We start from the raw sequence: 212387 nt of genomic DNA, 5'->3' as shown, positions 1-212387 counted from the left end.
CACAGTGCTTGGCACAGGACTGTTCTCAGTGTAGGCTGCTGAATGGATGAATCCTTCCACCCACTCATCGACCCAGGTAACATGTATTGAGCAGCTAAGTGCCAGGCACTGCTCCCCTTACTGCAGACGAAGCAGTGAACAAAACAGCAAGGTCCTGGCCTCTTGTTGCCTATGTTCTAGTGGGGGAGAACAGACAAGTGTGTACTGGGAGACAGGGAGAGAAATAGAGCAACTAGAGCAGAATTGAGGGGGTTAGGAAGGCTGAGGCGGTGGGGTGGGGGGTTTGCTCTTTTATGTATCACAGAAGGTCTCCCTGAGGAGGTAACATTTGAGCAGAGACTTAAAGGAAGTCAGAGAGCAAACCACAGGAATATCTGCAGAAGGCGTGCTTCAGGCCCAGGGAACAGCATGTGCAAAGGCCCAGAAGCAGGCACATGGACAGCATTTTTGAAGAAAAGAAGGCAGGTGTAGCTGGAATGGTATGAGTGAAAAGCGTATCTCTTTTTCTATTCTGGTCAAAATGAGCACACAACAGAATCCAGAAATTGAGAAAGATGTATTAAAATATTCACAAAAATACAACTGAAGATCAAAAAATAATAATGAGCTTGATGGTTTTTCCCTAGCTGATACATTTCCATTGAAAAACTACAGATAGTTTGAAATTTCAATCTCTAAGTAATGCCTTTTGAGTGCTCCCGTACAGAATTAGCACATCATTTTAAGAGGGCCCTTTTTGCCAGGACGAAGACATGAAGAGGGCAGATCTGCCCTTTAGGCAACCCTAGTTCGTTATCTGCAACCAGTTATCTGCTGAGGCACAGGAAAAAGGGGAGCCAAAAGGGCTGCAGGGGTGGGTGTGCGGGGCTTGGGAAGAGGTCCTGCCCTGAGAGGCTCATCTCGGTGTGAGCAGCTTCCTTCAGGGAAACCTGTCCTGGCAGAGCACCATGCTGGCAGCTGCCCTTGCCTGGGGGGAAGGTTGGTGAGAACTGGTGAGGATTCTCTGCCAGAATGCCAGGGCGCTGACAGAGTTTGAGGTATCTGGTTGGGCAGGAGGCCAAGAAGTCGGGCTGGGGAAGGGAGTGGTAAGGGAGGAAAAGGCCTTCAGGTGTCATTCGAGTGAGTGGCCCCCACAGCACCAGCTTCACCAACACATGGTCCCGGCACTCTTGCTCTCAGGGAGCTCCGAAATGTTTCGTTTATTCACAGGAACTGTTGAGAAAGGAGTGAAAAAACAATGCCCCTTTTCTCTGTAAAAAATGGCTGTAAGGAAACATGACACAGGCCTGTCTACAATGTGTGTCCTCTGTACCTCAAGCACAGCCTTAGTCAGCTATGTGGTTTTCACGGTGGCAAAGGCTCTCACCAGGAGTGTCAGCTTGAAGGATGGTGACAATCTCAACACCCTTCCCCTCCAAACACACATAAGAGGCCTTCTAAAGGCTCCTGTAGTTTTCAAAATAGATGTCCAAAAAGTTTTAGGATGCAAGGCAGAGTTGACCACTTTGTGGAAATGTCTCAGGGCCAGCACTGTGTCACTGTGTGTCACTCTCTTGGGCTGGGCCTATGAACATGGAAGGCAGCAGGGCAGGCGTTTTTTCTCCATTCCACACAGAATACAGAGCAGACACTGCCCAGCTTCAGATGTGTGTGGTGACCAAACCTGATCCCTGTTGACTCACAGACGTGGCATGTAAGGTGGAGCGTTACAAGAATAACAAAAATAGCTCCTCAAAAAACAAAAGGCTTCATGTGTGGGACAGCGTTAGTTTTGAAACTCATATGCCCTTTATCTTACCACCTTGTGCACACCTTGAAATCTCAATCCTGTTTTATTCCCTTTATGAATTCTCTTGGAACTCAGCCTTCAAACATCCCCAGAAGATGACAAGATTAGGAGAAAAAGCAGCAGCTCATAATGGACTCCAAACTAGAGGGGAGAAAAAGTAACATTGCCCCTCACTCCCACTCACCCCAAACACGTTCTGCAGACCATCTAGACAGTATTCTTCCCATAACTGTGGGCTTTCGGACATTTTAAAAAGGGGGAAATTAAAAAAAAAAACAACAACAAAGTTCAGAAAATGGGAGAAATGACAACATAAGTGTTGAATGATGCTCACCACACTTTCCATTCCCAGTAAAAAGTACAAATTCCTAGATTTTAAGTGGGATGGGGAGTAGTGAATAGGAGAAAACAAGTTTTAGGGAAGGACAGCCAAACTGTCTAATCTAGGCTCTCATTAACCTCAACAGTCTTTGAGGCACCATGAAGCTGTTATAAAACCATGACTGATGCTGCCTCTTGCTGGAAGCATGACTGACGCTTTATAAAGAAGGTGATTCTTGCCAGCCGCAGTGGTGCAACTATAGTTCGTTCTAGCTACTCGGGAGGCTGAGGAGGGAGAATCACTTGAGCCCAAGAGTTCAAGGCTAGTCTGGGCAACATAGTGAGACTCTACCTCAAAAAAAAAAAAAAAAAGCAAAAGAAGGTGATTCTCTAGAGAGCGAGCTCTGGGAGATTGGAGAGTGGCAACATAATGATCCCATTTCTGCCTACTTAGAAGGAAAGAAACTCCTCTCCTTTAGCTGTATGGTGACTGTTATTTCAATCAGAAAGGACATCAGCAAAGAATAAAACCGATACCTTTTACTCTCCACGTTACAAAAGTTCTCAAGCAAAGCTTGGATTTTCTGCTTAATCAGTATTGATCCAACAGTGTCCAGAATGAAGTGACCTTCAGCATTTATCCTTTGCTAATCTTGCTATCATGAATCCAGAAATTGATACGGCACATTTCAAGGGTGCAAACTTAAAGTAAGTCTACACAACATGTAAGGCTATCAATTGCCCCATATTTTAGTGAGAAAAACATCAAAAAAACTTCTCAAATTGTTTTCAAGTGGCATAGCCAATGGGTATTTTTTAAAAGCTGCAGACAAATAAATGGTACTGATACTGTGCTAAAGGCCACCCTTGGTATGCTTCCATCATAGCATCTCCATCCTCCAACTACAATAAATGCTAAGACTGATTAAGCCCTTAGATTAAAAGGCCATGTCTACTGGAAATACTACAGGATCTGCTATTGACTCCATTAAGGCAAACCATTTCTAAATGATGGTGAAAGGAATGTTTCTGAAATCTCCCAATTGTAAATGACCCAAAAAGAACGTACAAAAACAGCAAGACAATGGGTACACATGTAGAATCATACCATCTTTTCATCATGCAACACTGGCTCCTCACATCAGGAAGATTAAATAGAATATTTATACATATCCTTTGTACACATCTTTCTCTCCCTCTGTGAGTACACATGTACTTGTCCTTGCCTGGGTCTCCAAGGCTACATGTGGTAATGGGCTACATTTTCTGCACAAGAGTCCAGTTTGGTTTTGTTTCTTGCTGAGGATATGTTCTAGGTCTTAATTTTTTCGGATATCCGCATACACCACAGACTCTGACTTGTTAATCTTGTCACTGTGATGTCCGCCGGAGTGGTCTAACTGTGCATATATGACTGGGCCCTGGAAAAGGGAAGCAGAAGGATTAGAGGACTGAAAAAGCTGGCGGTTCCTTCAGCTACAGGCATAGAAGCAATGATTAACGTGATCACATCAGGGTTCCAAAGCAAAGACTTCCCTCTTGAATGTCTTCAGGAAGACCTCTTATGGATGATACGTCCAGGACTGACTTTGAAACAAGGATGGACATACGTTGACAATAGTTAAAGCAAGCACATGGGGCTTTGTTACATTATTCTTTCAACCTTTTTGATGTTTGAAAATTTCTGTAATAATATATTCCTTCTTAGGAATATCTCTTATCTTAATAGCTATCACAGAATTCCTCAGCTCTTACAATTGGGGTAAGAGTCTTAAGGACTAAGATGGGAACTTCCACCCACCTGAGACCCACAGAAATCATGAGCTTCAGAATAATCAGTCCATGCAAGAAACCAACATATTTGGTGCCACCCAAAGATACAATCAATTTGATCTGGTCAGTTATATAAATAGGTATAGTTTTAAACAAATAGTTTAAAAGCATTTCAAATATTCTTCAATACAACTACTTACAGCATAATTCTTTTAGTCTGAGCCTATTGTGACCAATACAAATATTGCTTCCTTGATTTTTAATATCAGATAACTGTTCTTCCTGTTTTAAAATAAAATTAAAAAGAAAAAACAAAAAGCCATAATCTACACAGATATAAAGAAAAACCCTAAATGGAGTAAAGTAGAAAAGATCCCTTCTTAGCCTCAGCAGTAAGGAAGAGGTTACAATTCCAGGGAATTGTCAGGGTCCCATTCAGGAGAGCAAGGGAAGGTTGGGTGGCTTGGGGGCAGAGCGAATTCCCTAACTGTTGGGGGAAGAGGTCAGATAGGTGGCTGCACTTCATGACTCTTTCAGTCCAGACTCTTAAAATTGTAAACAACAACAAAATAGCCCTGGTTTTAAAAGAAAAATTTAATATTACCCAGTGTCAACTTTTCTCCCAATCTAGGGGAACTCTCCTTGAGAAGTCTAATAATGTGCTTAAGCTTTCACCTTTGAAATCATAAGCTCAGTAGCCAAAAGCACATGGTTTAAAATAAACACACCCTCATCCAGGAGCCCTAACAACCTGTGTCCTTAGTGTGTAACCTGGGGTTCTGTGGAGTTCAGGTACTCCGACGTCTACAGAAGGGACAGGCCCAGTTGTAAGGGCTATACAATGGTGCATCTAAAAGCGGAGTTAGAAAATAACACTCGAGGACTAGATCCATTTGAATGTTGGTAGATCTGCGGTCTGAATTATGTATGATATCGTCTTTGTTGAACCTTAGAAAAGAGCACTGGTCACATGGCCCTGGGCACATTTGTAAATTTCTAAACACAAGTTTCTTCATCTCTACAATGGTACTACTAATAATATCTACATTTTTGTTTTTTGTTGTTATGAAAATTAAATAAGATGATACCTATAACTTAGGCAGTGTCTCACAGATAGTACTTAATACATGTTAGTTATTATCATGAACGTCTTGTTACACAAACACACTTTAAAATGCACTGAGGTAACTGGTCAAGTAAATTAAATAGTCAAACTCTGTGTGTTTATCTTTAGTCTACAATGGCTGTCATAGGTAATATTAACAGATCACATGGTTAATAATCATACAGACCCTCCACACATTCATCTCAGAAAGCTTTAAGTTAAATGCCAACCCCACCAAGAAACAAAAGGAAGTTAAAAAGACTGTTTTCGGCCGGGCGCGGTGGCTCAAGCCTGTAATCCCAGCACTTTGGGAGGCCGAGGTGGGCGGATCATGAGGTCAGGAGATCGAGACCATCCTTGCTAACACGGTGAAACGCCGTCTCCACTAAAAATACAAAAAAATTAGCCGGGCGTGGTGGTGGGCACCTGGAGTCCCAGCTACTCGGGAGACTGAGGCAGGAGAATGGTGTGATCCTAGGAGGCGGAGCTTACAGTGAGCCGAGATCGCACCACTGCACTTCCGCCTGGGCGACAGAGTGAGACTCCGTCTCAAAAAAACAAAAAAAAGACTGTTTTCTACTAGGAACAGAATTAAACTAACTGTTCCCTGGTAACAGCTATTTCCAAGAATAGGACAGACCTCCCAACATTAAATTATATAAATTCTTAGATAATAAAACCCCATATCATAATTCCTAAAAACTCACTAAGAGTTTTAGGGTATGTTCATGGGAGAAGGGGTTTACAATGTGTGACTGACTGCACAAATGGCTACAAACTCTTTCCTTCACTGCATCTTACTCTTTGCAACATAATGCTGTAGGTCCTTCCATCAAGAGTAGAAATCTGTTTCTCTACCCCTTGAATCTGGGCTGGTCTTGTGATCAGCTCTGACTAACAGAATGAGGCAGCAGTGATGCTGTGCAGTTTCCACACCCAGACCTCAACAGACCTTGCCACTTCCACTCTCTTACTGATCTTGGGACCCACACAGCCACCACTACCACGTGAAGAAGCCAAAGTCAGCCTGATGGCTGCTGAGAGACGCATGGCCCAGCTGTCCTCTGTCTGCCTGGCCAAAAGCCTGCCGATGGTTAGACTGTAAGTGAGACCACTGTAGACTGTCCAGCTACCAGTCAACCTTCTGGCCAACTGCAGATGCACAAGTGAGCCAGCAGAGATCAGCTGAGCTCATCCAGACCAGAATCTGCTCAACCAATCCACAGAATGGGGAGCCAAATAAATGGTGGCTGTTTTAAGCCACTATATTTTAGAGGATTTGTTATGTGGCAGTAGATTATTGATACACTATGTGAGTGGAAAAGAATGAGAACAGAGAAAGTAAAGAGGAAAAAGAACACAGAATTATCTTTTAGTCTGTAAATGTTAAAATATCAATGAGGTCTTTCATGTGAGACAGTATTGTCTTTCATGTCAAAAGAATACAACTATCTCTTGAACGTAAATGGGAAAACACTGAAGAAATCCCTTCCTGCTGATGGACTTGGTATTCTTCAAACTGTTTACCACTGCCTGATGTTATGCTCATTCCTCTTCCCCCTTAGAATATAATAAGGTCTTAAGTCAGGGACTTTGTTAACTTCCTAGAACTTAGCAGAACATAGGTGCTAGATGAAGGGATGGATGAAATAAAGGATGCAGAGAAATTGCGGATGTAGGTTGAGATTGGGGTCTGCTGACAGATCTAGCTCAATCTAGAACACCTCTATGAAGTCTGATTCTGAGTGCTATTTAGAGGTGGAAGGAGCCCTGAGTCTCTATGGAACATGCCTCAGCACCTCTATTTTGAGGGCAAATGAGGCTGCTCAGGACTTCAAGAGGATCCATTGAACCACGATCAACTTTGAAATGAACCCATCATTGCTAAGATGTTCACTTTTGGGTATAATAAAGAAGGAAAACAACAACAAAACCTACAATAACCTAGCTGTTTTCACTCTACCTCTTGGTACTCACCCTCCCCACCCTCCACTTCATTTATTTATTTATCTTTGCTTTCACACAAAGAATTACAACAATAAAGTGAAAAATTGGTCTGAATATGTTTTCAACTACTTTCTACATGAATAGGCCTTAGCTATTGAAAATGTTTCAAGAAACACATTGCATAATACAGGCCTATTATTTTAGCTACAACTAGAGATAAAATTACTTCTGAAGTTTACTTGTACCAAAATTAATTATTTATTCCAATAAAGAAACCATACTGGTGAAGGTTGGGGGAGAAGGTCCAGGAAGAAGGGATTCTAGAAAAGCAAAGAGATCTGCTTCTAAATACAAATTAACTGCTCAGGAGTCATTACGTTGTGTCCTGTAGTACACCTTTCATAGTCTCTGTAGCCTGTAGCCCTATTTAATTTGATTCTAGTCCTTCAGGTGTTAGAGGAATCACCCTCAACATCCTAGCACGAATCACTAAGACAGAACATCTGTTTTTACCATATGCTCATTGACTACTGACAGAACACCTTTTTTTTAGTATTTATTTCACTGTTTTTTAAGTAAAATATAAATATGAAACACAGCTATGTATTATGACTTTCTTTGAGATAAATGAGACAAATACTGATTATCAAAGTGAAGGTGAAAAAAATTGAACAGACAGGATAAAATATACACGTGTCTTAGAACCAGACAGATCTGGCTCAGCCACTAACTGACCTTGAGCAAGTGACTTGCCTAACTAAGCCTGTTTCTTCATGTGTAAAATAGAGACAACAGAAGAACTTACCCTGGAGGACTGTTGTGAGGACTAAAGGAAAAACGCACATAACTACTTCTTGAAACATTACCCTATCTATGCTATACGCACTACAGCTGACAAATACATAAATATTCCATTCAATCACTGTTTAACAACATAACCCAAAAAAGTACCTTTTGCATACAAAGCATCAACGATATCCAGAAAACGATCTAGAAAACCAACTATTCATCAAATACATATACAAAAATTACTTTATACCAATCTCATTCAAAACTAAGCTTCACAAAGAAAAAAAATTTTCTTATTTCTTCCCCAGTGCCTTAACACTCTAAACTCTAGGTAGTGCCTATCTAACACCTTCCCAACCCAGCCTCCCACTCCCCTTGGCTGGAAGACCCCTAATTTGGTTCTGGTCTTTACTCTCCCTTTGCTCAGGTAGATGACCCCACCTTCCTCTGCCCTAAGAGTGAATCAGAATGGCATCAGCTTCTAAGCCACAATGCTGGAAGCCAGAACAATCAGCAATGCCTCAAAATGCTGAAGGAAAATGATTTCCAACCTGGAATCCTACCCCACCAGATTAGCAATCAAATTTGAGGGAGGAGAATAAAGACAATTTTAAAGGTGTTAAAAACGTATTAATTATCTCACAGTTTCACAGGTCAGAAGTCTGAAATGTGTTTCACTGTGCTAAGATCAAGGTGTCAATAGGACTGCGTGCCTTCCACAGGCTGTAGGAGAGAATCTGTCTCCTTGCTTTTTCCAGCTTCTGGAAGCTGCCTGTATTCCTTGGCTAAGAGTTCTTCATCTTTAAAGTCAGCAGTATAGCATCTTCCAGTCTCTCTCCGATGCTTACCCTTCTGCCTCCCTCTTCTAAGGACCTTTATGGTTACAATGGAGCCACCCAGATAATCCAAGAAAATCTCCCTATCTCAAGGCAATTTAATCACATCTGCCAAGTCCTTTTTGATACGTAAGGTAACATATCCTAAAGAATCCAGAGATTAGAATGTGGACCTCTTTGTGGGGCCATTATACAGTCTACCATTCAAGTTCTCAAAATTTTTTTACCTCCTGTGCATTTCTTCTCACTTGGTTGGTAGTATCCAAGACACAGGCAGAAGAAATACAAATCTTCTCATGAGTAAATGTATTTTAAATGAAGACTCAATCAATTTGTACAAAGTGCCAAGAACATAAGTACAGTCTTCAAATTATAAAACACCCATGAGATGAGAAAATAGCCACCATTAGCAAGAAATATAGAAACAAAAACCATAGTCAGATCAATAAAGACTACAGACACTGGAATTATCAGTTTTGAGGTATAAATAAGAATATTTAATATGCTTAAATAAATAAGATAGTTGAAAATATAATGAAGTTATAAGGAACTATCAAAATTAGCCAGGTATATTTAAAAAAGAACCAAGTAAAATTTCTAGAAAATAAACCTGTAATATGAAATCGAAGTTTAAAAACTTTAAAAAGGGGCTAAACAGTAGACTAGTCACAGCTAAGGAATTAGTGAATGAAGGCAGATGAAGAAATTATGCAGAAAATGGCAGAAAGACAATACAATGAAAGATACGCAAGAGAGGCTAAGAGACTTAGAGCATAAAGAAAGTATAACACACATATAATCAGAGTTCCATAAAAAGATAAATAGATAAAATGCAGAAAGGAAAAATTCAAAGAGATTGTGACTGGAAATTTTTTAGAATTTATTAAAGACAACAACCTTAAGACTCAGGAGGTCCAATGAAATTACAAGCAGATGCAACAAGGGATAATCTATAATTAAATAGTATATAAAATGCCGAACACCAAAGGCAAAAAGAAGATCTGAAAAGCAGCCAGAGAGAAGAGACAGAATACCTACAGGGAAACAATGAGAATGTCAGCTGATTTTTCTACAGCTCTTCTCTTTATTATTTCTATCTGTTGATGTTGGGTTTAATTTGCTCTTCTTTTTCTACTTTCTTCAGACAGAAGCCCAGAACATCAATTTTAGAGCTTTATTTTTTTCTAATATAAACAGTTAATGCTACAAATCTTCAAAGCACTTCTTTAGCTATATCTCACAAATTTTGATATGTTGTTATTTTCACTCAGTTCAAAATATTTTCTAATTTTTCTTATGACTTCTTGTTTTACTCATGGGTTGTTCAATTTTGAAATATTGAGACTTTCCAGGTATCTTTCTGTTGATTTCTGTTTAATTCCATTGTGGCCAGAGAATGTACTGTATATGATTCCAACCCTTTTAAATTTAATGAGAATTGTTTTATGGCCCAGAATATGGTCTATATTTGGTTAATTTTCATGTGTACTTAAAAAGAGTAAGAATTCTGCTCTTGATGGAAGGAGTATTTTATAAATGTCTATTAGCTCAAATTGGTTTCAGTGTTAAGTCTTCTGCATCTTTTTTGATTTTCTGTAAACTTGTTCTACCAACTGCTGAGAAAGGAGTGTTGAAACCTCCAACTAGGATTGTGAATATGTCAACTTCTCCTTTCAATTCTCTTAGTTTTACTTTACTTACTTTCAAGCTCTATTATTAGAAGTATAAATATTTAGGCTCATGTCTTCCTTATGAGTAGATCACTTTGTCATCATAAAAAGTCTGTCTTTAACCCTGGTTCTATTTCTTGTTCTGAAGCCTACTCTGATATTATTACCACCCAGATTTCTCTTGATTAGTGTTAATGTAGCATATCATTTCCATCCTTTTACTGTTTAAAAAATGTGGTAAAAAATATATAACATAAAAATTAGCATCTTTACCATTTTAAAGTGTACAGCTTAGTAGTGTTAAGTGCATTCACATCCTTGTGCAACCGATCTCTAGGATATTTTCATCCTGCAAAAACTGAAACTGTACCAATTAAACAACTCCCTATTCTTCCTTCCCCAACAACTACCCACTCTACTTTCTGTCTCTATGAACTGGACCACTGTAGGGTATGGGATATTAGTAGAATCACATAGTATGTCATTTTGTGGCTGGCTTATTTCACTTGGCATATCTTCAAGATTCATCCACGTTGTAGCATGTGTCAGGATTTCCTTCCTTTTAGAGACAGAATAATATTCCATTGTGTATATGTATACCACATTCTATTTATCCACTTGTATACTGATGGACTCTTGGGTTGCTTTTGTATTTTGGCTCTTGTGAATAATACTGCTAGGAACATGGATGTACAAATATCTCTTCAAGACTCTGCTTTCAATTCCATCCTTGTATTAATATTTTTAACCTACCTGGATCTTTTTAAAGTGGTTTATTGTGGACAGCATAATTGGTTCTTGCTTTTCTATCCAATTTGTCCATCTCCACCTTTTAATGGCATGCTCAGCCCATTTATAGTAATGCAATCATCAGTCTGTTGAGTTTAAATCTACCACTTCATTATTTGTGTTCTATTTGCCCCATCTACCCTTTGCTCATTTTCCCCTCCTTTCCTGCTCACTTTTGGATTAACTGAGTATTTTGAAATGATTAAAGTTTCTTGTTGAAACCTCCAACTATGATTGTAAATATGTCAATTTTTCCTTCCAAATCTCTCAGTTTTACTTATTTTCAAGCTCTACTATTAGAAGTATAAACATTTAGGATTATGTCTTCTTTATGAGTAGATCACTTTATCATCATAAAAAGTCTCTCTTTATCCCTGGTTCTATTTCTTGTTCTGAAGCCAACATTGATATTATTACCATCCACATTTATAATTTTCCATGTTGTAGCATGTGTCGGAATTTCGTTCTTATCAGTATTGCCATTTGGAGATAGAGCTTGTTAGCTGTATGTATCTCTTTTATTTTTTTCAGTGTTTGCTCTAGAGTTTGCAGTATGTATCTTTAACTTATCACAGTCTACCTTCAAATTATAATTTCATGGATAATATAAGGACAGTACAACAGTATTCTTCCATCCTCCCACCCCATCCTTTGTACTACTGTTGTCATACATTTCACTTCCACATGTTATAGCCTCATAAAATGCTGTCATTAGTTTTGCTGCAAAGAGTCAACTTTTTTTTTTGTTTTTGAGACGGAGTCTCACTCTGTTGCCCAGGCTGGAGTGCAGTGGTGCGATCTTGGCTCACTGTGATGTCCGCCTCTGTGGTTTAAGCAATTCTCCTGTCTTGGCCTCCCAAGTAGCTGGGATTACAGGGGCCCACCACCATGCCTGGATAATTTTTTTATTTTTAGTAAAGATGGGGTTTTACCATGTTGGCCAGGCTGGTCTTGAACTCCTGACCTCAAGTAATTCACTCTCCTTGGCCTCCCAAAGTGCTGGGATTATAGATGTGAGCCACCATACCAGACCAAAGATATTTTTAAAAAAATAAAAATAAGTATTTTATATTTTTCACTTATTTGCCATTTTCAGTGATCTTCATTCCATTGTACAGATCTAAATTTCCGTCTGGTGTCCCCTTCTTTCTGCTTGAAAAACTCTTGACATTTCTGACACAGTATGTCCACTGGTGATAAATTCAACATATATATAATATATAATATATTTTATATATAAGATATTTTTGATAGGCAAAGAATTCTAAATTGATCATATTTTTCTTCAGCAGTTTAAAAGTGCTGGTTCCATCATCTCTAGCCTTATGGTTTCTGAAGAGAAGTCTGATGTCATCCCTACCTTTGCTCCTCTAGAATGCTTTCTTTTTTTTTTCTGACAACATTTACAATTTTCTCTTTATCAGTGGTCTTTAGCAATTTAATTACAATGTGCTTTAGTGTGGTTTTCTTTGTTTCTTTTACTTAGGGTTTGTTGAACTTCTTGGATTTGTGTGTTTATGTTTTTCATTAAATTTATAAAAATTTTTGCTTTTTTTTTTTTTTTTTTTTTTTTTGAGATGAAGTCTTACTCTTTCGCCCAGGCTAGAGTGAAGTGGCACAATCTTGGCTCACTGCAACCTCTGCTTCCCCGGGTTCAAGCAGTTCTGCTGCCTCAGCCTCACGAGTAGCTGGGATTACAGGCGCCTGCCACCATGCCCATCTAATCTTTGTATTTTTAGGAGAGATGAGGTTTGGCCATGTTGGTCAGGCTGGTTTCGAACTCCTGACCTCAGGTGATCCACCTGCCTCAGCCTCCCAAAGTGCTAGGATTACAGGTGTGAGTCACTGTGCCCAGCAATTTTCACTATTTCTGTGTGTTTATGTTTTTCATTAAATTTATTAAAAATTTCACTATTTCTTTACATATTTTTTTCTCTCCCTTTTTCTTCTCAGATTCTAATTAGATTGCTTGATATTGTCCAGTGGCTCACTGAAGCTCTGTTCACTTTCTTTTTTTTTTGAGACGGAGTCTCACTGTGTTGCCTAGGCTGGAGTGCAGTGGCATGATCTCAGCGCACGGCAACCTCTGCCTCCTAGGTCCAAGTGATTCTCTTGCCTCAGCCTCCTGAGTAACTGGGACTACAGGTGCCTGCCACCACGCCCAACTAATTTTTTGTATTTTTAGTAGAGATGGGTTTTCACCATTAGGCTCTGTTCACTTTCACCCCACCATCTGTCTTTCCCTTTGAGCTTCATTTTGGATAGTTTCTATTGCTATGTCTTCAAGTTGATTGACCTTTTCTTTTGCAGTGTCTAATCTGTTGTTAACACCATCCAATTTTTTTTATTTCCAGAAGTTCCATTTTGGTCTGTTTTAGATATCTATTTCTTTCCTCTTTATGTTCAAGCTTTCCTTTACATCTTTAAGTTTACTAATAAGATTTATAATACTCATTTTAAGGTCTTTGTTTACAAATCCCATCATTTCTGTCAGTTCTGAATTTGTTTCTACTGATTGATTTCTCCTGATTTTTTTATTTTTTATTGTAGTTAATTATTAAATATTATTATTTTTAATCTATCCATCCATCCATCCATCCTTCCTTCCTTCCACCCATCTATTTATTTGAGATAGGGTCTCACTATATTGCCCAGGCTGGTCTTACACTCCTGGGCTCAAGCAATCCTCCCACTTTAGCCTCTCAAGTAGCTGGGACTACAGGTACACACCACTATATCTGGCTTATGTGTTTTATGTTTTGTTTTCTTTTTATGCCTGATAGTTTTTTTTTTCTTTTTGAGATGGAGTCTCACTCTGTTGCCCAGGCTGGAGTGCCAGTGGCGTGATCTCGGCTTACTGCAACCTCTGCCTCCTGGGTTCAAGTGATTCTCCAGCCTCAGCCTCCTGAGTGGCTGGGATTACAGGTGTGTGCCACCACACCTGGCTAATTTTTGTATTTTTAGTAGAGGTAGGGTTTCACCATGTTGGTCAAGCTGGTCTCGAACTCCTGACCTCGTGATCCACCCGCCTTGGCCTCCCTAAGTGCTGGGATTACAGGCGTGAGCCACCGCACCTGGCCATGCCTGGTAGTTTTTGATTGGTGCCAGACATTGTCAATTTTACATTGTTGGGTGCTGAATTTTGTTGTAGCATAAAGAGTGTTGGATTTTGTTGTAAAATGCAACTAAATTACTTTTGGATTAGTTTGATTCTTTAAAGGCTTCCTTTTAAGCTTTGTTATGGTGGGTCCACAGCATCCTTTATTCTGGTGCTAATTTAGCCCATTTAGGTATGACCATTTTGAGAACCCCAACCAACACCCTGTATAAGTCTCTCTACTCTGGCTCTTAGGAACACAAACCAGTCCCAAACCTGTGTGAGCCCCAGGCATTGTGCAACCTACTGCATTTCAGGTAGTTCTTCCCCTGGTTTCAGAAGAGTGTTCTCCTATGTGTATACAACTCTGTAATCAGACAAAGACTCAAGGGGACCCCGCTCCAAATCTCTGAAGTGCTCGTGTTCATCCTAGCACGCTCTCTCTATGGTTCCTTCTCTGGTACTCAGCCTCATAAATCTTAGCCTCCTTGACCTCCCCAAATTCTGATTTCTGCCTTCTCAATTCAGTGAGACAGCTGGGCCCGGTTTCCATTTTCCCCACCTACACTGCAGTGTGGAAACTGCTTCAAGGCAGTACACTGGGGCAATAACACGGCTCACATTGTCTGTTTCCTTTCTCTTGGGGATGACAGTGCTGCATATATCTGTGTTCCACTGTCTTGAAAACCATAATTTCTTTTTCTTGTTTCTAGTTTGTTTTCAGCAAAAAAGCAACTTCCACAGTGCTTCAAGGGTGGAAGAAAAATGTTCCAAGGCTTTTTTAGATGCTATGCCTGTGTGTAACTTTCATGTCTTCATTTACAACCCTATTCCTGTTCACAACCCAAATTAGTAGACTGAGGTATCTGACATATATTATGTAATGTGAGAGAGAGACAGACAGATAGAATAGGAACAAGTAATGAGCCTGATGCTGTGGTAGAGAACATGCTATCTAGACACCTGGTTCTAGCCCCAGTTCTGTCACTAACTGGGTGTGTGCTTTTAGTAATTTAACATCACAATGCCTTAGTTTCCTCACCACATATAAAAACTATGGAATAAGACCATGGGTACTTTTCCCACAAAACACTGTTACACTCTTTATTTCCTCTTAACTCCATTCCCACCAGCTAACACCTTTTTAGGACAAAGCTATAACTGGCCAAATTCTTTAGCATGCTTTCTACCCCGGAAAAATCAAACTGAACTAAGCTTTGGAATTTTTGCCAAGCCACAGTTATAACTAAAATACTATAGCCAAAACACACAAAGCTAGATTATATGCTAACTTCCAAATAAAACCTGTTTCTCTTCTGTACTTTCTACAAGTAGAAACCAAAACCATTCTTTGTTCATCAAGCCTATTAATTATTCAGATAAATGCTTACTTTCCATTTTTTCTAAAGAATCCATAGAAAATAATTTTGGTTTTATTATCAATACTAAGAATACCAACTTTTCCCTAATTTCTTATCTTACAGAGTACCTCAATACAGAAAGAATCTCGTTCACTGGATTCATTTCCTTGGGCAATTAAAGAATCTTTTACTGACAAAGCCATTTCCTAATTCTGCTTAGGGCAAGGAAGCCACATTGTTAGTAAACAATTTATGTGATTGGTGGTTTCATGGAAATCTTTACTCAAGCAGATTCTTCACCACATATTTTCCTGTGGTCTTCCTAGGCCAGCCCTTTAATTCCTCACTCCCACTGTTTCTCTTTCTCTCTGTCTCTGTCTGTCTGTCTGTCTGTCTCTGTCTCTGTCTCTCATAGCTCTGTCTGTCTGTCTGTCTGTCTGTCTCTGTCTCTGTCTCTCATAGCTCAGTATTCTTTTCCACACCCAGGGAAGTGACAGAGCACCAAGCTGTAGGAAACAGTGCAGTGGGCAGAATCGCAATCAGCCATTACCTGGTGAGATCCAGAAGGCAGACTCTTTACAAGACCCTCAGTGTCGGAGGGGGAATTCCGAGGAGCCTGCTTAACTGGTGACAAACTCTCTGATGTACTGCAGCTGATGAATTGGCAATTTGAAGAACAAATGTAAAAAATAATAATAATAAATAAATAGAAACAAAAATACAGAAATGCAACTGACGGCAAGATGAAGCAACAGATATATAAAAACAAAAGACAACATAACAATGGGTATCAAAACGATCACGTATTTTTAAACTATTTTCTATACCTGACACTCACTCATTCTTCTAAGTCAATGAACTCATCACTGGGGGAGGCACAGAAACAAATGTGGTACAACCTCTTCAACCCAGTTTACAAAAATCATATTGGAATTCTAGTTACAATATACATTTATCCTTTTGCTGTTTGTCTTTTCCCCCTGCCATCAACCCTCCTTTGGGATAAAGGTTTAAGGGAACAAGCTCTATGGTACCTTTTAATAGCTTAATGGCAATTCACTTTTGTTATAATCAAAGGCAAACCTCTTCTGAATGTATGTTTTAAATTACAGATATATATCCAGGCAAGTCTTGGCTTATTTTGTTCTCTCCATATTTTTATTCCCTACCAATACCATAATCAAATCCCCCCAAAAACCCAGGAAGTCATGAATGAGAAACTAGGGAATGCCATGTCACACAGGCTGAACCTTTTCACGGTGACAGTCGTCTTTAACAACAAGCACTATCTCATATATGAATCAGGCAAAGTGAATGCCAGGAAGTAAGAAAGCTGGGGTACAGCGTAGGGATTTTCCAATGAGATGTGTCATCAGTACAGCTTAAAGCCTTTTGATACATACTTTTAAAACTTAGGAGTTTGGGGAGAATCACATTTAAAGTGTCATTACTAAGACCAAAGCATACCATGCATTCTGCAAACTGTTCCTTCTGTGAAATGCGAGGCTACATGCTCTGAACCAAAATGGTTTAATTATTCTAATACATAATCAGTCAGGATCTTAATTATTGATAACACAATACATGTATGAAAAAAGAAAACTAATGCACACACGCACACATACACAAGGGCATTTTACATGAAGAGCACAAATATTCAGATGTGCATAAAAACTCTATGTAACTTGATAATCCAATTTCATCCAGATGGTATGCTCAACATCTTTCTAATACAAACGTGACATATTCATAGACAAATCATAATAGCTGTTGGGTTAGCTCGGAGCTAGCTGGTTAGTCATCAACAAAGGAGAGGGGCTGAATACATATACAGGAATATTAACAGCAACGGGCAATGTGATTAGTTACCATGTGTCTAGTGGGAGTGGAAGAGGAGACCCAGCCCTGTTATAGTCCCAATGTGTCTTCTATGTCAGCTTTTCTTAAGAAGTAGAAGATAAGCAGGATCTGATCCCAGCACACCAAGGTAGAAAAGGTAGAGGAGGAGGAAAAAAACCAAAGTAAGAAGAACAGCAGCATTCATGATGCCATGCAGGAGTCTAAGGAACTCTTTCCTGCCCCTCATTAACCCCGAAGCAAGAACTACAAAGACTGGCATGTCACCACCCTGGATTAGTCTCATGTTGAAACCAATAGTCCAGCTATATTTAATCATAAAACACTCACCATGCAAGGGGGGCAGATACAGTCAGCAGAATAGAAGCATTCCAAGCAAGTAATATCTGAATTTGAACACTCAAACTTGTTAAAACACGGCACTCCTAAAAACTCTAGATCAGCAGAGCCCATAGATAGAGGTTCCCACCATCCACCAGCAAGAGAGTTCAGGACATGCAATCCTTTCACATCAGAGTCCCTTCAGGATGGTAAAAGTTAGATCTGTGTACCAGTAACACTGCTCATGCTACATCAACTTGAATTCAGCCTCTGCTCCCAGTCTTACCACATGAGTTCTACATAGCTTATATGGGTTAGCTTTCCAGCTGGAGTGGGGAAAAGAGAAGGTCCTTTAATTAGATACGCACCCTATGCTTAAACATGTTCCATTTGAGAAGCCATTAACAAAAAGAAAGTCTATTTTTCTTTATTGCTGATATATTTTGTTATCAACTCTTATTATCCCATTTTGGGTGAATCCAGCTAAGAATGATCAAAGCAATAAAGCTACTTAAGCTTGGAGTGGGGTAGGGGAACTACAAAAAGGAAAAGCCCTGCACCATCATCACACTGGGCTGGGGGAGGTAGTTTATTAAAACCACTGCTTTTTCTCCTTCTTTCTTTTTTTTTTTTTTAAAGAGACAGGATCTTGCTATGTTGCCTAGGCTAGACTCAAACACCTCGGCTCAAGCAATCCTCCTGCCTCAGCCTAAGTAGCTGGGACTTACAGGCGCATGCCACTAATTCCAGCTCACAACTTCTTAATTAGGGTTTTATATTTCCTAACTGGAAAGAACCAACTTGTCAGTTTATTAGCAAGAAATTGAAATTAAACTCTTAAACTGGGTAAGTGATGTCTTAAGAATACTAATTGCATAGTGGATGGTATTGAAACAGAGCACAGACTGCTGAGCAGCTCATCTCACCAAACCTAAGAAGGAAACTTGAACACAGATTAGAATCATATTTCACATTTAATAGCAGGCCCACTGATTTCCGCTTGCCCATGTTAGAACACCTCCTAAGGAGACTGCCTGATTCTGACATGAAAGAAAATAGTAGTTAATTCTTTAAAATCCTTTTTTCATTAAATACAGAAGTTTCTATAAACTCTGATTCCCTCCCTCCACCCCTGCCCTAAAAAAACAGTGTTTCTTACCCAGTGTAATCCCGTTTAGAGTTTTTCCTTCTATAGAGGACAGCCAGAATCATGCTGATGAGCAGAGTGAGACCTAGGACCACAGCAGTAACTATGCCCACCACTACCCAAACTGGAAACACAGGCAAATTCTCTAGAGAGAAAGAACAAAATAGTTTTAAGGTACATTGCTACAGAGAGAAAACATGGAATTTTATTAACAAGCAAGTATCTTCATTTAGCAGTTACCGTACCCTCTTTTATTATCCAAATTATGAGACCCTACTATCTATCCTATTACTATGTAATTGATGACATGCAAATATTAGATGAGAAAGAATGAACTATGGAACTAAGCATTTCTACACCTACAATCCCTCTCAGTGCTCTAAAGAAAAACTGGAGGTGTGAATTTACCTGGATCTACTCTCCGACAAAGCAGACTTTGTCTCAAAAATGAGACATCAGAACCTGCATTTCCTGTTTGTTCTCAAAATCAAAAGGAAGAAATAACTGTGCTGTTGTTGAAAGCTTTTTCCTGGAGAATATAAAACAGTATGAATCTCCTTCTTTCCCACTGCCCATCACATCCAAACATAATGAATTTGGTCTTTCTTCTAATTAACACTGAAAACTTCATACTCCTGAAATTAGACCAATAGGCGCCAGATGGTAGGAATAAAAACGGAGAAATCAGCCACTCTGGGTCAGAATGAGCAACAAGTTCCCCAACTCCAAGTGTGTTTGGTAGAGCCACAGGTTCACGGCAACAGGGAGCACAACTGTATGGCAGAAATCCTCCCTCCAAACCCAGCACGAAATGCAACTCATGTTCTCCAACCAAACATGAGATAAAGGAGACTGCATTATTATTGCCAAAATACTCAAGGAAGTACCTTTTTCTACGACATAGAGCCTAATGTGTCCAGGCTGGACAACGATGTCAGGAGGGTTTTTGACATCACAGATATAGGTGCCATTGTGTATAAACTGCATATTGTCTATGTTGATTGATGCATCTTTCTTGTCAAGGTCTCCAGCCCAGCTGATTCTGTCTTTAAATGGTGGATAATTCCCAAGGTACACTTGCCCTTGGGAGTAGTGGAAAAACTGCAATTAGAAAAAAAGGAACACATGAACTATTCTCAAAGGCAGAATTCCTAAACTCTGGAATGTGCATGCTATGAAAGGTTCTTTTAAAGACTTCATACGGAAAGAAATGCAACATCATATTACAAATCACAAGTTATGGAATCTAAGCCAGACAGAAGTTTAGAGATCATAGGACTCAGCCCTGCCAAGTTTCAATGGAAGAATCAGACTCATATATCATCTCTAATCCTCTCAATATTTCATTGATATAATTATTACCACCCATAATTTTATAAAAGACAAAATGGAGACTCAAGAGAAGTCATTTTCCCAAGGTCCCAATGATAGTAAATTGGGGACCCAGAGTAAAATTTAGGCCCATCTGAGTCTTCAAAGCCAATGTTCTTCCAATAACACCATGATTGGGCCCAGTGATTCCCAAGGCTTCAGAAAGCTTAGTGTTGAGTTAGCTTACCACTAAGATACAAGAGGCACAAAGGAAAAGAATCCTAAATATTTCAGATCAGCTAATCTGAGTTTCTCCCTCTTCCTTCTGGTTTCCTATGGAAAAGTTATGGGTGTGTGAAAGGAACAAAGCCCAGATAACACAAGATACTGTTGCCGGCTTTTGAAAGTTCAGCCTTTGGCCCCTTTCCCTTTCCAATCCTCAGTCTCTCCTCAGTCCTGCTTTCAGCAAAGGAACTGTCTTCTCAAAGTAAACCTTGTCAAACTCAGCACCTGGAAGCAGGGTTAAGGCCCAGTGGGAGGGGATCTATCCTCACACTTGGCTCTAATCCAAGCAGCTATGCTGGAGGCCTATGTCTTTGTTCTGGATAATGGACGGGGTGATGATGGGGCTGGGGATAGAAACCAGCTCTATTAGCAATTCAAACAGAATATTTTCAGAACCCTTTGAGCATGCTGAAAACCCCAGTGCAGACTCATCCATTCCTATGATTTAATGATCATCTAGATTTTCTTTCTTTCTTTTTTTATTATTATACTTTAGGTTTTAGGGTACATGTGCACAATGTGCAGGTTTGTTACATATGTATCCATGTGCCATGTTGTTGTGCTGCACCCATTAACTCGTCATTTAGCATTAGGTATATCTCCTAATGCTGTCCCTCCCCCCTCCCCCGACCCCACAACAGTCCCCGGAGTGTGATGTTCCCCTTCCTGTGTCCATGAGTTCTCATTGTTCAATTCCCTCCTATGAGTGAGAACATGCGGTGTTTGGTTTTTTGTCCTTGCGATAACAGGCAACCTACAGAATGGGAGAAAATTTTTGCAACCTACTCATCTGACAAAGGGCTAATATCCAGAATCTACAATGAACTCAAACAAATTTACAAGAAAAAAACAACCCCATCAAAAAGTGGGCAAAGGACATGAACAGACACTTCTCAAAAGAAGACATTTATGCAGCCAAAAAACACATGAAAAAATGCTCATCATCCCTGGCCATCAGAGAAATGCAAATCAAAACTACAGTGAGATACCATCTCACACCAGTTAGAATGGCCATCATTAAAAAGTCAGGAAACAACAGGTGCTGGAGAGGATGTGGAGAAATAGGAACACTTTTACACTGTTGGTGGGACTGTAAACTAGTTCAACCATTGTGGAAGTCAGTGTGGCGATTCCTCAGGGATCTAGAACTAGAAATACCATTTGACCCAGCCATCCCATTACTGGGTATATACCCAAAGGACTATAAATCATGCTGCTATAAAGACACATGCACATGTATGTTTATTGCAGCACTATTCACAATAGCAAAGACCTGGAACCAACCCAAATGTCCAACAACGATAGACTGGATTAAGAAAATGTGGCACATATACACCATGGACTACTATGCAGCCATAAAAAATGATGAGTTCATGTCCTTTGTAGGGACATGGATGAAACTGGAAAACATCATTCTCAGTAAACTATCACAAGGATCATCTAGATTTTCTTAACTCCCAAACCTCTCTCTCCATCAATAGCTCTAGACTCCTTGCCCAATTGCCTACTCACTTTACCACCTGGCTGCCCCTCTCCCCCAAGCTTGTCACCCTCTCTTACAAACTTCATCTTCCCCTCTTCATGTATTGCGTCTTCACTGATGGTTACTGTTTCTTTCCAAAACCATAAATCTTGAAGTAATCCTTGATTCTCTTTCTTCCCATACAGTTAATCCCCCAATATTGTCAATTTGTCTCATTAGTTTCTCTCAGTTCTCTCTTCTCTCTATTCAGTTCCCACTGATAATATCTGTTTTTATGTTTTCATCATCTTGGACTATGGCCTCTTAACTGGTAAGTCTAACTCATCATCTTCTGTAATGCCCAAATGATCACTGTTAATAATGGTTAATATTATAACATTTATCAAATATTTACTCTGCATTTCATATGACCTAAATGCTTGTTAAGAACCATGAAGGGTCTGAGATTTTACCCTACTTACAAGCTAACAAAGTTAGTTGGCCACAGGTTCATAGATGCTGACAGAAGACACGGACTCCTGTGAAATCTTCACTCCCATGAAGAAGACTCAGAAACAAAGAACCTTATGAGCAGAAAGCATGTGTTTGTTCCTCTTGCCCCGCAAGTCCCACAGCCATGACATGGAGGGGCTGACGTGGATGTTGTGCAGGCAGAGGCACTGCATCACAGCGGAGGAAACCCAAGCTCAGGGAATGCAAATCTCTTACAAGGGGCAGAAGACATGTCTGACTTTAGCCCTGAAAGGAGACGCTACCTTTACTATACTCAAGAATACACAAATTTGTCCTCTGCTCCAGAGGGTAACATCATCTCTGCCTTCCAAAGCTAGTTACTGTATAAAAAAAGTCCAGAACAAAGGCAGCCAGCGCCTTTGCTAGCAAGGTGTGCAAAAACGTGAAAGACCCATGGAAAACTGCCTCCCAACAACTCTCTAGCCCTCACAACCACCCTACGAGGTGAGATTCGCCTACCTGATATTTCATAAATAGGGAATGTGAGGCTCAGGAAACCTTGGTGACTTTCCCAAAGTCACAGGTTTTAGAGATGGAATTCAAACTCAGCTCTGATTTCAAAGCTTATGCTATTTCCAATGTTTAATGCCTCTCAGGTGAGATCATGTCTTATCTGTTCAAAGTCCTTCACTCTCTCTTCTTCACTAGAAAATGAACCATAAACTCTCAGCTTTGCAAATGAATCCTTCCATCACCTGCTCTCTGCCTTCCCTTCCCACAACGTCTCCACATATTCCCTGCCTTGCATTTCTGAACCAGTGGGGATGAGTTACATGATGCTGTTTCTCAGCACTGGGTCTAAGACAGCTCCCCCAGTCAGGCTCCCTCATTGACTGGGGGCCATTTGAAGGCAGAGGATAAGATGTATTTTTCTCTGTACTCCTTAGCACTTTGGACACAGCAGGAACTACATAGTTTGCTGAATCAAACTGAGGAATAACGTCTTGGTCAAACCAGTGAGAGATGGAAATAAAACACTGAAAAATTCACAGAAAAGACTAGAATCATTATCAATCAATATTTTTAAAGTACAAGCCGAGGTACTAAAGCTATGAGGTATACTAAAGATGTAAGACAGGCATGTCCTCTTAAAACACCCATATTCAGGAAGAAGAAGAGGAAAATTGTCAATATGACTATTAAGGGGTCTGTATTACAGGAATGGCCCAGATAAGGGTAGTGAGTTTTAAGGGCTAAAAGGTTAAAAAAAAAAAAAAAGAGGCATTATGGAGGAGACAGAGGGTAAAAATGGGGTACAGCTTAAATGACAAGTGTTCAGAAGTAGGAAAACAAAGCACAAAGCATTTTTACTAAACTGGAAGTGATGCCACAAGAGAACAGAAGTGAGGCTAAAGTGGTAGGCTGGGCCAAATTGTAATGAGCTTTTAATTCTAGACAAATGCTGTCAGCAGTCGGAATCTAGGTTTCTGACAACCTGCAGTGGCAAGGTGAAAGAGCTGTTCTAAGACTACGCACCTGCTGGCATATGAGGGTTGGATTGAAAGGTGAAAAAAACAGAAGCAGAAGAATAACAAGTGGCTACTGCACAAGACCAGGCACACAGTTAACATTGCTCAATAGACAGCAGAGACACAGGAAGGCTGACAAAGAGCTAGACGCCAGAAACAAAGTAGGAAGAACCAGCAAAGGTTCTTATTTCTTGGGGACAGAAGGCAAGTGGTAAGGGACAGGGAAGGAAAGGACAGAAAACACAAAACAAAACAAAACAAAATGATTACAAAGCTCATCTGTAGATGAACACAATTACCCTAAAAAAAAAAAAAAAAAAAAAAAAAAAAAGCAAACAGAAAAGGGAAACAGAAGGGAGAAAAAATGAGTTCAGTTTCAGACACGTGGATCCCGAGGCCATGGGCCAAAAAAGCCATCTACAGTACGGCTTTTGAATATACTGGGTTTGAATATACTTTTCCTGTAAAACCTATAAAAACAAAAAAGCAACCCACTCATCTTATTAAATGTGTCCCGACATTTTGGAATTAAAGGATCCTATGTCAATAACTGAACATGCTGGGATTAACTGCAATCAGACCCGTGTGTAAGTATAAGTTGATTAGCTAAAAATATTAATCAGAATTACAGCATGTTCTTAATATTAAATTTTCAGTTATGTAAACCTTCATGGACCCACATGACAAGGCTGTTTCCAGCATAAATGGAACTGCTCTTTAAAAGAAAGTTATTACCTCTGGGTGTCTTCCTGATGACTGCTTCATTTTCTATGGACTTAAATAATGGCTCTCACACCCACTCTTGCAGAAGACTTCAGTGGGAAATCTTTAAATGTTTAAATAGTTCTTTGGACTCTCTTGAGTAAACTTATGTGTTTAATCTTGCCTCTATGGGAACATTAGTGTATGTTCTATGCTGATGCCATATTTATGTAAAGCAGAGAATGCCTCTGTATGTCTTTCCATAGTATCTGTATGGATTCCTGTATTCACCCTTATGGCTACTGTAAGGGAAAGCCTCTTATAAAGACCTCTAGACTATGCATTCTCCATAGGGGAGATTCTCCCCCAAGGGAGCAAACACTGGCTCTTGGGTGGGAAGCTTTGAGAAAATCTTGCTCTTTTATATGTAAAACAGTTGCAGATGATATCTACAATATTAACATTTCATGGAAGGGGGCAGAGATTAAGAAAAAATGTGAAAAGCCTCCTTTTAAAAATAAATTTTAAAAACTACTGAGAAGCACTGCCTTAGGTAATCCCTAAAACCTATGAGGCTGTAAATATTATTAGCAGATTTTTCTACCTGAGAGAGAAATAACACATAAGGGAAATCATACCGTATTGAAGTTTAAACAATTCTAACCTGTGTGGTGTGGCCATGGGTGAATAACTCTTGAGTCAGTGTCTCCCATCCTCTCCACCCTGTCTTCCTCATAGAGCTGTCAAGATTAAATGGCATAGGCATATGACAGGCCCAACATCTAGGTGGTGATCAACAATGTAACTCACCATTCAGAAGAATTGGGCATTCTTAAAGATAGATGACAGACTGTCTTTGCTAAATACTGACAACCTGAAACATGCAACAGTACTAAAATATGTGCCAACATATGAAGGGCATTCCACATGCTGGGAGAACAACAGTAACAACCAATTGTGTATTTTAGTAACTCAAGAGCTAGACACTCTCCTGAGCACTTATCTTGTATAATCTTACTTTATCCTCCTAACACCCTTGTGTGGGAAGTTTTATCGTCTCCATTTTACAGACCAGAACCAAGATAGTCAGTTCATGTTTAATAAACACCCACTGCATAACCAGCACTCCACTAGTTACTAACTAACCCTTTTTTCAACCCTCTGGTGCTGTATTTCTGTTACATCCTTCATCTTACTCCAAAGTCATCTATATATCAGCCTTCCTCCTAATCATCTCTGGGTGAGAGCAAGGATTCTGTTTTAGACATTTCTGAAGGCCCTACATAACCCACTACATAGTAAGCTCCCAAATCAATATTGCTAAATCAGATGGACTATATGCTAAATTAAAAAAAGATAAATCAGAAGGTACATACATATATATGTATATAAAATTTGGTAATACATAAAATAAATATCAATAAATATGCGGCAATAAAAGATGAAAAGATGCAGGATAAATCCTGATTAGAGTCAGTGTGGTCAATTAAGATCAATTTCAGAATGGGATTTGATGGTGGAGAGGAACTGAACAAAGACAAGGAAACCAGATGCATTTAAGAGATGCTGAACTTATTTTATCCTGAAGCAAGAGAAAGGCCTTGAAGTCTATAATAGATAACAAATACACTCATTTTGGAAATGAACCATCAGAAAAATGGATCACTAATTATGCAGCAGTAAAGAAACCTGTGAGGTAGGACTAGCCAAGTGCAGTCAAGCATTCTTACCGACACAGTAGTGTCAGCCCCCTCTGGCTGGAAGCTCCAGGAGACTGAGGTTAACCCGCCAGTCGTACTAGTAGACTTGAACTTGCAGGTCAGCTTCCCTTGTGTACCATTTGCCACGAAGATTTCTTTTGGCGTATATACTTCCAAGGCTGATACTCCAGCTGTCACTGAAGAGAAAGGAATAAGGGTAGTTAAAAGTAGGACTTAGCATGAATACCACTGTGCATTTTTGCCAGACAAGAAAAGATACAGCAAAGTTACGGGATATATACAGTAATTCACTGCCATTACATATTTCTGGCACCATATTCTATAGCTAAGTTCAATCAGAATAGCACTATAAACAGAATAATTGCTGATGGTTTAGGTTTGTATTGCTTTTTAGTTAAGATATTTTTATTAGTTTGGCTATATTGAATATTTATTTTTTTAACTAATAGACTTTTTAAAAGAGCGGTTTTAGGTTTACAGAAATACTGAATGGAAGGTAGAATTCTCATATTCTCTCACTCCCCCACGGCCATCCTGTTTCTCCTATTATTAACATCTGGCATTAGTGTTATATATTTGTTTTAATTGATGAGCCAATATGGTTACATCATTGTTAACCAAAGCCCATAGTTTACATTAGGATTTGCGTTAGTGTTGCAGATCTTATGGATTTTGACAAAGGTGTATAGTGACGTCTCCACCATTATAGTATCATACAGAATGGTTTCACTCCCTAAGCATCCCCTGTGCTACACCAATTTATTCCTGCCCTCCTTTCCCCCACACCCCTGGCAAACACTGACCTTATACTGTCTCTATAGTTTTGCCTTTTCTAGAATGTTATCTAGTTAAAATCATACAGCATGTAGCCTTTTAAGGCTGGCTTCTTTCACTTAGTAATATGCACTTAACTTTCTTTCATGTCCTTTTGTGGCATAATATCTCATTTCTTTTTATTGCTGAATAATATACAAATTGTATGGATGTACCACAGTTTATTCGTTCACCTACTGAAGGACTTCTTGGTGGCTTCCCTGATGGTCTATTTTTAATGAGGTGATGGGCGTATTTTTATTTCTTTAAGTAGTTCTCATGCTCATCTGTTATGTAATTGTTATCACACTGAACTTTTCTCATCATCCATATGTAATGCAATTAAAACTATCGTAAGATATAACTTCATTTTAAAGCCACATTTATTATTTAACTGATCCTTTTCTTGTAAAGAACTTAAGGAAGAAAAATGCATATTTTGGTTTTGTTAGTGAAATCATACCTACCATAAGACTTCACTGTGCTAGGTAAGTAAACAGCTGATTACACTGTATATCATTTTCATTTCACCCATCAAGTTTTGTCAGTTAGCCTAAGCCCAGGAAAGAGTAATTAAAATGTGTCTACCATTTGGAATATAAAAATGGTTCTTTTTTCAAGATCTGCAATCATAGGCAACTGCAGGAATTGTTAGATTGCTGTTAAAAGTATTTGCCAAATTGCTAAAGATTGCTAATTTGAACATACTGCTATAAAAGAAATGCTTTCACAGACAAAATGAAAGTCAGAAAAAAAAAAAAAACTTATTTGGCCCAAAATTGGTAACTTAAAAATACCCATCTTCGATATTTTTTAAAGAAATCGTTTGGAATAAATATCTGCAGTGTTGCAATAATTCTTAGAATGTAACAGACGGGCAGAATAAGGAAGAGTATTGTCAGCCAGGACTGATGGTCATTTTCAGAATTTTTTCTCCTTGAAGACTTAACTGACTCTCAGCCAAGGAGAACAAGAGTACTCCCCCATTCCTCCTAACCATCTTGCAAATGTTTATTCTCAGGACACAATGGGCACTTTTGGCTATTCTTTTAAATAAACTGATAGCCATACTGCATCAAGCAGATTTTTTTTTCTGCTAAAGAGGGTGGATTATTATTATAGGGAACAATAGATTATTATTTGTGGTCCAAACCTCAAAACAAGCATTTCTTTCAGAGGAGATGGCAAACAAAAGAGTTCCTTGCTATTGTGGGTAGGCAGAAAAGCAGCCCCAGGGCACTTGAGTTCAAAATGAAGGACAAAGCACAAGACTAGACTAGTGAACCAGCTTATTCCAGGAAGCAGCACCGGCTTGCAACCCTTATTCACTCTGTGTGATTTTGACTAGTTTTCTCCATGGTGATGAGCACTAGAAAGCCACAGTCTCTAAAAGTCTATAAATAAGGTTTCTCAAGGATTTTCTTTTCTTTCTTTCTTTTTTTCTTTTTTGAGACCGAATCTCAATCTTGTCACCCAGGCTGGAGTGCAGTGGCGCAACCTCTGCCTCCTGGGTTCAAGCAATTCTCCTGCCTCAGCCTCCCAAGTAGCTGGGATTACAGACACCCACCACCACGCCGGGCTAATTTTTGTATGTTTATTAGAGACGGGGGTTTCACCATGTTGGCCAGGCTGGTCTTGAACTCCTGACCTCGGGTGATTCGCCAGCCTCGGCCCCCCAGTGTGCTGGGATTACAGGCGTGAGCCACCGCACCCGGCCTTCTTCAAGGATTTTCTTAAACCAGATCCCTTCCTCAAGGCCTGGCTGCAAGACTTGTCATCCTGAGACATTATTTAAAGATGGAATTAGACCAAGTGTCCAAGTTTACAGTCACAGAATTTTGAGCAAAAAGACTAACCAAATTCCCAAATGGCTTTTAGGCATATATTTAAGACACAGATTTCGTTATACCAAAGCTAGGTAATAAACAGGTGGCTTTTTAAAAAACAACAACACTCTTTGGCTAATTTGAACATGTAGCTCTTAGCCAGGATTATGAAATCCAAAGCTAGCCCATCAGCTAGCTCAAGAAAAAGAAAATGACGCCACACACTGAGAAATTAACTTCCTCCCATCCCTGGCTACCTACGCTTTTCTCTAATATTACTCTTGTCCTCATTTTTGGAGATTTCATCAGTCATAAGATAAACCTTCTAAAACTCTAGTCTGTTTATCTTCTCCAATAATCTGGGTAAGATCAGGCCTACCCTAGCCACTCATTCCTATGGTCATACCTGTTCAATCAGGTTTAGCCTACAGCTGCTTCCTTATGTATTTTAAGTTTGGCCTAAGGGTTTTTCTGTACACTGTGAACTGTAACAAGTATAGGTGTAAACAGGCCGTAGCCAATCACTTTGTGCCAATCACCAAGTTTTGGCCAATCAAATGTAGCCAACTGTTCAAATTGTGTTCAAATAAGGCAAATGCCGAGCTATAATCAATGCGGCTGTTTCTGTACCTCACTCCTGTTTTCTGTACATCACTTTCCTTTTCTGTCCATAAATCTTCTTCCACCACGTGGCTGTGCTGGCGTCTCTGAGCCTACCTTGGCTCAGAAGGCTGCCCATTTCGCAATTCATTCTTTGTTCAATTAAACTCCTTTAAATTTCATTCAGCTGAAGTTTTTCTTTTATACCCTAAACCAGGGCTTCTCAACCTCAGCACTACTGACAACCGGGATGGAGAATCCTTTGTTGTGGGAAACTGTGCTATACCTTGTAGGATGTTGAGCAGCACCCCTGGCCTCTACCAGATGACAGCAGCATCTCCTCTGCCTCCAGCTGTGACAACCAAAAATGTCTCCAGACATTGCAAATGCCTCCTCAGAGGTGAAATCCCCCCAGCTGAGAATCACTAGCTCTAGACCCTATCATCAGTACCAGCACCCACTCCAGAATCATAGTTTCAGGCTTCTCTACTCCCTAATTGACCACTTCTTAGCTTTCCAATATCCTCCAAAACCCTGAGTTCATTGATCCCTAAGCTGCATCAGAAACTAAAATCCCAGCATGTCTTTATTTGCCTTACTCAGACTAAATCCCATAGGCCACCATTATACTCACCCCCTTGCATACACAATCAGCTCTCTTGCCTCGCCCTTCAGGGCCTTCACCTGCAACCTCTATCCTGGTTAAATTCAATTCTCTACCCACTCTGCATCTCCACCAGGGTGGCTGACCACAGCTGGACAAAAGCACACAATCCTACTGACTATTTTTGCCTTAAATGTATGGTCACTAACCTTACAGGGACTCTTAATGCTGTCTAGCAATCCATCCACATTGCCCTAATCCATCTGCTTTCCATTTCCCTAGAGGACTATTTTAAACCTTCCTCTCTAACCTCAAATTTCCACTTCCTCCGGTTTCTCACTCCCAGCTAATGACTGAGCTGCTTATTTCATTGAGAAAACAGAAGCAATGAGAAGAGAATCTCCCTATGTCCAGACACCATAGGTACCCACCTCCCTGCATCTGTGCCCATTCTGCTTTCTCTGCACTCCTATGTAGAAAGTGTCTGTCTGCATCCCTCTCCAGGATGAACCTCTCCACTGCACATTGCATCTCATCCCTTGCCTACCTAAGGACATTCATTGATCCAGCAATTCTCCCTCTTCTGAATTTTTCACTCACTACTGAATTACCACCAGCAGCAATATAAACATACAGATTTATATTTATATCCCAGGTTTAGAGAAAAAAATCTTGACCCTGCATCTCCCTGCAGTTCTGGCCCCTTTGTCCTCCTTTATTTATTTATTTATTTATTTTTGAGACGGAGTCTCGCTCTGTTGCCCAGGCTGGAGTGCAGTGGCGCAATCTCAGCTCGCTGCAAGCTCCGCCTCCCGGGTTCACGCCATTCTCCTGCCTCAGCCCCTCCGAGTAGCTGAGACTACAGGAGTCTGCCACCACGCCCGGCTAATTTTTTGTATTTTTAGTAGAGACGGGGTTTCACTGTGGTCTCGATCTCCTGACCTCGTGATCTGCCCGCCTCGGCCTCCCAAAGTGCTGGGATTACAAGCGTGAGCCACCGCGCCCAGCCTGTCCTCCTTTATTTTACCAATCTTGAAAGAATTGTCTGTACACATTGTGTCCAACTTCTCTCCTTCTCTGTTCTCTTGGATAAATCCAATTTAGGCTTTCATCTCTGTTACTCCACAGAAACTGTTTTTGTTAAGGAATGCAACGACCTCCATGGTTAATTCTCAAATCTTGTCTTATTGCCCTATCTAAAACCTTTGAAAGTTACTCCCTCCTAAAACTTTTTTTTTTTGTTTTTTAACAGTTTAGCTTTTGGAATGCCTCTCCCTCTTCATTCTCTTACCTCACTGACTGCTCGTTCCCTGGTTCTCCTGACCTCTAAATGATTAAGAGCCCAGATCATTTCTCTGACTGCTTATCTATTTAACATTCCTTCTCTTGGTGACCTCATTCAGTTTCAAATGCTGATGACAACTGTACACACACACACACACACACACACACACACACACACAGCCTATTCAACTTTGCTTGGATGTAATTGGCATCATCTCAAATTTAATATGTCCAAATTAAACTCCTGATTCCCACCCCCTAAACTTCCTTTCCATGGTCTTCTCCAAATCAGTAAATGGCAACACTGGTTTTCTAGTGGCTGAGACCAAAACCCTGGACTGTTTTGTGACTTCTCTCTTTTGCATAACTTTCCTCCAAGCTGTCAGCTACACACGTCATCTCTACTTAGAAACCTATCTAGAGGGGCCGGGCGCGGTGGCTCACATTTGTAATCCCAGCACTTTGGGAGGCCAAAGTGGGCAGAACACGAGGTCAGGAGATCGAGACCATCCTGGCTAACATGGTGAAACCCCGTCTCTACTAAAAATACAAAAAAATTAGCTGGGTGTGGTGGCGGGCGCCTGTAATACCAGCTAATCGGGAGGCTGAGGCAGGAGAATGGTGTGAACCCGGGAGGCAGAGCTTGCAGTGAGCTGAGATCGTGCCACTGCACTCCAGGCTGGGTGACAGAGCAAGACTCTGTCTCAAAAACAAAAACAAAACAAAACAAAAGAAACCTATCTAGAAATTGATCTCTCTCTGCCTCATTTGGTGTCACCATCTTGGTCCAAGCCACTGTCACCTTTCACCTGGATTAAGTATTGATAGCTTCCTAATTGGTGTCTGCTTCCTTCAGCCTTCCCCACTTCACAGCAACTAGCCCACAGAGAGGCCAAAGAGATCTCATTAAAATTCAGGTTGGATCATATCACTCTTCTACTCAAAATCCTCTATGGGTTTCCCATCAGCCAGACCAGGCCAGTCCTCATGTGGCCTACAAAGTCCTACATGAGCTAACTCCTGGCTACCTCTCGGACCTCATTGCCTACCCTGACCCCCTCAAATATGTTGCAGCAGCCACCCTGGTTACCATGTTTTTCCTCTGCCTATGGTGAGTGTACCCCAGATAGACAATGCTATGGACAAAGAGACCAAAGGTATACCAGGAAATCACAATGCCATGACAGACAAGGGAAGAGTGGCCAACTGGGTCAAATGCTGAGAGCTGGGTGCTCTGTGTAGTTGATTGTAGGGAGAAATTTCAGTGAAGATCCTTGCTTAAAACTGCACATGGTTTCCTTGCACACAGCATCTAAAATCCAAATTAACTTTTGCCAAGCACAGAGCCGCAGTTTCTGACCAACTACGATGAGCATGAATGGCATCTTGTCAGAAGTGTTCTCCTGTGTGGGTAAAGAGAGAAACTAAATCACAGGTTTCCCCCTCAGGCTGTATTCTATGCAGACTGTGCAAGGGATGAGTTCACTGGTTTCTTAAACAATTGGGAATGATTTGCTTTGTCCATTCCCTTGCCTTTTTTTAAATGACTAGGAGTATTATGGGAATACATAGTAAAATTATTGTTGAATTCAGATAGCTCATCCACAGAGTCATAAAAGAGAGTTTTTAGGGGCTAGTTAAAATGGCTAAAAATGCAAATATAAAGACCATTGAGATATACAGAAACTATTGTTCTAATCTACATTCCATGTCACTAAAGACTAGAATCTCAATCTGAATAAGATATTAAATAGGTTTCTTTGAGGCCGAGGATTTATAATTATGGCATAGTGGCAAAAATGGCTGTGAAATGTAGTAAAGCTTTGGTTTAAAAACTCATAGATGGATTGAAAAAAGTCTGTTGATTCCTGAATAAAACCAATTGCTTTGGGAATAAAAACACAGAAATGAAATGAAATAAAATAGATTAAATGATATACAAACGTTTTCATATCCTGCCAACTTTGGATTCTGAGCTCCACGTAAACTTGCATACAAACTTCAACATGGAAATGAGAGCTGAGCCTACTTTCTCTCTGGGGAACGGCTCTATAAGGAGTACAGAATCCTGCTGAGTTATGCTAGAGTTTAAAGGGCAAGAATATAAACAAATATAATCCAAACAACCCTTCTCTTAGAGTACTCCGGAGAATAAGGTTTCTAAAATGACCGTGTTGCTCAAAGGTATCATTTAGCAATGAAGTGATACTGACCCTCAAAACAGGAAATCAATTCAAATGAAAAAAGCCCGCAAAGTCATTTGACAAGTAATCAAAAAGTCTGTGGAATCATCTGACTGGGGTCATTTTTACAATAATCAAAGGATATTCAAAATGTAATATTCTTACAATTTGGATGGACAACCAGAACATTTCAGAAAGAAAAAAAAAGCAAAGATAGAAAACAAAACAATATCCATCACAATCACAAAGAAAAAAGCAAATTCAAGAATGGTTCACCTAAGAGGCTATTTCCTGACATGACTGACCTATTTCAATATTCTCAATTACTGAAACAAGAGTAAATAATGTCTCCCAACTACATGCTGAGATGATCTTACTCCAAGTAAATTCAAACTCTCATACCATAAAATAATTTGAAATACACTGTGGCAGCATTATTAGGAACAAATAAACACGTTCACAGCAGGGAACATAGGCAGGGATCTTGAAGCTGTTACTGGTTGAAGCAATTCCATGTCATGTTACTACTGGGTCCACTTATAGCACACTAGTTTGTGAAAACCTTATCTTTTTTTTTTTTTTTTTTTGAGACAAGAGTCTTGCTCTGTTGTCCAGGCTGGAGTGCAGTGGAGCGATCTCAACTCACTGCAACCTCCGCCTCCTGGGTTCAAGTGATTCTCTGGCCTCAGCCTCCTGAAGAGATGGGACTACAGACGTGCGCCACCATGCCTAGCTAATTTTTCTATTTTTTTTAAAGTAGAGACAGGGTTTCACCATGTTGGTCAGGCTAGTCTTGAACTCCTGACCTCAAGTGATCCACCCGCCTTGGCCTCCCAAAGTGCTGGGATTAAAGGTGTGAGCCACCTCACCCGACCCCTAAAAACCTTATCTTTTCAACACACCTTGTTAAGGTTTTCCTTGAAATTGAAAAAGGCTTTCATTTTGAATTTTTTTAAGCACTTTGATGTTACCAGTATAAACTCCTGCTTAAAAGAGTATAATCAAGCAATTTATTTAAACAGCATTCTGACCTATCTCTTGTTCTCTGTTGGTACACAGCAAGAGTCTGATACTGTAATATCTCCTAATAAGCATAAATATGACCTTTTAAAACATACTAGAAGAGAGGAACAAAAGAGAGCACTAAATACAAATTCAGGGTAGTAGTTACAACTGGAACAGGGTGGAGGAGGCAGGATGTGAAAGGTACACACTATTGGTAATGTTTTATTTCCTAGGCTGGTCATGAGTACATGGGTGCTTATTTTAATACTGATATGTAAACTGTACACACATACACTCTTTGGTATATATTTTACTTTTTACAATAAAAATTTTTAAAAAGAGAGACACAGGAAGACATTAGTAAAGCAATAAAAGATTTACTTTTTAAGTTTCAGAATGCTCCAGTGAAAATTCCACACGATTCCCTCACAGTGTCTACTATGACTTCTACAATCAGGCTGGATAAAGTAAAGCTGACTCAATGATGTGTGCTGGTGGAGATAACACAGGCACAGAGCTGCCTCGCTGCCACTGTGGGGTCAGACTCAAATCTCTCCTGGGAACAGGGCCACCCTGCAGCTGAAGTGGGCTCTTTCCTCCCGCGAATCAGGGCTGCTATTGTGGACCTCTCTCGGCTGGATGGCACAAAGTAGGGGAAGGCTGCAAAAGTATCCTCCATTCAACAAGCCCTAAGTATTAATAAACTAAGCTTTTCATTAGTCAGGAACACACTCTTCTGCACTCTTTGTCTAAAGTTATGCTTCAGGCCTTAATCTCAAGGGACTTCCTCCTAGCATCTGCCCCACACTCCCTACCCTGTGCTCCCCGACATCCTGTCCTTTCCTTGTCAATGCTCTCCTCACACCCCACTTAAATGACCGGCTGAATGCACCCCTAAGAGGGCAAAGGGCTGTGTCTACCTTGTTTACTGTTATACCCTCATTACCTGACAAATGCCTGGCCCTTTCACAATGTGTTCAAAAAACATTTGTTTGAATGTCAGGAAAAATGAATGAATCAGTGAATGAATGAATGAAGAAAGAATACAATATATCAAACTAAACTCAGATAAGCTCAGCCATAAAAATCAACTTGCTCTACAACAAACGGCTTCAGCATAATGCCCAACACAAAAAGTGTCTGCAGAGATAATTCAGGGTCAACTTTGAATGCTGACACTACCTTGGAGGACACTTAGATATGTTTCCTCCAAGAATCATCTTTCTGTGTGAGAGAATCATCGCAAAGGAGACTCACCTTTTGAAATAATTGATTACCAAAAAAAAAAAAAAAATCTGGCCAGACAAGGTGGCTCACTCCTGTAATCCCAGCATTTTGGGAGGCTGAGGCAGGAGGATGGCTTGAGCCCCGGAGTTCAAGACCAGCCCTCGGCCGGGCGCGGTGGCTCAAGCCTGTAATCCCAGTACTTTGGGAGGCGGAGGCGGGCGGATCACGAGGTCAGGAGATCGAGGCCATCCTGGCTAACACGGTGAAACCCCGTCTCTACTAAAAATACAAAAAATTAGCCGGGCATGTTGGCGGGCGCCTGTAATCCTAGCTACTCGGAGAGGCTGAGGCAGGAGAATGGCGTGAACCTGGGAGGCGGAGCTTGCAGTGAGCCGAGATCGCGCCATGCACTCTAGCCTGGGGGACAGAGCAAGACTCCGTCTCAAAAAAAAAGACCAGCCCTCATCTTTACAAAAAAATAATAGCTGGGCATAGTGGCTCAAACCTGTGATCTCAGACACTCAGGGGGCTGAGATGAGATAGGAGGACTGCCTGGGCCTGGAAGGTTGAGGCTGCAGTGAACTGTGATTGTGCCACTACACTCCAGCCTGTGTGACAGAGTGAGACTGTCAAAAAAAAAAAAAAAAAAAAATCCATGTACTTTTACTAACACACAAGATTACCAAATCCCTCTCAGAGTCAGTTCCTTCCACTTATGATGGATGTCCAGCTGGCCACATATCTATCCTTAACCTTTTTGGTACCAACAAAGATCTTTCTGTTTCTCAAATGAGAAATGCTCAAAGGGTCCTGAATCAGGCCAGTCATTGAACTAATCACTTGACTCAAGAGCCCTGGGATTTCTTCTTGCCCTCCTCTATACATGTACTGTTCATCTCTCTCTCTCTCTTGCAAATGGTCTCCTTTCTTCAATCAACCATTCATTCTTTCAAACACACACCGAGACTCAGCCTCTAAATGTACTGACAGCCTAGTGGAGACACATAAACAAACATCTACAGTGCGGCTGCAGAAGCACCGTGCCTGGCCCCTGCGATGCACAAAGTGCTATTAGGAGACTTTCCACAGTGCAGGGCTTCCATTAAATACTAAAGGCTCAAAACACGAAGCAGGCAACACAACTGCCCCAGTGGCAGTTAGCTTGAATTGTATCATCTGCATAAAGCATCCAAACATTTCTCGGTCCTTAGCAAGCAGATGAAAATAAGAAACTTTTGGTAGGAAAAATCAGATTTTACTTCTGCTAGAGTACAGTGGACTAAAATGCTTAACATAAAGAACATGTTGAAAGCTCTGGAGGCATATCTGATAGATAAGAAAATAACACTCTCACATATTTTTACACTTCCCAGGTGCTGATAAAATTGCTCTTCAGGAAAAAGACCACTGTACCTCAAATCTATCTTTCTGGGCTCTCAAATCTTACCAGGTTTATAGTATGTTTGAAGATATGTGAACCAAAATTTAACTGAAACCAGAAAAGCCAATACAATTATTACTACAAGGACAGAACAAGAGATTGGAAAGAATACGTCTATGGTTGATGGCAATAAGAGTATATTCCTCTCCTCCAAAACACAGCAAAAATTTTAAAAAATTTAAAAATACTGATGCCTACTGAAACTACTGAAAAATACTAAATTGCTCTGTATGATATTATAATAATAGATATATGTCATTGTACATCTGTTGAAACCCATAAAACCTACAACAGAAAGAACGAACCCTAATGTAAATATAATGGCCTTTGGGTGATAATGATGTGTTACTGTAGGTTCACCAACTGTAACAATGTATCACTCCAGTGGGGGATACCGATAATAGGAGAGGCCATGGAGGAGACAGATGGGAAATCTGTACCTTCTGCTCTATTTTGCTGTAAACCATAACTGCTCTAAACAGTCTAAGTCTTAAAAGAATACTAATGCCTGGGTCCCACCCCTACCTCCAGGAATTCTGATTTAATTGGTAAGGGGTATGGCCTGGGTATCAGGATTTTTAAAAGGCCCCCAAGTGATTTGAAATATGTAATTACTACCCAGCATACATACATCACTTATGATGCTATTGTACAATAAGACCATGCCTGAAGCAGATGAGCCACGCCTTGCCTGGCATTTGACTGACTGTAGGTATAGGTATGTTCACTTGTAAAATACGTTATTAGTGCACATGCATGAACCTGAACTTTTCAAAATACCAGGGCAGTGCTCTACTCAGCTTCTTAATCAATAACACACTTGTATAAGTTTACATGTCGGCAGAGAAATTACAAAAATCTACTTTATTCTGAAGACTGCACTGGAAGCCTGAGTTAACACGACATTGGTGTCCAAAGTCCACAAATTATTTATATAACCACCCACAAGTGTGTGTGCTATTTTTTATTGTGATTTTAATGGTTTAAAATGTACTTTGGAAACAAATGAAATATGCACTAAGCATTTGGAAGCTCTAAAGTGCAGCAGTGCCAGGTGCAGTGGCTCACGCCTATAATCCCAGCACTTTGGGAGGCTGAGGTGGGTGGATCACTTGAGCTCAGGAGTTCAAGACCAGCCTGGGCAACATGGTGAAACCCCATCTCTACCAAAAATACAAAAAATTAGCTGAGCCTCATGGCGCACACCTGTAATCTCAGCTACTTGGGAGGCTGAGGGGATAGGATTGCTTGAGTCCAGGAGGCAGAGGTTGCAGCGAATGGAGATCACGCCACTGCACTCCAGCCTGGGCGACAGAGAGACCGTCTCAAATAAATAAATAAATAAACTCCAGCTGCTAGAATCTAAGAGAGCTTGAAAATCACTGTTCTGCTTGGTTTTAAGAAATTCAAAGACCAGGCGCGGTGGCTCACACCTGTAATCCCAGCACTTTGGGAAGCTGAGGCAGGTGGATCACCTGAGGTCAGGAGTTCGAGACCAACCTGGCCAACATGGTGAAATCCCATCTCTACTAAAAATACGAATATTAGCTGGGCGTGATGGCGGGCGCCTGTAATCCCAGCTACCTGGGAGACTGAGGTAGGAGAATCGCTTAAACCCGGGAGGCGGAGTTTGCAGTGAGCCGAGATTGCACCACTGCACTCCAGCCTGGGTGACAGAGCGAGACTCCGTCTCAAAAAAAAAAAAAAAAAAAAAAGAAGTTCAGGTTTACTTCAGGGTGTAAAACCAGTCTGCTGCAGCTAGAAAAACGGCCTAACCACAAACCAGTCACCCAGGGGAGGGTAAATTAAATGGAGAAAGAAATACTTCGCCTTTTTTACAGCCATGGGTACTTTCGAGATGTGTTTACTGTCGAGTTATCCTTTGGACACGTTCTTAATGAGATCTGAATTTAATGCAGATTTGTCCATGACAATTTCTTATTGAAAACACATTTAAAAGCTCCTCCATTGCTTCATAAAGTCCATAATTCTCAGCATGGCACACTAGGCTTTTCAAAGTAACCCTCTTTTTCCTGCTTTACATTTGGCAAAGGCTGTTGGTAGTGAGCTGGTATCAGCTTGCTCTCACTTCCCTCAACATGCCACGCAGCCAGCATACCTCAGGGCTATACTCACACAGCTTGGAACGAGGCCCACATCTGAAAGCTTACAGAATTTCAAGACTCCACCTGAACGTGACTTTGGCAAAGCCCTCCCTGATCTTACCACCTCATCTTCTGCCACACTCTTCAGTAATTCTCACACGACTCTATGGCTGTAGCCTACCGAAGACACACCTTTCAGTGAAGAACACAATCTCCCCTGCAATTAACTCTAGCTCCTCTGTTAGACTCACAACTCCTTGAGCCATGGAACTACATCTTACTTGGCTTCAGCATGCCCAGCACCTACTACACTTCCTGGTGGTCAGAGAGCTCTCAAAGAACATTTCAAAAGGAGTGAACAGACAACACTGAATTTTTTGGATTCCTGTAAAGTGAAGTTATGATTAATGAAACATATAAGCACTATTTTTTTTCCTAAAATAAGGAAACCAACCTGCCCTTAAATGGATGCCTAACCCCACTCAAGCTCTCTCTGGCTCCTAGAAAAATCTGGCAAAAGAGTATTGATTAATCAGCACTGATTCATCACTGCCAGAAAGAGTCCAAAGTGTAAACACTCATCCTTGAACAGAAACTAAAATATGAGGGAGGAATGGAAACATCTGCCCCTGCTTCCTATTGAGATGCTGGCTTTATCAGAATTTTTAAAAGACGGTATCAACTGAACAATTCATTTATTGTAGATAATAAGTCCTAAGTTCTGAGTGGGATGAGTCTCATTAGATACTGTACAGGGAAATATACACAAGAATGTATACAACAAACTTTGTGTCCTACAGTGTGCAGGGTATGGCACAGTGCAGGGCATGGGAAAATGGCCCTCCAAGCAGGGAGTCAGCACTACCTGGTCTGTACCTTATTGTTTATGCCACCTTATCTTCCCTAAGATAAGTTCCTACTAAACCATCCCCCTGAAGTCGCAAATAGACTATAGGTAGCTAATTAAAGTCAAAATTTGAAAAATGAAGAGGTCAGGGAATATTTCATGAAAGATGCACTTGAATTTTATCTGGTATACTGAGAAGACTCAAAATAGATTGAAAGGGCATTTTGTTGAGACAGAAAAACGTGAGATGCTGTTTAAAGATGAATTATGAAGATTAATTTGGCTGGAATAGAGGAAAAGTTTTAAGATGAAAAGGTAGTCTGAATTCAGATAAGCTGGAACTTGATCCTGTAGGAAGTGAGCATCACGGAGGATTCTTAAGCAGCCTTGATATAGTAACAGTGGACTTTTTGGTTGAGTTGTAAAGATACACAAAAAAGGGAGGAAAAGAAGACACATTGGAATAATTATTGGAAAACTTATTGGAATAATTTTTTCCCAAAGGATTTTTGTTAGTTTCATTCTGCCTCCAATACTGGAAAAATAGAAAAATTTCCACGAGTGACTCATCTCTAAATCTTTCAAAAACAATACTACTAACAAATGGAATTATTTTTACAAGTATAAACCTGCAAATTGACTTTAGATATGTGAAGGATATTTTTAAAAACTAAGTATTGCATACATTTAATTTCTTTTCTTCTTTTTTTTTTTTTTTTTTTTTTTTGAGATGGAGTCTCATCCTGTTGCCCAGGCTGGAGTGCAATGGTGCCATCTCAGCTCACTGCAACCTCTGCCTCCTGGGTTCAAGCGATTCTCTTGCCTCAGCCTCCTAAGTAGCTGGGATTACAGGTGCGAGCCACCACACCCAGCTAATTTTTTGTATCTTTAGTAGAGATGGGGGTTCACCATGTTGGCCAGGATGGTCTCAAACTCCTGACCTCAAGTGATCCACCCGCCTCAGCCTCCCAAAGTGCTGGGATTACAGACATGAGCCACCGCACCCGGCGCATACATTTAATTTCTGATAGTAAGTAATTCTACATGATTATATCTGTCAAATGACTACTCCATGTTCCTTATTTTTTAAAATATCACAACCATTTTGATGGGACTCTTACTAAAATGTATTATTTTCCTTCTGTCTTCATAAAAAGATAATATGGTGAGTGAAAGTTTAAGGAGAAACATGATAGTTGCCTAGTTTCAAAGAATTACCCACAAGATAGTTATTAATTACAAAGGGGAAAAAAATAGTTACTTTAGAGTGGAGAAACATGGCAGACAACACCTTAACCAAGGATCAAAGTCAACATCACCAGCAGTGGAACAAATGAGCAGCACCTTTCTCCTTAGATCAGGCACTGAGAAGAACAGAACGTTACTTCCGTGGTGTTCCTGCCAAATATGGAGAGCCTAAATCATCAGACACATCTAAATGAGGGGCAATCTACTATGTAACTGGCTTATATAATATACGTTACAAATATTAATGTAAACTTTAAAGAAAATGACTCAGGAAATGCTGCAGACTAAACGTGATGAAAGGGACATGATGGCTAAGTGAATCACATGATTCTGGATTTTCTTTTGCTTTAATGGACATTATTGGATCAGTGGGCATCATCCAAATAAACTCTATACATTAGATAACAGTACTGTTACTGTTTCAATATTCATTTCCTAATTTTGATAATTACACTGTGGTTATATAACATGATGTCCTTAGTCTTCAGGAAATGCACGTTAAATTATTTAGAAATAAAGGAACGGCATTTTTACTGCTCTCATGTGGTACAGAAACACATATACAAGGTGGGACGGGGAGGAAGGGGAGAGAAAGATTTAAGCAAATGTAACAAAATGTTAACATCTGAAAAACCTAGGTGGGCCAGGCACGGTGGCTCACGCCTGTAATCCCAGCATTTTGGGAGCCTGAGGCAGGAAGATCACCTAAGGTCAGGAGTTAGAGACCAGCCTAACCAATATGATGAAACGCTGTCTCTACTAAAAATACAAAAATTAGCCGGGTGTTAGTGGCATGCGCCTGTAATTCCAGCTACTTGGGAGGCTGAGACAGGAGAATTGCTTGAACCTGGGAGGCAGAGGGTGCAATGAGCCGAGATCGCAGCATTGCACTCCAGCCTGGGGAACGAGAGCGAAACTCCATCTCAAAAAAGAAAAGAAAAGAAAAGAAAAGAAAAGAAAAGAAAAGAAAAGAAAAACCTGGGTGAAGGATAGATGGTATTCTTTGTGTTCTTTCTGAAACTTTTTGTAAATCAGAAATTATATCAAAATAAAACTGCAAAAGAAAGAATTACAGTATTCCATTTAACCTTTATTTGGTAGCTCAGAACTTGTGTGGACAATAGGAACGTAATATAAGTTAGTGTGCCCTCTGGGGCCACTCAGGTATGTCGGACTGTTTGCTCCTAGCCAGATGTCTCCAGCCATGATTATTTTTGAACTTTTGTAAATGCTTTTAACATTCTTACTGTCTACGCCATGCAGATCAGGCCAGCTGTGGCCACTGCTGATTGCAGCTTGCCTCCCAGTAGCCTCTATTTCACCTCTAATTAATTGTTCTATTACAGGCTTGAAAACTCATCTAGTTCACGTTCATTTGACAGATGAAAATACTCTAGCCCGGCAGGGCGCGGTGGCTCACGCCTGTAATGCCAGCACTCTGGGAGGCCAAGGTGGGTGGATCACAAGGTCAGGCGATCGAGACCATCCTGGCTAACATGGTGAAACCCCGTCTCTACTAAAAATACAAAAAATTAGCCAGGCATGGTGGCAGGCGCCTGTAGTCCCAGCTACTGGGGAGGCTGAGGCAGGAGAATGGCATGAACCCGGTAGGCAGAGGTTGCAGTGAGCCGAGATCGCGCCACGGCACTCCAGCCTGGGTGACAGAGCGAGACTCTGTCTCGAAAAAAAAAAAAAAAAAAGAAAGAAAGAACATAACCCAAAAAAGGAAAGTAACTTATTGAAGGTATCCAGATCATAAAGAACAGAAACAGGATTTAAACAATTCCGAAGTTCTTGTTTTGTGATATCACACTGATTTGATCAGTGTATAAAGTAAGAATAGTCTCTTAGTGAAGAACTGTGTTACAGGTAAAAGCTCAAGAACTTGAAGGAATGGCTTTTGCCATACTAATCTTAGCTTCCTATTAGCCTTTTTTTTGTTTGTTTACTTTCGAGTGGCCAAATATGCCTCTGCAGATTAGGGAAGTGTTGATGTACTTCAAGATTTTCCCCAAGCCTCCTCTTTAACAAAGAAACCTACATGTTTCATAATCTCTGGATATTTTATATCTTACTGAGTTGGCTGCCTGTATTGCCTGAAGTTTAGATTACTACTCGCTTTGATTTATATACACAGACAACAATTCAACAAAAGAGTAAAAGAACACATGCCATTAAGTCATCTGAAACTGACTGTAGCTTAGACGGTACAACAAAATTTTAGAGCACCTTGTCCCTCCAAAAGTATTTTTCCATATATTTTCAGATAATTGAAAGAACCTTTTGCTTCCTGACTTACTGTAAACATTTAATGGAATGAAATATCTTGAATTCCTTGGGGTCATTCTACCCAAAGGACTGGGATTTATTCCAGGGCTTCTGAATGGCAAGAGTTGCCTGGAACAGCCAAATCCATGAAATGGATGAAATTGCATTTTTGAGAAGGGTGATATGAAACAACTTTCAGGCCACAATGTCATTTTGAGATAATTTCCAAACCCAAATGTTTGTGTAAATCTCCATCAATGAGGGACTGTTTAAAGTAGCTACGATATATCAACATAAAAGAATACCATAGTATCATAAGAAAAACTGAGGAAGTTCTTTAGTGCTGGTATAGAATGATCTCCCAAGACATTATTAAATGAAAAGTACAAAATGTAAAGCACATCATATACAAAAATTAACTCAAAACATAGACTTAAATGTAAGAGCTAAAACTATGAAACCCCTAGAAAAAAACACACAGGAGTAAGCTCTGTCATCTTGTATTAAGCAATGGTTTCTTAGATATCACACCAAAAGCATGAGTAACAAAAGAAATATAGGTAAATTGGACTTACCCAAAATTTAAAACTTTTTTGCCTTAAACTACCAAGAAAGCAAGAAGACATCCACATAATGAGAGAAAATATTTGCAAATCATATATAAGAGACTTGTATTCAAATATATAAAGAACACTTACAAATCAACGATGCAAAGATTAAACAATTTTAAAATGGGTAATGTACATGAATATCATTTCTCCAAAGATATACATAGTCAATAAGCACTTAGTGGTGCTCAAGGATCACTAAGTCATTAGCAAAAAGGCATATTAGAACCACAATGAGATACCACTTCACACTCGCTAGGATGGCTATATCAAAAAGATGGCACTAACCAGTAGCTGGAGAGGATGTAGAGAAATTAGAACTCTCTACATTGTTGATGGGAATAGAAATGATACAGCCTTTTGAAAAACAGTTTGGCAGGTCCTCAAATGGTTAAACACAGAGTTATGATGACTCAGCAATAGCAATCCTAAGTATATATACACAAGAGAAAAACATGTCCCTCATCTTATGAATAGATAAACAAAATGTGGTATATTCATACAATGGAATATTATGGCTATAAAAAGAAATGAAATATTGGGCCGGGCGTGGTGGCTCACGCTTGTAATCCCAGCACTTTGGGCGGCCGAGGCGGGCGGATCACGAGGTCAGGAGATCGAGACCACGGTGAAACCCCGTCTCTACTAAAAATACAAAAAATTAGCCGGGCGTGGTGGCGGGCGCCTGTAGTCCCAGCTACTCGGAGAGGCTGAGGCAGGAGAATGGCATGAACCCGGGAGACGGAGCTTGCAGTGAGCCGAGATTGCGCCACTGCACTCCAGCCTGGGCGACAGAGCGAGACTCGGTCTCAAAAAAAAAAAAAAGAAATGAAATATTGATACATGCTACATCATGAATGAAAACTGAAAATGTTATGCTAAGTGAAAGATGCCAGACAGAAAAAGCCCCATATTATCTGATTCTATCCATATAAAATTTCCAAAACTTGGAAACTCACAGATACAGAAAGTAGATTAATAGTTGCTAGGGGAAGAGGGACTAAGCCCTAATGGATATAAGGTTTCTTTATGGGGTGATGAAAGTGTTCTAATATTATATAAGTAATGATGGCTGCACCACACTGTGAATACACTGAAAAACCACTGAATCCCACTTGAAATGGGTGAATTCCATAGTATGTGAATTATATCACAATAAAACTTCTGTTAAAAAAAAAGTAGCTGTAGAACCATGTGTATGGGATGCTATCACTTATGGATTTGCTCACATCTCCATAAAATATCTCTGGAACCATACACAGGATACTAACACTGGGTTCCTCAGCAAAGGGACAGAGGACTAGGAGGAAGACTTTTTATCATGTATTCTTTTTTAACTTTTGAACTATGTCAACATAATACTCTCAAACATTTTTATTTAAATGTGAAATAAAAGACCTGGTGTGGTGGCTCTTTCAGCACTTTGGGAGGCTGAGGCAGGAGGATCACTTGAGCCTAGGAGTTCTAGACCAGCCTGGGCAACATAGTGAGACCCCTGTTTCTACAAAACATTTTTACAAAATTTGCCAGGCATAGTGGCTCATGCTGTAAATCCCAGTTATTTGAGAGACTGAGGTGGGAGGATTGCTTGAGCCTGGAAGGCTGAGGCTGCAGTGAGCTGAGATCGCACCACTGCACTCTGGCCTAGATGACAGAGTGAGGCCCTGTCTCAAAAACAAAAGGGAATGAAATTAGAAAATGTTTTTAACAGACTAGTTCCTTCTACTGGCTTAGCAATGCAAGGCTGTATGCAAAACAATACACTTATGGGCTGCAAATTGTAATGAGTGTTAAAATTAGGCTGAAATGACAGAAATATTTGTACAGTTTTCTTCTTCTATTGTATAATTCTGGTTCCATTAATGTTTCCTGATTGATCTTCTAACTCTCTATATATCTCAGTGGCTCTCTGATGAACAAGTTTTCTGTGTCTCGTTTGGAGACCCAAACTGAACAAATTTCTGCTATGAAGGATCAAATTCCCAAATTTCTTATAAAAATAAAACCACAGCAAGAATAACAAGCCTATTTTTTCTTAAATTTTGTGATAAAGCCTCCCTCTACAAAAAGTTATATTTTAGAGGAAACTAAGAATGATAAATCACCTTTAATTTAAGAATACATAGCCCCTAGGAAAAAGCCAAAAACAGCTTAGAAACGCATATTCCACTCCTAAATTTCCATCCAAATGGATTAATACTGCCCTCTGAAAGCCATTCCTCATTTTTCAACAACTTTGTCACACAGCTTGCCCACAAACAGGCTTCTAAAACAGGCCACTGAACCCCAACTCCACTCACAACAGGGGCAGAAGGAAATAGCACCCCCTTGGTAAAGTTCTCCCTTCCATCTGATTCCAGGGTGCAGCCCTTTCCATTTTGGAGAGCTCTGTGCTAGAGATCTTATTTGACATATGTATTGTCTTCACTCTTCTGTTATTGGTGCCAGTGCTGCCCACCCCTTTGCTGATGCAAACAGGGAGGGAGAGCTGCTTTACAATGCTGCATAACATGCCAAGACAGCCTCAACTCCCTCGCACGGCACACACAGCCTTTCAAAGGCTGGCTCCAGGTTACCATTCCAGCCAGTTTATCGTTCTCATCTCACCCTAGAGCCTACATTTCTGCCACATCAAACTTCTAGCCCTTTCCCCAACACAGCACACTCTTTATAATATGCTTTATATGCTATCTCTCAGTCTGAATGCCTTCTCCACCAGCCCACTCCCGTTGGGCCAACTCCCACTCTTCCTTCAAGGCAACTCCAAGGCAATCACCACTGCAAAGTCTCCCTAACTCGTGGTCTAATCACAGGTATTTTTTCTGAAGTATAAATGAATTTTTTATTTTAAAAGACTTACAAAGGCATAAAAATTGGCACAGTTCATGTAATTGAAGACACCACTGAGGGTAAGACATTATTTTCTGTGTTACCAAGAAATAAAAATGCTGGCTATGACTCGCCAACAATTGTAAGGCATATCCCACTATCAGAGATATTAAAATGTTAAAAACTGTGTCAGAATTAATGAAAGGCAGTAAACCACAAACCTGAAAGGCGTGCTGTCTTCCAACTATCAGTTAACCTATAACACATCTCAGTCATTGTTTTCCAGCGTCTCCCTGGCTTCTGGCATCTAAGACTCTGAATTTTACTCAAATTTGGTTCTTCTGTCTCTCGTTTCTTAGCTCAGAACTTAAAACCCAGGATGTGTATAGTAAAATGAGCCCTATTTATTAAGTTTGAAAATAAGAGTGCCCATTTATTAAAAGCATGTTTAATAAAATACGAAAAGAATATGATAAAACATAGAAATCAGTAATATCATAAAACTAAACAAAAACAAAAAAAGCTTCTCTGCCCATAGTGACCCAGGCAATCAGTACCCAACATTTCAGCATCATCAGTGTTAACCCAAACATAATAGAGATGTTAAGTATTTTCAGTGTTTTTAAAAGACACACAAGATATTCCCTGTGTTCAAGGTTCCAAAAACATTCTTGACATTAGTCTGCTGAATCTTCTGTTCACACTATTAGTGACATGGTGTTTAGTACAATGCAAGATTTTTGCCCCATAACATAAACAATGACAAGCACTTAAAAATATATTTGTAATAAAGAGTCTGACATCATTTTTGATATTTGACTCCCAAGAGCTTTCAAGCTGTACCCCTTTCCTCAGGGCAAGCTAATAAGAAAGCCCAAGTGAGCCATCCTTTGGAACAGGTGGGAAGTTCAAACCAAGACCTGGCTGAAGGGGCATATAAGGACCTTCACTCCAGACTCAGCAACTTATCACCATAAAAGGAGAGCCAGTCTCCTTTTCCTGCTTTCTCAAGCCATTCTTGTACCTGCATGAGAAGCCTGCCCTGCTCTCCCCAGAAAGCCTCAGTAAGTGAGCCATAAACCCTTTTCATACCGTCCTGGTGCACATGTGGCATCACCAGTTTCTACATCTTAACCAAATTTTGCAGTGGGGGGAGAATTAGTGGATCCACCCGCCTCTGCGGAGTAAGCACAACATTTATTCTACAACTGGTGACAGTAAACATTATTCTGTTTTGATCTTACTCCCAATTTAATGGACATAAATTTAATGAAACAAGTGGATAAAAATATTTACTAGTTGTTGGAGTCTATAACTTTTATTAAGGTCTATACGTGAACTTAGAAGGAGAAAATGGGCAAACCACTGTCTATTTGGAGGTTCTTTTTTTTTTGGGGGGATGGAGTTTCGCTCTTTCACCCAGGCTGGAGTGAAGTGGCGCAATCTCGGCTCACTGCAACCTCCGACCCCTGGGTTCAAGCGATTCTCCTGCCTCAGCCTCCCGAGTAGCTGGGATTATAGGCGCACATCACCATGGCCCGCTAATTTTTGTATTTTTAGTAGAGACAGGGTTTTGCCATGTTGGCCAGGCTGGTCTCGAACTCCTGACCTCAGGTGATCCACCCGTCTCGGCCTCCCAAAGTGCTGGGATTACAGGCATGAGCCACCGTGCCTGGCCTTTATTTGGTTTTTAAAGAACACTTAGACTCTGTTTGGACATGCTTCCTAATTGTTTTACACATCAAAAGTTGTTCCCTTTGTAAGTTTTTAACAAGATGTCTAGAAAGGTTTCCTGAAAAACTTCCGGTGTGACTGTGTGGTCTGCAACCATGTGAATCACAGGGTTACCCGAGACAAGAAAGAATGATGTGGGACCTTGTGCAAAAAGCCCTCCATGTCTCAGTTTCTCATACTTTTAAGTTTATTCTAATAGTACCGACTTCAAAGAGTTATTACAAGAATGAAATGAGTTAATATTTGTAAAGGGCTTAGATGCCTATCCATTACATACCTCAATGCAATAAAAGCCATCTATGACAAACCCACAGCCAACATAATAATGAATAGGGAAAAGTTGAAAGCATTCCCTCTGAGAACTGGAACAGGACAAGGATGTCCACTCTCACCACTTCTCTTCAACATAGTACTGGAAGTCCTAGTCAGGGCAATCAGACAAGAGAAAGAAATAAACGGCATCCAAATCAGTAAAGAGGAAGTCAAACTGTTGTTGTTTGCTGATGATAAGACTGTTTACCTAGAAAACCCTAAAGACTCCTCCAGAAAGCTCCCAGAACTGATAAAAGAATTCAGCAGTTTCCAGATGCAAAATTAATGTAAACAAACCAGTAGCTCTTCTATACACCAACAGCAACCAAGCTGAGAATCACATCAAGAACTCAACCTCTTTTACAATAGCTGCAAAAAAGGTAAAACAAAATACTTAGGAATATACCTAACCAAGGAGGTGAAACACCTCTACAAGGAAAACTACAGAACACTGCTGAAAGAAATCACAGATGACATAAACAAAAGGAAACACATCCCATGCTCATGGATAGGTAGAATTACTATTGTGAAGGCCAGGCGCGGTGGCTCACGCCTGTAATCTCAGTACTTTGGGAGGCCCAGGCAGGAGGGTCACGAGGTCAAGAGACTGAGACCACCCTAGCCAACATGGTGAAACCCCGTCTCTACTAAAAACACAAAAATTAGCTGGGCTTGGTGGCATGTGCCTGTAGTCCCAGCTACTGGGGAGGCTGAGGCAGGAGAATTGCTTGAATCCAGGAGGCAGAGGTTGCAGAAAGGCAAGATCACGCCATTGCACTCCAGCCTGGCGACAGAGCGAGACTCTGTCTCAAAGAAAAAAAAAATGTGAAAATGACGATACTGCCAAAAGCAATCTACAAATTCAATGCAATTCCCATCAAAATACTACCATCAGTCTTCACAGAACTAGAAAAAACAATTCTAAAATTCATATGGAACCAAAAAAGAGCCTGCATAGCCAAAGCAAGACTAAGCAAAAAGAACAAATCTGGAGACATCACATTATCTGATTTCAAACCATACTATAAGGCCATAGTTATCAAAGCAGCATGGTACTGTAATAAAAATAGGCACATAGACCAAAGGAAAAAAATAGAGAACCCAAAAATCAACCCAAATACTTACAGCCAACTGATCGTTGACAAAGCAAACAAAAACATCAAGTGGGGAAAGGACAGCCTATTCAACAACTTGTGCTGGGATAATTGGCAAGCCACATGTAGGAGAATGAAACTGGATCCTCATCTCTCACCTTATACAAAAATAAACTCAAGATAGATCAAGGACTTAAATGTAAGACCTGAAACTATAAAAATTCTAGAAGAGAACATTGGAAAAACCCTTCTAGACATTAGCTTAGGCAAAGACTTCATGGCCAAGAACCCAAAAGCAAATGCAACAAAAACAAAGATAAATAGCTGGGACTTAATTAAACTAAAGAGCTTTTGTGTGGCAAAAGGAAGTCAGCAGAGTAAACGGACAACCCACAGAGTGAGAGAAAATCTTCACAATCCATTCCAAAATAAACTATAGTTCCTATTCTGATTATGGTAGACTGATGATAGACTATGGACTCCTTAGGAAATTCCCTCAGGCACTCCATATATATTTATTTTAAAAGTTGGCAAGTATCTTTTTTATTTGAAAGATACTATTAAGGTATCTGCCCATAATATAATTAGGCGATACACTATTATACTTGTTATATATTTATATTCCGGGTTTTTGATATTATGGAAACCAAGAACAATTTAACAAGATCAAAGATTTTTTTTTTTTTTTTTTTTTTTTTTTTGAGCAAGGCTCTGTCTTGCTCTGTCACCCAGGCTGAAGTGCAGTGGTAGGATCTCTGCTCACTCCAACCTCCGCCTCCCAGGTTAAAGTGATTCTCCTGCCTCAACCTCCTGAGTAGCTGGGACTACAGGTGAGGGCCACCACACCTGGCTAATTTTTCTATTTTTAGTAGAGATGGGGTTTCGCCATGTTGGCCAGGCTGGTCTTAAACTCGTGACCTCAGGTGATCCACTTGCCTTGGCCTCCCAACAAGGTTTTTTTTCCGGGGGCAGGGCCTCACTTTGTCACCCAGGCTGGAGTGCAGTGGCATGATCATGGCTCACTGCAACCTCAACCTCCCAGGCGCAAGTGATCTTCCCGCTTCAGCCTCCTGAGTAGCTGGGACTACAGGCATGAGCCATCAGACCCAGCTAACTTTTGTATTTTTTGTAGAGACAGGGTTTCACCATGTTGCCCAGGCTGGTCTTGAACTGCTGAGCTCAAGTGATCCTCCTGCCTTGACCTCCCAAAGTGCTAAGATTATTGGCATGAGCCACTGTGCCCAGCCAAGACTGAAGGGTTTTAAACAACAAAATGACAGCACCTGATGTAAAATAGTTCTTGCTGCCATGTAGAAAACAGAGTGGAGGGGAATACGGACTGAAATTGGGAAAGCAGTTAAGAAGTGACTGCAGGCCAGGCACAGTGGCTCATGCCTGTAATCCCAACACTTTGGGAGGCTGAGGCGAGCAGATCACTTGAGGTCAGGAATTCAAGACTAGCCTGGCCAACATGGTGAAATCCAGCTCTACTAAAAATATAAAAATTAGCCAGGCGTGGTGGCGTGTGCCTGTAATTCCAGCTACTCAGGTGGCTGAGGCACAAGAATTGCTGGAACCTGGGAGGCAGAGGTTGCAGTGAGCCGAGATCATGCCACTGCACGGCTGGGTGACGAGTGAGACCCTGTCAGGAAAAAAAAAAAAAAAAAAGTGACTGCAGGCTAGATGTGGTGACTCATGCCTGTAATTCCAGCACTTTGGGAGGCTGAGGCAGGAGGATCACTTGAGCCCAAGAGGTCAAGACCAGCCTGGACAACATAGCAAAACCCCCATCTCTAAAAAAAAAAAAAAAAAAAAAAATTAGCCAGGCATGGTGGCACATGCCTACAGTCCCAGCTACTTAGGAGCCTGAGGCAGCAGGATTGCTTGAGCCCAGGAGTTCAAGGCTGCAGTAAGCCGTGATTACATTACTGCACTTGAGTCTGGGTGACAGAGCAAGACTGTCTCAAAACAAAAACCAAAGAAGTGACTGCAGTAATTCTGGTGCTGTGTACTGCAGCCATGACCTAGACTAGAGGCAAGGAGACGGTGAGAGAAATGGATGACATACAGGACTTCTTGCTATTAGGTTGGACATGGGAATGAAGAGAAGGGATAAATGGAGAATAACTCCTGGGTTTCTAGCTTGAGCATCTGGATAGATTTAACTGGAGAGAAGGAATAGAAAGCAACCTGCCATTTTGGAAATGTTAAGTTTGCAATGTCAACGAGACCTTGAGACCTCTAAATGGAGTTAAGCAGGTAACCGGATATGCAGGTCTGATGTCCAGAGAGGTCTGAATTGTATACAAATTTTGGAAGTTACCAGCATAGAGGTAGTATTTTAAACTACAGGAAAAGATGCCATTACATAGGAAAATAATGTAGACGAAGATGAGAGCCAAGCCTAAGTCATAAAGACATCAAACTATAAAGGTCAGGGAGGGGGAAAAGACCCTGAAAAGGTGGCGGAAAGGAAGCAGACTGTGAAAGGGGAAGAAAACCAGACAATGTGGTGTAAGTAAAGCCACGAGAAGGGAGGAGGGACTGAGAAGTCATATAAGGTGGCTATAGGGAAGAACTAATACAGTTTGTCAACCTGGAGTCCTCTGGTGATCCTGACAGGAGAAGTTTTAATGGAGTGGCAGAGGCAGCTGTGGGATGGCTGGACAGAAGAAAGTGGGAAGGGAGGGTGTACATACAAAGAAAGGAGTATAGTCCATTTTTTTAAAAATTTGCTAAGAGTTATGGCCCAGAAATGTAGCTAAAGAGGACTGTAGAACCAAGCGAAGATTTTTAAGATTAGAAATTCTAGCTCATGTTTGTATTGTAGTAAGAATGATCTAAAGAGGGCAATAATTAAAGCAACAAACGCTTAAGGATGTAAAAAGAGATGGTAGGGTTTTCCCAGGGCTGAGGGATTGCCAGGTAAGTGCAATGATGGCACAGAAGGGCTGGGGAAGTAGGAGCCTTTACAAAGGAATGATTATAACAATGAACTATGGACTCCAAGTTGGAGCAGGAGAGGGAAGCAGGCAGGAAGTAATGAATGCAAAACAAAAGCAGGGAGGGATGGGAAAATTGATGAGTTCCAGAAACTGTCGTAGTGAAACTATAAAAGGAGATGGTGCTTGAAAGGTGGTATAAGATTTTGGAGTTGCTACATTTTCTGGTAATGAGGTTCTGAGCAGTTAAGAGGGGTAAGGAAAGAGCCAAAGTAGATATTTAGAATAGTGACTGTAGTTAACAGGGATATGAAAAATGAGGGGGTAAATCCAGACACTTTTGAGAGTGAGGCATGAAACAAAAGTCCTCTAGCTATATTCCCCAGGTATATGGCTGCTTACCAGGCTCCCTGGGGCTTCTCTGGGTGTCATGGCAATGTTTAATGTTTATGGGAAGGCAGCACATACAGAGAATTTGAGACCTCAATTTCTACATCTGTATAAGGTAAACTACATCTTAGAATTTTTGAAAGCTTTAATTATTATTTAAAAATTCAAAAGCTCTTCTACTTAAAAACTTTCAATTAACAAACCAACAAAGCATGGTAACACTCTGCACACCACCAATAAATTCATTCAACAAACACCTGAATTCGTTCTATGTCCCAGTTACTTTTCTGGGCCTTGGCAGAGATTCATACTGAAGCAGGAAAGCCAAGGAAGAATAAACATAAAATATATATGTATGTATGTATTAGTCCCTTTGGCTGGGTGCAGTGGTTCACGCCTATAATTCCAGCACTTTGGGAGGCTGAGGCAGGCAGATTACCTGAGATCAGGAGCTCAAGACCAGCTGGACTAACATGGTGAAACTCTGTCTCTACCAAAAAATACAAAGCTTAGCTGGGCATGGTGGTGTGCACCTGTGGTCCCAGCTACTCGGGAGACTGAGGTGGGAGAATCGCTTGAACCTGGAGGTGGATGTTGCAGTGGGCCAAGATTGAGCCATTGTACTCCAGCCTGGGTGACAGTGAGACCCTATCTCAAAAAAACTCCGAAAAACCAAAATATATGTATTAGCCCATTCTCACATTGCTATAAAGAAATACCTGAGACTGGGTAATTTATTAAGAAAAGAGGTTTAATTGGCTCATGGTTCTGCAGGCTGTACAGGAAGCATGATGCTGGCATTTGGTCGGCTTCTGGGGAGGCCTCAGGAAACTTACAATCATGGCAGAAGGTGAATGGGGAGTAGGCATGTCTTACGTGGCAGGAGCAGAAGCGAGAGAGAGAGGAGGGATGTACTACATACTTTTAAACAACCAGATCTCGCAATAACTCACTCACTCACTATCACGAGAACAGCACCAAGAGTATGGTGCTAAATCATTCATGAGAAATCCCCACCCCCAAGATCCAATCACCACCCACCAGGCCCCACCTCCAACACTGGGGATTACAATTCAAAATGAGATTTGGGCGGGGACACAGATCCAAACCATATCAATATATTTCCAGCTATAAATAGTAGGAAAAATACAAAGTACAGCAATGGAGATCAGTAAATAATGGGGTTAGTAGTTACATGGACATCTTATTTGTATCACTATGTTGTTAGCAGACATGAGTATTTGTTGTCTTCATGTTCATTTTTGTGCATTCTGACTCGAGTCCAAAGTTCTTTCAATTTAACATTAGCATACTAAATATCTTGAAATCTGGTAGAGACCTGATTATTTAGTTAAATCAAAAAAGGTAATGAATTTTAAAACAAGAAACCTTGGCCAGGCGCGGTGGCTCACTCCTATAATCCCAGCACTTTGGGAGGCCGAGGTGGGTGGATCACGAGGTCAGAAGATCGAGACCATCCTGGCTAACACGGTGAAACCTCGTCTCTACTAAAAAATACAAAAAATTAGCTGGGTGTGGTGGTGGGTGCCTGTAGTCCCAGCTACTCAGGAGGCTGAGGCAGGAGAATGGCGTGACCTCAGGAGGCGGGGCTTGCAGCAAGCCGAGATTACGCCACTGCACTCCAGCCTGGGCGAGAGCGAGACTCTGTTTCAAAAAAAAAACAAATAAAAAAAGAAATCTCAATACTCAATTGATGATATTGGTTCTCTGTAGAGATAATCTACTCCAAACGACAGGCTTTCAGATCCAGAAAAAGTCCAATCAAGGTTTCTAGGCCATATCTTCATATCTAAAGTGTCATTGTCAGCACACTGCATCACTGCCCAGTGAAGAGGTGATGTAATTAATCCAATGCACCTGTCAATTATATTCCTATTGTGAAGAAAGGGCTGTTTTAGGCTATGATAGCTTGATGGCCAGAGCCACTGAGGTCATTCAATAAACATCTACTGGGCGTATCCCATATTCCCTGGGCAATCTTGTGAGAACAATCTATCTCAGCGCAGGGAGAAAATGTACTAACAACCCAATCTGCTTAAATATACTAGCTCTCCAGCGTTTATAAAGTTCACTGTAAGTTAAACTGACATTACAATCTTATTGAACACCATCCCTCAACCCCTTCCTGATCCTGGCCCAGTTCTCTCCCCAGCCTCACCCTGGCCCTGAGCCACATCACTATCAAATCCAGTGTCTAGAATACAAAGTTGAGGACTGATTATTACCCTGCTCTTAAGATCTTAAATTCTGGGAGGTTCTGCTTCCTTATTTTCACTCTCTGTGCTCTGATGTTTGTAATTTCCACTTGGGGTACAGTTCAACAGTTCATCTAATATATACTAAACATTTACTATGTTCCAGGCATTATGTTAAGCATTGGAGACCCAAAGGTATATAAGACACATAGTTCCTGTATCTGAGGAGACAATCATATAAAAACATAATTTTAGATAGAGATAGAGGAAGCTTAGAGGCAGAGTGCTTGGCCTTGAGATTACGTCTGAGATGAGAAAGCTAAATAGGAGTTAGCCAGGTAAATAAGGGACAAGGGTAATCAGAAGAGTGAAAATATCATACACAAATTCAAGGAGACATAAAACAGCAGTATTATGCAGAAATGTTGCAAAAATTCAGTAAAGTACAAGGAAGGGGATGGCCTAAGTACATCCCAGAGATAATGGGGAGAGACGGAGGATCTTAGCGTAAGAGTGGTGCAATTAAATTTGCCCAAGAGAGAGATCCCTCTAGCAACAGTTGGGAGGGCAGACCTGAAGGGAAGATGACTAGCATTAGAGAGACCATCTAGGAGTCTCAAGCCTCTTGCAGTAACATGAACTTAAAATGATTGGCATTTGTCCTGGGACAATGGAAAGGAGGGAGTGGGTTCAGAAATAAAAGGTAAACACTGGTAGAGATCTGATTAAATCCAGGGAGGGGAGGTGAGGAAAGGGAAGGATTCTAGGATGAAGACCAAATTTTTGGCTTGGCTGACTTGAGAGAAAGACAAATGGGACAGCAGCAAGCAATAACAATAGTGAGTGGCGTGCTGGAGGAAGCACAGTTTGAAGAGGAGAGATACATGGAGTTGAGTTCTGACCATACAGAGTTTGAGGTGCCTCTGGATATTCAAATGGATATGTCCAGTGGTATGTAATGGTCAGTTGGTAAGATTCTGCAGTTCAGAGCATTGGGGATATATTTGGGAGTCACCATTTATTCAAGAAACATGTATTGAATGCCTATAGCCGCCACATATTCACTGTCAACAAACAAAAATGGATGAAATTACCAAAGATAAGCATGCAGTGAGACTAGCAAAGGGCTGAGAGCAGAACCTGCCTAAGGAAAATCAACACTGGGGCACAGGCAGAGGATGAACACTTGAAGAAGACAGGGAAGAGAGATGAGAACCAGGAGTAATGTCACAAAGGCAAAGGAAATGAGATCAAAGTGGTCAACAATGTTAAGGAAAGCAAAAAGGTCTGGAAAGAAAAAGCTGAAACAGGTTAGTTGATTTGGTAATATCAGGTGGCCTTTATCAAAGTCTCGAATAGTGAGAGGCGGAGGAAGTCAGATAGCACCAAGTTGAGATGTGAAGAGAAAGTGCTAAAATAGAAACAACAAAGAATAGAATTGTTCATGATCATGGGAAACCACAATTTGAGATCTCCACTATGGCTTATCTTTTAAAATTCATTAGTTATTTCTGTGAAGCTGTTTTCTGATAAGATTAATATTACAATTGGGGGACTCTGAGTGAAGCGGATTATGCTCCGTTATAATGTAGGTGTGCCTTATCCGATCAGTTGAAGGTCTTAACAATAACAAAGACTGACCATCCCTGAAAAAGAAGGAATTCTGCCAGCAGACCACCTTTGGACTTGAATTGCAACTTTTCCCTAGGTCTCCAGCCTGCCAGCCTACCCTGCAGATTTTGGACTTACCAAGCCTCCACAATCATATGAGCGAATTCCTATCTATCTATCTATGCCAGCAAGATATAAATAGGTTATCTATCTATATTTACATAAAGAAAAAGAGAGTGCATACACACACACGCATATCTTGTTGGTTCTGTTTCTCTGGAGAACTCTAATTTTGGTTTTGAGAGTGGCTCTAAAGGAGCAGAATCTTAAGAATGAGTTCTCTGAATTGATTCTAGGGTTTCAGGACTTGGCGCTCTAACTGGATTAAAGGACACTCATGACTATTTCCAGTAGAAAAGAGTGCACTTATGGGTATGATGTGGCAATGGAGATATGCAAAATGCCACCATTGGGTACTTTTAATCAAACAGGTATAAGAATAAGGTTCTAGGTGACCACATATACTATACCTTTAAACATTTTTGTCAAACTAATGAGTATAATGAGATTTGTTGGTTACTCCGAATGGCAATGGACAAAGTGAGAAAAGAAATGGATGAACTCAGGGATTCAAATTCCCAGCTTGAGCACTACATACCTGACCAGAAAACTTTATGTCTGAAAGATACCCTTATCTCTGTTAGCTGCAGAGCTGAGATTGCTGAAAATCAAATCCAGAATCTTATTCTGCAAATGACTCAACTACAGCACAAACTGAATTCCCAACCTCTGCAGGGTGTCTACTACTAAAGTGAGGGCATTGATTGGGAAGGAATGGGATCCTGAATATTGGAATGGAGAAATGTGGGAACTCCCTTAAGAGCTGGAAACATCGAATCGCTAAATTCTTATGAGTCTTCTTTGCCAGTGGAAGCAGCCATCCACCCACATCTGAGGAGATTAAACCTGCTGTGCCTGAAATAACTTTAATGGCCTCCCCTGAGGCAGCTGCACTGCAAGACACTGCTGATTCTCCTCAGGACCTACCCCCAACACCTCTCTTTGCTTCTAGATCTATAGACTTAAGTCTCAGGAGGCTCCTAAAGGTGAGGTACAAAGTGTGAACCATGAAGGTGCACATACTCTAAAAAAACTTTGATTTTTCTAATTTATATAAACAGAAATCTGTGGAATATGTGTGGGAATGGATATTAAGGGTATGTGATCATGGTGGAGGGAAGTCAAGTTGGGTTAGGCCAAATTTACTGAAATGGGCCCACTAATCAGAGATTCTGCATTTAATGTTGCAACTCAGGGTGTTAGAAAGAGCTCTAACAGTTTGGTTTACTGGCTGAAACATGGACCAAAATGTGGCCCTCAGTAAATGAACCTGAAATGCCAGGCCTGCCTCGGCTTACTCTGGAGGAAGGGATTCAAAGGCCGAGGGAGAATGGAATGTTACAGCGGGTTTATCTTTTATTTATTTTTTTTTTTGAGACGGAGTCTCACTCTGTCGCCCAGGCTGGAGTGCAGTGGCACAATCTCGGCTCATTGCAAGCTCCGCCTCCTGGGTTCACGCCATTCTCCTGCCTCAGCCTCCGGAGTAGCTGGGACCACAGGCGCCCACCACCACGCCTGACTAATTTTTTGTATTTTTAGTAGAGATAGGGTTTCACCATGTTAGCCAGGATGATCTCAATCTCCTGACCTCGTGATCCACCTGCCTTGGCCTCCTAAAGTGCTGGGATTACAGGCGTGAGCCACTGCGCCTGGCCTACAGTGGGTTTATCTTTTAAGATCTACTTACTCACTTGTGAGTGTCCAGAGGACATATCTTTTTTTTTTTCTTTTTAAACAGGGTCTTGCTCTGTTGCAGGTTAGAGTGCAGTGGCTCAATCATAGCTCACTGCAGCCTTGAACTCTTGGGCTCAAACAATCTTCCTGCCTCAGCCTTTCAGGTAGCTAGGACTACAGGCTCACGCCACTAAGCCTGGCTAATTTTTTTTTTTTTTTGACAGAGTCTCACTCTGTCCCCTAGGGTGGAGTGCAGTGGCACAATCTCAGCTCACTGCAACCTCACCTCCTGGATTCAAGCGATTCTTGTGCCTCAGCCTCCTGAGTAGCTGGGATTACAGGCACGCATCATCATGCCCAGCTAATTTTTGTATTTTTTGTAGAGATGGGGTTTTGCCATGTTGGCCAGGCTGGTCTCAAACTCCTGACCTCAAGTGATCCACCCATCTCAGCCTCCCAAAGTGCTGGGATTACAGGCATAAGCCACCATGCCCAGCCAGAGGACACACCTTTCACCACATGACTGTGAAAAGTAGATCTGTGAGGGGAGTCCCAGCATTTTAAAAGAACTTTGTGACACTCTTATCTATAGCCTAGAACTTACAGTGGGAACTGCTGTCACTAAATTGGGACACGTAAATGCAGTGGGAATAACTGGATCATGGGATGACAGGGGCCAAGTGGCAGCACTGAACTGCTAAAAGCAAGGTAGGCATGATTACCATGATGGACAGCAGAGTCAAGGCACAGTTGGAAGTCTGACTCTCACAGATCTATGGCATTGATCGGTTGGTCACGGTACTCCTACAAGTGAAATAGATAGGAAGCCTACTAAATTCTTGCTTGATCTATATAAGCAGAAAAGTTCTAGGTCAAGTGAACAAAAGTCTAATGTGAATCATCAAAACAGAAAGTCAGGACCCTTCAATCAATTCCCAAACTTGTGCCAGTTCACAGATTCAGAATTCCTTGAATAAAAGACAGGCTGAGTCCAAAGTAGCATAAATTTCTAAAGGAGTTTCAGTGAAAGCTCTTAAGTGGAAAGCGCACTAGTTTTATGGACCAAAACATTTAAAGAACTAAAATGACTTTGGGAGGCCAAGGTAGGCGAGTCACCTGAGGTCAGGAGTTCGAGACCAGCCTGGTCAACATGGCGAAACCCCATCTCTACAAAAATTAGCCAGGTATGGCAGTGCATGCCTGTAATCCCAGCTACTCAGGAGGCTGTGGCAGGAGAATTGCTTGAACCCAGGAAGCAGAGGTTGTAATGAGCCGAGGTCACACCACTGCACTCTAACCTGGGCAATAGAGCTAGACTCATCTCAAAAAAAGAACTAAAATGAGCTGGGTTTGGTGGCACACACCTATAGTCCCAGGTACTTGGAGGCTGAGACAGGAGGATCACTTGAGCCCAAAAGTTTGAGGCTCTTCGATCATACTTGTGAATAGCCAGCCACTGCACTCCAGCCTGATCATCATAGTGAGACCACATTTCTAAAAATGAAAAAATAAGTAAACTGTATTTTGTAGTTTTTTGTTTGTTTTTGTTTTCGGGACAGGGTCTCCCTCTGTTTCCCAGGCTGGAGTGCAGTGGCATAAACATGGCTTACTTCAGCCTCCACTCCTAAGCAATCTCCCCAAAGATGCAGTTTCGCCATGTTGCCCAGGCAATATTTTGTAGTTCTTACAAGAGTAGAAGGAAATTTCTGAGATAAGATATTGTACAAGCCAACAAGCTAATCAAAAATCCTTAAGGCGTATTTCAGAATATAGAATTTTTCAGATTTTAAAAAATTAATACAATACCTATATGTTATGTAGTAGTCCCAAGAGAGTATAGGGCAGCATCCCACAATCAAACACATTAATACCTCTGCAGTGAAAAATACAATTAGTCATACCAAATAGGATCACAGTTGTAAACAGTATCTTATTACTTCAGGTTGAATTTTGCAGCCAAATAATTTATATCAAACTTAGGAAAAAACTTAATTTTCAAAGTTTTTGTGGCTTTGCAGTTACAGATAAAAAACTGTGGACCTATAACTTGTTTTTTGGTTTATTTTTACTTTGTAGAGATGGGGTCTTGCTATTTTGCCCCAGCCAGTCTTGAACTCCTGGCCTCAAGTGATCCTCCTGCCTCCTTAGCATTTTCTGATCTTTTTTTTTTTTTTGAGACACAGTTTCACTCTGTCGCCCAGGCAGAAGTACAGTAGCACAATCTCGGCTTACTGCAACCTCCATCTCCCAGGTTCAAGCGATTCTCGAGTCTCAGCTTCCCGAATAGCTGGGATAACAGGTGTGTGCCACTATATCCAACTAATTTTTTGTATTATTAGTAGAGACGGGGTTTCATCATGTTGGCCAGGCTGGTTTCAAACTCCTCACCTCAAATGATCCGTCCGCCTCAGCCTCCCAAAGTGCTGGGATTACAGGCGTAAGCCACCGCACCCGGCCCATTTTCTGGTCTTAAATCCACATTATTCAACCTGATTACAAATTAGCATCACCTCTGTTCATTATTAATCTATTCACCAATTTCGTTAGTGTGCAAGATTCTGCAAGCCTCACTGGAGTTCTTCTAAATTTGCAGTCACTGAAGAAAAAAAAAAGAATTAAGTTCCTAATAGCTGAAAATGATCAAGACTCAAAGTTCTCAAGAATTAACAGACAAGTGCTAGACCTCCGACTTGTGGCAGACAACATGGCTACAGAACCTCTGTCAATGGGACAGAGGAGCTAAGAAGAGGTATAAGCGAGGAGTCTCTGGTTTGGATGCCTGGGCCTGTTTGGACATTCTGTAAGGCAAGCATGCCAGGAGTCTAATGGCAAAAGGACCTGCACAGCCTCCAGAGAAGAACTCATCTCAAAGGAAGAAAGTCAAGGCTTAGTGGCTTCTTCCACATGTAATGTCTAATGAGGGGCAAGGAACCATTCTGAGCCCAGTATGGTATCAGACACTCAGTATAATGGATTCATGCTTGTGCTCTTGATAGCAGGAGAGGTATGAGTGAGAAGAACCTACAAGAACCACATCAGCTGACACGGTGGCTCATACCTGTAATCCCAACTCTTTGGGAGGCTGAGGCAGGTGGATCATCTGAGGTCAGGAGTTCAAGACCAGCCTGGCCAACATGGTGAAACCCTGTCTATACTAAAAATACAAAAATTAGCCGGGTGTGGTGGCAGGCACCTGTAATCCCAGCTATTAGGAAGGCTGAGGCGGGAGAATCACTTGAACCAGGAAGGTGGAGACTGCAGTGAGTGGAGACCACTGCACTCCAGCCTGGGCCATATCAAGAGACTCTGTCTCAAAAAAAGAAAAAGAAAAACAAAAAAAAAAGAACATCATCATTAAAAATCCCTGAGGAGCATTTAGAGTATTAGGTGGCACAAACAGATTCTGCATGATTGGTGAGGATGGCTTCAACAAGGCAGCTTTATTTCTCTTTGACAGAGTCAGCAACATCAAGGCATGAGGGATCTTGGCACAAACATCACCCCAAAGAGGAAGAAATCTGGGTGCCCCAGGACAGCTAAAAAGCCACTCTGTAAGCACTTAAGACATTCCAGAATCTTCCCCAAAATGTTTAGAGACTTTGAAGAAAAAAATCTATAATATAGCAGGGTGGCTGCAAACATGTGCTTTGGAATTTGAGTCTCAACTCTACCATATATTAGCTGTGTGATCTTAAGACAAGTTACACAATCTCTCTGAAACTTAGTCTTCTTATCTATAAAATTAATAAAAATAATTACTGCACAGAGCTGTGAGGAGTATATAAGTAAATTGTTTAGCAGAGGCATGGCACATAGTAAGCACTCAATAAATGTGAGCAGAGCAGAAGATATAACATGAACCTAGTTCTGTGCCCTAACTTATAAGTGCTAAGAAACAGAAAAGGGAGAGGGAGAAGTTAAAACATCTCCCTAACTGCTCACTCACTCTCTTTCTCTGCCCTTTTCAGACATCTAGGAGATTTCAAATATTTGCATTTTACCACATTTCTCTTAGGAACCTGAGTCCTCTATCTATGCTTCCTAATTCTCAGCAACACCCTTTGGAAGAAGGTATATAGCAATGATAACCTGGACTTGACTAGAGAATAACTATTAGACACTGTCTGGCCACAGGGTCACTAGGTTCTCATTGAAGCTAAGCTGACAATATTAACACCTTATAACTTTTCATCTTTTCAAGTTTACCAAGTGTTATCTGGAAGAAGCACATGATTATGTTAAATTTATATAACTCCACATTGTAAACTTAATGTTTGGAGAGAAAAGAACACATTTCTTAATTTTAATAACAGCATCTTTATTTTTTTTTCTTTTGAGACAAGGTGTCTCACTCTATCACCCAGGCTGGAGTGCAGTGGCACAATCTCAGCTCACTGCAACCTCTGCCTCCCAGGCTCATGCCTCAGCCTCCCGAGTAGCTGGGATTACAGGTGTGCGCCACCACGCCCAGCTAATTTTTTTTTTTTTTTTTTCAGTAAAGATGGGGGTTTTATCATGTTGTCCAGGCTGGTCTTTTACTCCTTAGCTCAGGCAATCTGCCCGCCTCAGCCTCTCAAAGTGCTGGGATTACAGGCATGAGCCACCACACCCAGCCGATAACAGCATCTTTTAAAATGCACATAATAAACTCCCCTGATCTCAAAGTAGAATATCAGGGTCCCAGTATAAAAAAAAGTTCATTGCAAGTTCATCAAGGTTTGTTCAGTTGGTTGCAGCATGCTCCTAACAAAACTTAAGTCATGGATTTCATTCTATGGGGCAATCTTATCTGCAATACACAGGATAGGCAAAGACATACTGCATTTCCAACTCCAATCAATTAAACCTAAGTACTAGCTTCAATGTATCACTCTTGCTAAAAAATTACTCAAGTTCTATGTTCTAACAATAAGATGAGAGGTATCATAAGGTATCACAGTTTCTAGAGACTCTGAGTTTAGAAGAAAAAACCTACTGAAGGAGGATTTATCAAGAAATCATCACCGGGTGCGGTGGCTCACGCCTGTAATCCCGGCACTTTGGGAGGCTCAGGCGGGCACATCACGAGGTCAGGAGATTGAGAACATCCTGGCTAACACAGTGAAACCCTGTCTCTACTAAAAATACAAAAAATTAGCTGAGCGTGGTGGCGGGCGCCTGCAGTCCCACCTACTCAGGAGGCTGAGGCAGGAGAATGGCATGAACCTGGGAGGTGGAGTTTGCAGTGAGCCGAGATCACACCACTGTACTCCAGCCTGGGTGACAGAGTGAGACTCCGTCTCAAAAAAAAAAAAAAAAAAGAAAGAAAAGAAAGAAATCATCTTGGATAAAGGCCTAATGAGATCAAGAAAAAATTATAAGTGAATAAAAAATCACAGTAGCCACGGTGGCTCACGCCTGTAATCCTAGCATTTTGGGGGGCCGAGGCAGGTGGATCACCTGAGGTCAGGAGTTTGAGACCAGCCTGGCCAATATGGTGAAACCCCATCTCTTCTAAAAATAAAAAAATAAAAAAAAAAAGAAAAGAAAAGAAAAAAAATTAGGGCAGGGCACGGTGGCTCATGCCTGTAATCTCAGCACTTTGGGAGGCTGAGGCGGATGGATCACCTGAGGTCAGGAGTTGGAGACCAGCCTGCCTGACATGGCAAAATTCCATCTCTACTAAAAATACAAAAAAATTAGCCAGGCGTGGTGGCAGGCACCTGTAATCCCAGCTACTCGGGAGGCTGAGGCAGAAGAATTGCTTGAACCTGGGAGGTAGAGGCTGCAATGAGCCGAGATCGTGCCACTGCACTCCAGCCTGGGCAACAGGAGGGAAACTCTGCCTCAAAAAAAAAAAAAAAAAAATTAGTCGGGTGTGGTGGCTCATGCCTGTAATCCCAGCTACCTGGGAGGCTGAGGCAGGAGAATCACTTGAACCTGGGAGGCAGAGGTTGCTGTGAGCTGAGATTGCACCACTGCATTCTAGCCTGGGCGACAAAACGAGACTCTCGCTCAAAAAAAAAAAAAAAAAAAAGAAAGAAAGAAAAAAGATAATGAATAAATAAAGGGGTTTAAAGGCAAAGATATAAAGATCTCAGGAGACAACCACAATTTCTCAATGTATGCACTATGGTGAACAGAGCCAACTGACCTCTGCTTTCTTACAGCAACAAAAATTCCAAAGACTTTTGTCTGGACTCTAGGGCACTGCTAATGTCAAACGACTTAGCAAAGTAAGAGTGGAAAAAGAAAAAAGGAATATCATTCAAGATACATGAAGGCTTAATATCACCAGCCTTAGGGGTCAAGTCTCAGAGCCATATGATACTTGAGACCTCAGGAGATGCTTCTAGTTCTAATAATTTCATTGTCTTCGATGGGGCTAAAGACTAATCTATAATAAATTATATGCCAAAGCTTACCATTTTACTCTCCCTTTTAAAATGACATCTGTGGTCTTAGAGAGCAAGATTAAAAATCTTTCCAAGGTTGAGGTACACAGGAGATGCATGTCTTACACAAATAATTCAAATTCTCAGATAAAGGATATAACTCAAAAATACTCAGGCTCCAGTTAGAAGGCTCTAATCATCCAGGTGAGACGCGATTGTGGCTGTACTATATTAGCTTCAGTGTGGATGCAAAGGGGATGGTGAGAAATATTTAGTAGGTAGACCAGCATCTACTGGGTAGTGGGGAAACAGCAATATTTCTGAAAAGCTATGTTTTTCCCAATTAAATCACGTTTTTAAAACTCAGTGGGAAAGATCAATCTTTAAAGAAATCCAGCTTTCTTTCTTTCTTTCTCTCTCTCTCTCTCTCTCTTTCTTTCTTTCTTTCTTTCTTTCCCCTCTCTGGCCCAGGCTACAATCTACTCGGCTTGCTGCTGCCCGCGCCGCGCACTGCCTGGGTCTGCCGGCGCACGCCACCGCTGCCTCCCTTTTCTCCTTTGGATGCAGGCACGCGTTCGCCATCTTGGCCACGCTGGTCGCCAGCTCCTGACGCCGAGTGCTCTGCCCGCCTCAGCCTCCCGAGGTACTGGGACTACAGACGGAGTCTCGCTCACCCAGTGCTCGGTGTTGCCCGGGCTGGAGGGCGGTCGCGTGGTCTGGCCTCGCGGCAGCCTCTACCCCCCGACCGCCTGCCTTGGCCTGCCAGGGTGCTGGGATTGCAGCCCCTGCCCGGCCGCCGCCCCATCTGGAAGGTGGGGAGCGCCTCTGCCCGGCCGCCCCGTCTGGGAGGTGAGGAGCACCTCTGCCCGGCCGCCCCGTCTGGGAAGTGAGGAGCGCCTCTGCCCGGCCACCCACCGTCTGGGAAGTGAGGAGCGCCTCTGCCCGGCCACCCACCGTCTGGGAATTGAGGAGCGCCTCTGCCCGGCCGCCCCGTCTGGGAAGTGAGGAGCGCCTCTGCCCGGCCACCCACCGTCTGGGAAGTGAGGAGCGCCTCTGCCCGGCCACCCACCGTCTGGGAAGTGAGGAGCGCCTCTGCCCGGCCACCCACCGTCTGGGAAGTGAGGAGCGCCTCTGCCCGGCCACCCACCGTCTGGGAAGTGAGGAGCGCCTCTGCCCGGCCGCCCCGTCTGGGAAGTGAGCAGCGCCTCCGCCCGGCCGCCCCGTCTGGGAAGAAGTGAGGAGCGCCTCTGCCCGGCCGCCCCGTCCGGGAAGAAGTGAGGAGCGCCTCTGCCCGGCCGCCCCGTCCGGGAAGAAGTGAGGAGCGCCTCTGCCCGGCTGCCCCATCTGGGAAGTGAGGAGTGCCTCTGCCCGGCCACCCATCGTCTGGGAGGTGAGGAGCGCCTCTGCCCGGCCGCCCATCGTCTGGGAAGTGAGGAGCGCCTCTGCCCGGCCACCCATCGTCTGGGAAGTGGGAGCGCCTCTGCCCGACCACCCATCGTCTGGGAAGTGAGGAGCGCCTCTGCCCGGCCACCTATCGTCTGGGAAGAAGTGAGGAGCGTCTCTGCCTGGCCGCCCTGTCTGGGAAGTGAGGAGCCCCTCTGCCCGGCCGCCCCGTGTCTGGGTAGAAGTGAGGAGCTCCTCTGCCTGGCCGCTCCATCTGGGAGGTCTACCACGGAGGCCAGAAGCAATGTGGGGGCTGGACGTGGTGGCTCACGCCTGTGGTCCCGGCACTCTGGGGGGCGAGGCGGGTTGATCACTTCGGGCTAGGAGTTCGAGACCAGTCTGGCCAACTTGGCGAAACATGAAGAATACAACAGACAAACCAACCAACCAACTCAATGACAACAAAACAGGTCTACCCTGGAGTCATACTCTAATTTTTTCTATTTTCCTCCCTTTCTGATCCTTTATCCCACTTTCTTTTTCTTCCTCTTCCTTCTCCCTCTTCTTTGTCAAATAGAGGATTGAGTTATTATCACTGATCCATATAAAGTCCCTCTCTCATTTATTTTAACTCCCACCCCCATTTCTATTCCCCGACTTCCCATGTGCAACCTTCCTAATATGTTTGATACGCATCTTTTTGTTTGTATGTATTTTTAGAAAATGTTTATTGTTTTTGTATGCAAAAAAAATTAATAAAAAAAAAAAAAAAAAAGAAATCCTACAACATATCCCTTATAAGTTTTAAAAATATTTTGTAATACCAATAAGATGTTCCATTTTTCAAAAATTTGCTGCAAATTTTCATATTAGATCAATCATATTTTCTTAAAAGTTGTGACTGTTGGGAATTTAATCTGTCTTTGGTATTATTTATTTGAGTAGCTGTTTCCTGTCTGTCACTTCTCACTAGCACCTAGGCTCCCTGCTGCATCCCACAAATAAACAGTGCCTTGTGCCCAGTAGGTGTTCATTTATGTTGAATAAGTAAATAAATTAGACTTAGTGAAAACATAAACTTACATTTTATGTACTTTTGCATATAGCTGTTTTTCACTTAATATTTATCTTTTTCTTTTGGCAGCATCTAAGCCTAGTGGATATCCTGGAGTTGGAGTAAAAAATATATATATTTTATAGGACTAAGTTTCTATTTTACTATCCCGACTAGTAAATAAGTAAAAGGCCAAGGGAACTGATAATGAGAAATAATCAAGCAATGCATGAAATCACACTTGGGAAAAATATTCTTCTTGCATAAACACATATCGAGGACCTACTATACCATGCTAAATCATAACTACATATTGCAAAAACTCCTAACAAACTGTTGTCAAGACATGCCTATGCCTCACTGCCATTTCACAAATATTTTTAGCATCTACCATATCCACTATGTTAAGCACTAGGAATACTTCTATAAACAAGACAGATGCTTTGTCTGTCCTAGATTCCGATGGAGGAAAAAAAAGAGAAGAAAAACCAAATAGAAATTACAATAAGGAAGTAAACGGCAAACCAGCAAATAGTAACAGGTAAGTACCCTAGAATAAGATGGTCAGAGAGGCCTCTCTAAAGAAGTGAAACTTATGTTAAAGCCTCCTGATGAAAAGGAGCCAGCCCTGGGCAACATCAGAACAGCTAGTTCAAAGGCCCTGAGGTGGGAATGAGTGTCACAGAGCAGAAAGATGGCAGTGTGGCTTGAATATAGTGAGAAAGGGGTGGTGGGTGGTACAAATTGAGGTCATAGAGGTAGGCAGAAACCAGATCATGAAGAGCTTTTTAGGTCATGGGAAGTTTAGATTTCATTCCAAGTGCGATGGGAAGCCATTAAAAAAGGATTTTAAAAAAGAAGCAACATGATCTGATTTGCATTTTAACAAAATCATTCTTGCAGTTTTGTGAAGAATGGATTAAAAAGAACCAAGATGGGTACTGGGCATGGTGGCTCACACCTGTAATCCCAGCACTTTGGGAGGCTGAGGCAGGCCAGTCACTTGAGGTCAGGAGTCCCAGACCTGGCAAACATGGTGAAACCCTGTCTCTACTAAAAATAAAAAAATCAGCCAGATGTGGTGGCTCACGCCTGTAATCCCAGCACTTTGGGAGGCCAAGGCAGGTGGATCACGAGGTCAGGAGTTTGAGACCAGCCTGGCCAACATAGTGAAACCCAGTTTCTACTAAAAAATACAAAAATTAGCTGGGCATGGTGGCATGCGCCTGTAGTCCCAGCTACTCGGGAGGCTGAGGCAGGAGAATCGCTTGAACCAGGGAGGTGGAGGTTGTGGTGAACTGAGATCGCGCTACTGCACTCCAGCCTGGGCAACAGTGCGAGACTCCATCCCCCCAAAAATAAATAAATAAAATCAATTTTAAAATAAATAGAAAAATCAAAAATTAGCCAGGCATGGTGGTGCATGCCTGTAGTCCCAGCTACTTGGGATGCTGAGGCACAAGAAGAATCACTTGAATCTGGGAGATGGAGATTGCAGTGAGCCGAGATTGCGCCACTGCATTCTAGCCTGGGAGAGACAGAGCAAGACTCCAGAGGAGGAAAAGGGGGAAGAGCAGCTGGGAGGCTATCACAGTAATATAGGCAAGAAATGATGGTGACTTTGACTAAAAGGCTAGGAGAGGAGGTAGAAAAAACATCAATTCCAGATGCATTTTAAAGATGGGAGAACTGATTGGATGTGAAGGACAGGGAAGAATCAGGCATGGACCCTAGGTTTCTGGACTGTACAATTAGATGTATGGAGGTTCCATTTACTGACATGGGTGGTACAAATTACTGAGATTTAGTCCTCATATACTGTGTGCTCATTTCAATTGCCAAATTCAGTGAATTCTTATCACATTTAATCTCTCTTCATCTGACAATGCTGAAATACCAAACTCTCCTGGTTTTTCTCTTACTCACAGAGCCTCTTTCTCAGGTTTCATATACCCCAGAACTCTGTCTTTGGCTCTCTGCTATGTTCTTCAGTGCATTTTCCCTGGATGACCTCATCCAAACAATCCAAGCTTTAACTATTAGCCACATAACTCTCCAAATCTCCATTTCCAACCAGAACTTTCTCCTCACCTCCAGAACTGTCTATCCAATTGTTTTCTGCCTATCTCCATTTGGATGTCTTACCCGCATCTCAAACTCAACATATTCAAAAGTATCTCCATCATCTTCTTCTCCCAAGACTCCTATTTCCCCATCTGTGAAAAGGCCAAAAATATGCCCAGCTTCCCAAGCCCAAAACCTATGATTTTATCCACCTCCTCTTTCAAGTCTGCATCAATGTTTCCAAGTTCTATCAAACGTACTTTCTAAGTGGCGCATGAACATGTGTCCTCTCTTCATAGCCCAATGCTTGAATTCAGATCTTCATCATCCTCCCCAGGATTATTATAATAGTCCTCTGCCTTCTCTGGCTTCAGCCTTGCCCCACTCTAACCCAGCCTTCACATCTCAATAGACAGAGAAATCCTCATTGGATTAAGTGTGGCAGACAAGGCCCTTTGTAAGTTGGTGCCCTTGGCAGGCTCTCCTGCCTCAACTCCCACCATCCCCCTTATATACAGTGCAACCTCCTACTATACTGAACTACCAACAGATTCATTCATAACTCTGTATGTACTTCTGCCCCTCCCCTATGCCTACCCAGTTTAAACTCCCTCCAGTAGCCTGAACTATAGTCTGAGATAATGACTCTCCTTCAAGCTCCCACAGTACATCTTTACCAATGTGCTTCTGGCCCTATACAGTGGCACACACCTGTAGCCCCAGCTGCTTGGGAGGAAAAGGCAGAGGAATCACTGGAGCCCAGGAGTTTCAGTTCCAGAGCAGCCTGGGCAACACAGTGAGACCCAACCTCCCACCTTTTAAGTGGAGTGTTAAGCACTTAAAAGGTGCTTAGTAAATGTTTGCTGAGTAACTGTCTTGATAAAACTTTAGAAGCTATCCTGTAAAAGATGAACTCTTAAGTGCAGTATCCATGACCAGAAAAAAGGTGATTTGGCAAGAATTTTAGATTCAATAATTTTCTAAATGGAACCAATAACATCAGCTGCTGATTTTTACATATCAACATTCATCTTCATTACCGAAAAATTACGTCCAAGGTGTATGGGGCTATTACTCTAGTGATCTTTTCACTACTATGTAGGTTTGCACTCCTGCTACGTTTAATACCCTGATTTTAATTAAGATCACCCTAACTGCTTTGTCCTCCATAGCAATGTCTGACCTCTCATGCATAACAATTCTGTCTGAAGCATATTTCTGATAAACCTTAATTTTAGGCTATTTTCTACTTGTTTGATTAAACACAAATACCACCACCAACAAACACACTTTTAACCTTTTTATCTAAGACAAAATACAGAATGGATTGTGTCTTATACAAAGTGTTTCATCATCTGTCAACCCCTGGAGGGTAGGGAGACTTTTACATTTACCCTTTACAGCCCCTGGAATCACTGTTTAAGTGGAACAGTTGGTGATCCAACAGACTTCACCTAGTTTCCCTGATCCAAGGATTATATTAAGAACTTTTCCATGAAGAAAGAAATTACTGAGTAAACTCTGGTATTCAGATACTATGATGCAACTGACATTTTGAAAACAAAAGGAATGGGCCGGGCGCGGTGGCTCAAGCCTGTAATCCTAGCACTTTGGGAGGCCGAGGTGGGCGGATCACGAGGCAGGAGTTCGAGACCATCCTGGCCAACATAGTGAAACCCTGTCTCTACTAAAAATACAAAAAAGTTAGCAGGGCGTGGTGGCGGGCGCCTGTAGTCCCAGCTACTCGGGAGGCTGAGGCAGGAGAATGGCGTGAACCCGGGAGGCGGAGCTTGCAGTGAGCCGAGATGGTGCCACTGCACTCCAGCCTGGGCCGGACTCTGTCTCAAAAAAAAAAAAAAAAAAAGGAAACAAAGGGAATGAAAAAAATCTATGTGGTTTCTTAGCAGCTGGCCCTCTTTATAACTATTATTTAACTAAATTCGGAGACAGCAACAAGTACTTTGCTTTGAACAACACCACAGGAAAGTCCTGTGGCAGATACCACTTCAGATGTCCATAAAACAACTCATCCAATTCCCATAAATCGAGCCCGAGGTTTACCTTAAGCTTGAGTCACAATATTTGGTAAGAAAAAGGAGCTTTTTTTTTCCTTTAGGAAAATTATGCTTTTTAATGCTCCAGGTCTTGTCAAATTATGGTGGCTACGTCTGGAATTATGATGGATTTGACCAAATTCTTTTAAGCCAGGCCATCTCACTGGTATTCCAAGCTCCTTGCATTCTAACCTAGAAGTAACAATTTTTTTTTATTGGCGTTTTGCAGACCACGGAAATGAGACTCTTTTATTACGGAGACTTAAAACTGAATGAGAGCATGGGAAAGGGAACTTAGAAGTACAACAAAACCCTGGCTTAACAGGAAACAAACCAACAAAGGCCCTACAAATGAAAAACCTGCAACCTTCCGCCACCTCCCAAAGGTGGAGAACGCCAGAACCCTAGTTCCTGAGTCAGAATCCGGGAGGGCCCAGACGACCTAGAGTCACCGTGAGGAGGGCAGGGGGCGCCGCGAGGGCTCACCGCAGCCGCCCGCCAGGCCCGCTCCCCTGGACCGCCCCCCGGGAAGGAGCAAGGTAGAGCACTCTCCCCTCCTCCTCCGCACTCGAGGATCCAGGAAGGAGAAGAAAGAGGCTCTGCGCCTTCCTGGCCAGTCGCGGGGGCCCGCGTTCCCCATGGGCTGGGTCCCCTCGGCCCCAGAGAGCGCAGGCCGCGCCCCCTCCCTACCTCGGCTCTCAGCGCGCGCGCCTGGCCTGCGACCGCCGCGAGGGGCGTGTGCCGGACCCGGGAGCCCCACTCCCCGGCCCCATCCCTGGTCCTGGCATCACTTACAGAGCCCAAGCGCCGCCGCCAGCACCGACCACAGCCAGCGCCGGCTGTCTGGGGCTGCAATCACCGCCCCGGCTCCGGCGGGCGCTGCCATCGTCCAGCCGCTGCAGTCGCCGCCGCCGCGCCCCTGAGCCCGGGTCCCCGCTGAGGTTGGCTCGGCTTGGGGAAGAGGCTTCTGATCTCTCCGCCACCCGCGTCGGGTGGCACCTCCACGCCGTACTTCCCACTCCGGCCCCAACCGCGGCTCTCCAGCCCTGCACCCAAGCCTCAGCCCCGCTCCGGCCCTCGCTGTCCGCTCATTGGCCTGCCCGCACCCTTTTAAGGACGCGATTGGAGAGAAAGGCTGTCAATCACCCGTCCGCCGGGAAGGCCCCGCCTCCTCGGTCCCACCCAGGCGCCTTGGCCCCGCGCGGAGGCCGGGTCTGCAGCGGTCCCAGGCCGAGCCCAGCCTTCCGCCTGCCTGCGTGGCTGTCCGCCTGCGGGCCCCGCCAGCCAGCGTCTCCTCTGCCTTTTTGAGGGTCCAGTCCCATGGTCCCCTTCATTGTCTCTCCTCGCCACGGGTCTTTGCTGGGTACTAACCTCGCCTCCGTTTCAGCTCTTCTTCTTCTCTGCCGGCCTCACCTAACGAAAAAGAAGCAATTCATTTACCTTAAAAAGAAAGAAAAGAAAGAAAAATAGTGAGGTGTTCAATTGATGGGGGAGAGACTTCTGATTCAGTTGTCCAGGTGGAACACGTTCCCCGTGCCCTGTCCCCAAGGCCTGTCCTTTGCGTTGACTAGATAATGTATGTGTTGCAATTTGCGAAATCTACTAGCTTAAAAAGAAGTCTCCATCTTACCCTAACCTCCTCTTAGGAACCTCCCTCCTGGCGTCAGAAGGATGGGAATCTGGAACTCTTTCCTACTACCTGGAAAACAAATGAAAATGCTTTTTGATTGTTTTGCTTTTGCATGTCAGTGTTCCTGTCTGTGTCCGTGAAAAATAGAACGCAGAAGTTCCCGACACTGATTCTGAAGTGCCCTGCAGAAGTTCCCGACACTGATTGCTGGCCCTGCTCAACTTGGTTGCCTTGGCCCAGAACAGTCTGCCACCTACGGGTTTGTCCAATCAATAGGGGAAGTATTTGGAAGGATCCTTACGAAAATGGCTTACAAAAGGGAAAAATGGAGGGACAGGGGCACAAGAAAGATGAGTGTGAAGGAGGAAAAGGGAAGATTCAGGTGGGAGGCTGATACGGTGAGGAAGGGAAGCAAGCTTCAGATAATTAGGACAAGAGCGGGGGAAGAGTATGGTGAGAACCCAAAATGCAACCTCTCACTTCAAGGTTTTGTCTAAGGTCAGTCTTAATGCCATTCCCGATATCTGTGCTGTTTTAGCTAACACTGTAGTACAGCAAAATAAGAACATTAGTGAGAAAAAAACTTAAAAAAAATACCAGAACCACTTTGCCCTATTTCTGTCAGCAGATCCTTTTGAAGTAGTATCTCAAATGCCAAAGGTTGGAAAAGATAACAATGCATTAATTGAACCATGGATGTAGAACACCTGGGCTTTACTCTCAAGAAGCACATCGTCTACTAGTGTACACAAACAAGTACTCAATTACATTTGTAAAAATGAGGGCCGGGTGGGGTGGCTCACACTTGTAATCCCAGCACTTCGGGAGGCCGAGGCAGGCAGATCACAGGATCAGGAGTTCGAGACCAGCCTGGCCAACGTGGTGAAACCCCGTCTCTACTAGAGAAAAGATACAAAAAAATTAGCTGGGCATGGTGGCGCGTGACTGTACCCAGCTACTCGGGTGGCTGAGGCAGGAGAATCTCTTGAACTGAGAGAAGAGAGACAGATCCTCTCATAATGTTTTATACTCAGAAAAGGAAAGAGAAGCGAAACTAAATGCAGGTAGCCCGGCGCCTAAGAACCAGACCCGAAACCAGGCCTGGGCCTGCCTGACCTAAGCCTGGTAGTTAAAGATAGACCCCTGACCTAACCGGTTATGTTATCTATGGATTCCAGACATTATATGGAAAGGCATTGTAAAAACCCCTGTCCTGTTCTGTTTCATTCTGATTACCGGTGCATGCAGCCCCCGGTCACGTACCCTCTGCTTGCTCAATTGATCACGACCCTCTCACGCGGACCCCCTTAGAGTTGTGAGCCCTTAAGAGGGACAAGAATTGCTTACTCGGGGAGCTAGTCTCTTGAGACAGGAGGCTTGCCGATGCTCCCGGCCGAATAAACCCCTTCCTTCTTTATAACTCCGTGTCTGAGGAGTTTTGTCTGCGGCTCATCCGGCTACAGAACCTGGGAGGCAGAGGTTGCAGTGAGACGAGATCACGCGCCATTGCACTCCAGCCTGGGCGACAGGGCGAGACTCCGTCTCAAAAAAAGGAAGAGTGAATAAAGAAGAAACCCAAAGCCAGCAGGGACAGTGACTCTCAGCAGTGTTTAAAGCTTCTCTGCTGATTGTGATGTACCTCAGCCACATATACCTCGCTCTCCCAAAATCCACTGGCCCAAGAAGCATCTAGAAAGATTCACCAAGGATAAAACATTTAAGGTGAACTTTAAAAGATGAATAATTCACCAGAGAGAAAACAGGAAAAGCAAACTCAGAGAACCGAGAAAACAGGAAAAGCACATTCAGAGAAATGAAATCACCTAACAAGTGTGAGAAATATTAGGTGAATCCTTTGTGGTTTGCAACTTGAGGGGAGTGAGGGAAAGAGGGGAAGAGAGAATGCCAGGAAAGGGGGTTGCGGTCGTATTTTGAAGAGCCTTGAGTTGTGTTTTTTCTGGAGGCAGTGGAGAGTGGTGAAACGGGTGTAAGAAGTTCAGATCTGTGTTTTAAAAAGGTAACCACTGCAGCAGGGCAAGAATGAAGAGAGCAGGAAATAAGGTATTGATAGTGGGGATGAGAAGACAGGATTTGAGAGACATTTCACGAAAAGAATTACAGGCCTGGGTATAAGTTGGATGAGAAGTATAATCAAGAGAAAGAGTCCCAATTTCTAGCCTGTCCATCTTTGTCTTCAAGATCTGTTGCCAGAAGAAAATTGGAATGTGGGTGGTGTCCCAGGAACTCTGAGAATTTGACTCCTCGCAGATAACAATCAGATAGATTCAAAAAGGAATCCCAGGCCACCTTGACAAAGATTTGCCTGAAGCCAAATCAGTTTCACAAAGAATGTCTTAATCCAGAAGCATTGTTGCTAGAAAATTTTGAAAATTGGAAAATTAGAGTTCTAGTGTCTCCTTCCCCTGGGCACAGAGACACCAAATTGGGGGAATGAGGGTAAAAGGGTCCTTAGGGAGGTGTTAATTCTTACAGGAGAAGGCTGTGTTGCCAGATTTCTAAATTCACTGTAGCTAGGATAAAATTTTCCTCAAGATACGCTGTCTTCCTGGGCCCTGCAACCATCTGTGTACTATATCTGCTTCACGAGGACCTAATTCTAGGGAAGCGTGTGCCTGGACAGATAGCGCAGGCATTCCTCCTACCAAATAGGGATATTTCCCACTGTCAATGAAGCAATCAATATTCTGAGTTTTGTTATTGTCAGTCTTTCTGCATCATTGTTATGACAGTCAAATGAGATATTCAAGTATTTGGCCTGCCGAGTAAAAGACCAGTTCCTTTTTAATGATTAGATAGAAGTAGAAGTTGGGGGGAAAAAACTTAAAATGATAATAGCTATAGTAAATTCAAAAGGGAAAAGAGAGAGAGCAGGGAGACTTCTTGAGACTGAGGCTTTCAGATATCCGAAGTGGTTACATTATTTTCTCTAACCAGTTATATTCTATAGCTTCCTCATTTTAAGGAGAAAAGCAGTATAAACTTCTTAGGTGTCCAGGGCATATTTTTTTCCAGTTAGATTTTGATGAATACACTATCCTGGCAATCTAGAACTTATTAACATTGTACAAGGTATTCTTATCCTCCCTCCTTTCCTGGAGCCCTAAGAAGAACTGAAGACTCAAGTTTAGGGCAGTTTTAAATAAAACAAAGAAGGGTGAAGACAGTGCTAGATTTTCTATAATTTTCTGTTGTCAAACCATAGGATGAAAGTTGACAGTTTGGAGTCGGTCACATAGTACTTATTGTTTTTTTGAGACGGAGTCTCGCTCTGTCGCCCAGGCTGGAGTGCAGTGGCGCCATCTCGGCTCACTGCAAGCTCCGCCTCCCAGGTTCACGCCATTCTCCTGCCTCAGCCTCCCAAGTAGCTGGGACTACAGGCGCCCGCCACTACGCCCGGCTAATTTTTCTGTATTTTTAGTAGAGACGCGGTTTCACCTGTTAGCCAGGATGGTCTCGATCTCCTGACCTCGTGATCCGCCCGCCTCGGCCTCCCAAAGTGCTGGGATTACAGGCGTGAGCCACCGCGCCCGGCTTATTGTTAAATATTTGTTGAAGAATGAATGAACAGGCCGGGCCCGGTGGCTCACGCCTGTAATCCCAGTACTTTGGGAGGCCGAGGCGGGGGGATCACGAGGTCAGGAGTTCAAGAACAGCCTGGCCAACATGGCAAAACCCCCGTCTCTACTAAAAATACATTTGGTTCCAGCCGTTTGTAATCCAGCTACTCGGGAGGCTGAGGTGGGAAAATTGCTTGAACCCGGGAGGCGGAGGTTGCAGTGAGCTGAGATTGCGCCACTGCACTCCAGCCTGGGTGACAGAGCAAGACTTCCATCTCGGAAAAAAATAAAAAAGAATGAGCAATGAATGAATGAATAAACCGATGAATGCATGACGTATGAAATAAAATTAATGAATAGGTCTATTTAGGATAGTCACTCTGTCTACTTGTTTCCTATCTGGTTGGTTATTTGCTAGAATGACAATTCACAATTACTGTTTGTTTTAAGTAATTGTGGCTCCATTTTAGGACTAACAAGGCACATTCCTTGCCTGCCACGACCCATAGTCATGGGATGTTTATAATTAAGGAAACAGCCTGAAGATAACTAGGACTGACTCCTACAACAGCAAGAAGTCCAAATATCCTAATATCCACAACAATATATGCCTTTAAGATAATCATAGTTATGCTTTTATGTATTCACACACTAAAATGTCAATAATTGTCTTCTTTAAATCAATAGAGTAACAAAATTTGTCATGTTGTCTGCTCACCCGTATGTAGGCACAGCTTAGTCTAACTTTTAAATAGGTAAGATCACTATATAAGAAAAACTTAAGGACAGGGTGTTTCTCCTCCTACTTTCTGAGAACGTCCTGCTCTGTAACAGAGTGGTTTCCAATAAACTTGCTTCTTTCACTACGCTCTGCAACTTACCCTGAATTCTTTCCTGCAGGAGATCCAAGAACCCTCTCTCCGGGTCTGGGTGAAGACCCCTTTTTCTGGTAACAAAAGTACTAAAATGCAGTGAGCCATGATCATGCCACTGCACTCCAGCATGGGCGACAGAGTGAGACCCTGTATCAAACAAACAAACAAACACACCTAAAATTTGTATTGTTAAGGAATTTGGGACAAATTGTAATCATTCAGAATCATTCACTGAGCACTAGCTTTCTTACGGTAAGCCTCAATGCTAAGTATTTAAGAATTTAGGGCCAGGCACGGTGGTAATCCCAGCACTTCGGGAGGCCGAGGCGGGTGGATCACGAGGTCAGGAGATCGAGACCATCCTGGCTAACACGGTGAAACCCCGCCTCTATTAAAATACAAAAAACTTAGCCGGGCGTGGAGGCCGGCGCCTGTAGTCCCAGCTACTCGGGTGGCTGAGGCAGGAGAATGGCATGAACCCAGGAGGCGGAGCTTGCAGTGAGCCGAGATCGTGCCACTGCACTCCAGCCTGGGCGACAGAGCTAGACTCCGTCTCAATCAATCAATCAATCAATAAATAATTTAGGCCGGGCACAGTGACTTACGCCTGTACTCCTAGCACTTTGGGAGGCCGAGGAGGGTGGATCAACTGAGGTCAGGAGTTCGAAACCAGCCTGGCCAACATGGTGAAACCCGCCTCTACTAAAAATATAAAAATTAGCTGGGCGTGGTGGCCTGCGCCTGTAATCCCAGCTACTCGGGAGGCGGAGAATCGCTTGAACCTGGAGGGCGGAGGCGGCGGAGGTTGCAGTGAGCCGAGATCACACTACTTCACTCCAGCCTGGCGAAAGGGTGAAGCGAGACAACGTCTCAAAAAAAAAAAAAAAAAAAAAAGAAAGGAAAAAGAATTTAAAATATAGTTAAGAAGCCATGTCTACTATATCTAATTAAAGACACTGGGACAATCGAACAGCAATCACACATTGGTTGCCAGTTCTACAGTAGAATTCCGTGTTGGTGTAGGTGTCCTGCACTCTAAGAAGATACAGTTGGAGGAGATAAGACTGAAACCCAGTTATTTACCACATATAATTGGCTTTGATATGTTAAAGGATCTTTTTCTGGGAAGGTTAGAGTTTGGGATTTGTCCAAAAGCAAACAGGTTTTCCAGCTGAAGAGAACACTTCGAGTAAAAACAGAGATGGGAATTCACAAGGCTAGATACGTAGGGCTTTGAATATTACAATAAAAAATATCGGCAAGAAACCGAGATTTTAACATTATAGAAAAGTGAGAAAGAGAACGAATGAAACATCCAGAACTCAGTAACGGAGGGAGTCTGGAATCTGCCACAGTGACACTGTCCCACACTAATAGCCATTTATTAGCCATGAATAGAAATAAAATTATAGTTTTCGAAATAAGAGGTCGATATTATACTGATAGTGACAATTTTGCTTTCTTCTGTGTTACTGATTTTCAAACAGCAAAACAGAAAAGAAAGAAAATTGAAAACGCGGTATCTATAGAAAGCAAACACAACCGAACGATCGAATCCTAACATGCAAACAACCACATGAGGGCGCGGGACTAAATAGCTGTGCGTTCCTTTACAATGACGGTAAGATGGAACTTGCGTCGGCTCGTTGGTCTAGGGGTATGATTCTCGCTTAGGGTGCGAGAGGTCCCGGGTTCAAATCCCGGACGAGCCCTGTTTTTGGAGTAAAAATCTCTGCATATTTTCGGGGACAGATGACTAAAGGTAGTAAATACAGGTTGGTCAGAGTAAAACACAAAATTGAGATTTTTGGAAACTTAGAGCACACTCTACACTGAAATACCATTAAAAGGCCTCATTTTGAAAATGTAAAAAGTTTGCTAGTAATGTAGTATTGTACTATGAAAACATTGTTCCTAGCTGTCTATTCCTGGGTACAGCGCGTGTACAGGGCCATCGGGAGCTCCGTTCTTGGTTGCCTATGGCGTAGTTTAAACTCATCCACGACAGTGCCCCTCACTGGGGGTGGGGATATCTCCTGAGCGCCCCTTTCCTCAGAAATGCTCATTCCCGAACCCGGGACCTGCTAATCCATGACGCCCCCTGTTCGTTTGGAGGAGTTAAAGGCGTGCACAGGATTCCGCACTAGGCGTCCGTTTTTCAAGAGTGTGTGTTTTACATGGTACAAAGCAATTTGAATGCGTTGCCCTTGGGCGTACAGTAACCATATGTTGTATTAATTGAGCTCACATGGTCCCTCGCTTCAAAAAACAAAGGGGATCAACATTTGAGCTCATGGGACCAGTATGCTTTCATTTAAGTTTCTGAATGGAATATGTGGGGAATGAGGGGGAAAAATATCTGTTTTTAATTTTGGGTGTAGGTAAAAGCCTGGGCTCGTCCGGGATTTGAACCCGGGACCTCTCGCACCCGAAGCGAGAATCATACCCCTAGACCAACGAGCCGCTCTCGGCAACAGCGTTCCCAGCGCTTCCCTTCAGCCTTATTCCGCCTCTCACCTCGTGTTCCGAACAACCACGACCTGCGACCCTTCTACTGCGTGTCCTCTGATTCCCTAAGCCTCGGGTCCGGAGCGCTTACCGCCCCACCGCGTGGAGGAGCAGGAAGGGACGGGCTTTTGCCTGGTCCGGCCGTTCCAACCCCCCATCGCCGGCGGGGCCTCCACGTTCGCACGCGCTCCCGGAAGCCGCCTTCCGGAGTCCGGGCTCGCCGCGGCGGTTCCAGTCGCAGTGTTGGCGGGCGCCCGGGAGCCCGGGCTGAGGAAAGTGCGGGGCGGGGCAGGGCGCCTCAGGACGCAGCCCGGTGCCAGGTCCCGGCGGCGCCCCGCCCGTCAGTGCACGCAGAGCTGGGCCTGCTCCGCGAGTGGGTCGGTGAATGAAGACGGGGAGTCCGGGCGAGGGAAGGGTATACCCGAATTCTGGCTAAGAAAGGGGTGGTGGGAGACGAAATCCCATAGGAGTGAATATTAAGTTAACTCCCCGAACCTTCATTTGGGGATAATGCACCCTTTTAAGCCCTTTGCTTGTATTGAACTCACCTGATATTCGTAATAATCCCCTAGGTGCCATTGTATCTCCATTTGCAGATGAGGAAACTGAGGCTCAGAGATGTTAAGTCGCTCACATAAATCCACAGGCCTAGGAGCTGGCGGTGGCGCTGGTCTAGGAACTCCCGAGTTCCTGGAGGGTGGGAGAACTGGGGGCTGGGGCGTGTGAAAGGGACTGGAGAGTAGGGGAGAAGATTGGTACCTCGGTAGCTTGGAGGAGAGAGGGCAGTGGCAGTGGGCCAGGTCTTCTCCCTCCCATCCAGCAGAAAATGTGAGCCTGCCCTATGGCCCTTCTGCCCAGAGGAGCGGGAGTCCGAGTGCCGGGTCTCCCGCGGGTGTGGTTTCCCGGCCTGGGGTCTAGCTCGTCTTGCCTGCTTTCCGGACTGCTCTCACCGCTTCCCCCCGCTTCACGACCCCAGCCCGCCACCCTGCACTCCGGCTCTTTGCAGTCTGTGGCCAAGTTGCAGAGGTCCCTTATTTCTAAAACACTCTTGCATTCTTAGGCTACTTTCAGTTCAGCGTAAAAGGAATCCATTGCTTTGTAGCCTGGTCAGACGCTCTTCCAGGTCCTGGTGGTGCTTTTGCCCTCTCACCTGCTAACCGAGAGCTTCCCACGTGCATCCGCTTCTCTGCTCTTTGCTCTCTCTCTCCTTCTCTTCTTTTTAATGTCAGTGAGCTTTTGGGACGACACTTAGCGATAGGAGGTCAGGACCAGGGTTCATGCCGGTGGGGAGTGTAACGGGAAATGCAGTGAAGACACCTCAGAACAAACAGCTAGCACTGAAAAACCTTTCTTTAGCCCATTCTGGCGATGTAGAGAGCCCTGTCGCTGGCTGATGCAGGGGCCAGGTCTAAGGTGGGCAGCCCTGTCTACGCCTTCTATTTGTTTGGAAGTGCGTAAAACTATTGACACCCTCTCCTTGTCTGAGACCACTTTCTTCCTCCTACTTACCTAAGGTGCGAGAACTGGATATTGTTTTATTTCTTTTCTTTTCTTTCTTTCTTTCTTTTTTTTTTTTATTTTGAGACGAAGTTTCGCTCTTGTTGCCCAGGCTGGAGTGCAATGGCGCGATCTCGGCTCACCGCAAACCTCTGCCTCCCAGGTTGAAGTGATTCTTCTGCTCAGCCTCCCCAGTAGCTGGGATTACAGGCATGTGCCACCACGCCTGGCTAATTTTGTATTTTTAGTAGAGACGGGGTTTCTCCATGTTGGTCAGGCTGGTCTCGAACTCCCGATCTCAGGTGATCCGCCTTTCTCGGCCTCCCAAAGTGTTGGGTTGAGCCACCGCGCCCAGCTGGATATTGCTTTTAACACACTGTTTGGTAGTTTGAGGGTGGGTCAAGGGTGGGGAAGGTTGGGGAGAGAGTTTTCATTAGGGCGAGTCCTGAGCAGCTAAGTGTCGCCCTCCTTCCCTTTGAGAGTATGCGTGCCTTCGCTGGGGCTCTCTCTGCCCTGCCTGAGCTGTATCCCACTCCTGGGAGCTTTGACTCATTCCGGCCACTCACCATGTTCGTGGAACATGACAGAGGTGGACACTTCTATCTTTGCTGAGTATACTCTCTCAAGGGTTTTTTGTTTGTTTTTGTTCGTTGTTGTTTTAACTTCCCAAGCCTGGGGAGAGGGATAAAAAATAAAAATAAGTTCCCAAGTCTGCTTTTCCATTCCTTTAGTAGTTTGTAATGGCTTCATAGTATCCCATCAAGATAATGGCACATCCTTTTCTTAATTATTCTTCCACTGTATAAGTAAGTGGTGTCAAACATTTTGTTGAAATTTTGTGTATATACTTTTTTTTTTTTTTTTTTTTTTTTGAGACAGGGTCTCACTCTGTCACCCAGGCTGGAGTGCAGTGGTGCCATCATGGCTCACTACAGCCTCGACCTCCTGGGCTCAAGCGATCCTCCTACCTCAGCCTCCCAGGTAGCTGGGACAGGCATGTGCCACCTATACCCAGCTAGTTCACCCACACCTGGCTAATATTTTTGTATTTTTTTGTAGAGAAGGAGTTTCACTATGTTGCCCAGGCTGGTCTCCCAGCTCCTGGGCTCAAGTGATCTGTCCACCTTGGCCTCGAAAGTGCTGGGATTACAGGTGTAAGCCGTTTCACCCTGACCCTTTCCATGTACTTTGGATTATTTCCTTAGGACACCCTCCCAGAGTTGGCCTGGTCACAGAGGTAAACACTGATTCTTGGCCACTTTTATAACTCTTGATGCAATTCTGTGCTAAGGAGCTTGGCTTGGCTGGTTAACAAGTAAGATGGAAACGTGGAAGAAGAGGACCAGTGGCTCTTAGATAACTTTAAAGCCCATGATTTGATCTTTTAATTTCATTTAAGGGTTTTGATGGCATCAAAGCTTTTGAGAATGGTGATAATGTTAAAAGTATTGTTGACGACAACAATTCTGACTTGCGGTCAGATGCATAAAAGGGAGTAAAAGAAATAAGAAAACTAGTAAATCCATTAGGAGATGATTAGAATAACTCTGGGATGACATTATTGAAACTGTGAATGGGCATTTAAATCACTTGTAATGGGGATTCAGTGACTATTTAATAACTAAGATTTGCTGGCCACTGAATTCTTACCCAATTTAGGCTTAAGTGGTGCAGACTTGGCTCTGTCTAGCAAGATCAGTCCTTAGGAATGAGAATACAATTAATTACATGGGTTCGCCACTCCAAGGAACCTTCTCGCTAACTTGGCACACAAGACTGGCATCATGCTCATATGCTGAGCCTTGTTTGCTGCTTGTGGGGTTATGTACTAATTGACTAGAAGGCCATGGCAGTTGTCTTGGTAGGCTTGTGTCACCCACGGCAAGCCTTCCTCCAATTTAAACAGAAAATTGGATCTGACTGAAAATTTGTGTCTTTTTCCAGATTCTAGTCCAATATCCAGCAAAAGCTTCAGCTACGTTTTACTAAACATATTTCTGTTTGGTTTCCCTCAGTGATCCTTTTTATGAGGTTTAGATCATGTGTCCCTCTGAATTTTGCAGTCCCTTCATTGAATCACTATTAATGAATTCTTGGAATTGCCTCAGCCTCTTCATTTTTCATTCAAAAGGTTTTGCTTGTTTTTAAGTTTTGAGAGTACATGAGGTCAGAGAGGCAATATGAATCTCAGATGTAGATTGTGAAAGAACTGCTCTCCGCTGGGACACCTTCACTTTCACCAAGGCATCTTATTACCTGTTCATCTTATTACCCTCTGTTTTGTACAGACCTAGTTCTGGTCAGATGTTTCTGGTTAACACAAAAGTGTATCTTTTCATGATCAAACTTGTGATTCTTTATGAAGACATGCTCATGAGAGTATGTTACAAAAAAGAAAAAGAAAATTAGATATAGTAAAATCCCAATTTTGCACCAACCAAGAATTAAAACAAAACGTATACAATGCACTAAAAAAAGAAGAATATCTATAAAATAGTAACATTAGTTATCCCTGGATAGTGGACTTAAAAATACTTTTTTATTTGCTTCTTAAAATTTTTTCTTCGCCCCCACCAATTTTCTAAAATAAAGATGCATTGCTTTTACAATGAGAAAAAAATAAGGATAATTAACATTTTTAAGCCACAAAGAAAACAGGTGTCTTGAAACTGCATTTCTTTGTTCTTGGTAGAATGGAGACACAGAATTAGAAGCAATGTAAAGCAGGCCCTTTTGTGCTTCTCCATCCCTTCTGCTTCCAGAGGTGGTCAATAAGCCTGTTTGTATCACTCCCGAGAGGCCAGGTGCAGCTGTGATGGGGATGTGCCTGGCACTGTCTAGCACGTGTGGCTTCCTTAGATAGTCAAACAGGAGTGACTAGTATTGGAGGTCCTATTGTTTGAAGAGGCTACTATTTTCTAGGAGGGGAGTGAGTATCTGTGTTTTGGCAATATGCATCCTTTGAGTACCGATCATATAATTATTCTAGAATTTTGTTTCTGCATGCTGGTTAAAGTGCAATTCAGCCCACTCATTCTTTAAAACAGAAGCAACTGGTAAGTGTGGTAACTGACTTAGGGGTTTACCCAATTTAGAGTAACTTTCTCTAATTTTTTTTTTTTTTTTTTTTTGAGACACAGTCTCACTCTGTCACCCAGGCTGGAGTGCAATGGCACAATCTCGGCTCACTGCAACCTCCGCCTCCTAGGTTCAAGCGGTTCTCCTGCCTCAGCCCCCGGAGTAGCTGGGATTACAGGTGTGCAGCACCATGCCCAGCTAATTTTTGTATTTTTAGTAGAGACGGGGTTTCACCATGTTGGCCATGCTGGTCTCGAACTCCTGACCTCAGGTGATCCACCCACCTCGGCCTCCCAAAGTGCTGGGATTACAGGTGTGAGCCACTGCACCCAGCCACTTTCTCTAATTTCTATGTAAAACTACATCATGAAGGACTAGAGTCATATTACTTACAGAAGTACTGGGGGGGAATCCTAGCCTTTCTTTTTTTTTTGAGACCGAGTCTCACTCTGTCACCCAGGCTGGAGTACAGTGGCGCGATCTCAGCTCACTGCCGCCTCCGCCTCCTGGGTTCAAGCGATTCTCCTGCCTCAGCTTCCCCAGTAGCTGGGATTATAGACACACCAACAGGCTCGGCTAATTTTCGTATTTGTAATAGAGACAGGACTTCACCATGTTGGCTGGTCTTGAACTCCTAGCCTCAAGTGATCCACCCACTTTGGCCTCCCAAAGTGCTAGGATTACAGGCATGAGCCACCACGCCTGCCCAGAATCCTAGCCTTTTCTGACCTCTTCCTTCGGCATCCTGCTTCCCTCATAGTGTCTTTCTGGCTGCTGCAGACGCAGGGTGTTCAGCTCCCATGGAGAAGCCCCACAGCTTTTCAGTATTAGGAGGGTGTGTAAGACATCTCTTAGTTCCTGTTTTGGATGTGGGTGGTTTTATCTTGGCTTCCTTTACCCTCTGAGGCATGTAATACATTCATCATCTCTTCCTCTTCTGAGGAGTCTCAAAGAACCAGTTTCCTGCCCCATTTGACCACAGTGGGACTTTGCTGGAATTCCCACAGCTCTCCTGGGATTTGCGGGCAAAACTGGAATAATGGTCTCTTGTCAGCATCCATAGCCACTGTGATCAGGACATCCAGCACAGGGCTCGTGGGGAGCCTGGGTTACCCCAACAAAACTGGGAAGGCAGAAAAGTGTGTCTCCTGCCCCTAGAATTTTACGCACTTTGCTCCTCTTTTGTAACCCCCTCTGGGAGGGGTCTCAAGAAACTTCTCACATCAAGGTATAAATGACAAAGGAAGCTTCAAATAATGATCTCTCTCAGAAGTATTTGCATATTGAAGGAAGCTAATGATGACATTTCAGGTGTCTGCTATCAGATAAAAGAGGTGTTAAGCAGGGTTGACTGTTGAAAATAATCCCATCTCAGCTCTGAAATCAATTCAGTCATTCATTATTTAACAAATATTTATTGAGTACCTACCATATCTGAGGCACTGTGTACAATGAAGAATAATACAAACACATTGTACTCCCCTAGAGCTACAGCTTAGCTCTGGGCACAGTAATACATTATTACATAAAATAATGAGACTGATTTTCCTGGGTGGCTTATGAAACCTAATCCCATTTTATGTGAGCATTTGGATTTTGTTCAGTGCTCTTGACATCTTCATAAACCACCTGATCATGCATTATATAGATACATTCTGTTTATCCTTTTTTCACCTGGTCCATCGAGCAAAAACTTGACTAGAACTAGTTGGGGTCAAACAAAATTTAATTTTGAAGCCAACAGTGGGATAGTAATTGGGTGTTTCAAGTTTTGCCCTGTGGGAAACAGCTGTTGTTTTTTGCCTGCCAGCATAGCTTCTTTTGGTAACAGCACCCTAATTTCACTTTGGGGAATCTTCTTGCTCGCCTTTGCAGGCCTTGTAGAGACAGTGCAGGATTGACTCACCTAGCTCCTAGCTCCAGGAGAGGGCACGCAGTCTCTGCATCTACTTGGTTGTAACAATTGGTTCAGGTATAGACACATGAGTCACACAGGGCCTATGGAAAGCCTCTACAGGACTTTTTCCCCACAGTAATGAGGAAAGAGCAAGCCCTTTCACTGGGTTTGCAGGCTGGGAAGAACCTGCTTAAGAAAATGACCAGCTGGGCGTGGTGGCTCATGCCTGTAATCCCAATTTGGGAGGCCTGAGGCGGGTGGATCACTAGAGGCCAGGAGTTTGAGACCAGCCTGGCCAATATAGTGAAACCTGGTCTCTACTAAAAAATACAAAAATTAGCTGGGCATGGGGGTGCATACTTGTAATCCGAGCTATTAGGTTGGTGCAAAAGTAATTGCAGTACTTGGGAGGCTGAGGCACAAGAATTGCTTGAATGCAGGAGGCAGAGGTTGCAGTGAGCTGTGATTGTGCCACTGCACTCCAGCCTGAGTCACAGCGCGAGACTCTGTCTCATTCAAAAAGAAGAAAAGAAAAGAAAAGAAAAGAAAAAAGAGACAGCCTTGGCTGCAGCTATTAAGGAAAATTAATTAAATAATTTTTTAAAAAAGAAAAAAAAAGAATATGGCCAATACGAGGGAAAGCAGAGACCAATACCACGAGAGATTTCTGACATCACTTGGGTGACTATATTTAGGTTTGTTTTTTTCAGTTCTATGAAACTGAAAAAGGGGGAGAGATTCATTGATCCATATAGTTCTGTTTTTCATCAGCTAGTTTGAGTTGGGTTTCTGTCACCAGCAGCTGGGTGAACTTATTCATTCAGCTGTACTAAACACATCCCTAATCAAGAAAACCTAATCAGAAGATGATGAACTGGTTGCCTTTTCACCCATTTATTTCTTTGCCATATATTTATTGAACATGTAGTTAACTGATCATAGGACAAAACCTGCATGAAAAACTGGGCATTGTTCAGGGTGCCCTCCGTGAGGGGCATGGAGTTCTGAGGCCACTGAAGCTTACCTAGTTCCACATGCAGCTGAAACGGAATCCTAACCCCCTTTTAAATAGTGGCAGATCCCTTCAAAGCATCCAGGTTTTTTTTCTTGCTCCCTGTCTGGAGTAAGGAAGGACACGGTTTGAAATTCAAGCTAGACTACAAAGATCGTGGAAGAATGACTATGACTATTTCTTTAACTCTGTTGCTGTAGAAGAATCCGTGTTTTCTTTCAAACCCATTAAGGAAGCCTGAAAGAAACAAGGTCTTCCTGGCCTGTTAATAACTTTGTGCTACCTAAGACACAGATGAATTTCTTTAATCCCAAATTTAGAAGTTCCAGTATCAACCATGCAAATAAAACACCTGATCATGGTTGCTTCGAGAAAGGAGAGTTTTAAGCAGTGGGGCTGCAGCACCAACAAAAATCAGTCCCTGTACTTCATGAGTTCCCTGCCAAGAGCCCCCTTTATTAATGAACAAGCCCTGGGAATGGGGCCTCTATTTTTTTTTCACAAAATACACCAAATAATGTGACTAACAGGAGACTTGGGGGACAGAAAGGTATTTTGATGCCCACAACCATGGTCCCACAATGTCACATTCTTGTCATTTTTACTGGCCCTTTCTTGTCTGCTACTATGTTTAGACCCTCCAGAAGAAAAATGCAGTTTCATTTTTCATATCTAAATCCCATACTTTCTGTTCCATGCCTTCCTCAAGTAAAGAAAAGTGGCCCTTTTCATCACACACTCACAATCATGCACATATTCACAAAGTACTTGCCCAGATAGTGCATGTGTATAAACAACCCAAAGACATATATAAATAAAACCAAGTATTGTTTAGGGGTAGACTTCTCGGTCAATAAATGGATGGTAGCTAGATTGATAGCAAGCTAGCCAGCTAGATAGAGAGACAGACAAGTTTATAGATCTCAAAATAATTGACACACACATCTCCCAAATTCTGCTAATATCCAAAGTTTATCATAGCTATGACAATATCAGTCCCAACCAGGCTACAAGTTTGTTACAAATTACAAACTACTTAAAAACAGTTTTGAAAAAAATACATCCCAAATATTAACACTAAACACTACCCTGGAGTTAGAAAAACTGTAAATGGGATGAGGAAACTGAGGTACCAGTGGTGACATAAGGCCTTTTTGTCTGAGAGACTGTTTTCTGAAGTCAGCGTAGGATGTAGTCTAACAGACCTCCAGAAGAATAATTCTTCCAACTACCAAATCAGCACACTGAGACATTAAAATACTCAAATCAGAATAAGGACCGACCCTAAGTTTTAAATGTGTATTTGGATTAACATTTTTCAGCAGGAGTGCATGAAGAGGGGAGAGGATATAAATCAAAGCCTGGGTAGTCAGGCTCCCTGTCCCTTGCAGAACCCCCTACACTCACCAAACAGAATATTAAAGCAAGAGCTACCCAGTAAGAAGAGACTAAAGACCGCAGCTCACTCCTCCTGTGTTGGGCAGAAGAACTTGGGCTGTGAGTCAAGAAAAGCTTCCCAGGGAAACTAAGAAAAATGTTTTAATTATGTAGCTTGCACATGATGGCACTCAAGTCACCTCCCAGGAAACATCTAATCCATGCTCAAGGATTCTGGAAATGCAAATTCATCCTCACAGGATCAATCACAGAGCTGGCATTATTCAGGTATCACTGTTTTTCTTTCAGGAGGAGACACAACGCGGGACATGAAACCTCCTGCCATTCTGCCTCTCCATGGGAGTTCTCCACATTCTCAAGGGTGGGAGAAGGGAGTGAGCTGAGCCAGCGACCTCCCATGGTGGTCACCAACTGGAAAACCACAGGGCAGGAAAAGCTTCTGCAAATGGAGCACTTTTTTTTTTTTTAATGTTTCAATCATTATCTCTTCTAGTCCAATGTTTTAAAGACTGGTTGGCCAGTTCAAATTTGGATCAAGTTGAAAAGTTGTCTCTAGGGTTTTGATACAATTTAGGGTCTTCTGTAACTTACAGGATTTCTATTTTATGTTTATGGCCACCTAAAATTAGTTTTTAACTGATATTTGAGAACTGTAAACACTTTAGAACAATAAAAAGGAACTTTACCCAAGCAAAATCTGATCAGCTAAATTAGAGCTCAGTTCGGAGGTCGGCTGCAGGGATAGGTGGGTGTGGATAGCATCCAGGGCTCCACAGGCTGACCAGTGCCCCTGGGGACTCATCACCACAGTACATTGTTTTAAGTAAGTTATTGTTGTTTAACCAAGTCCATCAAATGACATAAACTCAAGCTGATAAAAGTCTGCTGCCCTCAGATCCAGTCTCCATCTGCAAGGGAACATTTGGTGTGGAGGCCAGGAAATAATCCACCCTGTGTCTTCAGGCTGACTCCAGACACTCAGCATATTCTGCCTCTGCAATGGCTTCATCTGCTGCTGCTACAACTGTTGCTGCTACTTGCAAAGAGACGTGTCCAGCAACTTCATCACTGGGGCACAATGAGCTGTTCTTCACATTTTAGTGACCTGGACAGGAGTGTCATCCTGTGAACAGGGGAGGAAAGAATTAATTAGGAAAATGGTGAGGAAATCCTGACACTCAGCATCCCTCCTTGGGGATGCTGGATCAGGCAATAATAGTAACAGTAGGAATAATAGTAAGAATGATAGTCGTAAGAATGCTATGTGCCCGACTAAGTTTTTTTTTTTTTTTATGCATTGACTTATTTAATCCTCATGAAAGCAATATGAGGTAGGTACTTTTATTAACTCTGTCATAGGTGAGGCAATGAAGGCACAGAGAGGTTATTTCCCCTAGGTCACACAGCTAGTAAGTGGTGAAGTCAGAATTTTAACCCAGGGATCAGAGCTTGAGTTGTCAAGTACTAAGTGACCCTGCCCACCCCTTGATGCCTGAGTTCCCTCTATCTTGACCTCTTACCTATTCACTCATTCCCATTCAATGTGCTCTCTTGAAAGACTGCTCAAGATTCTTAGGCAGCATATAAATGGAAAAAGGACAGAAAGAGTTGAAAATAAAGACTAATACTTGAGTAAAAGGACAGTAAAGTAGCTATTTATTCAACAGTCATTCCGAAGGTATTACTTTGAGATCCTTCTGTGCTAGGAGCTGTACCAGGACTCCAGCCTCGTCCCCATCAATTCTTTAGCTGAGAAATGGAAACATTTGGGAATGTAACCACAGTACAAGGTGGAGTGTGATGTGGACCATCCTAATGGATTATACTGAGCAGGGGAACATTTGTCCTCAGAGCAATCAGAAAAGGCCTGTGGAGGGGAAGATAGAGGTGTAGTGAGAGGACTTCCAGGTACCAGTGAGGGCTGGGTTAAAGTGGGCTGCAGGCAATTTCAGGTGGCAGTGCAGGCATTTGGGCAAAGAGGCTGTGGGAGTGGGTGAGGAGATGCCTTGCCTAATGCAGAATGGTGGAGGGTGCAGGCTGGCTGGAGCCCAGGCCCCACTCTTGGGGAGCATGGAGACAGTGAAGGTTAGGCATGTGGCAAAGCCCAGCCCGTGGAGGAGCATGAACTCCATTTTCCAGTGGGCAGTATCAAAGGGTTTGCGATAGGAGAGCAGACAACCTATGGTATTTATAGGAAGAGGAATTTGGCAATGATGTGTAGGGTGAGTCTGGAGACCAGGAATTCTGTTAGGAATGAGTTGTGATTGTAGAGATAGAAAAGAAAGGCTAGCACTGGTATCCTCATAGAGATGGGGTTGTGCCATGTTGCCCAGGCTGGTCTCCAGCTCCTGGGCTCCAGCGATCCTCATGCCTTGGCCTCCTAAAATACTGGGATCACGGGTGTGAGGCACTGTGCCTGGCCACAATTCCGTTATTGATTGAGCTCCCACAAAGCGCTGGTCATGCTTGGGGCTGAGGAGTGTCAAGGAGGAGTGGGGGGTGGGAAAGGGGAGAAGGAGGAGAGACAGAGGGATCTCTGGCAAAGACAGTTGATGTGTCTGAGGGATGATTGAGGTGGGAATGCAGGGAGTGTGTCCCCAAAAGAACTGAGAAGAAATAAGGGCCAAGAACTGAGGCTGTTGACCTGCCAGTTAACCAGGAGGGAAAAGCAAGAAAGAACAATGTTAACACTACAAAGTTACAAAGGAGGGGATTCTCAAGAGAAGGATGTATTTCATCAGCTCAGGGAGAAAAGAATTTCAAATCGAATGTTGAGAAACCAAGGGGAATGACTTGGAAAGCAATTGAATCAGGCAATTAGGAAGTCAGTACTTATTGTTAATACAGCAAAGTCTCAGATTTGATGTCCAAACATTTCAAATGTCTTTGTTTGGGTAAGTTAGTCTCTGGCATAGCTGAGTGCCCTACACAATACTGGATACATAATGAGTGTTTGAGAAACACTTGATAAATTTTTATTTATTTATTTATTTTATTTATTTTCAGACAGAGTCTCTGTCACCCAGGCTGGAGTGAAGTGGCTCAATCTCAGCTCACTGCAACCTCCACCTCCTGGGTTCAAGTGATTCTCCTGCCTCAGCCTCCTGAGTAGCTGGGATTACAGGCATGCACCACCACCCCCAGCTAATTTTTGTATTTTTAGTAGAGACAGGGTTTCACCATGTTGGCCAGGCTGATCTTGAACTCCTGACCTCAAGTGATCTGCCCACCTCAGCCTCCCAAAGTGCTGTGATTACAGGCATGAGCCACCGCGCCCAGATAACACTTGCTAAATTTATTTGAAATATTAGAGTTGTATCTCATTCTGTGCCCTCTTTCCAGGGCGACTTTTCCTTATGAACAGAATCCTAAGTGCAGTGACTTGATACGTCCAGCTTGCCTATGATTGAAATCCCCAGGATGGCTCCTTCTTTCAGTATGATATGTTAAAACACTTGTGAGGGGCAACCTAACAGTAAGGTGACCCTTTATAGTGCTTTCACACATATGATGCCTTTGGCGTACTTATGGAACTTTCCCCTGTTTTCTCTGGAAGAACAAATTGCTCCAGCCTTTGTGCTTCACATAGCACCCTTCTAGGGCAGAATCCCATTTATTCTACTGCCTTGTCGTTATTTGTTTATGCCTCTGTCTTTTTCACTTTTGACTCCCAGTATCTCACATAGTGGTAGGGATAATGGGTGCTTGTTAAATGCTGATTGCATGAATGCAACTGTAATTAGTTTGTCTGATCAATCTATTTCTACCAACAGAGGAACAAGATGGGAATTAGGTTAGGGAGTTAGAAAACTGCTTAGAGGTGTGTGCTGCCTCTGGGGGATCCAGGAAAGACCTGGGACAGACATGGGTGCCTGAGGAAGCCCATAACTCAAGAGGTCAACCTTGTAATTGTTCTTACTGATGATTCCTTTTGCACTAGTGACTCAGGCATTTTGATTCTGACCTTGACCTGGTTTAAGAGGAACAAGGAGGACTGGAGACAGCGCCCTCTTCCAGATTAAACAAATTATGCACACGTGCACAGGTACTTTGTAAGCAGTTTATTCTGATGATTGGGCAGGTGTCTAATATATCAACATTGACTGAGCTCTGTGACCATGGACAACTCCTGTCCTCTCTTGGAGCCTTGGTTTCTTTCTCTCTCTAAACTAGGCTGGGCATGGTGGCTCCCTCCTGTAATCCCAGCACTTTGGGAGGCTGAGGTGGGCAGATCACTTGAGGTCAGGAGTTTAAGACCAGCCTGGCCAATATGGTGAAATACTAAAAATACAAAAAATAGCCTGGCATGGTGGTGTGGGTTTGTAATCCCAGCTACTTGGGAGGCTGAGGCAGGAGAATCACTTGAACCTGGGAGGCAGAGTTTGCAGTGAGCTGAGATTGTGCCACTGAGCTGAGATTGTGCCACTGCACTCCAGCCCGGGTGACAGAGCAAGACTCCATCTCAAAAAAAAAAAAAAGAAAGAAAGAAAGAAACTAGGCAATTGGGTTAAGTGGCGTCAAAGTTTGGCATCTCAGAGATGACTGAGAGGAAAAGCATTCCTCTCATTCCATTCAGGTGGCGCTCCACCTGAGCTGCCTGTTTGGGAGGAGCATGCTCTTGAGGTTGCTGGGCATTCTCTTCCCCTGCCTAAGGCTCTGTTGGGAATATGGAAGTGGCAAGGCTTGAGAGATTACCAGTGAGCCTGCCCCAGAGCTCCTGGAGTCCCTGCAGGAAGACTTCTACCTGACGCCTCCCTGAAGCAGCCCTCTTTCCTACTAGCTTTTCAACCAAAATGACTTTTCAACCCTTCGGGATTGGAAGATGCTGTCAGTGAGATGGGGAGGTCTCTTGGCAAGGCAGGTGTCTCCTAACCTGAAAATAAGATGTGGCAACCACTGGCAGGTGACTACTTGGACCCAGTGACTTCATCCTCAAAAAGGACTAACAGGTTGGGGCATGTATTTGCCTTCTCTAGACCTGGTGGAATCTCTCAGTTCCAGAAGATCCTAAATCTAAAGATTGCTTACTTAGAATGGAAAGTGTTTTTTTTGTTTTGTTTTGTTTTCTGTTTTTTTGTTTTTTTGAGATGGAGTCTTGCTCTGTCACCCAGGCTGGAGTGCAGTGGCACGATCTCTGCTCACTGCAAGCTCTGCCTCCCGGGTTCATGCCATTCTCCTGCCTCAGCCTCCTAAGTAGCTGGGACCACAGGGGCCCACAACCACGCCTGGCTAATTTTTTTTTGTATTTTTAGTAGGGACAGGGTTTCACTGTGTTAGCCAGGATGCTCTCGATCTCCTGACCTTGTGATCCGCCTGCCTCAGCCTCCCAAAGTGCTGGGATTATAGGTGTGAGCCACCATGCCCAGCACTAGAATGGAAGGTGTTAAAGAAATCTGGAGTACCTCTGCCTAACAACTTAACCCAGGGGTCTCAGTCATATTTGATGAGTCTTTGGGACTCACACATTTTTCTCCCTGATCTAGCATGAGTGAGAATAATGTGAGGGCCCAGGAGATCCTCTAAACACATCAACTCCTCTTATACCTGTACTTCTATCATTAGAGATTATTTCTTTTGGGTCAGACAATTTTCTATCTTGTTTTAAAATTCATTCATTCACTCAACAAAGATTTTTTACAGAACCTACTATGTTCCAGGTTCTGTAGCAGGTGCTGGAGATGCAGTGAGGAAAAGGAGTAGAGAAATACAATTAAAAAATACACAGGAGAATTTCAAATAGTGATGTGTTCTATGATAAAAGTAGAATTGTGGGAGAGAGTAAGTGATGGGATGGAGGGAGGTCCACTTAGACTGAGTGGCACAGACAGGCCTCAGTGAGAAGGGACCATCTGAGCTGAGCTCTGAGCTGTGGGTAAGAAGCGGCCCTGTAAGGATCAGAAGGAATGTCTCATGCAGAGGGGACAGCAAGGATAGAGCTCTGAAGTGGGAATAAGCTTGCTGTATTTGAAGAACAAAAAGACCTCAGCATGGCTGGAGCACAGTGAGGGGGAGAGTCAGGGAGAGGTGGGTACATCCAATCCAAACCCATAGTACCTGCGAATTTGACCTTATTTGGAAAAAGGTTCATTGCAGATGTAACTAAGAATCTCAAGACAAGATCATTCTGGATTTAGGGTGGACTCTACATCTAATGACTGACATCTTTACAAGGGGGAGGAGGGGGACTATGAGACACACAGTAACAGTGAAAGGCCATGTGATGGAGATGGAGGCAGAGACTGGAGTGGTGCATCTAGACGCCAAGAGATGCCATGAATTGCAGCAGCCACCAGGAGCCAGAGGAGGCAAGGGAGAATTCCAAGAGTTGCAGGCAGCCACCAGAACTTAGAGGAGAGGGACAGATTCTCCCCCAGAACTGCTAGAGGAAACCAACCCAGCCAACAACTTAATTTTGAAGGCCTGAACTGTAGAACTGTAAGAGAGTATATTTCTATTGTTGTGAGCCACCAAGTTTGTGGTAATTTTTTATGGCAACCCTAATATAAGAGGTGAATAATTTTAGCAAAGAGCAGTTGATCTAAAAAACAAACCAAACCTGCTGGTTGCTGTTCAGAGAATGGATTATATAGGCAGGGGGAAAAAAAAGTGGAAGCAGGAAGCCAGAAAAGAGGCTGTAAGGCTGGGCGCAGTGGCTCACACCTGTAATCCCAGCAGTTTAGGAGGCCAAGGCAGGTGGATCACGAGGTCAGGAGATCGAGATCATCCTGGCTAACATGGTGAAAGCCCATCTCTACTAAAAATACAAAAAATTAGTCAGGCGTGGTGGTGGGCGCCTGTGGTCCCAGGTACTCGGGAGGCTGAGGCAGGAGAATGGCGTGAACTCGGAAGGCAGAGCCTGCAGTGAGCCGAGACTGCACCACTGCACTCCAGCCTGGGCAACAGAGGGAGACTCCTTCTCAAAAAAGCAAAAACAAAAACAAAAAACAAACAAACAAAAGAGGCTACTGTAGCAGGAAGCTGATAGTGGTGTGAGTAAATGAACGCATGAATGAATGAATGCACTAAGAAAAGCGAAGGGGGAAACAGTTGTGGGTGACTGACTTGATGAGATTGTTAGGGACTCTGCAGAGCTGGTTCTGCTCTTAAAGCATAGATAGGTGAGCTCAAGATGGGCTTCCTGGGAGCTGGTGGGGAGCAGACAGGTGTAGGGGAAAGGGCCAGTAAGTGCAGGCCCAGGCAGGAGGGCAGGGACTGAGTCACCCCATCCTCCTCATGTGCAGCAGATGCCCAATTCCTGAGAGACAGTGAACGCCCCAACATCACATGCAGCCTCTTTCTCTGAGGGCCAACTCAAATGCTACCTTGGCCCTGAAGCATCCCCAACTTTTTGTCCCATCCACACACAAATTGTTTCTGCTACCCTTGCACTTTGGGCTTCCCTAGGAATACCCCCTGTCCACTGCCCTATTCCACCTTGTTCATGCACGCAAAAGAGCTGCTGGTCTCATGTGCTAAACTGAGATGATTTTTAGAAAGGAGCTCTCCTTTCTTTTTCGTCTCTGGATCCCCTGTAGCAGCACGCCCAGGCTCCTGCACTCAGCAGGCTTCCATAGATGCTTGCAGGCCTCAGTTACTGAGCCATGCCAAGGCTCGGTCATTCCACACACACCCAGAAGCTTGCCAGAACTCCAAGTCAGTGAGAAGTTGGCAAGAGCACAAGACACACTTCCCCTTTGTGTCCTGTTGTCCCCTCAGCCTCAGCGACAGCCTTTCTCCAACCAGTTGGCATGAGGCAGGAGCTTGGCACCTTTGTTTCTGCATATCGAGCTGATCTGTGAAGGGACTGTATGGAACAGGGCATGTGACAGAGGCACACATGCCTCTACTACTGGCCCTGGCACTGCCTTCTGCGTGTGAAAGAGTCAGGCCACCTACCTCCGGCTTGGGGACCGCTGGCTCGCTCTGGACCTCACTGCTGGTCTCCAGCTGGGCAGGGCCAGTCTGGGGGCTGCAGCCTGGCTCGAGCACTGCTCCCTCCTGTTTTTTTTCCTTGCCTTTTTCCTGCTTGGGGACATCTCCGCCCTTCACTCCTCCAGGGGGATTATGGGGGGTCTCCTTCCCTGCAGATCCCTCCTCCAGCTTCTTTGTTTCTTGGCTCTCATGTTCAGGTCCCGCCTCTTCATTTTGCACCCTCTCCCCTTTCACCTCTGTAGCCTTTTCCATCTCTGCTTGCTCTCCAGCTGGCTTTTCCTCCCTGGGACTCCCACACCTATTTTCTGCCTCTGGGCCAGAGGTCTGGGATGCTTCCTGGGCCTCCTCTTGGGCCGGGTGCTGGCCGTCCACCTCCTCTGAATTCCACCTGGCCTTTTCACCGTTCTTGGCTTCCTCTGTGGCCCTGTCCTCCTCCTGCTTCTCTGTCCTGCTGGGTGACCTCAGAGGAGGCTTTTCAGCAGTTCCCAGGGTTCTCACTCCCTCTCCTGCTCCCTCACTGGACGAAGGGGATCCTGGGGCCTTGCTCTTGGATGGCAACACCTCATCCCCATCCTCTTCCTTAGCACCGTTCTGCTGAAATGACTCCGCCGCCCTGAAATCTCCAAGTTCCCCACAGTCTGACTGTGACCTTCGGAATCGCCTGGAGGGAGGGCGCCTTTTGATTGAGCCCCTCGTCCGCACCTAGAAGAAAGTGTTAAGGAAAATTATCCAGAAACTCGTAAAAAAAAGCCAAGAGGAGGACTGTATGCACTTTCAATGTCAGTCTGGTGCACTGCTTCACAAGTCCACGCAAGGACCATTTAATTTTCCAGGAGAACGTATCATTGTTTGCTATTTATTTTGGGTTAGAGCCATGTGGGATCGTGAAATCACATGGTGACCTGCAGACTTTTATTTTGTGAAGATGCAAATGCTTTCCATTCCGTAAAAAACAAAAACAAAAACTCATGATTTTATTGCACTGTAAAACATTAACCAGTTTGGTGTCTAATTTAGTAATTTTATTCTGACACTTAAAAAAAATTCTTGCTGGGTATGGTGGCTCACACATGTAATCCAGCACTTTGGGAGGCTGAGGCAGGAGGATCGCTTGAGCTCAGGAGTTCAAGATCAGCCTGGGCAACATAGCGAGACTCCATCTCTACTGAAAGTAAGAAAAATTAGCTGGGTGTGCTGGTGCATGCCTGTGGTCCCAGCTACCTGAGAGGCTGAGATGGGAATACAGCTTGAGCCTAGGAGATTGAGGCTTCAGTAAGCTGTCATCAGACCACGGCACTTCAGCCTGGGCAACACAGAAAGACCCTGCATTTAAAAAAAAAAAAAGAAATTGTCTAATTGTCTAAAAATAACCAGTTCTTCAAATGCTGTTTGACTAAGTGTTACCATCTTACAAGTTTCCTCATAAATTGACGTATTGAATAAAATCTCTCTCTATTTTGCATGAGAGTCAGACTTTTATCTTGTGAAGATGCAAAATGCTTTCTATCCAGTAAAAAAGATAACTTATGATTTTATTGCACTGTAAAATTTTGAAAAATTTGAAAATTGTACTTTTGAAAATTATACTTTGACAAAGATGAATCGCACTGAGAAAAGGGTTAGAGAGAGACCTGCTGATGGCCAGGCCCTGGTGCAGGGACCTCAGGGGTGCTGAGCTGGAGACCTGGTGACCAGCTTCTTCTCTTGCCTAACTCTGCTCTTCCTGGCCCCCATGAAGCTGGCGGATACTGGGAAACCTGAGCAGCCAGATTCCTTTGCTTCCAGAACTTAGGTCCGCCACTGTCAGAAGCTGTTTCTCAGGAGCACCAGCAGAGCTGCCTGAAGGTGATCTCTCTGGGAAGCACGTGAATCTCAGAATCAGGCCTCTTCTCAGCTCATCAGACTTAGTCAAAGATGCAATGGAAATGTTCACATCAGATACCCTACCTACTAGAGTGATGCATCCTTTAAAAATCAGTATGTAAGTGGGCTGGGCGTGGTGGTGCACGCCTGTAATCCCAGCACTTTGGGAGGCATAGGCCAGCAGATCACTTGAGCCCAGGAGCTGCAGGAGCCTGGTTGAAGACATGGCAAAACCCTGTCTCTACAAAAAATACAAAACAAGGCGTGGTGGTGCATGCCTGTAGTCCTAGCTACCAGGAGGCTTGCCTGAGCCCAGGAGGTGGGTGTTGCAATAAGCCAATATTGCATCACTGCACTCCAGCCTGGGTGACAGAGGAAGACCCTGCCTCAAAAAAAAAATTAGTATGTAAAATAAATTTTTGTAAATGTTATTTTCCCACTGATTTACATTTTGATATTTGTCAATCCTAGTTTCCCATCTAAGAGGTTTGGAATGAATACTTGTTTTTTTTTGTTTGTTTGTTTTTTGTTTTTGTTTTTGTTTTTTTTTGAGACGGAGTCTCGCTCTGTCGCCCAGGCTGGAGTGCAGTAGCGCAATCTCGGCTCACTGCAAGCTCTGCCTCCCGGGTTCACGCCATTCTCCTGCCTCAGCCTCTCCGAGTAGCTGGGACTACAGGCGCCCGCCACCATGCCCGGCTAATTTTTTGTATTTTTAGTAGAGACGGGGTTTCACCGTGTTAGCCAGGATGGTCTCGATCTCCTCACCTCGTGATCCTCCCGCCTCGGCCTCCCAAAGTGCTGGGATTACAAGCGTGAGCCACCGCGCCCAGAGGAATGAATACTTGTTTTATCAGGGCCTCCCAAGCCCTTTCCTGAGACCATGATTGGGCCAGCTCTGGAAAGTTATCAAGGCCCCAGCCCTCATGACCAACAGGGCTCCAAAATAACTTCCCCTTGCTGCTGTCAGAAGGCTGAAGTCTCCAGGCATTATGACCAGGCAGCAGCTCCTCCCTCCCTGCCTCACCCTGTGAGAAGATGCGGCTCTCTCTGAAGGTTCCTCTCTGCCTTCAGGGGTCTCCATCACCCTGGCTGGGGGACTTCCACTCTGGCCCTAGCCGGCAGGCTCAAGCCTGCCTGAACCCCTCCTTACCACTAGTTTATTTCCTTGAGTCCTCCCTGTTTTTACACATTTGCTTTTTTTTTTTTGCTAGCTGGACTTCCTAGAATGGCCTAGAAGATCTCATTTCTCCATCATTAATTTTAAAGCCACACCCATTTAGCATTCCCTGGCACCAGACCCCCGGAAGTCTTGGCCTTTGCTTGGCCCTGGCCCACATTTGTTGGCTACCTGCTTGGCCCCTATCTCTGATCCTTACCTCCTCCCAGCACGGTGAGGGATGTGATGAAAGCTCACACAGAGGACCACGGTTGCATCTGTAGAAATGCACCCTGTCATGTCATTTTTGCAAAGGGAACAGTTTGGATGTTCTTTAACTGGGGCAAGCTGCAGGAAGAATGATTTGAGTCCACACTGGGACACTTAGGACTATTCACACCAGGCCAGACAGGACGTTTTGGAGTTCTAGGGATGCTGCCCAGCATTCTGTGCAAATCACTGATCAGGCCTTTAGCTTTTGCATTCAGCTTTTGACTTTAATGAACTATGCAGCTGGGATCAGTCCTGAATTTCCATACCTTTCTCCACAAAGGAGAGAGCACGCCATCCCCCAGGCTTGTCTTGGGGTTGAATGGCACAGTTACAGCGAGGGGAGATGAGCCAGTTAGTCGAGGAAGAAGGTGATCCTAGCTCAGAAATCACTTGCAAAGGAGAGGAGAAATTTCACTTGGGTTAACACGCAGCTCTGACAGTAACTCCGAATGTTTCCTCCTTTCTCCAGGACAACAGGGTAGAGAAAATTCAGGGGTGCCAGTGCCCACATTTCCACAGACATACAGCCATAATCTGGAGCTAGAATTTACCTTGTTGTAACAGGGCAGATGACTGCCTTCAGGGGGCTGGTCGAAGCTGACAGGCACCTCCTCTGCCTCGTTGGGCCGAGATCGCACACCAGGGCTGCTGGGGGTAGAAGGTGGGCTGTGAAATGGCGACACCATGGCCTTGAGTCCAGGACTCTTGGGTGAGGCCCCAGGCAGCAAAGCAGCTGGGTCAAAGGTTAAATTGGCCTGTCAAGAAAAGATAAACAATTTCAAATAGGACTAGGGAGAAGATGAGAGCCTCTACTTTAGCTTGTTGGTTACCTGGCCTCAGGCCTGGTTGAGACTGGGTAACACCAGGCTTTTCATGCTACTTCCCAACCAATTATCCACTGTCCCATCATGGCCTGCTCTTGGAAGCATTGCCTACTCCATCCTCCTTCTGCTACCTGGCTTGCCACAGGCTGCATTCCAAAATGCTCAGCCAGCACTGATGAGGATCCAACAAAAATGTCCCGGAACAAGCTCAACTTATCAACAAAGTGGCGAAGCAGCAACTGCCAGGAGCACCTGTGGCACCAGGATCTCACAGGAAGTCAGGCTCTGTGATCACCTTTCTCATCAGAGTCAATAGTACTCACTCCCACTGGATGCCTACTATTGCCGGGCACATGTAGCTGTGTCCTCCACAGCAACCCCACACGTTCAGCTGTGTTCTCATTGCACAATCAAGAAAGTGGCTAAGGGATCTGCCCTGAGATTCACACCAGGTCTGATTCTCCCTCAACCTCCAGGTATCAGGTTCCCTCTTAATAGACGGCAGAGTGGTGGACACAGTAGGCCACTGAGCTCCAGGAAGAAGGCAGTGGGACACACCATAGTATGAGCCACAACTTGGGGTATCAAGATACAGGTGTGACCCGATCAAAATGAAAGGCAGCCAAATGGGAGAGTCACCCAAAGGCAACGAAAGCCTCAGGGAGTCTTGAGTTTGGCTGGGGAGGAGGCAGGTGGTCCTAGATGCCCGAATGTGTCCATGGGGAGAACGTGCGTGAGAGTCCGATCCTCTTTAAGGCCATCTAGGGTGCTTCTCCTGCCCTCTGCATTCCCAAATCACCACAGAGCTGCGTCCTGCAGACCCTGTGGCGGTGCCGAACCAGGAGGCAGAGCCGCTTTGAGACTTCACAGAGAAGGGATGGAGTGTGAGGGGCAGACGGTGCAATGGGAAGTATATGGGTTTTCCATACCGACAGATCTGACTTTAAATACTGGATCTTTCACTTAATAGCAGTGTGACCTTCAGGCCTTCAGCAAGTCCAACAGCCTTTCTGAATCTCAGATTCTTTGTCTGTCCACACCTTTTGGCCTGACTTCCAAAGTCTTTTCTATCTGGTCCCTGTGTACTCTCTTCTGCCCCACACTCACACCCTCTCCCTCCCAGCTCCCCTTGGCCACCTTCCCACCTTCCACCAGCCAGACTCTGCTGTCCTGGAGAACTCCTATGTATACTTTAGGACTTGCAGACTTGAAAGCATTGCACAAGTTTAGAAGGGTGTTAGTGTTTTCATTGTGATCTTAAGAAAGAAGGTATCATATAGACAAGACTGAGTCATGGTAAGAGTTCAATATATAAAATACGAAAGTTAAATAGCATACTAGCCCAAACCACGTCAAAAAGCAGCATATGAAGCTGGGTGCAGTGGTGTGTGCCTGTAATCCCTGCTACACAGGAGGCTGAGGTGGGAGGATTGCTTGAGCCCAAGAGTTTGAGACTTTGAGTCTATCCAGGGCAACAAAGCAAGACCCTGTCTCAAAAAAAAGCAGCATATGGGGAGTACCCAGGGGAGGATTTGGAGCATAGTTGCTGTGCAGGTTGATATGCTGGCCTGGCTGAGAGGGCTTCGTGGCAGAGGGGGTTCACTGGACCTTAAAGGAAATGCTCTTCTCTAAATTTCAAGCAGAGAAATTCCCTCTGTAAGACTGCTTGCAAATAAAATGGATGCTGATAGCAGAAAAGTTGAATTGTGAATTTTGGGCTATCCTAAAAAAGAAAATCCCTAGTTCATAATTCATTCAGTAGAATAGTTAGAAGAAAATCTGGCTGGCGATGCATTTCTTAGCTGTTTCTCCCACATATTCCCAACAAAGTAAGGTTCCTGTGGGATTTGGCTAAGTTGTTGTTCTATTGCTGACAATCTTAATGAGATTGAACAACTAGACATCCAAACCACATTCTCAAGTTGTTGTTTTCCCCAAAAGACTCATTAATGACTAGAAAAAGGAATGGGTCCAAAACTACAGGGTACAGAACATTTGGTAACTGGCTTCTGGCACTTGAATGAGGGCTAGGGTGGGCTACAGGGAGGCAGAGTAGGAGTCCGGGGCTACATCCCTCAGCTGGATGCTAGGAGTGGTGCTGGAGTTCTGGGATTGCTTCTGAGAGACCCCCGTTACGTATTTAGGAGCCCTGCAGCCTCCTGGAGTGAAAGGTAGCACCACCCTATTCCTGTAGCCGGGTGGAATCAGGGCTTCTCAGTCTGAATTAAATTTCAGGTAGATACTGCAGAGCCCTCCCCACCCTCCACAGGGTAGGCTCATGGCCAGAAACCAGAGATGCTTGCCTTAATCCCCAATCAGGCTGGGATCCAAATCCCTAGGCTCTCCCATGGCTGGGAACTACAGAGGCTGTGGCTATTCGTCTTGACACCTCTGATGCCTTCAGAATGAAGTTGGTGAGCCAGTGCTCTCGGTTGGGCCTGGATGGGAGGTATGGTGCACAAGAGGCTTGTTTCTTCTCCTGGTTGGCTGGACAGAGGGTGGGGTGAAAACAGGAGCCTCTCCTACAGCCCCCACCTGGACATAACATGCCTACCTTTCCTCTGCACTTTAGCTTCTGCCATTCCCCCATGGGGAACATCTTCCTCCCTCCTTTTCAGCCACCCATCCCTTAAGGACGGGCTCAGGACATAGGTGTTTCATAAAACATTCATTAATTACTCTGGCCCTCTCCACTCTCTTCTTGCTCTGAAATTCTAGAATGGTGGGTCTCACCTGGGATCAGGGGTGGGAGATGATTTTGCCCCCAGGGGACATTTGACAATTCCTAGAGACATTTTTCATTGTCACAACTTGTTGGAGAGTGCTACTGGCATCAGTGGGTAGGACCAGGGATGCTGCTAAACATCTTGCAGTGCACGAGACAGCTCCTGCAACAACGCTATCCAGCTCGAGTAATGCCAAGGCTGAGAAACCCTGGTCTCGAGCAGAGGAGCTGGGCAGTGACCCACAGTGGAGATCTCTGGCATCAGCTCCTTTTATTATATCACCTGTGAAAGCTCTGTCTCCACAAGACTGTGAGCTCAGGGCCAGTGTCTTCTGCTTAATTATAGTCCCAGGGAGCCAGCCAGCCCCAGGCATGGTGGGCGAGGGCTCTGGGCACACAAGATTACTGGTGGAGAGGTTGGACAGGATGCCCAGACAACAAATTTGTCCATACTGGTGCAGTGTGCAGCAGCTGAACACCATAGGGCCCAAATGGTTTGTGGCTGCATTTAGGCCTTGGGAGAGAGGGCTTGGCTATTTTGGAAGTGTTTATTGCAACTATGGTGTCCTTTCCCTTAAGACTCTTTTTTTTATTTTCATTTTTGGAGACAGGAGCTTACTCTGTTACTCAGGCTGGAGTGTAGTGAAGCGACCTCAGCTCAATGCAGCCTCAACCTCCTGGGCCCAAGCGATCCTCCCACCTCGGCCTTCAGAGTAGCTGGTACTACAGGTGCACATCACCATGCCTGGCTAATTTTAAAATTTTTTGTAGAGATGGTGTCCCACTATGTTGCCCAGGCTGGTCTTGAACTCCTGGGCTCAAGTGATCTTCCAGCCTCAGCCTTCCAAAGTGCTGGGATTATAGGATTGAGCCCAGCCCCATACAGACTCTTGAGGCATCCTGTTATCCATCAACCCCCACCACAAAATGTCAAATACATGAGCTTATGCTTGATGTGGTCCTTATGTTAGTTCTTTTCCCTCAGGCAGGACTGTGAGATCCTTATCGTTTACTGCAATTTGATCACTGGCTGATTATCGGGGCCAATTATCCAGGTGACACATAGGCTACCCCTATGAGCCTCAAAGTCATGCAAATTTTGGATAAGAAGTGGAGTTAGATAAAAGGTAGCAATAGACAATGAATTCTGCACTTACCTGAAGCTTCTCAATCAGAGGCGAGCTCTTGACCTTGAATTTAGGAGGGTGGCTTGCATTGGGTGGTGATTTCTATGGAGCAAATCAACCAAAACAACCAGATAAGTAAGGTAAGGAAAGTGGGGTTCTGGTTGGAACCCAAAAGCCACAGGCAGAAGAAGAGAAGTTGATGTTGCCACTTTCTCATTAGTTCAGTAGCCCACACACTTCATTAGGGCCTGGGAGACATGAACTTTCCCCCTCCCTCCCTCATCCCACCACAGCAAGATCTTTGAATCAGAATCAGAGAAGTCAGCGCCGACATCCTTAACACAGAAGGTCTCTCCCAGGAAGGGTGACTTCATTGTCGTTATGAGGGAAAACTATATCTGAGCAAGATCTTCACCTCATGACCTTCAACACTGTGAATCAACAATTTAGGGAATTTCAAAGAGAAAGGGCAAAAATTACCATCCTGTTTGTCATACACACAACAACAAACCAGACCAGGAAGAGAGAGGTATGACTGGAATTCCTCCCTGGACCTAGTGATATTTTGGAAAATCCCATCGATGGCATGATTTATAAATTATGATTTTCCAAAATGTTGAATATTCTTTTTTTTTTCTTTTTGATACAGAGTCCTGCTTGTTCCCCAATCTGGAGTGCAGTGGCGCAATCTCGGCTCACTGCAACCTCTGCCTCCTGGGTTCAAGAAATTCTCCTGTCTCTGCCTCCCGAGTAGCTGGAATTACAGGCACGCACCACCATGCCTGGCTAGTTTTTGTATTTTTAGTAGAGACAGGGTTTCACCATGTTGGCCAGGCTGGTCTCGAACTCCTGACCTCAGGTGATCCACCCACCTCTGCCTCCCAAAGTGCTGGGATTACAGGCGTGAGCCACCACGCCCAGCCTCAATATTCTTTTTAACCAAGTAAACATTTACTGAGTATTTACTACGTTCCAGACATTGTGTGGGTCATACAAAGATGAGCATGATTCAGTCTCAGCCGCAGAAGCAGTCCGTGGCTGATGCATGTGCTACATAATCATACGTACTCTCTGTTAGTTGTAGATATTTTTGTGATGAATGAATGCCAGGAATCTTGTCTGCCTTTGAGATCTACATCATGTAAAAATATTAACTCTGTGTTTTGCGTAAAATCCCCACAAATATGTGAGAACGGTGACAGTGATAGGATGATGATGAAGAAAAGGAAGAGGATGACTTCCATGTGGTTGGACAGAGGCCAAGGCAGAGAAGGGATCTCCCCATAGTGTGGAGACCAATGTGTATGACCTACTCCTTGACCCCATGTACTAATTTTCCTTAACTATAAGAAGAAGAACTACACTGATCTCTTAAGAAAGATTCTGAGATATTTATGATGTGAGATGATTGTATTTTAGTGACGGAAGGAGGGAGGCTCACTCAACTGAACTCCTTGTGATCTTTTTACAGCCCAACACCAAGGGAGAGCATGGGCTGGACTCACAGGATCCCCACTCCTCCTAATTCTAGTTTTGGCAGGAGCCAGACGATGCCCCTGGCCTCAGCCTCCTCTACCACAATGCAGCTGGGCGGGAATACATGATTGTAAGGACTCCCGCTGCCTCTGCCTCCATGCGTCTTCACTGTCAGGTATGTTCCTATAGCAGTCTTTCAAGGAGCTTTTTATCTAGGATGAGTATAAAGAGCTTCCAGCCCCAATGAAAGTGCCCTTAGTTTCTGTGCTTTACAGGGAAATTTCACATGGGCTGGGGTTTTCAGAGAAACTTTAAGAAACTGCAGCAACAATTTTGCTGATAAAACTCACTTCACATAATACTATGAGTTCTTCTCTTGCCCGGCTGACCACTGTTTTCTAAAGTCTGTGGAAATTCAGTGGACCCTGCCCCTTAACCACAGTATAGTACTGGGGACCCAGCTGATGCTCCATAAAACCCTATTGATTTGAATTGCAAAGCAGAAAGAATCCAAAATAGCATCTAGTGCAGTTCCTGGAAATGACAGCAGGTGGCATCATTACCTTTGCGGTTTAACAAGGGGCTTCAGGCAAGCGGCTGAGACTAACAATCCGGTGGAGAAAAACCAGCCTTCCATCCCTATATATGTATATATATATATAGATGTATTTACATGACATTATTACCACGTCTAGAAACTATGGACTAATTTCCAGATGGGAATGCTTTTCAGCCTTTTCTGAGTAGAGGAGGCAGGATCTGTGGCTGCATTAAACACCCCTTTGGCTGGCTCTTCCAGAGAGGGGTAACTGTTGGTCACCCTGCCATCAGGAGGGGTCCTGCAGTCAGCAGGTGCTGTCAGGGGGCTGACCCCACTGTCTCAGACCTGAGCAAGCATAGCGGGTCAGGGATGAAATGACCCTTCCTGGCACTGTGCATTGGGAACCGAGGGGTAGCCTGACCGGGGCCCTCCCTGCAGGCCCCCAAGGTTTCCAGCATTAGAGCACTCTGCAGGCTGAGCTACAGGAGTATGGAAGGAGAAACGTGGACAGCAGCCTCCAATTAGCCCTGCCAGACAAAGCAGGCTGCTCATTTTATTTCTATGTGAATTTCTTTTCTTTCTTTCTTTTTTTTTTTTTTTAGAAGGAGTCTTGCTCTGTCACCCAGGCTGGAGTGCAGTGGCGCGATCTTGGCTCACTGCAAGCTCTGCCTCCGGGGTTCACACCATTCTCCTGCCTCAGCCTCCCAACTAGCTGGGACTACAGGCGCCCGCCACCACGCCTGGCTAATTTTTTGTATTTTTAGTAGAGACAGGGTTTCACCGTGTTAGCCAGGATGGTCTCAATCTCTTGACCTCGTGATCCACCCACCTCAGCCTCCCAAAGTACTGGGATTACAGGCATGAGCCACTACGCCCTGCTTCTATGTGAATTTCAAGGCCGTGAAAAGTCATTGATCCCTGGAGGTAGTGTCCTTTCAATGTGCGAGCAGCCTGTCACTCTAGGCAGGACTTTCTAAAATCCACCCTTGGACTTATCCAGCCCTTGGCCATTATAAACCATTTAACTTCTGGGTGATGTGCCCCATGGGGTGAAACCTGTGAATGCATTTCCACAGAGCTGCCAGGATGGAGCTGTTTAACCCAATCACTAGCCTAACTCCCTCTGCTTTTACTCCAGGGGAAAAAACTTCCCTAGCCAGCCTCTCTGATCTATCTGGTTAGTGTTTTTGTCCTCATTTCACAAATAAGAAAACTGATTCTGTATGGTGCGGTGACTTCTCCTGGGCCAAGCCCAGGCTATCAGGGGGCAGCCTCACATTAAGCTCTGAATGCCCATAACCTCAACCCATTGCATAGCAGCGGAGACACCAAGGCCAGAGGTCTCAAGTGGTTACAAGGAGAAGTTACAGAGGTTACAAGGAGAAGTTGATCCTCTGGAAAGAGAAGTTGTTGGTATGTGTTTGGTCACAGCACTGGCTGATGACCCCATAAAGACACAGAATCATATTGTTGGCACTTGAAGAGACCCAAGGAAAACCTCAGTGTTTTTAAACTGTGCTCCTTGGGGTTCTCATCCAAGAATAAGACCCTTGTTCGGTGGGGAGAGAGTATTCTGAGAGCATTTGGGGCTCCAGGCCTCGCCTCCCCCATCTCACTTGACCTGGGGCAGTGAAGAGTTTCTGCTTTATCTCGTGGGCTTCTGCTTATAAGCCTTAGGTTGACAAAAAGCCTTGAAAATCATTGATCTACTTCAGCTGTTTCACTTCATAGATGAGAAAATGTAGGCATTAAGATGCTTGCCCAAGTTCACATAGGGCACCCAATGGCTATTATCAGGATGCTGCTCCCCAAAAAAGAAGGGGAGAATAAAGAGGTTGTTGAAGTGGGATTCGGGAATGACACTGTCTTTGGCTTGCTTGCTGTATTTTGGGGTTGGCCTCCCAGGTGAGATGACATAACATACAAATCCATTTCTGGCACAGACTATGATCACAGTGAAGGTTCATGGGTTGCTGGCATAAGGTGTGGAGAAGGCACTCCTGCAGCTACAATTAGATAAATAAAGATGGGAGAATATGCAGGCTAAGAACCTATTACTGTCTATGATCCATGATACCAGAGCCTTTATTATGTTGGTAACGTTGGCTATTTATATCTGAGGGCAACGAGGCCTCCTGTGCGCTCTGGTTTTCTTCCAGTGATCTTGAACAATAGCCAGGCTTTACAAGGATACTGCAGAACCACTGGGTTTTCTCATGCTTCCGTCCTGCCCTATGTAAGTGTAGCCCCCTTTCCAGGTACCTTCTCCACACCTTATTCCAAAATCACCTAAGTCAGACCTGGGAATAAAACAGAACATTCCTGGCTCCTGAACTGGGTCTGTTAATAATATATGACCCATTCTCCTTGCTAAAATTCTCAGGCTTGGAAAATAGTGTTCCTGTCCTTGACAAATCATAAAGGAGCCTCAGTAAAAGGGAGGAGGGAGGAGCCTAGTTTCCAAAGTAAAGGATTCAGGAAACATTTAAGAGGAGACTCTCTCTGAAATGGAGAAATTCCCTGCACAGAGTCTGAGCTTTAAAGTATGAGTTTGGTGCCGCCTCCTCCAAGAAGGGGAAAGAAAACCCATCACAGCGTCCTCTGAGCCCCAACAGCAGCACTTACCTCCTCACCATTCTGGCCCAGGTCTACCTTGGGGGGGAACAGGGGGAGGGAACAGGGCGGTTTCCTTCGGGTTGGTTTACTGGCTGGTGTCTGGAGGGAGGGCGACAGACAGACACACAGAGAAAAAGAGAGCACTGATCAGGCAACAGGGAGGAAGAGCAAGGAAGTGGAAACTGGTTTCAGGAAGGTCTAGGGATTTAGGAATGTTAGGATGTTAGGGAAGTGTAGGAATATTTAAGAATGGGGGAAGGTAACGGCGTGTCTTTGGGACAGCCCGCTTACTATTTAAATTAATTCTATTTACCATCTACCCATTTTGACTTTCACCCTCTCCGCTCTATTTCCTTTCCTGCTAGAACATCCTCTTTTACTTGAGATTCACCAACCTGAATCAAACTCAGTTTTCAGGCAGTGCCAACACCTGAGATCAATGCTATCTTCTTTATCCTTTATAACATGCCTATACTGTCTAGAAATCATGAACCTGATCTTTCAGATGGGAAAACAAAACCCCAAAATAGTGCACCTAAAAATGCAAGGCAAATAAGTACTCACTTGCCCCAAGGGGCCACGATAGATTTCTCTCCACCTTGGGGCACCCTTCCCTCATCTCACTTGTTTGTATTTATTTATTTATTTATTTTGAGACTGAGTTTCGCTCTTGTTGCCCAGGCTGGAGTGCAGTGGTACGATCTTGGCTCACTGAAACCTCCGCCTCCTGGGTTCAAGCGATTCTCCTGCCTCAGCCTCCTGAGTAGCTGGGATTACAGGCATGCGCCACCACACCCGGCTAATTTTGTATTTTTAGTAGAGAGGGGGTTTCTCCATGTTGGTCAGGCTGGTAGCGAACTCCCAACCTTAAGTGATCTACCTGCCTCGGCCTCCCAAAGTGCTGAAATTACAGGCGTGAGCCACCATGCCTGGCCCCCTCATCTCACTTCTAATGAGCTTCTCACACTGCATGACTCAAGAAAATCTAGCCCAAATCTCTCCAAAGTTAAGACCCTCCCTTGTCACACTTTCCTCTACTGGTCACCAGACGCTCTTCCTTCCTGATCCCTGGTTTCCTATCTGAATGTGCCTTCCTTCAGGTCCTCTCTTCTTTCTCAATTCTCAGTTTGGAGTCTGCCCCAGCCTTGCCTTGCTCTGGCTACAGGGCAGGAGCTGGCTGTAGGAACTTCTTTATTCTGACGCAGTCCAGGCCTGGCACAGCTGTGTGAGATCTAAGTCTGTATAGGTGGATGATCAAGATGGAAATGGATACAGATGCCCATCTCTGTCCTGTGTCTGATTCCTCCTGGCCAGAGTGCAAGCCTCACCCTGGTGGGGACAGATTCTGCCCAGGCACAGCAGCAGTGAGACATTCCTCACATTCAGAGAAACCCCTCCAGCCCCTGGCTTCTCTTCCTAATTTGGTAACTACCAAGCCTCCTCCCTCCCTCTCCGCTGGGCCTGACCAGATTTCCCCTTCCTCCTGCCCCCTGCCGAAGAGGCTGCTCTGAAGCGGCCTGACTCACCTCCTTGGCTGCAGCAGCCTGCTCCCTAAACCGCCCGGCCAGCTGGGCCACCGAGGGGGACGCTGAGTTGTCCACATTGGCATTGGTCTCTGCCGGTCTTTCCTGGCAAATCGAGGAGAAGAAACAGTTAATCAGCAAATGGGTACCAGATGCCATGCAAGGCACTTGTTTTGTGGCCGCAAGCAGGAGTGCTGTGACAGTGAGGTATTTTAACAGCATTATCCAACTGGCTTCTGCATTCAAGGACTTAAAAAATTCCATCAATCACATTTAGTGAATATCTACAATGCTCTTGGCCCTGGGTGTGGCTTTGGGGACCTGGAGACAAACAAAACCTGGTTCTGTCCTGGAGGGGTGCCCAGGGATGTTAGAGGCAGTACAGGTCCAATTTTCTCATTCCTCAAAGACCCCACTGGCAAAGGGCAATGTCTGTGACAGTGTACGAGTATCCTTACCTCATGAACAAGGGTAAGCAAATGTCCTTTACTGAACTTGAAACACATATATATGTGTCTTATGTTCCCTACTTGAGTGCCATGCGTAAAGAAGTGTTCAGTAAATATTTGTGGAATTTATAAATAAGTGACAAGAGAGCAGATAGCACAGTGGATGGGAGCCAAACTGCCTGGATTCAAGCACTGACTTGCTCCATCTCTTACCAGCTTGGGGACCTGGGGCAAATGGCTTAGCCTTTCTGTGCCTTGACAAGGATGGCTGTAGCACATCCCTCATCAGTTGTTTCGTGGATTAAATGATTTGCTATATACTCAGAGTGCTGGGACAAGGCCTGGCACATCGCAAGTGCTTTGGAAGGGTGGTTGTTATTGTTACTGGTGATGAGTCTTGCCTCCAGTGTGGTCATCAGTTTACCATGGCTGACCCTCCATTGAGGTGCCCCCAGGTTCCCTGAAGAGGCCAAGATGCACCCCAGGACACCATTTATTCTCATGTACCATTTGTCAGCAAGACACACAGAGTAAGTTGGTGATGCTGGAAATGGCCAGTTCATTTCTGCCTTGTAACAGGAGGCCTACGTAACCACTTGGTTTGAATAAGATTTTTTACATGTCCAGTCCCGGAGACATTAGGTTTTTGTCTTTTGTCACCATGATGGCAGCATTTCTTACACAGACTTCGAATTCCCCCATCACTTCCCCTCCTTACGTCTAGTCTGAAAATGGGAGGATTTGGGCAGAAGTTTTTCTGAGAAAGTCCATCTCTGCCTTTCCCTGGCTCTCGTGGTCTACAAAAACAAAGGATGCTTCTCTCCAGCAGCGAGCTTACTCCCTTGTACACACACACACACACACACACACACACTCTTCCATGGCCCTCCTTTTGTGCTAAAAGTGGTGTGTCCGAGCTTTCTTATTTGGGTGCTCCCTCCAAAGTAAATAACTTTAGTCATTCTAAGATGCTGTCCCCTTGGAGCAAGGGAGGGGCAGATCTCCTCACCTCCCAGCCACTTCCGGCAGGGAAGTTAAGTTAATGTGGCAAAGCTTTGAGAAGAAGGCTTTGACAGGCCGGACACGGTGGCTCACGCCTGTAATCCCAGCACTTTGGGAGGCCGAGACAGTTGATCACTTGAGGTCAGGAGTTCGAGACCAGTCTGGGCAACATGGTGAAACCCCATCTCTACTAAAAATACAAAATTAGCCGGGTGTTGTGGTGTGCGCCTGTAATCTCAGTTACTCGGGAGGCTGAGGCAGGAGAATCACTTGAAGCTGGGAGGCAGAGGTTGCAGTGAGCCAAGATCACACCACTGCACTCCAGACTGGGCGACAGAATGAGATTCCATCTCAAAAAAAAAAAAAAAAAAGGCTTCGTTTAGGGATTTGAAGGAACTGCTGGGGCCATGGACTTTCCGATCTGCAAACGGCTATTCTGGAGGAAAAGACACGTACCCCTTTACTGTGGGTTGCTATAATTCAAGCTCATCTCCATCCCAGCCTAACACCAAATGCTGATTTCGCATAAAGATATAAAAGGATTCACCTCTATTCAAGATGCCAGATTTCCCCATGATGCTGGGGGAAAGCCGAGGAGTGCGAGGCCCCACCCTGATGAATTCCCCACTGGGAAGGGCTCCTAGACTTGACCCGTTTTACCCTCACACTTGCCACATAAGGAAGTCAGAGAATGGAACAACGAGAAAGAGGCTTGGGGACAGTGTGTGATTAATTGAGCCGTTCTTGGCAAAGACGTTGGCTGATTGGTTTGTCCATCTGTCTAACTTCCTGCCCACATCACAGATCAGTCTCTCTGTCCCCTGCTATTTATGCTTGGGTCCTGCTGACAGTGCGCTTTACCTCAGTTTCAAAGGCGCCAATCACTGGTGGAGCAGGAAGATAAATTCCAGTTAAAAATAGAGCTGTATAGGAATCAAAAGCTCCTCCCTTACTTCCCTGTCTCAAAACTAGCCTTGGCAAGGGGCTCAGAAGTGAGAGAACTCTGAGGCTTCTGGAAGCATTTAGGGCTTAAAAGCTGGGTTGAAGGAAAGATTCTATTACCTCTGAGTTTGTTTTCCTGGAACCTAGTGAGTGGCTTTTCTTTAGACTAAGGACTCCAGAGCTTGTTGAAGCTTGGCAGAACCTCACACCATCAGCCCCTCTCCAGACAATTCCCATCCTCTTTTGCAGAAGACTGATTGATTATTACCGTCTGCCCTCCGGGCACATTAAACCCAGAGAAGGCAAGTGACAGCCAGAGTCACACAGGACAGGCCAAACAGGATAATCTGTGAAACATCTGACTCCAACTCCTGAGATCCAGTAATGGACATCAGTTAAGTAGCATCATTTGTGAAAGTGCCTTGGCAACTCTAAAGTGCTACACAAATCTCAACATTATTATTAGCCTCTGAGTTGCATAGGTGCAATGGAAGAAGCGTGGTCTTGGGGATGAATCGGGGCTGGCGGCTCAGCCTGTTTGACGCCTTGCCTGGATTTCTGTCTTGCAGTTCTGGCAGGTACAGCTGCTAACCCCCCTCCGGTGTGCTCAGCGCCACACCACCTCAGCCATGGGCCGCGAGCTCTTCATGGCGGTCTTGCTAAAGCTATACCTTCACCTTGACTGTTAGGTCCGAGAACTTCAGTTTCTCTACCTATTCCCAGACTTTCCTGAGACACCCTTAGCCTCTTTGGATTAAATGTTCTTTCTCTGTTCCTGTGGTGTCCATAAAGTACTTAGCACAGAGCCTGAAACATAGCATGTGCTTGGCTGGGCACAGTAGCTCAAGCCTGGAATCCCAGCATTTTGGGATTCCAAGGCAAGAGGATCTCTTGAGCTCAGGAGTTCAAGACCAGACTGGGCAATAAAGAGAGACCCCCATCTGTATACAATATTAGCCTAGTGTGATGGCGTGTGCTACTCAGGAGGCTGAGGAGAGAAGATCGCTTGGGCCCAGTTGGTTGAGGCTGCAGTAAGCCATGCTCACATCACTGCACTACTGCACTCCCGCCTGGGCAACAGAGACTCTGTCTCAAAAAAAGAAAAAAAAACAGGGCTCATCTAAGGTTGGTTTCTTCCTCCTCCTCCTCCCATCTGACCTGGTCTGCTGTCAGGGCCTGGGTACCTGCTCACAGAGTCACTGACACCCTCAACTCACCCCCGTGGACCATACAAAGATGTAAGTCCCTCCCCTGCCAGCATCTACCCTCTAGGTCTTGGTCATTGCCTTGACTTCAGCTTGTCCTTTCTTTTTGGGCCATTTTCCATGTCTTAGATCTGTTTTCTGCACTCATCTCCCTTTGTGCCCTGCTTTAGCTCACACTTGTCTTTACAGATCGCAGGCCTGCACTCCATCTTCCTGGGCCCAGGTCTTGCTTACGAAACCCTCCCTGCTACCTTCCAGCTGGGCCATGCCAGGTAACTCGGAAACCATGCCTGTGGTTACTGTCTGGCCTGACTTTGCCAAGGCCAGGAGAAAATCACCTCTGGTGTTTACTTTCTATTTCTATGGGACTTTTTTCTGAGAACTGAGGAGCCCCTGTGTCTGGACAGCATGGAACTTCCCCTCCACTGTTGCCATGTTGCGTAAACACAGTTTGGATACTGCTGACCATCCACATAATGAGACCTTTATGTACAGGCCAGACTAGGCTCTACCTGCTTCCCAGGCTCTGCCCTGTCTCTCCACCCTTCGCGCTGGTCCAAGGTCTCAGTATCTCCCAGCCTTTGGGCTATGGTTTAGGGAAACAAGGCACCAGGGAAGGCCTCATCATCTACAGCTTAAGAGAAGATGCAGTGAGAGAGCCCAGTGTGGGACTGGAAGAACTATGCTCTTGGCCAAAAGGAAGTTTCTCTCTCTCACCAGAAATAGGCCAGAGCCCAGAGCCTCAAAGGTCTGAGGTATGTTTGCTTCTTCACTCCTCCAGAACTGAAGGGGATCACCCCTTCCAGTGTGACCATGCTTAAATCATCACTTCGTAAGGACCACCATAGAATCTCTCTGAAATACTGCAATGACTCTAGACTCTTCCTTTATGACCTTATTTATCCCTAGTTCTTCAATTTATCCCAATGTTTGACCATTGCCATCCTAGGAGGATGGAAAGGGTTCTGGACTGGGAACCTGGTAGGTCCATTTTACCTACTCATCTACCAGAGTACCTCCTATGTGGGAGGCACTGTCCTTACAGCCTTTGATATATTTTCTGTAACTCTTACCTCTCTAAAAGAGGAAACTGGGGCCCAGAGTTGCTAAGTAAGTTGCTATTCAAGTCAGTAAGTGCAGGCATGAGAATTTCTGGATTCCAAAGTTCTAGCTCTTTCCACACCAACATGCTGTACTAACTCTATGCCTTTACTGGAAGAGTTAACTTAGTCTCCTGTTAATAGGCATTTACTGGTCTAGGCCCTGAGATACATCAGTGAACAAGACAGTCCTTGCCCTTCAGAAGTTGCTACTTCAGCAATAAACAAGTACACAGCGAAACCGTAAGATACTTTGTTAAATGCTGTGAAGGAAATAAAACAGGGCACTTATTTTATGGGAATGTGGGAAGACATCTCTGAAGAGAGATCACGTGAGTTGAATCCCAGTTGGGGAAAAGAGAAAAGGAAAATTGTTCTGAGCAGAAGCACAGACAGAAACAAAGGTTGAGGGGCAGAGAAAAGAGAAGGGTGGCAGGGACAAGAGGGGGTGGGAAGATGCGAGTGGTGGTGTGAGGCCAGCTACATTGGCCTCATGGACCAGAGCACACAGTTTGTGTTTTATCTGGAGCCAGCAGGATGTCATCTGGAGGGTTTCAAGGAGGGATGTGACCTGAATCACACATCAAGGGGCTCTCTGTGGAGGAGGGACAGGAGTGGAAGAGGGTGGGCAGAGGCAGGTGCTGGCAGCGGTCCAGCTGAGATTGGGTGCAGGAGTGAACAGGGCTTGTGCAGGGGGATGGGATTTGAAGGTCAGGCTGCTGGGAATTACTGGCGAATGGGTGTGAGCAAGGGAAAGAGAAGAATCATGGATGACTCCTGAGGGTTTGACTTGGATAACAGGATGCATGGGGTATTTGCTTCCGGGTTGGAAAGCCATGTTGGGGAGAGAGGGGTGGGTGGGGCTAGGTGGGCAATGAATAGTTCTTCCTTGGTCATGAAAGTCTGACATGTCTATTAGATGTCTAAGTGGAGATGCAGTGCAGGAGGTGGAATATATACCCAAGTCTGGAGTTCAGAGAAGTGTTTCAGGCCGGAAACCAAACTTGGAGAGTCACTAGCTAGAGATGGTAGTTGATGTTACCAGACTGCATAAAGTCAGAGGAAATAGAGAATAGGGAAGAGAAGAGGCCCAAAGACTGAGGTCTGGGTTGTCTCCTTAGTCACCCTAAGCTGCCTTTCATTCTCAATGTGAGGGGACTGGTCCTGTTATTCCAGTGGGAGCCTGGAGGGCATTTTGGTGTAGAATGCAGATGGGATGGGCTTGAAAGGAAAATAAACCTCAGACCCCAAAATCACTAATCCAAAGGGAAAAGTCAAGCTGTGAAACGTGTCAGGCAAATCTGCCTCCCGCTTTATTTCTGAATAAGATAGACAAAGATTAAAAAGCGACATACCCTCGTCATAATTTTTCCCACTAGAAAATTCCTTGTGGGCCTCAAGATCTTTACCCTAAAACAGTTTTGTTGAATTTTACCCTGACAATGTAGACAATGTAAATTGATAGCTTATCTTCACAGGTGCAGGACAAAGGACAGAACTCTAAGTCACTCTCCTGCTCACCCGAGACAAAGGCATATCTGATTGCTTCCTCTGATGTAAAAATGCAGATTCACTGAGCTATGGAGGCAATAGGTGGACTGTTTCTTCTGCTCATCTCTCACATGTAAATTGTGTATCTGGTGAAAGGCTGATCAAAGTCTGAAAAGAATGCAACCATTTGTCTCATCTACCCACACCTTTATAAAATTTCTTCCTGTTTCCCCAATATTCATCCTTTCTCCTTTAAATATTAAGGCCTTCAACATCATCTTTGGAGAAAGGCACAGACCTGCCTCCTGGGGGCACATCCTTAACTTTGGCAAAATAAACTTTCTAAATAAAGACCTGTCTCAGATACTTTTGGTTTACATGGGTTAGGGCCAGAAGATTTCTTTGGCTAAAGTGATAGAGGGTAAGAAATCCTGAATGTCACTCATGAATGTTGCGTGCCCCATCCACATTGTTGAGTCATTTAATCACCCCTTCCTGAGCATCTATAGACACTGTAGAATGCATTGCGGTAACCGTGATGGCCCTCAAGGAGTGAACAGCCTTTTTCAGGGGTGAGGAGAATACAGAGAGGTAAAGAAGAACTGCAAGAAATAGATAAGGTAGAGGAATTGAAACAAGTATATATTAACAAATACATGTAATCAGATATTTCGCACAAACCCAAAAAAGTCCCAGATGTCCCCTACCTAACCACTTGTAGGCTTTAAGGATCTGAAAATGGCAGGTAATTGGTCTCTGCAGCTGGCTCCCAGGGAAAATCCCACCTGAGGTGCCCCACTCACAAAAAGGACCCACATGCAGGCACTGAGCCCGGGAGTGTGTCCCTGTTCGGAAACTCCAGGGCTTCCCATTTGCTCCCAGGACTTGGCATTGTCACCCAATAGTCCAGACAGGGTTTAGCTGTCCTCACACTGTGGGGAACAGTCCTGGCTGTCTCAGTGGTTTTAAAATCAGCATAGTTCACAGCCTGTGGTGCCTGGGAGGGTCTTCCAGGTGGGGGTTTGTAGGTTTAGTAGTGATGGCTAGTGTCTGGGCAAATTCCCAGGTGCCAGCAGGAGACCATAGAGGAGAGGGAGATGTTCATCCAGAATGTCATCGCAGTGACAGGATCTTGTCAGTGTAATTTGGGAGATGATGGTGGGAAATTTGTCTCTAAAATGTGCTAACTGTTGTACAAGCATAAAGAAAGAAAAGAAATTATTTTGAGTCTGGTGGGGGTGGGAAAGCACAGAGAACAACAAATTCAGAGTCAGATCTGGGTTTCAGTCTTGCTTCTGATATGTGTTGGGTGTGAACCTCTCTGAGTCTCAGTTTCCTTGTTTGTAAATGAGGCCATTTACATCTATCATCCTTTGGTTCAACCTAATATGCAAACACTTATCTTGTTTTCTGGCAGCGGCACCGCCCTTCTTCCATGGATGGCAGGAAGGAGGCTGATGCACTGTCTGCTCTGGAGGGTGCACTATGCTTTACACTGCTCTATGAAGGGAAGCACAGAGCTCAGGCTTTGAGCCAGATGGTCTGGGTTCAAATTCCAGCTCTACAGTTACTAGTTCTATGGCCTTGGGCAAGTTACCTAACTTGTCCGTGCCTCAGATTGCCTATCTGTAAAACGGAATGATGATGATAGTAGTTATGTTACAGGCTCATTGGAAGGATTTAATGAGTTTTTGTACCTGAAATGCTTAGAACAGGGCCTGGCGTGTAGGAGGTGTTTGATAATTGTTAGCTATTACTGGTTGTTGGCTATGGGGCTAGCAGCGTTCCTGAACACTCTGAGGGATGTCTAGGCTTCCATCCTAGATGTCTAATCTTCTCCTGTCCTTCCATTCCCTCTTGGATACAGAAGTCCCAGATAGAGCCCCAGCTAGCTAAGATGTGCTCCCTGCTGTTTGCAGCCATTCTTTGCTCAAGAATGGACCATCTGGACTCAGCGATTTTGGTGGGCTCTTTTATTACTAAGGCAGGAGCTTAACAGACACTCTCACCCCATCCCTGAGCTCATATCATCCCTGAGAGATGGATGTGCGTGGTATCTAGCAATTAAAAACTAAATACAGCTAAGTTTCACTTTATGGCTTCTAGGGTCATGACAAGGGTTTTGAATACTCACACATCCCAGCTGTGCAGAGCTCTGGGTCAAGTCAAACAGCTGAACCAAAATATCAAGTCCATGTCTGACATGGTTTAGCTGTGTCCCTGCTCAAATCTCATCTTGAATTCTAGCTCTCATAATTCCCATGTTTAATAGGAGGGACCAGGTGGGAGGAAATTGAATTATGGGAGCAGGTCTTTCCCATGCTGTTCTCATGATAGTGAGTAAATCTCACGAGATCTGATGGTTTTATAAAGGGGAGTTCCCCTGCAAAAGCTCTCTTGCCTGCCTCCATGTAGGCCGTGTCTTTGCTTCTCTTTTGCCTTCCACCATGCTTGTGAGGCCCACCCAGCCATGTGGAACTGTGAGTCCATTAAACCTCTTTCCTTTATAAATTACCCAGTCTTGGGTATGCTTTTTTTTTTTTTTTTCAAGATGGAGTCTCATTCTGTCACCCAGGCTGGAGTGCAGTGGTGCGATCTTGGCTCACTGCAACCTCCACCTCCCGGGTTCAAGCAGCTCTCCTGCCTCAGCCTCCCAAGTAGCTGGGACTACAGGCACGTGCCACCACACCCAGCTAATTTTTTGTATTTTTAGTAGAGATGGGGTTTCACTGTGTTAGCCAGGATGGTCTTGATCTCCTGACCTTGTGATTCACCCACCTCAGCCTCCCAAAGTGCTGGGATTACAGGCGTGAGCCACCTCGCCCGGCCGGATATGTCTTTATTAGCAGCATGAGAACAGACTAATACAATATCCATTCACTGACAAATGGAGAAACAAAATGTGACACAGCCACACAGTGGAATATTTTTCACCTTTAAAAAGGAATGAAGCTCTAATATATAGTAAATGTGATAAGCCTTGAAAACATTATGCTAAGTGAAAGAAGCCCATCACAAAAGACCACATGTTATGTGATTTCAACGTTATGAAATGTCCAGAATAGGCAAATCCAGAGAGAAAGAAAGTAGATTAATAGCTGCCTAGAGGAGATGGAAAGACAGGAGGTGGGGTGATAGCTAAAGCCTGTAGGCTTTCTTCTTTTTCAGTGATGAAAATGTTCTAAAATTGACTGTGGTGGTGGTTGCACAGTCTGTGAACATACCAAAAAGTATTTCATTGTACACTTTAAATAGGTGACTTGTATGTAAACGATATCTCAATAAAACTGTTATTTTAAAAATTGTCAAGTCTTTACAGCCAGTCTGTTGGACTGTGGGTAGGAGGGGCCAATGAAGGGAAATTGGCTTTCCTTCCATGTTCATGACTTCCCTTCCCTCGTGCTCAGCACCCTCCACCCACAGGCTCAGCCTTTCCCTGCCTCCAGCATGCCTTGCAGCTGCAGACACATCTGAGAAGTCTCTTCCAACCCACCACTGGGAGGGCTTATAGGTCTGTGAGGAAAACAGTGAGTTTCATGTCAAGTATCTGTGAAAGGTCTGGCTTGAGGGGGCACTCAGTCCATGGCTGTTCGCTTATTCATTCATTCAGTGAATATTTATTGAACATCGTATGGGCCTGACACTGGTCAGATGTGGGGATATAAAGATGAAGTTTCATGGTCCTAGAGCTCCATGAGCTTCCACTCTAGTTGAAAGGCAGACTTGTAACAAAACTATCAGAAAGAAAACAGACCATTGCTGCAATTGGGAAATGCATAACATTGCAATGGAAGCTCAGGAGGAGTACTTAACCTGCTTAGGTGAACCAGGGAACACTTCACAGAGGAAGTGATGCTTACGCAGAGTCTTGAAGGACAAATAACAGCTTGCCAGGAGAGAAGGTGGGCATGAGGGGAGAAAGAGGAAGGCATGTTGTAGGCACAGGGGTTGACTGGTACATGCAAAGTGTCAAAAGCATGGAAGAGCATGCTGTCTATGGGAAACTTTAGTTCAATATGGTCTAAGCAAAAAGAAAGGTAGAGAAATTGAAAGATGTGGCTTGTCCAGAGTAAGGCATATACAAGCTATAATTCAGGCTCCAGAACTTATTAGCTATATAGGTGGCCTTGGGCAAGTCACTTGATTTCTTGAGTCTCAGTTTCAACATCTGTAAAATCAGGTGGGCAAAACCTGTGTCACTGTGTGGTGATGAGGAATATCTAAGATGATAACAGCCATCATAACCAACACTCACTGTGAGCTTCCTTGGTGCCGGCTCATACCTCAAGTGCCAGCTGAGCACATGGGAAGTGCTTGGTGAAAGCGGTTATACTGAGGCTGTGCTACAGCATGTGGACTTCATTTCTTAAGCCAGGGTGATGAGGGAAGTTATCTGATTTGCTGTTTAGAAGGATTACCTGGAAGCAGATAGTTATCAATCTATGTTTCAATCCATTCTGAAAACCTTGGGCAAATGGAGGGAATCTGCTGCTACTCTTTTAAGGCAGTGCTATTAAAAAGGAATCGTTGTCATGTCTTCTTCCTCTCTTCCTCCTCTCTTCCTTCTTCTTCTTCTCTTTTTCTTATAATTATGCTTATTGCTATCTTTCATATGCTCTCCCATTGCCTAATGCAGGGAGCTCTCAGAGACTTGCTGGTAAGAACGCAAGGTCAGTCCTGAGCATCCTCTTGGATCTGCCTCTTTCCTGAGTGTCAGATCACATGAGCTCTTGCAGTCTCAGTCTCCTCATCTGTAAAATGGGATCATAATACCTGCCTTACCTACCCCAACTATCATGGGATAGTTGTGAGGCTCTAAAGACACAATGAATGAAAGCACCCTGGATGAGACGTACACAGAGAAGGACAGGATGGGCACGGTCTATACCTCTGGAGTCTATGGCCTATTGTGGAACAGGGACAATTAAGCAAGTATGTAAAGTATGATAGGTCAGTCAGTGTGGTAGCAGAATAACGGCCCTCAAAGATGTCCTCATCCTAATCCCTGGAACCTGTGAATATGTTAGATTAAATGGCAATGAGGAATTAAGGTTACAGATGGAATTAAGGCTGCCAGTCAGCTGACTGGATTATTTGGTGGGTCCCGTATTATCACAAGAGCCCTTAAAAGTGGAAGAGGATGGCAGAAGAGTGAGAGTCAGAGTGATGGGAGGCAACAAAGACTCTACCCACCATTGCTGTCTTTGAAGATAGAGGAAGGAGCCACAAACCAGCAAAAATGCAGGCAGCCTCTAGAAGCTGAAAAAGGCAAGAAAATGGTTTCTTCCCTAGACCCTTCAGAAGAAATGCAGCCCTGCCAAAAACTTGATTTTAGTCCATTTTGAGCTTTTGACCTCCAGAACTCTAAGATAATAAGTTCATATAGTGCAAGCCACTAAGTTGGTGGACATTTGTTACAGCAGCCATAGGAAACTAATACAGTCAGTCAGTCGAGTATTTGCAAGCACCCACAATGTGTTCTGAGTTCTGAGAACATAGTGGGGAAGAAGAGACAGTCACTGCTTATCACTGGAGCTCACATTCCAGTGGAGAGAGCTAGGCAGTAAACAAGCAAGTGAATGTATAGTACGTGAGTGGTGCTAATATGGAGAGTGTCAGGCTCCACCTCTGCAAGGGAGGTCACAAGAGGCCTTCTGAGGAGGAGGCGGAGGTGGAGGAGGAGGAGGCGGAGGAGTTGACATTGAGTTGCGGGTGCTATGATTGCAGAAGGACATGGTGAAATGCACAGCAGGAGCACCCAGCCTGGCCAGAGGCACCGGGGAAGACTTCCAGGAGGAAGTAACAAACTGGCCAAGCCTGAAGGGTAAGCAGAGCTGGTCATTCTCACGAGGGAGCTGCACAGTTGAGGAGTTCAAGGCCAGGGGAGCCTCAGGGAATGACAAGTTCTGTCATGTAAGCATGCATGCAAGATGAGGCCAGAGCATGAAAGGCTGCCTAAGTTGGGACTCTGGCCTAAGGGCCATCCGAGGTCACTGGAGGGTTCTAAGCAAAAAGCAAAACCACAGATTTATTTTTGCAAGATGCCTATGGCTGTAGGGTAAGAAACATGTGGGCTGGGGTTCAGGAGTGGGCTTCAGGAGGTGGAGAGCCCAGTCTAGAGGCCATTGAAACTATCACGGAAGGTAAAAAATGAGCAAGTTGGCAACTATGCCGCCTCCTGCAGAAGGTGGCAGGAGATCTTTTCACTGGGCTCAGCTTCTTGTGGGGTCTGGATCTGCCAAGGGAACTGGGAGCTGCATTTGGGAAGAGTGAGTGTGGAGGAGAGCAGGAGCAAGGAGAGCTGAGAAATGGATAAGGGCTGGCCCCTTCCGGGGTGAAATGGCAAGAAAGAAAGAACCTCTGGCAATGGGATGGCTGAAAGGACTGTGAGGATCAGGATCTCAAATCCCTGATTTAGAACTGTTAGCTGTGTGGCATCAGTGGACCTTCAGTAAAAGTTGAACTGTGCACAGCAGCCTTTTATTTGTGGGTGCTTTTTAGACATGTAGAGTGAGAATCAAGAGCATAGCCCATATTTAGAGGAGTAAAGGAATGGCTTCAAGATGTGGAGTTTGTTGAATGAACTACTCAGTGGGTATTAATGAGACCCTACAACATGCCAGACCCTAGGCCAGGCTCTAGGGATTCATCAAAGCAGAGCAGATGAGGCTCCCTCCTTATAAGAGAATGGAGAACAGGGATTCAGCAGAGGCAGAAAACTGGGCCCAGTGGTGACCATGAGCAGATAAGTCCATCTGAAAATAAGTAGAGATCTTAAGGATGGCTTGGATCCACAGCATTGGAGTCAATATTCTGTTGATTTCGGGAATCTTTAAAACTAGAGAGGATGATGGCCTGGATGGGGGTATGGTTAGTGGAGGGGAGATTATTGATAGGACTCAAAAGCAATTTAGGAGGAAGGACTGACCAGAATTGGGGACTGACAGGTGGGGGCAGGGAGGAATCAAGATGATGCCCAGATTTCTGGCTCTGGCTTCTGGGTGGAGAGGAGTGTCATTTACAGAGAGGGGGGAGCCGAGGGGAGGAGCAGGACTGCAGGAGTGCTCAGAAAGGGTGAGTTGCCAGAGTGGAGGGCCCAGGGCAGACTGTGAAGCACCTGCTTGGGATTTGTGGAGTCAGATGAACCTAAGGGTGAATCTTGGCTCAAATTACAAGGTGATGGCAGAGCCTGAAGACAGGGAGGGTGAGCGAAGGCTGCAAAGGAGATGGAGAGGGTGCTGGGATGAAGAGGCAGAAGGCAGCAATGCCTCAGGGGGTTACACACAACCATTTTGTCTTCTCTTTCCTTTTCCCACCAGCAGGCATGCAGGGGCAGAGGTACCAATCAAACTCAACCTTGTCAGTCTGGCAGCCTCTGAACAGCTCTAGTGTTTTTTTTTTGTTTGTTTTTTTGTTTTTTTGTTTTTTTTTGGCAAAGGAGAAGAGTGGGAAAGAAGTGTCTCTTTGTAGCTGGCATGGGTGATTTAGATGGATTTACTCACCTAGGCCAATAAGTACACGTACAATTTGTTACTCTCCAAGGTAAGTTCAGAATCTCCCTGTTATGCACTACTCTGACTCTCTACTGTTGGTTAGTTCAACAATAAAATCGACTTCACAGAGAGCTCCTCTGAGTCTGAAGGGTGGTTGGGCTCCAGGGAGCCACCTTTCCAGGATTGCCTGGAGTCCTGGGGTATGTTACAGCCACCTGGAGACCCACACAAGTACCCTTCACTAGGGGCCATTCCGGCCTCCCAGGCAGGAGTCAAGTGACAGTGTGAGTGTGCGTGTGTGTCCTGAGGTCTGGGACACTTGTCCTTCAGGCTGCAGCAGGAAGCCAGGGCATACCTTCTAAGATTAGAACAAATTTCCCAAGGACCCGGCCCCCGGTCTGCGTCCCAGTCAGCTGTAGCCTCTCCTGTTACAGCGTCTCCCAATCTTGCCTCCCTTGCAGTCAGGAGTGAGCATGAGCAGGACATGGTGCTGGGCCCTCTGGTTCCTGCCCCTGCAAGCCTCACGAGGGGGTACCGGAGGGAGACAGGAGAGGACCATCAGTCAAGACAAATTTTTGCATTTGACTTGTGGATCCAGGTCACATGCAGAAGAAATCAATGATAATAATTCCGTAGCTGCAACATCCTGAGCACCGAGTACAAGCCAGGCCATCTGCATGCACAGTCTTGGTTAAAGTATGTAACAAAACCCAAAGAGGAAGCCACTTTCCCTAGTACCCCATATGAAGTGAAAAGAGCAGATGGGGCAAAGGCTATGCTGGAGACCAAAGGAGGCCCTGCCTGCTGCAAATTGACATAATTTCTGATGGTTCCCAGGCTCATTCTCGGAGGCTCAGGGCTGGACTTGAAGTGACAGGTCACGCAGGTTCAAGCATGCCCAGAGTACAGCCTAGGGCTTGTCCTGTGGAGACCAATAGGCCTTGGCTCACATTATCAAGGCAATGGCAGAGGAGGAAGCTAGGAAGAAAAAAGAACGCTTTCCACTTTAATCAGTCTGTATCTGCACCAATGGTCTTAACATGGCCACTTGATCAAATTGCCTATTATTATTTGTCCATGATCCCTTGAAAATTCTAGATAGCCCTATTATCCATAAATCAAGGTGTTTCCAGTGTTTAGATGTCACAGTCATTAGATTATTAGCAAATATGTAGAAATTTTTTCATGCGCATCATTTCCTTACTTAATCTTTGACTGTACTTGGAATTAATGCATAGGGGGAGTGTCTAATTCGGAGGCAGAAGAAAAATAACTGGATTCAGAACAACATTAGAAGAACACAAGCTTAAGTTTTTATAAGTTATTGAATTCGCAAATCTGTTTAACTACATTTGCAAAACACTACACAAAGTTCTACAAAGTATCTATGAGTGCCTAGATATACAGAGAGCACAATCTGAAAAACTGACATCTGAGCTTCCTTCAAGCACAGTTGCACCCTGGGCACTTCCAGAAAACCCCCTGTGAAGCTCCCCTTCCCCACCATGCACCTTCCCCCATTCAGGCAGAATTGGCAGCTCCCTCTTTTTTTTTTTTTTTTTTAGTACATCTTGGACATATTTATTCATTCATTATTTCTGTATTCCAGGCCCTGCAGTGGGTGCTCAGGGTTTAGGAATGAACCAAATCAAAAGGGTCCTTTCATAATGGAGGTTACAGTCTAGTAGGGGAGACATATATTCCATAGCCATTATTATCTTAACTCCAGCTTATTATTTATTAGGGTGATAAATGCTGAAGAGGAAAAGGGTTCTAGGAGAGCATGTGACAAGAAAATCTGACCCAAAGATGTGACATTTAAAGTGAGGTCACTAGAAGTGAACCAGGCAAGTGTGAAGTTTGAGGGGTAAGGAGGATTAGTCAGAGGGTGGCCAAAGGTAGCCAAGGGCATTCAAGTAGAGTTTATACAAAAACCTCCTGGAGGAGAGACAGGAGGTGTTTGAGGAACTGAAAGAAGATGTGGCTGGAACTCAAAGAGTTTTTTTTGTTTTTTTGGAGATGGAGTCTTGCTCTGTTGCCCAGGTTGGAGTGCAGTGGTGCAATCTCAGCTCACTGCAACCTCTGCCTGCCGGGTTCAAGTGATTCTCCTGCCTCGGCCTCCCGAGTAGCTGGGATTACAGATGCCCACTACCACACCTGGCTAATTTTTTAACTTTTAGTAGAGATGGGGTTTCACTATGTTGGCCAGGCTGGTTTCGAACTCCTGACCTCAGGTGATCCATCTACCTTGGCCTCCTAAAGTGTTGGGATTACAGGCGTGAGCCACCGCACCTGGCCTGAGAGCTTTTAAAATACCCGCATTTTTCATGTTTTTCTCTTTCTACTGTAATTGCTGAGCACACAGACCATGTGTTATTCATGGCTCCATCCCCTAGCCCATAGTAGGTACTCAGTAAAGGCCGGTAAATGAATGAACAAATAAATGAATGATGCCTCCGTAAACCAATACCACTGGGGCAACATTGTGAGGGCTTGATAAATATAGATCAGGACCTTGAAGAGAAAATGGAAACAAATTGTCATCCAGGGAGGCTCTGAGCACACCAGGCTTGAATATTTTCATTAAGATTCAGTGACTTGTCCAAGCTCCCTAAAATAGTAACCAAAGGGCAAAGAATGAGGCTTTCTCCTGCCCAAGCCATTACTTAACAATCAGAGCCTCCTGTCTCTACTTGGAGCTATGAAATCTATTATAATTCCATATCTCTATCCATGGGTATCTGTCTTCTCCAGTTTTAACAACCCAACCTATCCTAGAACATGACACATCAAAAATACTTAAAATTTGTTTCTTTATTAGCTGCTTGATATTTTCAGATCCATTTCAGCGAGGAGAAAATTTGAAGAAAAGAAAGATATAATGCAGAAGGTAGAATTAATGTATTATGAATATAGTAGAATGGTGTCTGTCCCAGTTCTGAAGTCCACATCTCTGGTCTGGTCTCAGTATCTGCCTTCAGTCACCAAGGGAGAGGCTCCATGCCTCCAGGCCCCTTCCAAGTCCTCCTCTGCAGCCCAGGGATGCTCAAGGCAGGATTCCACAGTCTCTAGTATATCAAGAGGACTCCATCCAAAGTACAGGATAGGCGCCCCCTCCCTTGAAGCCTACTCAGCTACAATGAGGCGCCCCTTCCCTTGAAGCCTGCTCAGCTACAATGGGACCAAAAGGAGTCTTGGAGCTGACTTTTTAAAATAAACTTTTCCATCTCCTCTCACCAGCCTGCTACAAAAAGGGAAAAGAAACAAAAGCCATCCAGCTGAGTTGAGTTGCTTCACTTGAAAGTTCTATTGCAGGGGTCTCCAATCTTTTGGTTTCCCTGGGCCACAGTGGAAGAATTGTCTTAGGGCACACATAAAATACACTTAAAAAACTCATGATGTTTAAAGAAAGTTTATGAATTTGTGTTAGGCCACATTCAAAGCCGTCCCCCTTGGCCACATGTGGCCCATGGGCCGTGGGTTGGACAAGCTTGTTCTATTGGGTTTTACAGAGCAAAGCAGCTAGGCTCCTGGCATGGCAGGGACCGTTGGGTGTTCAGCCTGCAGAGGCTTGCTGATGGCCAGCCCTCTCTCTTCCACCCACCCTTTCCTCTGGATGCTCCCTTTGGGCCTTGGGCTGATTCACGGTTACTGTCCCCTCCCAGGGCTGATGGAAAGCATTCCAGGGCATTGGTCCCATGAGAATTCAGACCTGTGTGTGGGGAGTGGCTGCCAGGCACTCAAGTCCCCTCTGTAACTAGCATCATCCGCATACTCAGGAATTCTCTTTACACTTCCTTCCTGCTCACTGTCTCTCTTTAGAAACTGGTTTTGAATGAGTAATAGTAGGCTTTCGTAATGTTTTTTTCAACAATAATAAAACAGCAAATTTACTGAATGATTATTGTGCCAGGTACTGTGCTAAGATGATCTCATTTAATCCCCACGACACCTCTGTGACGTGGATTCATAATTATCTCCTTTTTACTGATGAGAGAATTGAGACTCAGGAGCCCAAGTAACTGAATTATGGGTTGCGGAGCTACTGATGGGCGATCTGGAACCCATGCTCAGTTGGTCTATTAAAGCCTGGGCTCCCAACCGGACCTCCACACTGCCTCCAGCAGGAAAAGCATAGAGAGTTTACATTTTGGTATTAAAAAGTGCTCATCTGGCCAGGCACGGTGGCTCACGCCTGTAATCCCAGCACTTTGGGAGGCTGAGGCAGGCCGATCACTGAAGGCCAGGAGTTTGAGACCAGCCTGGCAAACATGGCAAAACCCCGTCTCAACTAAAAATACAAAAATTAGCTGGGTGTGGTGGCACTCGCCTGTAATCCCAGCTACTCAGGAGGCTGAGGCATGAGAATCTCTGGAACCTGGGAGGCGGAGGTTGCAGTGAGTGGAGATTGTGCCGCTGCACTCCAGACTGGGCAACAGAGTGAGACTCTGTCTCAAAAAAAAAAAAAAAGGTGCTCATCAAATTTATTAATAATGAGACAACAGTAAAAATGGGCAAAGGATTTAAACAGACACTTCACCAAAAAATACATATGAATCACTAATAAGCACATTAGTCATCAGGTAAACACAAATTAAGACTATAAAGAGATACCACTACACACCCACAAGAATGGCTAAATTAAAATAAACTGACCATACCAAATGACGGTGAAGCTGCAGAACAACTGGATCACTCCTATGTTGTTGGTGGGAATGTGAAACAGTACAGTCACTTTGAAAAATATTTTGGTAGCTTCTCATGAAGTTAACATACACCTACGCTACACCTACCAACAATCTCACTTGTATTTGCCCACGAGAAATGAAAGTATATGTTCACATAAATACTTATATACCAATCTTCAAAGAAACTTTATTATTAATACCTGAGACCTAGAAATAACTCAAATGTCCATCAACGGGTAAGTAGACAGACAAATTATGTTTTACATACATTATGGAATACTATTCAGCAATAAAAAGGAACAAACTACTGATACACACAGCAACATGCATGAATCTGAAAAGCATTGTGCTAAGTGAAAGAGGTCAGACAGAAATGACTTCCCGTATGATTCTATTTACATAACATTCTTTAAAAGGCAAAACTATAATAACAGAAAGAAGATCACTGATTGCGTGGGACCAGCGGTGGGCGCAGGGAATTGACTGTAAAGAGTGTGAAGGGTCTTTTGGGGTGATAGAAATGCTCTATATCTTCTTCTTCTTTTTTTTTTGTGACACAGAGTCTCACTTCGTCACCCAGGCTGGAGTGCAGTGGCATGATCTCAGCTCACTGCAACCTCCACCTCCTGAGTTCAAGAGATTCTCGTGCCTCAGTCTCCTGAGTAGCTCGGATTACAGGCATGCGCCACCACGCCTGGCTAATTTGTATTTTTAGTAGAAACAAGGTTTCTCTAGGTTGGTCAGGCTGGTCTTGAATTCCCGACCTCAGGTGATCCACCCGTCTCAGCCTCCCAAAGTGCTGGGATTATAGGTGTGAGCCCCTGCACCGGGCCAATTTTTGTATTTGTAGTAGAGACAGGGTTTTGCCATGTTGGCCAGGCTGGTCTCAAACTCCTGACCTCAAGTGATCTGCCAGCCTCAGCCTCCCAACGTGCAAGGATTACAGGTGTGAGCCATAACACCCAGCCAGAAATGCTCTATACCTTGATCATGGTCTACATCTTGTGGTGGTGGCTATATGACTGTATACATTTGTCAACACTCATCAATGTATACACTTAAAATGGGTGAATTTTATTGTACATATATTTTACCTCAAAAAGGTGATTAAAATATTTTAAAGTGCTCATGATAGTTCAAATACAAAAGGTGAGGTGCACTCAGCCTGCAGGATGTCTTTCATGTGCCCTAGGGCTAGGAACCTGGCTTAGTCTCAGGATGCCAGCTCTGTGTGCCTCGGCGTGAGCAGGAAGGTGCTGTGGCTGCAGGAGTTTGGCAGCCTCTGGCAGCTGCTGGGAGCAGGCCACATCCAGCCACTCCTGTCCAGCCCAGGGTGGCTGCCAGGACTCATGCAGCAAGATAGAGGAGACAGCACAGAATTTGGAGCTTGACAAGACCAGGTTTGGATCCCACTCTGTAATTGATGGGTTGTGGGATCCTAGGAAATTGACTTAACTGTTCAGACTCTCATCTGTAAAATGAGGATAATAACACCCCCTACAAGGTCATGGGGATACTAGGAGATAGTGTTTGATTAGATAGTTTGGGTTGACATCCAGACCTTGCCTTTTACTAGATGTGTGATCTTAGGCAAGACACTTGACCTTATTGAGCCTTAGTTTCCCCACTTGTAAAATAAACATTTATAATAGCACTTATTTTTTACAATTGTGATAAAGCCCAAATGAGATATTGCATATAAAGCCCCAGCACAGTGCCTGGCACATAATAAGCTCTCCCCTCATTTTAGCTATTGTTGTTGTCACCTAAGATACCAACTGACACACGGTAGGTGTTAGTCAAAATGTGGGCTCCCTCGCACTCCTTGTAGAGATACCAGGCAGTTGCCAGTTTGGCCCTGAAGAATTGTAAGGGGGTGGCAGGGATCTGCTATTGCCAAGTCATTTTCATTCCCATCTTGCAGGATAGGTTGGCAGAGCAGATGGGCTGGCATTGCATCTTCATGTCAGAGGAATTTACAAATGGGAGTCTTCGGAACCACAAGAGCTAGCTGGAGTGTGATTCTGGCCTTCAGCCACCAGGACACTCACTCAGAAAAGGGCAATTCGTGTGCTGGGGTCATTTGGATGTCTCCAGGCTGTGGGTTAGGGTAATGCGTCAGGATCAGCCTTCAGAGGGAAGACTGCTTCTGGCTTCTGCAGGTTGGGGAGGGTCTTGCCATTACCCAGGCATATGGTATGAAGGGGCCATAAAGGGCAAGTCTCGAGTGCAGCTGGCCTCAGGGGTGTGGCCATAGTTTGAGGGCTGTGCCTGCCCCTGCAGGTCTAGGCCTGATGGGGATAATTTCTCAAGTGAGGGCAGGGGCTCTCGAAGGCTTCTGTGGGTGAATGGCCTGAGTAGTTCTCCAGGGAACACAATGGTCTAGGGAGTGGGACTACGGGGTTAAGTCTCTGAGCAGACAAGCCCTGTCCTGCAAAGTTAGAAGGGAAGATCCAGATGAGTCATTTCAAGAGCCGAGCAGCTGGGAGGCAGGCGAGCCCACTGACCCAGCAGTGAGAGGAGCGGCGTGAACTCACTGGCCCCCATGACCTTCCGCTTCATCTGCGAGATGAGGGGCTTGCAGAGGACGCTTCCTAAGACCCACACTGCTGGCTCGCTCTTCATTTTTAACATAACGTAAGGAGAAAATCGGGAAAACTTGGGTTATCTTTCTTCTGTAGATGAAAATAGAGGTGGATAATGGATAACCTAATTAAGTCCAGGCAGAATCGGAAGCAACTCTGCCAGGAAACTCAGGGCTGCCAAGCAAACCCAGCGCTTGCTACAGCCCCAACATCTTCACACTCAGCTCTTCCAAGTAAAGAATCCCGTCCCCCCTCCTCCTCCTCCTTCCTAAGAAGATTTTAGGAGTGGAACTCCCTGCCTTTCTTAAATCAGGAATAAAATGCACAATATGATATGGTCCTTTTATTCCAAATTAGCAAGCTGAGGCCAGCCATTCTTTCAAAAAGGAGAGTTTCCGGAAAGCAGATGGCAGGCCTCAAATAGCCTAAGAGGTGTCCACAAGCAATTATAGAGAAAAGTGGATGAAAAACTGGTAATGAAGAACAGTGACAAAGATGGTCAAGGGACACAAGGCCAGAAGAACTATAATTGTGAATGGGAAAAAGAAAAAAAGAAATGAGGAGGCAGAAAGAGAAAGAGAGAAAGAGAGAGAGAGCGAGATCAAGAGAGCCTGCGTATACACACATACACACACGAGTGTGCTGCCTGCACACCCCAATCCCCCAACACCCCAGGGGATTGCTGCTACCCAGCTAGGGAAAAAATAACCTTCACTTTGGTTTTATCAGAAAAGTCATAAGAGATGGAATGAAGACTTTGTTTTCTTTCCTGTTACTTTTTTGCCATCTGCTACACCAAGGGCATAGGCCCAGCCCCTTGGCCAGCTTGAAAGCCTCGTGGTTCTGAAGCAGGAAGGGTCAAGGCAGGAAGCAGGGGCTCTAAGAATAGAATGGGTCATCTAGGGAAGCTTTTGGAATAGATACAGACAGGGCTTTTCACTAATCCCCTAGGGTGAGTGACTGGGACCCTCCTCCCTCCCTCAGGGGGCTCTCAGGCTCTAAGCAGAGGTTAACATACAAGGTTGCTGCACAGATCAATCTGTGCATTATATTCCTCATGGGAAACCCAAGAAGGGTTCTCCTTATAGTGAGCACAGAAACATAATGGCCCCCCAGCCCAAGAAGCAATGTATACAAGATCTAAGATACAAATAAGCCAATCTCCTCTTGCTGCACTCCTACCAGCATCTGTACTATCCTCCACCAAATGCATGAGGAATCTCTTTTTGGATACGGGCCAATCTGCTCCTTGTGTAGTTATTTGGGCAGATGACTCACAAGATTTTATATATATTAACGGACAGTGGAACTGTGGACAGCCCAGGCAGTACTTTATCCCACCACCTAAGCACATCCACATCCACTTCCTAGTGGCCTCCAGGAGCCCAGGATGGTGGCTGCTGTGGCTTTTGCAGGAGAGGTGGCTCCACTCTTAGTGGCTTCCAGCCACTACACCCAGAGAGGATCCAGGATTGCAAAAGGACCTTCTGGATCCTCACAGAAAGCAGAGAGCAGAAATGGTGTTCATTTCCACCCCAGGGTCAGCACAGTGCTGGCAGTGAGGTCAGACTGGCCCATGCTGGTCTGTCTGTGATCAGCCTAACGTCCAAGCACGGGCTGGCATGGAAGATCCAGAACTAGGCCCTGAACTTGGGACTCCACCAGGGGAGGATGTGGAGTTAGAAGTGCAGGGTCTAGTCCCAGACCCGCACTTCACAGCAGGGACCCTGGACAAGCTACCTATCTTTTCTCGACTTCATTTTCTTCCTCTGTAAAATGGGGATGATCTCTACTACATAGGGTCATAATGAAGGTAAGTCACAACGTGTATGGTAAGTGCCTTGTAAACCAATGTTTATTTAAAAATAAGGAAATCCCAATATGTATTATTCCTATTTTCAACTGATTTTACTTAATATGATTAGGGGCTGGCCCATGTTGGGGATAGAACCTGCTTGATAGTCAAGATCAAGCAGGGACTTCTGTAGGCCCCTAGTTGAAAGCAATGAGATTTAAGAAGATTCAGTCTCCCTACAGAATTCTTAGCTAAACCTCATTTTGGTGGAAGCCAAAGGAAGTTCCTGAAAAATAAGAAACAATCAACCAACAATTTAGTGGTGGGGAGGAGTTTATAGAGAAATCAAGTTCCTCTGTATTGAAGTTGACAGACCAGTTAGGGAAATATGAAACCAGGGTATATCAAATGCAAGAGTGAATTACAGCTGGGCACGGTGGCTCACACCTGTAATCCCAGCACTTTGGGAGGCCAAGTCAGAAGGAATGCTTGAAGCCAGGACTTCGAGAACAGCCTGGACAACAAAATGAGACTCCATTGCTACACAAAAATAGAGAAATTAGCCCGGCATGCTGGCAGGCACCTATAGTCCTAGGTATTCAAGAGGTATTCAAGAGGCTGAGGTGGGAGGATCTCTTGAGCCCAAGACTTCAAGGCTGCAGAGAGCTATGACTGCACTCCAGCCTGCAACAGAGTAAGACCCTGTTTCTAAACAAAACAAAACAAAAATAGTGAATTAAGGAGCCAATGGTACAGAAGTTGCAACTCTAGGGGGCATGATTCACAGCTCAAGGAGCAGCACAGGCTGTAAGTGTGGCTGTGGCTATGGGCCCGGGAAGAAGAAGTGATGGGGTAAGTAAGGATGGGGGTCAGATGTGATCAAAACGTGATTATAGACAGTGTTCTGGAGATGGAGTGTCTGACTGACATCTCCACTCTGTTCCTTATGTGACCTTGGGCAAGTAACAACCTCTGTAAGCATCAGGGGCCTCATCTAAAAGTGAGGATAGGAATACTTAACGTCATAGGCTCATATAAGAATCAAACAAGACAGCACATGTAAAATGCTTAACACAGAGCTTAGCACACAAACAAGTGTTCAAAAATGCAAGCTATTAAGCATGGAGCCAAGGTATTTGGAATCTGTCCTGAAGGGGTAAATATGACGAGGAGTTTAAGAGAAAACACTTGTCCTGAATTCTTACGTGCAAACCAAGATTGCAAAAAAGAGACATGTGGGCAGCCCCCACAGTGATGCAGACATCCTTTTGGAGAGAGCGTTCAATGTCCAGGGAAGGGTGAGTGACCTGGCTAAGATGGCAGGAAAAGACCCTGTAACCCTGGGAGGCCCTGGAGCAGGGGCATGGCGAGTTCAGGGACATTCCACATCTATCCCACCAGAGAGAAGGGCAAAATATAGAAGAGAGCTGAGAAAATGGAAGGAAAACTTCCATTTAAGGAGCAAATGGGGGAGGGGGCTGACAAGGGAGGAAAGAGATGACAGAAGCTAAAAGCTGGAGCTAGAAAAATTCCAGACTGGTATCAGCTGTAAGATCTGGCCAGGGAATGGACACGTGGTCCAAGGGGAGCCTGTGATCACAGTTCCCAGCATGCTTTGCTGGATTCCCACGCCTGGCTCTCCAGTTCATGGCATTCTGAAGGCAAATTGAGATTACCTAGTTGAAACACAGTATGCAGCGGCAGAGCGTAGAGTGTGCCCAAAAAGGTGTTAAAATAAATGTTTCCCTTTTTTAACTAAGGGAAAACTCCCAGAAACTATTAAAATTTTAAAACCCCAGGAAACAAAACCTCCTGACTATAAAGGAAAATGTTAAACTTATTTACATATAGAAATACTATCAAAGAAGTAAAGAGAAAACTAGAGACCTGGAAAAGTATTCTAACACAGATGAAAATGATGTAATGTCTGTTATATAAAGCACTCTCACATAATGACAGGAACAATACATAACAAAGGATATAAATAGGCAATTCATAGAAAAGCAAATTCAAAACGCCAATCGACATAAAAAGATGCTCAAACTTACTACAGTACTTGTCAGGGAAATGCAAGTTAAATTAACACTAAGATTTCTTTTTATGCTTATCAGGTGATGGGCAGTGGGAAGGAGAGGGAGAGAGAGGAGAGAAAACAGCAATTGCGGTTGGGGAAATGGAGATAAGGAACCCTTATATATTGATATATTGCTGGAGTAAATGTGACTTGTTACAGCCTTTTGGGAAAGTAATCTGGCAACATTGATTAAATTAGATTACACAAACCCTTCAGCTCACCCTACACTCCTGAGAACCTACCCCATAGACATAAATGCCAGCATACACAGCCATGGGGGCTAACTGCAGTACTGTTTACAGCAGCAAAACACTAGAGACAAAAAAAAAGAAATACCATAAAAAGGGAAATGGTTTATGGCCCATCCACATAACAGGTTATTAGGAAACCATTAAAAAGAATGAACTAGGCCAGGCATGGTGACTCACTCTTGTAATCCCAGCACTTTGGGAGGCCGAGGAGGGTGGATCATTTGAGGTCAGGAGTTCTAGGCCAGCCTGGCCAACATGGTGAAACCCTGTCTCTCCAAAAAAAAGAAAAAAAAAAATAACCAGGCGTGGTGGCACGCGCCTGTAATCCCAGCTACTCGGGAGGCTGAAGCAGGAGAATTGCTTGAACCCGGGAGGCGGAGGTTGCAGAGAGCCAAGATTGCACCATTGCACTCCAGCCTGGGCAACAGAGCGAGACTTCATCTCAAAAAACAAACAAACAAACAACAACAACAACAAAACTCCAAACTTCCAGGAAAAATTGTAAAGTGAGAATTGTAAGATGCAGATAAGTTTATATAACACTAGTTTTATAAATCAACAACCAAAAAAGCTTACCTCTTATGTGTGTGTATCTCTATGTACACATATGCGCACAATGTATATGTAATTATTTATATAGTTATGTGCATATAAAGTATCCTACAGAAAGGTATATGTGAAGTTTCTGGAGGCTGGACACAGGGAGGGGGGCTGATCTGGTGGAAGCAAACCAAAAGAAAAGCACTGCTGCATAAACCCAGTGTGTCTCATACCATCTCAGTTATGTAAAAGTGTGTGTAGCCAGGTGTGGTGGTGCACACCTGTAGTCCCAGTTACTCGAGAGACTGAGGCAGGAGGATCACTTGAGCTTGGGAGCTTGAGGCTGCAGTGAGCTAGGATCACACCACTGCACTCCAGCCTGGGTGACAGAGTGAGACCCTGTCTCTAAAAAGTTAAAACAAAAATAAAACGTGCGTGTGTGTGTGTGTGTGTGTGTGTGTATGTGTGCATGAGTAAACTAGAACTGATTTTATAAGGCTGTCCATGATATATTTTCAAGGAAAAGGAAGCAAGATATATAATATGGAAACCATCAAATAAAGAAAAAAAATTTTAATGCTGAAATGAGAATTTCAAGCTCTGCTCTCTAGGACGTCTGATTTGAGCAGGGGAACAAATACCTGGAAAAGAACGCTGCAGTGAGCAGTCAGTCTTCTCAGAATATCAAAACCAAGTCCTGGGTGTCTGGGGACTGGGCACAGATGCCCAGAGGGGAGGGGAGGAAGGAGATGAAATTACTAATAATCCCATAAGGATATTTCATTACTAAATTTAAATGTATGCACCTTGAAGCTGTTTTTAGGAAGTATGAGGCTTACTAAAATTTAGGTCAATTTGCCCCATTTGCAGCCAGCCCTAAACATATTTTTTAAAATGCTGTCCTTTTGCTATTGGCAACTGCTTTCTGCTGAAGCAAATGATCAATCTGAAGCCAAAATGGGCCCTGTCATCTCAGCATATACTCTCAAAAATCCAAATCACAAGACAAAAGAAAGAGAATGGGAATATAGGTGATTTCCTTTAGGCCTCACACCCCTGATTTTCTGTATGTCTTGGACAAATCAGCATAGATTCATCTACATCCCTGGTGATAAACAGATTGTATCTCCAAAGGAGTCATGTATTCACAAGTTTCGGAAAAAACCAGGACAGGAATCAATATCTACAGATTGAGTGCTTACTATGTGCAAGGCACATCACGGACACTGGCTCACTTAATTCTCTTACTTGCCCTATGAAGTAGATATTATTGTATTATCAGTCCCATCTAACAGGGAAGCATAGAGATAAAGTGGCTTTCCCAGCCAGGGTCACATGCTGGCATAGTGAAGGTGGATTCAAAATGTGTCCCAGTCTGACTCTTAACAAGACACAGCTATTCTCCCTTCTATGAACTCTCTTTCTACTCTATGTCAGTGATATAAATTCTGAACAGGAGCTCCTATTTTGAGACTGCAGCTTGACTCTTGGGAGCAATGACCCCCTTTAGAGCAGATGGAAAAGGGAGAGCTTCCCAATGTGCAAGACCCATTTTCATCCAGGCCCAGCTTTGTAGCTTGTTTCCATGCCTCCCTCTCCCATCATTTAGAGGAGGCGTTGCTAACTCCAGTGCCTTTAGATGGTGGGTTGGCAATGTAAATGAGTATGTGGAAGGTGTCCTGTCCTGTCCCCACCCAAATGAATAGAGCTGCTCTTCCTCAGTTCTAGCCTACTGTCTGTCTGTGTTACACTGGGTCATTTTCCAAAAGATCATTCAAGGCCCAGTGTCACCAAATGATCGGATTTTTCAAAACAAGATTAAAATTCAGATAAAGTGCAATCTGTTGATTTTAAAAATTTGCTCAATTAAAAAAGAAAAACAAAGAAGAACCTCAATAGTGGAGAAAATGTTTGCCTGCTGCATTTTATCCCAATAAAACCATTCCATTTGCCTGGACAGGAGGTGTCTGTTGGTTTAATATATTAATTTCTTTTTAATTATTATATGCATATCATTATACCATTGTTCTTACTATGAAATAATATCAAAGGTATCATTACCTCCTCACTGAATTCTAGGGAGGATTATGACATAGAACTCGAGACAGGATGAAAAGACCTGGGTTCAAGTCCTCCGCTTGTGCCTCAGCAGCTGCTCAACCCCTTAACCATCCTGAGCCGTAGTTTCTTATTGAGTCCACAATACCCACCTCACAGAATGTCTGTGAGGGTTTTAAAAGATAGTCTGTATAATTGAAATATTCAATAAATATTTGTTCTGTTGCTTCTAAAAGACAGATGTGAGGCTCCATAAATCCATGTATATTGTAAACAGAAACATTTAGAGAGATTATGTTGTTTAACTAATAGTTTCTTCACTTTATAAGAGGATTTCCCATAATGGGCTTCTCTGGTGCAAGGAGAACATCATGTTTTTCCCAAAGTTTTAGTTTACGTATAACATTTTTTCTTGCCTAAATGAACAAGTATTCTGCCTTTTCAAAAGCAAAGGCATCCTCACCTGTTCTATAGGGCTGTCATCTCTGGTTGGGATGGGAGAGTTGTCTTATGTATGAGAAGCGAAGAAGATTCTATTGGAGCTGCCTAGCAGTAGCTAGGAACTCAACAACCACAGAGTATTGTTGGAGACCAAAGGCTTCCTGCTCTCCTAATCTCCGCTTTTGTACCTCTTATCAGCTGGTATTAAGAGAGAGCCCTGCCTTGCACCCCAGGGTGACTGGTGGAGGGCACAGAGCAGGTTACGCAGCAGTGGCGTGTTCCCTTCACCTTGCCCAGAGGGGGTTTGGGATGGCACACGCAGGTCATAGCAGGGAGACTTTTTGATAATCTCAGGAACAAAGCTGATTATGCGATGAGCTCTGTCCTTTCTGACAGCAACACCATAGGAAACACCTGTAGACAGCAGGAAACTAGAGGAATTAAAAATATCTCCCTGATCCCTAAAAAATAAATAAAAGAGGAGAGAAAAACGGTCTCTTTTCTTCACAGGGAAAACAAACAAAGCGATATCTGGTTTGAGCCATTTCCTCTCTGCGAAGCACATCCCTCCTGTGGGCCAACCCTCCCCAGGCAGAGATGGGCCTGGACCAGACGCTTTAACAAGCTATCCGGATGCCTAAGGGTGATCGTCAGTGAGGTTCTTGGGGCAGGTTCCAAGCGTCCAAGCTTAAGATTTCTTTTGCAGGAGGGAGGTTTGGGGAAGCTGAGCTCATTTCCTTCGGGAGAGGTGCAGCCTCCATTCAGCTTCGGAAACAAGAGGCCCTTGTACTCTTCCTCCACAGCCTTCTCAACCTCAGGAAGTCAGTCCCTGGGGGCCATGAAGAGCAGCAACGACAGGCCCATCTGGAGAAGACATGACGGCTGGGTCTGCAGGACCCAGCTGAACTCAGGAGCAGATTTGGGAATGGCAATCAGGTAATGTCAGATTCTGTCTCCCCTGCCTTCTCACATCCAGTAGGTCACTAAGCCTAGTCCTGTCTTCTATATATATATATTTCTGGTCTAGACTCTTCATCCTCACTGTAGTTACTGAACTTCAGGCTGCCATCATCTCTCTCTCGACTGTGGGGAGAGATTATGGTCTAACTGATTTCTTTCTGCTCTCCTTCCTCTTGTCTATTCTGCCCTCTCCTACCCACATAACCTTTAACAAATACAAGTCTCATCATGACTTTTCTCGGTTTATATACTACCTACTAAATAATCAAAACATCTTAGTAGAGAATGTAAGGCCCCTGTCAATCTCTCCTTCCTGAAAGGTAACTATGGAGGCTAATACAGCACTATGTTGACTTCTGCTTAACCCTGGCTACAGGAATGCCTCTGAAATTTCCAGTTTAAGTATTGTTCCTTGTGTAAGAGCACAAACTTACTGTAAATCCTGCCCTTACATCAAATCATCCTTGATAAACTTGTACTGACTTAAATCCTGAACTTGGATCAAATTCCTACCCATTCCCTCTGAAGCACGTGTACCCTTTCCCTATGGTATATAATCCCTGGTCTGAGGGGTAATGGTGCAGCTACCCAAGACCATACTTCTGTCCATAAGTTCCCCAATAAAATCACCCTCCAATGACAAGCTGGACTTCTTTGTCACTCAGCTCCTTCTGCATTTGGGAGCCCCTTTGTGTACATGGGCCTTTCACCAAACAGTAACACTTCCTCAATAATGGCCAACACTTATTAAACATTTACCATGTGCCCAATACCATGCTTAGTGCTTAACGAAGATTATCTCATTTGATCCTCAAAACTACCTTTTGAACCAGCCAAGCATTATGATCCGTATGCTGTGGATGGTGGAATTGGAGCTCAGAGAAGCAAAATGACAAAGGTGACAAAGCTGCAGCAGAGCTGGGGTTTCAACCCTGGCAGTCCAATTCCAGGCCCCTGCTCTTCCCACCAGGGACTTCCTGCAGCCTTCTGAACCTGTTATGCATTTTCCTGCCTCTGTGCCTGCAGATGCTGTTCTTCTACCTCAAATGCCTTGATCCTTATTCCCTTCACCTGGACAGTTCTTCTTCATCATCCAAGATCCAGCTCCTTCCTGCCTTCTTTAAGAAGCCTTCACGGACCTCTCCCCTGGGTTATGCCATCATAGCCACTCCATGCAATTCTCTCTCATAGCACTTATCTTGCTACATTGAACTGTCTGTCTCTCTAACAGAGTGTGATCCCGCTTTGAAGGTAGGTACCCTAGCCTTTACCTTGACATCCCCATGTTCCTAGCAGAGTGGCCAACACGTAATAGGTGTGCAATATCTGTGGGTTTAAAGACATCAGCCGCTGGATAAAGACTAAGGCTCTGTCTTCTGGATCAAGTAACTGGGCTACTATGCCTAGGGGGATCTCCATCTGTTAAATAAGATTAGCAGTCTGCTCAGTTCCTCAGGTGTTGAAATTTTAGAAACTCTCCCCACAGGACTCTAACAGGAATCCAGGGTTGAGAACCACTGCTTTCATCTAAAGCAGATTTTGTGGAGGCAAGGGCTGCCAGGGTAGAAGCTTGCTAAGGAAAATTACACAACATGTTTATACATGTGAAATCTGTGTAAAATAAACACCAGAAAGCAACTAAAGGAGATAAACTATCAAAGTATGGGAGAAAATACCAACCCAAAGTTATAGTTTAGGAAGACACATGACATTGACAGTCATTAATAAAAATGCAAAGTAACTCTAAGGTATCGTTGCACAACTGTGAGTTGGCAGAAATATGTAATAATGATAAAAGGCTGCCAGGATTATGGCGAAAATTGTTCCCTTAAAAACTGCTGTTAGCATTACACATTGATTAATTCTACTGTTTTGAGACAATAATCTGCGACTGTGTAACCAAAGCTCGAGAGGACTTTGTTCTATTTTTAGAATATACACTAAGAAAATAAAGGAGAAGAATGCAGTTTATTCAAAATTGTCTGCAGCAGTGGCATGACATAAAGGTGAAAAATTAGAAGCCATCTAAATACTGAATTTTGAAGACTAGTTGAAGTAAATTATGGATCACAAAGTAAATTCTGGAGCATAATAAAACATTATGCTCCCATTACAAATGACGAATATCCAACATTTCTCCCACATGGAGATGTGTATGAAACAAGAAAAAAGCTAAAAAAAAAAAATCCCCCACTCTTTGTGCCCCGCGATGAGTCACATAACAGCAAATCAATATAAATTCACAAAGACTGGAGATGCATTTGACAGGCAAAAAAGGTACTGTTCATTAGCTTTCAAGTTGTTTGACTTTCTCGTAATTAGAAAATAATATTTAGAAAATGTGGTCCTCTGCTGGGGCAGCAACTGTTGGTCTGTCTCAAGGCAGCAGCAGGCCTGTTTCCAGCCTGACAACTGCTTGTATCTTTACCTAGGCCTCTGGCTGAAAATGCACTCAAGTATCTGGGCCTGGGGAGGTTGCATCTTTAAAGAGCCCAGTTCCTTTTAAACTTAAATTCTCTCTAGGCTAGATGCTAAGACAGGAATCATGGCTACAGGAGGAATGAAAAGTGAACAGAGGCCGGGCATGGTGGCTCACGCCTATAATCCCAGCACTTTGGGAGGCTGAGGCTGGCAGATCACCTGAGGCCAGGAGTTTGAGACCACCCTGGCCAACACGGTGAAACCCTGTCTCTACTAAAAATACAAAAATTAGACGGGCATGGTGGTGCACGCCTGTAAGCCCAGCTACTCAGGAGGCTGAGGCAGGAGAATTGCTTGAACCTGGGTGGCAGAGATTGCAGTGAGCTGAGATCGTGCCACTGCACTTCAGCCTGGGTGACAGAGCAAGACTCCATCTCAAAAAAAAAAAAAAGATGAACAAAGGCAGAAGCTGGGGCTGGGGGAACCTCCTCCCATCTCAGGCCTGGAAACAGGGCTTCTGCCCTTCTGTGGGAAAAGGCACTGTTGACTGTTTGGGTGAGAAGAAACATCTGGGCCCAACCCCCAGATAATGGTGGAGGTCGGGGAGGAACGCAGCCCCCCTCAAGAACAGCAGGGAGAAGGCCTATCAGAGGCTCATCCCACCATGTTCCCTGCCATGCTTTCCCTGTATCTATACCCTCTTCTCCTCTGTCTTGGCTGGGAAGACCTAGCACCCCAAATGGAATAATCCTGGGAGGGTAAGAGCTCAACAGGAACAAAATTACTTGCAGGATGGCAGGGAAGAGGCAGGGAGGTGTTGCAGGTAGAGGGACCAGCAGGAGCAACAGGCCAAGAAGACAGAAGGGCAGGAAGACACCTGGTCACAGTCCACAGCATTGCACTCTGTGTTAGAAAGGGGTGACACGAATTTATGGATCCAGAAGGAGGTGACATAAGGGAAGCTGGGCCCAGGTCGGCGTGTGAGGAGAGCTGCATAGCAACAGTGCCAGCACAGAATGCAGTGTGCCCTGGTGCCTGGGACGCTCTTTCTAGGATGTGGTCCAGGGCAGGCATGACAGAAGGAGCCAGGCATGAAGGGAAAGGTGGGACCCAGAACTCCAGTACGGATCGGGTGTTCAGAGCCTGTGGCATTCTGTGGTTGGGAGTGGTGACCTCTGCTGTGACCTTTCCATTCTCACCCACATCTGGAAGTGAGGCTCCAGGCTGGCGGCATTGTCCTGGGCTGAACTGTCTTCTGAAACTCCCATGTTGAAGCCCTAACCCCTAGTACCACAGAATGAGACTGTATTTGGAGGTAGGGTCTTCACAGAGGAAATTAAGTTAAAATAAGGTCATTACGATGGGCCTTGGTCCCACCTGACTGGTGTCCTTATGAGAAGAGATGAGGACACAGACATGCACAGAGGGAAGACCACGTGAAGACACAGGGAGAAGATGGAGAGGCCTCAGAGGGAGCTAGCCCTGCTGGCACCTCCGTCTCACATTTCTAGCCTCTAGAATTGCAAGGAAATAAAGTTCTGCTGTCTAAGCCATCCAGTCTATGGCACTTTGTTACAGCAGCGCTACCGAACTAATAAAGGCATTGAACTTGGCCTCCGGGAAGCTGCTTCTGAGGCTGCCCCCCTCCTTATCCCCTCCTTACCCCATCGTACCATGCACACTCCTCTCCCCCCTCTCCCTACTCCATTGCTAACCTCACACAAGCAGAGCCATTGGCTCCACTCCCTGCTTTGTGCTTAATTGGTGCTTTTGTTTCTAAAACTCAAAATGCTTAGCCAGACAGAGGGCAGTCCCTACAGCTCCTGGACTTTGGCCTTGGCTGTGGCTGGAACAGAGATCTTGGCTGAAGGGATGGGCGGCGGTCCTTCTGGTTAGAGAGCACAGGCCTCCTGGTAGGCCTCTGGGGTACCAGGCCAGAGCTGGACCCAAACACTCGAGAGTCAGGAAATCCTGCCTACCCCCTGGCTGGTGGCTTCAAACACAGCCTCTGCTTCTGAGTGAGTGGTCTGGGCCTGGCCCAGCCTGGCCTCTCATCTGTAACAGCTGCTCAGAGCTTCAAAGGGAAGCCACAAGAAGAGGAGGAAGCAGAGGCCAGAGGGGAGGTGAACGCCTCACAGCTTGACCCTGCGGCCACCCCAACACTAGCACATCCAGGCTCCAGAGCACCTGCTTCTCTTTGAGGGACCAAGCTGTTTGCAGACATTGCCCCATGTTTTCCAAAACACAGTGGAGACAACACCTTGCATCTGTGGAGTCTTTTATACTCTTTCCAAATCCTTAACTCTGAATTCATTATCTCATTTAGTCCTCCCAATAAGCCAGGCAGGGATGAGATGATCATCCCGGTGAGGCCCCCAAATCTTGTGCCACTGATTCAAGATCCTGCAGCAATTTAGTGACGGGATTTGGTCCAGAGCCTTGAACTCCTGTTGGCCACTCTGCCTAGCTTCCTCCTGCAACGTGTTAACACTTGCTTGGTTCCCCTCTGGCACACACATGGACACACACAGTGCATCTTTACAGCTGCCCCAGAGGCACAGGTGAGCTTTTTATTATTATGGACACAAGACACCCAGGCCCTGGTCTGTCTATCCTTTAAATGTTATGCCTACACCCAGGCATCCCCATTAACACACAGGTCCCTTGGAACAATGCTGTCCCCTCCCTTAGTCGTCAGCTAGGCCTTAGATAGAAAATTCTTGTCCCTGTGAGGAAGGATCCTCCTCTCAAACTCCGTTTCTCTTTCTCTGCCCCCACAGTCCCTTCTGAAGCCCAGCTCTCCTGGTCTTTAGTCCATATGAATGACCAGCCTCCTAAAGGCCTCATACCATGCTCTCTCCAATCCATTCCTTGAACCACGGCCAGAGCCAACTTCCTGAAATTCAAGTCTGGTTATGTAACTTTCTGCCCCCCCCAATCACTCTGGGAATGAAACAAGTGGTGAGGCCAAGCTGTGGTTTTTGAGAGCTGTAACACCCCATAATATCATCAGCCACACCAAATACATATTCCGTTTTAGGTGAAAAGTATGCTTGTTATACAAATAACAGCGTCAAGGCTAGCCCCTTGGACTCTCCCCTTGCAATTAGACTGTAGCCCCAAGTGCCTTCTGTGTAGAAATCCTGGCACCTCCCGGATCAAGCCCTGAAGAGATTCTAGAGGTCTTGCCTGGCTTACCAACTCAATCTGGTTGGATCCCGCACACTGTCCTCTTTCATGCTACTTCCTCCAGCTGGAACACCCTCCTCCTCACCCTTCAACTATCCATTCCCTCTTTGTCCTTCTGGATTGAGCTCAGGTATCACTGCCTTTAAGAAGCCTTTCTTTCCCCCAGCCCCTCCCCACTCTGGGCAAGATACCCAGGTCATACTCAGATCTGTGTTCTGAGCACAGATCTCTTAGAATACTTAACCAAACTGTTTCAATCACTTGTTATCATTCTGACTGTCTTACTAGGCTGCAAGCTCCCTGAGGGCAGGATCCAAGTTCTATTACCTTTTGTGTGTAGAATTCCCAGCACAGAACCTGACACAGTGGGCATTTGTTAAATATTTATTAAGCAAGCGAGTGAGTGATTGCTTCTCCTCCCAAACTCAGGCCACTCTTGCTCAGGACTTCAAGGGATTTCCTAGAGGACAAGCCCATCACTCTCTAGAGTTCAGCCCAAAACCTCTGGTGTTCTGCCTCCATCCCTGACTGGTGGGTGAGATTCTTGGTGTCCTGGTGTCCCCGGGCTCACTGTTGCCCGCACCCCATCACTGGTATGTAACTTCCCCCTATCTGCAGCTGCTCCAGCGGGAGCTACCATATGATTGCTTCATTTCCAGGGTGTCCACACCCCTTTCCTGTGCTCCCCTCCCGTCCGCTCCCTGCTGGTGGAGGGGGAACCACAGGACTTGCTGGAAGGCACTGGGAGGAAAGGGCTCTTTGCTAAACTGGCTTAGTGGAGGGCTGTCACCTCACATCTCCTCCCTGGCACATCTCGCTGAGCCTGCAATTGTGCACACCTGGTACATACAGTGAGTCTTTGCAAAAAGGAAGGAAGGCCAGGGCCAATTTGGCAATGCTCGTCAAGGGACATTCATATCCTTTGACCTAATAATTCCACTCCTGGGAATTGCTTCCAGAGAAATAATTCAAAAGAAGAAAAAGGATACATGTACTGTTTATAGCTATGTTATTTGTAATAAGGAGAAAGTTAAAGCAAATGCCATGTTCCAAAATAGAAAAATGATTAAATAATTGTGATATATTTGTATAACAGAGTGTCATGAAGACATTTACAATGAAAATATGACTATGAGGAACAAGAATACTGACCTGGAAATAATGTTAAGAGAAAAGATGGAGTACAGAGTTGTATATACACTGATTACAATTATGTAAGAATTATGTATTTGGCTAAAACTAATAAAGAAGTGGAAAATTGGAAGTAGTTATATTATGCAGGATTGTCTTTTTATTCCAACTTTAAAAAATAATAAAAGGGATATAATTGAGGATTTCAAGGAAGCAAAAAAAAAGAAAAAGAAAATAGTTATGTTAAGATGATGAATTTCAAATCTTAAAATATTTAAGATTAGCTTTTTAGCAAATTAATATTTTAAAACAAAGTGACTAGAAACTAGAGAAAATGTCCTGAACAGTCCTGGGGTTTTCTAGAAAGAATTTTTATTGGTTGTGGTCTTATCGTTGTTTTGTTTTATTTTATTTTTGAGATAGGGTCTTACTCTGTCACCCAGGCTGGAGTGCAGTGGTGTGATCACAGCTCACTGCAGCCTCCATCTCCCAGGCTCAAGCAATCCTCCCGCCTCAGCCTCCTGAATAGCTGGGACTACAGGTGCACCACCACGCACTGCTTTTATTTTATTTTATTTATTTAGTTAGTTAGTTATTTAGTTAGTTATTTTAGAGATGAGGTCTCACTATGTTGCCCAGGCTGGTCTTGAACTTCTAAGCTCAAGCAATTCTCCTGCCTTAGTCTCCTGAATAACTGGGACTACAGGTAGACCACCATGCACTGCTATTTCTTTTTTCTTTGTAGCGATGGGGTCTCACTATGTTGTCCGGGCTGATCTTGAACTCCTGGGCTCAAGTAGTCCACCCTGCCTCAGCCTCCAAAGTGCTGAGATTATAGGTGTGAGCCACTGTGCTTGGCCCCTTGTTTTAAAAATAAGAACATGCCTCATGCAGGCCTTCCCAATGCATGGCTGTGGGTTATAAATTGCTTGCTGTGGAAACTGCAGCCTGATTAACACTAAAAGCACTTAAAGACATGTGCCTAATGGACAAGTAATTCTGTTGCCTCTACCCTCTTCTCTCTCTTCTTTTTTTTTTTTTGAGATGGAGTTTCACTCTTGTTGCCCAGGCTGGAATGCAATGGTGCAATCTCGGCTCACTGCAACCTCTGCCTCCCAGGTTCAAACAATTCTCCTGCCACAGCTTCCCAAGTAGCTGGGATTATAGGCATGCACCACCATGCCCAGCTAACTTTTGTATTTTTAGTAGAGATGGGGGTTTCACCATGTTGGTCAGGCTGGTCTCGAACTCCTGGCCTCAGGTGATCCACCCTCCTTGTCCTCCCAAAGTGCTGGGATTACAGGCATGAGCCACCGCACCAGCCTCTACCTGCTTCTCTACCTGGCTACCACTACCCCAGCTTTTGGGTGATGCCCCGGAAGTTCCGAGGATCCTATTTCTCTTGAGGTGTCCATTCCCTGAGCTTGAGAAAGAGCTCTGGAAAGAAGGGGATCACACAAAGGAGAGTCCTGGGGAGGATGCCTAGGCAGGATTAGAAACTGGAGCATCAGGACAAATAGCTAATGCATGTGGGGCTTAAAACCTAGATGATGGGTTGATAGATGCAGCAAACCACCACGGCACATGTATACCTATGTAACAAACCTGCATGCATGTATCCCAGAACTTAAAGTAATATAAAAAGAAAAAGAAAAAGAAAAAAAACTCTAAGTCTCACACAAAATTGAGTCTTTCTACTTCTTTTTCTTCTTCTTCTTTTTTTTTTTTTTTTTAGAAAAGTGTTAGCTTATGGTCGGCTATAACTCCCAAGCCCTCTTTCACTGTCCTTAGTCTTCCTGGCGTTCCTCAAATGTGAGGGCTGTCCCGAGCTGTCTTTGGCCTGCCTCACTCCTTATAGCCACCGCTCACCACCCAGGCCTGCGGTCAACCACTGCTGTGCGGATGACCACCCAGCTGCGCCTCGGCCCAAAGCCCTCCAAACTCCACTTCTGAATTTCCAACAGGGTGTCCTGTCAATGCCTCAACCAAAACTCAGCCTCTTCCGCACCCCCAATGAGTAAAATTCTCCATGCTCCTAGATGGAAAATGCAGTCATTCTGATCACTTTCTCTCTAACTCTGCCTCTGTGACAGTCTCCAACCAAATACCAAATCTGCACTGTGGATTCTTCCCACAGTTGGTTTCGCAGCTTCATTGCCTTTCCATTCTCAAGGCCACCTTTCACCGGTGCCTCGGCCTCTCAACTGGTATTTTGGCTTCTAGGTTAATTAATGGCCCTCCAGTGCTCCTTCCATCCCTTCCATCCCATGAGGCCCACTTTGCAAGGACCTTCATGACAGACTGAGGGAGGCAGGCAGCATCAGTTCAGTCTCCCTAATGTGTGCACCACCTCACTGCATCCAGGCCTTCCAACAGTGTTTACCCACCCTCTCCCCATCTGCTGTGCACACACATGTGCACCCACACCCACACATGTGAGTTAAGAGGTCCTCCACCCTAGTCACTTAGGGCACTCACAGTTCCCCGTGGGCATCTTTCATTTCTTCTCATCACACTAGCTTCTCACCACCATCCCCTTCTTTGCCCCTTCATTATTACCACCTGTTTAAAAAAATTCTTCCTAGTTTTTGGTGGCCACTCTGATGTCACCCTCTCCCAAGAAGCCTTCTTCAATTGAACAAGTTGAGAATGTTCTTTCTCTGTGAAATTCCCCAGCCTCATGGTCTTGTTGCTTATATAACACTTTAGCATATCCTGTGCCCTGTTCTATCTGGGGACACATCTTATCTCTTGGCACCACCACTACTAAACCTCCAGTTTATTGAGATACTGTCTTTATATTTTACTCCCTCCAGGAATCCAGACAGCGTCTCTCATACAGTAGGCCCAATAAATATTTGTGGAACAAATGCATGCGTATTTCCAAGCCAGGTCTGTCCTATGCTGGTGCATGAAATTTTCCTAAAGTTAAGCAGAGGATTTTACATTCATCCCTGTTTAATTTTATTATGTTGGTTTTGGCCCAGCATCCCATCCTATATAAATCATTTTGAACTTGAATATGTCACGTAGCATATTAACTATCCCAGCTGTGGGTCATCTGGATTCTTTCTATTTTTCATCCAAGTCATTAACAAAAATGTTTAATAATCATGGCCAAGGATAGAGCCCCGTGGCCTGCCACTGGAGACTTTCTTCAGGAAAGACCTGGGGTCCTTAATCAAAATAATTTGGGCAAGGTAGTTCAATCTGCACTGAATACATCTTGTCAAAAAATCCTTTGTAATACAAGTAATGTGACCACGTGAGAAATCAGAATACCCTTGCTGGAATAGGAAAGCACTCAATTCCTTACGCCCAGTCGGAAAGATCACGACCGATGTCAGCTTAGATAGGGAGAGGGGCTCTGGTTTGAATGCTTAGCCTCTTACTGTCCAATCCCTGCAGCTGTTTTAGCAGTCTCCGAATCCCACCCTGTTCAGCTCCCTAGCAGGGGCCTCCCCACAGAGGTGTGAAAGATAAGGAATTTCAGGGTACAGTCAACCCAGGTATGTGGGGGGAGGAAGTGGAAGGGAAGCTCTACTCCAGACTGCTCTCCTTCCCATTTCCTACCTCCTGATCTACCAGGGTGACCCCAAAAAATACACTTGCCATCTGCTCTCCTTCCCTCCCTTTCTTTGAAATGTATGTATGTATGTATGTATGTATGTATGTATGTATGTATGTATGTATTTTTTGAGACGGAGTTTCACTCTTGTTGCCCAGGCTGGAGTGCAATGGTGTGATTTGGGCTCACTGCAACTTCTGCCTCGGGTTCAAGCAATTCTCCTGTCTCAGCCTCCAGAGTAGCTGGGATTATAGGCACATGCCACCACGCTCAGCTAATTTTGTATTTTTAGTAGAGACAGAGTTTCTCCATGTTGGTCAGGCTGGTCTCAAACTCCTGATCTCAGGTGATTGGCCTGCCTCAGCCTCCCAAAGTGCTGAGATTACAGACGTGAGCCACCGCGCCCAGCCAAAATGTATTTCTTGAGCCAAGGAGACTCCCTTTTTCTTGCAGGTCTTGGCTGCCCATGAGCCTGACACTTGGATTTGCTATTCTATGCCCAAGGCTCCCCTAGTCTCCCAGGTTCTAGTATGGATTTATGTGGGATACTGTTCCAGCATTGCCCCCAAGACCCAGCCTCCTACAGAAGCCCAGAGAGATTTACTGGCAGAGTTTTGCATGCAGGATGCAGTAACCACCCCTCTGTCAAACTCTCAGGCTGGAGAAGAACTTCAGATGTCCTCTTGTCCATCCCATGTCCCAGTCAGAGCTGCACCAAAAGCGCAGGAGGCTGTTCTCTTCTAAATGATTATAAAAGCCTCTTTTCCTTAATCAATAAACAATTGCATCATACCTAATATGTGCGAGGCACTAAGCACTTTACACAACCACTAACTCATTTACACCTCAAAACAACCCTATCAGGTAGGTGTTACCATTATTTCCATTTTACAAATGGAAAAACCAAGCCATGGAGAGGTCACAAGCTAGTAAATGGCAAAGTCAAACTCAAACCCAGCCATATGGCTCTCTGTGCTCTTAGCCCTTAAGCCATTGCACTGCCTCCCCATGTGGCATATGAAGCCTGCATTCCTGCATCTACTCACAGGATGTGTTGAACCTACATTATGCTCATCATTGGATGTTAGGACCTATGATGGGGATTTGCAGAGCTTACAGTTTAGCTGAACAGATACGGGAAAGTACTTTGAAAATAAAGTGTGGTAGAAGTGTAAAGTATTTTTCCTATTACTGTTGCACAGCTTAGAACCTCCTTTATGCTATAAAAAGCCTCTTTGTCCTATATTGGAAAGGTTCACTTTGCTCATATGCACCAATGTCATCCTTTTTGCCTTCCCTTCTGCCACCTTCCACTAGGCACAGAGAGTGCCAGTGCTTTCTTACAGAAGACACACTCAGGGTTGTTACAATTTTTCACGATATCAGTTTAATAAATACTAATAACACCACCACCATGCATTTGTGAAATAATTGAACGCTTCAAGGTACTTTCATAAGATATTTATTACATGCAAGATCTTACTTCCTTTTCAAAATAACCCTGGAAGGTAGGTAAAGCAGGTATTGATTTTACAGAGCGGGGAACTGACCGGGATCCTGAGGCCGGTAACTGACCCTGAACCTAAAACCCAGGATTGGTGGTCTTTCTCTGCATGGCATCCCCCTTGATCTATTACAAATTCAATAATCAGGCAAAGAAAGCCTTAAGGGAGCAGAGGGCAGTCTGTTGCTACCATTTCTTCAAATTCTACTGCCTAATTCCAATGTTACTCACAGGCTGACTTTCACCAACTCCTTCCTTAGGGACAAAAGGTAGGGCTTATGTACAAGGCTTATGGGAAAGAATGGTGATTCTAAGTGTTATGCAACTGCATGTAGAAAAAAGGCATAGACTCCCTTTCACCAAGGGGGAGCGCATTCCAATCAAAACGCATGGACAATTCAATGCTGCTCATATAGCAACAAAGATGTCCACCTCCCAGGAGCCACCTAGGCTATAAGTTGCAACTCCTGGTGGCATGCTCCATGGAATTGGCTGTTCCAGGGCTAAGAGGCTTGAGAAACAGTCTAAACAGATGCCCTTAACGCTTATGTTTATATTTCTCTGATATATTTTCCTGCCTATCTGCACCCCTGGCTTCTCGTTCAAACCTACTTGCCTCTCTCAATCACCCCCAAAGCATGAAGAACAGTTGACATCATTGAAAACATTATTTGTGCTTGTGAAGCAGTTTTCATTTCAATCTGCAAGAACATCTCCGACCACAAAAGCTGTGTAAGACTCAAGTGAATGAGCCCTGAGTGGTGCAGATAAACGCTTTCTCCCTCAGCTTTCCCCCTCTTGTCAGCCTGAAAGACACAGTCTTACTTCCAGACACAGCTCAAAGATCGTCTGCTTTGTGAAGGCTTCTAAGACTCTATCAGGCCACTAACAATGTTTGTGAAGTACTTCTAGCTCTCATCATTTGGAGGCCATGAGAGGATGGTACTTCCTGCCCCTATGGTTAAGTGGAGCCACGTGGATAGTTAGGAACCTTCCAAAAGAGAGCATTTAATGGCCAGTGCGAGTCTTCCAGAACTTTCCTTCCTTCTGCCATGACAACAAGCAAAGGGGTAGCTGCTCCCACAGCTTAGGTCTCAGAGGGAGGACAAGAAATGACCCAGAGCAGAGCCCCCAGCCAACCCTCAATGGACTTGCAGCAGGGGTGAAAAGTAAACCTTTGTTGTTTTCAGCCACTAAGATTGTGGCATGGTTACAGCAACACTAGCCTGTCCTGTTATTTATGCAACAGGACTGTTTACTCACTGCCTTTTCAGAACCAATCACACTGTTTTGTAATTACTTCTTTCATTTATGTCCCCTCTTTACCTTCAGACTGTATGAATCTTGAGGGCAAGGATTGTGTCTCATTGTTATTTTTTTGAGACGGAGTTTCACTCTTGTTGACCAGGCTGGAGTGCAATGGCACGATCTCGGCTCACCGCAAACTTCGCCTCCCAGGTTCAAGCGATTCTCCTGCCTCAGCCTCCTGAGTATCTGGGATTACAGGCGTGCACCACCACGCCTGGCTAATTTTGTATTTTTAGTAGAGACGGGGTTTCTCCATGTTGGTCATGGTGGTCGCGAACTCCCTACCTTCGGTGATCCACCTGCTTCGGCCTCCCAAAGTGCTGAGATTACAGGAGTGAGCCATTGCACCTGGCCAGGATTGGTCTTATTAATTTGCATGTGGTAGTGTCTTGGTACATGTCTCTAAATAAATGAATGAAGGGATTAATGAAAGAATAAGATATTTAAGAATAGGATTTTATAATCTCGCTAGGCATGATCCTTTACAATGGTGGTGGTGATCCTAGATAATCTTGAGTGGCTCTTCCCAGCCTGCTTACACCATAGTTATCTCCCTGAAAAGTGACCAGATGAGTTGGGGGTGATCCTCATGGCTTCATGGAAATGCTCCATAGTGGCCTGGAGACAGATTTCCCCTCCCAACTGCAGGTCTCTGAACAGAGAATTATAGCTGAGACCCAGGCACTAGGGGTATGGATGACACAGCTGTATATAAGGGCTGCCTAAGAGGCAGGAAATTAGTCACACAACAGGTGTCAATAAATATTCCTCGGTAATTTGCACCCAAGGCACTAGTCAGGGCTCGGGGGGTGGTTATAATATAGCTTAACAATAACCTAGGATTCACTCCACCAATCCCCAAGTCCTTTACCTCTATATGGATAGCATGTTGCCTGCGATAGTGGGGTGAATGGTGACCCCCTAAAAGATATGATAACTTCCTGGACAGGCACAGTGTTTCACGCCTGTAATCCCAGTGCTTCAGGAGCCTGTGGTGGGAGGATCACTGGAGCCCAAGAGTTCGAGACCAGTCTGGGCAGGCAACGTAGTGAGATCTCGTCTCTACTAAAAATACAAAAAATATCTGGGTGTGGTGATGCACGCCTATAGTCCCAGCTACTCAGGAGGATGAGGTGAGAGGATCACTTAAGCCCTGGAAGTTTGAGGCTGCAGTGAGCCATGATTGTGCCACTGCACTCCAGCCTGGGTAACAGAGCAAGACCCTGTCTTGAGGAAAAAAAAAATATGCTCACTTCCTAATCCCTGGAACCTGTGAATGTTACCTTATGTGCAAAAACAGTCTTAGCAGAGGTAATTACCAATTTTGAGATGAAGAGATCATTCTGGATTATCAACATAGGTCCTGATCCAATGACACAGGTCCTTATAAGAGACACACAGAGAAGAAGGTGCAGCAAAGATGAGGCAAAGCCTGGAGTGATGTGGCCACAAGTCAAGGAAGCTGGCAACCACCAGGAGCCAAAAGCAACATGGAATGGAGCCCCTCGAGCCTTAGTGGGGAATGAAGTCCTGCTGACACTCTGCTTTTAGACATCCGGCCTCCAGAACCGTGAAAGAAGACGTTTCTGTTGTTTTGAGCCACCCAGTTTGTGGTTATCTGTTACGGCAGCAGCCCTCGCAAACTTATACACCTGCCAACTCCACTGGCATCAGATTCTCCACCTGGGCAGCACTTCCGCACTGTATAGCAGCCTGGAGTGCCAGGCATCTCTTTGAGTCTCTCATTTGTTTCCCCAAGGAAAACAAGCATTTGGAATCATCCTTGTTCTTCTCCTCTCCAGTACTTAAATTCAGGACTTTGTGAGGAGATTCAGGTATGACTGGACAACAGGGGCCAAGGGGCTCCCCCAGAAAGACCCCTTGAGGGCATCGGAGAAAGTAAGCCTAGTAGAGCAAGGCGTGGTGCTGCAGCTAGGGTAGCTGGGCCCTCCTAGCCTCAGCTCTGGGTCTTTTGGCATTTGTTAAAACAATGAGAATGGGCTGGGCATGGTGGCTCATGCCTGTAATCCCAGCACTTTGGGAGGCCAAGGCAGGTGGATCACCTGAGGTCAGGAGTTCAAGACCAGCCTGGCCAACATGGTGAAACCCCGTCTCTATTAAAAAATACAAAAATTAGCTGAGCGCAGTGGCAGGCGCCTGTAATCCCAGCTACTTCCGAGGCTGAGGCAGGAGAATCGTTTCAATCGGGGAGATGGAGGTTGCAGTGAGCTGAGATTGCACCATTGCACTTCAGCCTGGGAGACAGAGCTAGACTCCGCCTCAAAACAAACAAACAAAGAAAAAAAAAAAATGAGAATGAAAACGGTTCTTCTCCCTACCCACCTTATCCCCACAGATAGTGGTGCTTGCCAGGGAAGACCTAGAGAGCTGAGCACCACTGTGTGGAGGAGTTCAGAGAGCCAAGGAGACAATACACAAAAATACGAAATCAATAAAGTCATTATTTATGAGTTCATTTGAACATGTGGATCAAAGGCACCCTAGTGTGCTGGGAGTCAGAGGACCTTGTTTTTTTGTTTGTTTGTTTTTGTTTTTGCTTTTCGTTTGTTTGTTTTGAGACAGAGTCTCCCTGTGTCGCCCAGGCTGGAGTGCAGTGGCGCGATCTCCGCTCCCTGCAACCTCCGCTTCCCGGGTTCACGCCATCCTCCTGCCTCAGCCTCCCAAGTAGCTGGGACTACAGGTGCCTGCCACCACGCCTGGCTAATTTTTTGTATTTTTAGTAGAGACGGGGTTTTACCGTGTTAGCCAGGATGGTCTTAATCTCCTGACCTCGTGATCCACCCGCCTTGGCCTCCCAAAGTGCTGGGATTACAGGCATGAGCCACTGCCCCTGACCAGGACCTTGGTTTTAACTCTTGACTTGGCTACTAACTGACTTTAAGTACGACCATTGGTAAATCACTTATGTTCAATTTCGTCATCTTTAAAATGAAGGGGATAGAAGAAATTGCTATGGTTCTTTCTTGCTCTCAAAACTCCAAAGTCCTAAAAATGAATTTGGAAAAATCTTCCTGTTTTGCTTTAGGTGTGGGCACCAGTTTCACCCAGAGACACAACTGGGGCCTTTCAGAAGTCTTTTAGCTGTGCAGAGGAGGGCTCGGAGTAAACCTGTGCCAGGCCTTACAAGCGCCAAGCCTTGAGCTGGCTGGCCGGCCTCCACTGAGGCCTGGCCTGAGCTGGAGGAAGACTGGCCAGGCTGAGGGGCATGTTGTCTCCCTGAGAGCCCACATAGGTGCTGTGGGGGAAGCCAGAGTTTCTCCAGAGCAAGAGGAAGAACAGGACAGGATCCCACCCGATAGGGTAGGTTCAAATGTTAGAAGGTTGGTAATTACCTTCTAGACCCTGGGCACATCATTTAAGCATCTCAAAGCCTCAGCATCCTTTCCTAGAAGACTGACATAATACGACTTTATGAAGATTAAAAGAAATAAATTTGTGCACAGCATCTATATATAGTAGGCGTTCAACAAGTGGTAGTAATTACCATGACAACAAGTTTTAGGTCTCTCCCACACTGACATCGGTCTGGCTGCTCAGAAATGAATTTCCCATTATTCATCAAAACATATCTGTAAAGGATGACAAGCCAGGAACCTGAAGCCTGGGAACGTGCTTCAGAGATGGAGGTCGTGGTGGGCAGCCCAGCAGGGTGGGAAAAGCGTACATTTAGCTCATGCATTGGGAACGAACTATTGAAGGTGGAGGGTCTAGCGGGGAGGCTCAGAGGAGGCCCAAAGCCTGCTGCAGCACATTGTGAGATGCAAATTCTCTGTGCCCTGTGGCGTGGGTGCCTGAGTTGTGCAAAGCAGCCACAAGGCCCAGCGGCACTGCTTACTGGGTTTGGGCTGATGCATATGGTTGGCTGCTGCTCTACAGTCCACCCTGGTGCATCCCTTGTCTGCTTCTGGGCAAGCAGGAGAAATGCTGACTTTTCAGGGGGTGTACAGGATGTGTGGCGATAGTGGAAGGAATGAGTGGGGCTGCAGGTGGAAGTGTGAGTGGGAACAGAAGGGGTGTGTGTGTGTGTGTGTGTGTGGTCTATTCCTAGAGCCCTCTTTCTGTCAGAGAAGGCAGGAGGACTTGGGGTGGCTTTTGGTGAGCTTGACTAAAGGCATTCCCTTGGGACCTGGAGCCTATTTCAAATCAACTTCTCTAGAAGAAGCCTTTGGGGCAGGCCCCAGGCAGGCACGTGCTGCCATTAGATTGAGGTCTCCTGTGTGTTCTGCACCCTAGGGCTGCCAGGAGGTGGGGGAAGAGCAGCACTTCTGGAGGAATCCCCAGCACAGGAAGCCAGTTTTCTCTACCTTGTATTAGAGGAGCTTTTGAACGCCCACATACCTTAGAACTTATCAAGATTCTATCTTGCGTTTTTATGTCATGTCATTTGGGTATATCTTGTTTCCCCAAATAGAATAGAGTTCCTTTTAGGGCAGGAACTGCAACTTACATTTCCTGTACTCCCCATCTAGTCCTCAAATATCTTTATCTTGCTTTATCCTCCAGGAATGAACTACTTATTATTTCCCATGCACACCATGCTGTTTCTTGCACCAGTAGCTTTGCTCTTGTCACTCTTTCTGATTGGAATGCTCTTCCCAATTTTCTGTCGTTGGTTAACTCTTACCCCTCAAGATTCAACTCAGAAATTATTTTTAGCAGGAAGCCCTCCCTGAGCCCCAGGCTGATGCCCCTCCTCTGTGCGTGTAAGCTCTCATCCCTGCTCTGCAATAATCTGTTTAGGTGTTTGTCTCCCCTCTTAGACTGCAAGTTCTTCAAGGGTCAGCAAGCTGATAGATATGTACCCCTTTAGATCCTCAGTGCCTGGCAGGCAGTAAGGGTTCAGTGTGTGCTTACTGAATCTAACTAAAAAGCTAGTGCATGGGCCAGGCCTGGTGGCCTGTAATCCCAGCACTTTGGGAGGCCGAGGTGGGTGGATTACCGGAGGTCAGGAGTTCAAGACCAGCCTCACCAACATGGTGAAACCTCATCTCTACTAAAATACAAAATTAGCCGAGTGTGGTGGTGCATGCCTGTAATCCCAGCTACTTGGGAGGCTGAGGCAGGAGAATTGCCTGAACCCGGAAGGAGGTTGCAGTGAGCTGAGGTTCTGCCATTGCACTCTAGCATGGGCAACAAGAGCAAAACTCCGTCTAAAAAAAAAAAAAAAGAAGCTAGTGCATGGCATATGGCATGCTGTGAATCATTAATGATTAATTATAAAAGATTCAGCCTGGGAAAGAGTAGTGATTTCTACCCCAAGGCCAGGAGGTTGGCCCTGACATGGTACAAACAGGTTCAAAACAAAGGGCTGGAGACATCTATGATGCTGACTCGAATTTTTGGCTGGGGATAATGTCTGTTCCAATGTCCAGAATTTCTCAGTGCCCCCACCTGACTGCTCTAGCTTGGAGGCTTCTAATACTATTCATTAAGGATAGGCTCTAATGGCATCTCAGAGGGGTCTCTTACAGAGGTAAGGGCCCTGCACCTCTCTTAGGGACTCACTGGGATTTGGAATTGCACTGGCTGGAGGCCCTTCCCATGGAATAGGATTTGATCCATCCAAATAAATGGCTCTACAGGGTAAGCCTCATGGGCTTAGCCATCTGTTTCCACAATTCCCAGGAGATGGGTATTCAGGAAGCCCCAAAGGAAAAAAATGGGAGGCTGACTGCTCAGAAGACCAAAGAACCAGGACAGTGTTCATTCGGGTCTGGCTCTGGTGATGAGCTTCAGGAGATTCCTAGGGCAATCCTGTTGATGGTGGCAACTCAGTATTCATCCTGTGTCCGAAGCATTACTGAAACTTTGCTACTACAAAAACCATCCTTCTGTCTTACTTCTGAAGGCTTGGGTTGAACTACTCCCCAGGTAAGGGAAAAATTGCAAGCTATTGGCTTTCCAAAAGTCCAATAGTGCCTAAATCCTCAGGATACCTCTTGGTGCGTTGGTTTATCCCTTTACCATATGGCAGAAGGCAGTTAAAGATTGTTTTATTTCACCCAGAGCTCTGAGATTTTTAGATTCGAATGAGTTGAATAGGGGTGGTCAGGCTGGCTCCACAGACTTAAATATTATTACTGGAGAAAAGCGGAGCTGCCTTCAGATTTCTCTGGAACCAAAATGCTTTCTCTTGTGGCCCTGATAAGATTACCGGGCTGCTGAGCCGCCAGTGTTCAGATTTCCCACGGAACCGCGCTGGCCAAGCTCTGGCTCGCAGTGCTGTGAGGAGCCACGCTGCGGATCAGGCTCTGAAACCCGACTCCTTTCCAGGAATGCACACTCACCCCCTCCTGTGATAGGGCCTGGGCTGGGCCCTTAGAGTCTCACTCCCCAAATTCCCCCTGTCGTCGCAGTCCGACAAATGGACGATGTCTGCTGAGTGGGGGCCAGTGTGACGGTGAGGGTCCCACAGAGCACGTGGGAGTCAGAGAGGAATGTGGGGTATTTGGGCATGCCACAAGTCCACCGAGCCAAACTCTAGCTTCAGAGGCTGTGCAATTCCTAATTACGGCCCATCAGCTCCAACCAGCAGCCAACATATGGCTCAGTGAGAGGGTGGGTGGGTCAAAAAACAGCAAGGCTGTGGGTGTTTCTCCTAGTGTTTCACGGTGAAATATCAAAATAATCTTTTTAAGACTTGGATTCGTTACATGTTTCTCTTCTATCTCCTAGTCCCATAATTTTAAAAAATGTGGTAGAAAATGTTTACTAAAGTAAAAAGATATGGATGAAAAAGTAGGTCACAAAACAAACACATTATATACACCAATATGTACACATACACACACACACGCACGCACACACACACACACACATTCTCATCAGAGTAATAGTGACAGTCTGTGAGAATGTAAAGACATGAGAGCTCTATAATTTTTAAGTAACATTTAAAATACAAGATCTGGTATGTAATAAGGGCCCAATAAATACTGAGTAGGTCCATGAATCACAAATAATATCTGGGAAAGATTTGCAGTTACCCCACAGAAAAGGATTCATTTATTGACTCCACCTAAGTTAGAAATTCATGATTTTTTCAGTGCCATGATGTGCCTACAATTTAGTTGAACAAACAAAGGATTTAGTCAGTGAAAATTATATATTTTTTTTTTTTGAGACGGAGTCTCGCTCTGTTGCCCAGGCTGGAGTGCAGTGGCGCAATCTCGGCTCACTGCAAGCTCCACCTCCCGGGTTCACGCCATTCTCCTGCCTCAGCCTCCCGAGTAGCTGGGACTACAGGCACCCACCATTACGCCCGGCTAATTTTTTTTTTGTATTTTTAGTAGAGACGGGGTTTCACCGTGTTAGCCAAGGTGGTCTCGATCTCCTGACCTAGTGATCCACCCGCCTCGGCCTCCCAGAGTGCTGAGATTACAAGCGTGAGCCACCGCGCCCGGCGAAAATTATACCTTTTTTAAGTGCCCTCAGGCTATTGGCAGTGCACACAATTTATATTTAAGTGACTAAGAATACTAATTTAAATGTGACATCCTATGCCTCCAGCTCGTTCTTTACACACCTCTGTCCTCTGGGTTCCTATCCACAATAGCATTACCTATTATCTCTTCTAGAGGAGAATCACATTTGTATCATAACAGGTTTGTATTTCTTAGGGAGCGGTGGACATTCTGCTTAGAACAATCAAAACCAACATATCTAAACACTGCTTGTTAAAAAAAAACCTTGATCTTTCTTCCCTCTTCAATATTTGCTCATGCAACAAGCCTTTCTTGGTGCCCATTAGGCACTAAATATATAAGACATGGCCCCTGCCCTCAAGAAGACTTCCGGGGTAACAGTTAGGGAGGCTGACTGTTCCAGTTCTGCCTAGTGTTCTAATAGTGGCTTGAACAAAGTGCTCTGAGAGTGCTTTAGAGTCTGGGGGCTTCACAGAAGGCTTCCAGACATTTGAGCTGCAGACCGAGAGAGGAAGGAGTTCCCTATTTCTGCTAATCATTTATCAAGCAAACTTTTATAGAGAAATTATATTACTATATGCCAGGCACTGTGCTCATTCTGGAGACTTAAAGACCAATGAGAAAATCTCTGCCTGCAAAAGGCTTTGTATGGAGCTGTAAAAGTTGGTACTGCCATTTTCCCTGGCACCATAGAGAACTTCACTCTTCTGGGCAGCTTGGTGATTTCTGACTTCCCTTCCAGCGCCTGGTCTTTACTCTTTTCCATCTTCTCCATTCTTATTGTATCCTGAAGTCAGAACATACCTGTACTCGAAAAGATGCTTTCTCACCTGGTTCCCTTGCTCACCCCATGAACTGGCATTTTTGCTGTATCATCCCTGCTACATCATTGCTGCCAGCTGCCTCAACACCTCTCAGAGTTTCCTACTATCCATGGAGCAGAATCCAGGGCCATACAACTCTCGCCTTCAAGGGTTGCAGATGGCCTCTGCATGAATTAGAAAAACCTACCCATTTGAGGCTCAACTAGGCAAGGAGATTTTATATGAACAAAAAGTAACCTTTTCCTCCAAGTGACTTGGATTTCAGCTCCCACTCACCCACTTAGCTGGGCATCTACTATACTCAGTGACCTTGGATTTATCTTACTACTTTCATTTTTTTCTGTTACTGCTTTCCTACCTTCCTTCCCAGCCAGCTGGACAAAGCTGGCATGTTCTCCCTGTGCCCATTCCTTATACCTTCTCCTCCTCACCCACATCTTTCTTCCAAGGCTTCTTCTGAACCTAATCTAGTCTGAACTCCTGCAGAACTCATGATCTGCAGCAATATTCAACTGGCACTTATGCATTTGAAGATTATATATATATGACACGATATAGTCCCTTTATTGGGTTGCGAACTTTTAAAAGGCAGGGATCAGATGGCATCTATACTTTGTTTATTCCACAGGGCTTTATGAGGGATGAAGATTGATGTTGTTGATAATGGTAACAGTGACTTTAAAAAAAGACCTTTCAGAGACTTCCAATAGGTACATGAGCTTTAGAGAATGAATATTGAGTAACCCTCGGTCTGTTCTGGATTCCTAGTACTGAGAAGTAATATAACTTAATTTCTTTCCAGATACAGTAGAGCTTTCATGTCCCAAAACTGAATTTCACCTCTCAAAAGAGGGTTTTACTCTGAGATTTTCAGAAACCCCCAAATCCAACTCCTGCATATCATGCTTCACCATGAAAAGTTTACTTCCTGGCTAAGAATGGTCACTTCCCTGACCCCTAGTTTTCCTCTTTACTTTCTTCACTAGCAGTTGCATGTTGTTTTTTTTGTTTGTTTTGTTTTTGTTGTTTTTTGTTTTCCTGGCATTTAGACAAAGAAACTTCAAAAGCAGCCACTGTCCAACCAGCAAATTGATGCCCTGCAATAGATGCAGGGTGATTTGTCAGGCTTCTGGCTGGCTGAGCGATTCCCTCCCTGTGTCACTCCCAAACCCTAGCACGGGAGTGATTTTGATAACTTGGTGGAATCCTGCACAAGTTACTACACATCTCGATAAGGGAGGGCCTTCTCTTTTACTCCAATCCCCTCCACCCCCCAAGCCACACAGGAAGTTGCTCAGCTGATAGTTTCAGGGCCTCTGCCATACGCTATTCCTTCCTCAGCTGAAGGGGGAGAAACTGCCTCTGTGGAAGGAGACCCTCCTTGTTTTCCTAGAACAAAGTTGACACTTGCATTTGGCCCTCCAGTAGCAACCTGATTGAAGTCTAAGAGTTGCTTTCCTCTTATCTCCAATCCGTTTCTTCAAGAGGTTAGACAGGCCATACATCATAGTGAATCTGCAGCCTGGGGCCTAAGGCACTTTATACACTTCCAGAAGAGGGAAGCCACTTCTAAAACAATTTCTTAAGGAGCCTTCACCCAACCCAAGAAGCTGGGTGTTGCCTGGGCCATTTCCCTCCTCTGCCCTGTAGCAGTGGCCAGCTCAGAGAGAACCCTGTTGTTTTGTGTTTGTGTGATCTTTGGGTGGATGTGTGCACACCACCTGCTGAGCTTCGCTGTGTGCGTGCCTCACCACCAGCCCTAATCTGCCGGAGCTTCCTGGCTTTCCAAATGTTTCTATGGAGGGTCCATCTTAGACTCCAGTGGTTCTTGCAGTCTATAAAGTCTCCTTGAAGGTGATTCCCTGTTCCTTGAAGACAACTGGTTGGGCTGGATGCCTGAATACAGCTCCGTGACTTCTCTAAAGGACAAACTTATTGCCCCTTTAGAGAAGTCATGAAGCTTTGCTGGCAAGCACAGAGTCTAGCTTAGAAAACACAACCAGGGCCAGGAGTGGTGTGGCTCATGCCTGCAAATCCAGCACTTTGGGAAGCCAAGGCTTAGAGGATTATTTGATCCCAGGAGTTCAAGACCAGCATGGGCAGTATAGTGAGAACTTGTCTCTACAAAAAATTTTAAAACTAGCCAGGCATGGTGGTACACACCTGTAGTCCCAGCCACTTGGGAGGCTGAGGTGGGAGGATCCTTTGAGCCTGGGAGGCAGAGGTTGCAGTGAGCTGAGATTGTGCCACTGCACTCCAGCCTGGGTAACAGAATGAGACCCTGTCTCAAAAGAAAAAAATAAAAAGACCACCAGGGCCCAGGCACAGAGCCTGGAGCAGGGAAGAGATAGCGGAATTAACTGTGAATCCTGATTGCACTGACCATGGTCTAGTGAGCAACACAGGTTTCCTTTTGAATATGAGTGGGAATCACCTTTAAAACTATATAACATTTGCATCTTCTCAAAAGCCCCAGGTCCTACTAAGATTGACTTAGGGCTACATATCAGGTCTCATTTTCAAGGAGGAAACATAGGGAAGCCTCAAGATGTGCAGAAGAGAGGGATGTGGGGAATATACCCAACCACTCCTCTGCTGAGGTTGGAACAGAACAAGGAAAGTCCCTAGACCTCCTCTCAGCAGGCAGAGAAGTGTGGGGCCTCCCTCTGGCACAGCCTGCAGATGTGGCCAGCATACCTCCATACACACAGCTTCAGAGGCAGGGGTGTCCAAGGGAGTCTTAAGTTTTATCAGAAGTAATGTCATTCGACTGACCGGTAAGGGGAGCTTTCAGAAAGTTATGGAAGAAGATGCGACAGACACAGGAAGGACTTCAGAAGCAAGAGGACAACTGGACTCTCTAAAATGCCACTCCGAAAGCGAAAAGGGAAGCCCACAGACCCACGAAGACGTGCTGGCCTCGTGTTGCCAGTTCTGTTTCTCTTTCAATACCCATCTCTTCATATTCAAGGGCTTCTGCCTTCTTGCAGAGTTTTTGCTGACACGTTTACCCATTTACAAACCTTGGCTGCACCTAACTTTTTTCTTTTTTCTTTCTTTCTTTCTTTCTTTCTTTCTTTCTTTCTTTCTTTCTTTCTTTCTTTCTTCTTTCTTTCTTTCTTTCTTTCTTTTTTTTTTAGCATTTAAGTTCCTAACCAAAATACCAGGGCCTCTAGGAAAGCCCTTTTCTTTCCCTCTGAGGTCTCCTTACCAACCCCAGCCTCCCAACCCGGGTGTCCTAGGTGGGACCAGGGATGATCCTTCGGAATTGGTCAAGGAGGCGTCGGAACAGCAGGCATTTGCCCTTCTAGTTGGCAGCAGCGATGAGCCGCGTGCTCCATGCTCAGGGCAGGGGCAGCCGCCCGGGGAAGGGGCGCCCGATACCCCGCTCACCGCTCAGCCCCGCATCCCCCTCCGGGGTCCTTTACCTCCATGTCCTTCAGGTGCCGACTCCGCGGCAGACGCACCCGCTCGCTCGGGCCGGAGCTCACGATCCCCGCTGTCCCCTCCGCTCCCGGCCGTGGCCAGTTTCGGGCTGCGGCGGGCACAGGGCGAGTGGGCGGCGGCGCGCGCCCAGCTGCGCTCGGCTGCGGGACTGCCCCGGCCGCGGGGGCCCTGCGCGAGAGAACTAGGAAGGAGGAGGAGGGAGGGAGGAAGGGGAGGGGAGGGGAGGGTGGGGAGCGGGGAGGGAGGCCGACGATCAGGGTTTAAATTTAGACGCAAATCTAAACAGATACTGTCCCTCCCAGGGCAGGACTCAAGAGCGGGAGCCACGACTCCATGTGCCCAAACATGGGGATGGGCAGCCGCCGGGCCCCTCTGTCTCGCGAAGTTTCTCAGGACCCTGGGCTTTGCCACGGTCTCAGTCCTTCTCAACGTCTCCCTCGCTTAATGCGCCTTCTTTCTTTTTCCTGTCCCTTCAAGAATTAGAGTGGTCCTTTAATTCTTTTTATTTCCTCTCTTTTCGATTTCCTTCTTTTGCGTCCATCCTTCCTGCTTTCCTTCTTCCTCTCCCTCTTTTTAAAATTGCATTACTGTCATACCTGGTTTCCCTGCAGTTCTTGGGTGGAGTTCGAGGACCCTCCCTGGTGGAAGGCGTTTGTGTTCTCCCAAAAGAGGAGCCCTTCAGACAGAGGCTTCAGAGCTCAGCGTGGCGCCGACGGGACCACCTTTCCCTTCTCACCTCTTTTCCTCTCCACCTTTCAGGAAACTACTATCTATCCATCTATCATCTGTGTACGAGGAGAAGGAGGAGGAGGAGGAAAATGAGAATCCACGCAAAGTTTTCCAAGCTCCCTGAAGTGGTAAATCTTTTCTTCAACCTTGCTTTGACTGATGCATTCGGTTTTGTGGGAATTTTGGCTCCCACAAGCTGCTTGCTAAAGGGCCTCGTCCCCATTCCTGTTAAATATAGTCAAGGGCAAGATGCTCAACATTTGATTCCCAAAGGGCTCAGCATAGCAACCTTCCTTTGGGGCCATCCCGGCTGGGCAGCAAAGAGATCGCGTGGGAGGGATGCGGGGACTGGAATCTGTACAAGGGTCGCTCCCTGCTACCCGGATCCCGGCCCCCTTCGGACCCTTCCGCAGAGAGAAACAGGAAAATGCCTTCAGAGACCTGTGAGCGCCAGGGTATTGGCTGGGTATATGACGCCTCTGGGTTATCCCACAGCATTTTCACCGGCCCAACCCCAACTCAGCCAGGGGAGGGGAGCCCCATCAGAGATGGGCAATGGGACAGGTGATGGTGAGCGCTGTGAAGAGACATGTGGAGAAACAGTAGAGAAAAAAGGCTGAGAGTCTGCTCCTGCTACAAAGACTGCCCTGATTCTGCTTATCCCGGCACCATCTTTGCACTTTCAGGCACTTAGATTGCTGCTTTGGGTACCAGTCTTAGAAATATGGCCTCCTTCCTGTCCTAGAACTTTCTAAGGCCCAACTTTCTAAAACACTGGCAGCCCTAATGCCAGAGTGGCTTCTAGTTCTTTAGCTTAGCTAAGCATAGAGGAAGACCCCTGGTTTTAGGAACAGACAGATTGAGGGCTGAATTCCAGCTCTGCTACTTTCTAGCTGTATTTTTTAGACAAGCCACTTAACTGCTCTGATTATCATTTTCCTCACCTATACAATGTAGTAGGCACTCTGCAAAGAGTGGCTGTTTTTATCATGCTTAGCCCCATGTACAAGCTTCAGATGAATAAGAGCCTGATATTTCTTTTATTTAGAGACAGGCACTCGGGGACCCAGTGAAAAGAGCCCTCACTCCCAGGAATTAATAGTGAGGCCCCTCCCAGTCCAGCCACATGGCTGCTCAGGTGAAGACTCTAGAGCAGATTCGGCAGCAAGGAAGGGTATTTACGGGTAACTTGCAAGGCACACTTTTGCTTGTGATTTTTTCCTTTCTTCTTTTTAAAGGTGCCAGGACATAGTGATGACTGCGCAGTCTGCTACCAGGTCTTCTAACTCTGCTCCACAGGGCCTTTTCCTTTCTCCCTCTACCTAGTCCTCCTTTGTGCTCAGAGTGGGGCTGCCCCAGCACAGGTTTCTGGCTTCACAAACAGGAGGGCGGAAGTGCTTACCCAGAGGAAACCGTTAGGCCTCGATAACATCACAGTCACCCAAGGTGACTTGCAGCTGCTCCCCACGCCCTGCTCAGGCCTCCCTTGGCTGAGAACAGATGACCACAAAGCAAACAAGCTTGGCCTCCACCATGCTCCTGGGTCCCCAGTGCAGAGCTTAATGCTGCTCCAGAGCTATTTGGGCCCCAGACTGGGACTTCTCCTGAGGGAGGGGGTGGAAAACGGGGAGGGAGGGACCAAGAGGTAGCCCTGAGCTGTGTTCAGGCAGCCATGAGTAGGTGTGGTGTGTGTACTCCCCTTATCTTCTTCTCCTGTCCCTACAGAAGATCTCCAGGAGCCAGAATAGCAGTAACTGCTGATAAACACCCGGGTTTGCTGGGTTATCTGGGATTGTAACTGGCTGCTCTGGGGGCTGGGAGGAAACAACAGCCCAAGGGGAAGGGAAAGTGACTTTCCGAGGAGTTGGTTCCCCTCTCTCTCTGGAGGTCTGGCTGGCTAACACGGAACCACTGCCTTCACTCTACCCTGGGCCTTCCCCTTCATATATCCTGATAGCCAGAACCAGCCATGCAATAAGTAGAGGTCATCAGGTAACTAACAATAAAAACACCAGGCTGGGCGCGGTGGCTCATGCCTGTAATCCCAGAACTTTGGGAGGTGAGGCAGGTGGATCACAAGGTCAGGAGTTAGGGACCAGCCTGGCCAACATAGTGAAACCCCATCTCTACTAAAAAAATACAAAAATTAGCCGGGCAAGGTGGCGTATGCCTGTAATCTCAGCTACTTGGGAGGCTGAGGCAGGAGAATTGCTTGAACCCGGGAGGCAGAGGTTGCAGTGAGCCAAATTCTTGCCACTGCACTCCAGCCTGGGTGACAGAGGCAAGACTCTGACAAAAACAAAAAACAAAAAACAAATGCCGGGTGCGGTAGCTCACACCTATAATCCCAGCACTTTGGGAGGCCGAGGCAGGTGGATCATGAGGTCAGGAGTTTGAGACCAGCCTGGCCAACGTGGCAAAACCCCATCTCTACTAAAAATACAAAAATTAGCCGGGCGTGGTGGCATGCGCCTGTAATCCCAGCTACTTAGGAGGCTGAGGCAAGTGAATTGCTTGAACCCGTAAGGCAGAGGTTGCAGTGAGCTGAGATCGTGCAGCTGCACTCCAGCCTGGGCAACAGAGTGAGACTCCATCTAAATAAAACAAAAAACAAAAAAACAAGAACAAGAACACCAGAGATACAGCTCAGCCAGGGGAGGGGTGTATGGGGAGGAGCCAGGCATATAGAAGGCCCTCAATAAATATTTAGTGAATGAGACCAGGTGGTAGCTCACACCTATAATCCCAGTGTTTTGGGAGGTGGAGGATGGTTTGAGCCCAGGAGTTCAAGGCTGCAGTGAGCACTCTAGCCTTGGCAACAGAATAAGACCTTGTCTCTAAAAAAATAAAGTAAAATAAAAATAATTTGGTGAATATGTGCGTGAATGAATGCACAAGTGAAGCAAATTAGGATGTTTCCTTCTAAGTCAAAGACAGAGTCTTTCAGAGATGGGTCTCCCATGGGAATAAGGACCCAGTGGAAGAAAAGATCATGAAAAGCCACAATAAGTAGTAACTTAATTAGCTTTCAAGCAGAATTGCAAAGAGCTCCAATCAATCAGCTGTTTATAGTGGATGCACTGTACTGCTGATCATCTGAAAAATGAAGAGCAAGAAGCAAATATTCTTTTACGACTACAAATACTACCTAGTATGGTGTAGGTAAATGCATGTATAGGTAAAAATTACCTAATATGGTATTACATGAAACATCATCTATGTAATATAGTTATATTAATATAAAATATAAATATATACAATATAAATATATAAAATAATATAAACATATAATATATATAACATTTTAGATAATACCATTCATTCCTAAATTCTGGGAATTTGGCAAAACAAGATATAATGACACACACACACACACACACACAAATCCCAATTCATTTTGCCGTAACTGTCATTGAGGAACAAATTTGAATTACATTGAAATGAAAGCACAAAGTCTGAAGTGTTTTTATGTGTTTAAGAACCTGTAATGGAAAGTTTCCCAAAGGCAGATGAGGAAATTGAGGAGAAAGACAGCACAGCAGCAGTGGGACTGCAGCGGGAGGATATTGGAGTGACGGAGAAGGCAGTCAGCATAGGCTGGGGACTTCATGAGGAGAGCTTTTGACTAGGCTTGTGGGGTAGCGGCCCTGCAGAGATCAGGAAATTGGCTACATAGAGAAATTGAGCAGATAGATATTTAGATACCTTGAGGACAATGGGAGCCAGATTCTTCACTGATGGGGAAGGGATGTACAAATATGCAAAGGAGAAGGGCTAGAATGAACCCTGGGATGTTGCATTGGAATAGGAGGTATTGGTGTGAGGTCATGGTTTTCAGTATACATAGATAGATATGGAAGTAAGTTTAGATATAAATGTGTGTACATGCATGCATATATTTCCTGTTTTGATGCACTGAGAAAGCCTCGATGACACCCCAGTAACAATAGGTGCACATAAAGCCCAGATCTTGGTTTCTAACTACTGTACTTCATTAATAGAACCAGGACTTCTTGGAGTAAATGGCTAATTACAGGGCCAGGGCAGGTAGGACAAGATAAGCCTGGAACGTCTTACTGTAGCAGAAAATAAGGAAGTACTCAAAGAGTGATGGGGAGATGTTAAGATGATACAAAAATCAGTTTACAGGCGCTCCTGCCAGTTATATTGAGATTGAATAAAAATCAAAATAAGTAATGAAAGCAATGGATTAGAACTCTTCAAATAAAATGGGAGCTCATGAATCTATGATGATATAAATATCTAAGTGAAGAAGTAGAAGAGAAAGTTCTTTCTTACAGTACAATGCTGTCTTAGTCCATTTTATGCTGCTATAACAGAATACCACTGACTGGGTAATTTATAATGAAATTTTTATTTGGCAAATAGTTCTGGAAGCTGTGAAGTCCAAGAGCATAGCATTAACATCTGGTGGGGGCCTTCTTGCTACATCATGTTGAAAAGCGTTGCATGGGCTGGGTATGGTGGCGCCTGTAATCTCAGAATTTTGGGAGGCTGAGGTTGGAGGATCACTTGAGCCCAGAAGTTCATGACCAGCCTGGTAAATATATTGAGACTCTGTCTCTACATAAAAAAGAAAGAAAGAAAGGCATGCATTGGTGAGAGGGAGCATGAGAGAGAGGGAGAGAGAGGGGGAGGGAGGAGGGGAGGAAATGAGCTGAACTCATCCTTTTATTAGGAACCCACTCTTTTGATAACTAACCCACTCCTGAGACAACAGCATTAATTCATTCATGAGAGGAGAGCCCTCATAAACATAATCATCTCTTAAAGGTCGTATCTCAAAATATTTTTGCATTGGGAATTAAGTTCCCAACACATAAACTTTGGAGGACACATTCAAGACATAGAAAATGGGCTGGGTGTGGTGGCTCACACCTGTAATCCCAATACTTTGGGAGGTCAAGGCAGGTGGGTTGCCTAAGGTCAGGAGTTTCAGACCAGCCTGACCAACATGGTGAAACCCTGTCTCTACTAAAAATCAAAAGTTAGCCAGGTGTGGTGGTGTGCACCTGTAATCCCAGCTATTCGGGAGTCTGAGGCAGGAGAATAGCTTGAACCTGGGAGGCGGGAGTTTCAGTTAGCCAAGATCACCCCACTGTACTTCATTCAGCCTGGAAGACACACCAAGACTCCATCTCAAAAAAAAAAAAAAAGAAAAAAGAAAAACATAGAAAATGCCAACTAACATGTGTAAAAAAAGTTAGAAATTTTCCATCTAACAACCATCATAGTTAAATTACTTTTAGGAAAGGAACAAAGTTGTATGCTAAATCTATTGGTAAAAGCGGGGTAAGGAATGAGGTTTTACATAATTTAAACTAGCTCCCTCAAGTCACTGATTAATTACAACAAGGAGAAAAGCAACCTTACGGAGAAGAAACTTTAATAGACATCATATTAATCAAGTGACCAAAGTCAACATCACCAGTAATGAAACAAATTGACGTCACATGATGAGACGCAGTAAGAATGCACCATCACTTCTGTAATATTCTGGCCAAAAGGACATAACTTGAATCTAATCATGAGGAAACATTGGACAAACCAAATAGGAAGACATTCCTCAAAATGACTGGTCTGTAATTTTTATAAGTGTCAATGTCGGGAAAGCCAAGGAAAGGCTGAGGAAGGGCTCTGGTTAAAGGAGACTAGAGAGACATGACAACTGGGTTAAATGAGTGGTTTGGGTTGGCTTGTTTGAGCCAAGCATATTAAAGGAATGATTAGGATAACTGGCAAAACTGAAAGGAATTCTGGGTGGGAGCCTATATGGGAGTTCTTTGTGTTAACTTTATAACTTTTCTCAAAGTTTAAAATTATTTCAGGCTGGCCACAGTGGCTCATGCCCGTAATCGCAGCACTTTGGGAGGCCAAGGTGGGAGGATTGCCTGAGCTCAGGAGTTTGAGACCAGCCTGGGCAACATGGCAAGACCCTGTCTCTATAAAAAATAAAAAAATTGGCTGGGCATGGTGGTATACTACAAACTGTAGTCCTAGCCACTTGGGAGGCTGAGGTGGGAGGATTGCTTGAGCCTGGGAGGTCGAGGCTGCAGTGAGCTGTGATCGTGCCACTGCACTCCAGCCTGGGTGACAGAGTGAGACCCTGTCTCAATAAATAAATAAAATTGTTTCAATTTTAAAAATTAAGAAAAAAGGTAGTTGGGGGGAAGAATTGAGCCCTCACACTGCTTTGATTCTGGACTGACTCCTGTGCCAGCTTTTTGTCACCCCCTCCTCCTTACCCCACCACAGAGATCCACAGACAAGCCGGGGCCTGAGGGCACTGGCCATGGAGAGAGACAGGCCCAGAGAGGGCCTCATCTTCTGGAATAACAGAGAATGGATACAGGAAGAGGAAGATTATTCAAATATTTCTTGGTAAAAATAACTTTGTGCTGTTTCAATGGTTACAGTAAACACATGTATTTTCATAATTTGGTGGGAGAGATTTAATTTTTAAAAAAGAAGAAAACAAAAGAGTTCCAGACTGGACTGAGGAAAGGGTGGCTGTGAGGATAGAGACTGCACTCAGCTCAGGCACTCTAAGAAAAGGACTGGGTGGTCTCCAGCTGAGAGAAGGGCCAATGAGGGATGGGGCTAGGAGAAGACACTGGTCTAATAACTGAGGCTAAAAAACAGTGTTGATGGAAAACCCAAGGGGGTGACTTAGAGGTCCCAAAAGATCACAACCTTCTCCTTCTAACACATTACCCCAGGTTTTAGGAATGACATTAGGTAAATCTACCAAGGAAGCTCAAATCTTCTTAAACCTAAAAAGTATATCATGCAGGGCCCCTGCACAACAGTTTCAAGTCAGGCTGTAAATTAGAATGACCCAGGGAGCTTTGGAAAAAATCTTTCTTGGCTGGATTCAGTGGCTCATGCCTATAATTCCAACACTTTGGGAGGCTGAGGCAGGACGATCACTTGAGGTAGAGACCGGTCTGGGTTGTGTAGTGAGACCCCATCTCTTAAAAAAAAAAAAATCTGTCCCAGCTACTCAGGTGGATGAGGTGGGAGGATCGCTTGAGCCAGGAATTCAAGGCTGCAGTGAGATACAATCATGCCACTGCACTCCAGTCTGGGCAACAGAGTGAGACCCTGTTTAAAAGAAAAAAATCTGGGCCTGGGCCCCATGCTAGAACAATAGGGAGTGGCGCCTGGTGTTAATGGGTTTTTTAAAGTTCAATAAAAAGATATTTCCTGCATAGTCTAAGCCAGTTTTAGAAATATCATTCCCCTTGCCAGAAACTGTTTTATTTTTTAGGGAGGGATAAGTGAGGAAATTTTGGCTAATGAGACGAAAGGGGGAAAGCATTACCCTTTCTGATAAAGAAACACACAGGAAGAGATGCCCTGTAAATATTGGATGTTATCCTACCTTATAATGATGCCTGGAACTGCAACAACCATTTTGCCACCATGAGGCAAAGCTGCAAAAAGCCAGAATGTAAACTCCATGAACACAGATACTTTTGTTTCTTTTTTTTCAGTGTGTTTCCTGTGTGCCCAAATCAAGGCCAGGCACAAATAGGTGCTCAGTGAATATCCATTGAATAAAAAACCCAATAACTTTGTTGAGGTGCTGAATCAAGCAACACTGAGATGACTTCCCCTTCTGGACTTCTTGTTAGGTGAAGCAATACCTTCCTTTCTTTCTTTCTTTCTTTCTTTCTTTCTTTCTTTCTTTCTTTCTTTCTTTCTTTCTTTCTTTCTTCTTTCTTTCTTCTTTCTTTCTCTTTCTTTCTTTCTTTCTTTCTTTCTTTCTTTCTTTCTTTCTTTCTTTCTTTTTCCTCTCTCTCTTTCTTCCTTTTCTTTCTTCTGTCTCTTTCTTTTCTTTCTTTCTTTCTCTTTCTTTCTTTCTTTCTTCTTTCTTTCTTTCTTTCTTTCTTTCTTTCTTTCTTTCTTTCTTTCTTTCTTTCTTTCTTTCTTTTTCCTCTCTCTCTTTCTTCCTTTTCTTTCTTCTGTCTCTTTCTTTTCTTTCTTTCTTTCTTTCTTTCTTTCTTTCTTTCTTTCTTTCTTTCTTTCTCTTTCTTTCCTTTCTTTCCTTTCTTTCTTTCTCCCCTCCCTTCCCCTCCCTTCCCCTCCCCTTCTTTCTTCTTTCTTTCTTTCTCTTTTTCCTGAGACAGAGTCTTGTTTTCTTGCCCAGGCTGGAGTGCAATGTCTCGATCTTGGCTCACTGCAGTCTCTACTTCCTGGGTTCAAGCAATTCTCCTGCCTCAGCCTCCCGAGTGGCTGGGATTACAGGCGCAAGCCACCACGCCTGGCTATTTTTAGTGTATTTTTAGTAGAGACAGGGTTTCACCATGTTGGCCAGGCTGGTTTCAAACTCCTGACCTTGTGATCTGCCTGCCTTAGCCTCCCAAAGTGGTGAGATTACAGGCATGAGCCACTGTGCCCAGCAGAGCAATACATTTCTCTATGGCTTCAGCCATTTGAGTTATGATCTTCCCTCCCCACACCCCCTGAGATGGAGTCTCGCTCTGTCACCCAGGCTGGAGTGCAGTGTCGCGATCTTGGCTCACTGCAAACTCTGCCTCCCAGGTCCAAGTGATTCTGCTGCCCTGGCCTCCCGAGTAGCTGGCATTACAGGCGCCCACCACCATGCCTGGCTAATTTTTGTATTTTTAGTAGAGACGGGGTTTCGCTATGTTAGCCAGGCTGGTCTCGAACTCCTTACCTCAAGTGATCCTCCTGCCTTGGCCTCCCAAAGTGCTGGAATTACAGGCATGAGCCACTGTGCCTGGCTGAGTTATGATTTTTTGTTATAGCTGAAGGTATTCAACTGATTCAGATAGATACAAACTTAAAAGAAGATGAAATCAGACACATATATCAGTACAAAGAAAGAGGTTGACCCTCAGAAAAATGTGGAGCAGAGATGGGGAGAAAGAGACTGGCAGGGAAGGGCAGAGAGAGAAACACATGCATGCACACACACACACACACACAGAGAGAGAGAGAAAGAGAGAGAAACAGAAAGATGGGACAATGCTATGCAGAAAAAGGGAGTGAGAAGCCTAACATCATTCGTGGAGGAAAAACAATTGTAAATTGAAAAAAATAAGAGTAACCATTGTTAGAATTTAAAGTGTTTTAATTCCTATCTGAACTTTGAACAGCAGTTGGTATTGATAATCCTTTTTCTCATTCTTAACAAAGAACTAATTTCTCCTAGAAAATGAGGTGATGTTTACTGGAATTAAGGTTTTTTTGATATAATTTCTTTAGGACATTGTTGGTAAGGTTAAGTGATGTTGCAGTTTTGCCTCTAAGGGCATTTACTAATTCAAATCAGTATCTCGAAGTGGGCAGGAACTTGCCCAAGCTGGAGGTTACCCACTTGGCCTTAAAACAATTATCTCCAATGATTCTATACAAATAAACAGATTATAAGAAACAATAGTATCCAAATCCCACCTATGACTCATCCCCCTTAGTCTTTTCACATAGATAACAGGCAGAAAAGTATGTCAAAAGTTTTCTGCACAACGTGTTCTTGTTTTTGACTTTGGCAAAGTGCTCATTTGCAAATGTGTCCCCGCCTGATAGTTTCTCTTTCCCTCTTGTAGTGGCCTCAGTATCCGTCCATTTGCTCATGACAGAAACCTGGGAGTCACTCTCGATTTATCCTTCATCTTTAGCAATCAGGTGCTGCCGTTCTAGCTCTGAAGTACCCTGACATCATCTCCCCTCCCTCCATCACTGTCACTGCCCTCTTACATCGGGATTATGAAAACAGTGTCTTAGTTAATCTCTGCATCTTCTAGTTGTTCTCCTTACCTCCAGCCTTGACTCATACTCCCCTCACCCCATCTATTTTCCACTCCACAGGCAGTAATCTTTCTTGAACATGTAACTGGCTCCCAGAAGCATTCAGGATAAAGGCTGACTTCTTAGATGGCTCACTCACACCCCTTCCTGACATGGCTGCACTTATCTGTCTGGCCTCTTCTCAATAGAGAACAGCCAGTATTCCAGACTCCAGGCATCCTGAGCTGCTTTCAGGTCCCTGAATGGGCTCTTCCCTCTGCCTGGAATACATTTCCTGATTTGCACAAAGTGAATTTTTATTCATTTTTGAATAAGAGTTCTTCGTTCAGGCTTTCTCTAGGAAGATGGTCCTGACCACCACCACCCCTTTCCCCACTCTCCCACCACCTGGGAGAGAGATATTTCCTATGTGCCGTTCAACACCTGTAGTACTACTGCCGTTGAAAGAATTATTATATAATTGCCCATTTACTTCCTTCTTTTTTGTTTTTTGAGATGGAGTCTTCCTCTGTTACCCAGGCTGGAGTGCAATGGCACGATCTCGGCTCACTGCAACCTCCGCCTCCCAGGTTCAAGCGATTCTCCTGTCTCAGTCTCCCCAGTAGCTGGGATTATAGGCGCCCACCTCCACGCCTGGCTAACTTTTTTATTTTTAGTAGAGACGGCGTTTCACCATGTTGGTTAGGCTGGTCTCGAACTCCTGACCTCAAGTGGTCCATCCACCTCAGCCTCCCAAATTGCTAGGATTACAGGCGTGAGCTACCATGCCCGGCCCCATCTACTTTCTTTATATTCTTTTGAAACTTTAAGCTTACTTAAGGCACATTCCACCTTATCTTGGTCAAAGTTCTATGATCAGTGCCACCTTCAAATCTGATGAATCGATACATGTTGGATGAATGAGTGCACACTAGCCCCATGCAAAAAGGTAGATAATTCATTTTGTCATCTACTTCTCACATGCCCACTTAAAAATGCAGTAATAACATAGGAAGTTGTAATATACAGTATACCATAGCACAGTTAAAGACCTGACCTTTTTTTCTATTTACCACACATATCAACTAGTTTATGTACTATCATCTCCTTGTATACAGTCACAACTCCTGGTGCTGAAGTCTCTTCCATATTTTTATGGTTTGGGAGTATGTTATAATTACACTGCCTGCTTCCTGCTGTGTGATAATCTTTGAGATTTTTAAAGACTTTTCTCATCTTGGTGTACCTAATACCACTCTAGGACCCATGAGGCAAGCATAGAGTTCATACCTTGTGAGTGTCATTTATCTGAAAAGGCAGTAATAGATCCTTGAGCCTTTGAATCAGAATACAAGCTAAATACTAAATGTGCCGAAGCAGTGTGAGACTGATGTTGCTGGGTACTGAGGAAGGCCGGAAGGACTAGGATGCAGCGTCAAGGAAGGCCTTGGGGGCAAGAGGAAGAAGTCGTTGACTTAGGTGTGCTCGGTGCAGGGGCTGATGGCAGAACTTTGTGTGGAAGGATCCTGTGAGCAAAGAGCCCCGGGAGCCTGCAGAGGGGGTAGAAGAGAACGTGAGCTATTGCCAGAGCCAGCTTCAGTCCTCAGGTTTGCGGGCCGGCTCCAACAGGGTGCACATCAGTCCTTTGAGTGGGCAGAAAGTTTGGAATCCATTTCAGCCCCCTTGTGGAGATCCTGCTGCACTCAGAATGTTGTTCTGGGAGAGTTTTGTGCGTGGTGTTTGCCTCTGTGAAAATGGGTGATATTTGTATTTTGAAGATAATTGAACTTGAGCAGTGGCTTCTGATTTGTATTTTCTGCTTCTGTTTCCTTCATTGCACATGGAAGGGCTTTTAGGTGGCAACAAAGAGAAAGAGATGGGATGAGAGTAACCAAGGGAAAGAAAGATTTGACAACCAATTACCTATAGATAACCTGTAGGCAAAGGGGCCAAAGTGAGGCCTGGGGATTCGAAGATCCTACCAGATAGGTGGTTTGCAGAGAGCAAAGTGACTTTACTGTTCTCCTTTTCTAATTTGATAAGCGTTCTCATCAGTCACCCAGGAAATGTGGTAAGGAACTCCTATCAATATGACCATAAATCTGAAACCATAATGAAATGGGTTAAGCACTAATCTGACCCCTCACAGCCAGGCAGCAATGAAGCAAAGGACGCAGACAGTCCCTGATGGAAGTCACACAGGGAGATGAATGCTTTGCCGCGGAAAGGGGAATGGTGTGGGTGGCAGCCGTTGGGGAGAGGGGTGGGGGTGGGGTGGAAAAGGAATTTGCATCTCATGGCTCAATCAGATCTGAAACCTAACATCCTGTTTTTCTGTAGGTTGGGCACATCAATAGCTGAGAGACTCCTCTGACCATGGCCAGCCTCAGGAAGTGAGTGTCAACAGCCTTGCAGATGGAAACTCAACTCCTGAGTACCCATGCCTGAAAAGACGTAAGTCCTGCTCCCACCGGCACCAGACCCCCTGCCCTCCCTCTACCCCAATACTAGAACTCCAGACCTCACCCCTCCTCCCCAGAGACATATCAACAGGAAGTTAAGTGAGCTGGAACACTTTGTTCCCTTGACATTTCTGTTTTAATTCTGCAGCTGCGTTTAAGGCTTCATGAATTTTCTGTCTGCCATGGTCTGTTTGTCTGCCTAGTGCCTCTTCTCCCACTTCCCTGCACCAGATCATGATTACCCTAAGGCTGGTAGAGCAAAACTAGAACTAGGGTTGGTAAGAAGGAAGTGGGATGGTAAGAAAGGGCATTAGGGACTGTAATATTAGCTGTTGATGAGCTAAGGATGATGATCTGATTGCTTGCTCAGGGAGGAGGAATTCCTAAATCATTAACAGTGTGCATTGCCCATAGCTCTCTTTCCTCACCCCCTCATGGTATTTATCTCTATGTCACATCATAGTGATGAATGGGTGTGTCTTTTCTCCTCAATATTCTATAGTGCCCACTTATATGCCTTATTCATGCTTACTCGTGTTCAGGAAGTAGTTGATAATTGAAGGAATGAGCCTTCTCTCCTTCCTCTTATCTCAAGTCAGCTTATCACTTAAAAACAAAAACAAAAACAAGCCATAGCTTCCAAATTCAACTTGGTCCTGCTCAGGGTGGTATTTCTTAATTTCTTGTAGCTGCAATTCACAGTTCTGTATCCTTGCTTGCCAATGTCTGTTTTGGTATTCATGGTAGTTGGCTCTGAGACATATCAGAGCACTATATTGTTCTTTCCTGGTTGCTTTTTCTTCTGCCTCTCATCAAAGTCTAGAGAGAAACTTAGAGACCTTCAGTTTCTAAAGCCACTAAGAACCTAGAAGGAAAATGGTGATTAGTCTCTTCAAGTTCTTCTTCCTCAGCAGACCCACGAAGAGTGTTCTCCATTCACTGGTCAATCGGGTTCACATGTGTGAAACGTCAAGGTTGGCTTTAAAGGACCACCCAGGCAAATGACTTATCGTTAGTTACACGAGCTAGATATGTTTTGTCCACCACCCCGCTTGAAACCTAAGCATTAGAGAACATAGCTCACAAGACAGGTGTGGCCCCACATGTCTCCATAAGCCCACATCTAGAAAATACATAAGCAGATTTTTCTGTTGCCTGTTGGTCTTCCTGGGCTATCATTTCTAATGTGTGACTAGTTTCAACCAAATTTAATATTTTAAAACCAGTCTCAAAGCCCTATATTTTAAAAAGTAAAACTATAAGTGGGCCGGGCATGGTGGCTTGCGCCTGTAATTCCAGCACTTTGGGAGGCTGAGGAGGGCGGATCACGAGATCAGGAGTTCAAGACCAGCCTGATTAATATTGTGAAACCCCGTCTCTACTAAAAATACAAAAATTAGCCGGGTGTGGTGGCATGCACCTGTAGTCCCAGTTGCTCGGGAGGCTGAGGCAGGTGAATCACTCGAACCTGGGAGGCAGAGGTTGCAATGAGCCGAGATCATGCCATTGCACTCCAGCCTGGGCAACAGAGTGAGACTCCATCTCAAAAAACAAAAACAAAGCAAAACAAAACAAAACTATATAAAGCCCACAATTAACATTATAGTCAACAGTGAAAAACTGAAAGCTTTCTTTTTTTTTTTTTTCCTGTTTTTTCAGATATAGTCTTACTCTGTCACCCAGGCTGGAGTGCAGTGGCATGATCTCGGCTCACTGCAACATCCACCTCTCGGGTTCAAGTGATTCTCTTGCCTCAGCCTCCCAAGTAGCTGGGATTACAGGTGTGTACCACCACACCTGGCTAATTTTTGTATTTTTAGTAGAGGTGGGGTTTCACCATGTTGGCCAGGCTGATCTCAAACTCCTGACCTCTAATGATCCACCCACCTCGGCCTCCTAGAGTGTTGGGATTATAGGCATGAGCCACTGCACCCAGCCAACTGAAAGCTTTCTAGGACCAGGAAGAAGGCGAGCTTGCCTCCTCTTACAACTTCTATTCAGCTTGGTACTGGAAGTCCTAGCCAGAGCAATTAGGCAGGAAAAAGAAATAAAAGGCATACAAATCAGAAAGGAAGAAGTAAAATGATCTCTGTTCACAAATGACATGATCTTATATGTAGAAAGCCCTGAAAATTGCACACCAAAACACAGTTAGAGTTATTATATGAATTCAGCAAAGTTACATGATACAAAATTAGCATAAAAAACCAGTTGTGCTTTTATGTACTAACAATGAACAATCCAAGAAAAAATTAAGAAAACAATCCCATTTACAATAGCAACAAAAAGAGTAAAAATATTTATGAGTCAACTTAACCAAGGAGGTAAGCTGAAAACTACACCTATACACTGAAAACTACAGCTATACACTGAAAACTACAAATCATTCCTGAAAGAAATTAAAGACACAAATAAACAAAACACACTCTATGTTCATGGATCAGAAGACTTAATGTTGTTAAAATGGCCATACTCCCAAAGCTATCTACAAATTCAATGTAATACCTATCAAAATTTCAACAGCTTTTTTTTGCAGAAATAGAAAAAAAATTCAAAATTCATATGGAATCTCAAGGGACCCCAATTGCCAAAACAATCTTGAAAAAGAACAAAATTGGAGGCTTCACACTTCCTGAATTCAAAACATAATATAAAGCTACAATAATCAAAACAATGTGGCACGAGCATAATGACAGACATACAGACCAATGAAACAGAATAGAGAGCCCAGAAATAAACCCTCATGCATATGGACAAATGATCTTCAAAAAGGTTACCAAGACCACATGATGGGGAAAGGACAATCTCTTCAACAAATGGTGTTGGGAAAGCTGGGATATTCACATGTGAAAGAATGAAGTTGAACCCTTACCTTACACTATAGACAAAAATTAACACAAAATGGATTAAAGAGCTAAACGTAAGACCTGAAACTATAAAACTTCTAGAAGAAAACATAGAAGGAAAGCTTTATGACGTTGGATTTGACAATAATTTCTTGAATATGACACCAAAAGTGTAGGAAACAAAAGCAAAAAATAGACAAATGAGACTATATCAAGCTTAAAAATTCCTCCACATTAAAGGAAACAACAGTCAAAATACAATCTATGTAATAGGAGAAAATAATTGCAAATCACATATCTCATAAGGGGTTAATATCTAGAATATAAAGAACTCCTACAACTCAACAATAGAAAAACAAGTAACTGGCCAGGCATGGTGGCTCATGCCTGTTATCCCAACACTTTGGGAGGCCAAGGCAGGAGAACAATTTGAGCCCAGGAGTTCGAGATCAGCCTGGGCAGCATAGCAGGACCCTGTCTCTAAAAAAATAAAAATAAAAAAATTAGCCAGGCATGGTGGCATGTACCTGTAGTCCTAGCTACTCAGGAGGCTGAGGTGGGAGGATCACTTGAGCCCAGGAGGTTGAGGCTGCAGTGAGCCATGATTGCACCACTGCACTCCAAACTGAGTAACAGAGCAAGACCCCATCTCAACAACAACAACAACAACCGCCCCAAAAAAAAAAAACGAAGGAAGGAGGGAAGGAGGGCGGGAGAGAGGGAATAAGGAGGGAAGGAGGAAGGAAGAAGGGAGGAAGGAAGGGAGGAAGGAAGGTCCGTTAAAAAAATAAAATATAGGCAAAGGACTTGAAAGGACATTTCTGCAAAGAAGTCACATGAATGACCAACAAGCAAATGAAAGGATGCTCAACATCACTAATCACTGGAGAAATGCAAATCAAAACCACAGTGAGGTAGTTGAGCATACCCCATACTCATTAGGGTGGCCACTATCTGAAAAAAAACCCCAGCATTCTCTAATTTTTTATGGAGAAATTAGAACACTGTGCACTGCTGGTGGGAATATAAAATGGTGCAGTCCCAATGAAAAACAGTATGAAGTTTCCTTTAAAAACAAAAATAGGGCCGGGTGCGGTGGCTCACACCTGTAGTCCCAGCACTTTGGGAGGCTGAGGCAGGTGGATCATGAGGTCAGGAGATTGAGACCATCCTGGCTAACACGGTGAAACCCCGTCTCTACTAAAAATACAAAAAATTAGCTGGGCGTGGTGGCGGGCGCCTGTAGTCCCAGCTTCTCGGGAGGCTGAGGCAGGAGAATGGCATGAACCTGGGAGGCGGAGCTTGCAGTGAGCCGACATTGCACCACTGCACTCCAGCCTGGGTGACAGAGTGAGACTCCATTTCAAAAAAAAAGAAAAACAAAAACAACAACAACAACAAAAACTAAAAATAGAATTACCATATGATCCTATAATCTCACTTTAGGGTATATATTCAAAAGAATTGAAAGCAAGATCTTGAAGAGATTATTTGCACACCCATGTTCATGGAAGCATTATTCACAATAACCTAGAGCAACTTAAATGTCCATTGACAGATGAATGGATAAAGAAAACATGTTTGGCTGGGTGCAGTGGCTTATGCCTGTAATCCCAGCCCTCTGGGAGGCCAAGTTGGGCAGATTCTTTGAGCCTAGGAGTTTGAGACCAGCCTGGGCAATATACTGAGACCCCATCTTTACAAAAAATACAAAAATTAGCCAGCCCATGATTGCACCACTGCACTCCAGTCTGGGTGACAAACAAGACCCTGTCTCAGAAAAAAAGAAAAGAAAAAGAACAAAAAAAGAAAATGTGTTATATGCATTCAATGGGATATTATGCAGCCTTTAAAAAAGAGAATTTTGTCACATGCTATAACATGAATAAACCTTGAGGATGACATTATGCTGAATGAAATAAGCCAGGCACAAAGGACTGCATGGTTCTACTTATGTGATATGACTAGAGTAGTCAAAATCATGGAAAACGAAAGAATATTGGTTGTCAGAGACTTGGGGGAGGAGGAAAAGAGGAATTGCTTGATAGATATAAAGTTTCAGTTTTGCAAGATGAAGAAGTTCTAGAGATCTGTTACACAACAATGTAAATACGGTTAACATTACTGAAATGTACACTGTACATTACTGAACTGTAAAAAACGATTGAGAGGGTAAATTTTATAATACGTGATTTCTTTTACCACAATTAAAAAATTTTTAAGAATAAAACAATAAACACCTGAATATGCCTGACCATAAATTGCCACCATCTGTGTCACTCCTCTGGGTTAACTTCTTTTTTTTTTTTTTTTTTTTTTTTTGAGACGGAGTCTCGCTCTTTCACCCAGGCTGGAGTGCAATGGCGCGATCTCGGCTCACTGCAGGCTCCGCCCCCCGGGGTTCACGCCATTCTCCTGCCTCAGCCTCCCTTGTAGCTGGGACTACAGGCGCCTGTCACCCCGCCCGGCTAATTTTTTGTATTTTTAGTAGAGACGGGGTTTCACCGTGTTAGCCAGGATGGTCTCGATCTCCTGACCTTGTGATCCGCCCGCCTCAGCCTCCCAAAGTGCTGGGATTACAGGCGTGAGCCACCGTGCCCGGCCCGCCTCTGGGTTAACTTCTAAGTCCAGGTATATGACTAACTGGGTAAAAGTTCTAAGAAAGCAGATTTGGCATCAATAAAGACAACACTTTTATAAGCCTTCTAGCTGTGGTCTCTTTTCTAAAGATGTGTGTTCTCCAGCATTGAACATCACAAGCCAATCTCAGACAATCACTTTTGGTTTGTTATGTCCACGTTCTGATAGAGTCTAATGACTTGACTTTCAAAGTAGTTTCCAATGTGGAGATTCTGAGGTTGGAAACCATACATTTGGGCTGAGAAGTGGTGATAGGAGAGGTAGAAGTCCCTTTGGCTTTGCATATTATCTCTCTTTCTGTGATTAGTCATGATATTAACTGTTGAAGCCACAAACTAACATCACACTTGAGTGGATGAAATGTAGGACAGCTATGACAATGTATGTCTGGTGGATTGGCTGGGGGTGGCAATGTGGTATGTGGGCATTGAGAGATGGGCAGGAATAGAGCAGAAAACAAGCAAAGCCCTGGGGGAGTGAAAGGGAGGAGGGCAAGTGAAAGGTGGGCAGCATCTTTCAAAATGAGGCAAGAAAACATTATGCCCATCCTGATATGATGCAGTAAGGACACAATGCCACCTATGATGATGGGATATTTGCAAAAGTAAAAAAATATAAAATGAAACCAGAGACTAATCAAGCCTCCAGCTCTAACTTTCAGTTTACAGGAAACATGGCAGATGGCCCATGTACAACCCATGAGGATTTAATCAGCAAAAACTGGAATGTGGGAAATTTCTATAGATCAAATGAACTGGTTTCTTTAACAAATAAGCAACATTTAAAAAAAAAGAAAGAGGGAGAAAGAATTGTTATATATTTAAAGAGACTTAAGAGAAGTATCAGCAAAATGCAATGTGTGGACCTTCATTGGGTCCTGATTCAAACACACCAATAATTTTGAGACAATTGGGAAAATTTGAACACAGATGGTATTAGTTGATGTCAAGAAATCCATGTTACTTTTCCTAGGTGTGAAAGTGATATAGTGATTGTGTTAAAAATAAAAGATTTTATCTGCCAGAGATACATACTGAAGTACCATGGCTAAAGTTACATGAGGTGTGAGATTTGCTTTTAAATCTTCCAGGGGTGAAAAATCGTTAAAGAGATAGATGAGGCAGAATTGGGAATGCATTGATAGTTGTTGAAACTGGGTGCAGGCATGTGCGAATTCATAGCACTATTCTCTCTGGACTTGTATATCCTCATAAATTTCCACAATAACAACAATAATAACAACAACAACAACAACAAAAGCAGTGAGTAGACTCAGGTTGATTGGACACCCAGGACAGGCTCTTGGTGTTGGAGAGAGAAAGGTCACTGAAAACTTCGAGATCAGTAAATGCATCTTTATCTACTTTAGACGTTTGCTTAAGGGCAGCATTCTTCATATGGCTGTTGGAAGAGTTTACTTTATTCATTTCCTGAAAAATGTGTGACTCTGCTCCATGAACCAGGAATTTCAAACCTAGGCATGCTCCCAAGAGAAATAGGTAGATATACCTACCAAAAGACACATACAAGCCTATCATATTGGTACAAATCAGTTTTATCCATGATAGTACAAAACTACGAACAATCCAAATGTCCAAGAACAGATCAACAAATTGTGGAATATTAATACAATAAAATATTACCACACTCGGCAATAAAAAGAAACAAAATACTGACACACATGACAGAGGTGAATTTCCAAAACATAATGCTGAGCAGAAGACAGACACAGAAGAGTATGTGCTATGACGTTCAAGAATAGGCACAACTAATTCAGGGTGATAGATGTTAGAATAATAGCTACCCCTGAGCTGGGATATTGACTGGGAAGGTGCATGAGGGACTCTTCTGAGGTGATGGAAATGTTTTACATCTTGATCCAGGTGCTGGTGTATACAAATGCAAGAACTCATTAAGCAGGACATTTAAGATCAGTGCACTTGTGCACTCTATGCTATTTGTATTATAACTCAAAAATAGTAATCATAATGAATAAACAATAAGAAAGGAAAAGAAAAAAAACCTGGAAATATTTTGAATTTCCAAAAGAAATCTAATGGTAGAAAAATTTAAGGCAATATTTTTAGGGTCTAAAGAAAATTGAGTTCCTGACTCAGAAAGCTAAAATCTTGTGCTAGGAAAATGTTGTCTGGAATGTTCTATAATCCAGGGGTCAGGGAAAGGGTTCCATTTCTATTCCAGACTTCCATCCTGCCTTTTCCCTTTTGCAAAATGCATCAGCCCTGTTTAGTCAGCTCTTTGCCCCAGTAGCAATGAAAGAATCCAGTCTTTTTTTATATTTTGTTTTTTTCTGAAAACAGTCATGAGAAAATCCTAATAATCACCAGTTCAACACATTAAGCCAAAGGAAGTTGTCATGCACAGAATAATGAGCATGCAGCCTGCAAAGAAGAAATGGTTTGTTTCCCAGGACCTCCTCATGGGGTACAAGGTCTGAGGCAGAAGGGGATATGGGATAGGATGAGGTGGGGTAGGGTGGTGGAGTTCAGTAAATGGTACTAGGCTGGTCTTCCTACGAAAAGACTTGGGTTCTAAATATAGCTATTTCTTGAGTGTGTTTGGGGGCAAATCATGCCAACTTCTCTTGTCATCAGTTCTTCCTATAAAAATTCAGGGTGATGAAATTGCAGGGATATCGTGAGGATTAAATCAGATCATGTGCACACAGTCACACAATCAACGGAGACTTAAATAGAAAAGAAGTAGGAGGAACCAACATTTTCCAGTTTTTTCTTTTCATCTTTGTACTAGTTTCTTTTCTTTTCGTCTTACCTCCTGGTGCCTCAAAGGACCTCAGGCCCTGCTGCTATGGTCAATACCACACTCTGGTACCTCCCCTCAAGTACTCCACTACAAACCTGAGATCGAGTCTTAGATGTAGCCAGTGCTCTTAGCCTGGGGCAGAGATGCGACAGCAGTGAGAGCTAAGGTGCTGAGGAAGTGTCACTGAGGACTGAGCACTGGGGTTAATAATGAAGACCCAAGTCAGATTTTTCAAGGTTGTGAAGCTATCAGGAGCAAACCGGAGGATACACAAAGGGGTGCACTGTACAGAGGGAAAAGCAAAGTCCATTGTGGCGAGGATGACAGAGAGGAACAGGGGCTGGAATTGGACATGCAAAGGAATTTGGACTTTGTCAGTAGGAGAAAGGGCAACATCTTAAGAGCTGTTTTGCAGGGGTCAGATTTACATTTTAGGAAGATGATTCTGACAGTAGAAGGAATCAGAGGCAATTTTGCAGACAGGAAAACAAGTCAGGAGAGTTGAAGACCTAAGCTGGAGAGGAAAAAAGAGGGTTGAAAGACACTACAAGGTTGATTTTCCAGGGGTTAAGTACATACTAGGATGTGGGAGTAAGTAGGAGGAGCTGAGATTAACTTAAACTTTCAGAGTAAGGCTGCCAGGTTTATCAAATAAAAATACAAGCCATCCGGTTAAATTTGAACATCAAACTATTGATGAGTAATTTTTAGTATAAATATGTCCCGTGTATTAGTCTGTTCTCACATTGCTATAAAGAAATACCTGAGACTGAGTAATTTATAAGGAAAAGAGGTTTAATTGACTCACAGTTCTGCAGGCTATACAGGAAGCATAATGGCATCTGCTTCTGGGGAGTCCTCAGGGAGCTTTTACTCATGGTGGAAAGCAAAACAGGAGCAGGTGTCTTACATGGCAGGAACAGGACTGAGAGACAGGAGGAGGTGCCATGGACTTTTAAACAACCAGATTTTGTGAGAACTCCATCACTGTCATGACAATAGCACGGAGCGGATGGTGCTAAATCATTCGTGAGAACTCTGCCCTCATGATCCAATCACCTCCCATCAGGCCCCACCTCCAACACTGGGGATTACAATTCAACATAAGATTTGAGTGGGGATACAGATCCAAACCATATCATTCCACACTTGGCCCCTCCAAATTTCATGTCCTTCTTATGTTGCAAAAGTACAATCGTGACATCCCAATAATCCCCCAAATCTTAACTCATCTTGGCATTAACTCAAAAGTCCGGAGCCTGTAAAATCAAAACCAAGTTAGTTACTCCCAAGATACAATGGAGGCATAGGGATTGGGTAAAAACCCCCTTTTCAAAAGGGAGAAATCAGCCAAAAGGAAGGGACTACAGGCCCCATGCAAGTCTGAAACCCAACAGGAGAGTCTTTAAATCTTACAGCTCCAAAACAATCTCCTTTGCCTCCATGTCTCACATCCAGGGCACACTAGTATGAGGGGTAGGCTCCTAAAGCCTTGAGCAGCTCCACCCAGTGGCTTTCCAAGATTCAGCCCCCTCAAGTGCTGGCATTGAGTGTCTGCAGCTTTTCCAGGTGCAGGGTGCAAGCTGTTGGTGGATCTACAATTTTGGGATCTGGAAGATGGTAACCCCCTTCTCACAGCTCCTTTAGGCAGTGCTTCAGGGGGGACTGTGTATGGAAGTTCCAACCCCACATTACCTCTTTGGACTGCCCTAGTAAATGTTCTTCATGAGGGCTCCACACTTCTGTAGCACACTTCTGCTTGGACATCCAGGCTTTTCATTCTCTGAAATTTAGGTGGAGGCTCCCAAGCTTCAACTCGTGCACTCTGCACACTAGCAGGCTTAACACCATGTGGAAGCTGCCAAGGTTCATGGTTTGCACCCTCTGAAGCAGTGGCCTGAGTTGTACCTGGGCCCCTTTGGGCCACAGCTGGAGCCAGAGCGGCTTGGGATGCAGAGAGGAGTGTCCCCAGGCTGCACAGGGCAGGGGGGCCCTAGGCCTGGCCCATGAAACTACTCTTCCCTCCTAGGCCTCCAGGTATCTGATGAGAGGAGTGCCACAAAGGTTCAGCCTTTTCCCCATTATCTTGGCTATCAGCACTTGCTTTCCTTTTAGTTATACAAATTTCTGTAGTTGGCTTGAATTGCTCCCCTGAAAATGGGCTTTTCTTTTCTCCCACATGGCCAGCCTTCAAATTTTCCAAGCTTTTATGCTCTGCTTCCCTTTTAAATATAAGTTACAGTTTCAGATCATTTCTTTGCTCATCATATGAGCATAGGTTACTAGAAGCAGCCAGGTCACATCTTGAATGCTTTACTGCTTAGAAATTTCTTTCACCAGGTACCCTAAAATCATCATTCTCAAGTTCAAAGTTCCACAGATACTTAGGGCAGGGGCATAATGCCTATGAGTTCTTTGCTAATACATAGCAAAAGTGACCTTTGCTCCAGTTCCCAGTAAGTTCCCCATCTCCATCTGAGACCTCCTCAGCCTGGCCTTCATTGTTCATATCACCATCAGCATTTTGGTCACAATTCAAGCAGTCTCTAGGAAGTTCCAAATTTTCCCCCATCTTCCAATCTTCTGAGCCCTCCATACTCCTCCAACCTCTGCCAGTTACCCAATTCCAAAGTCAATTCCATTTTCAGGTATTCTTATAGCAATGCCCTACTTCTCAGTACCAATTTTTTTTATTAGTTCATTCTGGTATTGCCGTAAATAAATACCTGAGACTGGGTAATTTATAAGGAAAAGAGGTTTAATTTGCTCGCAGTTCCACAGGCTGTCCAGGAAGCATAACAGTATCAGCTTCTGGGGAGGCCTCAGGGAGCTTTTACTCATGGCAAAAGGCAAAGCCAGAGCAGACATCTTACATGGCAGGAGCAGGACCAAGGGCAGGGGGTGGTGCCAAACACATTTAAGCAACCAGATCTTGTGAGAACTCAGTCACTAACGTGAGGACAGCACCAAGGGGATGGTGCTAAACCATTCATGAAAACCCTGACCCCATGATCCAATCACCTCCCATCAGGCCCCACTTTCTTTTTTTTTTGAGATGGAGTCTTGCTCTGTCACCCAGGCTGGAGTGCAGTGATGATCTCGGCTCACTGCAAGCTCCATCTCCTGGGTTCACACCATTCTCCTGCCTCGGCCTCCCAAGTAGCTGGGACTACAGACACCAGCCACCACGCCCGGCTAATTTTTTTTATATTTTTTTATTTTTAGTAGAGACAGGGTTTCACCATGTTGGCCAGGATTGTCTTGATCTCTTGACCTTGCCTCAGCCTCCCAAAGTGCTGGGATTACAGGCATGAACCACCACTCCCAGCCAGGCCCCACTTTCAACACTGGGGATTATAATTCAACATTAGATTTGAGTGGTGACAGATTCAAACCATATCACCATGCAATAATCAATCTGAAGTTCAAACTGAATTGAGTGTTCTGTATTTTATCTGGCAACTCTATTTCAGAATCACCTCTCTAAAATGCAAATCTGATCTGTTTAATCTATTGCTATCTTAATGTGACTTCACAGGTAAATAATCTTCCTCAAAAGAGACTGTACTTATCAGCTGGAAGGAGTATTTGGGTCAATTGAAAAATCATATTTCTCATTTTCAACCAGAGAATCAGCATAGCGCAGAGCATTTTCCCAGCACCATTTTTGTTTTGGTGTCATGGGCCATCCATACCATGATTTTTTTCAGAAAGTTTTAGATCTATATTAAATTAATTTACTTTTAAAATTTTGCATTACACTAAGTAATGATATCCATGAAATCACCACTACAATGGGCTACTGATTTTTTATACCTATTACAATAAACACAGGGCTACAATAAATTTTTATTCCCATATTATCTAAAACTTGCACGTACACTCTGGGAAATACCAATACAGGAAGGAGAGCTGTGCTGGCGCTGGTCTGATCTGACTCATACTCTACCAGCTCTGAGCCTCAATCACTGTCTGGATGGAGAGGAGAAGGCCCTGGTGTGCTGGCAAACCCTGAACTTGACTGGATTAGATTAGGATGAGAGGGACAGGACAGTCAGGCTTCTGATAAGGATGGAAAAGTGGGAATTGGAGTTCAGCCTCCAGGAATCCCGCAGGCCCCCTGGTAGTGGAGCCATATATGTATTTGGGGTCCCCCTACCAGAGAGGAGATACATGGGGACTGGTGAGGGCCAAGAACGTGGCCAGAGGTTGTGGTTGACGAGTTTAGGACCCCAGATGAAAAACACCTCTCTCCAGGGGCTGAAAGCAGATACTTAAGAATTCTTCTTGTGGGATTTGGACACAGACTGTGATCTACCTGCTTGCACAATGTCTCATTGTTCCTGACTTGCTAAGAAAGCTTCTCCTGATACTTGGTAGCAGTTCAGGTTGATGTCAGCCCCTGGGCTGTCCAGCAGAAAGATTTTCCCAGGTTTCTCAGTGGAGACTGGAGCCACCAGAACTGTGACACCCTGAACTTGAACCAACCAGCCAGTCTTGTCGAGGTACCTCTGACCCGAAAGGTCAGGCCAAGAGCCCAGAGGCTCTGATCATGATCTCAGCACTTCATCCACATAATGGAGCCCGCTGTTGTGTTTCCCAAATGCTGCAAGGCTCTTTTGCTCCGGGTTTCACTGATCTGCCCCTCCCTTTAAAAAGACTCTTAGATTCTGCCAACATTACTCTGGGCCTCCATTCTCTGCTCACCAAAGCCTAAGTCCTGTGGTATGCGCTGATGAGTCCTTGGATACATTTCCCAGTGTGTTTTTCCTTGGTGGGCTGGTGAGATAAGAGATGATGGGAGTCTGTACTGTACTCATTTGACACATGGCTGTTCTGCATGGGGCAAGGCAGAGGGGCTGGGCAGGAGGGAGAGTATGAAGTGTCTGTTTTGTGCCAAGCATTGAGCTAAGCCAATTGTTACAATAATCCTGGAGGCAGATACCATCATCTTCAGTTTATAGATGAGGAAAGCTAAGCTCACAGAGATTAAATAACTGTGAACGGCAGGAAAAACCGAGCCGGAATTAGACTTCAGGCCTTCTGACCTTAAGTCTGGTGCTCTTTGAGTCATGCCATCTGAAATCAATTTGAGAGAAAGGGCAATTGTTGGATCAATTTTGATGAAATAAGAATTTGAGGGGACACCCTCTGTGTGCCTAAGGATGAGGCCCAACACAGGGAACAGAATTCAGGAGACTCTGCAAGGGCAGAGCATACTGGTAACATGTCCTGCAGGCTTTAACTCCTATTCTTTTTTCATGGTTGTTCCACAGTCTTCTTTCCTAAGGACTATTATCAGATCCATATACTCATGTTAGTTAGAGTACATGTTAGGCTTCTGTAACAAATAAACCCAAAATATAATGGCTTAAACTTCAGTTTATCTCTCTCACATAAAATTCCAGGTGAGTGGTTCAGAGCTGGTACACAACAAAACGGCTTCCTCAGCTCCTATCATCACGTCTTGCATCCCTACCATCAAGATGGAGGAGAACATGCAACTTCTTTTTAAGAGTCTGGCCTTGAGGATTGCATATATCGCCTCTACTTATATCTCATGTTGTCCCAAACAATGACATGAACAATTGTAGCTGCGAGGGAAGTTGGGAAATAGAGTCTTTATCTGAGTTTCCATGTACACAGTAAAAAAACTTCTGTTGTTATAGAAAAAGAGAAAAAAATTGGAGAGAACGTACAGGAGCCACTACTATAATAATTTTGGGACACTCTTACATGAATTGATAGGCCATTTATGTTTTCTTTAAGAAGTCTGGGCCAGGCGTGGTGGCTCATACCTGTAATCCCAGCACTTTGGGAGGCCAAGGCAGGTGGATCACCTGAGGTCAGGAGTTCAAGACCAGCCTGGCCAACATGGTGAAACCTTGTCTCTACTAAAACTACAAAAATTAGCCGGGTATGATGGCAGGTGCCTGTAATCCCAGCTACTTGGGAGGCTGAGATGGGAGAATTGCTTGAACCCGGGAGGCGGAGCTTGCAGTGAGCTGAGATTGCACCACTGCACTAAAGCCTGGGCGACAGAGCGAGACTTCGTCTCAAAAAAGAAAAAAAAAAATCCGGATTATGTGGCTTAGAGCCACAACTCTGCCACTTAGATGTGATCTTGGCAAGTTGTGTGAATTCTCTGAATCCCAGATTTTTCCTCTGTACAATGAAGTGATGAAATTAGCCTGCCTACCAAACTCGGATATTGGGAGGCCCAAATAAACTCGTATCTTTGAACACTGCACGTAAGCTGCAAGGTCCCATGAAAAGTGAAGTGCTACAGCATTGGGCCACCCAGAGGGGGGTTTTTGTTTTTGTCTGTGTGTTTGTTAAGCATTTGGTGCTGGTTCCTCAGCTTGGTTTAGGGTGAAAACCACATATCCAAGTCTTCTATATTGTATTTCCACTCTCAAGGGAATACTTTAGCACATCCTGTTCACTTCTACTGGTTAGCCTGCCTCTCTCCCCAGAGCCCTGCCACTCTTGTGGGCTTCCATCCTTCCCGTGGGTGCAAGTCACTGCCAACTCACCGCCACTGCCCACTTCTGATCTCTAACCACAAGTGGGTAATAAAGGCCCCGAAACTTACTCCTCCCGGAGTGGATTTGGGTGGAGGGCCCCGAAACAGGTCCTGCAGGAAGAAGCCCAGGAAACGGCCCTGAGCAATGATAATCTGAGCGTTGTTCCCCAAGCATATGCAACAAATCTCAAAAGGCCACCTCGGCATGCTTTCACACCCCTAGCTGAGATTGTATGACAGTCGGCAGTGTGTGTTAGTTACAGCAGAACCAGTTGTTATCCATTAGCCTCTAAGCTCCTTAAGGAAAGAAGGAAATAAACCTTTTCTCCGCATCTGTTATGCCTCAGGCTCATAAACAGTTTGCCAGCATTTATTCCTCACCCGACCTCACTGCCAGCAGGAATTATGACCTCCTTCTTGGTAGATGAGGTGTAAGACGTTGAAAGAGTACCTTGTTCAGTACCAGACAGTCATCAAGTGAAGGAGGCAAGATTTGAATCCAGGATCTGATGCCAAGTCTGGCTCCCTCCTATGATACCGTGATTAATCCGTACTGTAGTTGAGTGTGAAAAGGTGGAAACCATGTGTTCAGCCATTGTACCTTCCCTTGAGCACTAACACAATTTCATACCAGCAGGGCCTCAAAAGGGTTAAAGAGAATGGCATTTTCCACCATTTTATCTCTGACAGTGCACAGCAGAGTTCCTGACATGTGAAACAGGTCATTATAGTATTTATTGGACATACCGAAATTGTTGGATTGATATTTTTAAAAAAAATCATAGCTGTATTTATTCATTCCAAGAGCTGAAGTTGAAAGTGTCTTGCAAAGCCTTCCTGGGAGTAAGGTTGTCATGCAGATAAAACAAGCTAGTGAAATCAGGGAAAAGATTTCCTGGACACGACTGTTCATGCCTGGCTTCCTGGCAGAACCACAGCAGGAGTTAACCAAGGGTCTGCTGTGGTTAGTGCCTGAGCCACACTCACAGCCATGAATCTGTGGCAAAAGCAGATGGCACTTCCGGCAGACATCCCCCAGAGGAGAGAATTTTCCATGAGGCATGTGTATGGCAGCCATCCATCCTGGGTTTCCTGGCATGGTCCAATTTCCCATCTTTTGTCTCAAAGTCCTTAGAAGGACATATGTATGGGGCGGGTAAAGTCCTGCTCTTAGTTATTTAATTTATTTATGTTTACAGGCAGCCTCTCAAACCAGAGTAGGCTGAGAAAGACTCCTGAGTCCTGCTTTTGAATTTGGAAAATATGGTTATAGCAGGCACGTGGAAAGTGCCTTTTATTGCCTCCCACCTGCAGATCAAAGGCAGAGGAGCTGGCCCGCCCCGGTCAGCCTGTTTCACCCGGGAAAGGGAGGGCCATCTGCTCCAGTCAGGAAGCCCTGGGGAGCCTTCTAATAGAGGAAGCCCACCAGGGCCAGAGCAGGGCTGTGTCCTAAGAATTCAACAGTCCCCGAAAAGTCAAAGAAAGTGGTAACAGGAAAGAAGCAACAGCAGAAGCAGAAACTGCTCTTTTGATCTCATTGCGCAAAGGAAGGAGGTGACCCAAGGCCTCTTGTGACACACACAGAAGCACATAGAAGTATATCTGGGGAAGTGTGTGAGAGCTCTCCCCAAAGATGTCTTCAGATTAGAGGTCAACCCTGGGTGGCTGCCCTGGGGCAAGCTGGGATGCTCTTTGTGGTTCAGCTCTTTCCACACTCAGATGGGGTCACTGCTGGGTAACAGTAAGCCTAGCAAGCACAGGTAAACCAAGCCAAAAGCCTATTTGTTTTCTAGGATCAGTCTGTTAACCCCTCAACTCGCAGCCCAGCCAGGCAGGTCCCTATGGGTTAAGCTTTGTGCTAGGCCTCAGGAGACCTTGGGTCTCATCCCAATTCCCTAAACAGCTCTGAAGCCTGGGGCACATCCCTTTTTTCCTCTGACTTCAGCATTCTCATGGGTTCAGTTAAGGAATGAAGAAGGCTAACACAAGTTTAGAGGGCTTACAGCACACTGGCTGATCACTTTGTCCCGAAGTGATTCAACACTAAAAAAGTTCGAAAGTGTTAGTTTTCTTCAGTTTGGTAAAATCTGTGTGATTCTACACACCCTATTCATTCATTCACTTGCTTAAACTTGTCCTGAGCATCACTATACATCAGCACTGCTAAGTAACAAACACTATTAGTGTCTCCTTATTGAGTTCCTACTAAGTGTCAGGCGCTTTAGATAGATTACCCCCACTTAGTCCTCCTCACAGATCTGTGAGGTAATACCTCCATTTTTATTTATTTACTTTTCTTTTTTGAGACAGGGTCTTACTCTGTCACCCAGGCTAGAGTACAGTAATGCAGTCATAGCTCACTGCAGCCTTGACCTCCCAGGCTCAGTTGACCCTCCCACCTCAGCCTCCCAAGTAGCTGGGAGTACAGATATGTGCCACCATGCCCAGCTAATTTTTATATTTTTTTGTAGAGACGGTGTTTCACCATGTTACCCAGGTTGGTCTCAAACTCCTGAGCTCAAGCAATCTGCCCACCTTGGCCCCTCAAAGTGTTGGGATTACAGGCGTGAGCCACTGTGCTCAGCAATACCTCCATCATTAGAGCAAGAAAAGGTTAAGCAGCTTGCTCTAGGTCATTCATCTTTCATTCTCAGTCAGTCTCCGAAGCTGGTGTTTTAATACACTAGTTCTATCCCTGCAGAGATAAATGAGATGAGGTCATCCTCATTTCAAGGATGTTCCAGCTAGCAGCCCTGTGGTCAGAAGGCCAGCTTGCAGCCCCGAGAGTCCTGGCATTGTTCATAGGGTACATTAGGACATGTCACACTTGGAAAACTTGGTGAGCCCAGAACACATAGCAAATCATTTTTCTCTGCATGTTCCTAGCCGTGGTTCTGCAGACCTAGCTTCCCACAAGAATTTCTGTACCATGAATATGACAAACTACAGAAATACTGCCCTCATGTGTCAGGAGCACAACGCACCTTTGAAGTCTGGAGAAAGGCACATTTTAAACAATCTTAAAACCATGAAACACTTTTGTTTTTGCTTCTTTCATTTGTTTTCACTATTGCTTTCTATGTCTTTGAAGCATGCTGGGAAGAGATGATGAAAAATTGCTAAATCTGCAGAACTCCACCCAGAGGCAAATTACTAAGTACCAGGACCTGCAGGAGAAACTAAAGGGAAGTAATCTTGGAATAGTTGGTATTCTGTGAGTTGTGCATCTGTGGATTCAACCAACTGCGGATCAAAAATGTGTGAAAAAAAAATTCCACAAAGTTTCAAAAAGCAAAACTTGAATTTGCATGCACTGAGTACTATATTGAATCCAAGCAAACGAAGTGATGTGTAGGCATTGCATTAGGTAATCTAGATGTGATTTAAAGTATTTGGGAGGATATGTGTACATTACATGCAAATACGATGCCATTTTATATAAGGGACTTGGGCATTGATATGGTTTGGCTATGTCCCCACCCAAATCTCAACTTGAATTCTATCTCCCAGAATTCCTACATGTTGTGGGAGGGAACCAGGAGGAGGTAATTGAATCATGGGGGCTGGTCTTTCTCATGCTATTCTCGTGATAGTGAATAAGTTTCATAAGATCTGATGGGTTTATTAGGGGTTTCTGCTTTTGCTTCTTCCTCTTCTCTCTTGCTGCCGCCATGTAAAAAGCGCCTTTTGCCCTCTGCCATGATTCTGAGGCCTCCCCAGCCATGTGGAACTGTAAGTCCATTAAACCTCTTTTTCTTCCTAGTTTTGAGTATGTCTTCATCAGCAGCGTGAAAATGGACTAATACAGTAAATTGGTACCAGTAGAGTGGGGCGTTGCTGAAAAGATACTCAGCAAATGTGGAAAATGTGGAAGCAACTTTGGAACTGGGTAACAGGCAGAGGTTGAAACAGTTTGGAGGGCTCAGAAGAAGCCAGGAAAATGTGGGAAGGCTTGAAACTTCCTAGAGACTTGTTGAATGGCTTTGCCCAAAATGCTGATAGCAATATGAAAAATAAAATCCAGGCTGAGGTGGTCTCAGATGGAGATGAGGAACTTTTTGGGAACCAGAGCAAAGGTGACTCTTGCATGTTTTAGCAAACAGACTGGTGGCATTTTACCTCTGCCCTAGAGATTTGTGGAAATTTGAACTTGAGAGAGATGATTTAGGGTATCTGGTGGCAGAAATTTCTAAGCAGCAAAGCATTCAAGGGGTGACTTGGGTGCTGTTAAAGGCATTCAGTTTTTAAAGGGAAACAGAGCATAAAAGTACAGAAAATTTGCAGCCTGACTATGCAATAGAAAAGGAAAACCCATTTTCTGAGGAGAAATTTAAGCCAGCTGCAGAAATTTGCATAAGTAGCAAGAGCCTAACGTTAATCCCCAAGACCATGGGAAAAATGTCTCCAAGACATGTCAGAGGTCTTCACTGCAGCCCCTCCCATCACAGGGCCAGAGGCCCAGGAGGAGAAAGTGGTTTTGTGGGCCAAGCCCAGGTTCCCCGTGCTGTGTGCAGCCTAGGGACTTGGTTCCCTGTGTCCCAGCTGCTCCAGCCATGGCTGAAAGGGACCAACATAGAGTTCAGGCTGTGGCTTCAGAGGGTGGAAGCCCCAAGCCTTGGCAGCTTCCATGTGGTATTGAGTCTACAGGTGCACAGAAGTCAAGAACTGAGGTTTTGGAACCTTCGCCTAGATTTCAGAAGATGTATGGAAATGCCTGGATGCCCAGGAAAAAGTTTGCTGCAGGGGCAGGGCCCTCATGGAGAGCCTCTGCTAGAGTAGTGCAGAAGGGAAATGTGGGGCCGGAGCCCTCAAATAGAGTCCCTACTGGGGCACTGCTTAGTGGAGCTGTGAGAAGAGGGCCACTGTCCTCCAGGCCCCAGAATGGTAGATGACTGACAGCTTGCACCATGTGTGTGGAAAAACCGCAGACACTCAACACCAGCCTGTGAAAGCAGCCAGAAGGGACGCTGTCACAGGGGCAAAGCTGCCCAAGACCATGGGAACCCACCTCTTGCGTCAGCGTGACCTGGTTGTGAGACCTGGAGTCAAAGGAGAGCATTTTGGAGCTTTAGAATTTGACTGCCCCACTGGGTTTCAGACTTGCATGGGCCCTGTAATCCCTTTATTTTGCCCAATTTCTCCCATTTGGAATGGCTGTATTTACCTAATACCTGTACCCCTATTGTATCTAGGAAGTAACTAGCTTGCTTTTGATTTTACAGGCTCATAGGTGGAAGAGACTTGCCTTGTCTCAAATGACACTTTCAACTGTGGACTTTTGGGTTAACGCTGAAATGAGTTATGACTTTTGGAGACTGTTGGGAAGGCATGATTGGTTTTCAAATGTGAGGACATGAGATTTGGAGGGGCCAGGTGCAGAATGATATGGTTTGGCTGTGTCCCCACCCAAATCTCAATTTGAATTGTGTCTCTCAGAATTCCCACATGTTGTGGGAGGGAACCAGGGGGAGGTAATTGAATCATGGAGGCTGGTCTTTCCTGTGCTGTTCTCATGATAGTGAATACGTCTCATGGATCTGATGGGTTTATCAGGGGTTTCTGCTTTTGCTTCTTCCTCTTCTCTCTTGCCGCCACCATGTAAGAAATGCCTGTCACCCTCCGCCATGATTTCAAACTCCCTAGCCGTGTGGAACTGTAAGTCCAATTAAACATCTTTTTCTCCCCAGTCTCGAGTGTGTCTTTATCAGCAGCGTGAAATCAGACTAATATACGCATCCATGGATTTTGGTATCTGCTGGGAATCCTGGAATCAATCCCCCATGGATACCCAGAGATGACTATACTCTCATGAATGCTGAGGGGAGCTGATGTCCTGTGCTAGCCTGGAAAGTCTAAAACTTTTGTTTCAAGGGATATGATGAGGAAAATGTATGTAATAATAACAATAATAATCAGAAAATCATCCTTACTTCTTTACGTTTGTTTTTTCTTTTATACTTTCTTTTTCATGTCTTTTATTATTTTCCCTTCATTTGCTTTTTTTCCTTCCTCTCTCTACTCTTCCTATCAACTTTTAGAAATAGTTGTGTTGGCCAGGCACAGTGGCTCATGCCTGTAATCCCAATACTTTGGGAGGCCGAGGGGGGTGGATCACGATGTCAGGAGATCGAGATCATCCTGGCTAACACAGACCCCATCTCTACTAAAAAAATACAAAAAAAATTAGCCAGGCATGGTGGCGGGTGCCTGTAGTCCCAGCTACTCAGGAGGCTGAGGCAGGAGAATGGCATGAACTCGGGAGGTGGAGCTTGCAGTGAGCCAAGATCGCGCCACTGCACTCCAGCCTGGGCGACACAGCGAGACTCCGTCTCAAAAAAAAAAAAAAAAAAAAAAAAGAAAAGAAACAGTTATGTTTACTTAGAAATCATGGCATTTTTATTTTGCTCATTTATGTGGTTTTAAAACTTTGCCTCTTCTTTTTTGAGTGTGTGTTGGGGTGAGTGTAGATGTGCAGAGATGGAAGCCCTATGATATAACCAAGAGAAAACCAGACTTGGATTTAAAAGATCTAGGTTCCTCTCCATCTATCCTCCCCTCCCTGCTCTCTCCACAAAGGATTAGCAATCATTCATTAAAACACATACAGTAAATAATCATACAATATACTCTTAAGGGATATGATGAAGGAAAATAATAAAAAGGTCATGGGTAAGACCAGTGCAAAGTAATGTATAACATAGAGTCCTATATATTTGCTCTAGGTAGGTCACAAGACATTTCATTGTGAAAACTCTCAGAAACCAAAGCAAAAGGGAAAAATAATTAATAATTGTTTTTATCATCTCCATTAGATTAAAAGAAACCAGTTGCTCTTTGGAAGTATTATGCTTTCTGATATTGAGACTTGACACATTCTCTTATGGGTGCTCATAAGGAAAGTACTGTTTTATAGAGGGAGACATCTCAACACAGCCCTACAAGAGCGATAGTAACACATTTCCTCCTGTTCTTTCTTATAACTGTGTTTGAAGTAAGTTGATATTGTAACTCTGGGGTACAATTCAATAAAAACAAAAGCAAACAAAAGGCCAAATAATACAATTCCAGTAGGCAATTCTTTGATATTCAGATACATTTCAAGGGTACAATTTAGAATAGCTTAAAATAAAACCCAATATGAATGGACTGCATGTTCTTAGGAAATCCACCACAGATATTATTTCTCCTAACTGGGCTTTTGATAAAACTGAACATGGCAGAGTGTGAAGTTGTAACATCTCAAAAGAAGCAGCAGAAGGTAGATTAAGGGGGTACCCAAAAACGGAAGCCAAAGTCTCTTTCAAAGAACAGTTTGGCTCCTTTAGCTTATGAGAGAAAGAGAGAGGCATCAGTTCTCGAATGTTATTGTGCACAGGCCGTACTAGGATATTTGTTAAAAATGCAGAGTCCCAAGAATCTCTCTATGGATTTTTGATTCCATTGTTCTAGAGTAGGCCAATGAATCTGCATTTTAAACAATTACTCAAGAAACAACTGGGACAGGACACTGCCTTAAGCAGGTCTATGATAACTCTAGCTGGGGAAAAAATTCAAAGCAGATGCTCAAGGTTGCTCACTTGGACAAACGTCTCTCAGTAAAACACCTTAACTTAATTTTAAAATATAGAGTTAAAACAACTTTAGCTTAAAGCTGCCTCCTTACATATAAATATCTTAAGTTCGACCTAAAGATTTCTCTATATATCATGAACTATAACCTAAATGGACTTGTAAACAGACTGTAGCCTACTCTTGTGCTAATCACCAAGTTTTGGCCAATCAAAGGTGGCCAACTGTTCCAATCGTGTTCAAATAAGGCGAACACTGAGCTGTAACCCATCTGGCTGTTTTGTCCCTCACTTCAGTTTTTTATAGAGCACTTTCCTTTTTCTGTCTATAAATCTTCCATCACATGTCAGTGCTGGAGTCTCAGAGCCTACTCTGGCTTGGGAGGCTGCCCGATTCATAAATCGTTCTTTGCTGAATTGAACTCTGTTAAATTTAATTTGCCTAAGGATTTTATTTTAACAGTAGTTTCCTGGTAAACCCTCTAGGACAAATTAGTTTGGAATTGTGGTCCCTGAGTAAATGAATGTTTTGACCTGCTGTATAGAATTGCTGCTAAAGCTAATTTATGTTAAAGGATGTCTGCCAAATTTTTTGACTTTAGAGTAGATAAACTAAAGCCATTAGATCAGTTTGGATTAGGTTTAGCTGCATATGACAGAAAAAATACAGTGACCTAAGAACATCATAGATGTTCTTTCTCATAGAAATGGGTTTCTCATTTCATCGTGTAATTCCAGCATTTTGGGAGGCTGAGTCAGGAGGATCACTTGAGCCCGGGAGTTTGAGACCACCCCAGGCAACTTAGTGAAACTGCATCTCTACAAAAAATACAAAAATTGGCCAGGCATGGTGGCACAAACCTGTAGTCTCAGCTACTTGGGAGAGTGAGGTGGGAGGATTGCTTGAGCCCGGGAGGCAGGGGTTGCAGTAAGCCAAGATAATACCACTGCATTCCAGCCTGGGTGACAGAGCAAAGGCCTGTTTCAAAAAAAAAAAAAAAAAAAAAAAAAAAAAGAAAGGAAATGAGTTTCATAGGCTGGCAGCGCTGAGTGCTGAGTAGGTATCCTGCTGTCCAATGGCAGGGACCTAGGCTCCCTCCATTGCCCTGATCTTCAGCATGTGGCTTCTACATGCTGAAGACATCACACCCAAGATGGCTGCTGGAGCTCCTGCTACAGTTCCACATTGCAGATTGCAGGAAATAAGAAGGGCAAAAAAAGTGGATGTACTCCCTCCTTTTAAAGACATTTTCCGGTTTTGTATTCAGGATGTGTGCATACATGTCATTGACCAGAACTTAGTCTCATGGCCATACCTAGCTATGAGGAGTCGGGGGTAAGAGGGTGTTTGGAAATGTAATCTTTATTTTGGATGGCCACATGCCCAGCTAAATATGGAGGTTGATTACAAAAGAAAAAGGGGGGAAATGGGTCTACCAGTCTCTACCATAGCCGTTTGTGGACATAGATTAGGAGACAAAAGCAATTGTCTATTGAAGCTAGACGGGATACTATGATAAAATGTCGTAGGCAACGTCAAAGCCATGTCACCTCTCTCAGAAAAAGTCTTTCTGATTTCAATAGCAAATGCACATGCTTCCTCCTTACCTGAAAGCAAAAGCAATTCATGAGATACACACTGAAAAGGTGTGGGGTCAAAATCCCTCTGCTTTTTTCCATTTCTACTGTTATGAAATTTTTACATGTGTAACGTACCCTTATTGTAACAAACCCAAGCAGCACAGAAGAGTAAAAAGTGAAGCGTCTTCCTGTTGAAACGCCTCCTTCCTCCAATCCTACCTCAAGTGCTGCCTTGGTTAACATTTTGAGTGTTTCTTTCCAAACAAGATTTATGTCTCCTACTCCAAATTGTTACCTAATCTATCAGGACTCCATGCTTATCCTGGCTTCTATTCTTCTTTGTTCCGTATTAGTGTGGCATTTTACAGTCATTCATTGCAAGAAGGGATGCAGTGGGTGTCAAAGATTACAAATGTTAAAAAGTGAAAGGGGCTTGAGAGATCACAAAGCATTCTCACAAATGATTCTTTGGTTTATATTGGAATGTAAATATGACTACACTTGCTTTTTTCCCACATGACTTAAGGAATTTTCTTCATGTTGTAATGTTTGATGGATGCAAAGCAAATGTGTAACTTATATGTTTATGAAGCATAATAACATAATGAAACCTGTGCATCCACCGCCCAATTTATAAACCAATTTATGACCAGTACCATCTAAACCACCTGTGTGCTTCTCCTTTCAGCCCTCCACCTCCCCATGAGAGGTCATACTATCCTACTTTTACATTTTAATTAATTTGGCTTTTTAAAAAATAGTTTCACTACAGATGTATATGTGTACAAACTATATATTAATCTTACTTCTTTTCTGAGCTTCAAAAAAGGGATTATATGGTGGATTGCCTTCTGCAACTTGACTTTCTTTTTCCCACTACATTATATTTCCAAGATGCATTCATGTCGATACAGGTAGCTGGTGAAGACATTTTTTTTCTTTCCTTTTCTTTTTCTTTTTTTGAGACAGGGTCTTGCTCTGTCACCCAGGCTGGAGTCCAGTGGTGTGATCATAGCTCACTGCAGCCTCAAACTCCTGGACTCAAGTGATCCTCCCACCTCAGCCTCCTGAGTTGCTGAGACTACAGGCACATGCAACTGTGCCCAGCTAGAGATAGAGTTTTTCACTGTTGTATAATATTCCACTGGGTAAGGATTTCACAAGTTATTTATCTATTCTCCTGTTGATGGAATTTGGGCAGGTTCTGTTCTGTTTAGTTTTGATTATATAAAAATTACTGCCCTAGGGCCGGGCGCGGTGGCTCACGCTTGTAATCCCAGCACTTTGGGAGGCCGAGGCAGGCGGATCACGAGGTCAGGATATCGAGACCAAGGTGAAACCCCGTCTCTACTAAAAATACAAAAAATTAGCCGGGCGTGGTGGCGGGCGCCTGTAGTACCAGCTACTCAGAGAGGCTGAGGCAGGAGAATGGCATGAACTCAGGAGGCGGAGCTTGCAGTGAGCCGAGATTGCGCCACTGCACTCCAGCCTGGGCGACAGAGCGAGACTCCGTCTCAAAAAAAAAAAAAAAAAAAAAATTACTGCCCTAAACATGTTTCTTGGTGGGCGTACATAAGCAACAGTTTCTCTAGGGTATTATGTCCATGATGAAAGGAGAGGTGGGTGGAGGATATGTGTCTAACTATAGAAGATAATGACAAATTATTTTTCTTTTTTTTCTTTTCTTTTTGTTTTTCTTGAGACAGAGTCTCACACTGTTGCCCGGGCTGGAGTGCAGTGGCATAATCTTGGCTCACTGCAACCTCCACCTCCCGGGTCCAAGTGATTCTCCTGCCTCAACCTTCTGAGTAGCTGAGATTACAGGCGCCTGCCACCATGCCCAGCTAATTTTTTGTATTTTTAGTAGAGACAGGACTTCAGCATGTTGGCCAGGCTGGTCTTGAACTCCTGACCTCAAGTGATCCGCCCACCTCGGCCTCCCAAAGTGCTGGGATTACAGGTGTGAGCCACTGTGCCCAGCCTGACAAATTGTTTTTCACAGTGGCTAAACCAATTTACATTCCCACAGTCACGTATAATACATTATTGACATTTGTTTTAGTCAGACTTTGTCATTTCTGTCCATCTACTGTATATAAATAGTGCTCTCATTTGTATAATTCGTAGTGTGGCTTGGGATCTTTTCATAGTGACCTTATCCTAAACTTTAAGGTGATACTAGGACTTTATTTTATTTTTATTTTTTTAAGTATATATACAGACAAGGCTACAAACTTACTTCTTCCTGAATCCACTCACAGTGTAGCTATGGCAGCCAGTGGTCTTGGCATGCTGGCCTCAGACACAAAGGTCCCAGAAGTGGCACAGCCTTCTATGGGCCTGAATCTTCTTCAGTTGCTCCAGGTCTTCACAGAGCTTGTTGTCCAGACCAGGACCTAGCTATAGTTTCCATCCTTTACATCCTTCTTTCTGTTCAGGAACTAGTCTGGGTTCTTGTACTGGCGTGGATTCTGCATCATGGTGATCCTCAGGGAGTTCCACCTCATCCTCAGTGAATTCTCCTGCCCTCTTGGGGAAGTCGATGTCTGCTTTTTCAACTCCACATGAGCATAACTTCAGCCCACACCCTTAATGGCAGTGATGGCAAGGGCTATTTTCTGCTACACATTGATGTTGGTGTTGAGTACTCACAAAACATGGCTGGAACTTCTCAGTGATCACTCAAGACATGGTGGCAGCATGAGTGGCAGTGCACAGGCCTCCTGTGGAAGAGCCATGTCAGTGCTTTGAATGACCAAGCATCAGGATTAAGTCAGCACAGGTCCGACTTATAACCTGTCCTATCCACAGGCTCAAAGGCAAAGGCTGAGGAAAAAATATTTTTAAATAAAGGACACATCACATCCTTTTTTTTTTTTTTTGGTTGCTTTTCATACTTGACAGATCTAGTGTTTTGGATCAATATTCCCTTCCAGAAGCATGTGGGTTTTGAACCCAGCCCCAGTTCATGACTTATATGTGAAACACCTTGTGGGGAAGTCTGTCAGAATCAACATAAGAATGTGTCCTTGTCCGGGTGGAGTAGCTCGTGCCTGTAATCCCAGCATTTTGGGAGGCCAAGACAGGCGGATCACCTGAGGTCAGGAATTCAAGACCAGGCTGGCCAACATGCTGAAACCACATCTCTACTAAAAACACAAAAAATTAGCCAGGTGTGGTGGAGGTCACCTGTAGTCCCAGCTACTTGGGAGGCTGAGGCAGGAGAAAGGCGTGAGCCCAGGAGGCAGAGCTTGCAGTGAGCGGAGATGGCGCCACTGCACTCCAGCATGGGTGACAGAGCAAGCCTCCATCTCAAAGAAAAAAAAAAATACCCGAGACTGGGCAATTTACAAAACAAAAGAGGTTTAATGTACTTACAGTTCCACATGGCTGCAGAGGCCTCAAAATCATGGTGGAAGGCAAGGAGGAGCAAGTTACATCTTACGTGGATGGTGGCAGGCAAAGAGAGAGCTTGTGCAGCGAAACTCCCCATTTTTAAAACCATCAGATCTTGTGAGACTCATTCACTATCATGAGAACAGTGCAGGAAAGACCTGCCCCCATAATTCAATCACCTCCCACCAGGTTCTTCCCAAGACACAAGGGAATTCTGGGAGCTACAATTCAAGATGAGATTTGGGTGGGGACACAGCCAAACCGTATCAAGCCTGTTATTTGAGGGTTCTGATTTCCTGTACCCGATCACAGAGGAGCCTGGGATCAGCAAAGATCAGAGTGGTTTCTCCCGGAACACAAGGCCAAATAATCTTTCTGCGTGAGATACTGACCACACCTTTTGGGAGCAAATGCACCCGAAAGTACATTGCTTGATTCCACGTCGACAGCTTGATTGGTGGTGGGGAGCTCATGAGCCTGACTCAGTAAGCAGGCTTAGTTGTTGGAGAGGGAAGATTTTGACTAAGATTGCTTTCTTCTGTTAGTCTGCCCCAGGAACAGTCCCCAGGAACTTACAGCTTGGTCCTATAGAGAAGGGGGGTATACATTAAAACTCTCTGAGGAGTGGAGGCACGAGCAGTCCTTTGTTTGTGGCCAATCTGTGGCCAATATTTCTTTGTTTGTCTCCCAGCATCCTCTCCCTTGGTGCAGCAACACTCCCTGACTTCTCTGCCCTCTCCTAGTCATGTTGTTGGGGTGCAACACATGACTCAGCCTTGGGCAGTGAGCATAGTTCATTCCCTGGCTTAGGAGTGGGCTCCTCGCCTGAGTTGGTCTGATGAGAAGAAACCCAAGACTCCTCCGCAGAACTCCCAGAAGAGAGGCTTTCCTTGTACTACCTTGGAGGCCGTTAGGTTATGATGGTTTGCCCCTGCCTAGAGCCTAAGAATACTGGCAACAGAGGGAAGGGCAGAGCAAAGAGTTAGAAAGAACCCAGAAGACATCACTCGAGCTCTGAGCCCAGCCACATCTGAACATAAAGCTCCTCTTGGGATTTTTTTTTAACACTATACTTTTTTATTTTTATTTTTTAATTATCTATATTAGTTGTACATATTTTGGGGTATATAAGATATTTTGATACATGTATACAATGTGTAAGGATCAAATCAGGGTAACTGGATATCCATCACATCAAACATTTTTCTTTTCTTTGTGTTGGGAACATTAAAATTCTTCTCTTCTAGATATTTTGAAATACACAATAAATTATTAACTATAGGCCAGGCATGGTGGCTCATGCCTGTAATCCCAGCCCTTTGGGAGGCCAAGGAGGGCAGATCACCTGAGGTCAGGAGTTCGAGACCAGCCTGGCCAACATGGTGAAACCCCATTTCTACTAAAAATACAAAAATTAGTAGTCCCAGCTACTTGGGAGGCTGAGGTGGGAGAATCACTTGAACCCAGGAGGCGGAGGTTGCAGTGAGCCGAGATCACGCCACTGCACTCCAGCCTGGGTGACAGAGCAAGACTCCGTCTCAAAAAAAAAAAAAAATTAACTATAACTTCCCATTACACTATATAATACTAGACCTTATTCCTTCTATCTAACTGTATCTCTGTACCCATTAACCAACTTCTCTTGACCTTCCTCCCACTTCCTTTCCCAGCTTCTGGTAGCCACCATTCTACTTTCTATGTCCATGAGGTCCACTTTTTTAGTTCCCACATATGCATGAGAACATGTGATATTTGTCTTTCTGTGCCTGGCTTATTTTACTTAACATAATGATCTCCGGTTCCATCCATGTTGCTGTAAATGACAGGATTTCATTATTTTCCATGGCCAAGTAGTATTCCACTGTGTATATATGCCATATTTGCTTTATCCATTCTCCCACTGATGGACAATTAGGTTGATTCCACATCTTTGATATTATGAATAGTGCTCCAATAAACATGGGAGTGCAGATGTCTCTTTGATATATTAATTTCCTTTCTTTCGAAGATATACCCAGCAGGGGAATTGCTGGATCATACGGTAATTCTATTTTTAGCTTCTTAAGGAATCTCCATATTGTTTCCTGTAATAGATGTACTGACTTACATTCCCACCAACAGTGTGTGTTCCCCTTTCTCCATATTCTCAGCAGCATTTTTTTGACTTTTTGATAATAGCTATTCTAACTGGGGTCATATGATATCTCATCGTGGTTTTGATTTGCATTTTCCTGATGATTAGTGATGTCGAGCATTTCTCAAATACCCATTGGCCATTTGTATGTCATCTTCTAAGAAATGTCTTCAATAACATAAATAGTATCTTCCTTTTGGTTACTTACTTATTTTTTGCCACGGTCAGTTTGAGTGTGATTTTGCTGACACTTGATTCAGAAAATGTCCCCATAGGTAACCACCTAAAAGAGTATGAAACAAATTCAGGAAAAGAGAGGCCACCTTCCTTTTCTACCATAGCATTTATGGGCTCCAGTGGCACAGAAGGTGGCAGAAGCCCCATGCCAGGAATTGTGGGGTCTGCCACAGTGGCCTCTGCAGATGCATGTGAAGAGGCTAGCAGAAGTAGTGATATCTTGCAAGGGCAGTAGTGTCTGGAGGAGATCCCCGGCAGAGGAAGCTCTAGCAGGAGGAGGTGAGAACATGGTCCATGTGATGCATACGCCAGTCTCCTCGCCCCAGGGCTGTGGCTGCCAGTGTGCTTGCTGCTGCAGTCATCATCACTTCATCTCCTCATAGTGCCAGCAGCCTCAGCCGCCCCCTGGAGAGATCCTGCTTCTACATGGTTTCTATAATGCTTATGGGGACAGCACAGGTGTCTAGATTTTTCCTGACTAGACCCACAGCTGCTGTGGCTCCTCTCACACTTCTGGGCTCAGGTGAAGGCCACATTGGAGGACATGGGATCTGGCCTCCCTATCAACTGCATAGAGTAGCCACATAACTCAACCAGAAGAGTAGGGGAATCAACACCCTGTGTAGTGAATCTTAACAATGACAGAAGGTGAAAGACCTGGCAGATATAGCCATCTCCTTTTTCACCAAGAGGGACATTTCCAAGGCATGGGTTTCTACAGGGCCCGTCTAGACAACATTCTGCACAGCTGAGCAGCTGCTCTCTTTCCTTGGAAGCTGTGGGCTGCTAATCCAAGTGCCACCTTGCATTTGCTTTCCTTCCTTCCCTGTCTTGCCCCCGCCCTGGGATTTACGATAAGCTGTAGCATGTGAGGCTTGCCTCTGCTCAGTTTTTCTAGAAAACATGGGCTGAGGGAGTAACTGATAGTATTTGTCATGAACACATGTGAGCTGCTCCCTAAAGGGAGCATTGCAAGATTTAACAAATAAAAACACAAGGCCAGGCGCGGTGGCTCAGGCCTGTAATCCCAGCACTTTGGGAGGTTGAGGTGGGCAGATCACCTGACGTCAGGAGTTCAAGACCAGCTTGGCTAACGTGGTGAAACCCCATTTCTACTGAAAATATAAAAAAAATTAGCTGGGTATGGTGGTGCACACCTGTAGTCCCAGCTACTTGGGAGGGTGAGGAAAGGGAATCTCTTGAACCCGGGAGGCAGAGGTTTCAGTGAGTTGAGATCCACTACTGCACTCCAGCCTAGGCAACAGAGTGAGATTCCGTCTCAAAAAAAGAAACAAAGCAACAAAACAAAACAACCCAGGACACTCAGTTAATGTTGAATTCCAGATGAATATCAAAAAAAGTTTAGTATACATATATCCCAAATATTGCACGGGATACAGTCATGCTAAGAGGAATTATTTGTTATTTACCTGAAATTCAAATTTAACTGTGTGTCCTGTATTTTATCTGGCAACCTTATCTGATGACTCCCAGTGACTCCCAGAAATACCCGGGGGAAAAGGAGGACCTAGGTCTTTGATGATGTCATTAAGGCACTACACTATCTCTGGACTATATTTCTCCAGACTTCTTAGAGTTCAAGAAAATGAAACCCCACTTATTTAGGACTACAAATGTCAGGTTTTATTTCACTTGCAAAAAATTGATTAACCTGTCTAATTCATCTTTGTTTCTTTCTTTGGAACTTAGCACAGTGTTTAAGCCCAGAGTAAGTTCTACATAAATGACTGTTAAATCATTTATATTTAGAGGAAATAAATTTCTTTCAATGTATAGACTAGGCATCATGTATTTATAGGAAAACAAGGGAGACTGGGCACAGTGGCCCACGCCTCTAATCCCAGTACTTTCGGAGGACAAGTTAGGAGATTGCTTCAGCCCGGGAGTTCACGATCTGCCTGGGCAACATAGTGAGACCCTATCTCTTTAAAACAAACAAACAAGGGCTAAATAATTTTGTCAAGTTTTTATTAAGGAAAAATTTAAACATATAAAATTGCATATAAAATAACACAATAAGCCCTAAAGTCCCATGTACATATCACCCAGCTTAACAATTGAGGATAATTTAATGCTTTATGATTATTACATAAAATGATACTTTATATCCATCACTGATAACTTTCTTTTTTTTGAGACGGAGTCTTGCTCTGTCACCCAGGCTGGAGTGCAGTGGCACAATCTCGGCCCACTGCAACCTCCGCCTCCTGAGTTCAAGCAATTATCCTGCCTCAGCCTCTCAAGTAGCTGAGGCTACAGGCACATTCCGCCATGCCCAGCTAATTTTTTTTTATTTTAGTAGAGACAGGGTTCCACTGTGCTGCCCAGGCTGGTCGCGAACTCCTGAGCTCAGGCAATCCGATCACCTTGGCCTCCCAAAGTGCTGGGATTACAGGCGTGAGCCACTGTGCCCGGACCATCACTGATAACGTTCTTTTGTGGAAGTGATCACTGTTCAATTACCATTCCATCTTGTGCATCCTGAGATAATAACAAAGATGTAATTGGTTTTTTGCCAAATTAAGTATCACCATTTAGACTCCTTCAGCAGATACAAAGAGAAAGATTTTCAGAATTTTATAAAGTCAAAACCAGAAAGCCATAGCAGAAAGAGCAATACTGGAAGTCAAAAGCTCTGTTTAGGTCAAACTGTGTCTAAATTTCTCATCCATAACAAGCGGAGTCTGAAACAGAATCTCCTCTAAGGGCTTTCTAACTCCAACAATACATGAGTTTTGAAAGAATCCTACATGTTTACTGAGTGGCATTTGAACCACACACTCAAGGTATGAGTTCTGCTTTGAGTCTGCACTTGGATCCTGCTTTAGGTCAAGAATGACTTAAGCTGCTCTGCATAGACTGTCTCAGAGAGGATGCTGTGGTGTGCCCCTCAGATACCCACTTCCAACCCCTTTCAGGACTGGGTCACTTATTTCCTCATTCACTCAGAGTGTTGACTTATTTCCTCATTCACTCAGCTGGTAGCTGAGGCCCTCTCTGGAGATTGTCCTCAGCTGTTGAACACAAGTAGTAAAGACAGGGTGTATAAATATCTAGCCCCCTTGCCCCAGTGTAGGATGGCTATGAGCCATCTCAGCTCCATAGGACCAGTGAGATTGGTTCAGACTTTTGATGTGACTACATCACAGCTTAACTTCTCTTGTTGCCCCATCATGCTCCCTCCCTTCCCCTGGGGGTTAATTTTAAAAGCACTCCCCAGTAAACCTCTTTTTTGTTGTTTTTGTTGTTTTTGATACAGAATTTCGCTCTTGGTACCCAGGCTGGAGTGTAATGGCATGATCTCAGCTCACTGCAACCTCTGCCTCCCAGATTCAAGCAATTCTTCTGCCTCAGCCTCCCAAGCTGGGATTACAGGCATGTGTCACCGTGCACCTCTTGCACCTGGTCTCCATCTCAGAGTCTGATGCCCAGGAAACCCGACCTGTGGCAGTGTGGGGATTCGTCCAAAAATGAAGACTGTTTGTAAATTGAGATTTGAGGGTGGAATCATCCACTGGCCAGCCAGCCAGGAGAACCTGCCACTGGTGGTTGGGGGTGCACAAATGGCCTCAGACCCACTGTACTGCTGCAACTATTAAAACTCCACCATGGTGTACATGGAAGGATGGCTGGTAGAATAGGACTTACTGGCAAGTACTGTATCAGGCATTTGAGAGATACAGGGCAATAGTCATTATAAAGACAATAGAACTAGATAGTTGTTGTTAGGAAATAATCTATTCTTTGGGGCAAGACAGTAAAAGGTTGAGGGTAATTAATCACCTCTTACAGGCTAAGTCAGAATTCCAGAGGACATCCTCAGAAGCATAAAAAGATACCCTGATCTCCTATCATTGGAGTGCAGAAAAACCTGAGAACTGAATTTAGGATTTAATTATGGAAACACAGAGTTCCAGAGAAGGTTGAGTTCTGAGTCCCACAGACCAGTTCTGCCAAGGTCAGAGCCCTAATTATGAAGGAATGGAACTGCAATACATGGGATGTGGACAACTGATGTAGGATTTTTCTTCTTGGTCACTTTGCAAGCCTGGG

At 44.2% G+C, this 212387-nt stretch overlaps 2 protein-coding genes, 1 long non-coding RNA gene, 2 other non-coding genes and 1 pseudogene across 13 annotated transcripts; 2 read left to right on the top strand and 4 right to left on the bottom strand.

Moving 5' to 3' along the window:
- Window positions 1-537: 537 nt before the first annotated feature.
- Window positions 538-73280, bottom strand: MPZL1 (myelin protein zero like 1). Of its 4 annotated transcripts, XR_010117445.1 has the most exons (7): window positions 72992-73275; window positions 26296-26462; window positions 19690-19903; window positions 18815-18947; window positions 17347-17445; window positions 16028-16130; window positions 3515-3531 (listed from the first exon to the last, which is right to left on the bottom strand). XR_010117445.1 is itself a non-coding variant. In XM_063625117.1 (6 exons), exons 1-6 carry the CDS (start codon window positions 73080-73082, stop codon window positions 3430-3432), a joined length of 810 nt encoding a protein of 269 aa, XP_063481187.1. In that variant the 5' UTR covers window positions 73083-73275; the 3' UTR covers window positions 538-3429. The 4 variants fall into 4 exon arrangements, 3 of the variants coding, with proteins under 3 accessions (XP_063481187.1, XP_063481188.1, XP_063481189.1); XM_063625117.1 differs by lacking the exon at window positions 17347-17445 and having other exon boundaries at window positions 538-3531; XM_063625118.1 differs by lacking the exons at window positions 16028-16130; window positions 17347-17445 and having other exon boundaries at window positions 538-3531; window positions 72992-73280.
- A 6639-nt stretch (window positions 73281-79919) lies between these two features.
- Window positions 79920-79991, top strand: TRNAP-AGG (transfer RNA proline (anticodon AGG)). The gene has a single exon. It is a non-coding gene; the product is annotated as a tRNA-Pro (tRNA).
- Window positions 79992-80670: 679 nt separating this feature from the next.
- TRNAP-CGG (transfer RNA proline (anticodon CGG)) lies at window positions 80671-80742 on the bottom strand. The gene has a single exon. It is a non-coding gene; the product is annotated as a tRNA-Pro (tRNA).
- Window positions 80743-89224: 8482 nt separating this feature from the next.
- RCSD1 (RCSD domain containing 1) lies at window positions 89225-165812 on the bottom strand. 3 transcript variants are annotated; one of them, XM_063625112.1, is made up of 7 exons: window positions 165615-165812; window positions 111729-111830; window positions 110212-110301; window positions 105600-105671; window positions 101445-101648; window positions 97566-98303; window positions 89225-90792 (listed from the first exon to the last, which is right to left on the bottom strand). In XM_063625112.1, exons 1-7 carry the CDS (start codon window positions 165618-165620, stop codon window positions 90760-90762), a joined length of 1245 nt encoding a protein of 414 aa, XP_063481182.1. In that variant the 5' UTR covers window positions 165621-165812; the 3' UTR covers window positions 89225-90759. The 3 variants fall into 3 exon arrangements, with proteins under 3 accessions (XP_063481182.1, XP_063481183.1, XP_063481185.1); XM_063625113.1 differs by lacking the exon at window positions 110212-110301; XM_063625115.1 differs by lacking the exons at window positions 105600-105671; window positions 110212-110301.
- Window positions 165813-165936: 124 nt separating this feature from the next.
- Window positions 165937-211658, top strand: LOC134733996 (uncharacterized). Of its 4 annotated transcripts, none has more exons than XR_010117444.1 (4): window positions 165937-167546; window positions 172639-172764; window positions 178480-178593; window positions 211594-211658. It is a non-coding gene; the product is annotated as an uncharacterized lncRNA (long non-coding RNA). The 4 variants fall into 4 exon arrangements; XR_010117443.1 differs by lacking the exon at window positions 211594-211658 and having other exon boundaries at window positions 165937-166045; window positions 166393-167546; window positions 178480-178756; XR_010117442.1 differs by lacking the exon at window positions 211594-211658 and having other exon boundaries at window positions 165937-166490; window positions 166636-167546; window positions 178480-178756.
- Window positions 204782-205237, bottom strand: LOC134734037 (small ribosomal subunit protein uS13-like; annotated as a pseudogene).
- Window positions 211659-212387: the final 729 nt, after the last annotated feature.

The sequence above is a fragment of the Symphalangus syndactylus genome, chromosome 12 (assembly GCF_028878055.3).
Source record: "Symphalangus syndactylus isolate Jambi chromosome 12, NHGRI_mSymSyn1-v2.1_pri, whole genome shotgun sequence".
Lineage (NCBI taxonomy): Eukaryota > Metazoa > Chordata > Mammalia > Primates > Hylobatidae > Symphalangus > Symphalangus syndactylus.
Note: the sequence above shows the minus strand (reverse complement) of the source record. Positions and strands in the feature narration are given on the sequence as shown.

What these genes read in the sequence shown, in the direction of transcription:
- MPZL1 (XM_063625117.1), bottom strand. Translation starts at nt 73,082, where the DNA reads ATGGCAGCGCCCGCCGGAGCCGGGGCGGTGATTGCAGCCCCAGACAGC. An exon ending in GGCGGCGGCGCTTGGGCTCT is followed by an intron (nt 26,463 to 72,991) that starts GTAAGTGATGCC and finishes CTTTCTCTTCAG; the next exon opens with TGACAGCTGGAGTATCAGCC. An exon ending in TCTAAACGGGATTACACTGG is followed by an intron (nt 16,131 to 18,814) that starts GTAAGAAACACT and finishes CCAATTCATCAG; the next exon opens with CTGCAGTACATCAGAGAGTT.
- RCSD1 (XM_063625112.1), bottom strand. An exon ending in ATCTGCCCTGTTACAACAAG is followed by an intron (nt 98,304 to 101,444) that starts GTAAATTCTAGC and finishes ACTTTCTTCTAG; the next exon opens with GTGCGGACGAGGGGCTCAAT. An exon ending in CAGCGGTCCCCAAGCCGGAG is followed by an intron (nt 90,793 to 97,565) that starts GTAGGTGGCCTG and finishes CCCTGTTCACAG; the next exon opens with GATGACACTCCTGTCCAGGT.